Source organism: Electrophorus electricus, chromosome 18 (genome assembly GCF_041902795.1).
Source record: "Electrophorus electricus isolate QZ-2024a chromosome 18, ASM4190279v1, whole genome shotgun sequence".
NCBI classification, from domain to species: Eukaryota; Metazoa; Chordata; class Actinopteri; order Gymnotiformes; family Gymnotidae; genus Electrophorus; species Electrophorus electricus.
In genome coordinates, this window is record NC_137514.1 from 13,349,314 (window position 1) to 13,637,671 (window position 288,358).

At 37.4% G+C, this 288,358-nt stretch overlaps 10 protein-coding genes, 1 long non-coding RNA gene and 1 other non-coding gene across 42 annotated transcripts in view; 4 read left to right on the forward strand and 8 right to left on the reverse strand.

Annotated features, from left to right (window-relative positions):
* Nucleotides 1–15,406: 15,406 nt before the first annotated feature.
* On the reverse strand, nucleotides 15,407–36,895 carry kpnb3 (karyopherin (importin) beta 3). Of its 2 annotated transcripts, none has more exons than XM_027006148.3 (26): nucleotides 36,741–36,895; nucleotides 30,727–30,807; nucleotides 29,028–29,220; nucleotides 28,705–28,807; nucleotides 28,445–28,541; nucleotides 27,259–27,363; nucleotides 26,888–27,010; nucleotides 25,701–25,821; nucleotides 24,186–24,273; nucleotides 23,739–23,845; nucleotides 23,448–23,572; nucleotides 23,123–23,212; nucleotides 22,323–22,496; nucleotides 21,571–21,789; nucleotides 20,950–21,033; nucleotides 20,144–20,276; nucleotides 19,921–20,042; nucleotides 19,494–19,590; nucleotides 19,172–19,344; nucleotides 18,346–18,457; nucleotides 18,200–18,255; nucleotides 17,976–18,098; nucleotides 17,087–17,306; nucleotides 16,557–16,785; nucleotides 16,323–16,464; nucleotides 15,407–16,174 (listed from the first exon to the last, which is right to left on the reverse strand). In XM_027006148.3, exons 1-26 carry the CDS (start codon nucleotides 36,816–36,818, stop codon nucleotides 16,088–16,090), a joined length of 3,282 nt encoding a protein of 1,093 aa, XP_026861949.2. In that variant the 5' UTR covers nucleotides 36,819–36,895; the 3' UTR covers nucleotides 15,407–16,087. The 2 variants fall into 2 exon arrangements, with proteins under 2 accessions (XP_026861949.2, XP_081557612.1); XM_081701486.1 differs by having other exon boundaries at nucleotides 16,299–16,464.
* Nucleotides 26,096–26,230, reverse strand: LOC113574959 (small nucleolar RNA SNORA84). Its single transcript, XR_003410365.1, has one exon. It is a non-coding gene; the product is annotated as a small nucleolar RNA SNORA84 (small nucleolar RNA).
* Nucleotides 36,896–41,068: 4,173 nt separating the features above from the next.
* brat1 (BRCA1-associated ATM activator 1) lies at nucleotides 41,069–53,163 on the forward strand. Its single transcript, XM_035534649.2, has 14 exons — nucleotides 41,069–41,570; nucleotides 42,278–42,439; nucleotides 43,012–43,166; nucleotides 43,396–43,543; nucleotides 44,273–44,666; nucleotides 45,729–45,848; nucleotides 46,024–46,112; nucleotides 47,540–47,646; nucleotides 47,774–47,957; nucleotides 49,133–49,206; nucleotides 49,320–49,404; nucleotides 51,341–51,439; nucleotides 51,538–51,695; nucleotides 51,895–53,163. Exons 2-14 carry the CDS (start codon nucleotides 42,313–42,315, stop codon nucleotides 52,639–52,641), a joined length of 2,487 nt encoding a protein of 828 aa, XP_035390542.1. The 5' UTR covers nucleotides 41,069–41,570; nucleotides 42,278–42,312; the 3' UTR covers nucleotides 52,642–53,163.
* Nucleotides 53,164–56,176: 3,013 nt separating this feature from the next.
* dmd (dystrophin) lies at nucleotides 56,177–168,249 on the reverse strand. 18 transcript variants are annotated; one of them, XM_035534639.2, is made up of 79 exons: nucleotides 167,982–168,248; nucleotides 160,358–160,419; nucleotides 153,440–153,532; nucleotides 151,619–151,696; nucleotides 151,228–151,320; nucleotides 149,646–149,818; nucleotides 149,308–149,426; nucleotides 148,610–148,788; nucleotides 148,144–148,278; nucleotides 145,591–145,782; nucleotides 144,074–144,255; nucleotides 143,372–143,522; nucleotides 142,828–142,947; nucleotides 142,644–142,745; nucleotides 142,298–142,405; nucleotides 141,940–142,119; nucleotides 141,611–141,777; nucleotides 140,260–140,383; nucleotides 140,031–140,118; nucleotides 136,031–136,272; nucleotides 134,369–134,549; nucleotides 132,285–132,430; nucleotides 129,408–129,620; nucleotides 128,806–128,919; nucleotides 128,173–128,328; nucleotides 127,839–128,009; nucleotides 126,551–126,733; nucleotides 126,254–126,382; nucleotides 123,562–123,714; nucleotides 123,229–123,390; nucleotides 122,914–123,024; nucleotides 122,197–122,370; nucleotides 121,530–121,685; nucleotides 121,007–121,177; nucleotides 120,290–120,469; nucleotides 119,836–119,958; nucleotides 119,229–119,399; nucleotides 118,847–118,963; nucleotides 118,368–118,499; nucleotides 118,070–118,222; nucleotides 117,207–117,377; nucleotides 117,013–117,120; nucleotides 115,921–116,063; nucleotides 114,528–114,651; nucleotides 114,250–114,425; nucleotides 113,809–113,956; nucleotides 113,438–113,569; nucleotides 112,586–112,735; nucleotides 112,059–112,139; nucleotides 111,853–111,934; nucleotides 111,519–111,688; nucleotides 110,695–110,812; nucleotides 109,718–109,908; nucleotides 109,213–109,367; nucleotides 106,148–106,337; nucleotides 102,045–102,217; nucleotides 100,974–101,130; nucleotides 100,167–100,284; nucleotides 99,293–99,561; nucleotides 94,006–94,152; nucleotides 93,370–93,448; nucleotides 92,507–92,567; nucleotides 78,954–79,015; nucleotides 77,171–77,245; nucleotides 76,385–76,586; nucleotides 75,389–75,474; nucleotides 75,099–75,256; nucleotides 72,510–72,676; nucleotides 71,248–71,359; nucleotides 70,919–71,055; nucleotides 70,322–70,360; nucleotides 69,036–69,101; nucleotides 68,433–68,498; nucleotides 67,909–68,067; nucleotides 67,516–67,759; nucleotides 64,080–64,194; nucleotides 58,789–58,881; nucleotides 57,270–57,295; nucleotides 56,177–56,650 (listed from the first exon to the last, which is right to left on the reverse strand). In XM_035534639.2, exons 1-78 carry the CDS (start codon nucleotides 168,064–168,066, stop codon nucleotides 57,273–57,275), a joined length of 10,716 nt encoding a protein of 3,571 aa, XP_035390532.2. In that variant the 5' UTR covers nucleotides 168,067–168,248; the 3' UTR covers nucleotides 56,177–56,650; nucleotides 57,270–57,272. The 18 variants fall into 18 exon arrangements, 15 of the variants coding, with proteins under 15 accessions (XP_035390532.2, XP_035390531.2, XP_035390530.2 ...); XM_035534638.2 differs by having other exon boundaries at nucleotides 57,270–57,292; nucleotides 64,080–64,200; XM_035534637.2 differs by having other exon boundaries at nucleotides 64,080–64,200.
* A 903-nt stretch (nucleotides 168,250–169,152) lies between these two features.
* Nucleotides 169,153–191,283, reverse strand: knl1 (kinetochore scaffold 1). Of its 5 annotated transcripts, none has more exons than XM_027006187.3 (23): nucleotides 190,830–191,278; nucleotides 190,341–190,375; nucleotides 188,905–188,944; nucleotides 187,871–187,930; nucleotides 187,685–187,764; nucleotides 187,545–187,600; nucleotides 186,767–186,816; nucleotides 182,584–185,517; nucleotides 182,343–182,448; nucleotides 182,168–182,235; nucleotides 181,681–181,779; nucleotides 181,330–181,445; nucleotides 181,055–181,145; nucleotides 180,279–180,395; nucleotides 179,318–179,405; nucleotides 178,282–178,405; nucleotides 177,946–178,050; nucleotides 176,680–176,780; nucleotides 176,474–176,539; nucleotides 175,603–175,712; nucleotides 174,168–174,289; nucleotides 172,417–172,542; nucleotides 169,153–170,984 (listed from the first exon to the last, which is right to left on the reverse strand). In XM_027006187.3, the coding sequence occupies exons 1-23, from the start codon at nucleotides 190,860–190,862 to the stop codon at nucleotides 170,888–170,890; spliced, it is 4,824 nt and encodes a 1,607-aa protein (XP_026861988.3). In that variant the 5' UTR covers nucleotides 190,863–191,278; the 3' UTR covers nucleotides 169,153–170,887. The 5 variants fall into 5 exon arrangements, 4 of the variants coding, with proteins under 4 accessions (XP_026861988.3, XP_026861987.3, XP_026861986.3 ...); XM_027006186.3 differs by having other exon boundaries at nucleotides 182,343–182,445; nucleotides 187,685–187,767; XM_027006185.3 differs by having other exon boundaries at nucleotides 187,685–187,767.
* A 24-nt stretch (nucleotides 191,284–191,307) lies between these two features.
* On the forward strand, nucleotides 191,308–195,375 carry knstrn (kinetochore localized astrin (SPAG5) binding protein). The gene is made up of 8 exons (XM_027006139.3): nucleotides 191,308–191,463; nucleotides 191,765–191,876; nucleotides 191,958–191,984; nucleotides 192,128–192,227; nucleotides 193,325–193,439; nucleotides 193,949–194,007; nucleotides 194,984–195,058; nucleotides 195,143–195,375. The coding sequence occupies exons 2-8, from the start codon at nucleotides 191,770–191,772 to the stop codon at nucleotides 195,272–195,274; spliced, it is 615 nt and encodes a 204-aa protein (XP_026861940.3). The 5' UTR covers nucleotides 191,308–191,463; nucleotides 191,765–191,769; the 3' UTR covers nucleotides 195,275–195,375.
* A 1,194-nt stretch (nucleotides 195,376–196,569) lies between these two features.
* Nucleotides 196,570–212,040, forward strand: cfap221 (cilia and flagella associated protein 221). Of its 5 annotated transcripts, none has more exons than XM_081700927.1 (23): nucleotides 196,570–197,249; nucleotides 197,364–197,464; nucleotides 197,745–197,831; nucleotides 197,960–198,055; nucleotides 198,154–198,254; nucleotides 199,240–199,343; nucleotides 199,722–199,875; nucleotides 201,331–201,433; nucleotides 201,548–201,677; nucleotides 202,361–202,469; nucleotides 202,601–202,688; nucleotides 203,107–203,196; nucleotides 203,330–203,380; nucleotides 203,777–203,870; nucleotides 203,986–204,080; nucleotides 204,240–204,320; nucleotides 205,584–205,691; nucleotides 205,826–205,987; nucleotides 206,212–206,370; nucleotides 206,711–206,811; nucleotides 207,992–208,087; nucleotides 209,025–209,135; nucleotides 209,313–209,534. In XM_081700927.1, the coding sequence occupies exons 1-23, from the start codon at nucleotides 197,123–197,125 to the stop codon at nucleotides 209,437–209,439; spliced, it is 2,475 nt and encodes an 824-aa protein (XP_081557053.1). In that variant the 5' UTR covers nucleotides 196,570–197,122; the 3' UTR covers nucleotides 209,440–209,534. The 5 variants fall into 5 exon arrangements, with proteins under 5 accessions (XP_081557053.1, XP_081557054.1, XP_026861932.2 ...); XM_081700928.1 differs by lacking the exon at nucleotides 209,313–209,534 and adding an exon at nucleotides 211,909–212,040 and having other exon boundaries at nucleotides 196,573–197,249; nucleotides 203,330–203,425; nucleotides 203,983–204,080; XM_027006131.3 differs by having other exon boundaries at nucleotides 196,575–197,249; nucleotides 203,983–204,080.
* LOC145652003 (cyclic nucleotide-gated channel cone photoreceptor subunit alpha) lies at nucleotides 210,116–214,070 on the reverse strand. 2 transcript variants are annotated; one of them, XM_081700929.1, is made up of 3 exons: nucleotides 213,620–213,824; nucleotides 212,859–212,965; nucleotides 210,116–212,761 (listed from the first exon to the last, which is right to left on the reverse strand). In XM_081700929.1, the coding sequence occupies exons 1-3, from the start codon at nucleotides 213,754–213,756 to the stop codon at nucleotides 211,374–211,376; spliced, it is 1,632 nt and encodes a 543-aa protein (XP_081557055.1). In that variant the 5' UTR covers nucleotides 213,757–213,824; the 3' UTR covers nucleotides 210,116–211,373. The 2 variants fall into 2 exon arrangements, 1 of the variants encoding a protein (XP_081557055.1); XR_014118154.1 differs by lacking the exon at nucleotides 210,116–212,761 and having other exon boundaries at nucleotides 212,930–212,965; nucleotides 213,620–213,721; nucleotides 213,812–214,070.
* Nucleotides 214,071–215,027: 957 nt separating this feature from the next.
* LOC145652004 (uncharacterized) lies at nucleotides 215,028–216,480 on the reverse strand. The gene is made up of 3 exons (XR_014118155.1): nucleotides 216,377–216,480; nucleotides 216,179–216,208; nucleotides 215,028–215,160 (listed from the first exon to the last, which is right to left on the reverse strand). It is a non-coding gene; the product is annotated as an uncharacterized LOC145652004 (long non-coding RNA).
* A 30,280-nt stretch (nucleotides 216,481–246,760) lies between these two features.
* On the reverse strand, nucleotides 246,761–254,726 carry atp1b1b (ATPase Na+/K+ transporting subunit beta 1b). 2 transcript variants are annotated; one of them, XM_027006126.3, is made up of 6 exons: nucleotides 254,485–254,714; nucleotides 252,206–252,334; nucleotides 250,013–250,168; nucleotides 249,379–249,563; nucleotides 248,756–248,839; nucleotides 246,761–248,418 (listed from the first exon to the last, which is right to left on the reverse strand). In XM_027006126.3, exons 1-6 carry the CDS (start codon nucleotides 254,576–254,578, stop codon nucleotides 248,158–248,160), a joined length of 909 nt encoding a protein of 302 aa, XP_026861927.2. In that variant the 5' UTR covers nucleotides 254,579–254,714; the 3' UTR covers nucleotides 246,761–248,157. The 2 variants fall into 2 exon arrangements, with proteins under 2 accessions (XP_026861927.2, XP_081557649.1); XM_081701523.1 differs by lacking the exon at nucleotides 250,013–250,168 and having other exon boundaries at nucleotides 254,485–254,726.
* A 23,881-nt stretch (nucleotides 254,727–278,607) lies between these two features.
* mpc2a (mitochondrial pyruvate carrier 2a) lies at nucleotides 278,608–287,020 on the reverse strand. Of its 2 annotated transcripts, XM_081701202.1 has the most exons (6): nucleotides 286,765–287,020; nucleotides 285,507–285,786; nucleotides 282,101–282,141; nucleotides 280,884–280,968; nucleotides 279,596–279,707; nucleotides 278,608–279,189 (listed from the first exon to the last, which is right to left on the reverse strand). In XM_081701202.1, exons 2-6 carry the CDS (start codon nucleotides 285,646–285,648, stop codon nucleotides 279,141–279,143), a joined length of 429 nt encoding a protein of 142 aa, XP_081557328.1. In that variant the 5' UTR covers nucleotides 285,649–285,786; nucleotides 286,765–287,020; the 3' UTR covers nucleotides 278,608–279,140. The 2 variants fall into 2 exon arrangements, with proteins under 2 accessions (XP_081557328.1, XP_026861938.1); XM_027006137.3 differs by lacking the exon at nucleotides 286,765–287,020 and having other exon boundaries at nucleotides 285,507–285,833.
* The window catches only part of LOC113574917 (OX-2 membrane glycoprotein), a 9,815-nt gene continuing 7,563 nt past the window's right edge, over nucleotides 286,107–288,358 (forward strand). For both annotated transcript variants that reach the window (XM_027006141.3, XM_027006143.3), the window contains exon 1: nucleotides 286,107–286,475. The gene's annotated coding sequence lies outside the window, so the exon portion shown is untranslated. The remainder of the gene's footprint in view (nucleotides 286,476–288,358) is intronic.

The following is a 288,358-nucleotide window of genomic DNA, read 5'->3' on the forward strand; positions in this document are numbered from 1 at the left end:
GAGACTAATTAAAATGTCATCTAGATATTGTACTTTGTGTACTGTGTTTATACATTGACATTCTATTCTTGTTTGTGTGCAAATGTTTGTTTCACTTTATATGGAGTCATTTGAATGTTTAAGTTCTTTTCAAATTAAAGTAACACTATCACAATTTGCTATGTCGGTATAGAGAAAGGTGTGAAATTCATTGAAGATCTCACACTGGAAGACAGGAAACATACACAGAGTTATGGCCCATGACTGAAAAGGCTTGGAAGGAAGGAAAGACCTCACTTTCATGGTACCTTTGGTTACATGGATGGAAATTTATTGGACCATCTTTGAAAAGTATAAGATAAGATTAATAGGTGACTATTAATATAGAGAGAGGAAGGATATAAGGAAGTGTTTTGGAGGGAGAAAAGAATGTCAGGGAGGAAGAAAGGGAGAGAGTGGAGTTTTGGAGATCTGTTAGTCGTGTTTGTGAAATTAGCTTTGTTCTTTGATTCAGCACTTGACTGTTTTCTTCTTACTCCAAATTTCACCTTGTTTGATCCCTCTGACTCGGCCATTGTAGTCATTTTGTATATAGTATATCTATTTGTATGTACACTGTTAAGTAGGAGTGGCTACTGTTTTTGTTTGGGGCTTGGATTCCTTTGTCTGTGTCTCACCTAGGGAGCAAGTGTTGTCTTGTATGTTTTCTTGAGTCCTGGTCAGGTTTAGTCAGTGTCTTTGTTTTCTAACGTGGGTTTGTTTATTGTTTTGGCCTGGGTCACTCCTGATGGGTCATACTAGTGTTACACTTTGTATTGAATCCATGTTTGATATTTGTTTCTATATTACATTGACAGGTTTTGAACTACTGTGGTCTCCTCTGAGGTTTCTTTTCAATTTCACTTACTCTAAATAAATTGACAGGTCCCAAAGACCTAATGGCAGACTTTTATAAATATTGATATCGGTGATATCAAAAGTTATAAAGTTTTCTTATTTAGTGCTTTTTATCAAATGTATCAAGGAGAATGTTTATTATAAAGCAATATTTTTTGCCTTATTACCAAAACCAGTAAAAGATTCAAGGTGTGCTAACAACTTTCATCAAATCATTCTGCTCAACATCAATTACAAGATTTTTGCAGTTTTGCCAACAGACTTAGATATGGTTTAACACTTAAGGTTTACAATGTGGAAGAGGCATGTCCTTGAAATGGGAACTGCTGAATAAGGTGAACAAGAAACACCAGCTGTGTCCAAACCTGCTCTATTCACTAACTCCTAAATGCTGGCACTTAGATCACTACATAGAGCACATCATTGGTTTGTGTGAACCTTCAAACCAGTTAGCAATGTGCATCATGGATATTCCTCGTCCATTGGGGTACATCAATTGTTCATTATTTATTGTAGAGAATTGGGATTGTTATAGTGTACTGGATATCCTGCACAATGTTTTTGGATGTCACTACAATATGACGAAACCCAAAAGTAGTGCACTATACAGTGAATAATACACAGTTTTGGACATAGTTAATGCATAGTTAATGTAGCAATATTGTTGGCATTGGGCAAATTAGCTATTTCTACTGGCATCAGTTTTCACTAGATAATTTATTATTGCATCCAGATCATTTGTCCGACCATAAGGATTTGGGGAGAAGGAGGATCAGCATGTCACTGGAACACAGGATTTGTCTACACCTGTCAACTCTACACTAGCTGTGGGTAAACAGATAAACTGTTTGTTTGTTTGTTTTTTGTTTGTTTGTTTTTTTTACAGATTTCCAGTCCTTGAGTTTTCTTGGCAATAGTTAGGGCTGTGAATAGCAAATCAGTGGTTTCTTTCTTGGTAATGATTGCTGATGTGTCTTCTAAAAGACATATTTCTGGGTTCTGGAATCATGGAAAAAAAATCCCCCAAAATTGTATTGCTTATCACCAAAATAGCATCCCATCTCATACAGAAGCTGGGTGACATTTACGGTGCGCTGAGTGCAAGCAACCAACCAAACCACCAAGTAAGTTCCCCTGAAAAAGGTTCTGCCAAATTACTACCAGCACATTTCCACCAGAGGAGAACAAACCCTTGATCACTGCTACACTTCACTCAAGGACAGCTGTAAACCCCTCCCCCATCCTGGTTTTAGAAAATCTCATCACACCTTCATTCTTCTCTTGCATGCATACAAACAAAGTCTCAAACAGGAAAAACCAGTTCCCCAATCAGTCTGTCAAAAGAGCGAGGAGGCCACTTCAGGTCTGTTCTGAAATCGCAGACTGGCAAATATTTTGCAACATAGCTGGCACTGACATCAATAAATACATTGACTGTCACAGGCCACATCAGTAAATATACTGATGACATTGTTAGATCCCTTCCCAATCAGACACCCTAGATCAGTGCTGAGGTTTGAGCGAAACTAAGAGCCAGAGCCGCTTCCTACAACTCTGGTGAACTGACAGCCTACAGGAAGGCCGAGTATGACTGTCAAAGGACATCAGGCTAGACAAAAGGGACTACAGAGAGAGTGAAGGCTAACTACCTTGAGTCCGAACTCAGATGTACGTGGAATGGATCGCTGACTACAAAGGAAGTTGGAATTGCGATAGGGGGTTGTTCTCCTCACTTGCAGAGGAGCCAAATGCTTATTATACTTGGTTTGAGGCAAACAGCCCCCCTGCTGTAAAACTCCCAGTAGATCAGGAGAGCTGCACCCTAACCATTCATGTGTCTGAGGTCCTTGCTAACCCACGCAAGAGACCTGGTCCAGATGGCGTGCACAGTCGGCTACTTGGAGCATGTGCCAACTAGCTGGCTGAGGTTTTCGCTGACACTTTAACCACTCCCTAAGACTGCCAGTGATCTCCACATGTTGTCCCAGTTGCCAAGAAAACAACTGTCACCTGCCTGAATGACTACTGCCCTGTTGCACTGACCTCAACAGCCATGAAGTGCTTCAAAAGGCTGGTCAAAGCTCAAATATGTTCTGCACTTCCAGACAGCATGGACCCTCACCAATTTTCCTACCGCCCAAACAGATCTCTAGACGATGCCATTGCACTGACAATACATACTCCCCTCATCTACTTGTACAGGAAAAAGACATATTTGAAAATGTTGTTCACAGAATACAGCTCAGCATTCAATTGATCCCAGCTAAACTCATCTCAAAACTGACAGACTGGGGTCTGAACACCAATTTCTGAAATTGGATACTGCACTTCCTAACAAGCAACCCCGGGTGGTAAAAGTAGGAAACAGCTTCTCTTCCTCACTGATTCTGAGCACAGGGGCTCCCCAGGGTGGTGTGCTCAGCCCCATTCTGTTCTCCCTGTTAATACAGGACTGTGTAGAAAAACACACATCTAACATCATCTTCAAGTTTGCTGACAAAACGACCATCCTAGGCCTCATCACAGATCGAGACGAGTCAGCCTACAGAGACAAGGTCAGTGCTCTATCAAAGCGGTGCTATGAAATCAATCTCAGTAAAAGGAAGGAGAAGGTTTTTGACTACAGGAAGTTGCAGAAGAGTGGTCACTCTCTACATCAATGGAGCCAAAGTGGAAAGAGTCATTAGTATAAACTTCCTCGATGTACGCCTCACCAATGACCTCTCAGTGGTGAGATCAGCCCACCAGTGCCTGGTCTTCCTACAAAAGGTCAGGAAGTTTGGTCTGCCCCCTGACATCCTCACCAACTTTTATAGATGCACAATAGAGAGCATCCTCACAGGCTGCATCACTGCCTGGTACAGGAGCTGCACCGCAAGTGACTGCAAGGCCCTCCAGAGAGTAGTGAGGACTGCAGAATCCATTATAGGCAACAAACTTCCAGCCTCACAGGATATCTATCAGTCCTGCCACTTGAGGAAAATCAAAAAGATCTGGCTAGACAGTACCCATTCAGCACATGGCTTGCTCACCATGCAGCCATCTGGCAAGAGGTTCCGCAGCCTACAGGCCAGAAAAAAACAGCTGCTAAACAGTTCCTACCCTCTGGCTATCAGGCTCTTAAACATAATGTGAAGCAGTTAGTCTTTCCCAGTATCAGTTCACTGTGGCATTTTATTACAATTATTGTTAATATATTGCAGCACACCACTATTTGAACATTTACAGATAGTCACTATTAATGTACAGTATATAGTTTACTCCCCCTTAGATTATCCTTGTCTAATATATTCAATAGCAGGGCGTTCCTCATTAGGACCCTTCTGAAGTTTTTGTCTACTCTGCTGTTGTATATTCTGTATATTTTGTGTATATTTAGTATATTGTTGTTGTCATTGTTATTAGTTTTGTATATCAATGCTAATGCTATTGCAGTGGATTTACCCGTGCCTCACCACAAGCATTTAAATGAATAAATGTCCTGTATGTTTATGCATGTGTCAAATAAACTTGACTTTGAAATGGTGATTTCTACAGTTTTCATAGTGATAGACTATAGTTCTTGTATTTAGAGTAGGGGTGCCGCCAACTAAGAATTTACATTGGCAAAACTGACCAATGAGATTTGACTATCAATAACACAATGTGTCATTTTGACTTGGCATATGTATATGTTTTATAGTAGGACATGTTCCATCTTTTTCTCACTCATTAACTGAAAATTCTTAATTACAGTGACCTTGTAAGAATATTAAATATGCCCATTGAGGAAACAAATGTAACAAGTAGTGAAGTGAGGTAAGACACGTATGGAGACAAGTGACATTTACTGATGGCATATTATATAAACAGAAGCCATGGCACAGTCTGAGTTCATATTACCAGGAGCCAATGAAGTGAACCCGGAATGCATGGTATAAATAGGGACAAAACAAAATCAAGAGAATTAAGGAACTGAACAAAGACAAAAATGAGGCGAAGCACAAAGAAGAGGACCAATGATAAACTAGAGATACCGGAATCTAATAATGGGTGGAGAATAGCAAAACGCAAGATGAGGGTGGAGACAGAAACCAAAAACCACATGGCAGTCATGGGAACATAACAAACAGAAAAACAGAACAGAAAATGACAAAAATCCAAAAAATTCTATGAAAAATCAAACATTCAGCATGCCCATATAGCCAGAACAGAATAATCATTGTTTCTTAAGCACAATTTGCTATAATAATGAGAGACTGGCAGTCAAATCAAACACCTTAGTTTGGATATTTAAATAGTTGACTATTTGGGGTCACACCTAATTTATACAGAGACTAATTAAAATGTCATCTAGATATTGTACTTTGTGTACTGTGTTTATACATTGACATTCTATTCTTGTTTGTGTGCAAATGTTTGTTTCACTTTATATGGAGTCATTTGAATGTTTAAAGTTCTTTTCAAATTAAAGTAACACTATCACAATTTGCTATGTCGGTATAGAGAAAGGTGTGAAATTCATTGAAGATCTCACACTGGAAGACAGGAAACATACACAGAGTTATGGCCCATGACTGAAAAGGCTTGGAAGGAAGGAAAGACCTCACTTTCATGGTACCTTTGGTTACATGGATGGAAATTTATTGGACCATCTTTGAAAAGTATAAGATAAGATTAATAGGTGACTATTAATATAGAGAGAGGAAGGATATAAGGAAGTGTTTTGGAGGGAGAAAAGAATGTCAGGGAGGAAGAAAGGGAGAGAGTGGAGTTTTGGAGATCTGTTAGTCGTGTTTGTGAAATTAGCTTTGTTCTTTGATTCAGCACTTGACTGTTTTCTTCTTACTCCAAATTTCACCTTGTTTGATCCCTCTGACTCGGCCATTGTAGTCATTTTGTATATAGTATATCTATTTGTATGTACACTGTTAAGTAGGAGTGGCTACTGTTTTTGTTTGGGGCTTGGATTCCTTTGTCTGTGTCTCACCTAGGGAGCAAGTGTTGTCTTGTATGTTTTCTTGAGTCCTGGTCAGGTTTAGTCAGTGTCTTTGTTTTCTAACGTGGGTTTGTTTATTGTTTTGGCCTGGGTCACTCCTGATGGGTCATACTAGTGTTACACTTTGTATTGAATCCATGTTTGATATTTGTTTCTATATTACATTGACAGGTTTTGAACTACTGTGGTCTCCTCTGAGGTTTCTTTTCAATTTCACTTACTCTAAATAAATTGACAGGTCCCAAAGACCTAATGGCAGACTTTTATAAATATTGATATCGGTGATATCAAAAGTTATAAAGTTTTCTTATTTAGTGCTTTTTATCAAATGTATCAAGGAGAATGTTTATTATAAAGCAATATTTTTTGCCTTATTACCAAAACCAGTAAAAGATTCAAGGTGTGCTAACAACTTTCATCAAATCATTCTGCTCAACATCAATTACAAGATTTTTGCAGTTTTGCCAACAGACTTAGATATGGTTTAACACTTAAGGTTTACAATGTGGAAGAGGCATGTCCTTGAAATGGGAACTGCTGAATAAGGTGAACAAGAAACACCAGCTGTGTCCAAACCTGCTCTATTCACTAACTCCTAAATGCTAGCACTTAGATCACTACATAGAGCACATCATTGGTTTGTGTGAACCTTCAAACCAGTTAGCAATGTGCATCATGGATATTCCTCGTCCATTGGGGTACATCAATTGTTCATTATTTATTGTAGAGAATTGGGATTGTTATAGTGTACTGGATATCCTGCACAATGTTTTTGGATGTCACTACAATATGACGAAACCCAAAAGTAGTGCACTATACAGTGAATAATACACAGTTTTGGACATAGTTAATGCATAGTTAATGTAGCAATATTGTTGGCATTGGGCAAATTAGCTATTTCTACTGGCATCAGTTTTCACTAGATAATTTATTATTGCATCCAGATCATTTGTCCGACCATAAGGATTTGGGGAGAAGGAGGATCAGCATGTCACTGGAACACAGGATTTGTCTACACCTGTCAACTCTACACTAGCTGTGGGTAAACAGATAAACTGTTTGTTTGTTTGTTTGTTTGTTTTTTTTACAGATTTCCAGTCCTTGAGTTTTCTTGGCAATAGTTAGGGCTGTGAATAGCAAATCAGTGGTTTCTTTCTTGGTAATGATTGCTGATGTGTCTTCTAAAAGACATATTTCTGGAGATAGAGGGACTGTGATGTTTAAGCAGAATGTTAACATGGTGATAATTTCTTTCCAAAAGTGTTTTATGAATGTGCAGGGCCACATGGCATGGATTAAATTATTATAATTTATCTATTAAATTATATATATATATTCTGAGTACAATCTGAGCAGATTTCAGAGCTGGTGAATCCCATTTTAAACATTTTTTGTCCAAGTATAGTGCACTCTGTGGATAATTAGCACTTGTGATTATACAGAAATGATTTTTTGCATATTTGTGCCCAGAGATTGGCAACGGGAGTGATTGACATGTTCTTTTCCCATTGTTTGATTTGGCAAGGTTATTTTTGGATGTGGTTTAGGTAAAAGTTTGTACATTTTTAAAAACGAAGGTTTGTTTGGAGAGAATATATTTATAAAATCTGAAAATGCAGAGGGTACGACTAATATATTTTCAGTACCTTTAACTGTGGAGCGCAGTAAAAGATTTTGGTGGAATTTAGGAAATTGATTACTGCCAGTGCCATAATTCTTGGAAAGTTATGAGAGTGATATCAGGGAGAGTGATATTATGGAATACTTGTTTGAAATCCTTGCAGCAAAGTACAGTATTTTCTTATTAATGAGGGTGAGGGTGAAGGGTGGGTGAAGTTGTTTCAAAGGGTTGAAATGATGTTTCATGAAAGTGATTTTCTTAAGTTTCCACCCAGCTATCAAAATTCATGATATTGTAAAGAAGGTACATCTTTTTGAATGTTTGGCTAATAAATGCAAAATGGTCTACAATTTTGATATCTTTGCATAGTGTTTTTCTATATTGAGCCATGTGCAGTCTGTCCAGGACTGATCCATGTTTCTACTGTAATATTGTAATTAACTGGCAAGATAATTGTAAAAATGTGGTGCATCTAAGCCTCCAAGATGAACTTTACGTTTTTGGTGACGCCGGCCAACGGTGAAACAAGCATTTTAGCTTCGCTACAATGTATACAGTTACCTGAAGTTTTCACCCATAAACTACACAGTAGCGGCCTCTAGAGGTTAAAAATAATTACAACAGCCAAGCCCATAGTACCCTATAAAAGTTAATTAGTAGTCACCGTCGTAGTAACAGTAGTATGACGAGGTTTTATATGATAAATTATTCAATTCAAACAAACCCATCCTCTGTGTAATAAAGACAGAAACAAACAACAAAAATATTGCATAATATCTATTCCATATTACTTAAGTTGTCACTAGGAGCGTTAATAAATCAAACAGCATTTTGTAAATAACAGACATACAAACATCTGAAAAACATCTCACATTTTCTCACTTCGTCGAATATTTAGTCTGGAGCAAGGCTACTTGGACCACACCTGGAATAATAGAAGAACCAACTTCCCCATGTAAACGTTGACCACAGAATCTTCCTTAAAGCACAAAGTACTTTAATATAGTCGCAGTGCAATTAGTCATTAAGTGTTTTATAACAAAATTTTCCTTAATAAAACAAATGCCACTTTATTCAGCTAGACAATCTCTCCCTCAGCTTGAAACTGAAATAAAAATGTGGGTATATCACATGTGGGGACAGATCAGTCTTATGTTTTCCATTAAAACGTAGAAGTACCATAGTAGCCCCACACACGATAAACAGTAATAACATGATCACACTGTCCTAAATATCCTTTCATGTCGTCAATAACAGAATTGCATGAGATGATGAGAGAGAGAAAAATACAACAAAATAAAATAAAATATAATATCTTTAAAAATATATCAACTCCATCAAATATCATTCATATCAATTAAATGCTCTTTTTACTTCAGGCAATGTGGTGATATCCAATATCAAAACAGAGCCAAATACCTCATAAAATGTTCTCTCTCTCCTTTCTCCTCATAAAATCATTTCACGACATGACTGAAATTCAGCTTCCTGACAATATACAGTGGGCTGAGCTTTGTTTGGCACATCCTATTCCTCAGTTTTTGTTCTGGCCATATTGGGAAAATGCACATCCAGACAGCTGTAGCTTCAGTGCTAGCCTCTCACTCATTGCTAAGATTCTTGCTAATCTTTGCTGTTTCATTAGCATCATAGCTAATAGCAGCTTTCTCAAGGTTAATTTTTCATAAAAATGTCCCATCAAACACTCCTGAGCTTCTTCTTCATGTCTACAGCAAAACGTCCTATAATAGTTCTGGTTTGGTCTCCTTTGTCCTACTTTGTCAGCACACCTGGGTTGGCTCTCATCTCCCTAATTGCTACCTCTCTGATTCCTCCATCCTACCAACTACAGACCATGACCCAGAACACAGTCACACTGTGAAATCTTCAAGGGTGCAACAATTTTACAAATGTGCTCAGAAGAATCAAGAACAGAAGAGAGTGGGCTTTCAGGGTGAGGAAACAGGTGTGTCCTCTGTGGAGGAATTTATTTGAATCACAGACACACATTTGGTTCAGTTTTAAATCCATGGTGACACTGACATCTCTTTACAAAGTGCATTTGACTGCATCACATTCCATTCCATTATTTTGTTCTGCATTTCATATTGATCTAAATGATTCTATCATTCAGATTATGGTCAATACATTGTTCACATTTGGAAATACACAGATTAAGCCTGTCCTTCCGAATCACATTTCATATGCACGTTTTCAACTATCAGCTTGCTATAGCTCTGCTCCCTGAACAATATACTAGACTAAATCCAACTCAAGCACACCACCCATGAACTTAAGATTCTGCACTTTTGTTTTTACAGAAATGTGGCTCAGTAACAATTTCTGACACTACCTTCTAGCTGGACAGGCTCACCTTGTTTCATGGTTCCAGAAACAGTTATGTCTGGTAAAACTCAACAAGTGAGTCTGTGTTTAAATCAACATGGAATGGTGCAAGAACTGTACTAGTGTCTAAGCATTTTTCACCGCTTGTGATTGTTAAATGCAGACCATTTTATCTACCATGGCAATTCCTTTCTGTGCTCATAGTTGTGTACATCCACCCAACAATGTGAAAGAGGCACTCTATGAACTGTATGGGGCTATTGGCAAACTGCAGGACATATTCGGTGACAACAAACATGTCTGTCTGTGTATATTTCAATCATACAAATCTCAAGTCTGTGTTCACCAAATTCCATCAGCATGTAAACTTTGCAACAAGTACTGAAACAGGGGAAAATTCCTGCCCAACAGGGGTCATCCATGCTCCTCAGGATTGTTTTGAGCATATTGCCTAGGGCACATTTAGGGAAGCTGGAACCAAGGGTGTCTCGATCAACCTGAAGAATTATAAAGCATCAGGGACTGGCTAAATCGTTAAGTTCTTTGATGACGTTACCATCTCCAAGACCATTGCCATCTGCCCCAACCAGAAGCCATGGGAGACTGAGGTACATCCTCAGCTGAAGACTCATGATGTCACCTGCTCTGAAAGCTGCAAAGTGGCCATGAGAACAGCAAGGGCCAAATTATTCTGGGATGCAAAGCGCACACATGCTCACAGTGCATATGGCAGGGCATTCAGGCCATCACCAATTATAGAACAACATCTTTCTGTGACAGTGATGCCTCCCTTTCAGATGCACCAAATGACATCTATGCAAGGTTTGAAGCACAGAACATAGTGGCAAGAAAGACCACCCCTCCTCCCAATGATCAGGTGCTGTGCCTGACTGTGGCTGATGTAAGAAAAACTCTGCAGTCAAATGACAGAAGGCTGCCAGACCAGATACATTTTCTGATGTGTAGACCAGCTGGTGGATGTTCTCAGACATCTTCAACATATCCCTAAGCAGCACCTCTGTCCCTACAGGTTTCAAGACCACCACCATTGTGCTGAAGAACACTTCAATGCCCTGTTCAACAAATACTGTCCCATTGACCTCATGCCCATCATTGTGAAGTGCTTCGAGAGACTCGTCATGAGACGCACCAAGATGTAGCTGCCCCATCACTGGACTCCCTACAGCTCACATACAACCATCCCAAACAGATGATGCAATCTTCAAAACCCTTCAACTGTCCTGTAACTACCTGGACAATAAGGACACATATTAGAATGCTGTTCATAGGCTTAAGTTCAGCATTCACACCTCCATCTGCACCTGGATCCTCAGCTTTCTGAATGGGAGACAGTCCTAATTGGGAGCAACATCTCCAGCAGCACCACACTAAGCACTGGGGAGCACTTCAGGAAAGTACATGGTGATCACTCATCTCAATATCGATGGCACCTCTGTAGAAATCATCAAGCACAAAGTTCCTCTGTGTCCACCTAGCAAAGAACCTCACCTGGACCCTCAAAACCAGCTCTAGCAGCAACTTAGATAGCTGAAGAAAGATAATCCCCCTACCACCATCCTTACCTTATTCTACAGAGGGACAGTAGAGAGCATTTCTTAGCAGCTGCATCACTGCCTGGTTTGGGAATTGTTCTGTCTTGGATTGCAAATCCAAGAATAGTGAGGACATCCGAAAGGATCGGGGTCTCTCTCCCCTCCAACTTGGACTTTTACAACATTTACACTTATATTCTTGTGTTGCACCATTATCCTAGGGAATGTTATTTCATTTAACTGTATACCTGCATATAGCTGGAATGGCAGTAAAATGCCTCTTGACTCTCAACAAACTGCAACATGTGGTTCAAGATGCAACAGCACCAAAGGATTGGTGTGTAATTAAAAAGCACCCAAGACATGAGGAAAGGAGGCAAGGAAAAGTATGAACAATTAAAAAGTTATGAGACCTAGCCCTGCTTGCCAGAATGGAAGGGAGGGGAATCCCTGTGGAATGGGTGAAACATGTGATATTACATGTGGCATATTTTCTGGCTGATGGAAACGGTAGCGAAAGACAGCAGCAGGGCGAATGATGAAATTAAAGAGTCATGTTGGATATCCACTTTAGGGACAGACTTCCCATCATTGCAGAACAATTATGAAATGAGGATTCTCAGAATGTTTAACTTCATGACTGCAGCACAGCCTGTGCACACACCTGGTGGAAAACACCAGAGATACAAAGCACATGTGGTAAACATACAGCTGCTAACTAAAAAGAATGTGTCTGTGATGGAGATGCGTCACTCCCAGACACATTGAATTACTTCTACACATGATTTGATGTGCAGAACAAGCAGGAAAAGAAGACCACCTTGCCTCCCACATACCAAGTAGTTTGGTCAAGCAGATGTCAAGACAAACTGTTGAGTTAACCCCTGGATGGCTGCTGGCCCTAACAATACACAAAGGTAAACAGTGGGTGTGCTGATAAGTTTGCAGATGTCCTAAAGGACATCCAACATTTTGCTGAGAGGTCCAAAATAATTATCAACCCTTTGTCAAAGAAATGGTTCACAGTGTACCTGTACCCTCAACACCACTTGTCCAGTCAAGATCTTTCTGCTGCAACTTGGAAGAAAAAGATTGCCTCTGGTTACCAATATTGCAAGTGCCTACATCATACTGTGAGAACATCAGAAAAAATTTTCAGGCTCTCCCTTTTCACCATTAACACCTCCTACAAGTACTACATCTGCAAGCACACAAATATGATCCCACCCCCTCAGAGTCTATTCACCCTCCTGCCATCTGACAGAAGGTACCAGCGCATCCATGCCACCACTGCCAGACTCCAAAATAATTTCCTCTCAGAGGCAGTCATACTCACTTGGACTAATCAAGAATCTTTCCATATGCATCAGGATGAAGACTCATTAAACATCATGAGTAGGGTTGCACTGATGCTATCCTCAATGCCTGAGACATTACAATGTTGAGCTAGCATACTACAGAATCCTTACAGTCCTTAAGACAAGCTGGTTATAATAAATGATACATCCATTAACACACTGCTCTATCACAAACAACACCATCAACAATCAGCATATTTACAGCGAAATGATCTATAGATAGTATGAGGGTGGGTGGGTGTGGAAAAGGGGAGGAAAGAGAATGCGTGCGTGTACGTCTGCGTAAGAAGGAGGTAGGACTTTCTATCATGGTTCTCCTTTGGAGAACAAAGGAAACAAAATGGCGCAGAGTTTATACAGCAGAGCAACATGGCTGTATCTTAATGAGCTCAGCTGGCTTGTTCTAACATGATCACAGAACAAAATATAATGGCTCTGATTTTACTAACTAAAACATTAAGGTCTGTGAGCCTAGGGAGTGACATGATGATATGCATGTTTGTTAGTAAAAAGAGAGATCGAGCGATCACATGCAAAGAGGAACTTCCAGTGTATACAAATATTGATTAAGACCAAACAAACACATTCAATATAGTGAATTTTCACCCACAGTTTAGATTTAGCAAGAAGTGAATCTGTAGCTTAGCGGTTAAGGTACTTGACTTGTAATTGGAAGGTTGCTGGTTCAAGCCCCACCACTGCCAAGTTAGGCCCCCAAGTTGTACTCAGTCATAATTGTAAGGCTTTTTGAATAAATGTAAGTTTAGATTTCACTCTTCGAATAATTAAGAACAATTCTCAGCCATTTTCAGTTAACCATCCACATGGTGCTAAGCGGGGAAAAAAAAAAAAAAAGAACCTGAGAGAGATGACAGAGTCCCTCCTTTAAGTTTGACCTTGTTGGAGGAAAAATCAGAGTAAAATTCTGTTGATCAAGGTGTTTTAAAAACGCCTGAATTCCATGTGCTTTTAGACACACCCCCTGACGCAAGCTTGTTCTATGTGTTGCTGATGGTGCTGCCACGTGCTGGACTGGGATGCACCATTTTAAATTACTTCAGTAACACTACAACCTGTGTCTATTGCCCCCTCTTCATTTTGATCATGCCAAACAAGAGTTGTCACTGCTCTCTGTAAACCAAAGCTTTTATTTTTAAAAAGATCATGCATTATATTTTCTGATGTACACTCAGTTTGTCTCAAATATTTTGGCTGAGATCACTAAAAACATAGCTTTCTGATAGTCAACTTTATTACCACATTAGCTGGACACTTAATTATCTTGGTCATACCTAATGTTTTGCCAACATTGACCTAGCTAGTTTGTCAGATAGAAATGTTTTTCACCTTTTTGGGAACTAATATCTAAAATTGTATATCCCTTCCTGATGCATAGGTTTCACACACCTACTTGTGAAAATGGAGGGAGAGCTACAATCATTAGCCTGCTTTTAGGTTACATGCCTCAACCCCAGTTATGTTCTGGCAGTGTCAAATTTTGCTATGAAAGTCTGCGACAAGATCTAAAAGCAACAAATAGTGAGCAGTCTGGAAATCACATTCTCTGTGCAAACAAAAGGCAGCATGGTGAAAATGAAGTATTACATTAAAAACAAAAGAAAAAAAACCCTACAGATTTGCTCAAGGCCTAACTCTGCAACAATTGTAAAAATAAAAGTCTAACTTGGAACCATTATTTTCCAATTCAATCATTCTCTAGTTCACTGGTGAACAAACATGGATAGAATGACAGACATTCCCACCAAAACATTGAGCTGTCATTAGATGAATAGGATGGTTATTCATCTCATGCAACAAGAGCAAACAAATGTTCATTACATGAGGCAAATTTTTAGCATAAAGGAGAATTATTTAAAAAAAAAAAAAAAGAAAAAAAAAAAAGAAAATTGTCCATATCAATAAGCACCAACAGATCAGTCCATTTTCTAATGAAGGCTGTGTAAATGTAACACACCGGTCTGTTTCAGTGAATGACAAATTATGATCAGCTTCACTGCAGATGAGCATTAAACTGTTTACATAAATGAGTAATTTTGACTAGGCAAAGGCCAAATGGCTTAAAGTTATGAGGTATTCTACCTACCATTATTATGGGTTGGTAGCAGCTTCTTTGTTACTTTTTCCTTGCTCATCTATGTGGAAGACAGCTGCTTGTCTGTTTAGAACATTTGGCATGAAATTCCTTCCAATTTCATTCTCTTGCCCTTTTGCACTTCTAATTCCAACAGAGCAGATCTTCATGCTTGGCCTTGTGAACTTTTGCTACTGTGACCATGGGTTTCTTGAATGTTTAAAAATCACCAAAAAAAAAAAAAAAAAAAAGCAAGCATGTCTTTTTGACAGATATTTTAGGTAGATTAACTAACCTCCTTACATTTATATTGGCAGGAAGTACCATCCAAATCTCACTTATTTATACTGAAGCCTTTAGACCAGAGGTATTCAAAATCACTGACCAGATCCTACAGATTCCACCCTCCCTTTTCCTAGGAGTCAGGTGTGACAAAATGGCCAACCAGTTACATTGATCATTTAATTAACTACAAGGAATGATGAAGTCCAGGACCAGACTTGGTCTTGAAAATGAGCACTGGACAAGGTGTGTTTGGTATGGCAACACTACATCTAAATAAAATCACCAACCAGTCATACCTTACCTGTAATATTTTTATTTTCGTATCATGGAGTGAGTAAACCAATGACAGGACACTGTTAGCCATCACACAATTGCCTGATAAGGCCAACAGATTTCTTCAACCCCACTTCCCCAAAGTCACTGCTATTCACTAGAATCCACTGAAAACTGGAAAACAAACTTTAAATGCACAAAAAGGCAAAAAACAGAACAAACAAAACAAAACTAACCACACCCACCACACACAAGATAGCAATGAGTGGTATTACCTGTCGCCCGTACACTTTTGGCACAGGTTCAACAAGTTTTTGCAAGGTTTGTCACCCCAGTGACAGGGGCCTAAATGCAGGTCAGACCCAGATGATCCTCATCCTCAGTTTGTGATCTTAAAAGACATTAAGATGCAACGACAGAACTGAGGTAACCCAAAAGGGAAGAAAGTATGGTTTCTACACTGGAAATACCTCAACATCTAATGACAATGGCTGTCTTCACCTCCCCACTTTCACTCAAATGAGCAAAGAAGGTCTCTTCTACAAAGAGGGAAGTCTTTTATATGGGGGGAGTTGAATACAAGGCCCACTGAGCCCTACAATCAAGTCATGCTACAGTTTCATCACGTGTGGGTGTGGGGGAGGGTTTTTAAGAGGACTTCCAGTCGAGTTCTCTCACAAGATGGTCAGAGGAGTAGAGCATCACTCATGCTGTGTTGAGGAGATCCTGAATGGCCTTCTGGTGCGTTTCATTAAGGGCTGATACACACTGTGTCCATAGTCCTCCAGAAACCTGAAGGTTTGACGTATAAACATCATTCAGTGTCAGACACTGAGACTGAGGCATCAGTCATTGGTACTTCATCTCATTATCTAAAGATATATTGGTTAAATGAATGAATATAGTACGAACGAACAAGGGGTTGACTGAGGAGACTAACTTGTACTTGACGGATGACATTCGCCAGTCTCTTGCTGCAATCATCGTCACCTTTGATAGACTCATTAGCAAACCCTTCAGCAATGATGAGGAAAATCTTGGGAAGATTTGCATTGTCGGGCCCAAGAACAACAGGATTGTTGCTTTTGTGGAAATACAAAACATTACATGAATGATAATCAATGGTGAAGCATAAACCAAAACTCCAAATACAGGCCCACAAAACGGGACTCACCTTTCAATAAGATCACAAAGATAATTAAATGTGTGTACAGCCTCCTCTTTGTCTTCATTCAGTGGCAGCCATGAAACCCAATGAGGAAGGATCTCGTTGACAATGACACATTCTGGTCGATACCTCATAACTTTGCCAACAGCTGAGATGCAGTTCTCTGTTGCATTGACATTCTCCTTGGCTCTAGAATCTGCAGCTTGAATCACTCCAATCAAGAGAGGAATGGCTTCTGAAAATGGAAAAGTGCAGCTTCTTACCAGCCAAGGACAGGGATAGCAGTCTTAGTCCAAGCCCTCTGAAAAGGCTTTCAATCAAAATGAACTGAGCAAAATGCATGACACTAGACCTAAAAAGATATAGGCCAAATGTAGTCCAGCCATAAGGCAGGTAAATGAATAATTCATACTAAAACAAGGTATTCCTGGGATTTTAAAAGAACTCATTTCATATCATGAGCAAAAGGTAACATGCCTTTTAAAGTCCAAAACTGATTTTTTTTAAATGAACCCAACCCTATGAACGTATTTCACCTGTGCAGAAGGGCCTGTAGCTCTCGCCTCCAAATTGGGCCATGACTCCGATGCCGTAGGCAGCCGCTTGCCGAACCTCAGGGCTGGTGTCACAAAGAGACTGCATCATGGGCCGCAAGAAGTACTCTGCATACTTGAACGAAGAGGGACTGCAGTGCTCGATCACATCATCAAAAATGCACAGACCCCATTGTCTGTCTGCCCAGGGTCTATGTGGACACTGTAGGAGAAGTGGGGTGGGGTGTTTGTAAATAATTTTTTCCAGTACCAGAGTAATCAACTCTTTAAATGACCATTTCTTTGTCCAGCTGGATTAAAGATGGATGCTCAATATCTGTGAATGAACAGTCAATTTTGATTTGCCACCTTGTCCACAGATGCACAATACCAGAAAATAGCATGTGCAGTTGATATCAGATCTTTAATGTTGTGGTAGTGGGGGATACAAAGCTTTCTACCTAGTGCAAGTAGTGCCAAGCCAAAAAGAGAATGGTCCAATGCACTTATACATTTATTTTTGATATCATGAAACAGTACCAGAGTGCTATCACACAGCTTGGGCAAAGAGCAAGAATGAACAGAAACATCACTAAAGCAATCAAGGACTTGATAGACACTGGAAATTTCAAACTCAATACTATGCTAGGATTGCAAGCTTAAAGAAAAATACTTTTGTGGATAAAGAAGTGCCCCCCCCCAAGAAAATCCATTATAAATACAAAAATGTTCTACAATTATACTTCAGATTCACCATATTTGTGCAACAAGAATTTAAGCAGGCTACAAAAATAATCATGCAGGTCATTGCAAATTAACAAATACAAATGAACTAGATATCATCTGGGTGAGGTAAGATACTTAAAGAATGGTTAGTAAACATTATACTTACTATAAGATTAACTATAAGTTGAAGCAGCTGCTCGAACCAAGGAAGAACTTTCTCCTTGTGGCTGCTGAACACTGCGTGCAAAATGTCCGACACCTTGGTAAGAATGTACACATCATTCTCATCCTGCAAAAGATAGTGATATTAGTTATAGCAAAGTGCAATTTAACCAGCACCTTGGAATTGCGTTGCGTACACTATATTAAATGGTGCAATTCAGGACTTGCCTCATCTTGTAATGTTTCTTCAACTTGCTCATCATAGTCCTCATCCTGTCTTTTGGCTGCACAAGAAAAGCCAAGAGAATTGATTATTGAGAACTTAGGGAGAAATAAGAAATTGGTTTAGAGAATAATTGATTGCCTGGCTGTACCTTGCCTGAGTTCCTGGTTCTTAAAGTGCTCCTCCAATTTACCCTTCAGGATGCCACCCAGCTCCTCAAAGTGTTCATTATTCAGACAGCCATCTCCCATCAACTCGATACACTGTACATGTGTATATCAGCGGGGGAGGAAAAGAAAACACTTGCAGTAAATCCGCAAATCCCATTTCTCAAAAAGCAGGAATGGTGGCTGGAGCATGGAAGAGACAAGAACCTTATTTTTTTCTAGAATTTAATCAAACATCTGTACTTCATGGGAACTATATTAAGACAAGCATGCATCAATGAAAAACAAATGTAAAAAAAAAAAAAAAAAAAAAAAATTCAGAAAATGGGCTGTGGCACATTAAAGGCCCTGTAAGGCCTTTTTTAATTTCTGGACCATCATGATGCTATACCAACTCTGGCAATTAGGTGAGAAATGAAAAACTGGCAAATAAATTGTGTAGATTCTGTCCTTGTTGGTCTCCATTGAGTAGGAGCTGAAACATGTCAAATCAAGGACACACAAAAAAAGTGCAATGTACACAACATGCATGACGGAAGTGTGTCAAACTCCAAATTTTCAGTTATTAGCAAAATGTGTAATCTTAAGGCCGTTTCATTTGATCGCTTGTTAAAAGAACAAAAGGAAAAAAAAAAAGTTGATAACTGCAGTTATCAGTGCAGCTTGTGCTAATCAATATGCAACCTTTACAATCACGTTTAAAAAGACAACTGATGGTCTTGCCTGCATTTAAAGAACCAAATCATACTCAGTGGAGCAGGGAGTAAACAAAGGGGGGCAAAAAAAAACACTTCAAAAGAAAAAAGGTACCTTGGCAAAAGAGTGCATGATCTCTGACAGCACGTCTGAGTCAGGCTCAGTGCCAATGGCTTTGATGAGTGCGTCGCACATGAAGTGCCACATCTGTGTGAGGTACTCGGGACCCCTCACGCGTGCGCACTCCAGCAACAATGGCATAGACTCGGCGGCGGCTACTCGCACACGTGAGGGGGTGGGGTTAAGGAACAAACAAGCTTTGAAAAATAGGTTCCTATGACTAACCAATTAATTGGGGTGAAGTGTAGCAGAGAGGCAAATGCCTCTTAAATATCCACAAAAGAAAACTATAGGACCCAAGGCAAGTAAAGGATATCATCATGGAAGTAAAACTTTAGCAAAGGGACCATTAGCTTCACTACTTGCTCTGTGTACTCCACAAAACCTTCCTTCAGCTCCTTGGCATAGCAGACCTACGAGAGAAGACAGAAAATTTGTATATAGTCCAATACTTCACTGAAAAGGGTACAACTGTTGGAATTACTACAACAATTGGTGCATCTGACATGTCTTTGCCATGGAACTTTGGGACCAAATTTTACTAACTTTATTATAATTATACTTTAACTATGCAGCATTATTACCTGGAAAACAAAATTAGATTTGGACTCAACATTAAAATCACTTTGATCTGGGATAAATGCTAATCAGCACATCCACATCCACATTTCACGTAACTCAATTTAAATAAAAACGCCTCAGGTGGAAGTGGTGTCCATTAAATGTACAACTCAAGCACCCACCAGCATCTGACAAGCTGTAGCCTTCTCTTCTAATCCAGCAGTCTTGATTCCAAAGCTCTGTTGGTCTCCCAGATTCACAAACTCCCATCCATCATCTTCAGACATGTTCTCCATGTCCTGAGCTGAGAAGAAAACATTAATTGAGAGAAACTTGCATTCAGTGGTGAGATGGTCACACTGCACATGGTAAGATGCTTAACAAAGCTTGGCAACTATGACTTACTATCCAAGAGGGCTACTTCGGGCTTGATGGAGGCCGTTTTCATGAGCGGGCCCATAACCACAGGCAGGTACTGCTGGAACTCTTTCCCTAGGATTTTACACATCCGGGCCCATGCAGAAATCATGTAGGAGATCTGGAGATTTATACAATACTTATGACTGTGGGTTTAATAAAAGCATTGAAACATCCTGCTACATCCCTGTGAAAACTGATTCAAATTATTTTTGAGCGTTAGAATTTATTCTAAATTAATTATAATTTTATTCATATAGCTTGTACTATTTTTTATGGGGGGGGGGGCACAAAACAAGCAAGTACATTGTTTTTGTCTACGTTTTTCTTGTGTTAATGGTTCCTTCACATATATAATCAATCAATCAATCTCAAAATCTCAATCCAAAAATAATCTAAATCAAATTGAACCATGACAAAACCTGAGATTAGAATGCAGTGAATCCTAGACTGTAAATGAATCATTGTGAGGTCAGATATTTAAAAATCACCAATTATTTCATTGAGAATAGTCAGACCAGCAGCGTGGATCAGTGTATGCTCAGTACTGGCAACACCTGGCACTGAAACACCTAGGATATTTCCCCCCCTTCTTAACTGTGCAGGGTCCATCATGTTAAAATCATTTTAACTACTGAAGTGATGGTTACACAAGGACCACAGTGCATTGATGTCGGTGGGCTGATCACCCTTAATCAGTGTTCAAAAACTAGTCCAACTAATTGCCAACTATTGTATATGGTACAAAACAAATACAAGCTCACAGGAATTTTACTAGAGGTTAGATCACTGACCTGTGGATCATCATCCTCCAAGTCATTGAAGTCAGTCTGTGTCTTCAGGAGTAACTGCATTACAGCTGATGCATCAGGCATGAACTACAACACAAGAAAATTAGCATGGCAGACCGATGGGCTATAGACCTAAACAACAAATTATAGGATTTTTTTCCCTCAAGATAGTCCTGTGACTTTTTTCTAATCACATCTCCATCAACTGGGCTTATTAAGACCATATGCAATGATCTTGAGGATGGAGAACCAACCAGGAACACTGACCATTACAATTCCCATCATTACAAATACATACTCAAATACCTATTTATGTATCGTTATTAAATTATTGCCTTGCATGCAATAAATTATTTCCTGTTCCTCCTTGCTCAAATCAATAGCATTCTTTTCCTGCTTATTCCTGTTTGGTAAACTTGAGCAGATAAAGTTATAACCTGTGCCAACATTCCTCCACCTCTTTTGACCATACTTGGCAAATGTTCTGTTAATACTAACAATATCAAACTGTAGCAGTATTTAATTTAGAAGCAACAGGCAGGCTGCAAATTAACAGGGTCACTAATCAAATCCAGTGATGAACAAAAAAAAACCCCACAAATGTAAAAGACATGCGACCCACACCTTCTCTTTGCCCACAGCCAGTCCAATCAGACTGATGCACTCGATAGTCTTGCCCCTGAGCAGACGAAGCTCCTTCTGAACGGCATTCTCCACGATGTGTTTAAGAGAGGGCATGAAAAGGTCGTAGTACGGCACAAACTTCTCCTCAGCCGTGTCAGCCACTGAAGCAATTGAAGTCACCACCTGCTCCAGCACCAGTTTGGTGCCTTTCTGAATCAGCTAGGAAACCCAAAAATAAGTTTGTCCATAGATGCATCATATTTGAGTGAGTATCAGTCAGTTATTAGCATTAAGATTTGGAGAGGGCGAAAAAAAAAAAAAAAAAAAAAAAAAAACTACTACTATACAGTTTTAGTTTCACACACTTAAAATATGCATCAGGCATACAATTTTCAAGACCCAGGACCCAAATGATACAGTTAATAGCTGGGTAGTAGCTAAATATTAAGTTTACTGAAGAAAGAGGCAAACAGAATAAACCGCATAAAAGATGGTTTACTGCCATTAAACTGTATTGATCATCTAAACTTGAACCGAATGATCAGAAATGAGATTTGCTGGTGTGTTTTGTCTAATCCAATTTGAGGATATCCTTCAAACTAAAAATTATGAAACATAACGCACCTCAAACACCTTCACATAAACTTTGCCATATTCACCTACTTCCTAGCACATGCCTAATACCTCAGTACAGAATAAGCACATTCCTATTGCAAGCATATTACAAAGGATGCCAAGAGTTCATGACTGACCTCCTGGAGCTTGGCAACCATGATGACGTGGAGGTGTTGAACCAGACTGTCCAGGTAGGGAATGAGGAGAGCTTTGGGGCAGTCCTCCGTGAAGTTGATCAGAGCTGCAGCCGCGTGGGCTTGAACGCGGGGGTTCGACTGGTCTTCCATGGTCTGCAGCAGGGCGGAGATGACCTGCAAGGGGAGAGTGCATGACTGTACTCAGTACAGGGATGCCCTGAACGCACAGCTGACATCTGAATACTCTGGGTATTGGTTTGTGGAATATTTGTTTGGACATTAAATATCAAGTCTTAATTTTTGAAAATTTGTTTGCCCAAAGTAGTAGGATTACAATTGTGTGTCACATGAAGTACTTTTTGTTGTGACTTTTCAGCCTTAAACAGCGCATCTACAAAGCCAAATACAGACACACCCCATTTAATAGGTGCCAGTTCCGATATCAATTGATAGCAGTGCATCCTCTAGTCTCAAGATCACAGTAAGAGAATTCTCAGATGCATTTTACAATTCACAGAAATTTCTCTCAGATGGTGGTGTGTAAAACATCATTTGTAAATTGTTATTTTTCAGTCTATAGGCCAAATGCAACTGTCAGAGTGTGTACATCTGAAATAAGCTTCCCTGGCCAAACTTTTGACTCATTTACAAGGGTCACCGGTGTGTTGATGCTGGCGTAACTGCATAGCGTGTAGAGTGTAATTGTAAAGTGTCCTTGGGTACTGAGAAAGGTGCTACATAAGTGGAAGTTCACAAGAGAGTTAAAGTATTTTCTTTAAAAGTGGCAACCAAGGTGGTACCTTGTCATGGAACTTCTTCTGGAAGGTAGGGGCAAAATCTGTGGCCATCTGACCAATGGCATTGCAAGCAGCATATCGAACTCTTGGGTGCTGAAAAAGAGGAAGGGCGAGGAAGACGAGGGCCATCAGCAGTGCAGACAGTCATGGCACTGCATAGGGATATGCCCTTAAATCACATTCCCCAACAGATAATACACTGGGCCAAAGTATTTGAATAGCTTCTTCAGAGTGAAATACTACATGACCTCATGTGCCTCTAGTTTATACTGCAAGAAAACCAAAAAGTTAAAAAATCAACAGGCAACTGAAAAGTTGCAATACTCACAGGATCCTGGCAAAAGAGCAGAACAAAGCTGACAATTTCATTCAAAATTGACTCCATCTGCTGATGGCAGCCCTCACCAATGGCAGAGAGCGCCATTAACCCAGCGTGCCTGTACCTCCAGTCAGCTGGAAGTGGGAGGGATGGAAAGAAATCATCCATATAGCACAGTGCAAAGACACAGCATCAGAAAGGCAGGAGAAGGTCTTTGAAAAGTTATCAAGTGCCGTGCGTTATGGAGCATTGATAAGAGAATGATCACTTTGGAAAATGTGTCTAGTTTAAAACCCTTACGGTTTTGCAGCATCTGCATAATGTGTTGCTTAATCATGGGTAGCACCATTTTCCCTCCTAGACCACAGGCAACTCTGTCCAGGGCACTCTCACCAGCCACAGCATTACTGGGGGAAAAAAATGACATGCAGTGGTGGTCGTCACAAAACCAGCACTGGTAAGACGGAACCTTATATCTTAAATGTTATCTTTATATTGTACAACCCCCAGAGCGGCTTCTCTACTGGGTGAGGATGGCGTAGCCAAACTGCATTTTTCGCTACGTGGCTTCACTGCATTAGTAACAGCCCATTAAGCTTGCAAGATCATTTACATGCGTGCTCAGTATTCACAAATTGTGTTACTTCTAGTAACGTTTTGCAGAGCATGCACATCAAAAACGGCTTGTCCCCCCCCCCCCTTTAGGGATTGGTGGAGAAATACACACATGGCAATGAACTGTTATACCTGTCAAAGTCATCATCTTCAAGCTCATCTGCCATTGCCCACTCATCATCCTCTTCCAGGTCCACCATCATGGACAACATCTGAGGAACTAGATAAGATAAAAAAAAAAAAAAAGAAACTTACCAAAAAGCATTCATTTAAATAACTTTCTTGAAGAGAAACAGGTCCTTCTAAATGAACAAAAACAAACCTGAAAATTCATTAACTGAGGCATGCATCTGTATCCAACACTGTTCCATTAGTTGTCTATGAGTGGTGGTGTTACAGCCCTCTATCGCTAGAAGCCAAGGTTGTGGAACGGGAGGGAACCATGGCCTAAGGACTCCACCCAACTTGATTTGGAAAGCCAGAGGACAATCCACAGTACTGGATAAAAAGCAGTTTTTGTGGACCTTGCAAAAGACTCCTTTGTTTGTGCTACACTCTGGCTCTAGACCATTAACATCTTGTTTCAAGCCTGGATTGTTTTCTCTTTGTCGATGTTACATTGCTTATATTTAAAGTTCTCATTTATGGTTTTGACTTCCCTTTTCCCTTTTTTTTAGCTGGTTTAGTTAGAGAAGTTTAGTTGTTTGGTGGAAAAAATACTTTTGTGACTTTTCAGTAGAAGAGCATGTTGCCTATTGTAAGGTACATGGAGTTAGAAAAAATGAAGTCTGGTTAACAAAATGGAACAAAGTATTGGTGGAAGTGAAAACATCACAGAATTGGTCCAAGTGGTTGGGGTGGTATTATGGCCTTTGCTAAGCAGCACGGTTAGTATTCAGGGTTGGCTGAGGCTAGAGTCTCTCCGGTGGCTGTAAAAAGGCACAAATTGCCACAATTTTTTAAAGCATGTCTAACCATTTTGAAGCATTACATCATAACACTCTCAGAGATGCAACAGTCTAAGATCAACAAAATGGCCAGCAACGAACAACCGCTCCGCCGCATTATAACCAAAAGACAGCAAGGAGACAAATGCAGCAAGAGGAGGTTATAGACAAAACACCGAAGCTCTATGAATCCAGCCCACTGCACACTATTGTTCCGTCCCATGTCCTGCTTTCTGTGCGACGATCTACCATCAGGTGCCAGCTTTACCCATGAATACAAAATGTCACAACGATGGCTTTAAGCTAAATGTGGCAAACAAATAGGATGAACTGGTTCTCTATGGCCCTTAACTCTTGTGTATCCTTATTGGCATATAGAAGAGACCAGCATATGCAAACCCAGAATTCCATTCAATTCTCTGTGCACCCCTGTACCATGGCACTCACTGTTTAGAACTCAATTCAGCAAGTAACTGCTGTTGTATTAAGATAAAATGGTACACAACCAGATAACTTTTTTTCACTGAGACAAAGGCAGTTTGAGTGTAAAAATCAGGGGGGAAAAAATTGGTGCATTTGTTTTCCCTCTGCTTGGGACATACAGCTATTTGGTTTGAAAACAATGCCTCAGAGTACATTGTCCATATTGTTCAGCCCAAGATCCCATAAAATGGCGGTGACATCAGAGCCAAGCTCTTACCGCTCTGGGCCACTATGGCAGTGTGTTTCCTCAGCATGGCGGCAGCTGTTTCCGACAGAGTGACGATAACTTCCAAAGCCAACTGCCTCTGCATGTTAGTCAGGTTGGTGTCCCCACAAAGCTAAAAACACATAAGAAAACTACTAATTAGGAGTTTCACATGGTTATCATGTGCAGCAGCACATTTACGTTATGGTAGACAAGGAGAGCTTAATCAAGATTTCAGACACCCATACAGTTCCCAAACAGTGCAGCATTAGATAAAAGGGAGTGGTTTCAGATTTCACCAACGCTCTCCCTTAAATCTTTCTATGGAACATACATTGCTGCCACTTTATACCACGAGCTTGACAGACATACCAAGGCCAGAACAACACAACCAATTCACAAGTTCTCAATGTTTCTGTGACCGGGCTCTGAAAGCCATAGGAGGTAAGCAGCTCTCAAGCATTACATCACAGAAGTCAATGTCTGCCTGTAATTACAGCCTCGATGAGCAGCATGAGAGCTGCCTCAAGGAACCACCAGGCACAAAATTTATTTGCACAGCCATTTCAGCCACATGCAGTACACTGTTCTTGATGTCTCTGCTGAGTGTTCTTCCTTTCAATAGAATACTCAAGCACCCTTGGGTGAAGCAACTCTTAAAATGCAGAAGTCATAAAGAGGTACGAACAAAACCCACAAATCAGGAAACTGGAACATTGGTCACAGCTATAACAAGCATGACCTCGTATAACCTTTACTCTTTGTAAAGATTTGTGGACTTGTTTTAAAGACACTTAATAATTGAAACATAAGGCTGATACAAACCATTATTGGCACTCTATTTGTAAAAACTGACTGACCATCCTGCGTGCAAAGTAATGCAAGAGCCAGTAGATGTAGAAACTAAAGTTTCCAAAAAAAAAAAAGTTTCCTAACTCAACATTTGCAATAAATGAAGCCACACACTACAATGACAAATCTTTTAAGCACGTCATGAAAATAAAATACATTTGAACACACTTAAGAGTCTGCATGTACACAGTTGTATAACAAGACACAAAGCATGTCTATTTTAAGGGCAAAAGTTTTCAATTTGAAACTGAAATTAAATCAACGAAATGCTTGATTTTAGTATCAGTATTGATGACCAACATAGCACAGTAAAACAAAATACAAAAGACCAATGTTTATGCACATACCTTGAGACAGAGCTGTAGAGCAGCCTCCAGGTTTGGCCTCAGATATTTAGGTGCAGTGTCTGCAATTTCTACCAGAGACTTCAGCACGGAGTCATCACCTTGGTAACAGGACTCATTGACTGCCTGCATTAAGGTGAGCAGTTAGAGAAGGTAAGAGATAAATGGCATGACCATCAGCAAACAGCTTAATTAGGACTTCAACCAACTCAGACAGAGAGAGAGAGATTTGTGTGCGTGTCTTTTGTACATGCTCACCCTGCCCTTCACCTGTAGTGCAAGTGTATGACTATGTATGTGACAAACAAACCAAACTTGAAACTAGACCGAATTAAGTTTGTTTTAGGCAGGTCTGTGTTCACATTGCCCTTCACCTGTAGTATGCCAGGAAGGAGGTCTGAGAAGTGTTTCAGCAGTGCCATATTACTCTCGTTGGACAGAATGAAGGATGCTGTGGCTCGTGCAGCCAGGGTCTGAATCTGAAGATTTAAAACACAACTGCAATGTGAGACACGAGGGTTTCCCCACAAAAAAACTGAGGAATGATTTCTGCTTGCAGTTCACATTGCTGAGGTAATAAGCTCAACAGAACCACACAGAATCTGAGCACAATCATATACAAGCACATAACGGAACATACTGCAACTTAAAGGGGTCGTCAAAGCCATGTTCAGATAAAAGATTAGTACACAAATTTGGTAGTTTACTACTACATATTTCAGAAAAAAAGCAAATAGAATTAATGCATTTTAACAATCTATTTTTAAATGTGTCCAAATATCACAGAGATGTCAAATCTGTCAATTCACGGGTAACTTTGGGGGGTCTTGCAGTCAGATAACTGAAGCCAAGATAAGGGAAAAAAAATAATCACTTATATTTTGAAATTGACCCACTTGCCCCATGTACAATCAGTTAAAAACATGATTGCAATGACTTCAGTAATTCACCTTCATATTTTTTGTCATATAGCCACACTTTATGAACCAACCTACAGAGCCAAGTAGCTCACATTTAAAAGTTAGCCATGCTGTGGAAATTAACTCTGCTGCACAAAGCAGTTATTCCACAGCTGCATCAACATTTACAGCATCCAGCTGGACTGTAGGTGTTAATTTAGTACTGGGGTGTTTGCAGTGTAGGCTTCTCTGAACAAGAGTTCTCACTGACCGCACAGGTTCAAACTCAACATCCCTTCCTCTGGAAAGCATCCTTTAAGCCATTTGTAAATAAAATAACCTAGTAGGGCATGTTTGGAACATGCTGGGTGCTACGACATGCATAAAGTCACAAAGGAAGCAAGTCTCCCTCAAAGAGCCATGTCAGTCTTCATGTGAAGGGAGACCAAGACATTGGGCAGAATTGGAAATCTATGCAGTAGAGGAACGGAATCAAATGCAGCACTGAATTTGTAAAGATACATCAGGGTGCACAGTGACATCTCCAGCAGCCCCATTCACTCGTCAATCGTATATATATATAAAAAAAATCCTTTGAACAGCACACCACATTGAAAGCCTGTTCTCCAATAATATCTTCTGAAATTGTATTAAAACAGACCTGTGGGTTCTCCTGGTCTTGCATGCACTGTACCAACATGCGCTTGATGACGTCCATATAGTGTTGCTGCTGGTTACCGAAGATACCAGGGAAATTCCTGGATGCACAAAAAGAAACGGTAGGGTTAATCCAAATCAAAGAGCATCTCAAAACACCCCAGAAGCATTCAGTTAGAACACGCTTTAGAACAAAAAAGGTCCGACAACCTACACAAAAGGAGATGGAGACATAACCACATCATCAGGAAATGATCCACTCACCAGAAAATATGAAGTGCGGCTTCCCGCAGAGCCACGTTCTGCGAGTTGACCGATTCAAACAGAAATTTGAGAATTTCTGGCCACTGATTGTTTCCATTATCATCTTGATGATGCCAATGGGGGGAGGAAAAAAAAAAAAAAAAAAAATCAGTCCAATCAATTTGAAAAGTACTGTAAGCCCTAATGAACCAAAATGCATACCCAGACTTGTAGGCCAAAAAGTCTCTGACCAAGTCACCAATACCATACAGAGAAAGACATGGTAAATGGTTTGGTAAATTTGACCCATAGCACAAGAGGGGTGGTAAGTGTGTCCAACTAACCAAGAAGATTGCGGGCCAGCTCCGCAGCTACATCGCAGACCTTCTTACGGATACTGGATGAACCGTCCAATTGGATACAGGCGAGCAGCTCTGTCTTGATGGCAGTCTGAATGTCCAGTGTTAGGCCTGGATAGACTTCTTCAAAAGATGAGGACAGCAACCGTCGCAGGAGCACAGCCGCCATTTGCCTAACCTGTAGGAAGCAAGGAAATCAGGAAGCAAAATTCATTAAGTGTCCCCACATAGTGATGACAATGTGTCTGCACATAATGCTGGAGAGTTGTCTCTCTGGCTGCAAGATGTTCTGTTTCACTGCAGAGCGTGCTTGTCCATGAAATGAGTTTATAGGGCAAATCTTGTACAGTACTACACATTTTCAGCAAATGTGCTGCATATATATTCAGCATATATTGCTGTATATAAGGAATTCAACTATTCATGTGATATCTAAGGAAATGATGTATTAATGCATTTTGCAAAGGCAGGTTACATGAAAAGTTCTGCATTATGGATTCAGTAATGGGCATTGGTCTGGGATGGCCCTGGATGTAGACTTCCACACCTCTTCTCAGTCTAGAATCAATGTTTTGGCCTTTTTTATGCACTAGATAAACTCAAACACCCTATAGATTAACAATATGGAAAAGGAATTAGGTTGAGAAGTCACAGTACTCCAATATGGACGATGTAGTCAACATTTTTATATGTAGTAAAACCCATCTGGAATCAAAAAGGTTTTGGGAGAAGAACTGACTAAGCTAATGTTGCAGGCTATTATTAGGTGTAAGAGCCTAATAATTTTGTAACCATGTAACCTGCCAGTAGCTGATGTTAACTGATAGCCTGCGCATGATGGCAGAGGAATGTGAGCTGCTGAACCATTTTTTGTAATAATGGTAAAGGCAGCACTCTCTGCGACAAGTGCGACAAGCCATCACTCATCTTTCCAAAAATATACAGTGAATGCCAATCTAACCAAGTTAATCACCATTAGTTACAAAACTGGTAACAAGCTAACATTAACAAACATGTCTCAGCATCTGCTATCTAACCATCCATAGGCGCTTCCATAGTTCAACTCGTCTTTCACATTACCAAGTGACCTATCTGGGTGCTTTTGAAGTACGTGATTAAACATGGACAATCAAGCATCCTTTATTTTGATACCGTACAACTTGCATGTAGACATTCTTTTGTTTTGGCTTTATAGCCTAAAGGTTAAGAGCCAAAGCTCACAAATGACAGCAGCTGCAGATGTGCTCCCCATGATCTCATGTTACTGCAGCTGATCTAGATCTAATCTAGAGTCCAAGTCAAGTCTCAAATCACTGTGACACTGTATGGCAATGGAAGGAAAAAATTCAACGCTTTAAAACACAAACATTGTTTACAAGACTAATCTTTTTTTTTTTTATGCATATCTGCAAAAATATAACCTCTTTCACAGTGGTTTTAATGCGAAAAATATACTGGATTGGTATTGATATCAGAAGACACCAAGTACAGAAAAAAAATGGTATCATGCCATCTCTGTGTAGTCTTTTCTTTGCCCAATTTCCTGTGGCATTTAAAATGATATTGTTTGATGAGTTTTTAGCCTTTTAAAAGCCATGCTGCTATCTGTCATTTTTCATATGATTTGGGACCTGCACAAAACCATGAATCCTGAAGCTAAACCGACCAAATAGATATTACATACCTCCTCCGCAGCGGATGCATCACGGATTGCCTGCAACAAGAATGTGATCTTTGTTGCTCCAGGGATGGTGTCATATGTTTCCTACATAAAAAAGGAAGGAAAAAAAAAATTATTTTAAATAAAAATCTGATTAAGTGTAAGGGTTTTGAACAGAGAATGATACTGTAGGATAAGCATGAGTTAAGATATAGGATGAGCATCACCACGATGATGCAAAACAAAGCATAAAGTGTAAAATCCAATTCCCACCCATTCTGAATTGGTTGACCGCTTATGAGAAACTAGTTTGTTAAGCAGAACTGTTGTTCTTTTAAACAAACTGCAAGCAATATAGAGAAGATAAAATGTTTTATTTAGACAACTCCATATCTTTAAAGTAAAACTGCATTTTTCATCTGCCCACATACATGCACCAACTGCTTGTTCATAAGCAGCTGAACTTAACAGGTTTTCCATAACCAATGGAATTCACCATTATGCAGAGACAAATCCTTTCCAAGTGGCCCAAAACACCCCCAAAGGGTGTGACACAGAAAATGAACTAAATTACTTCACATCTAGAGAAGAGACTTTATTGATCCCCTCAGGGAAATGAACTCTAAAAAGTCATTAGTCAGGACAAGTTGATAGATTCATTTTTGCACTCATCAATATACCAGCATAATCTTGGAAAACAATGCATAATCCCAAAACTGTTCATTTTTCACTGTTAGGATGAGCCAAATTAGGTTCTGCAGCCTACGCAGAATATAATCGGTGTTAAACTGCCAGTCAGACTTCTTTCTTTACCTGACAAAGACCAGCAGTCATGTTAAGATGTACGATGAAACCTGTGGCCCGTTCATGTTTACACATCGTGTGTAACTGTAGCTAGAAGATACATGGCACATTTACTTCTCAGAAGAAAACAAGGAGTGGCGTGGCAGTGGTGTCCATATGCACGTCAGGCTGCGGACGCAGGCCAAATAGCAACATGAGAACTTTCACATCATATACATAATCTACCCGCTGATTTGTCTATAGATGTTGATAACCTGCTGTTAGCCCCAGACCAAGGAGTACATGCATAGACTTGGAATTAGCACATGTTTACATCTCTATCTGGACAACTATGTGCCAAAATCAAATGTTTTATACATATAGGCTTTACGTAAGCAGCTCAAGTCAATTAGTGATATGCAATGACCTGGTATACCATAGAAGATCATGGTAGTGGCTGACTGAAGAACACACCTGGTCAATACATTACACAGGAGATGCTCCAATCAGACGGTTTGGATCAATTACCTAAGCAATTAACCCTCAATTAAAGCTAACCTGCCAAAACCAACTTTGACCTTATTTCTTTCTTTTAAATAATTTCTTCAAAAATAATTTGGCGTCATTTCAACTAGTTTTTAAGATACCAAAAAAAACTAGGAAGTTTGGCTCTGCCATGTTAACGTTTGTGGTGTTAAAGGCAGCCGTTTCTTCAGCAATAAAAAAAAAAAAAGTTCCAAAGAAATACAGATTTATGTTTTGCAGGTGCTGCGCCAAAATTCTATCCACCCCCATATGGGGCCCGGGCCGTATTGTCATCCTGCATGATGATACTGCACTACTCTTTAAATATTCTGTGAATGTAAATATTTAGTTTCATTTTATAAAATAAACACCTAAACAGTGAATGCATAAACTCAATGTATGGATGACGAGAAGTATAACTTTTCATAAGTTCATATGCAATACTAAAGTGTATGCACACATCAGAACAGTATCGTTCTGTAGGGAGAGATGTCCAAAACATGGCTAAATTAATTCATAACCTAATGAAAGGCTGATGGCACCAATTCATTGATGTAACTGATTTGTACAGTACCATCACTTTTCTCTGGCCTTTTGTGTTGCATGCGACATTCTGGTATATGTAGTGAGGAGAGATGGAAGCCTCAGAGGTCGAGAATTAAGGATACTTCGCATCAGCCACAATCCAACAGTCTATAAACGTTCAAAACAGCACCAGCAAACCTGGAAGTCCAGGGAACTTTTATTCCACTTTTGTACATGTATTGTGGTCAGCAAAAAGAGACATGAATATATGCCATACAGAGGAGTATGTAAAGTTGGAGATTTTAATATTATGCATGGTCTTGAAGAAAAGTCCATTAACTGGCTTAAGTCATTTCCAACGACAGCTGTTGGATTTCAACCACAGCATGACACGAAAAAACAGATCATGATGCACAAAAAGCTTATTAAAATACACATTAGAATATTTCTATTTTCTGACATTTCCTATTAAAATTTGCTGTGGAAAAACATTGCAAAAATGAGCCACTTAGAACAGGTGGTATGGTTAAAAACAATAAATTATCTACTAGTTACTATGCAGTATTAATTTAGATAATTTTTTTAAAAGATTGTTTAAAGGCATTTTGTGCAAAAATTGAATAAATAATTTATCATATCATGACAAATTTTGTAGTGCAACAGCCACTGTGTGCTAAATTATACTTGAAATTTGACCACTCAATCTGTACTTACACTGGAATTTTACATTCGTATTTCTTTTCCTCACTCTTATACTGCTGTAACAAGTTAATCTTCCTGAGGGGGGGAATCAATAGTCTTCTTATTTAAATGGATTTCTATCAACCATCAATTTCAACTAGTGTGCCATTCCCCCCATCCCCACCCCCTTTACCATTTCAACATTCCATTATTTTTAATGTCTTTTTGAATGTTATTTTTCATAAACTTTTCAGCTTTGAGCCATTTGGCATTTGCCAATTCCTGGGCTCGCGTTCCATTCAGCCTTTTCCAATTAAAATTCCAATAAGGTAGTGTGCATCTGCACCCATTCGCTCCTGGTAGGCCAGGGAACAATCAAATTGGTGAGACACCAGATATGCTATTTAACCAAATGATTTATGAATTGACTACAGTTTGATGCATGCTTCCAAGAAGAGCAACCACAGGTACATTTTTTTTAAACAACCACTGGTACACCCTGGCACTCGCAAACACTTCAAAGCTTTAGTCTCCAAACATCTAAATAAGTAAAACTAACTAGCTATCCACTAACGTTATTATGCAGGCACAGAAAGACAAAACATTTGCTAACTTAAGCATACCATATGAGTTAGCCTGTTAATGTCCAAGTTTAACTGTTTAGCTAACAGTGGTTTCCTTTACTTGGTATAGAATTAATCAGGAGTAATGATTCACCAAATTTAGTTTACTTTGGTACCATATAGTAGAATAATTCAATAAACTCCTGAAACAATGGGATTTTGAATGGCCCAAACCTGTGAGGATTCTGTGCATCACACACACACAGACACACACACACACACGCTTGTTTATATTTTCAAACATGCCTTCTAAACACATTATTTTATTCCTATTGTTAAATTTTCTACATCATTTTTTCCACTCTGTAGAACGTCTTTTCTTGAGTGGAGCAACTGAACACGAGGGTTTTGAAGGCTGGTGTGCAAGTCTACAAAAGTACAGTTGCTGGCTTTGTAGGCCTCACAGGAATCAATGAGCTGACAACTAATGAGCAAACAAATCTCTATCCATTCCTCATTCTTTACAATACTGTATCGTTATATCTGAGTTTGGCCTGTGGAATAAATGCATCATGACCACCATCAGACTTATCTACCAAATGTTGGCTAATATTATGGCAAAAGCAAAGAAACCGTCTTTGCTGCACAATCAGTTAAAAGAACCTAATTTGTTTGAGCTGGAATTTTAAATAAGGCATGACTTCTTGAGGCCCCTGTGAAGAGCAAGTTAGTTTAAGTTACTTTGCAGTCATCAGGGGCTCTAAGGGCTAAAGACATGGATGATGTCAAAGGAACAGTGCTTAAGAAGCTTTGAGCCCCAACACACGATGGCACCTTTGACGGGGTGCTTTGCTTTAGTTTCTGTGATAATAAAGCAACACAATGTTGTATCTTGTGGAAGGACTACATTAAAAATGGCACAAACCCTTGCATTATTTGGGTGCATAAAGCAACATAAGCAATTTTCTTATTTTGCCCAAACCTTGCTAATCCTGAATGAGATTTTAAAATGTGGAACTTCAGCACTGGACTATGGACTGAGTACAGTGCACTCTTGCTGAGTAATAGGACAAGTCTCTCCACAGACTCCACCAGGGGATGGCTTGATGCATATGAGCATCTCATTACCTTTTCTTTTGTAACTCTCAACTTAAAAAGGTAGCAGGATATGGCTAAATGAAACAGAAGGGGAAAACTGCAAACATAGCAGAGCGCTCAAAAGGCATCAACAAAAATTAAATATGGTTTAAATAGAACAAAATTAAAATGGCAAACTCAACTGAACAAAAATTAAAACAGAACAGAAATTGGTCATTTGAACAATGAAACCCCCATGATGACATGAGCATGATTAGATTAGCCCCTGATTTAACTTTTTGCTAGCTAAAAATGATATAACGATAGGCCCAGTTTTGATTGTGAACTACTGTATTCTGGCTAGCTAACCACACAAGCGCTCTTAGCAAACTTTGTAGCTAGTATTGCCCAACATGTTATCAAATCATTTTGCAGATTTTAATATTTATGACAAATAATCGTTAACTCAATAGGCAGATTTGTTAAACACTGAAGCGAACTACAGCAGAATGAATCGATCAACACTCGTCAGCTTTGTGCAGCGTAAACATTCAATATTCCAAAAAAAGTTGATGCTAGTTTCTCAACATCAACAAGCAAAGAGTTTTAATCCGGGATATCCTTCGTTAGCCGAACTAGGATTTTAAATGAGTTAAAATTAGCGCGACGTCAGTCTTGCATCGTCTATAATGCACAGCGCTGAGCACTCAAAGAGAAAAGATGCACTGACCGGGCCGGACAGTTTGTCCACACGCAGCTCGGCGTTACCGGGGATACGCGATTTATCCCGTGTTGAACAAAAGAATAACCACACTGCATCGCCATGGCAAACAACCAAGTCTGGCTTGTAAGAGTGCAGGAAAGAAAGTTTACACTCATTAGTAGAGGACTATAACTATCCGGATGTAGTTATTCGGGGGAAAAAAAAAATCTATCCCTTAGCTTGCTGACCAACCAACGTATTGGTGGCGTCGTACTAAACGTAGCTGGGATTGCTAAACTTGCCAAGTAAACTGTATTTTGGACTACATCAGCTTTTAACTGTATTTCTGCGTTAGCTAACGTAGGCAGCTACTTCACAGTTAGGTGTGCAGCTTAATAAAGGCCTGTTCACAAGTTAGGTAGCCAGCCAGCTAGGTTTGCCATCAAGAAACGAGTTGGTCAGTTTTTGTGACTTCAGCGACACGTCGCGTTAAATTGTTATGCCTGACATTGTGGTCAGGTCATGCTTTATTTACACCGTTTATTTCAACAGATATTTCTCTAGCTAGAATAGTAATATCACTACTGAAATGCGAGCATGCTAGCTACATAAGCTTAGGTAGCCAGCAACTTCAAGCTCCCATTTCCCATCTTAGTTATCTTTAGCTTAGCTAGCTACCTCTGCTGACTGAATTTTTGGAAGTTAACGTTAACCTAACCAGTGCCAGTCACAACTGTAAATGTCAGTGCGATTGTGGTCAAAGACTTTACAAAATGGCACAGATGGTTCGTGGCCTAAAATAACTCGGATAAGATAGGTTAGCTGGCAAAACTCGCAATGCCCGGCTAACTTGCGTTATAATGAAATAAGCAGCTAACGTAAGTCACAGGTAGCTAGCCAAATTAAATCGATAGCTACGTTTGCCACGCAAAGCAAGGTGAGGTAATAGTTGTTATCTAACTTGGCTTGTTAGATGGTTAGAAAAGACATCTAGGAAGATAACGCTTCAGGAGCTATAGACGTAGCTAAAGCTAAGAGAGCAAGACGCCCCGAAAACTTGCGCCTTCACACGTGGGCTGGGCCACGCTGAGATCTTGTAGCATGTAGCGGTATCACGTAAATGACCAAAACACACACGTTGTTCTTAAACCACAAGTCGTTTTAGCGAGAATAACCCATACCTCTGCTTGTTTCCTGACACTGTTGTCAGGGTTCATGAGATTCCCCAATAAGAGGTAGAACTGCTGTTGCTCCGCCATTGCAGTAGAAGCCAGAAAGGGACCAGCCGAGGAGGGAGGGCCGACAGCAAAGCCGGTCAGCGTCAGGGCCTCTTACATTGATGGAAGGAGGAGTGAAGCACAAAACCCCTCCCCGGGAGAAAAGGTACCGCGCCAATACGCAGACAACACAGTACCAATTATGGTCTAGCAAAAAGTAAGGTACGCTAGCCAAGCGTCAGGAACAAGGAGGCCGGTTTTCCTGTATTTCTGTGACACTTTTGTCGCAAACTCACCGTGGATGACAGCATAAGTGGTTCTGTAGTATGCAAATGAGAGTTTTTTTAATTCTAGTATAAATTATTTTGGTAATCATCGGCGAACTGAGTAGAAATAAATGTTCAGGCTCCATTTAATATTGGACGCTTGCTGGCAATTTAGGTAGAGCTTGGTTATGCAGGTGCAAACCAGGTGGTTTGTCAAACTATTTATGTGAAGCAAAATTTTCGAATTAGAAGAGTTGTGCTATGGTTTTAAACAATGTTGTGAATTTCCCAAACTTACACAAAATGTAATAAGTCTAAACAAATGGGAGTTACTTGACTTGTAATTGGAAGGTTGCTGGTTCAAGCCCCACCACTGCCAAGCTGCTACTGTTGGGCCCCTGAGAAATGCTGTTAACCTTCAATTGCTCAAGTTGTACTCAGTCATAATTGTAAGTTGCTTTGTATAAAAGTGTCAGCTAAATGCCATAATTGTAAGCAGTGTTTCTGATGGCTATTCAAGTGCTAGGTTAAGGAGTAGAGGCTATTTCTATTGTATTAGGTTCACCAGTGAATAATATTGTATTATTTCATATACACAGTTCGAGTTCAAGTTCAAGTTCGGTTTATTTGTCACATACATAGTCATACACAGTATAACTCGCAGTGAAATGGTGGAGAGTGCTCTGTCCAAACTGAGGAAAAGAAAACAGGGGTGCATAGAGAAATATATATATATGCAAGATAAATATATATATATTCTATGTATGTACAAAATATATTAACAATGTATGTACAATATATGTATATTATGATTATATACACAATGTACAATGTATATGGTTGGGTATATATGTACACAATCTACAAAATGTACAGTGCAGGTGTAATATGGTTGGGTATATATGTACACAATCTACAGGATGTACAGATCCATTTTGTATAATAACATATCTACAGTTGTTGTGTAACAAGGTAATTGAGTATAAATCTATATATACAGATGTACAGATATACAGATATACAGTTATGTTACATGGTGGTGGTGGTCCCCACAGTTTATCAGTTTCCCTGATTCAGGGCCCGAATGGCCTGTGGGAAGAAGCTCCTCTTCAGCCTCTCTGTCTTGGTCTTCAAGAAGCGGAAGCGCCTCCCTGACCTCAACAGAGAGAAGAGTCTATTGTTGGGATGGGTGGGGTCCTTCACAATTTTCCTGGCCTTGGTCTGGCACCGCTTATAGTAGATGGTCTGCAGGTCAGGAAGTTCCGTGTGAGTGATGCGTCCTGCTTGGTGCTATTCCCAAACCAGATTGTGATGTTCCACGTGAGGATGCTCTCGATAGTGCAGGTGTAGAAGTTCCGCAGTACTTTGGAGGGCAGTCTGAAGTCTCTTAGGCGTCTGAGGTGGTAAAGACGCTGACGAGCCTTCTTTGCCAGGGAGTTGGTATGGCGGGAACAGGACAGGTCCTGCGAGATGTGAACTCCAAGGTACCTGAAACTATCTACTCTCTCTACTGTGGTTCCACTGATCCTCACAGGTTGGTAGTGCCGCTCCTGCTTCTTGCTGCAATCCACGATCAGCTCCTTTGTCTTACTGATGTTTAGGAGGAGATTATTTTCCTGGCACCAGTTTTCCAGGTGTTTAATCTCCTCCAGGTAGGCCCTCTCGTCATTGTCTGAGATCAGACCCACGACAACGGTGTCGTCAGCAAACTTGACAATGATGGTGGAGCTGGAAGTGGCTGTGCAGTCGTAGGTGTACAGTGAGTAGAGCAGGGGGCTTAGGACACAACCCTGAGGAGCTCCAGTGCTGAGGGTGAGGGTGGATGAGGCGCAGTTGCCCACCCGTACTGATTGTGGTCTGTCTGTTAGGAAGTTGGAGATCCAGTCGCACAGGGATGTATGCAGTCCTAGATCCCCCAACTTAGTAGTGAGTAGGGAGGGGATGATAGTGTTAAATGCTGAACTGTAGTCGACAAATAGCATTTTAACATAATTTCCCCTCCCTTTGTCCAGGTGAGGGATGGATTACTGACCGGACATGTGGGACCAGTTCCCAGGGGCCTATAACTGCTAGGGGACTCTGAGACACCAACAATACCTGTGTCAGCTCAAAGACTGCAAAAACATCACTGCAAGTATGAAAATGAGATTCTGTACAAATCAGTTAATGTAAAAAAATAAAATAAATCATAATTTGACCTCAGGTGTCTCAGTTCATACAGAGCTCTGGAGCCCCTGTGCCTGCCCACTCACAAGTCCAGGAAAAGGGCCACAGATTCACCTTTCGCAAATATAAACTTAATAGCAGCACATTTCCACAAATAACTACACACAAACATATATGCCCCTTGAATGGGACATATGAAAAATTAACTTTTTCTGTGCTTGTGCATTTGGGTGTCTGGAGTGCCTATGAATCCACAAACTGAAAATAGACAACCCAGTCAGTTTTTTGTGGGCTGCCTGCTCCAGAAAACAAGGGATAAAGCAAGATGTTCAGATTGAGCTCATCTACCTATATCTTTAGTAATCATTGGAATTAGAATGCTCTAAATGTATTTGAAAAAATATTGTGCTAAGGGTTTTATTGGTCTTTTAACTTCTGAAGTATATATATTAGATGTAAATTTCTAGATTGTCGCTATTTCACTGAAGCCCCCTTCAACATCCCAGAGGAGGTCTCTTATTTCAGCATATAGACTGGGTGGCACCGGCCTGTGCCTCTTTCATATAGGCGGTGTTAAACCTGTCAGAACAGTATGGGGGACTACATGCCCATTATTATCCTCATCCTGTGTGAAGACCTCTTGCTTCATTTCTAGGGGCTTTGTCACTTATCTTAATTGATTGATAGACCTTCCATCTGTTGCATCAGCTCCTGCAAATGGATTGGTAACATCCTAGTCAACCAATGCACCACCACTTCAGCTAGCCCCCCTTTGAAAGAAAAACTATCTTGCCAGTTGGACATGATCAGCTGGTAACTGCCAGGCTAAAGGCAATGCAGATGGCACCTCCATCCCATGCCACATGGGATGACATATTCAGAGAAGACCTGAACAGGATAAGACGCCCCTTATGCTGACATAAATCCTGCCAGCAGGGATGGACCACATATTTGACCAAATTCCTATGGGTAGTTGGAAAATAGCAGTCCTTGATTATCATACAACCTTGGGGAATCATGTTGCCATCAACAAAAAAGTGGTTGGGAAGTAACACAGGAGGATGGAGAGTAAAGACAAGCCTGAGAGTGGAAGGGAAGTTGGATTGATGATAGATAGTCCCAATGGAATTGTCGTATGGAAGAGGCTTGGATATCTTCTGACTGACCAAGGACTAAAACCCAATGCATAAAACATGACAACAAAGAAATTTGGCAAAAAAAAACCTGTCAACTTAAAAAAGTGTAAAAGTGTGTTCTTGCACAGGACAGAAGAATAAACTAAGGCTATTTGGCTTAACTTTATGTTTAAGACTGTTAAAAAGTATACTTGTCCATCACACTGGTGTGCATTTAGCAATTTGCCTTTTATTTATACATTATTGTTTTTGTGGGGTTTTTTCTGTTGTAGAGAAAATTGGGAGTAATAGCAGAAAAAGAAAGAGCCATATGTGCAAAAAAGTGGTCAATGTCTTTCTTACAGGAAAAAACAAAAACAAAATTAATATCTGGCAGCAGTGCAAGAGAAGCTCAATCTGCAAAAGCACAAATTGCTAAACAATCCCCTACCACATAGGGATTGACAGCACATTTTTTAGGAGATTTACTCTGAGTTCTGATGCTTATTGTTAATATGGTACATGCTCAGTAAACTTTGGTCTTTGGGTTTAACAAATGTTCCTCGATGTTTAAATATTTTTGAAAATATAGCCTATATTGTCTTTGTAACCTATACAAATTAAGATCTATGTGCAAACAATAAAATAATCATGGAAACATATCTCCTGACCTAGATTTACATTTTGATTACAGAGGTGCCAAACCTCCTCTACCCAAGAGTCATCTGTTGATTTAACTTACAGTGATTACAAAATTTAGGAAGTAAAACTGGTTTCGAGGTACAGAATTAAAGACATTGCGACATGTGCGAAGATAAAACTCGATTCATAACGTCTCGCTGTCGCTAGGTGGCAGCATATATTTTAACAACGCTCAAGAAGAACAAGAAGAAGAACGTTGTGTTGACTCGATAAAAAGACGGCTAATGTGGACAAAGTTTAAAAAAAAAAAAAAAAAAGCAAAGAAAGAAGTTAAAAAAGTGGTAACCCCGCAACAGAGATAATATCCAGAGCATGTTTATATATCAGTGTAACACATCCAGGAGAGATCATGGATTATATTACTAGTTCCTCATTTAGGCTCTCGTCAGATCTGGCGTTTTAGCTAGCTAGCTAACATTAGGTAGCTACAAGACTTCATAAGAACAAGGATTGATTATATTTTCCAGGATATTGAATTAAAAACGAGTCTTGCACTCTGAAGCCTCTTAATTCTAAAGATACAAACTTGTGTCATTTTTAAAACGGTAAGTGTTCACTAAAGTTTGACCTTCGGATTATGCCCCAGACTCGACTGAGGGTGTGAGTAAGACTGGTTATCGTATTAGGTTACATAAGGTTTAATCTACGTGAAATCATAAATATGTAGTAGCTACGTATTTAAAACTCCCAAAATGGGCATATAAAAAGCAAATGTATTTACCTTTGTTGGTAGTAAAATTTGTGTAGGTAGTATATGTGATGTCTAGTCTGCCAATATAGGCTTAATGCCGCAGCTGAGGCATTAAAAATTCTCCAGTAGCTAAATATTGACGTGCACGTTTTTGTGACATGTGTAAGACAGAAGATAGTCTTTTGTGAGTACGACGAGCACCAAGAAGGTCCAAATGTAATTTCAATAACTCGGCATGAATTTCAGTAGCTGTAGATTTGACACATCGATTTTGTATCATTACTCTTTCAGTTTTTTAAAAAAGCGAAACGGAATTAATACAAACGTTCAATAAGACGCATTCTGTGACTGCATTTATTTTTATGCGCCTGTGCATGAACGAGATAGAGAAAGCCAAAGTAGATGTAGTTCCTACAGAGCTTTCCACTTTTCAAAAGTAGATACACATTTCAACTTAATAAATAATAAACACATGGGATGGGGAATACATATATTAATATAATGATGTGTGAATAGAGTAGCATTCACTCAAATTTCTATATTTTTTATGGTTCCTTGCAGGGCTACCTTTTTTGTTGGATGTTTTTCTCAGTACCATGGACAGCGAATGCTTATCCTTGCTGCCGTCTGTCTGTGAAGTCCTTGCTGATTCCAAACTTTTGCCACCTGATGACACCTCTTTGGAGAAGCTTCTGGATTGGTTCAAAGATCTAACTAGCCAAGGTGAGTAGCCTACATTCTGCAGCAGAGGTGCTCAGCCCAACTTCAGCAATGCACCATCACAGTTTAATGATATTTAGAAAATCTGATACACCTACTGCAATCAACTGAAGAGCTTAATCAAGTGTGGTGATTGAGTTTGAAAACATCAAACAAACAAGACTTCTGCCCTCCAGGACTAGAGCTGGCCCCCCTTTTCTGATGTATTATTAGCCATTATAAAACTGGCAGTACTTCTAAGTTGTATTTGGCAAGTAATGGTTATTCATTTTTTACATTGTATAACATTTTAGAATCTTTAAGATTTCCTTTGAGTTGTCCATCGGACAAATTTAATTCAGTAAATTTGCTTTTATTTGGATAGTTTTACCACCACTTGAGTGGAACATAAGAGAATGAAAAATAAAATGTTCAGCTATATATGGTAGGTTTACAGCTAAAATATTCTACAGTGTCTTCTAAAATTAGCTCATCCTAAAATGAAGTTGTTAATTTGTTCTCTACAGTGTCCTGTGCACTTTTAGCAGTGTTTGGATTACTAAAAAGTTGGGTTTTTTTTTTTCTTTTCCTTCCAGATGACGGGCAGTCTCTTTTGCAACATCAGCCATGCCTATTGCAGTTCTTGTACAGTGTGATGGAATCAGAAGTGGTGGATCCCATCATCTTTTCCTTCTCCTTGAAACTCGCTGGGCTCCTGGCAGCTGAAGAGAGTGGCTTCTGTCTACTGCAGGTCAGACTGCCGAGCACCTCGCCCACAAAGAATGTCAGTGAATGCAAGCTTGTGTATGGTGCTTTTGCATGATCTTTATTTGCTTACAGAGTCATTAACGTGCTGTTAACTTTTTAATTATTTCCTGGTGCATATACAGTTGCCAGCATGGAGGTAATAAGTGTAATGTTTTTTGGTTACCGCAAAGCTTTTGAATGTGACTGCTCTTGGTTTCTTTGTGTGAGATCAGGAAAAAGGAGTGTTGGTGTCCATGTTTGTGCCAGATGGCTGGCATGTGCTGGGCCTTTGGAAAAATGCCTCAGTGCGTTGTGGGTGGCTCCAGGGACTGTGGAATATGTTGCAACACCCACCAGCAATGGACTTCTTCTGCAGGAATGGTAAATCTGAACTTCTCAGACATTCAGAAGCCTCTGCTCTTTATATAGAATTAATTTGTGTATTCAATGCAGAAGGACTAGCAACAATAGCTGGCATAGACGACTCCATGCCACCAAGCATGTAACTGGTTTGTGGGATTTTAAGAATGTAAAATATGATAGTGGTATCAACTGAGCAATCTTTTATTTAGTTAACAGTTTTTTGTTGTAAACCAAAAAATTACTTTGTTACAGACGACAGTTTGATGAACAAATTAAGATGTTTTGATGAGGCAATATTTGTATTCAAACATTAACAGTAAACATTTGAACATTGCATTATAATTTCATCCAAAGCTGAGGCATTGGCACCAGGATTACTGGTCAATATAATAGCATACCTTTTGAGACTCACACATTTGGGACAGGTTTCACGGTCTCTCGTCAACTAGTCAAATCTCAGGCGTCACAAAAAGTTTATTGCTTGGACTTTGATTTGAATTTGATTTGATTTGTTGCTGTTTATTTGTTTCTAACAAATCTAAATGGCTGTGCCCTCTTGTTAAGGTTAAAGTAAAACATGACATGTTTCTGGAGACAAATATTTTAAGATAGGAATTTTACTTAGAATTTCCTATATGCTAGTATTATGCTTTTTAAAATGGGGTTTGAAGTATTGTTTGGGTGTTTTATTTTGTAACAGCAACAATTTTTTAAAACTTATTTTAACCTCCTGCGCTTTTTCCGTAGGGATAATTACCTTGGTTCTCAATCTTCAAAACGATGAAAGCCTTTTCATTACCTCATTAACCAACCAGATTTTAGCACACATTTTAAACTGCAGCATGCCACGAGTGTTGGGAAACGACACTGACAGTACGGCAGAAGGTCAAGCTCTTGTCAGTTCTGACTGGGTCTCTGTTACTACAGAGATAATGTCCCATATGTCTAGGTCATTAGCTTCAGAGGATCAGGCCGTCATACTCCCAGGATTAAGGTTATTGGCCATAGTTCTCACCCAGTGTGGAGACCCTCTCAAGAGACTGTTGTGGAAACACGTCCTAGAACCTCTGGAGGTACTAGCTATTAGGAAGGGTGACTCATTAACCCCACCCATGATGGCAGTTCTTCAGGCTGCTGCAAGGTGAGGCCTTCAGTATTGCAAGACATTGTCTTCCAAATGGAGTAACTACTTAGCTTTTTAAATCCTCTTTTGAAATTTTTGAGCATTATTTGGAAGGATAGAATATTCTTGTGCTAGGAAATCATTTTAAAGGCAGTTGCATACAAAGATTCAGTTCTGAACTTACTATTATGAGTAAAACTGGTTTCAGCAAAATGGTAGTTTATTTAAATGGTTTCTTTTTATTCAAAAAGAAAATCTAGATAAAAATTTACTGGATAATATTTGTACATTTGATATGACTACTGTTTCTTTCCTTACTTTGTCCACCCATTGACTTACATTTATTTTACTGCTTATGCACTTTCAAACCTGAAGTCATTAAGTCATCTTTGACACATTCACAGGGCACCATTCATGTTCTGTAGCCTTCCTCTGACTATTCACCTTATCTTTCTTAAAACTTTCTTTGTAAGATTAAAATGTTCCATGAACAGGATTGACAAAAAAATAAATAAATAAATCAAGGACATGAATATCTAAGCATTAAAGATGGTTGTCCTTGTAAGTGACATAGTAGGTTCAGCATTTTATTTTTATTTTGTGTAAAACCACATTTTTGTGTATTTTGTGTAAAAGCCAGCAGCAGTGAAAAGGAAACACTGGATGGGTAGTACATAGCTGCTTGAAAGGCTCTTACTTCTACCCAACTAGAGTACCTATTTTTGCCCCAAATTTTACTATTCAGACCTCTGCACCACTGCAGATTCATAAAGTCCGTTGTGATCTCTTTAGCCAATAGTGACTTCACCACTATTAATTTCAGAATAGCTATGAAAGAGGCTGATTTTAAAAATCCTTAAACACCAGAGCCCTTTGCAGGTGTGTTTTAACCCATTTTGTTGATATCTGTGCCTGAACAGGGGGTTTATGGATAGCGTACTCCTTGGTAGACAGTGTTGCTTATTTTGAAACAGTAAAGGCACAGATTTTATAGCAGTATTTATATCTGTGATGATTTCTACAGAGGTTTTGATTTTTAAATATAATGTACACATAGTTCTCATATTTTCTGTGTTACAGGACTCCTCTTTATATCCAGCCAGAATGTAGAGTGGAGGCATTGATGAATGTCATGTTGTATTCAAGAAACACTAACGAGTCTGTGCTGTGTGCTGCATCAATCCTGCTACTGGAGAAGTGGTGATTAAAGAGGAGTCATTTTTAAATTATGTACTTTTAAAAACGCATCCAAAACTTTTGTCAGTGCTGATATTTCTCTTTCTTTCTTTCTTTCTTTCTTTCTTTCTTTCTTTCTTTCTTTCTTTCTTTCTTTCTTTCTTTCTTTCTTTCTTTCTTTCTTTCTTTCTTTCTTTAGTTCAGAGGTTCTGAAAAGCAGAGCAACAGATGTCATCCTCCTTCCAGTGCTGTGCATCACTGGGACTCAACAGCATTTTCATGAATCTGGTGGGGAAACACCCTTACACTCAGTTTCGATTCTTGTATGTCCCAAATGTGGGTGTGTGCAGGTGTAGAAGTGGATATGGGTCTGTGAATATGGATACATGACAATTGTTTATGTATTTAACCAGTTTGTGCTTTTAAACAGCAAATAGTTCACTGACTTCCCCTACCCAAATTATTTTATAATCACCATACATTTAATTTTAAAAAAGCCATCTTTTATTATTCAGTCATTCAGGGTCAATCAATCAAAATTTATTTATATACAGATGTTGTCACAAAGCAGCTTTACAAATGTCCAAGTCCAAGCCACCAGGGAGCAAGCCAATGGTGACAGTGGCGAGGAAAAACTCCCTAGAGCATGAGGAAGAAACCTTAAGAGGAACCAAGACTCAAGGGGGGGGGGGGGGCATCCTCCTCTGGCTGACAATGGTCACCACAATAATAACAATTTTAGCAGAAAAACAGAGAACGTCCATTAAGCGCAATGGAGAAGTAGTTGGCTAGGGTTGGGGTGTGGTGGGCTACAGGAAGGGACATCGGGGTGATGAGAGTAGCCATGGCAGCTGAGACTGGTAGAGGCTCAGTAACATCATGACATCCCGCAAGAGAACGTCCATTTAGGTCAAGTGAATAACTTCACTGTTAATTTAGTTTCCAATATTCAATCGTGAGAGGAATAAAAACTGCCGTAGAAGGCCCATGCACACTGTGCCACAGAAATACCAACTCGGATAGTTTAGCAGAGTAGACTGAGCTTGCTGAGTGTCAGCTGAGATCATGTACATCATGTAGTATAAGGAATGCCAATAGTTTAAAAAAAAAAAGGAATTGTTAATTATATTGTAGTGCACTTTAAAGGAGTGATTGAGTGAAAAGTCAAATGTGTATAATTTTCTGTTTACCCCAGATGTAATCAGTTGGACAAGACATGTTTTATGACATTTGCTTCTTTAGTTTTGCACTGGAGCTTCAAGGCTAACATAGCTTATAACATTTATTTAAAATCTCAACAGGAATTTTGTATGTAAATATATACCTAAATACCTAAATTGATGTACGCTTGCCTAAAATGAAGTAATCTATTTTTTGATTGAAGCGTTTGCAAAATAAAATTTGCAAAATTACAAATTTATGTTCAGAATGGACCTATAGAATGATAGTAGGTATACCTATTTACATGACATCATATAATCTCCTATGTAAGTATTAATGTCTTGCTCAGAAAGCACATGACCATGTTTTTCTGACATGATCTGATTTGTCATCCATGATCTGTTTTATATGTTTTGTTCTATACACCTTGTATGCTAGGTGTTGGTGATTTTGGTGAATCCTTATCAGACGGTCCACAAATGTACTCTACTTTGAAACATTCCGGCCTCTCTGTTCAGAGTTTTGTGAACAAACATTTCTTTCTCTTGTTGTAGATGTGTTAAGTGGCCATGATTTACTATTGGATCTGCTGGCCCAGAGAGCATCCTGCATCTCCCTGCTCACTCAGAGTCTGTCCAGCATAGCGGAACTTATATGCAAGGTAGGCTGGCCAAAGAATGGTGTGTCTCGGACAATCAGGCATTTGGCTTGTTGAAGCTATTGATGGGGAAATGTAAATATACACAATTGGGGAAGTCCGTCTCTTTAAAAGGTAATGCTTTTTTCAGAAGAAATCTCTGGACAGTGTTTCCATTCGTCTGATCGGTTCTGCAGTGATCTCACTTCTGAGGATATGTATTGGCCATTACCCCTCCACTATACTGCAAGTTGGAAACTTCCCTCATCTTATTGGCTGCTGCAAGATTCAGAGGTGTGGTCTGGATGTATTAGGGAGCCTCACTGTTTATGAAGGTAAAGATTCTACTTAAAAATATAGCATGGCTGCCCCCAGCTCAGTGAACTTGCCACATATAGAACTAGAGCAAAAGTATTACTCATGGGTTTTCATTGCCCTCTAAGCAAATCTTTGGTCAAGATGAGCCAAAAAAAGGCTGTGAAAAGAAAGCTGTTTAACAAGTGGAGTTTACACTGAAAAAGAGTGAAATGTAACCTTTTATTAAGATGACATTACTCCAAAAAAAAAAAAATCTTTAAAATTACTATTTTTCTCAATAACAAGTTCAAATTACTGGAAGTGTTGTAGGTGGTACTCTGTACACCCTTTTTAAAAATACCTGCACCATCTTATCATGCTTAATATGGTGGGGAAAAGACAATTAAGCCTCTGAAACCCATTCATCCTTATAGAATATCTTCAATTTATTCAGAGTCCTTAAACTCTTCTCATGAGCTCACTCCACAGGTTTTCAGCATGGTTTTGGTCAAAAACTGGAATAGCCATTTCACTGATTGTGTGGTCAGTGAACCAGTTTTGTGTGTACTGCATTGTTAATCACTTTTTTTTTTGCCAGTTTTTTTTTTATCATCTTTTGAATGTGCATAATTTGGGGAAGTGCACTGATTTAAAGGTGCAGCAAAAGTTCTGTGGCCCTTGACAATTATTCTCTATTTGCAAAGACAATGCTGCGCTGTGCATGAATGCAGAAGCTAGAAGAAAGTGACAGGATCACACTTTTAAAAAAGAACTGCTAGGCAGCTAGTTGACATCGTGCAAACCAGATTTAACTTGTTCAGAATGTGAAAGCCAACCTTTTTTAATTTTTGAACACAATCAAAAATTCTATATAATTGGTCAGAAAAGAGCTCTCCAAGATGTCAGGGACTTGCGTTTGTCCATTTCCTATCTCCATGAAAAGCACTGGAGTTCTTGCATAAGGATAAAAATAACATTATTTTTTATCAAAACCAAAACAGTACTGATGAAATCTTTTGCCAGTCGCTTTAGATTTATTTTTTTATTATATAAACGCTAAACTGTGAGATTTTCTGGCATCACAATTGCCACTGCATAGCATTATAGCTAATTACACCATTATATCTTTATATCTAGTATGATCTTAAGCAGCTAAATGGTAATGAAAAGTACAGATCTTTGGAATTGCCGTGTTGAATTTGTTATCTCCTAGAGAGCATGGACTTGATTCAAGAGGCTTTCGCCATTATCCTACAGTATATGCAGAGTCCTGATTCACATGCGACGGTACGTATGATCTCAACTACTACAGGGTGGTTGTGTTCTGTTTCTAAACCGTGTCATGTTTATTGGAGTTCAGGCTGATCTCAAAGTTTGTTTTTGTTTTTTCTGTTTCCAAGGTCTTGAAGAAAGCACATCAGGCTGCTCTTAAATGGTTTAGCATTTGTTCACCTTCAACTGACTTATGGAGGTTTGTCAGTAATGGTAGGTACAGGCATGGGAGTAGGAGCTACATTTTATTTAACCTTCTCACCACCCCATCCCCTGTTACATGAGAAATGTTTGTTGCCTCTGGGGCTTTGTTCTACAATACATGTGAGATTGCAGGTGCAAGAAGGTATTTCAATTTGAAGTAACCACTCTTGAGGAAGGTTCCTCTCAACTAGTCAAGTTTACATTGAGAAGCCAGAGACAGGCCATAAATGCACTTTTATTGGGCTAAGTAATGGTTATTATGAGCATTGAGGGTCAAAGAGATTACAAAAACAAAGCAGTAGACAGTCTCATCATTAGCAAGTCCACACCCATAAAGATGAACAGACAGATGAAACAAAGTGAAGGAAATAAACGTGGGTTAGGCAATGACACCACCCCCAGGATAAAGATAACTGACATGGGTTTAAAAGATGTGCTTTACAAAGTCCTTCAAAGTCTTCTATAAATATTAATAATGCAAATATGAATAATGAATAACAATATTTGTGTAGAAGACATGCTGATAAAAAAACTAAAGATTTGAAAATTACATCATAATTGGTCTTCACTCTCTTAAAGGGGACCAGTCACTCAAATATTCTTTTGGTTAAGTCCACTGAGCAAATGTTAACATGGAAATATTATTTCTCGACTTCCTTTGTTGGGGTGTAAATGGATCAGTTCTTTAGATATGGTCTGGCCCCCACTTTATCTGACACAGCATGGTGTACTGGATTCCAATCCTCTGTAAATCACTAGTTTAGCATTGCTACATTCTCTCCAAAATAATATCTTTACTCTGAGTCAGTATGCTGACCTGTATTGATAAACGGTGCTGGAAGCAAAGCTAGTTTTCATCACATACCACTGAAATGCTTTTTTTTTTTTTTTTTTAGTTAGCTTTTAGCACTCTACTTACTACTCCAATCCTCCAAAATGATTAAAAAAACATTTAGATACATTGAAAACCATTTCCATGTATTCAAACACGTCAATAAAGACTTTTGAACATGTGTGCCAAATCCAGATTGAAACTAGGAGAAGGGCTAGTGGAGTCGCCATGCACATCGTGCTGATTTATTAATTTTTTAGACTCGAGTCCATCTCGTGCTTCATACAAAGTGTCATCATTGGTTATTGTTTTACCCATCATTTTTTTCCAAAATGCCTTTGATGGCAAACAATTAGATTATTTCAAAGCTCTGGCATAATGCAGTACACTCAACTATTAAAACAAAAATGCAACTTCCTCTTAAGTCAAGTCTAATTTTTTGCCATATGCATTCAACAATATCCATGGGGATTGCAGTAAACAAGACAAGTGAGGGGGTGTCAAGTAGAAGGGCTGTATGGGATCCGTAGTCCATAATTGCAAATGGATATTGCCATCTGTTAATGAGAGGGGCCTTTGCAGATGTCCGCTATCTTGTGGCTATACTGTCTTTGGCAGTACATTAATATTTCAGCAATGGTCATATCTGAATTGCTTTGGCAGTGCTTCGAGATTTTGGTAATGATCATATCTGGATTTTTTGTATCACTCACTGCCTCTGAGAAAAAGGCAGATGTCCTCACTCTGAGGCTCCAGGGCCTTTTAATTGACATGACAGTACTGAAAATGACACTGTATTATCCAGACATGTTACATACATGATATGCCATCAAATAGCATTTGTGTAGATTTTTCACATTTTCTTTTCATTAGTCTCAAAGTAACACATTGCTCAATAACCACAAAACCAAAAAAAAAAAAAAAAAGCTGGTCCATGGCTTACTGTTTTCCTACTGTTTTATTAGGTTTCAACATCAGTGATTAGTAGTTTCATTTAATTTCAGCTTTTGATCCACTTTGTTTTTAGTTTTATTTCAGTTTGTGAAAATGTTCTTTCATAGTTCATTTTTGTGCGTGTGTGTGCATGTGTGCGTGCGTGTGCGTGCATGTCAGACCTCTTTTCTGTGTTGAAGAAGCACGTATGTGATGGACGATGGGAAGTGAGAGATTCAACTCTAGAGTTCATTGCTCAGCTTACTTCTGCACTGAAAGGTAACATAAAGCAGCCTTTCCCCAGATGTTATACTCTAGCACTGTAATGTTGCTACTAGAAGTGGATGATTGTCAAACTGAATAACATCTTCTCTCAGGTAACAGTGAGTACACTGAAGCTCTGCATACTAATGGCATGATCTCAGTGCTGTTTACTGCACTGTCAGATGTAGAGGCGTATGTCCAAGCAAGCGCGGTGGCTGCTCTTGGAGAGGCATTAACTACAACTAACCTGCCCCTCTGTACCAGTCTTCAGGTAAAGCAGTTGTTTTCTTCAGAAAGACATTTTGATTACCAGCCCTAAACTCATAATGTAACTAATGAAATAACAGAACCAATTTTGGCATATATGCAACCCATTTCTGAATGTATATTTCACTCATTTTCTGATTTGACCTGGTTTTCAGGATCTATAAGTTCTTATGATCTAATCTATTTTCTCTAAACATGTACAGGAGGAGATTGTTTCCCATCTGCTGACTGTCCTTGCTCAAGATGCAGAGAGCTTCCCTCGTCGTGCAGCACTGAAAGTCTTCACGTCATGGCTGAAAATCCCACAGACTTTTGCGGCCTTGGACCAGTCTCTGAGCTCAGTCTTCTCATTGGGTGGAAATGACTGTGACTGGGAGGTGAAGATTCACACACTGGAGTTAGCAGATGTGTTGATGGAGAAATCACTAAGTCACTGTCCATATGCCGTTCAAGGCTATGAACCTTCAGAAAGGTGTACAGAGCAAGCACTAAACAAGCTGATGGATTTAGGGACATTGGGCTTGCTGTTTAAATGCCTGTTTGACTGTGATAGACCTGTCTCTCAGAAAGCCTGTGCACTCCTGCTGAAGCTCAGGGCATTTATGAAACAGACGTCTCACACTGATGGCAATGACCTTGCCCTTGAAATATGCAGGTACAATTGGGGTGAGGAAATACTTCATAGATACTGCAGCAAAAGGCCTGAACAGTCTGATTGTGTAAGTAATGATGATGAAGTGTCTTATGAACAAATAGACATTGTAAAATGTGATCCTTGCTGGCCAAAAGAAATTAGCCTCTGCAAGATATTAGATGTATTGGATCTGGATGAAATGCAACACACTTTATCACTAAGTAGTGATCATGTGATAAATTCACCCAGATCTCTAATGGAAGACATTCTGTTTGTGGCTCACCAGAGTGAAGACAATGTTGTGGACTGCTATTGAGAATGTGCATTTGACTGCAGTAACCTGCCATTGACTTGGTAGGTCTTGGCAGGTCTTGTCATTGATCAGTGTGCTTCTGTCATTGGATCCATGTGCTCAGAGCTTTGTATGAAGCAGAGTGGACTATTTTTATTAATCTATACATCTATTTGTGATCTGCCCTGTTTTTCTGTAAATATTTATAATTGGGTCATCCTTATTATCAAATCTGATACCATGTCAAAAAAAAGCCATAATACTCTTAGTATGTTTGGATGTAATAATTCCTACAAGGGAAGGTTTTCACAGCATTGAAAACTATATGTTCTCTTAAAAAGTCTCACCACCAGTTAAGATTTGACAATCTAGTTTACTTTCTTGTTCCTTGATCTGAGTCTAAAGCGACTTCACCTATTTTAAGCTATTATAGCTGGGGTGAAAAAGTGAAATGAGCCCCAGAGGTGAGCTTTGAGGATCACCAATTTAAGTAGATTGATAAATGCCCTATTCACTGTGAAATCAAATAAATATGATCACATTGTAGCCTTTTTAGTATCTGTTCTGAGAAGTGGGTCTTGGTTGCCAGTGCGTTTGAAAGATGCTTGAACATAAACAAAAAAAATAAATTGGATGACAATCTTTCAATACTGGTCGTATGCCCAACATTTACTGAACTGTAAAATCTGGACATAGTTAAGGAAGCATATAAAATTAGAATGCATTAGCTTTATTTGGCTTGTGTATCCATTGCAAACACCAAGTTCCAAATGCTTCTTTTCAGTTGGCTTTATTGTCATTTACCTTAGAATTTCCGCACATTCATCTCTTTCCTCTTCCCCAGCCATACACTTCCACACATACGTACTCATTAAATATCTGACTTGTGTTTGTTAATTTAGAATTAGATCTAAACACACACCCGAAATTTGAATCTATAAAAATGGTATCCTAACCTAACAGATACGGTTCATATTTTTGGCAGAATTCCCTCTGCAGCCACTAAGGAATTGCTGCATAAAGTAAAATATGCATATTATTCACTGACAGTTCTGACAGTTCTGACAATTTGGCGTGTGACCTCGCCCATGACTTTACAGATATCAGTGATGCCGGCCCTATATTTATGCACTTGTTTGCCCTGACCTACAACAACACCTAGTGGCAGAATAAGAAAATGCGTTTGAATTCTCCAATGCAAGTGGCAAAGTAAAGATTTTTATATTCTACCATACAATATGTTTGCACTTTTAATAAAGTATGCTTGGTCAGTCCAATAGATGAAAAGTGAGCACCTTGCAGTAGAATAACCACATCTGATATATTTTACATTTTGGTGGCACATGTTGCCCTGAAGAGTTGTTAATTTCACACAACATTGAACATTACAGTTTATTAGTAATGTCCATTAATAACCTATATTTTTGTTTTTTGCATTTCACTGCCCTGTAAATGCTAAATTTACTGTGTGTACCACCTGTTTGGTTTTTATTTTCATTGGTTCAGCTACAGTCTGTTCACATTTATTCTGTTACCAAGTTATAGTAGTACATCAAAAATGTATTAATTCCCTGTGGTACATTGTGATTTGCTCTGTCACAATACATTGCAAGAGGAGTGCACTCTCTATGAAGCCTAGTCATTCCTCATCCAGTGAAGCTCCTAGCCAGCCCTATATCAGTATGTGAGGTATCGCAAGCCATTTCAAGCAATTTCATGCACAGTAGTAACAGCCCTGGTCAAAGGCTCATTTAAATGGCTTTATACCTTTGCATAACCTTGTACCCCAGCTGTCGACAATGTTTAATGTGTTGCTGATGTCTTCCTCAAACATTGATAAAAGCCAAAAGGTCAAGTACTCTAAATGTTGAGTGCTTGCTGCCCAAATTTATAGTATAATTGGGGATATAAAAAGTGCTAAAATGTATGCTGCGTATTTAGAGCGTATGTTCCCTAAAATAATTTCTCCTGACCAATCTTGATTTATTAAACAGGTTTCTTTAATTTCTGGAGACTTTATAACCAGACTGAATTTAATAAAGAGAGATTTTGTTAATTTAATTTCAGAACACATTATAAAACCCTTTATCACCCTCTCCTGTCCGCAGTGACAAAAATCCTTTGACCAGGTAGTAATAATAATGTCTTATTTGTCTTTATTTCAGTACATCCTAGTGTTCACACTTCAATACTTTATCAATAAGCTTAACATAGCATTTTAATTTACATGGAATTGTAAACCTGCTCCAATTCAGAAAGGCTTTCTCATCTGTCTCATCCATCACTGGCTTTGCTCAGCAGACTCTACCTCATGTACCTTCAACCCTGGCAGCCCTGCTTCATACACCTAGCTCATCTCCTTTCACTGATTTCAGTCATAATGGGGATGTAATCTGGACATGCTTAAGATGGCCCCATGTCTGCCACTTTCACTGTTTTACAATTTATAATTTTCTACCATTCATCATTAATAAATCCTCTGTAACATGGCACAACATGGTGTTAAGGAGTTCAGTTGCCTATACTACGATGGACTTCTCTTATCCTTTGAACAGATGTGTGAAATGTTTGCTATGCTCAGGGCCGTTTTTCATTTACGAAATTTGTGACCTGTACATGTGCAGTTGCATCTCGGTTACAAAGGGCCACTAGGCAGATGGTTGATTATGTTCTAGGTCCACTTCTAACATAATTTGTGATCTTGTATTGAAATTGTACTCTACATTAATTCCTGAGATCTGGGAAGCCATTCTGCTTAGTGTACATCTACTGCAAAGTTAAATTATACATCCTATATATTGGAGTAAACTAAAACTGTAGAACCTCTGTGCAATCAATGTAAATCTTTCATACATGAATATTTACACTGAATCTGAAAGAGTTTTGCTTCTCCACTTTAAAAATAATATCTGGTGTCTTGTATCAGCCCTTTTCCAATTTTTTACCCTTCTTGCTCGATGGTTAATGCTGCTCAAGGGCAAAGAGCCAAAACCTTCAGTCTTTATACACAGAGTCCGAGATGTTCTTTACATTTTACGATTAAAAAATGTCAAATAGTCCTATAGAATCTACACACAGGTGAACCAAAACATGGTGTCCCTTTTGGCATTATATCAATGAGCATATTTAAATGGCCCCTAATAATTCACCTCCTAGTAGCTCTTATCAAATATATTTGAACTTTTATACAGTTTCAGTAGATTACAATTTGTGTACAAATGAAATATGAATGAATTTTGACAAACATCAGTATGGAGCCATGACTCTCAAAGTACACAAATACTGCAAAGCAAAAAGAAAACACCTGTTCAGTGAGGTTATACTGGTCAAATAAAGCTTTACCTTTACCAGTATCAATTTCTTAACTTTTAACCTGTTGTAATGGCCAAGTTCTCTGAACAGGGTAGGTGACACTTCATAATAAATTTTCATTTGTCTACAAACAATAAAATACCGCCATATTACCAAATGTCAGTACTGATATCCTATTTTGATAGGAATAGTTTAAACAGACTGCTGCAGATGAAAACAGACCAGCACACATGCGCACACACAAACACACGGATGATAAACTTTTAATATGCGTTTGTTGTGTTACAAACAAAATTAGTTTATAAAGCACCCTTTATAATCCATCTGCCATTAGGATAAAACACTTTTAAAATGCGCTCAACACTGTACAAGGAAATGGCACGCAGTGTTACAAGTTATCACACTTTTTTTTTTTTTTTTTTTTTTTTTACAATTGCATAGAAGATTAAAAACAGCTTTTTCTTAAAATAACAAAACAGTTCTAGACTTGATGTACGAAACTACTTAAATCTACAATCTGGAACCACGATCCTTCAGAAAAATAGATTTTATTGATTTTGCCATTGTAAACATATCCTGTCCAGCTGTTTACACTACAAAAGCATGCACTTGAGAAGGCTTCTTTAGTCTCAACCCCACGCCTCTGTCATCATACTGACCAATGACTCCATAGCATATCCAATGTTATCAACCATATGGAAGAGACTTCCCATCTTATATCCTGTTGGGGGAAGAAAGAAAGAAGGGGGGGGGGAAACATCAGACAGGAGTCAGGAGAAAATGAAAAAAATAACCTACCATATGCATACATTCATGTATGTGTATTTTATAGCTGTACTATATATCTATATATATATATATATATATATATCTATATGTATATCTATATATCTATATCTATATATATATATATATATCTATATATCTATCTATCTATCTATCTATATATATATATATATATATATATATAGATATATAGATAGATAGATTTCCAGGTGAGTAACTGATATAGAGATTTCTCTAGAAACTGTATTTTACTATAATTTTTACTATAATTTTGAATATATAAAGATAAAAAGCAAGGAGCTAAAAAACACACGATATATATACTCGTTCAAATAGAACAAATTGTATTGTTTTTTTCCATTCTATTCATACTGACAAGGCTAAATATGTACAATTTCATTTGAAGATTACCTGCTGATAGTTATTTTTAAAATCAGGGCATCATAAGCGGAGCAACAGAGCAAGAGAATATTGGAAGAGAATATTGGAAGAAAAACCAGTGAAGAGAGCAAAGAATTAGTTTCAATGCAGAAACATTAGCAAAGCATACTAACCTCTCATGGATTTAGCTGTCCAGCTCCTTGGACAAAGAGAATGGAAAGAAAGAAAAGGAAAAAGAGAAAACTTTACTTAGGTCTTGGCCAGATTGCCAACACTGTACACTAAACATGCAATTTGTTTTAAAGCAGTAAAACTGGATACAACATTTTCTTATGATCATTATCATGTCCAGAATTATTCTGTGAAGGGTGAAAAGCAATCATTACAAATATATAGTAAACTGAAAGTAATCAAAAGAGCAATCCAAAATGTATTATTTAGTAAATAATAAATACATGAAATGTCCATCACACTTGTGGTTTTGTTCACATTTTATGTGTCATTACATCCTGGTTTAAGATGTTTGAAATGTGCCCAAATTTAGGAATTCAGACAGGGCCAAAAACTTTTTCCGTGTTACTGTGACTTGCTGCTCCATGCATAAGTTTCACAAATTCTTGAATCCTTAAAAAAAACCAAAAAAACAAAACCCTGTAGTATTACACTCACCAGCCACTTCATTAGAGACAAATATTATTAGAAACTCCTTTAGTTGTACATTTAGAGTCGGCATCCCATTTGCTGCTATGCATCCCATTTGTGCTAGTTATCACTAGACCTTGATCAAGGGTCAGTTAAGCACCACAGGGGCATGGTTGTCTGGATATTTTTGGGAGGTGGGCCCCTCTCCTCAACCCAGAAGTAAAGCTAATGTAGAAAAAAAAACCTAGCAACTCTGTGGTGCCTGGTGAACATATATTAGCTCATGTCAGTGGTAATGAAGTGCAATATAGAATCAGGATGCATTTAAGTGAGATTTCTCATCACCAAGCAGTCTCTGAAACGAAAGTAAATCCATACATTTAATTACAAATAATAAAGAGAAAACATTTGATTGCATAAGAACTCACTTGGTATACAAAGTTGGTACCACCTGCAGAAACAGTTATACCTATGAATGTTTGCCAAAAAGACCTTATAAGGTAGTGGTCAAGGCACCACTGCCAAGCTGCCACTGTTGGACCCTGAGCAAGCCCTTAACCCTCAAATGTTCAAGATGTATTCAGTGATAATTGTAAATTGCTTGGATTAAACATCAGCTAAATGCCCTAAATGTAAATGAGTGTTATACATCTCAACAACCCATTCTTCTTAGCCAAATTACTCAAACCTGATGGGGAATATTTTTTAAACAAACATTTATAAGCATGTTGACAGATGCTCAATTTTGATCACATTTTAGGTTTTAAGCCACCTATCTCACTTATGGAGGACTGTACATCATTTAAAATTGGCCATGGGGCTCCTGGTACACTCCAGTATTATGGCTCTACTTGGCCTGACCATCAGTTTGGGAGAACAGCCATATACACAATTGTTCCGTAATCACATTATAATTTATATTTGTATGTGCAGCACAACAGATTTAACAGTGATTCCAAATTATTCTAAACAGTACAGATAAAGAGAGAAAGGGTGTGTGTGATTTTATATATATAAAAATAAAAGAGAGAGATTAGCACAACGTCATACCTTGGCTATGGGGGAAAGATTTATTTAGCTGCTCAATCACTTCCTCTAGTCCAATGCTTGCATCCTGGGAGGGACTGGACAGCTCATCATCACCTAACATATAAAATATCATATTCATAATAAATGTCATATTAAAATTAACAGAAGTTCTCTTTTTTTTTTAGCCCCGGCGTGCATACAATATATACACTTTCTAATACCAAGCACACACACACACACACACACACACACACACACACACACACACACACACACACACACATATATATATGTGTGTGTGTGTGTGTATGTGTGTTTACACACACACTCCAATACCAAGCATAGCTATCACTCTAATCAAGAATGTTGTTTCATTCTTGTTCCTCTAAAATGAGTATGCATTTTAATCTTACTGTCGAGAAAAATGTATCCGCTTTACTTGTCTGCTAGCTTGCAAGCTATTCTGCCATGTGTTATGCAGTGGTAAATAGTTAGTCCACTTTACAGTCATAGCATCATGATTTACATGAAGGCCCTTGGATTACTTGTGTAAATTATGCCTTCTTTAACCATGTAAAAAGACCCATAACATGCTGTTACTAATGCTAGAATATTTTTATGGGTTTTTTGTTTTGATTTTTTGAAGAACTTAATTACAGTGTCCATTCAATAAAGCACATGTTGATAAAATGTGATAAAATCTTTCTACTGCTGGCTAAAATCTTTCTAAAAGCTGGCTACTTGTACATCGGAGTGGTATATATTTGCAAGCAATGTTCACGAGTAGTGAAAACTGATCCTTTTATTCAAGACAAAGCAGTACATGCCATTAACTAAATCAACAACAATATAATAATTATTATTCTCACATTATAAGCCAGAAAACAGTTGTCAAAATGTTTTTTCCAACAAAGCTCCTAGCCAACAAATTGTTCTTGGATGTAACTAATGTTAGCTAATATTAGAGGATGAATTTCTGGATACATTTAATCTGTTTAACTACTTACCTATAATATATACCTATATATGTGAGAACAGTCATCACACTTTATATGCAAGAAGGCATTAACTGCTAATGTCAACCTCTTTGTGTGTAATGCCAACTCATATAGCTACTGTGTGGATGTCCTGAAGCCTCCTGCACCACACATGCATGTTTTAACAAAAGCGTAGTCAGTCACTTTTTATATCATCATCAAATCAAATTTATCCAGAAAGTAGTAGTAAATGGCTAAGGAAACAAGGAAACACTAAATTTGACCTCTAATTGCAAGTGTAAAGGACTTTCCCATGTTGTTCAAGATAAATATAGCTATACATCTCAAGCAAAAAGGTCTGTTCACATATTTGAAGAGACTGCGTCTTGTGTACAGATTACAGTGCAGTTCTGTCTTTCTGTGTTAAGAAAGCACTATGCAAAGTAAAGGCCACAACAAATTTTTGGGTTGTCTTTGCTTGGATTCCCGATCATTATTTGGCCAAGTTAGCAATAGTTTTCCAGTCCTTTTGGCACCTTTTCCTTTCAGAGTGAATGGATTTCTCTCACTCCTCTGGCATAAATCCTTATTTCCTGGATTGTAGATTTTAAAAAATTGTATTTGTCTGTGACCAAATATGCAGGCGGTCTCCAAAATGACCATTTGTGACATGTCAGCAATATCAAAGAAGTCCAAAACCGAACGACAGAAATTATTAAAACAGACAATAAAGAACATGTTCTTGCATTGATTTTGTGTCATTTAAGCACCTGTTTGCTAAAGTAAACTCTCATTCACTATTAACTATCGTTACTTCTGTCATCTGATTGGTTTATGGATTCTCTTGGTGAACCCCAAAATCAGGAATTTTTCCCAAACAGAAGCAATTATCCTCTCACATTTCTCATCAAGAATGCACTATATGTTTGCAGACATTTCTTGGACAGTTTGAAGGACCAAGGAAGTCTGTGCTAGAGCTATGCTTACCATCTGCTGTAAGATCTTGTTGACTGGATGCAGAGTGCCTTACTTTTCCTGCTAGATTTAGTTGAAACATCAGATGCCCCCCATTAAAATTTTCCCCTGAGGCTGGAATTGTAATGGAAGTAATGGCAACACCCATTCATAATGCAAAAAAAAAAAAATCTATCTATTGAGTCAGAATTGTTAGCCAATTGTTAATTTAAAACCTTACCACTCTGGGGCACAGAACAGATATTGAAAGTGGGGGACCAAGCTGTGAGCAAAAGGTCTCAGCTTTAAAACTTATACAACTATGCTTTATGAGTTATTTTGTGTAATTTGGGCTAATGGTTTAACTCAAAGTTATGTTTGCATACCGACTTTTTATGAATCCATTGCTAAACCAAATCAACACTGGTCACATAGGCCTACATGATCAAAACTAGTCAGCTAGCAAACAGGATGAAGGAAATGTGTTTGTGTGGACTTCAGAAATCACTATTATATTCAGTAAAATATACAGAATGTTTACTGTGCTCTCTGTGAACTCAGTCCTGTGATGCTTTCAAATAATTCTTATTTGAGCATCAAGGATTTAAAAAGTAACAAAATTTAATTGACAGCGGCATTTCCATCTTATTGCATACATTCAAAGTTTTTTCTTCGGTTCCTCTGCTTGTTCAGCCAGTGTTACCATCCTTTGAACACGTAGTTGTAGACCCTGTAAAAAATGACTACATATGGATATATTAATATACTATATATAAAATGTTTGTTATCCAGCCATCCTGGAAGTGGTGGTGGCCATTATTTGGAGCAAATATAATTTATGAAAGACCAGACATGATTTTACTCCGATTTAAAATACATCTTTCTCAATATTAAACATTTTGAGGTTTTAAATTTAAGTTTTCATTTATTGTTTGCTGTTTTCATTTATTGGATTTTTCTCCGAAGATAAATGCATTTTATTTGTTTGCTACCTGTTCAGCAGCATACACATTGTTTTTAGAGACAGCAACACTGCCATAGATCTTGTGAACATCCCTGTACATACCACACAATGAATCTATTACATTCATGCGAGCATTTTGATAAAAGATGCTATCTGATACTAATGTTTCTTCATAAATGTGAGATTGTGCTGAATTTGTTAGATTATAAATCTTGGCTAAAAAGACAGTGGTAAGACATTAAGAATCAGAACACCTGCATGAATTTGTCCTTGTGATTTTAAGCTTAATTGTAATGAAAACTGCAGTGAAAAATGAAATCTACATGACTGAAGTATAATGGATGCTGGGTAGGACAAGCATGTGATTCATAGGAACCATTGTCAAGGAATATTTCTGAAGAAAATTCTTATTTCTTTCACCTGACTCCTTGGAAAATGGACACACTTCCTTTTCCAGCAGAAGCTTCTCTCATAGAATCCCACTATATTACCCAATTATAAATATGCTGTATAATAGAGAAGTGATGATGTTGATTTTGAATGAGTTGTCTCTCTTTTGGGTTCAAAATGTTTCACATGTTGACCTGTAAATTTTAGAACAATGCCACATTAAATAGATGCCATTTTCATTTTAATCAAATCCTGAATACTTTTAATCTATACATCCCTTTCCATAGAGAATCTTCACTATAAAATTTATGCCAACCAGAGAATGAGAACAAATTGAAGCTTAGATAAAAGCTAAGCCAATGCTCACATTCAGAACTAACCCAAGTTTCTGACAAAGTTTCATAATGCATGATGATTTGCCACTGAATTCTATGGAATTGGGATGGAGAGAAACAGTATACCAGGTATTATAATTGATCTGTAATAAACCCATGTGCCACAGAGGTCAGCGTATGGAAAAAGTGTTTCATGTATTTGACTGTCACCAGACATCAAAAGGGAGGTCTAGGGTAAAATTATGTACCAATGTTTATTAGAAACAAGTTTATTTATGTAGCATCCAACAGTATCCTGTATTATGAAGTCATATGAGGTCAATTGACTATAAGGGGTTATGTTGATTTGATGTCAAGCACACACAAAGAGGAACGGAGATAAAGCAATTAAGTAATTTAAAATTCTAATGGTATTTAATGGTGCAATTAATCAGTCTGATATCAAAATTACCAGTATCAGTGCATGTCCATATCACCCCATTGTAACAAAAGGTTACAATTATACATTTACAGTATGTCAGCTAATGGTACAATGGTTATGAAATTGCAAAAAAAATATTATAGCACCAAAAACCATAAAACAAGTGGCAAACATGTACCTGTCTGCATGCAGTTTGACATAAAACAACAAAAACACTACAATGCAGCAATTTCTGCCAAAAAGGTGATATTGTTCCCTTGGTATTTGTTACAATGTAATAGACATATCTGGTGTACAATTCTTTTAAAAAGAGGCAATCCTGAAATATTAAAGTTGGAAAACCAACAGAATTTGTACTATTGGATGCTCTGCAGTATGGGATGATAACATGATCTGAACATTTTGTTTGTCTTGCACATGATAATTTTCAGTGTTTTTTTTAAATTTATTTTTGGTTTGTTTTTTTACAGCTTTGTCCCATGATATTACATGTTCATACAAATAATAAAAAGTCCCTTTGTCATTCTCACAATCTGTACAAAGCTTTGCATGCTGCTACCAGACCATTTTTGGAAGCCCAGTGTCTTGTTTTGTAAGTAGCCAATAATTTAACCTTTAAATTATATGTGAAATCTACAGTAAAGTCAAATAAATGGAAGACCATCATAAAAAAAAATTTTCTTTGTCACCATATTCAACAAATAGCTTCCTTTTTGGCAGAAAAACGACAACAAAAAACTAAGCATTAATAATTCACAAAATTTTGCATGGAAGTTCTTTCTTGAGACCAGCCTGGGTTTATAACAATAGCCATGTTATTTTGCACAATTAATTCAAACCCATCCAAAAACAGTCATATAAAAGGGCCTGAATCATTTTGCTTTTACTTTAGACAGTATAGGTATAATAAGAAAATATATTTCTACAATATATATATAATTTTTCTTTGAAATGCAAATTTGCCTTGGAAGTATAGAAAATATTATAATTTATTTCACTATCCAAGGACATGTACTGTATAGTGAAGCATAGGTCCTCCTGATCAGGTATAACAAAGTTTGGACTGGTGCAAACCCATTCTATGTACTGCATGCATAAATTACTTATAGAATACTTAATATATTTATTTTTATGATTTAAGATTTAACATTCTTTAATGGTCTAATACTTTGTGAATCTTTTGAAATTCAACTTCAATTACTTCAGTTAAATCTTAGTGAATAATCCCAGCATTGCTACAACTTCAGAGTTAAATTGTTAGGGAGATTTACCCATAGTCTCTGTGGTTTGGCTTGCAGCCACACGCAATGAGGCCAGGCTGGTGTCAGATCTCTGGGAGGCAGTAGAAGGAGAGGACAGGGTAGTGCCATTCACCTTGGACTCAGTCTGTGGCTAGGACATAGGTAAAAAGGAACCAGAAAAATTAGGCAAGGGGCGAGGTGCAGTGTTTAGCATTTGGTACTTTCCTCTTTTTTTTGGGGGGGGGGGGGGGTTACTCTCATGTAAGCGACAGTGACAGTAAAGAAAATGAACAAAAAAAATATAGAAATTAGGAGTTAAACAATGGCCCTGATTGTTGGTTTCATTGTGCCCTCATCATTTCCCCTTGGGGAAATGAGGACAAGTTCTTGGAGATAAATATGGTCTTATTACTGTGTGTGTGTGTGTGTGTGTGTGTGTGTGTGTGTGTGTGATTTTTTATATATATATATATATATATATATATATATATATATATAATATATATATATATATATATATATTATATATATATACACTAATTATACTGTTCAGAAGTCAGCATAAGAACATAAGTCCAAAGAATCAGATCAGTCTGATTATGCCAGAGGTAGTATAATGTCTGATATTTCTCAAAACCATAAGCCCTAGTAGCTATATTCATAAGAGATCCGCATTTAAAAAACACTTTTTGAACCAACATTTACAAGTACATCCAAAATATATATATATTTATATTTTGTAGTCGTATGTTTCATAGAAAGTGCCTGTTTTTCTCCTGAAGCATATAAATAGCAGAAAAATAGGCATTCACACAATCAATCATTCTCAACCACACACCTTCATACATTTTAAGACATTTCATAAAGAACCAAAATAATTGCAAGACAAACAGCAGACAAAGATGCTCCCCACTGGGGAGAGGAAAACCTTGGAAGATTGCTACAGCAACATAAAACATGCCCGTCGTGTGACCTCACATGGCACCACAGTGCAAGCCCCTTAACCTCTGATTACATAAGTACAAACTCAAATCTACCAAACTCTTTGAAAGTAAAAAAAGACATGTTGAGCCATTATGGAATTGGAAAATTAAAGTTCATTGGCACAACAAAGAAAAATTCTGATTCAAGGTAGAGCTCGGAAATCTGTGCTCTGCAAAAATGGCCTTTAAAAGTGGCAAGAAAACAAAATATAGTTAAATGGTGTGTGTTAAAAAAAACAAAAAACCAAACAAAAAAAACCAAAACAAAACACATGAATATGAAATCTAAAGGAATGCTGAAAAAATAATCAACAATCAAAATAACAAATCAACCAAACTAAACTGTAGGGCAGCTCCGCATGTTTTTAAATTTCATTTTAACACAATTTTATGTTCAATAATTTGGTTAGCCTGTTGCTGATTTGTCTGTGCTATCTTTCTACTCTCATAAATCCTGAACCACAAAAGATCATTAAGGAAACCACTTAATTATAGTCAACAATAAGCAATGTGTTTAATTGTGTATTTAATTTGTAATTTATTTAAATATTTAGTCTATGCCTACCTCTAAAGAAACTGATTAGCCTAAATGCAAATAAACCACACAAAATTCCCCATTTGTTTAATTTTAGAGCAAGTACATAACCATCTCTTTAGCAGGCCACAGGTTTACTTGGGTGGTTGTCTGAGGTATTTCAGCTTTTCCATTGCAGTTTATTGTGATTTGGCTTCAGAATCTAGTTGCGTTTTGAAAATTTTACAGTACAAGTAAAATAAATAAATAAATAAATAAAATCATTTCAATCATCAGATAAACCATTCAGATAGTGGGCTCCATATAAACAGACTGAAATGGTTTTACAGGCTGTAAATTAATTTGCAGTATCTGTGGGTAATAGTTGTGTGCATTATTAAATATTGTGAGATCAGGCAGGTGCATGTTTCTAAAACCATCCAGGACTCAGTCAAAGTGTTGTTCAGAAAAGCTAGAGTTATATCAGGAGAGCAAAGAGGAATTAATCTGGCACTAATATCAGGAACTAGGTATCCACAAATCCACATTGATCTTATGAATGTTCAGGGAGATGACAAGGCATATCTCAGGAATAGGGATGTAAAGCAGGACAGTCCAAACTCACCAATCTATCATATATTCCATGTTTAGATTGAGGTGAATCCTGAAGCAGTAGAGATTGAGTGTCTAACGTATCACAGCTTCTGAGATACCCTTGTCCTTAGAAAGGCGACTAGCCAGTTGCCACACCATCCGCAAGTTTGATAAGTCTGATCACAAGTCTGACGTGTCAGCAATAACTTGTGTCATTGATCAATAAAAAATAACCTCAATGTTTCCTTTAGAAAGACCAGAGTGAACCACTCTTCCAGTACAAAGAGGAGTTGGATGAAAATCATGTTTCTTTATCCAGACTAAAACTCTTTCATGGGTTATTATGGATGTAGGGGAAAGGTAATGGAATATAGAAATTTCAAACATTCGAAATTGCTAAGTATAATAAAATCATACTTATTACTAAATCCATTACAAGTTAAATAACATGAAACGTATTCGGTTTGTTTATGTATTTGGTTATAAAGTTGGAATTTTTTTATTTAATACATTTTTGACTAAATGTTATGCTCAAGCAGCCAAGGGTTAAAATGCATTTATTGGTTACCTTTTTAAGGCACTCAGTAAACCAACCACAGTTATTGTTTAGAATTATTTTCCCACTGTGAAGGTTCACATCAGAATTTTCAATAATTTTATGCTTCTATTCAAACATTGAAAAGTGCATACATGCTATAGTAGCCAAGGTATAGCTATTATTTGTAAATAATTAGTTTACACCATGCATGCAAACCATATGTAGACAGATACAGAATTAAGTATGTAATTCTACAATAAAGTCCCACTTATGTCATATCAAAAATAAAACACCATCTTTCTACATTACCAAAAATGTCTAAAATGCAATTTGTTTTACTCGACTATGACCCTGACCATGATCCTAAAAATCTAAATTCACTCAACATATTGCATATTCAAACAATCTTCAAAGTAGCAAAACTGACCACCATGCTTAATTTGTTAGCCACCCTCTACTCCATTCATCTCTGCCCACTTAGTCACCACAGGACTGCTGTCTGATAGAGCCTAACAGTGACAATTACGCATGTAAAAACTGCAGGAAGTTTTTTGTTGCACTTGGTAAATTGTTACCAACTCAATCACAACTATACGACAGTGCCAGTGCTTATGCTGTCTTGAATTGGCCAACATCCTGAGATTATACCTAAGAAAGTAGCCAGCCAGTGTAGGTACAAAGTAGATGTTTCTATTGAAGAATCTGTGAGTGTATATGGCTAAGATATAATGTATTCTAGAGAATACATTTTTGGTGCCAATAAATACAAAATAATTTGAATTATCTATAGTAAATAATAAAAATAAGATAGTAATCTTAAAGAAATATCCTACCCACCTGCTCCAGTAGCTGTCTAAGACGTTTAAGCTGAGACTCCAGCTGTTTGTTATGGTCTTCCAGAATTTGCATTCTGGCCTCCAAGCGTCCTTTGTGCTGCCTCAGCAGTTTTGCCTCGGCAATGAGCTCAGCATCACGGGGGTTTTGGGGCGACACTGGCAGCATCTGTGGAGGCGAGGGGAGGGGCGAAAGGCCCTTGTGGTTGTGGGCCTTTTTAAGTCGATCATACTCAGCCTGTAGCTTCCTGAAACATTGAGAAGGACAGAATCATTTGTGGGACTGTAACCATGTCCAAGACATAATGGAAAAGGGGAATGGAAAAAAAAAAAGCTGTGAAAACATCTGAGAGCAAACAGGTCACAGAACATCTGCCTGCACCTGAAGGTACTCAACCTGTTCTCCTGCTCTAGATCGTTGAGAACTCTCTCAAGTTCTCCCTTCTCATCACTCTCCATTGATATAAGGATCTGTGCAGGACTCTGAGGCTGGCTTAGGGGCGAGCCCTGATTAAGGCTCTGGCAGTAGTGCTGGATCAGTAGATGCTCATCATCCCTGCAAAGAACAAGCCCATGACAAGAATACAACCTCTGAAAAAACCCACAATTCACATATATACGGTACAAATATTTTGTATATGAAGTTCATAAAAATTCAGCCCATTTTTTTCCTATGATGCTCTGAAATCTTCATATATAAATACATGCACAAGCCTTTTTATTAAATTAATAAAATTGAAAACAGAACATTAAAATATCTTGAGCTAAGTGACTATACTTTCAAAGCTCTAAGGCGAGGTATTCAACGCGTCTGAACTTGTGCTATTAAATAAGTTGTCAATATCCACACTTAATACTATTACACGCATTCTTTACATTTATTAGCATTAACGAAAAAGCAGTAGAAGGGCAAAATCTCACATGCTCTCATTAGGTGAAATATTCTCATTCCCATATGAGCCATTTCGATTTTCCATTTCAGCTAGCCTGTGGAATAGAGAAAAGGAATCGCAAAATAAAAATGAAATTCCATAAATAATTAAAGTACATGCATTTATAAAATGCTCACTCAAACATGCAAATAAGTACATTTAAACAGTAGAATTTAAAATGACTATACTGTGGAAAAACATTTTATATAAACCAGACCTCTGAAATACATACAAGATTTGTTTTCTCAAAAAGCTTTGAAGTCATAGTCTAGAACGTCAACAATAAATGTTATTACCATGAGGCACATGATCAAAACTCTATACTTCCATAGAGACAAACAATCCACTTCTTTGTTTTTTCCTTGCAAAGTGTTGTCATAGCCTAAGCAACATGCATCTTCATTAATTAATTTTATTTGTATCGTTATATTAAATGGATAAAAGAACTATGCAACCTACCTTCCTAGTGTTGCTTCTAAATAAGTTTGATACATTAGCTCACATCACACCAGGCAGAAAACTGCCCATATGGAAATTAAGTTTAAAAATATAAGAAAAAGGTTCCTTTCTTTTTTCAAATCTGACGTCCTACCTGTTGGCATAATGCTCAATGCGGGAGTGGGTGTCATCATGAGACAGCTGTGGCGATGATGCTGGCCTATCAATAACAGAATGGAAAATGCAAGAATAAAATGGGTCAGCAAATCAAAATGTTAACGAGCCACCATCAACCCTAAAATTAGGCATCTGGGCACATGGGGTCACAACAAACCTGTGATGTGTGTATTGCCTGTTACCTCTGTTTTGTCCTTTATTATTTAATGTAATGTACATTTCATTTCTGTTGTGCAGATGTATGCAATCGTTAAGATTGACTTTTCAAGTCAGTCTGTCAAACACTGTCAAAGTGTACTACAGCATATTGGATATACTTTTTCAGAAATCATGACTCTGAAAATGACTTCTCAATGGTAAATCGAAGGAAATACATTGTTTTCGGGACTAATTTTTACCTTTTTTAGATTCTTATATTTCATGATCATATTTTTATGATATTTTCATGATCGAGTTTTTTTTTTATTGTTTTGTAATTAAAAAAAAATTTCACTTTGTTTTTTTGTTTGTTTGTTTATTATAACCAGATTGTAAGTATTGGCACAATGATAAATTATTACTATTATTAATTGTTTTTATATTGAACAGTTTGGTTACAAATACAGCTATGAAGTTCTTCACCCATGTCTGCTTTGTTTTTATGCATTGTGTTCTAACACATGATTGTCTAATTTAATTATAGTTATCTATTTAATTATAAGAATTATGTGAACGAGCAGGTGAAAAGTAGTTCCAAATAAAGTTGTTGGTTTATGTATAATACTCCACCTGCCATCTTTAAGACTGAGATAGTCCTAAAGATAGTCCCTGTAGCTTCTCACTGGATGTAAACACAGTCCAATGAGTTTTAAGGCTAAAAAAAATCTCATTAAATCTCATATGTGGTTATGATTTAATTATACATGAACCACCTTTAAAAAGAAAAAAAAAACAATTTGAAAATTACTCTGATGTAATCTGATGTAAAACCATGTAATAACCACACCCTAAAGTTAATAATATTTGGGCAACATCTGAAGATGGGCAATGAAAATTGCAGAATCAGGTTAAGCATGTCTAACAAATTGTCCCAATGTTGTAAAAATAGAGTAATTAAACTAGAGGCTTGCACGAACAGGAAATAAACAGCAAACAAACTAGTCTTAATTATAACAGTCCTACCATTACCCTTAAGCAAATCAAACATCTTCCCTTTTAATGCAACAGAGCATTAATAAATGTACTGGTGTGAATGTAAAAGTGCTGGTGTGAAACACTACTCACGGATGGTCAACAGGCCAGAAATTGATTAGTGTAACAGGCCTTCAAGAGAAAAATCAATCAGTCAATCTGGTGGTTAACAAGGGCAGTGCTTCTCTCTCACACATACACACTCAAATTCATGATTTCATGTTATGGTTTCTTTACAATAAATGATCAGCCTCATTAAAAATATCAATATGGAAGATACTTAAGGTAATATTCAGATAGCAATCTAAACAAATAAATTCTTAGTTAGTGATATGGTTCTTTATTTGTTAGCCCATTGTGTGGATGGGATGAAATGGCAAACAAAAATTATAAATAAATAAAATCCTTGGGCACACTACTGTCCAGCTACTCTTAATTACATAAATTAAGCACAGCCAGTTCTAAGCATGAAATGGGTGAAGGTAGGATCATAAAAGTTATTATGGTTGGATATTTTACTTATTTTATTTTATTTTTTTAAAGAAAAACCATTACAACTTTAAACAGTTTGATGTTAGTTTGGTTCTATGTTCATTATATCCTTTACAAGGCTCAAATACACAAAATAAAATCATGCACAGCTGATAGCAACTGTGGACACAGAGAAATGCAATGATAAAAGCCTCTTACGTCTCCATGTTATCACCCTCCAGAATAGTCTGCACAGGAAGGTAACCCATGCGAGGGTGCTTGGCAAAATAGCGTTTCGTCCTGAATTTATTCTTCAGAACTTTGGCAAAATCTCTCACATCTTCTCCAGAGGTTGTCTAATAACGAGACACACACACACAACAACAAAATTATAGATATATTGCTCTTCACATTATACATTTCAGAATTATTGTGAACTGAACATTTAAGTTATTAAAAATATTAGAAACACAGTCAGGCCACAAAGATATGTCCAAAAAGTTCACTTATGCACAAAGTGATGAAGAGAGTAGCATGGTCAAACATACCGGAGTGCAATATTCGACCATGGGATATTGCATCTTGTGACCCTTGGCCACTCTGCCAGAGAAAAAGCAGCTCTGGCAGATGTCATAGTTAAAGTGCTTTAAGCTTCTGTACCTGCAGAAGAGCACAAGGTTAACATCCCCACTAAGAGATTTCTGAATCAGTGTTATACTGCACACCCCACTAAATGCAAGAATGAAGGGTCAGTGAAAGGGCTGCATTATATAGCCTCTGTACAGTTCACTTCAGAATGTTCAGAAGCAATTACATCTGCAAGGGGTGACCAAGAATGAGTAAAAATTCACATTTAATATGTAAATTATATTTAAAATTGGAAAGCACACAGAATTATTTCACAGATTTCCACAGGACTTTCATAACTGACAGCATAACTAATGAGCTGACCACAAGCAGAAGGTTTAGAAAATAAACTGGGCAAAACAGGTCATAGCTTTAAAAGGAAATTAACACATCACTCTTTTCCACCTAGAGCCAGTAAATATGTTAAAGCTTCACAAGTATAATCACAAGTGTCACACTTAGATGGGATACTAAAAAAAGAAAAAGAAAAAAAAAGATTTCAGGGAGAAACTGTAACTGTAAGACTCACGTAGAACTGCAGTGCTCCTGTTTCCTGGAAACCCTGTGTGCTGCAAGTTTATATTTATACATAGCTTAAAGTTGCAGCACAAAGTTTTAAATATAAAACTATGCTAAATATATGAATGCTATATATATATATATATATATATATATATATATATATATATATATATATATATATATATATATATATATAAAAATAAAAATCAAAATTTATATTTAACATACATATATTTAGCATAGTTTTATATATATGAATTAATCTATTTATTTATTTTGTGTGTGTGTGTGTGTGTGTGGTGTGTGCGCGCGTGTGTGTAAAGGGGGGAGGGGAGTAAAAACTGCAGAGCTGTACCCAATGAAGCAGAACTTTTCAGACAGAAGTCCTTCACTTTGGTTTCACAGCTAACCAACAACCTCTATCCAAAATGTCCTATTTCTCTGGAAATGTAGAGGTATGTCTGTGAAATCATGGAGACCCCTTTTTTTGTGTGTGTGAAATAATTATTGTAATTCCAATCCTATACCAAGAATCGCATTTATCCAACTCACACTTAACGTCTCAGCCTCTCAGTCAGAGTCAGAAAGAACTCGCCCCAAACCTGACATTGGTTCAGCAGCCTTAATTGCAACACGTTTTTGGCATTTGAGATGCATGTACCTGAAGCCAATGATGGGACACTCCTTGCAGATGTTGCACTTGGCCTGGTGCTTGGCTGTCTCTGCAGCAGCCACCCGGTGAAGTACAGGGAGCCAGACCATCGACTGAGGCTCCAGACGCATCCAGTCCAAGAAGACTGCGGCCTCCAGCTCCGGTTTGTTGTTTGCCTTTGGACAAACACAACCCACACAGAAAAGGAATGGCTGAAAATAAACCATTTTGTTTATTTCTAAGTTTGTTCAGGCATTTTTAGCTCAGTGGTTAAGTTATTCCACTATCAGAACGTTGCCAGTTCAAGCCCCATCACTGCCAAGTTGCCAGTGTTGGACCCCTGAGCATAGCCCTTAACCCTCAATTGTTCAAATTGTATTAGGACATAATTGTAAGTCACTTTGGACAGAAGCATCAGCTAAATGCTCTAAATGCAGCTTTAGGTTTGCCTTCCTTTACTAATGCTTTTGCACGTGAAACAGACTTCCTTGACTGAAACTAACAAGTGACATGGCTTTTTTAAATTAAAAAAAGTCTTCTCTTTTAGAGATCTAGAGATTTTCTTACTATGTAATCTGCACTGATGTAAGATACATGTGTAATACTACTGACTGGCTTTGAGTCTAATTGCTAAGTGTGCTACTGATGTATCAATGAAAAGTTGAAAATGGCTCCAAATACAATACTAGAACAGCTCTGGGGTGTCCAGAGGATACATAAAATGCTCCCACTAGAAACATTCACTTGGAGCTAACATTAAATGCAAGTCTTTTTTTTTTTTTCTTTTCTTTTTTTTCTTTTTTTTTTTGCAAGGGCGCACACAGTATTTAGAAGAGGAGACAAAACTATGCTTTTTCCCCTAACTTCTGACCATATGAGGATGGAAGCGTCATCAGTTCATCCTGTACGAGGCACTTTTGTGACCAAAGACACCCATTTTGGATTAAAGATAACAGTATGAAGCAATTTCTTGCTCATTTAGATTCAAATGCAGGCTTCCTGCTGGACCAACAAACATCTAGAAAATGCTAGATCCAAACCATATATGTAGAGTGTATGCTTAGTGTCTCATGGGATTAACGTATCAAAACGCAGAATCTTGTTGAACTCACACACATCAGGAAGTGCATGGTTAGGGTTAAAAGACCTAATCCTAACCCTTCCCTATGAGTTGTAGAAGCACTATTGGTTTGATGTGACAGAAGGCTTTCAGGTCACACATGGGGAAAAGAATTAACCAGTCTTCTGTTTAGCATTTTCAAGCATCACTGTAGCATCATGTACTGAAAATGTAATTTTCACTAAATGATTACTACGAGCAGAATTAGTGCAATAAATATTACTGCTGTGAAATTGAAAATGTGAGTTGCATAATCTCAGATCCGACCTACATTCACTGAATGTACTTCACTAGTTACAAAGGTAGCCATACTCCTCTACTTTTTAAGTACTGGTGTAGTCATGTCAAACTAAGGAAATGGACATAAAACTGCATCACTGCTAAACATTATTACACTTCCTTACTTAAATCATGGCATTATAATACATAAAACACTTTTCTCTAATATGAAACACCAAAGCAAAATTGGAGATAAAAAACCTTCTGGAACTGCTGGAAAACACTATAACATTAATATTAATGTTATTATTTATTAATATTAATATGAATAAAGAATGAGTTATTATAGATCAGTAGTGGATGGATCACTCATGATAGGGTTTTACTCCATGTAAAGTTTAATAGAACTTTGCCTGTTCATTCTGATTATTACATTCAGAGCTTTCATTACTTTTTATGAATGAATGAAGTGTCAGCAACCTAAGCCTGTATCAAGATGGGCCCTGAAGTTTCCATGCAATAAAGCATTACGTTTGGGGGAGGGCAGGGCTTAAAGTGGGAAAAACAAAACTAAGCAGACAAACTGCAACACTGTAATGCTTCAGGAGATATCAATTATTGTGATTAGCAATAATATCTGTTATCAACCTAAGGCCATGCCTCCATTACTCCTTTACTTGTGCTTTTCCGAATAGAATTTGTAACAACCTTTTCTAAAGAAATAAACAAATAGACTGAATTCCAGACAATTTCAGACATGACTTTTTGCAATCTTTCAAACAATTCCTAAACTTCCAAAAACACTGAACTGAAACACCTTACCTCACCCTAAACAATCAGTAAATAAATTAATAACTACTACATTTATAAAGAATATGCCCACACTTTAAACAAAGCTGCAGGCTTAAGGACTAGTATTTAATCAGCATGTTGGTCTTCCATTATTTAAACGTGTTTAACCTCATGTAGGTGTGAACTGTTTTTACCCATACCATCTATAGCTGCTTGAGTGCATACATATCTATTTACCAGTCCATAAATAAAAAGAATGCAGTATGGCTGTGTAAGCTTGGTTTCTGTTATTACTAGTTTCCATCCTTGCTATATATAGGAAATATAGTTTCCTAAGGGGCTCTGAGACTAATGGGCTGATCGGGCACACTTCCTTCAGAAAGGGTGCTTCTGGGACATGCGGCTCCTGTCTCCATGGCAAATAACAGAGTGAGTAGGATGTGCCGTGCAGGAACGCCACAACTTACAAACTGAAAGCAGCTGCGCACGCTGGGCTCGATGTTGCTTCCTCCGAATGACGCCACCTCGCCCAGCTGCCTGGGGATCTGGATCGAGTCGTGCAGCAGGAGGCCGAGACGGCGCTGGTCACAGAAGCCTGTGGCACTAGCCACCTGTCTAAATAAATCTAGTGGGAACACAAGAAAAAACCTGTGTGATGCACATACACCAGCTGAGGAGAAAATATGCAAAGGTCACCCTTATTTACACAGGGATGGGATTTTTTTGTATTCTGCTTGCTTTTATTGTATTTACATACATCTGTATTTATCCTCAAGGTGAGCTTTGCAGAGGGAGATTATTCCAGTTTTGAAAGATAAAATCCGGATCTTCCCAGTTCTACCTCTGTGAAAACAAAATAGAAAGTTACAAATTTATAATTGTGTAAAAGATATAAACAAAGACCCTTCAAAATGTTAATTTCGTCAATTCAGGACCTTTTCAGACCCACTAAGAGCAGGTTAATAGCTAACATAGTGACACAAAACCACTAAGAAACGGCACTGTTTTGCAATGCACTGGAAAACCCCACTGTGCAGTTGATGGCTGACTGTTCCTTGGGCCAAAACTGTCCATGTTTATTTGTGAGGAAGTGATAATTTGATTAAGTAAGTTCCAGATCATGCAGCAGAACTGAAGTGCACTTTAACTTCCCATGCGCATGTTTGAGATCAAATATCTAAAGACAAGCAAGGCCAAATCTGTGTAGCAGTAACATTTTCTAAAACTGTAGGCAGAACAAGTGATGAGACAGGGTAATGCATAACCTTTGCTAGCTTGAAAAGCACTGGGACATGGGCCAGGCTGAGGGACGAATTAGTTATATTTTGTAAGCCTTTTGTAAACTTTTGATAGTTTATCCTCAGAACCCATGGTAGCACATAATGGACTGCTGATGGCCTGCTGGTGAATTTTAATCCCAATTTTTTATTGAAGAAATCAGAGAACTTACTACCAGTAAGGTTTGGGGGCCCCATAATCCCTATGGAAAATCACTGAATCGTCTTGACTCCTAATATTTGTTTATCAAGTTTATAAAATAAGCTGCTTTGGTTGCAATGAGCCTGATGATGAGTAAACACGTCACTGGAATATGTAGACACGCAATTGTTCACTGTAACAAGGGTAAAATCTCCTAATAATCGTTATTCTCAGATGTAATTTCTGTACACTGTACAAAAAGCTTCAACATCACTATGTAAAAATTATGCTTCTAGATCTGTTTAATGGCCTGGCCAAATGATATCCTACTTACGTGTCATAAACATTCAGCAACCAGTTCAGACACATGTCCACACACAGAGGTACATTCACCAGGCCACGGTGCTGTTGCTCCAGTCGGTCATAGATGCTGGTTAGACAGTTGATTACTTGAATAATGTCTAAGAACTGCTCGTTCTGTTTCAGACTATGTTGTTCAAATGCTTCACAGGCTGCTGTCATCCCTAGTAGGTCCACTGCACAAGAAAGTGTACAGTTCAGCACAAAAATAGAACGCCTTTGTATACAACAGTTGGCAGGTACATTTCTTCCATTGCTTCCTAGCGGCTGGAACCATACATTCAGTTATTTCTACTACCATGATGTCCCCACAGGAGATTCAATGTACTGACCGTGAAATTCCCTGGATATTACTGCCCCTATTTAACACCAGTATCTGTGTCTAACCAATGAATGAAAAACATAATAAAATTTTATTTTACAATAGTAATGTTATTGTGATGTTTACCACCACAGCACTGATTTTAAACACTGATATCCAGATACACAGTAATGGGAGAATAAAAAAAGCTGTGTTTTGATGTTTTGAATAAGGAATAAATCATACAGTGGTGCCTGTTCAACACAACATTATGGGTGGGTTGAAATGGATCATAGATTGGGAATTACTAATGCCTGGAACAGCATATCTACGCTAGACTTTGGCCACTGCTGGATTTCTGTTAACAAAGAACAATAAACTAATCAGTTATGAAAAACAAACTCAGTCCCATGAGTTGACATGACATACAAATTAGCATTATATTTGAAATGAACTCACAGCACAGAGCTTTCTGCAGGCGTCGTAACTTCATTGCTGTCCTGTATGCCGAGAACCGGACATTGTTGAGATCCGCTATATACAAAGAGACAAGGCACTGTTAAATAACAATAATAATAACACCCAACAATTTTTATACATATTTTTATTACACATATTTTATATAAAGAGTAACAGGAGTGAAGTGCAACTAACACAATTCATTAATTATAGGCTATATAAAACCTAATTGGAACTGATGCATTAACTTCCTCCTCCTAAATGTACCTAATAAATTGTAATGCCACTAACCACTGGAGCGTGAACTGTGACACATAGAAGAAACAATCACCTTTAATAGTCAACAGGGACAAATTAATTGGGGCACAGGTGGGGTGAGGGGGGTGCTGGGTTATTGTGTTGTTTTGGCTCTGTACTATGATCACAGTGGAACCAAAACAAAGCAGTCACTATGAGGTCAAAGATCAGCACCACCACTGCAGCCAACTATTATACTCTGAAGTCTGACGACTGACTAGTTCTTCACCCAGTGTAAGTGAGTCAGCCTTTACTCATCTCTTTGCCAAGTGGTTTAATTTTGACCAAAGAGTAGTATACTGTGTAAACAAAGGCTTATAGATACAGCATAAACTTGTATATGCATTGTATATACTGCATAAGATGAAATATATATTTGTATATATACACACATACAAAACATATCTAGACATCAATTTTAAAAGTCAACAAAAAAAAAGCAATTTGTGAATGAGGCCAATAATTGTTTCAGGGAAAAAGACACTGGGAATATGGCACAATTGTGCAGAAAACAGGACAAATAATTATCATGTATGAAGTATGAAGAGTGAGCTGCCTTTTTATTAGATGCACTTTTTCAGTGTATAAGAATCACAACCCCTTCTGTACATATGAACCCCTCCCCATTTGTTTTCCAGGCATATAAAGGAAAGATCTGGTACATTCAGTAGCCTATGTTAGAGTGTAGAATGAACTGTTAATCTGAGCAATAACAAACAACATAATGCAGTGATTGCAAACTAAAGCTTTTGGACAGGCAAATTCAACTGCACAATGCTCTGTGCATTTAATATCTTGATGCAGGATGTGATATACTGCAAAAATTCATTGAGCGATAAAGTGCCAACTGCCACTCTCAGTGCAGGTTAGAATCCAAAACATTTGGTTGGTAAGTGAGGAACTATAAACGGTGAATCCAGTAGTATATTATCTTCGGCAACTTTTCAGCATTCAAATCCTAGTATTTAGGGTACACTTGTACACTTTAGGGTACAAGTTTATGGAGCTAAAAAGTTTAAGCAAAACAGCCTACATGTATAATAACTGGAATTGGCAGAATAGCTCACTTTCTTTTCAATAGCTGGCTTTGTTCTTGTACATGGTGTTTTCTACTTATATCATTTGGAAGACAAAGTAACATACATATTTCACAGTATATAGGTTATGCTGACTGGAAAGGCCAATTCAACATAGCTTGTCAACACATCAGCATAGCTCAGGAATGTCCTCCCTTATCCAAAACGAGATGATGTGACAGCATGTTTTCATTTTTAAAAAGTCACAGCTCGTACAAATGAATCAACTGTTGTCGGCTTAGCAGAACTTGCCCTGGGTAGAGAAGGCTATTTTAAAATTGTAACACTATTTTGGATTGTCTCCACCTTGCCCCCAGATTCTTGGCCAATTTATTTAAGAATCTGTCCATAAATTAACACCAATGCTGACTCGAACATACCAGGAAAACAATTCCATTAAAACCCCCTACCTAAAGACTGGTAGAGTTCCGCCATCTTTGGATGATCCCAACATGTTGTCTGTGTCTGGTGGCTGTAGGAAAAAAAGGGGGGAAAAGGTTACACAGTCCCTTTCACCCTACATACTGTTAGATGCTATATGTGAAAAACAAAATGTTGTAATGTCACAAGCAGAACACCTTAGCACTGAGAAATATTAGTGTTTTATGTGGCTCCTTAATGTCTCTAAATCAGCCACCCGGTGATGTACATAATTGGAGTTAAACTCATTTTAAATTTCTCCCAGCTATAGAATGTGTGGAGTTAAGCTTTTGATGGCTAGGCCATTACCAGGAAGGGTTCCCAAGCAGCCTGCTATCGTATTATTGGACTAATAATGATGCTGTGATATTTCAAACTGTAGTACAAGTCTCTTCAGGAATTAAAACTGATTAGCCAAATGGACTCATTTGGACCATTATTTCCTAATCTTATCTGTTTATAATAATGCATGCATATATCAGCAAATTGGAAGTACAAATGTTTTGTTTATAAGCACAAAGATGTACAAGATTTAATAAAAGAAATTTGAACACCACAGATTTACATTATTCATTCCAGTGTAATAAGAAAATTTACATTGTAAATTTGCATTGTAGATGCAGCAACACACTAACTCGTTTGTGATAAGACATTTAGCTGACATTTTTATCCAAAGTGATTTACAATTATGACTGAGTACAACTTAAGCAATTGAGGGTTAAGGGTCTTGCACAGGGGCCCAACAGTGGCAACTTGGCGGTGGTGGAGCTTGAAGTACCTTAACCACTGAGCTACCACTGCCCTTGCTAGGTGCCACATCATTTCAAATCTAGCAGATATACTTAGGCCATGGAAGTTAGAAAGGCAGATTCATCCCTGTCATGCAACCGTGTGCTGAAACAACTGCTTCACTTAGTTGGGCCACCCACCAGGAGGATCCAAAAAAGGCAAAGCAACACTGGTATGCCTTGACCAAGGAAAGGTAGCTTGTGCTTGCTACTGAAGTTGTGCAAATAGTAAAAGACAATCACCAGCCTCACACCCCCAACGTCCTCACCTTCTCCTCACTATCTGAGAAGCATCTTCTCACCTCCAGTTAGCCTCCTTCCCCCAACCTTGCTCCCTTTACCTCTGAAAGTCCTGCATTTCTCTATCAGTCAGCAGCATCGGTGTTATCAGGCTCTCCAGACTACATAAGGTGACACTACAGGCCTGGCCAAGTCTTACCATTCATCCTAAAACACGGCTGCGATCAACTGGCAATCAGCCTTCACAGACACCTTCGATAGATCTTTGGATCTCTACTCCCAACATGCTTCAAATCCAAAAAGAAAACAAGTACTAAACCCTAAACGCCTGCAGGTTGGTTGCAGTGAAGTCATGAAGGTCTTTGAGCATCTTATTATGGCCTACATGAAATCTATCACAGATGCCCTTAATAGAACTTGTCAAGGCACCTGTGCAAGAGTTGGACTCAATGTGGACTTCAGCTCAGCTTTTTACACCAGTCCCAGACTGTTTCCAGTTCAGACTCAGCCATCTGTTTGTGCCAGACCCCATCTGTCAATGGATCACAGATTTTGTGACAGGCAGGTTACAGCAGGTGCAGCTGGGAAAACACCAGACCCCCAAACGCTTAGCAATGGTCAATGCAAGACTGCATGCTCTCACCCCTTCTATTTTGTGTGCACCTCAAATAACTATCTGTGAAGATCCTGCAGTTTGCAGATGACACCATGCTGGTCAGGGTCTGATAATCTAGTTATACACTGCAAATCACTGAGCCCATCCTCAACCGCTCTTTATCCACCACCTCACAAGAATGAGCCATAACTCCAGCACATAAATCAAGACAACAGAGAGGATTATCAAATGTAACCTGTCAACAATTTAGGACATGCAACTACAGAGTTATGAAATGTGCTGGTAAAATCAGTTGGCAGCCCCTTACAGAAGCAACTACCTCTTCTAAAGGTCTATTCACTCACCACTCACTCATACAATTCTTTGTATGTGCAACATACCAAGCAAAAAAGAAGCCAAAAAAAAAAAATTCTGATTCTGAACCAGATGATCCTACATGCTTTAAAACATAATATCATAAATTTAAGTGCCACAGACATTACAAACAATAATATGTTAGGTAAAGTTAATAATTCCCTTCCATTCCATTCGTTGTGCTGAACGTTGTGCTGTTGAGTAATAGGCCTATCTATACTAACTCATTAAACTTAAGTAGTCATAATTAATGTCACTTAAAAAAGGTTAAAGTAAATGCAGTCTTTTCAGAAACCACTCTGTTTAACAAGCTCTGGCAGCTACCGTTGGAAACACAGAGAGACTTGGTGGTAATAGACAAAAATTATGTAAGTCGATTGAATCAGGCAACCACACCCAAATATGAAAATAACTGTGGTCAGGAGCCAATATGGCAGCTCTATGGCAACACAGAAATGGACTGGCTGTCTTTCACACAATGTTTGTCAGCTAGTAACTAGTGACTTCAGTAATGTAGCTAGCCAGCAGGGTTTTCTAAACTTGCCCCACTGCTGTAAACTTCTGCATTTTTGATTGTTTGCAAGGTAACAAGTGTCATACAAACCTATGACACTGATCCTAAGAGGGCTTATTTTTCAGTACAGATCTTAATACACAGTGTAATGCGACAACACTAAACAGATGCTTGTGGATGAGATTTAGTATAAACGTAACCACAGTACAGGCTAAGGTTGAAACCAGTAGAGAGCAAATAGTGCAATACAGGCAAATCCAAAGACAAAAGTGAGACAGGTAATGATCAAATCTAGATCACTGCCTAGGCAAAAACTAGGCAAAGGTACAGAGGTAATCTGAAAAAAAAAAAAAAGTCCAAAATACAGGCAAGATTGGGTGTACAAAGAGGGCAGTCAAGAAAAAAAAATATACTCGGTATACTGTGAACACAGATAATACCTCACAATGAGGAAGTGGTTTAAAAAATAAAAAAAACTGTCTTAAATACTCAAGCTAATTAGGAACAGGTTAATCAGTATTTGAGAAACTGATCGCCTATGTTTTCCTGGAGCATTCTGGAATGTTGAGTCCTGTGTAGTAGGGCCACGGGGCAGCATGACAGTCATTGAGGTTAGATAATATCTATCTAACTGGTGTCAACCACAAAATATTTAAAAATTATGTGCCGAAGCTGTTGCATTCCCCATCAGCCAGCACTCAGGTGCAGCATAAAATCAGCCATGCTGTTCCTTCACCATAATCTACTGCCTCATCACTACTTCCATCCCTCAGAAGAGTCAAGATCCTCCTCCACCTTTAATATCTTAAAGACAGAGACAAGCTACTCAACCACCAGAAAGGCAGCTTCACTCCCTACCCCATTGTCATCAGGAGCTCCATCCACCATGACCTTCTGTAATGGAAGAAGATAGCCCAGTTTCAACTAGTGTGCCACACTGATATTCTTTGGGTCCCCCCAAAGGGTGTCAGCACCACATTTTCAAAAGAAACTCTGACCTGGCGTATTTGTAGTCTGTTCCATTCCAGTGCTCATCAGAAAGAGAAAAAACAGGGAATACGTCAGATACTGTAAATCTATACGACCTACAATGTGTAACCTGTATGCCACAGCTTTTGGAGCAATGTACACCAATTCAGCTCTTCTCCATATCAGATAACTCACAAACAAGTCTCATTTAATTAATGATTTTATTTATAGACCATGGGTTTGACTTCTAGCTTGTAACCAAAACATGGATAAATTAATGTAGTGCCACAACCATATTAACTGAGTCAGCACCACCAAACTTCAACTCTCACATGCCAGCCTCTCCTGCCAGCCAGAAAAATGGAGGTTCAGCTGCTCTATTTAATGTTTTTTTTTTTCCAATTAAAGCAATTATCATTTGCCTACTTTACATCCTTTGAGCATCTCTGTGTAGTCCTGAAAGTGGTGTAGTTCAGATTTTTTAAAATAATTGCTGGTGATTTTAACATACATACTGGCAATCCCAAGGACAATCATGCCAAGGATCTCTGTACCGTATTGCACTCTTAAGTGTCTCTCAGCATGTGCTTTGTAGCACACACTGTTGTAGTCACACTCTGATTTGGTCTCTCAAAAGGTAATAATGGTGCCATGCACATTTTGCTCATAAAAAGTGTACCTGTGCTGTCATTTATAAACCACTTTTTATAACTGATGCGTCTGGTCTTGAGTGATAACTAGTGAGAACTCTCAATAATGATCTGACAAAAACTCTGTTAAGGTAGTAGTTATGCTGAGAGAAACCACCTGAGTCTGTTGATCTGCTGGACAGCTTCAACTCAAAAACTGTTAGTGTTATAGACAAGATTGTTCCAATTAAAGCTACAACCCTTTCATGCCAAAGAAAGCACCATACAGAAATGCTGCCGCTGTTTAAATACAAAGAGAGAGAACATTTGAAGGATGAATGCAGGTAAAACAAAACTTCCGTTTCACAAAGAAATATTCAAACATAGGCTGCATGATTACAATACAATATTATGCAAAGCTAGACAATCTTTGTTGTCCAATGTAATTAGTTCGCATTTTTTTTAGCACTAAACTTCACACTATCAGACAAGGCATTAGTATGTGTATATCCACCAAAGAGACTGTGAGCTTCCAATGAATCGCCATCACCACATAAGATATCATGGTTAAACTGTCCCAGTTTAGTGATATTAACAATGGAATTTTAATCAATACAGTGAGTTACCTCAAATCATCTACTTGCAGCCTTGATGCCTTACCGACTAGCTTCTTAAAGAATGTGTTTCACTCAATAGCAGCCGACATACTTCAGATAGTAAACACTTCACTCTTATCAAGCATTTTTCCTAACTCGGTTAGCAACTGACTACTTCCTGTTAGCAACTGTTAGCAACTCTTAAGTAATTACAAACCCATTTCAAATCTACCATTCATTGAGAAAAATCACTGAGAATCATTTCAACAGGTTTTCTATCCTTGAATAGCTGTATAGACAAATTTCAGATAGGTTTTCAGCCTATTCGTAATACCAAGACTGCTATAATTGATAATGTCATTTGTTTATAGACTCTGGGAAGGTATCAGTTTTACTACTGCTTGATCCCAGTGGAGCCTTTGATACCATAGCCCATAACATTCATATACATAGACATGAAAAGTGGGATGGACACCCTGGAACAGTCCTAAAATGGTTCAGTTCATATCTGCAAGGCAGGAATTACTTTGACAAAATAAAAAACAATGTTTCTAAAAGAGTGCCCATGAACTATGGTGTCCTCCAGGGTACGATTCTTGGGCCACTCTTATTTAACACGTTTCCTCTTGGCCAAATCTTAAAAGAGTTTTGGCTATCTTACCATAGCAATGCACATAACATTCAGATTTAACTGGCTCTCTCCTCAAACAACTATGGTCCCCTTGACTTTCCTTGTAAGCGCCTTGAGCACATTACTCACTGGATGGACCAAAACTTTCTGCAGTTCAATAAAGGTGAAATATAGATTATTATTTTTGGCAATAGCAATGAGAAGCACAGATTAGCTGCTGTTTTGGACTCAAAAGCCCTAAACTCTGTAGAGCTCTCTCATAATCTTGACATACTAGACTCTGATCGTACTTTTAGCAGTCACATCAAATATGTTAGTGATCAAAAGGTTTCCTGACAAGCCAGACTTCATCTATGCTTTTATCTCTAGCAGGGTTGACTACTGTAACGACCTCCTGATGGGATCCACCAAAAAGATAATCAAAGCTTCAGTTGATTCAAAATGCAACTGAGAGTTCTCACTAGGAGCAATACATCACTCTCATTCTTACACTGTCCTTACTCTGGCTACCAGTATATTACAGAGTTGATAAAGATATTATTTCTGGTCTATACATCGCTTAATGGTGTACGACCAGGGTATCTATCTGCTATGCTGCAGTATTATGAGCTGGGCAGAACTATATAAGATCATTAGGAACTAGACCTGCCAGTTAGTCAGTTAGTCCTGCCAAAGGCAAAGACTAAGCACTGCACTTTCAACATTTAAGCACAACAAATTTTATTTCTTTTATTTTATTGTCTTGATTTTCATGTTCTCAGTGTTTATATGTTTCATTTGATGTTATGCACTTTTAAACTTCTCCATTTAATTTTTCAAATCTTTTACATTAACTTTAAGTTTTCTATTTAAAGTATTAGTACTCCAACTTTTTGTATTAACTTATATTAGCTTATTTTTTTATTAAAGATATGCTGTTAGATTTTGCAGTGTATGAAAGTATGCCATTCTCAAGCGTACACACAAGAAAAAGCATCACTGAAGAGCATGAAAGAGGGCCCGTCTTTGGATTGACCTAATGGAGGTAGATTCAAGCACCTTTCTGTCCAGGCCAGGAGATTTATAGACCATTGACAGGCCCTAACAAGCATGTGTTTAGCATGATTTAGCATATTCTAACAGTGACAAAGAGCACTCTTACTGGAGGAAAATTCACTTTGGTCCCTAGTTAAGAATGGTCTACAACCTACCAAAATAATATCTGATAAACTGTGGTCATGTGTTTGAAAGCTGACCAGTGATAAAAATGGTAGAGGGTGGCTGACAAATTGTACATGGCTACATGGCCTTAGTAACAAACATTTCTCAAACTATTACTGGGCCAAATAAGCTGTCTTTGGTAATTTGCTAGGAATACATGTTTATGAACTGACTTCAGGTTCAGAGTGGTCCTATGAATGGTAATAATTGTCTGTCCAGTACTATATGGTCTACTATATGGTCTAACTAACAACAAGCAGGCAAACAAAGCTTCTGAATTCTAAAATGAATAACAATGCAATTAACAAATACCAGCCCTAAATAACAAATAATGTATAACTATACCCTCCTTCACCTGCGCCTTCATTTATAGACCTGACATTTTTCAGTTCTTGAATTATGCATTTTAAATCACATTCTAACATTAATAGCAGACCTAAATCCACTGTTTCCAGTCTCCTAAACCGTTCAGTTTCCCCATTGTGGATAAGCACCATATCCTTGGCACTGTACTAAGTGATGTTTCGCCATTGCTTGCTTTCCTTGGCAAGTGGCATACATTTTCTAAAAGAGACACTATCTTCAGCAGCAGTGAAGTCTGTAGGGAAGATGAATGGCTCCCTCTCTCACTTTCCTCATGCTGAGCAGGGTGGCTGACGCAAAGATGCTGAAATAAGTTTCTTGTACTAGTGCACCCATTGTGACTGGCTTTTTGCGCAATTTGCACAAACTGCTTTGCGTGCTTTACATCCAAACTACTTCCAATGGAAGTGGGACTGTTTTGCTGAGCAAGGTCTTCTAAGGACCTAGGGCCCTCATTTTAAAGACATGCAAGGCACAATCTTAAATGTAATGTAATAACACCCTCTAAGACATAAAAAAATTACCATCATATAGCGGTAGCCTATGACGTTGGCTAAATAAAAAGAGTTTGACCTTTGCCTCCTACTCTTCCATTATTTTTTATCTGGATGTTACTGTAGGTATAATCACTTACTGAACTAAATAACAATTAGTGATTAATGATATTAGACTTCTGAGGTCAATGTTACATCAATTATTTTCAAAATTGCCATTAGATTGACAATTTACATACATTTACATATAGAAGAAAACAATGTATGCATAATTAACCATAATTAAGCCAACAGTTATTCTTCATAGGCAACAAGTTGCTTATTGCTGTCTTCAGTGCTGAAATATTAACCACTTTGTACTTACTGCAGCCTTAGCAAACAAGTTCCCTTGCTCATGTTTTAAGTGTGCACTGCTACCTATTGTACAGATCTGTGAGTTAATCGGTAAACTTGGCACTTCTGGTTCATCAGTCTTACACTGTTTCTCAATTTGGTTTCTAATTTTGCTTAGAGAAATTGTTGTCTGAATGGACTGATGAAGGTTTTTAGTGGCTATGCATATTGATGCTGCTTTTGCTAGTAACAAAATTACCCCTGACAACAAGATTAAGCTGTGAAGGATCTTGATGAAATGAAATCACCTAGACACCTTCTCTGAACTTGACGAAACTTTGAGTGCGTGACAGGATTGTAACTGTAGCGTAAGCACCACAGTGTGTCCTGTTCCAACATGCACTATGGATGCTTCTAAAAGGAGCATTGCCAGCTCTGCAGCCCAGACATCAGTAAAGAACACAGGCATAGGTCTTCCAAAAGGTATTTACTCAAAAGTAAAGCATTCCGTTTCTGTAATCTGTTGTGCACCATTGCATATTCAGAGCTCATCACAATAGAGAAAAGTCAACAAAATAGCAAAGGACACATTTCATTTTAAGTTTTAACCTCCAACAAAACAAACACTTTAAACTGTATATATAAGCCTATATAGAATTTTAAGACAAAACAAAGCAGGCAATTAGGATGTCCCTTTCCATCTCCATTGTAAGATCTGGGCTGAAACTGCCTGCACCCCCTAGGCACAGGCAGTGTGTAGGACGTGGTAATAATGGCCTTATGCCAGCTCTCCCACAGAGATCCCAATACCTACACGTCTAAGACACCGCAAAGGGCGGAAGTAGTGTAAATGTTGCCTTGGACAGGAAAAAAAATAAACTTTAACTGCTCTAGTTAATAAAGGAACACATTAGCTAGCCAGCCAGCTAGCCGTGCATGGCTATATTCCCACGCATATGCATTCCTACGTCCCTCAGTGTACGGACAACACACTACTGTACAGGTTGCGTTCACAGCACACAGACGTTATTAGCTAGCTGGCTACGAGATTACGATAAACAGTGGAGCACAGCCAGTGGTAATAAATGCCACTAGTGTTCTTAGTGTGTGGTGTTCATTTAAATGTGCCACTTGATTATGGTAGCTAGCTAACGTTAACATTATAATAAGCAGCCCGGGTCCATACATGTCTAGCTACTATGGTAGAAGCTTAAAATAGATAAAACATATTTCTAGGTAGCTAAATGATTCCTATAGTTTGTCCAAATCAATCGACATATCTACTTTGGGCACAGTCGATGCGTTAAGGGATAAGCAGATGAGGGGCTTTTTTGGGATGAATAACAAAATATAACCAAAGACCGAAGCACAGGAATGTAGCGGAAGCATGAAAATATCGATCTGCATTTGCTCTAGCAGAGAGGAGAGGCACCTGCTGGCCTGTAGAAAACGAGGGGGGGTGGCATTATCTACAATAGCTCCACCAGCTAACGTAGGTTAGCCAACACAAACTCCTTCAACGTCCTCTATTTTTTTGCAGGACAAATCAATCGATATGTGACCACTGTACTACGAACGGTATCAGACTTACGTTCTTAGCTGCTCCCTCATCGTTTTCGATAATACAGTTTATCCAAATGATATCTTGGATATCCGAGGACTCGACAGTGTAGCAGGTCACTGGCTCGGTGTTCCCTCTCCGTAGGGAGAACGCATCCGATTTCCCTGCAATCTCCTCAGGAGAGCTGCTCAGACGAGGCGGAGCTATTTCGCTTACTCCCTTCCCCCAAAACTCTTCACCGAAAAGTCTAATGGTACAGCTTGTTAAAAGGAACAGTATTTTACTGCCTGATCAAGGAGCGGCGTGTTCTTAATAGTAGGTTAGAGTGTTAAGAAATGTATCGAAAGAATAGTAGCACGTAGTACAGTACGGACTTCTCTGAGCATAAATCATGTAATTCATATTTCGTGTTTTTTAAAAATATATTTTCCCAATATATGCATGTTTTAGCTAATACAATCAATGCAAAGTAATTTAAGCATAACGAAAGTCTTTATATTTAGGTTGTAAGCGTTTAAGTGTTAGAAGAGAAAATGATAACGAGAAAAGAGCTCGGGCCATGGTTAGGCGATATTGCTTGCTCCTGAAAGTTCGTACAAAGATGCTGAAACTACTAGATTCTGACACCGTCATGATGGAAAAGGGAGACAAACCTCCTATCCAAGTTTTGCCACTTCAGATTTACCTACTGTTTCGCCGGCTCCACCCTGGAACGCCACAGATCATTTCCCACACCTGCATCTCATCAACTTGTCCCATAACTCATATAACCATAACCCATACCTCATTTGCCTGCTAAGCATTGCTGATCTGTTGTTCCATCTTAGGGTTATGTTTTTGACCCTTTACCTACCTAGATGTTCTTGATTATGGAGGAAATAATTTTCCAATACTTTCCCAGGACCAACATAGACTGGCATGTAGAAGTTTTAAAGATGACATTTCTTTAATATCTTGAACATAATTTCTATCTTTTACAGTCCCCCACCCCCAAATATAAGAGCTTGTAGGCCCCTTTTTTTTTTTTTTTTATTGCAGCCAGCTAAGAGTCTCAGTTCTTCTTTGGGGGATTTTCATCTATTCTTCCTTGCAAGACAACTAGTTCTGTGAAATTCTTAGTCTGTTTTGCATGCACTGCTTTATTTAATAGGTCTAGCCACAGATTTTTGATAATGTTTAGATCAGGGACATGACAACCTTCTGGTTGCACCTCTTGAGGTAGTCCATAGTGGATTTTGAAGATGGTTTAGGATCATTATCATATTGTAGAGGCCATCCAATTTGTGCTTGTGTCATTGCACAGTTGAACAGTGTACCACCCCTCCAGAGTCTGCTAAATCTTCCTGAAGGTCTTTTTCAGTTAAATATGATTCATTGTAGCAATTCCATGAGCAGTTCTCTCAGAACATTTTCTCAGTTCTAAAAATCTCAACTTCACCTAAACTGTACCTATTATTTTCTGATAACATCATGAACTGAAGAAGCGGCTACCTGAAAATGCTTTGCGGGCATTAATTACACCTATTTTAATGTTCAGAGCAGCTACATGGGCAGTAGCCCAAGACTACTGATTAATGGGACAAGGTTTAGGGAGTCAGAACGTTTATAGAACTTTGAAATTTGCATCAGCTGGCCTTTCCTAATGATGACTGGGAACAAGTACTAATAAGCTAATTAAGGTCTGAGACCTTGGTAAAAGTTATCTGAGAACTCAAATTATAGTCTGCCTAAACCTTTGCATGCTACTCATTTTTTTCACTCTAAAAATGCACAAAACATAAATCAAACACTAATCTTAAAATGTTTAAAAGAATGTTTCAGTGAATCTTCTATTCACTTAACTATTCACAGGAATATCAATTTTGACCAGAGGTGCCCAAACGTTTGCATGCCACTGTACACAGAAGGTTATATTAGAATGACCTGCATAGCAGATAGGACAAAGAGTAGCTAGAGAATATCAAACTAAATTGCTTATTTTAAATATTACACTTTTTGGATGCCAAGTTTCTCAGTTAGCCTTAATATATGATCGTGTGCCCCCAGTTTATTCTGTAGATATCTTATACCCTGTTTACTATTATGCATCAGTATAATGTGTATTGTGCCTACCAGCTTTATATGTAGGTCAGGAAGGTGCAGGTTAATATGCTAGATCAGCAAAGAAAATGTTTTGGGGTTTTTTTCATTGTTATTTTTGATTTGGGAGATTTGAGGAGGTTGCTTCTTTGACCTTTTTTGTTTTAGAGTGTTTCTTTTAAAAAACGATTAGGGATTATTTATAACTTGCCAGTTGATTTGATAAAGATCAAGTCAATTAATGTAACAGGATACAGAACAATGCACATTTAAGTTAAGAAAAATTGCATAAGTTATAACACACTATTGCTTTTTTAAACTATCATAATGCTTTCTTTTAAAATTTTATAAAAACATATTAAGAACAGATCCTAGTATTAAAGGAGAAATAAGTAATTTTTCCCAATGATTCTTCACATTATGAAACAGCTGTCATACTGACACCTAGTTGCCTTGATGTTTCAGAAATTCTTTACTAAATTTATTTTAGAACATAGCTTCCTCAATGTAGTGGACCTGCTTTATGGATCTTAAATTGGTTCTACATGACTACATATTAACTTGATTACAAATTACAGATTTGTGGACTACAGATTAATTTGATTCTTCATCTCATGTCACATGAGCTACTTTTTATTTTGATAGTAAAAATTACTTATTGCTCCTTTAAACATTAAAAAACATCAAAGTACTATGGCAGATCAGAAACATGGAGCATTTTATAACTATTTCAGCATCATGGGTGCAGACTTTTTGAACTGACTTAAAACTCTATTTACAACTGACCTATTAAATTAAAACATCTCTAAATACATTTCCAGATCATCAAGCACTAGTTTACTAAGCATATGTTAAACATAAGCCCCATTTTTTCCATTTCATTTTTCTTTTTAAGTCCTAGGGTTTGGACCTCTTTCCAATGATATTCATCAAGCACATTATAATAACAAAAAACTATTAACAACTTACTTCAACATTAAACTATTACTTACTGTTTCTTAAGTAATGAATCCTTTTTAGTTTACCATTTTATATTTTTACTTCCTGGTAACTAAAATATTCTAAAACCTCCACAGTTGCTTATTCACATGATCTTATGATGACCGATTAAATGTATTTTATGAGTTTGCTAAATGACTGCCAAATGTTTAATGGTACTCTATATTCACAAATCTTAGTTTGTACTCTTAGGCATTTTTGCTACTATTACACGTGGTGTTATTAGTTTGTAAAGGGAACTGGATGTTGAGCTGCTCATAGGCTCAAATAACAAATGTCCTCCATAGACTGGCAGCACACTGCAAAACATCTGACTGTAACTATTATAAAATATAAATACCCACATTACTTTTACAGTAATAGAATCCAAAATGACTGTGATGCAGCTGCATACAGCTGAAGACTTACAGTAATTAATAATTGCTTAAGCAACTTCACACTACGACTACGATCACAGCCATACTGATATTCAGTATAACAGCTTGACTTCAAGTGTGATATTGCTTACTTTGTATCATGTACATATCATGTTTCCATTTATTGTGTAATCAGTGAAATAAGACTGTGCTGACAGTGGCTTTGGTGGCACATGTGATTCTGACGAGTTAACAGCAAAGTTTATTACAATCTAAGATTGTTAATGCAAATAATGGTTAATAGAGTTATACATGTATAGTTCAATGTCCGAGTGCTGTTATACTCCATCAGCATTCATGGAATGTTTCTTTACTAATCAAATTACTTGGTCAGAACTAACTGTTTCTAGTAATTTAAAAACAACTGTATCTTACCCATCATCAGTAATAATAATGCAAATAGGCTAGTCCAAATAAATTAATTTGGGGTCAGCTGGGGTTGCTTTTAACTGGAACAAGCATACCTGATGTACCTAACAATCCTAGCTGTACACAAATATGGTTAGGGGATGACAGCTTCTCTAATGAAACTTACAAAATAGTTAGCCTTGTAAAATAAAGGCATTTAACAACAGTAAAAATGACAATTTGTGTCAAATTTGCAGACACTGCATACCTTTGAGAGATGCCCCAACCACTTCATTCCAAATGTCACAGTAATTAACTGTAAATACACTCCTAAATTAAAAATCACCCACAATGCATGGTATTTAAATAATTTCGTGTAAAATGTGATTAGTGGTTTTCTTGGGAATACTCACTTTATATAGTAGGGAACATTGTTGGGAGAAACAGAGCGTTCAAAAGGACTTTGTACGGAGGCTGTTAACAGAACATAAAAAAAAAAAAAACATATTACTTCATAACACCATTACTATAACCCATTCAGAATAGCTTCATGGGGAGTGAAATATTTTAATGGAAATTCAAAATTCTCCATCTAGTTTTAGAGGACCTATAGTCACATTTTTCTTCCCAGCTCACAACACACCTCACCAAGGTAATCAAGTGCTCTGCAGGCTTTTATTTCCTTGGCATCTCATTGCCTTGTTTTTTTTTTTCCATCGCATTTCTATGAATGATATCATCTAACAAGGAAGTGGTCTAAGGTGTAGACAAATCACCTTTGTAGGTGCAGACAGTATCAAATGCTTTACTGTACACTATTATCAGATGTGATAATAGTCATATGGGTAGTCAGTGTGTAATATGTTGCTATTACAATTGCTGCCTACACAATTCAAAGTGACAGATGTTCTTTTAAGCAGGAAAGAAACATGTTCAGTATATGGAAACCGGGAAGGCTTTATGTGTAATTGTGGATGTAATGTCATATATGGATGTAAAGGCTGCAGTTCTATTCTGGCACGGGCACATTTTGTTAGCATTCTGTGTTGAATGCCTGCCGAAGGAAACCTCCAAAAGGACACTGGAGTGTCCTGCACTCATTTCCTTTGGAATCAAGACAGTGCTTGAATTGGTGAATTTGAAAATATTTACAGGTCCAGAGCCACTGGATTGAGGCACTCTGATGTAACTGACAACTTCTCATGCAGCACACTGTCTATTGTTGATGAAGACTGCATGTCATATGCTTGGTGCTTTAAAGTAGAAAGGCTTTCACCTTGTAGAAAATGCTGAGAATGCGGTCCCAAGTCTCGGTGGGCCTCTGTAAGCTGAGTCAGTTGCCCTTCAACTGAAACCTAAAAAATACAATCCAACGAGTTATAAAGTTTAAGTGTTTTTTACAAGTTCTAGAGATAAGAATGGAAGACGAGTTTTAGAGAACAGCTGACAAAGACTGTGGCAAGAAAAAACAAGTATGTGGAGTAGAAACAGAATAAGACAACAGTATAGGTTTTATAAAACCTGTTTATTCTATTATAAATATACTTACTATTCAAATATACTTAATATAAATATATTAAACTCATCTTTCCAAAATCTGTGCAATGCGTTTTATTGTAGGACCACAATTTTATTTTTATTTTTCCAGAAACTAAACTGCATCCCAGAAGGCAGTGAAGAGAGAAATGTCAGGCTATTCATATTTTTATAAAATAATTAAGGCCTTAGTGATTACAAGTCTTATCTTGCTTTCCACATTAAGACTATGTTGTGATAAACTAGTGTTATGAACCAGCACAATATGGAATGTTACATATTTTTTTCAATAACTGATTGATTATATAAAGTTAGGAATGTAGTGTTCACATAAATTATGCTCCTTATTTCTCAAAGTATTATGTGGAATTTATACCTGCAGAAGTCTCCACCGCATATTGAGGTCATCAATTCTGTTCAGGTTGTCTGGTGAGAGTTGAGTACCAGGACTTCTAAATGTAGAGGATAATCTGTTTACTTGATTTACATTATCCTGGAAGGGAGCTATTTCCTCCTGGAATGCCTGTAAGATTAGATAAAGTTTACGTAAAGTTTATTGCAGCAACAACTGATTGATCAATTGACACTTTTCCCCCTAGTTTTTACATTTTCATCTGTAAATATAGTACAACAATTGGCCCTGGTACCTTTGTTAAGTAGGTTTGTTCATATGCACAATAGCAGATTCAGCAAATTCTTATAACAGCCAAAAACTGTCAAAAATGACCTAAATAAATGTAATCAGGTTGAATGCTACCTGTTTTTAAAGATAGCTTTCATTAGCATAGTGTATTAGCATAACGATATCCCACAATATAGAAGGTCAGTTGACCTGCTCTATTTGCACAAAGGTGTCATTATTAAAAATGGCATATGGGTTTCACTCTGATGGCTCTGGTGGCTATTGTATGTCTTTTTTTTCTTCTTCAGCGAGCATCAGATACAGATTTCGTTGCCAGAGCAGCAGGCCCTGTGGAGAGAAAGTTTCCCTTTGTTTAAATACCAGCTGTCCTTTTGTTTCTTTCTCACTGATGAAGGCATGTTCTGCACCACTTACTCCCCCATGTCCCCCCAGCACAACACAACAGTACTGTCACAACAGTAAAAAGAAGAAGAAAAAAAAGAACTTCGAGCTATTAAGTGATCAGGAACGCATTATAATTAGCTGGAAATTGTGGATTTCAGAGCAATTTCAAGGATAGGTAGAAAAGAAAATAAGAAAAGTCCCATGAGGTTCATGTTTGTCACTGAAAGAAAAAAAAAGTCCCCCACACAGACACTCAACAGAATACACACCATAATCAGTGATATTACACTGTCAAGTGTTTCAGCAGAGGATGTTCCCCTGGGAAATGACTTGATTACACCCATCACGGCGTCCCCCTCCAGTACCACAGTTTGCATGGTGCCCCTGGCATGTGCCATCTGTTTTGGTTTAATTTTTGTCTCAGCCATGTCTCCTGCTCCTGATATTCTGCATTTGTGTCTTGCTAGGCCCTATTTGTTCTTGTGTATTTTTACCACTTGAATTTTTGTTCATGTTTGTGAAGTCTCTCTCATAGTTCCTAGTTGATTATAAATTTACATTAAATGTTACTGACTACTGGGTCCCTAATCTTGCGCAGTAATGTTGACTATGATTGCCTTTAATGAACACTTCTCTTCCCTGCTTGAATCCTACATCAACTCTTGTTACAGAAGACTTTGCATAAGAAGACTTCTTAGGTGAGTGTCTGATTGGCTCTTCCACTGGGGTGACATTCCAGCTGTTTCTTCACAGCAACAGGAGTTTACAGAGACAGCTTCAACGTTACTGCACCGACAGGAGCAATCCCCTTTGCACCATGAAAACAAACACCCGTCATCAGCCAGAAATTCCCCTGCTGGATTTTGTTTATGACAAAGAGCTTTTGCACTGTTGACAGTTCTACTTCAAAGCACACACCACAGAAAAGCCTGCTCATCATTGTGCTAAGGTGAGTCTGGTGGGAGAGCTGAAACTGTACAGGGGGACTAATTGGTGAAAAACCTGGGAAGGTTTTTTTTTTTTGTTAATTTGCACACATTTTAATCCTATGCCTAGGGCCAGCTCTGGTTCTGCTACCCTCATCCTTCTCTGTGGGCCCAGACCAGTCTTCATTCCCTGCTACCCCTGTTGCTATTGCAGCCTTGCTGGACACCCTCACAACACTCCCCATGGATTCTTTCATTACCCTCCCCTTCAAAGGGGAAGGCATCCAAGAGTCTGGCTCTCTTGTGGCCAGTCAGTCTTCCACTGCCTCCTGCACAGGTTGAACTGGTGGCTTCAGAGTGTGCCTTGCTCCTCTTCCTACCACATCTGCTCCCATCCCACCCTGCCTGCACTGAGGCGATGCACCCTCTGGCTGTGTAGAGGACTCTTTGGAACTATGAAACGAGTATTTAGATAATGCCTTTGGATGTTGTTGGTTGGTTGGTTGTTAATTGTTTGATGAAAATGTACCATTCTAGATAAACTTGTCAAGAACTGTGGTTTTGGCCTATAACACAAACTAGTACATGCAGAGCAGACAGCAGTAGTACCCAGTGGTGTTATAAGAAATATTGTGTCCAGAGCAAACAGATATATCATTTTAGTCCTATCGACAATATATATAAAAACTCTGTAATTTTTAGCTGCACATGTAGTTTGGATAAACAAAATAGCTGTCTTTGTACCATAAACATCATGACACATTATTTGGCACAAACACTGTATTAAAATCCTGTAAAGTCTGTAAACTTCTCTAGAATGGGCCATTTTCTTTCACAACACACTCCATGATATATTGTTTTCTTAGTAAGCAAATTATGCTGAAATTTCAGTGGAAAAATCAGTGAAATTCCCCTTAAACCATATTATTATCCATAATCATTTTCAACTGGAGTAAAACTGACAAATTGCCTAGAAAGCTCTTATCTCAAATGATCACCTGGAGCAATTTCCTTGTCAATTCACTGATCCATTTGTATCCATTTGCAATAATTAAAACTAACTAATCAGCATCCACCTCCATAAGCACCATGTGCAAGATGTCCAAGTAGTCATATCCATTATGAAGAACTCTCCTTATGTACCATTTATGAATATTCATATTTGGATATGTACACTTCTGGTGACTTTATTTCACATTATTTCACTATAAAAAAAGACTATAAAAAGAGAAAACAATAGATTCTGTTTTGATGACTTTGATGACCAAGGAGAGTGTACAATTAAGTGTGAAGACTGAGAAACACCCGATGTGTTCCCTAACTCCTTCTGAAAAATTCTTGAGGCCAGGAATTCTGTTGTAGTCAGTGCTTGGAGGTGGTGGATATGGTTTGGTTTGGCAAGGTACTGCTGAGAAGCTCTAACAAGCACCAACAAGTTTCTGATTCCCAGTAGCACACAAAGCTCATGGTAATCTAAACCTTCTACAATATCCATTCATTTGTCTCATCAAAAGTAGCACTGCACCATCTGTATTGTACCATCTTCCAAACCAGGACATGCTTGGAGGTCCAGAAAGGGGAAGGTTTTGCCATATCAGGAATGTTCACACTGCCTTTTGACCTATATTATAAATGACTGACTTATTGATTTAAAAATAAAATAAAATTCCCATTTAAAATGTTAATATGGTAGCGTTGTGTATACAAAAGCTTTAGAATAATGTTATTTTTGGAAAAGTCATATTAATTGGTTAATACTTTTCCTATTAAAAAGTGTTATCTCCAGCCAGCTCTCTCTCTCAAATGTAATATATCTCAGAGCAACAGATTGGTTAAAGAAGTAAATAAAACCTTTTTTCAATTACCAGAATATTGCATTGTGCCAAACACTAAGAGAGAAAAAGCCTACATGAATAAGAGGAGAGAAATCTAATTATACACTGATGTGAAAAAAAGCTCACAGAATTTGCTTAAAACACAAATGCTTCCTAATGGCAAGCTACTGTATACCCACTTTGCTAAAGGCACTGTGGCATAATTAATATTGTTTTGCTAGAGAATCTACAGAAAGATACTACCTCTACTATCTGACAAGCATTGTTATAGCAACAGAAATGTGTACTTACAGATACTACAGATTATACTTGTATACTAAAGTTTGGGCACCTGTGGTCAAATATCAATTTGTTGATGTTCAAAGTGAGAGGAAGTTAACCCAAGCTCTGCAGGAACAAAAAAAAATGGCAATTTCAGGCGTTATTAGACCCTTTAAACAGTAGCTAATGATTAGACAATGGTTGACTCATACAAAGCAGGGGACGGTTACAAAAGTTATATTAGCACTTCCTACTTTAGATTTCCATTCTCTAAAATTAGGAAATGGAAATTCTGGGGAACTGGTGAAGTCAAGCCGATATCTCTAAGAATTTTCAAACATATTTTTGTAGATTGGTTAGGAAAGCAATGTACTCTTCCATATCATTGAAAGCATCTGCAGACACACAATGGTGCACTGCTCTATTGTTCACCGTTGCTTGTACTAACATGTACTAACATGATTTGCTGGGGCTAATTAAATTAAAAACATACTTGCAGCATTGACAACAATTACTAAAGTTATGTTTGGAAAAATAAAGGAGAACTACTGAAGAGCAGTACATCTTTCCAGATGGGACTAATCTGGGGAGTTTGTATAATCTGGAGAGTAATCAGTGGCACAGGAAATATTGTGCAGATTGGGGCGAGAACTGATTCTTCAAAAATATCAACAAATTCTAGAAGATAATGCCTCACAGTCAATTAACAAATGGAACCTGGCTCAGACTTTTTCATACAACTGGAGTCTATGCTTTCTAATTAATTTCAAGATTACAGATTTAGGATTACAGACAAACGGAATCCTAAACGTGTTTTCCTTAACTCAAAGGAGAGATAGTATGCTAGTTTGCTACTTATCTGTTTTATTAAAATGAATGTATTCTAATTTATTTAAACTTCACACCTCTGGTGATACAAATTTGGCTTGGTTTTATGTCCAAAAGGAGAAAAATGTAATGTCTATGGATGTCTAAACACAGCTGCAGACACAGTCTGAAAAATGTCATTTTGGTCTTCTTGAGGAATCAGTGAAGTCAGTGTATTATCACTAAATAGACTGTCTGGACTACATGGATGTAACCCTATTAATCTGCCAAACTGTTAAATCTTAATTACAACATATATATCACTCAGTACTAGGGCCTCCATAGGAATATTCAATCTGCCACTAATTCATCCACAGATCAGATATGAAGTCTTCATTCTGACTTGACATTTCATATTCATATTTGTAAACAATCCATATCTGTCATCAGGGTGCAAAGCAAAACAACAAAACACCACATTTGTGAGACAGACCAGAAAGCATGTCTGCTACTGGTGAAGTGCCAGGAATAAGATCTACTGGTGCAGAAGAGATGCTCAGACAATGATCTTCACCTGTTCAGTGAAGTATGATGTTATAAAATACTTGATCTAGACATGCTATTATCACTCAGATGCTGATTAAACATGTATCTAGTCGAATTATGTCCATATGTAAAGGTGGCCCAAATTAGATTTGAAAACATTTTTGTGTTCACACTACTCAGTAAAAAAATCAGGTAAGTAAAAATAAATTAACTAAATACATTGGGTTTACCACCCTGTTGTGTGAACATGGTCAAACTAACCTTAACAATGTCTATTTGGTTGCTCAGATTGTCGACGAGCAAGTCTCCAACTGGGTCCCAGGAGTCCTTTACCATCTCAGCTTGGTGAAGCTTGTAGTCTAACTGGTCCTCTGCCTCCTGAAGTTCCATCAGTCTCTCCAAGGCCAGTTCCAGTTGCTGTTGCCAGTCGACTGCTGCTGCACCTAGTTCCTTCCACCTTGTGGTTACATCCTCTGCCTCCTTGCGTAAAATGCGCCCCACATTTTGAACCCTCTCCTCTGAGCTGACATCTGTGTCATATATAAAGTGTGTAATACACAAAATGCAGAAACAAGGCATTTTATACATATTTAGATATTTCAATGATAATACAATACTTTGCAGTTGGCAAGACATTTTTGCTGTTATTACAAATGTTGACCAGTGCTTGCAGAATATTTGGGTTGTTTGCAAATGAACAAATGCTTTATTAAGTCAACCACGAATTTTATCAGGGTTAAAGTTCCATGTTCTGGATTACTGGAGTGAGCGTCCTTAATTTTAACAATTTAATCTTACATTTCACTGAATGGACATTAGATGCAAGTCAGAAACTCATTTGCAAAACATCGTGTTTCTTTTTCCATGCTGACAACTTCTAGCAGTTCAAGTACCTTATATTTGATTATATTAACATTATTTTATTTTTTTCTCATTTACCTGTCCTTTTTGTCAGATATCTATTGTACATCTGTGATGTTTATAGTTATATGGTCTGTTGCTGTAATGCTACAGTTTCTTGCAGATCAATAAAGCTCTTTCTATCTCTGTCTGCCTGTCTTAAATGATAAAGAATGGTATCAACACCCCTCAAATTCCGTTTAGGTCCTAAAAGCAGTAATAAACACTGACATACCTCTTTGTCCAGGCCTTTGCTTTCCTTCTTCAGTGGGTATCTGAGTCAGAAAGCTCTTCACATTGTCAAGTGCTTCATTGATTGAAGGCTCTTTTGCACTCAGCTCTCTCCTGAAGACCTGTGACAAAATTGTTAAGAAGTCTCTACTAGAATATTTATAACAACAGGCCCCCAAATTCAGTGTTTCAGCATGAATGAACCTGTGACTGCACCACAGGTATATACAAATATAACACATTACATATTGAAAAAGCTTAAGCTTGATAATTCACCTGAGTTTAGTTTTTTTTTTTTTTACTTTTGTGCAATCTAATTAAGTTAAACTCAGCATCAACTTTACTGTTATTCCTTTCACAACAGATGTGTTGAGTAATGAATATAGTTTCTCCATGACACTTGCATTGGATTGTCACAAACATCTTAAAAACAATTTGAAAGAAACTGGATTTTTTTTTTTGCAGAACAAGGCTCAGATATGCTTCCTTCATCCTTTTACTACTTCAAATATGACAGTGCATTTATTATGAGCTGTTACATGGGTATGTGTGTTGACAAGCCAATTCATTAGCAAATAGCTAAACTGGGCTAGAATATCCACTGACTGGTGCTTATTTTGTTTACTATCTTTGTGGATGGTAATATTTTCAAAGCATTAAAATTAGAGGAGTGGGCCTGAAACATATCCTAGGGCAAATGATTATGGTGAATTTAAGAGACCAGAAAGGTTAGAGATGTTTTGAATTTTCAAGACAGTGCCCCCCACCCCACCCCACCCCCCGGATGGTGTGTGATTTCTGGTGCATTGACCTTATGTATGATAAGCTGCTCGTGCACAGCTGGCACATCACCCCCCACTGGCTTCTGCTGTTCAAGCTCCTCCCTCCTCAGCTGTAGCCATTGGAGCAGTTCTTGTAAGGACATGTGATAGTGCTTCCACCGCTCCATGCCAGTATCCAAGTGATGTCTGAGGAGATAAGAGGTATGGAAAAATCTTCTGTCTCCAAAACCTTCTCATAGCATGCGTGTTGTGTCTACCCATACTGGTATAGGGAGTGTTTGCACTTTCAGGTTTGAGGTTGACAGCAAAAGAGCAAACATGATAAGACTACTGCTTCCGTAGTGGTGTCTTGTGAGATTTATGCTTCTATATACAATGGCACTGCTAGTGTGTGTGTGTGTGTGTCTGCGTGTGTGCGTGTGTGTGTGTGTGTGTGTGTGTGTGTGTGTGTGTGTGTGTGTGTGTATATATATATATATATATATATATATATATATATATATATATATATATGTGTGTGTGTGTGTGTGTGTGTGTGTGTGTGCGTGTGTGTGTTGGTCGAGTGGAGGTGACAAGTCCTGCAATTGTTCACTGCATTGCTCCCAGTCTGTAAAGGTCACCTTGGTAAATGTAAACACTTTAAGATTACTGCCTTGAAAGAAAACAGTCAGTAAATGTGTCTAATAAAAAAATCTAGGTGATAAAAAAGTACTCTTAAAGGGAAATATTGTTAGAAGTTTATTTTCTGCAGAGATCACATGTAAAACATTTTCAGATATTGAAATAGGGATAAATCACTGTTGTTCCCCTTTAAGAGATCATCCTACAAAGAAACATCTTAAGATGTTTTACATAATCAGTATGATTTACCATGGTAGGGTAAATCATACAGAGTGTTGTGGTTATTAAGTGTCTCAATTTCATGTCTATGAAGCCTTTAAATAAATTATGAAATTAATTTAATTATATTTTTAATAACAGAAACTCTGTCATTAGGTTTCTAATATCAAGAACACAAACATTTGTTTGTTTTGGTGATTTTTACGATAGACACATTCTATTGACCACCTACATTCTATTGACTCTCTACTCCCTCTTACCTCACATTAATGACTTTTTTGCCCAGGTCATGCCACCGCTGTCCCATGTTATCAAGTCGTTTTTTAAGCACAACTGCATTGTCTGTTCCTTCCAAAGATGCCACTATACGTTGTCCATTTTCATCTAGTGCATGGTACATATCTGTATGGGCATCAATCTCCATCTGGAGATCCTGTAGGGAACAGAAGATTTAATCATTTCACTGTCCACTGTTACTTGTCAGCAAACACATGAAACCATAAAAATAAGTTATATTAGTTACTAGACTAATAACTTTCAAATATAGAACTGGCTCCTTTTTGTTTTTAAGCATGACTACTAATACCACTTAATGCCCAAAACACCATGAGAAATTTTAAAAATTGAACAATTTGTGCATCTAATAAGTCTTATCTCATGTTACATAAAACTCACCGTAAACTCACACAATTTTATTGTTTTGGCTTTTTTTATAGACTACTGAATAATAGTTTTAAATTTCCTTGAATTCAAAGTCTACATATCAAGCACATGCAACAATTATATCCATAATTGAAGCATTATAGAATAACTTCTATGCTATGGCAGTTATCCAACTATCTATTTAAAAAGCACATTAACAAACACTGATAACAGGAATTATGAACAGATACTTTTTTAACACTGCATGTTTTTACATGTATTTACTATATGTTACTTACAATTCAATACATATTCCCATAAACACAAATTACATAAAGAGCAGCAGCTTACAAGAAGACATACAAGAAGAGGACAGTGAACTTCAGACCTTAAGGTGATAGGTTTTCCTGTGTAACATTTCCATAGAATGAGAGGCATCAGATGAAAACAACAGATCCGAGTCTGTAAGGCCCAGACCCTGTCTTTCCTCACCATATGGATGTGTTTAAGAGAGAGTAAATGGAGAAATAATATGGAACCGAGACTGAAACAGTCAAAGATAGCAAGCAGTGAGAAAATGTATTCTACTGCCATGTGTTTGCAGGCCTAAGACTCTGCTAAGGAATGCACACTGGAGCTGTTGTTTATAGGGTGTGTGGGCACAGCTACTGAAGGAAGGGTCAGTACTGGCTTGTGAGAGAACAGAAGCTTCTCTTCATATCCCACAAGCTTGCCTGCTTCTTCATGATTAACTGCTCCAATGTTCTGTTGCCAAGTGCACATATCTGTCATTCCAGTTAGAGCATAATGACCAAGACAAGGGATTCATCACTTTTCATTGCTCACTTAACTAAACAAAAACAAATAAAACATAACAAAACAACTTTTAATCTTTTAAACAAAACTGAAAATATACTGTAAGTTAATATTAAGTCATGTAGATGGTACTATGGCTACAAAAACCATGGTCATCAAAAAACACTTTGTTGGACATAAGCAATATACATCAATGGTTGCTCTATTCCTGGGAATACACATTGTTATTAGGACAACGGAAAATGTTCAAACAATTTTAGAGCATAAATGAATGTGTGTGCATTTTGCTTAAACACACAACGAGAAGGATCAAAACATTACACCTTTTCTAGTGATCAGAACTAAAAATGGCAGATATCAGTTGTATCTTGGCATAACTATAATAAAACTTTAAAACTATAATAAGTTCAAAACCATAATAAGACACCCAGTGTCTCCAATGCTCCACTTCCCCTGACTACTAGCACGTTACTCATCTCCAAGTCATTAATCGGACATATAATTGCCACCACTCAAGCTATGTCTGTCTATGTCTTTTTCTCCTGTGCTTTCTTGCCTACTTTATATATTCGATGAAACAAGTCTAAGCCTTTTTGCTTTTGCTACGTATATCAGTTGTGTTTTGTTAATAAAGTGTGTTCTTCCATAAACACCTATTTCTGAAGCACTCCTGCCAAAGTAATATGTTTTGCACAGCAAGTGTCAGTCAACACTGTCATGAATTGACAACATTATGAACAAGCAGCAACAGCAAAAGCTACAGTGACAACAGTGAATTTCTCCACAGGTAAGTGCTCTATACAGAGTGGATCTGAGTCCATCAGAGGAAGCAAGTCTATTTTGAAGATGTCCAAGCCAGACCAGCTTGACAATGACACCTACACCTGTAGTGAATATTTGTTGCAATATTTGCTCTATCTGGCTCACAATCCCTCTAGCTTTCTAATAAATCCCCCCAAAGCATCATTTATCATGTCTCTGCCTACTGTTGGAGCCAAAGCATATGAGACTGCAATTTGAGAAAAAGCCAGGAGATAAGCCATGGGCTTAGTAAAGGTTTACAGGCTGCAAATTAAAGGCCTTTTTTGGAACATTTTGATCATCCTGAGGAATGTAGGAAGATGGGTAAACAGATTTATCATCTCTCCCAAGATGAAACATGGTGAGTTGAGTTATGCTTATACTATGATGGCTCAGGCCCTATGCTTGCAGACTGTAGTGTAAAAGATATTTTCAAAAGTTATTCTCATACAAAACATCCCAGTCACAGCTTTCAGTAGACTTTTATTACAGACCTCTCAGAATAGACAGTAACCTCAGCATTCTGCTTCCAGGTCTCCCCACTGTCTATAAGATGGAGGAAGCCTTGTTCTAACACATGTCTCACCATGTCATGTGACTAAAGGGTTTACACCCAACTGGAGAATACAAATCACCTACTGGGTTACACATATCTGAATGAGACAAATCACCTCCCAGGTTTCACATATCTGAGTAAGACAACTAACATCTCAATTTTAGAAGGTCTGTATGGAGTTTTTGGGTAAGCCTGTCATCTGGGCATTGCTCAGTCAAATGGCAGTCTGGAGAAGCTGAATCCATGAACTTATCTCAAGGGACAAACAGTGCGACTGGCGTGTCCCCTCTGGTCCGAGCATGCCCAGAATTTCTGGGATTCACTCCCAGAATTCACGCCCAGAATTTATGTGGGATATCAACCTCTGCTTGGCATCTCAGCCCTTGGTTCATCAGTCCTGACCATCTGCCACCTCAAAAAGTGTGACATCATGTCTTCAATTCCTGTCATATATCTGCTTCTCTGACCATTCATGTCTCTTTTCTGAGACCCGTAGTACCCAGTGAGTCATGACGTCTAACCTTTGCTGTGGTTGAGATCTGTCATGGGCCTATCCCCAACAACAGTGTGTGTGCCCATCTGTCTACTTTTGTCTGTTTGTAAAACCTTGCACTTCTTGTCTTTCTGTGCATTTACAACTATTCTTTCTGGAGGCTCCAAAATGCCCAGTTTTTTAGAAACCTTGTATTGTACACTGCAAATTTGGATATGTTTTCATCACAGACCTTTAAGAATGAATGAGGATGAACAAATAAAACGAGTTCATCAAATATGGACAATCATATACTACCATTCATACAATTCCATTAAGAAATAAAAAAGAAGGGCCATCAACCAATGAAGATCTCTGATGATGTTCATGTAAAGGAGTATCATTGATGCACCGACTCACCTCATTAACTCACAGTATCGCTAACTTCCTACTTTCCCACTATTAAGCCATGGCATTTTTGCAACAATTAAACCCATAAAAGCACATGCCAGTGCACACACACACACACACACACACACACACACACACACATACATATACACACATACATATACACACACACCCCTACATTACTGTGCACTATTACAGGGAATACAGTGTGCTGTCATTAGTGATTAGCACCAATGCTGTATTAGGGTAAAAAAAATCACTATGTTTATGTGTTGTATAATTTCAAACCTAAACAGCACATAGCGACAGAAAATGGCATTTAAAAAACAATTAGTTGGTCAGTTAGGGCAATTGATTTTACATCATGTGCAACTCTACATCACAGAGTAGTCATTATTTTTCCCTTTTCTTATCTAATAGTATTTTTAGGAATTCTTAGTTTTGCATAGTAAATGACTTCACTGGAACTCCAGCTTAAATAAAACTCAGCTCATTACAAAGACAGAGTTGAGCTACCCCTGGGTTTCATGGCTCTATTAACAAACCCACTGTAGGGCTTCAAAAACTGTAAGAAAATGTACATTTTTACCATGGGCAATTCACCTCATTTTTCAACTCAAATAACCAGGCTTTGCACAATGTGTGGGTGTCAACTGTATACTTACTTGCCATTGTTCCAGTAACCGCCGCACTGCTCCTGGGTCCTCCATGAGCCGTTCTTTGTAGGTGGCATCTTGCAAGACATTTGCCGTAGTTTCGGCCTCGGTTAGCCAATTAAGGAACTTTTCCAGGTCTATGTAGAAGTGCTGCATCTGTTGCAGTCCATGCTCCAGGTCTGCCTCCCTGTCCCCTGCACTAAAATCCCCAAGTGTTCACAGTTAGGGTGGAAAACATCAGATGTGTTGCAAAAAAAGGTAACTTACAAGAATACTAGTTGTTACCCACCTACATAAAATGGTTGCACAACATACAACATGAAGTTTAAAGCTACATGAATATATGTATATGTGTATGAACTGCACAAAAAAGAATGTATAAGAAATGCATAAAAGAAGAATGCATAACAAATGCATAAAAAGTGAGTAGAGCACTTTAAGCATAGTACAAGTTCCAATTCTCTAATGTGTCCCTTTGTTGAATGATGCATAACTGCTAATGTGTCACACCTGTTAGGCAGACAGCCATAAAATCACTGGCAGTTTTATATTTTCCCTACAACTTTCAATTTGTCATGGTTTATGTCTCAGGGGTTCCCATAGCTCCTGCACTGTGTACTCTTTACTTAAGTCTTACTCTTGTTTCCTGTGATTGTCTTGTTTTTCCCATTATACCCCAGTTCTCTGGTTCTTGACTCTGTATGTTGTTTTTGGTTTTGGATCATGGATTAGCTGTGTTTCTTTGTATGTTGTCTGATCCTTGCCTGCTACGATCACAATTCCTGGATTGCCCCTAATAAAAATGTTCCTTTACTTCTATGTCCTGCCATCTGTGTCCTGTGTGCTTTTTAAGGAATTTTTTTTTCATAATCTAATCCCTTTGTGTTGCATACAGACACAAAATCACTTGCAGTAAAGAAAGTGCCAGGCTTACAACCAATTCCATTGGCTGAGTTCTAATGATTATTTTGGTTGACAGCGTCTTGCTGCTAAATGGTGCTGAACAAAGATGAAAATGTGTGCCTAGCGGACTTGGTGCTTGAACAACACCTCATAAATTTGCTGTTACAAGAAGTGACATTAAAAGAGCCTGTGTTAATGTCTCATCGAGGGCCCTTCATGTAAGGAGGAGTGACTTAAAGGCATTTTCTCTGGGACGGTGTGAAAGAATAAGCCTAGACAAAGAGCTCTTGAAACCAAGAGATGGAAGGAATAGCAGCCTGGAATGTGGGCAAGGCAGAACAAGCAGACAAGGCCTGTGTCTGTCTGCTTCTCCTTGCTGGGCAGGGTGGAAGGTGGGAAGTGCACATTTGGATAACTTCACAGCTCTCTGACATCTTCTCCTAACCTACACAAATGGGTATCCGAATTTGGATTTTGCTAGATCTGCAATACATGTTTGCGGTAATGACAATCGGTCATGTTTGATATGACAGATTTTTCTTGCAATCAAAGTCTCTTTAGTATTCACCCTAGTGAATGGTTGAGGTTTGAAAAAAGCAAATAAAGGCAAATGGTCAGTTGAACAACTGAGCAGAAACGTACTATTCTATATGAACTTGTTTTCTTTCTTTAAAAGCTGAACCGTACAACTACAATGCAGTATTACTAATAACGTGCTAAAGGTCAAAGCTGGAGAGGACACTTGCATTTCATCATTCATTCATTCTTTCTTTCTTTCTTTCTGCCTCGTGTATAAATATGCAAAATTAAGAACTCTTACTGTAATTCATTCTAGAGATTTTTTTCAGAAAAAAAATCTTTGAAAGAAAAATGTATAATTCATAATATATTGTATGTATTTTTTTACCAGAATATTTGAAAAAATATCACTTAATATGACAAATGTTAAACATGGAATATAATGCTTAAATAGGTTTAGGTTAATGATGTAAAAGTTCCATGTTTCCAACCTCAATTCAGCTATCTGTAAATATTTGACTTTATGGTGTAACAAACATGACAAGAAATTGATATACCACAGGGGCACAGCAAGTTAACGTGTAAGGATATGTATATGTATATGTTCAGTGTTAAATATATGTGACAGTGGTATCCTACTAAAGCATTTCTTCCTGCAACACCTCCAACTGTACTCTCTTGACTCACATAATAATGACTTTAAACAAGGTGAAATACAATTAAATATTACATCTCTCTGCTTACAGTCTGGGCTGAACAGAATCCACTGCCAAGACACCTAAAGATATGTGAGATCACTTAGATCAGAAAGCAACCACAGTCAAAAGAAGTCATTTGGTGCCAATTTTTTAATGAAATAATTACACTCTTGTAAGGGTTGACACCAGGCCGAGGCCCCCTCCGGCCACCAGAGGGAGGCCTCAAGTCAGGCACGCTACTATTCAGGCTTGCTGCCCAACAGCTGGGATAGACCTATATAAGCCCAGTGACCCAGTCACTCAGTGCTGGGTCTTTGTTAAAGTTTTGAGCCAAACTCCTAGCCGGTAACTTTGGGTATTGAGGTCTGTGAGTTTTAGTTTAGCTTTCCCCAGTGCATCAGGGTTGCCAGTCTTCCTGTGGCATCTTTTGTTCTCCCTTTTTCCAGGTTCGGCATGGTGTTTTCAGTTTTTCCTCTCGTTTGACCTGTTCTAAGATCTAACTGTTTTGCACATGGGCTCACCATCATTAAAACGTGGTAGCTCACCCAGTAGACTGTTGGTGTCATTACTTATCGCACCTGGGTTCAAGCCACATTACAACGCTTCCCGGAAGAAATAACTACCCACAATTTTCTTGGGCAGCATAAGACTTTTGCACAGTACTGTATTATTTTGATCCAAATAAGTTCAGTAGAATACATCCCCTTCGCATTTTCACACATTTCATGGTACATTTAAGTTCAATTACACTATCACTGGTATAATTATCAGCACACCATTGCCACTTGCTGGATGTTTCCTGAACTACAATAATGAACATATTAATGGCAACATTGTGGTGTTTCTGAAAACGAGTAGATGCCTAATCAGAAGCACCAATAATCATATGAAGTGTGTAACATGGTCAGCCTTTTTCATGAAAATGATTTTCCAAATATTCAGTGACAAACTCACCGTTTCTTGATGTTGGCCCAAGCTAGATTCATGCTCTCAGTTATCTGTTTAATCTTGCTTGTGTCATCATCTGCATAAAGGCTCAGTAGTTTGTTTGCCAGTTGATTGGTCACATCCATTTGAGCTTGCCACTGCTTTATATCTTTGGAAAGTTTCTGCAGTTTTCACAAATTATAAAAACATGACATGCATTTGTAGTGCTTATAGTTATTCTGCAAGGTTACAGTATATACCGTATCTACATGATAAAAATGAATTATTTACACAATAAAAAATGTGGTTTTCCTCTTCTATTTTGTGTCATTTTAAAGCCATAAAAAAGTGGCCCTTCATTTTTCATTCTCTCTCTCACACACACACACACACACACACACACACACACACACACACACACACACACACACACACACATACATATATATATATATATATATATATATATATATATATATATATATATATTTATTTATTTATTTATTTATTTATTTATTTATTTTTATCTGACCTTCAAATCATCAACACTGGGTGAGACTCCCTTCCGGCCTTCGAGTTTTTCATTGCCTTGCTTTATGAAAGGCTCCACATTTTTCCTGGCTTCCAGCCAATGACTTGAATCTTGGTACATGTTCTGAAGTTGAAGAACCCTGTCCATCAACTTGGTGTGTGACTCTTCCCAGTGTGCCTGTAATTTGTCAACTTTACAAAAAACAAACAAACAAAAATTAGAATACTTCATTATAATTCAGGGCAGCCAGTGAACAAGCCATTGCTTATTAAATGTTTATAGGTTAATATTAACATGCCCCATCATGTTTTATGGGTTAACTTTAACATATCCTAAAAACATCATATTCCAACTTCTCTCTGTAGGCATTGCTCAAGAAATGAATTTACATGAATTTCTGGAATCTCCAGTGAGAACAGCACTCAGTGTTGCATAGCGGAAAGCTGCATAGCTGTGTAGCAAACCACCCGTAGAGCTGTTTAGCACTGATTTTACTTGTTTTTTTGTTTTTTTTAAATATAACAATTATCAATTATTTTCCAGTAATTCCTGTGTGGTTTTTCCTGGTCATATTTTCACCTTACATGTACTATCTTACTAAAGTAATTCAACGTGACTTCATTAATCAGTTTTAAAGTACAATGTAGAATATTTTCCCTCTTTTAGCGTCACTGTTTCCATGGCAATAGCTCCATGTGGTTTTGTTTTGTTTGTTTCACTCTTGTCTACACCCAGTCTTATTATCTGCCCCTTATTCTGCTCATCTGTGTCTTGTTTCCTCACTTGTTAGTCATTGTATTTAAGCCTCCTGTTTCCCAGTCTCAATTTACCTCAGGTTAAATTTTAAATTAAGACATGACTGATATAATAATAATAATAATAATAATAATAATAATAATAATAATGATAATAATAATAATAATAAGACATTAAATATATTAAAAAGGTACAAAAAATGTAAAGGTGAATAAACTTACTTTGGTCCGTAATGGTAGCACGTGTTTGAGGGTTATTGGTTTTGTTCTTGAGGTTCTGGGCTGCAGTAATCTGTTTGTTCAGTTGTGGACATCTCTGTTCCATGTCTTGCAGTGTTAACTGCAAAATATTTTTTAAAGTGACCTATATTAATTTATAGACAAATTCTAAAGGAATCTCTACAGAAAAAAAGAGCACATCATATAATTTAAAAAAAGATTCACAATAAACTATTCACAATGCTATATTAACTTCTGGTTGATCAAGCTTCCTAAGGTCTATATAATAAATGTTTGCTATATGTGTTAAACCTTTTATTATTATAAAAAAGGATTCACTCCTACCTCACTTAATTATGATTAATTAACATATTCACTTTTTTGTGCCTTTGTATAAGAGGAACCACAAAAGTTATCAGTTATAGTTATTAGACTAGGAGGCAGTTTTAAAATGAGTTGTCTCTCCACATGTATTTATTTAGTCATAATGTTCTGCTACCGCAAATAAATCAATAAATCTCATAACTCACTGCAGTTGCTTTTAGTCAACTTCTGTGCCAAATATATATGGCTTTTATTATAGGGTATCATGTTAATTTCTAGTTTACACATTTATATTTACTTCAACAACTCGTAAAAAAAGCAACTGCGTTGCAACTGTATGGCCTCATCTGCCAAAATATTGACAAGGTATAGAGATGCACAAGTCCTTATTCATTAGGAAGTGCTGACCTAATGTTTCATACTCCATAAAGATAGGATTATCATGCATAAAAAATACATTCCATTCCACAAATATTCTACAAAAAGAAATTTATTGTACTAACCTTAAGTTTCCCAGTCATGTCATTGATTTCATCTAGATCTCCAACGGTCACTCTTTGTGTCTGAACCATGTGATCGAGGAGAGAGAGCCAGTCATTCAGCTCTGCCCAGGACTTCTTGAACTTTTCCAGTGCTGTGGCATCTCCTGGGGCACTAGCTATCAGACTTTCAGCTATAGAACCCCACAGTAAAAGAAAAAAAGCAATCTTCCCATGTGAAACTCCATGAGCAACATGAGTAACTTATTTACTTAGAATTCACTCATAATTCTTAATATAACATTCATAACCTGTATATTATGAAAATGATTATTCACTGATATTTTTGAAGCCTTACTTGCAACTTGGCATTTGTCTTTCGATTCCTTAAGCAGTACTTGAATTGCTGTCCAGTCTGTAGCCAGACTATCAAACTGCCCCTGGGCGATGGATGACAAAACGTCGGCAATTTATTATTTTGTAACCTTCATATTTTACTTTAAGGAGTAATTATATACTATAAAAATATATGTTGAAAATGTAACATCACTTTTAATAACACACCTTTTCAGGCTGACATGGAGGCCTCTCTTTGGCCAAAACTGTTTCTACTTCTGGTTTCTTCATCTGGATAGCGTCATCAATCTACAGAACCAAAAATCCACACCAACGCAGGTTAATGCCTATTGTGTGCAATATAACACACTTCAAATTAATTCAAATTAATATTTGCTTTAATGTGAATGAGCATATATTGCAGAAGTGACAACTTGTTCTCTGCATTGGTTGGCCTGTTTGGTAAGGGAGTTTCTAGGGGCAAGGCTAGAGAGAAACTAAATGTAGAGAAACCAAATGGAGGCCTCTCACTTCCACCTGTCTGGTCAGTTCCTTCTCAAGTTCATGCTGCTAGACATTTTTCTACTCTTTTTGCTTAGAGTTTTAAGAAATAGTTTAAAGTCTCTGCCTACTGTCTTGGCAGCCATAGGTTGCATTATGAAAAATAAATGCATATGTAAATGTATTTGCTTTAGATTTTACGGACCTGAAATTCTAATTATATTTAAATTACTTTAGAAAACAAGAGAAAATACCTTATGGTCAATGGCCCCAGACTGCTGTTCAAGTTGACTCTTAGTTATTGAGGCCCAGCTGGAGAGTTTCAACAGTTGTTCCTGGTATAGGCTCAAGTCTCTCAGGAGATCCTTGATCTGCCGCTGTTTCTCAGGAAGATCAGAAGACACCTTCATAGTACAAAAGAGAGAAACAGAAATATAATTAGCAAATCTGTGAAAAATAATTATACTACTCATATTAATAAGAATGAGTTTAACTAATACAGCTGCTGTTAAATTTTTTAAATCATATGGAACAAATGGAAGTGTTCGTTCCAGTTTAAACACTAATATAAACAACTATACTGATTTTCTTGTTGCCAAAATAGGCTCTGCCCACGTGACCCTAAATGATTTAGAAGATGAATGAATGAATTAATGATTTACTTGTTTGTTCTATATATTATGATTACCATTTAATAAATATCATTATGTTATCAACTTTGATATATTTATTTACATGACTAGTAATATAAACAGTGCTAAATATTCTGCAGCTTTTCGGATTAGATATTTTATTTTTTCATGAGTTGGAATGATGCAAGTGTTACCTACATATGATTTGGAAAAATATGAATAATTCTAAATGCACAAACATGGTATCTTAAACCTTGCAAGTATGTTCAAATAAGAAAGAAAAACATTTTAATGCTAGATTTAGACCACAGTGTAATTATGACATGATTTTCATACCATTGCAATAATTTACTATACTTACACCAATTTTTAACAAAATAGTATAGGTAAAAATAATTTAAGGTCTCGACTGTTATCTAATTATACAGGACGGATATAGCATAGGGTAAAAATGTCTAAGCCTGTAAGAATTACCTTGGCCCATCGCAGGTTGATAACTTTCAAATTGTTTTCCACTGGTTTGAATTTATCAGCAGGGAGGGATGAACTTTTGGTGTTAAGATGGTGTAAACTTTGTTTTCTGCTTGGTAATTCTGCTACTTGAGCCTGAAGATATCACAGATACCCATACGCACAAACAGAGACATACATACACACACACACACACACACAAACACACGTACACACAAACACACGTACACACACAGCACAACATCATTTCAGCAAACGTGTAAACTTTGTGTACACAGTGTGTGTTCAGTGTGTGTGTGTGTGTGTGTGTGTGTGTGTGTAAAATCTGGGTACAAAATGTTTAATACTAACTTAAAGACAGTAATACAGCCTACCTGTACACTTTCTAATGCTGTACTGAGCTGCTTCCTATGGCCTGGTTGCAAAGACAGGGCAAACACACTTTCTGCTTTATCCAGCCAGGACTGAAAATCCCCTATATCTTCATGAAGGCCAGCAAGTGCCAGCTTTGCCCCTGCAGATCTGTGTAATTATATAGAAATCAGTGACATACTTGTACCACAAATCACAAGTTTGCATTACTCATTTACATTATATCCCAACCGTACTGTTACATGTTTATGTTAAAAAAACAAACACGTAAAAAAAACACTTTTTAAAAATTGTTTAACAAAAATAACAAACATTTTGCTCTACAGTGCACCAATTAAGAAATTTTCTAAACATTTATACTTTTGAGAAACTGGGACTTTGGGATCCTAGAATCATCTTGAACCATCGTTCCACCCTAAATTGTCTTACACACCCATGCTTACCTTCTCTTTATTTCAGTGAGCTGGTTGAGCACTTTGGCCCAGCGAGCATTGATGGAGCCAAACTGCTGTTTAATCTGATCTCCATCCTCCTTACTGCACTGTAGAGCCAGGTCTTCCCCCAAAACATTAAGCCCTTTCACTGCTAGCTCTTGCTTCTCTAAACCTTCTTGCAGATCCTGTGAGCAAGAACAAATATTTTAGTTCTTGTTTTGTTAAACAGAATAGTCATGTTGGTCTAATACATTTTACTGAGTAAATTCCAGTGGTGTCATTGGTACCTTAAGGTGGCTTCTGTTCAAGTTTGGGTCTTCCTCATACATCACTAAAGTTTTTTCTGCAGCTGTCAGCCAGTTTTGGAGAGCTTTTAACTCCTCACTGTATTTTTTGCATTTGTCAAAGTATCTGGAAAGAAGGGGAATTTAGAGGATAAAAAAGAGTACAGTTTCTCAGCATGAACATAGAGAACAAAAACAATATTGCCCATTAAAAACATTAATGTGGCCAGTGACCAGAAAATGACCAGGTAGAATACACCATACAAAAGCTGAATTAAACTGTATAAAACTGTACGGAATTGTGTAAAAAGTGGTGAGAAGGGGCGGCTGTTATAAATGGGATAGAGGGACTAAGCCCATTCTGTCTTTCAATGGCTCCCTGACTGGATCAGTTACGTTCATAGAGCTCCACTTCGACTCAGATGCCAGCAAGGTGGAGGTGGGGCTGGTATTATTAAAGAGGAGCTAGTTGGACCATTTTGGGTTGAAGATGGACTCAAGATCAACTCCTAAACCTACTGACAGTTTTTAGAAGACACTTTCTTCAAGTAGTGGTACAGGAAAAAGTCTGCATCTTTCAAGAAGATCATGCAGGACAAGGCTCCATCGCATGCATAGAACTACTCCACTGTGTGGCTAGCCAGGAAAGGCCTTAAAGATGAAAGAATAATGACATGGACCCCTTCCTCACCTGACCTAAAACCTATTTAGAACTTGTGGGCCTTTCTTAAACAGGAGATTTACGATGAAGGAAAACAGTACAGCTCTCTGAACAGTGTCTGGGATGTTGTGGTTGTTAATTTGTACATTTTGAGTTGTTTATTATTTAACAGATGAAAATAAACAAGTGAGATGGGAAAATTCTGCACACTAATAGTTGGCCGATAATTATGCAAACATGGATATTCTCCTAAGAAAGCCAAAACCTCACTTTTACTTTCTTAAATATTCAGGTTTGAGGTTTATTAACATTTTGGATTAACTGAGAGCACTGTATTTGTTCAATAATAAATATAATAAAATTAATCCTCAAAAATACAACTTGCCTAATAATTGTACACATAGTATACACACACACACACACACACACACACACACACACACACACACACACATACATAAATACATATATGTGTGTGTGTGTGTGTGTGTGTGTGTGTGTGAGAGAGAGAGAAAGTGAGCAAGCTCTAAATCTTGTCAAAGTGTAAATTCATAGCTGAAACCCAAAGAGTAATTAGCTAAATGTAGTTTTTAGCTTTTGCTGTGGACACTTTTGTGGTCTCTGGTGACATCACCTGCTAGGTTGCCTTTTCCTGGTATTACATAAGACAGCTTTTATTTAAACATTACATTAAAATAAATCTGAGCAGCTGGAAGCCCTGACACTCATACTTACACTAGCCTGTCCGGATAGAGCTTCTTCAAGTTTTCCCAGTTGGTGCTCAGGAGTTGGACGAGTAGATTCTCAGGAGGGATGACTTTATTGTCCAAAGTCTTTGCAACTGGAGTTTCAAGCTTCTCCAAATTATGCTTCACTACCTAAATAATATAAAAGTCAATTTATTTTATATTTAATCATCTGTACAGCCCTTTGGTTAAGTATATTAACCAATTATGGTTAATATACTTAATATACTCATTCAGAATAATTCAGAATCAGCTTAGTATCTCATACACTATACACTGAATGCACAAAACACTAGATAAACATTTAAATACATTGCTCTCCTTTTAATTTAATTCATTTTTTGCACCCCTACTGAAAAGCACAAATTTGTTCAATTTGAAATGTGGTGATATGGCTGGCCAGTTTATCAAGATCTATTTATTGTTTGTTCATGGAAATGCATCACTTGAAAGAGATAAAGTGATACTCAGATCTTCTGTGGTATCAAGTAATATTAATATATGGTTATGTATGTTTCACATAATCCTCATATGTCATAATGTCATAATTCTGTCCCAAGCAGGAAATATCAGGAGCCATGATTCATCAAGCCAGCTCATGATTTTCCATTCCTGTGTCCATAATTTTCATTTCATAGCCCACTACAATTTTTAATTTTTTTTATTTGTGTTGAAAAAAGTGAAGTCATCAAATAACATCTGACTGTTTTGTGTTTAGGAGTTGCTAGATGCCTACTGGATAGTGAACCAATTCAGATACACACATGACATTCTTAATCTTGGAGGGTGGGGTTGTGAGGGGGTGGGCTGGGGGGAAATAGCAGTTCTTGACAGACTCTTATCTGCCACATATTATGAAATCTTTTTTTTTTTTCTCTTTTGGCTATTTTGTCAAGCCCTGCATCTCCTCTATAATGACACACTGTTCACAGCATGAAACTGATGAAAGCCTTTATGCACGCATGCACAACTAATGTAAATATGAAATGTTGTGTGATTTATTAAATATTAAAGCAGTCCATAAAAGCTCTGGTAAAAGAAGCATCATTCATTCTATGATGCACATGCTTTAGAATCTCACCTTAAGGCACTTTTCCTGTTGCGGTATATTTTCAGTTGCAGCAGACCAGCAGGGGGAGTTCAGCAGAGCCTCGTTTTCCGCAATAGCACGCAGAAGAGCTTGCAGTTCCTTCATAGTATACAATTAAACATCACAAATGACTGTCATTTCAGGCATTACTATCATAACCTGCATCCAACAGATAAATAACTTACACTCATATGATGTACTTGAGTAAACTTAACATCCAGGTGCTCCCAGCGTTTATTAATGGGGATAAGGTGTGGTTCCACAAGCTTGGCCATCCCAGCTTCTGAGAGAACATGACCAAGTCCTCGTACCTCTCCCAGTTCTGGACGCTGCTGTTCAATCTTAGTGGCAAATTCCTAGAAGATAAAAGACCTTGCCCTGTTGAGTGCATCCAATGTGGTTTCAGTGACTTTTATTTTATTAGGCTCAGGTGACACTTTAGTAAAAATAGGTCAGATCACATTTATTAATTATCTAACAATATGATTAGTGATTTATTATTAACTTATAATACATACTCAGAAATATCTTATTTTGTTTTGTTTTCACGGTGCCAATCAACAAAACAAGTAGTTGATATTTCTTCACACTATACTCTAAACACACGCAACACTCTAAATATACTAAACATACTCTTTACACTGTAAACACTGATGTTTGGTCTATGATCCACACCTGAAATTAACATCCTGACGACATGATCAAATTCAGTTTCATATATACCCTTACAGTTTGCATAAATATCAAATGCAGACCTGAGAACCTGAGCTCAGATCTGATCTGACTGTTGTGATTTACTGAAGCTGTATTAAAACATCAAGTGTAAACCTGTAAACATCCTCAATCTCATTAAGAACTATAATGGTATCTTGGAAATTAAGAAAATGAGAAAAATGAAGTGCATCCATCAATACAGGCTAGCTGGCCTTACCTGACATAAATACATTTAAGACTTTTGTTAACAGTAGTGACAATTCCCTGTTCTGATCAAGTCTCTGATTAAGTTCATATCATGTTCGATCAAATTTTTAGAGATTAAGGTTCTTACCTTCACCCTTGGCTCTTCAGCTGTATCAGGCAGATCTGCAACCATCCTCTCAGTGTTGTCAAGCCATTGCATCATGTTGTCTGACATTTTACAGAACTGATACCACTGTGGGGCAAAAGCAAGCGCCGTCTTCCTCCTAAGGGCTCTTAGATTCTGTCAGGGCAAAGTCAGGACAAGGAAAATATCTAAAGAGTCTGGCTGGAAACATAGATAGTGGATAGTGTTTAAGAGGAAGAAAACAGACAACTTGTGAGCTTATGAGCCTCTGAAGTAACATTTCTGATGGTGAGCCCTGTACCTTCAGAATGTTGTATTTATCATGGAGCAGATTATGCTTTTCATGAACAGTCCCTCTCGATGGGTCACTGGTTCTCTTAAGCAGATTCTCTCCCTTCAGGAACAGTGCCTTCAATGTATCCTCATCAACAGCCTATAAGAGCACATGCGCAGGAAATCATTAGGCTGACATATCCACATATTAGAAGGCTCTGAGTTCCTTTTGTGACTAAACTATATTCTCTCTGATTATGAGACTGTTTTCCTAATTACCAGTTTTCTGTCGTTCCCCGAATCTAGAATATAAAGAAAATGAGGTGCACTGGATTGACCCTTCTTCTCTGCATAATAGGTGAGAGCCTTCCTAGAATGTACTGTGTACAGAATTAGCTAAGGCGCCGCATCTCTAAAAGGGGTTTCACATTGGATTTGGTTGTTCACTTCCTGACAACCTCAATTACTATACTACACTGACAAAAGATAATAAATTTTTAGTCTTACTGGTTCCTCAAGAAAATCATCTTCTTTGACATTTTCACCCAATTTTATCTCTTCATCCAGTAGACGTAGCCACATATTAGCTTGTCTGTAGTACTCCTCCAGCTCATGAGAAGAGGCCTACATGGTAAATACATAAAATAAACACACACACATATATTAAAAAAAACCACTGTAGGAGTAAGGATACACTTCTGTCCATAGAAGTTCAAGGTTGCTTTTGAAATGTACACATACTAAATATGTCTACAAACACACGTGTACAATACAGCTTGTACTGATCAGACTCACATGTACTAATCAATCTGAACAAGAACAAATAAACAATACAGATTCAGAGCTCAAAGTGATTCTCATCTCATTCACTCGACTGAAGCAGCAATACCTGTCCTTGTAAAATCCTTTTGGTGACCATCTCAAAGCGCTGAGTGAGCTGCTGCAGTTTAGGCTTCAGTTGAGCTTTACAGTGTTCTCCCCGATTTTTAGCGAGGTCTTCACCCAGACTCTGCACTTCTTCAACCTTATCCCGCATCTCTGCCAGCTCCATCTGCAGACCCTGATGGTTTTTTTTGGTTTTGGTCATTGATGGTGAGTTTATATCTTTCTATAATCAATGCAATAACTTTAGCTGGAACTTGAAAATAATTAAAACATAAAACAGTTCTACATGGACGAATACTAATTGTTCAGTATGATAAAATCAGAATTAAAATCATTCTATATTTATAAAAAAAAACAACATTAAATTTTTAAGTCCCACAAACTGGGGAAGTGTGTAAAATAATATATATGACAAATATCAAAGAACATACAGCACAAAACTCATTATCACAACTGAACCATTATTCTATCTAAACTTAACCGAAATATAATTCAACTGAAGGAACGCCATTACAGATTTGACTTGTTCTTACTACCACACAAACAGGGTCACAGGAAACAGTACGCAGTGCAGCTGGCAGACTGTGTGCATATGTAAGTGAAATGCAAACCTTCAGGACATGCTCAACGCAGCCCTGGCTCTCCATGTTGTCCATTTGAGCCTCTGCTCCATCCATCCAGGCATTTATCTCAGCCACATTCTGCTCAAGAGTATTCATCTGATTCTGGTAGTCCTGCATCGAAGAGGGGAATGACATTAAAATGAAGGTGCTTGTCTTTCTTGACAAAACAATGCAAAGCACCTATTTCAGAGCTCCTCAGCAAAATACAGAAAGTGGTGTGAGGGAGAGAATGAGAAGAAGGAGGTATTTGGAATAAAAGAGAAACATAGAGAATAAGGTATTACAGGATCCAAACTATAGAATAAATATTCTTTGAATAAAGAAACAATGGGACATAAAAGTAAAGAATTGAGTAAAAATAGTGATATTTTTTCCACGCAAGTTAATGAATTTCACCGCCGCCGAAAGGGAGGGATTCATCCGAAGGCGATCGTCTTCTCACCAGCAGCAGGTTCAGCCACTGCTCGCAGCGTGACGTCACAGCAATCCAGTTACAGCTGAGAAGGCTGACCTTGTCATCTATCAGGCTTTCCTGCCCTCTGAGCAGGACTTTCAGCGCCTCGGCCAGCTCACTCACTATATGGAGCTGTGGTGCGTGCCTCTCCGTATCTTCCTGCGTGGCCTTGAGAAGACAAGAGGCAAGTTACAACAGTTACAACAGTTACTGCAGTTACAGCGGTTAACATGGTTACAATGGTTACAGCTGCTGAACTGCAAGTAATGACAGATTTCGTAGCAAATTTACAGAGGCTAGCACAGGATGATACTTTATATATTCATCCCATTGATTAGTGTGGGTGGAATGTAGATATGCTATTTCTAAGAACAACTTGTACACTGATTAATATAACTAAGCTCAAATTATGTGATGCTTACAGTATAGTACAGTGTATATAATAAAAAAAATAATAACCTAATAAATTAACCTAATAAAATTAATCTAATAAAGGTAATTACAAAATCAACCTTTCTTCAATGTCTCCATCTCATTTTAATTTAATTCAAGGTATTTTTGTTGGGCATTCCCACATTTTGGCTCTGGACATAATTAATCTAACTAAAATAATTAAAACCCAACCTATGAATATTAAAAACTAAATGGCTGCATCTGATTTTAAGTTGAGTTCAGTGTATGTATGTCAGTTGGGCAGTACCACACCTTGGCCCAGGTCAGCTCCGCCTCTAGGTCACTGGGCATCCCTTCTACTGATGAGCGGCGGGTCAGTTCACCATCAGTGGCTGCTAGCCACTCGGTTAGATTGTTTATCTCCTTTCGAAATTTCCTCAACAACTTCAGACTCTTCTCTAGTTCTTGCTTTCCCTCGGTCACCTGGATGATTGAAAAGGAGAAAGAAAATGACAGGTGGAAAGCAAAAGAAAGGTTAGGTGACTCACTCACCAACTCCTAGTAATCCAAATTCTTCATCAGATTACCGCTTTAATATTTTCTATCTGATGTTATAATAAATCTTGCAATAATTAACACTATGACAAGATATGCGACTTAGATAGTGATAAGTACTATTGTAATAAAAAAATGTAATCAAAAGATGCTTGCTCTTAAACATGATATTTTTAACTGATCTGATGCTAAAGGTGGTCAGGCCAGTTAAAATTTATGTATGGCACCATGGTTGTTTCATAACTGTATGTAAGACTTAATCTAAAAAAAAAAATCATACCTGTGCACCCAAGTCATTGTACAGGAGTTTAAGACTTGTCAAACGGTCATCAAGCTCCTTGGGTTGCTCTGTCTGTTGCCTCTGCACAATTTGCCTTCCTGTCTTAATTACCACTTCCACCTCTGATTTCACTTCACTTAGACTTTTATACAACTTCTGCAAAAGAAAAACTAGAGATTTCTAAGAAATATGGATTCACCTGAATCAAGAGACCTCAGCACAGCTTTGAAGTTAATAATCACTTCTTATGACCACTGGGGGCCCCCACTATCCACAGACATGGCAAGAAAACATGCTGTTCATTCTCAATATTCATGTATAAGTGTCATAAGAAAAAATTGACTTGGCTTTCCAGCTAAAGATGCTCTGTAATGTTGGACCAACCCATAACCAAAGAGGGGAATCTTGAAAGAAAATCCCTAGTAAATGACAGAAAACTGTCCAGGACTGCCAAACTCCAGGAAATCCACAGTACTACACAGTTTAGTGCTCCTTAACATTAATATTTAATTCCTAAAGAACTCCATAACATGATGGGCTTAATCAGGTTTATTAAAGTAAGGAAAACATGCAGTATATTGCCCTTCAAGCACCAGACCTTTTCTGTTATCGATCTGTGTTATCTAAATTAATGTAAGTAACAAGGATGTTATCCATATATACCCACCATGCACTGCTCCAGCTGGGACTGTACCACTTCCTGCTCCATGCTGCGGGTGCTCAGCAAACCCAGTTGACCTCTGACCTCTTCCAATGCACGTTCACATTCCCTTAACCTCTGATCAAAGTTGGCCGGCTTTTGGAAAAGCCGAAACTTTGCTTTCACCTGCAACAGTTTGTCCTTAAACAAATAAAAAATATGGGAGTAATGTTACAGCTCTTAATACAGTCTTAAAGGCCCTCCCCCACCTGTTTGAAGTTGTGTTCATGTCTGACCCTGAACCAGTGTTAATAACCTATTCTGCAGATTTGAATCCAGGTAGGGGCCAATTCTTTACTGCATAATAGTTCCTCTTAAAACTATTTCACTTCTAACATTATGTATGATTTTGGCTTTAACCTCTGTGCTGTATACTACTCAGCTTTTAATAAGACTCCTAAACTACATCAACTACCTATTCTGCAGATTTGAATCCAGGTAGGGGCCAATTCTTTACTGCATAATAATTCCTCTTAAAACTATTTCACTTCTAACATTATGTATGTTTTTGGCTTTAACCTCTGTGCTGTATACTACTCAGCTTTTAATAAGACTCCTAAACTACATCAAATGCCTGAAAGGTCGAAAAGTTGATGCAGCTTCTTTGATACCTCTCTATTTTAACTTATACACAAAACTGTGTTCCTCAATAAAATCTGAGGATGAAAGTCCTGCCACACTCACATATGTATTATCGATCTCTGCAACCACTTTCTCCGATGTATCTGATTCACTGGCCTTTTTCTTCATATTTTCCAGAGTCTCCTCATGACCAATCAGCTCAGTCTGAATTTGCTATAAACACAACGCAGCAATTATAAATAAAAGATCTTTTTTCCCTGGAAGATATTAACTGACCTTTTGGGATGAGATGGTATAAGTTAGATACACTAAATATGCAATATGTAAGCGAGCATAACTGGAAGATTATATCAAGACTAAAGCACCAAATTAAACAGAACATTGTGTCAGAGACAATGCACTATTAAATATGCAAACCTGGGCTTCCTGGGGTATCTGAGCTGCATCTATACCATCTGCAAGATATGCGGTCAAATGACGATCAGTTGCATTTAGTGACTCTTGGATAAGGCTCAGAGCTTTGTCATTCTCTTGAGCCCACTGCAAGCTCTTCTCCAGCTGCTGTTGCCTTTTTAACACCTGTGATTAAGTATAAAAGAAAAGAAGTGAGAGAGAGCAAGAAGGTAGTGAAAGAGTGAGAAGGTATTGAAAGAGTGCAAGAAGGTAGTGAGTGAGAACAAGGGTTCCTGTTTAATGTTTCAGTGCGAAATAACAGTTTCATGAAGCACACATATACTGTCAAACCCTTACCCTTTGCATAAGTTCATCCCAGCGAATGTTGTAGTCATCCACCTTTTTGTGAATGAGCTCATGGAGGACTCTTCCATCCATGAGGGTCTGCGCCAGCTCTCGTATTTGGTTACGATTGTACTCAGGATGTTCCTTTATCATCATGTCTATGGACTACAAGAAACAGACATGGAATAACAGAAATAGAAAACATGGAATAATTGGAATTGCAAAGACAGTAGGAGCAGATATGAAATACTGTAGCTTTGACACTCAGATATAAAGAATCACCCTCCAAACGAATAAACAAACAAACATATGTAAATAATGTGAATATAAAGAACCTTTTAGAACTAGAGAATTTCTTGAAACTCATCCCCCAGCCTCTCCTTCTTGAATCTGCTGCCAATTCCAGCACCTTCTTCAGGCTTGACCAAATGTTCACCTAGTCTTTCACCTGATCTAATTGGCATGCAACAACAGTAAGAATGCCTATGATGCCTCACACAATCCAAGTCAAGCTGCTCCTCTGACTCTTGCGGGAAGCAGCCTTCTGTTCCCAGCATCTTTTGACCTTTCAAACTTTCTACCAAGGTGAGCAGGACTTTGAAGGGTTTTCCCCCATTTTTTCCAGGCATGTTACAGGAGCACTCATGTATATTGTAAATTAATTGGGTTGCTTCAATTGTCTTACATCTGAAAAGTCTTAACAAGCATGATCAATGATGTGATTGATTTTCCACTGGTTACACTTCTCGTTTGTCACTTCTACCTTCTCTCCTATTCCCAGGCAGGTACCTGCCAAGGTGCATTGGTGATGATGGCCTTGGTTAGGCCTCAGCTACTTCCATCACTGAGGTTTATTAGTGCCATAAGCTTGCGAGTCACTGCTGGAAGAGCTTTCTGGTGTTTCCTTCTTGAAATGGACCAGACAGTAGATATGCATATGCAGTGGGAAAGGCAGTGATGCTATGAATAGGGAACTATAGTTGATTAATCACTTGCAATTTCAGGTGGCAATATGCCAAAGTGTTCACCCAGCTTTAATTCATTTCATCCTCCCAATAAAAGAGTCGTAAAGTTGTGTATTACCTCCCTCTTCTCTTCTGTACTGCTCCTGAGTTCCAAATATCTAAATTGACAGCACCACCCTTCAGGGGGACATTTTCACTCTAGCAGAGCCCCCTAATGGCAGTATTCTGGGCAAAGCTAAATAATTAAATAGGAAGTTTCTTATGTGCAGTCCCATGCATTCTCAATCCCCATAAATTGCCTTAATAAAACTGTGCTCATGAATTACTGTGTTGAATTAATATTAATGTAATATTAATATTAATATAATATGCTGTTAACACTAAATAGCAAAAACAACAGAGTAACTACATAAGCTGAACCTAGAAAGTCATACTAGATACAGTTGCAAGAAAAATTTATGAACACTTTTGAACTACTTAAATTTCTGAATGAATCGTCCCGCAAATATCACAAAATCTAAATTTTAATAACCCCCACACATGGCATCTTGTGGCTCAAATAATCTATTTTCCTGTTGGGAAAAGTGAACCTTTAGGAAATAGACCTAGTGAGAGTAATTGGAGTTTTTTGTTCCACTATTTCAAGTGTGGGTTAATCTGTCCTGCCATGCCATACAAAAATACATATTTTTAGCAATGTGCTTTTCAAAATATTATTCTCTTACAATATGTGCAATATAGTGTAATATGACCCAGTCAAAGGAGAACCTTGGAAGAAATATTTTGTGGTCACAATGGGGTTATAAAAGACTTTCTAGAGATTTGGGCCTCCATTGGTCCATAGACAGGCAGTGCATTTGCAAATAAAAGAAAGTCAATAACACTGCCTGCATATGGACGAAAATAAAAATATCTATAATCAACTTAAGTTTAAAGACCACTTAGATGTCTGGCGCTTACATACTGGAGAAATGATGGGGACATCAAGGTTGTCCAAGCCTAACCCTAACCATAAACCTAAACCTAAGCCTGGATTTCCATCACTGAGAGGTCAGTAAATGTCATGCCGTCTGCAAATATAACACCAGAAATGTTAAAATATAAAAAGATAAAACTATAAGAGCAAAATGTATGTCTGTAGTTCCAAAGTAAAATAATGTATGGGCTGTACAGCATCACTATAATCCAAAATATAGGAGTAAAATCAACAACAGAGTGGCACAAACAAATTCCATATTTTAGACTGAAAATCCTGATCTAAGACCAATAAAATGCTGTGATGTGATCTGAAGCAGGCTGTTCAAGAAAAACATCCTCAAATTACACAATAGGGATTAAACTCTCCACCTCATTTTTCACCCAGTTGCTACTTTCAATGCCAGAAATGAGAACACCTGCTCTGATGTGGGAAGAGTGGTGGAACTGGGGGTGTGACATTTGAAATATACTGACATGATGGTATTCCTCAAAACACATTAGTCCCCAAGTGACACTGATGTTGCTGCCTACCGACAGCCACTCCAAAACCATTTAAAACAGTATAATCCAGATTAATTATTTAAATGTAGTCATTTTACTCTGTATTTTCATATTTTCACTATGACCATGGAAATTGGGTCAATATACAATATGGTAGAGGAGGGGTGCAGTCCTTACAATAGCTGTACATTTAACTTTCATGTCTTGAATAATAACTGGAAAATATTCTTTTAAATAGGTCCAAGGTTCTAAGCACTTACAGCCAAAGCTGCAGCAATCTCTTCTGCTCGCCCTTGAAAATTCTCATCAAGTTTCTTCTCTAGTATATCCATCCATGTGTTTTCCTGTTCCAAGTAGGACAGCAATTCGCACCAGCAAGCCCACACCTCCTGCAAGATGTGGAGCATTCCATTATGTTGGATACATGCATCGCAAAAGCATCTGCAGGGAGGATATTTATATTCCAATTATCATATTCTGCAGACCAACTCTCAAAACTTTCTGTGCAATTGCAAATCGGAAAGCAGGGCAGCAGAATAGCCCACAGTCTCGCTTACCTCTAATGTCTTGTACTTCCCATTGAGCCGGCTGCATAGCCGCTGGTAGTTGGAAGTTAAAACATCCAGTTCTGCCTTCAGGGCATCATGGGCTGCCGGCGGGGCCTTTGAGATGAAGCTGGTTACTTTGTCTTTCAGCAGGTTCACCTTTATTTCTTTCTGATGGACTTCTTCTTGAGCTCTCTGAGTATATGTAATATGTAAAAATGTAATCCAAAAAGTACAATGTTTCTGATATTATAGATATTACAGACTATTTCAGTATCATTCAGTTAAAGATGAAATTCCTGGTATTCACCCTGTATAGGGAGGGAGATGCAAAAGTTAACAGACAACCATAAAACATGGCAGGAGTCTGAAAAGTGCTTTCCATAAGAATGTGTAGGAAAAGGCCTGTATAATTTTTTAAAAAATATGAATGCCTGCTAAAATCCATAAAGAACACAAGGTTCATTCTGGAATAATAGTAATGAGCACCATCTGACTGAATTACCCACGTAAAGGGTAGCCAATTCAAGTTTGACAAAAATACAACTCCTATTTATACCAAACCCACATTTTCCAAATATTAGACTGAGGCTTCCAATTGTGTTCTATCAGCGATCCAGACTAGTGCATGTAAACAAATTATTCCTAATATAGTCTAATACTAGATTGATACCATTACTTCTTAGGTCAGGTAAAAAGTGATGGAATTTATCCTGGCTAAAGCTTCTGGATGTACTGACTGATAACCTGGCAATAATATCAAAGTGATATTGCAAAGATTAGCATTTGATACACAACATTCACACTTTCACCTCACCCATTTAAAGGAATTTAGTTAAAAAGTATAGTCATAATAGTTTAACCTAACTGCAATCCTTATTAAACACCAATTATCCAATCAGCATTGTTTGCCACCACATCTCTGGTATTTCTAAGAACATAAATAGCATTTTGTAATGTGTGCATATTATAAACAAAATCACACAGGATTCAGCTTAAGTGACACACGCGCACACACACACACACACACACACACATACACACACACACGCACACACACACACACACACACACACACACACACACACACACACCTCTGCAAGAATATATGTAAAATAGATTTCACATCGTAATTGGGAAGATCTTATCACTCTCCTGCACCACACAAAGTGGCTCTAATTAGATGGTTAAAAATACAATTAAAACAAAACATATGACATGCTTAAGTAAGCAAATAAATACATAAACACAAATCATAGAGAAACATCATTAATAAAAGTCTTTCCTAAAAAACACAAACCTTTAGTTCATCTAGCGCTTTATGTAGCTCCTCAGGTGTTTTATATTGGAAGTCTCTCTCCAGGTAATCTTCCTCTGCCTGTGTTATCCACTCCTGCATCTCCTGCATCTCCTTCTTCAAACTCACTGTCATATCTAGTCCACCTTTCAGGGCAGATTTTTTTGCATAGGCCTAATGGAAGTAAAGTACAGGTGCATTGTAACATCAGAATCAAACAGATATATTCTATTTTGTGATGTTTAACAGATAAAGTGTGCATTGTCTTTGTGGTGCGTTTCTGAATGTCTTGCAATGTTCTAATGGTCTTACTGCCTTCACTAACAAAGCTAATTACCTGTTTGCAAATGAGTTCCCATTGTGCATTGAGCTCATCAAGCACCCTCTGTATTTTGACAGCAAATGGTGGCTCTGCTTCCCTCTTCAAGGCCTGCCCCACCTCATTGATGCCACTGAGACTTGGTTGGACAGTGTGGATGTCATTTACCAAGGCCTAGCAAAAGAAAAAAGAACAACTGAAAAAAATATATTCACTGAAAACCAGGTCACCAGTGCACTGGCCCATTTTCATGTCCATGTTTATATCACAACTTGCCGCTGAGTCCTTCAGCATTTTTCACTGAACTAATCAAGTAATTTATTAGTGCCCTGTTGGCTTTACCATGACTTCAAACATGTTTACCTAATCCTATTGTATGAAAAAAAAAAATCTTTGCGATAAAAACATTTAAATGAGGCTAAGACTTGTCTTTGAGTGATGAAGAATTGTCTCTGAGTGAAGAACATTAATTTATGCTTTCTAATGTTTAGTATGTTCTTTAAAGTCTTGCCCCTTCATTTATCTGTACTCTGTTTTAAATATAATGTGTTTATATATGGCCAGACTAATATAGACCAGTATAATATAGACACTGATAACAATCTAAACCCAGTGCTCTCAGTTTTCTAAATATGTAAAGATGACTCTTACTGTGCACTGTTCCAGCTGCTTCTCTAGTGCCTCAGAGTCTCCTAAAGCTGGCCACTCCTCATTCAGGAAAACATCAACCTCAGCCATCCACTTCTTCAGGGTCTTTGTGTCATTCTAAAGTCAAAAATAATTTCCTTCTGTTAGACTACAGGTTTTCCAATGTTTTCTAAATATTCACATGCATACATACATAGATACATTCATGAATATATATGCTGAAATTCAATATTTCCTCAGAGAAATTTGGAAATGCGATTAACCTAGATGAATTAATAAGGTTACAATGAGCCTTCTAACAACCTGGGATACACACTCTGGCTGCATACTACAATACATCAACTCAAACACATTGATTCACATCATCATATGGGATAAATATTATGTCAATACTTCATGAAAGCAAACATCACATGTATGCTATGAAGTATTTATGTGAACAAAAAATTTCTTAATCCCTTCTTATAAAATAGTCTTTTTATTTGGTCTCAGAGTGTACACAAACTTGAACACTGTATGGGTAAATCTTGGATTATGTAGTTTGTGATCACATTGAAAAGTTTTGAGGGGAAAAAAAGAAGAAAAAATCAGCATGCTATTATTACCTCAAACTGCTGTAGCTTGGACATGCGATCTTGCAGTTTCTGTACATTTTCCTCCAGTTGTTCACGTAAACGTCTCCAGCATGTCATCATACTGTCCACCTCGATACGATACTTTTGGCAGATCTCAGGGGGCGCTGTCTTGAACACCTGTTCAGCCATCTTACTAAGATCATCCACTTCACTTTGATGCTCCTGCTGTGCTGACTGAATTTCCTGCAAAAAAAAAAATCCATTGTTAAATGAATGCACATAAGGCACTGGATGATTCACATTACTCATCACTCACTTTTAGAGAATCTAAGAGCTGAAGAACTGACATATACACTTATCAACTGCAAAGATCCCACCACTGTAACCTGATTATTTCTTGCCTAGATTGATTAAATGATTTAACATGCTAAATATGTTGATTCCATACATTTAGTCAGATGCTGAAGTAAAAAATGAGTCTAAAATAACCTGCTGTGCTGAATGGTTACATAATCTAATGGGGCCAGCAATGCAAGACTCAAAAAATAATAATTTCAAAATCAACTTTGCGAAACAGTAATTAATAACAGTGAATCTGTTTGATTAGTGTAAATCAACACTGAGACTTTGTTCAAGATTTGGTCAGATTTCTTTCTCAGATGTCCAGTCATTGTTGAATTTGCTGCAAACATTCTCTGAGGTCTGGAGGTAGGACAAATTGTTTAAACACAGCTATATCCATTGCTAATGCAGGACCATCTTTGGGTCAGTGTAGCTGCTTCAGTTTGCCTATGACTGAACTGTAGCACAAGGCAAATCCACATGCACTTTAATATGTCATTGCTGATGCTAAGAATAAGGCTTGCTAAGCACGTGTGTGTTCTTCCCATCTACCTCATGGAATTGTCATTGTACTTCTTTGTGTGTTCTGTGAAGTACTCTGTGTTCTTTTCTATGCATATTGTTCAGTTTCACCTTCTTTCAACCTTTTGGATTGTTGTGCCTTTTAATCATGGATTTGCCTACAATGACCCTGTCTGTCCTGTTGTTTTTTTTACCCTTCTACCAGTTAACGCCTTCTGGATGGACCCTATTAAAGTCACTACTCAGCACATGCATCCTGGAATCCATGCCTCCTGACTTTGCCAACTATGCATGCAATGAATATGTCTGGGGTGTAATGGAGGGAACCAGCACACAGCCTGACCTGTAAATGACTGCAATGTCAGCCTTCACAATGTAGCTCAGCTAATACCCTGTTGATTAGAAAGCTACAACAGCTCTAGGTCATGCAATTGCCCTGTCTGTCAGCATCTTCAACTCCTGCTTTTATTATCCCTTCAACCTTTACCTCACATTTCTCTCTTAGGTTAAAACTAATTCCACTCACTGAATATAAACTCTACGATAATTTATGCTGGGTTTATTTCCTTCAGCGTGACCTCTATATTAGGTATCTAGGGAGTACTCCTCCTCTTGAAAATGTGATAGTAGCTGTTATGTATTCCAGCATGACAGATATGATTTCTCTATTTCTGTCAGTCTGTGAAGACAGGAGGTAACCCAGAATGACAGGGTAGGCAAAGGGGATCCTCTCTCGCTTGACGTCTCCAGTGATGGCTTAAGGAGAAGTGTTGAAGGCCAGTGGGGAGTTTTTTTTTGGTTTTTTGTTTTGCTGAGGAACCAACTGGGAAACCATCCCTGTTGTCTAGGACATCCTGGTGCTCCCGAACCCTAATTCTAAGGCAAGTGAGCCATTTACACCTTGCACTGATGCTTCTCCACTCTCACTTTGTTTTTATCTGTTTCAGCACCATTCTACTGCCTGTTGTTCCAGTCTGCAAAGTCAGCCCAGCTCTGATGCTACAAGCTAAATTGTACTGGTTACTGTACATTGCACTTTTGCCTCTCGCGAGTCACGTGATGTGGCCCACCATGTGCAGTGGGAGGATCTTTGTTTATTTGTAACCACGCCTGCACCGGGTTAGTGTTTTGTCTTTGTGTATATAAACCCGTGTTGTGGTGTGCAGTGCTGTCGATCTTTGCCCCTGTATATGTTTGCCTTTGTGCATGCTTGTCTCTGTATATGTTTACCCTTGTTCACGCTAGTTATATGTATGTAGATGTTCACTGTTTATGTCATGTGTGAGTGCCACTGTTGTTTTTATTATATGTTAATAAATGTCTGTCCCCGTCAAAGGAGTCTGTGCGTCCTGCCCCTCGCCCTGAGGCACTCAGGCCATTACAGGAAGTAAGATGCACAAGAGTGCATACTGAGATGATGACCCCTTAGTGGTAAACGGAATAATAACCAAAAAGGCAACTAGACAACTAATTTTTACTCTCTTGGACTGATCTTGGACTCCATACATCCGGGTGATCAGGGTGGTCTGCTGGAACTCTGAGAAATACATACTGGAAGAGGTTCTAGACAAAGGTTCTAGACAAAGAAGGTTCTAGACAAAGAAATTGCAAACCACTGGTAGGTTGTCTAAAATTCACCAATCTTTTGTGCAACCAAAAGAAAATTGGTTTATCATCATTTGCCCGGAAATATGTCAAAAATGTTTCAAATCTTTTGCTTCTGTGTGAGGAGGGAAAAATAGGTAACTTTTCACATGAGAATCTCTATAAAATCTGAGATAATAAAGCATAGGTAGCATTAATTTGGGTTCTTGTAGAAATTAAATAAGCCACACATTGCTGACTAAACTATTTAATGGGATAATTAGGCTTAATGTTACAGTGCTTAAAGAGTGATAACATCTTAAGTATGAATATTATCCATGAATTTGACTTGATATGTGATGGATATGCATAACATGACATTGTGCTTCTCAGACTCCAAATAGCAAAAAAGCAAAAATAAGTCATGTCAGGAAATGGGGTGAGAACCAAAAAACATACCATGATGTCATTAAGCCTCTGCTCCATGATAGGATACTCAGTAACTGCAGTAGAGGGAATGGCTAACTTGGCCTCACACTGTTGTAGCCAGGCCATCAGGGTTGCCATGACGTTCTTGTAGTGGGCAGGTGGAAGACTTGACTGGACTAAAGAAAGAGAACAGAGCAGATTGAGATTTAACTGCTTCTACATTTTACATTTCTCCTAATAATGTCACATTTTTCAAACACGTGACTCTTAGGCAAGAAAATATTACTTCTATTATTATTATTATTATTATTATTATTATTATTATTATTAATAAAATATTATTACTACTATTACATTACTACTACTACTACTACTACTACTACTACTACTACTACTACTACTAATAATAATAATAATAATAATAATAACAACAACATCTATGTATATAGCACAGTTTATTGTAGTTTCAAAAATGATTAAAGTGCTTTCGGATGATAAAATAACGAAATAAAAATTGTGTGACGCCTTTCTAAAATATTAAAATAATCTAGAATAAAATAAGTAGATTTTAAACAAAAAACCACCAGAACACATATTTGTATAAATTGTGAAAAAAAAGTTGTATAAATTGTGTATAAAATCTACTATTTTGTTTATTTGGAACAGTAAAAAACAAACACAACGTAACTATTTCACACCTCTGAGTAAATGCACAGTTCAAAGAGTGAATTCCAAAACAGAAAAATGGTCTGGGATCCTCATGTCATTTCAGAAGATCCTTTGACTGTTTTTAAGACAAACCCTGAGTTACAGTTACTCACCAATGATTTTTCTTTTATTCAAATTATGCCATTCACTCTTACACTTATTCAACATTCTGTCCCTTAGAAATCTGTTCTATAATCCCCTCTAGAATAGATAGGCCTGCCTGTGTGGCTCTGAAGGCTGCACTTTTTGGTTATCAAATTACCAAAAAGTTATCTGGAAAAAATTAGAAACAATTAGGTTGTTGTCTTGGGTGATTTCGTGCCGACGGAAGGAATTCTATTGCTGAGTAAAGAGAATGATAACAGCAGCTGTAAGATGCGACCAAACCCAAAATGTTTAGAGCCATAACCAGATTTCTAGGCCACTTAGCCAGCATTTGCAATTTTATTATTAGTTTATTATTGCAGTTTCTTCATTGTTAATACCACTGAGGTCTCATATGTTTAAAAAAAACATTATTAAAAATTAGCAATTGCTGGGAGGACAGAGTTGCTAACTGTCACGGTACGGCCTCTCCCGCCAAATGTCTCCCTGTGTGTGTATGTTCGCCCCCCATGTGTCATGCCTGTTTGTCGTTATGTTTCTCATTTACGTGTATATAACCCCTATTGTTCTGTTGTCTGTTGTCATTATTTGATCCCATTAGCCTGCGTGCTATAAGCGCATGTTTCTGTTCAACATGACTCGTCTCCGCATCCTGCTTAGCCTCCTCGCGTTACAATAAAATGCATTTCCTGGCACATAGAAAACTCTTGGAATTGCATGGGCTGATGATCCATGCTTCTTTTCCCCTTTATTGTAGCACTGCAAAGGGGCAGAAAGCGCTCACTTCCCTAATGCCTAAGTACAAGTGCTCACTGCCTTAATGTCTAAGTACAAGTGAGTAAAGCACAAACTGTGGATACAGAAAATTAGATAAACATTTACATTTTCCAGATGCATCATCCAGAGCAACTTTGGTATTTATCAGTATAATAGTGTATGTTCTTTCTAGGAATTGAACCCATGACCTTGGGTGTTGCCAGTACCTTGTTCTATCTACATGGTGTACCAGGTGCACTACTGGACCATCAGCCTAGTTGTTCAAAAAAGCCGTTCTATATTTCTACTGCTCCTCAAATAACTAGCAAGGGAAATTGCGAGCTTTGGGTGCAAATCTAGAGTAACAACAAAGCTACTGTTGTGGTTGGCTCAAAAACCTACAGACAGTTTGCCAACAAATGTAGCGCCCCTGTCTGGAACTTCAAAAGTATCAAACATAAAATGTAATACATTTCATCTGAATTGGGTTTTATTCTCTGCAGTCCCTCCAGCACCCCTATAACAGAACATCAAACAGCCCTCACCTAGTACAAGCTGCTTCTCTCTAGCCTTTAGGTCTTCAAGGACCTTCAGGTAGTGCTCCTGGAAGGCCGATATATCAGCATCAAAGAGAAATGGTGTTTCCTCTTTCTCTCTCAAGTCCCGGAGTTGCTCATGGAGCTGCTCTACTTGGGGCTGAACTGCAGCAAGGCGAGCTATCTCATCCTAGAAACAGAGCATACATATGGATTTGTGAAGGTTTTTGTGATAAAAACACTGGTGCTACAGTTTTGGTAGCATTGCATAAATGCAACATTGCAACAATGCAAAATTCATATTTGCACAATTCCAGTCTTTTGGTGCCCACTAGTAAAATATGTATAACTTATTTCATTATAAACAGCAAATAGGAGATATGCCCAAAACTAGAGAGGGGTAAGCTTGACCTTTAGAATTAAATTAACTTATTCCAATTAACAGACTAGAAAATTCATGAATGAAAATTGATGATCATTCTTAGAGGTATCTTACAGCAATATGAAGGGTCTGTTTTCATTCTCATCTTCTGACATAAACATAATATATTACCATGGTACTGAATTAAAGGTCCTTCAGGCATTCACATTCTACATGAAATATTAAACAGCCAGTAATTAAAGAGAAATTGTACTAGATTTCAACCAAAGCCCTTTGCACCTAATATTAACAAAAATGAGAACAGATTTCTGCTCGTTTCTTTATAATGTCAGTCTGCTCACAGTTCTGGACTGACTTTCAGATACCCATACTGTGCATTCCTATTCATTTTAAGAATTGATATGTACTTCTAGTTACAAATGTAACACATCATAGTGTAGGCACACAAGGCCTTATAAAATCAAGTTAAATAATATTGTATATACTCTGGTATATCTTCTGTGTCACAAATTTGGGCATATGTTATAATGCCTTAAACCAGAAAGTTCTGTCAAGAATTCTTCTTCAATATAAAAGATTTATAACACCATTTTGACTGTCCTTTACAGGCTTTAAGTGAAGTTCATTTATGCGTGAACAGGTTATTGAACTCAGTATGCTAAGTCCATATAAGTGAGACTGTTTCATTTGAAAGTAAGAACACAGATCTGACTAGAGATTAACAACGAACAATGTATTACTTAAAATACATATATGCTTTTTTAATTGTTGAGAAACATCATTTTCATCTTATCTTACTTCACTTAAAGCATGCAAGGAGCTCTTATAGGGCTCTGTTAGATGTTTGTCACTCCTCCATTTCCATTTAGCCCTCTCTCCCTCCGGCTTCCATCACCTCCTGCTAATCACCCAAACTAACACACTGACATTGTAGAGCAGTGAAACATCAGCTGCAGGCGTCAGATAAAGCACTAATCTCAAAGAACTTTCATCTGAAACGAATTATTTTTCTATTATTTACTGTTGAAATCAGTTTTATGTAATTTAACTGATCATGTAGAAAGTCATTCTTGGATACATTTGCCCTTAAGCTTAGATCATTTGAACATAGTGTTTATTCTGGATGCAAGAGCACTTTAGCACATGCAGTGGGTAGAGGGCATTACCTGGAAAGACACAGGAATAGACAGACTTTGTCCTGCATATGGACAAAGAACAAACAAACATTGAAAGACACACATAAAAAGAGGAACAAGACCCCATGCGCACAGGCAGGCATTGGTGGTTACCCTGCAACGCTCCAGCTGGATCCTCAGTGGTTCTGCCTCGCATGCCGGGGGTTGTTGCACTTTCAACCAGTTTTCTGAATTGGCTACAACCTGTTCCAATTCCTGGAACAGATTGTAGAAAGCCAGTACTTTGGTCTGGTAGGCCAGCCATGCCAGCCTCTCGGCCAGTAGGGTGCAGAAATCCACCCACCGGGCATGTAATTGCTGGGCAGCTTGCTGAATGTCATCGGAATTCTGCCCATCTGTGAAAAAATTCCATTATTAAATTTGGTATCAATGGTAGACACAAATGCTGTCAGAACATTAATCTGGAGTTTTGCAGTAAATGTGCCAGCAATAACTGACATGGTAGTGTTAACATGAAATGTATAAAACTTCCTACAAGCCTTAAAACTGCAGGGTTCATCTTTACTTCTGACTGACGGAGTATAAAACAGAAATAACTGTCTGACTACTTCTAAAGTCCACCCTCATCAAAGTCTCATCAAATAGTATATGGTCAAAGTTATGGCTAATAGTCATTCAGAGACAAGCTTCAACTTCTCTGCAGTTAAAGGTTTCGTGAAGTTATGTGTGACGATTCAGTTATGTATTTAACGTGGTTCTGGAAACTGCAGACAATTGCAAAGGGCATATTGCAAAGGGCTTTTATTAGTGTTGTCAGCTCTATACTGGTGAATTCACTGATAGATATAAGTAAGACTGGTTCCATTGGAACATGGGTGTAATGTTGCTTTGAAAAGTGCTGGAGACAAATATACAGACCAGGTTTCAATTCAGTTGCACCTCAAACTGAAGTTTTATTCCCTTTAAGAAATGAAGTCCTTGCACATATGTGCTTACTGAAAAGAAATCAGCACTGAGACTGAAAGGAAGAAGTTCATGAAAGGTTTTGTGGCCATGTTTGCCAAGCCTGTTGGCATTGAACAATACCAGAAGTAAACTACCAGCACTATGGTTTAAAATATACTTGTAATACAATTAATTTAGATTTATTCTTACTAAAAACATATTTTTGTTTTGTTTCACAAAATGTCAGTTGTCCTGCGTTTATTATCACAGCTTTGCGTTATAGGATAAAATATAAGCAAAGATGTTTTTGATTCTGTCATAAGGAACATAATATATTTTGTTTTACTGAATAAAGCAACTATATTATTACATGAATAAATGAAATTATTAAAGTAATAATATTTATTCATTATATTTTTTTCAATAATTCAATTATTACTGAATAAAGTAAAGACAGCTTGTACAGGTCTAATACTACACTAATATTTTCAAAGTACACTTTCAAAAACTTGTGGGGACAAAATCAATCATTTCACAAAGTGTTGGGGACATGTTCCCATTTTTCCAAGTGTAATTTACACCTGTGCTTTGGAGTCTTTTTTTTGTTGTTATTGCTGTTGTTTTGTAAAGCAATCTTGAGTATGAGAAAAGCACTATAAAAATTATTATTATTATGTAAGATGGACACACAGTTTCATGCATAATCCAGAATTCACTCAGCCTGACTGTCAGCATAGCTGGTATGTACTACTGCAAAATCATTAGGATCTGGACAGTTGAGACTGAAAATTGGAGCAGACACCTGCCAAGACCTCAGAATTCAGATGCCGACCATGCTGAAGCACACAAAACTCCCACAGAATGGCCAAGCTGCCATAGCACAGAAATCAATAAAAAGAAACCCCATTAATCACTGCCAAGGAGAAATCCATGACAGACAGATGAGGCCAATAAAATCACATCAGCCACCCAACGGGCAAATTCCAGCATTGATGGTGGTTCCACCAGGACATGAACTCACAGACCAGAAGATTATCAGATATCTCAAGATTCTATCTAAATGTGCCTAGAAAACACACAGAGGCCACAAAGATGAAGAAGCAATTGTTTTGTCAATGCGCAAGGGGTGTAGATGACGTTTCACAAAAACAAGTCTTCGGGTATTGTGGGATGACCAAGAATGAAGAACCCTAAAGGATATAATACATGTAGTTTTAATTCAATTGTCAACCTTTTACAAAGGTCCTTGGATGTGAGATTTAAACATGGGACAGCACCTTAGAGTGCATAATATTAGCAAGTGTTTCTCCTAATTATGGGCAAAAACTCAAAACACGTCTAAAAATATCATATTATATCAAAAATATCAAGCTATTTCTCTGTAATATCTGCATCTCTGCAATGCTCATGTTTAGTTGCGGTTATTTGTTGTCACAGCTGTCTAATTTCCCTTTGTTGATTAAGAAAGCGCTATCCTATCCTAAAAAGGCGTTTGTCTTTATAAAAAATTTTAAAAGCTTGATTTCTTTCTACACATTTTCATCCTTGTTTTTCTGTGCTATTGACAGCACTGGTCAAAACTTTGGAGTCACCTCTTCTGATAATTACTTTATCAGAATTTGTTGTCACTGTAAATCAGCAAAATCCAGCTGCTATTGGATTCAATATCCAACATTTATTTCTTACCAAAACATGTTCATTTGAGTTTCTCAAAATTCTAATATTGACAAACTTTATCTGCTAAAGTCAAACAAAGATATCTCTAAAATGTTAGTGATAAATCCCCAAATATTTCCTAGGATAAAACTTTTTTTTTTGTTGCAAAAATACCTTAATGATGTCTTAATGAAGATACATAACTATGCCAAAGTGTTCCAAACTGTAGATTTTAGGTTTTCAAGCATCATATATTGTGGACAACTTTTGAAGATCAATTGCTATTCAACATTTAAAAAGACTCATTGTAAAATTTTGAAGCAGATAAATCTCAAATCAAGATTTCATACTCTACTTAAAATTTGCAGTTAAGTCTGGAGATTGATTTGGCATCTGGTAATAAAAAAAGCTGAATTACAAGTGAAAAACTGGCTTATCAAGGGAACGTGTCAGAGCATTACATATTTCAGTCTACATAGGGCATGTGAATGACAGGAAGTGAAATGCTAGCAGTGTAGCTTTAGACACAATTAAAAGGACTGTATAATGTAGTTTGTGAGAAAGGTTCAGTAAATTCATGACATGAACCTCCAACAGGCAAATGATAGAAATGGAAATAGAAATGACGACATGAAAGTTGGAAGGGAGCGGGAAGTGTACAGTAGAAAGTTACTAAAAATCTCCAATGAAAATACTGACAGTGAGTTAATTGGCCAGGATTTAAAATAAATAATAATAATTATTATTATTATTAGGTTTTATGCACTTCTCCATAACAATTCAGTAGCATAACAACTGAAATGTTAATGAATTCAGTAACAGAATAATGTTTAAAAATGGTTTAGGTGGATTAGATACAGTTGAATAAAACTATGCAGTATAGAGAAATTTTGTTATTGGCCTATATGAACATGCCAACAGTGGATGCATTGGCCAGAACACGGCCAGGTAAGGAAGTAGTTTGTTGTGTTGAATTAAATCTCTAATTTACATTTACATTTATGTCATTTAGCTGACGCTTTTATCCAAAGCAACTTACAATTATGACTGAGTACAATTTGAGCAACTGAGGGTTAAGGGTCTTGCTCAGGGACCCAACAGTGGCATCTTGGCATCCTATTAAGGGAAAGCTCAAGCATTATATTAACGTTATATTATGTATTCAAACAGCTCCAAAGAAAGAAGAATAAAATGAAAGCAACTGATTTGACCATTGAAACAAATATCTGATCAGTTTTCTATGCAAGTTTTGAGGAACACAAAGGAAACAAAATATGGATATGTCATTTGCAAGGTGAATTATCCAAATCGTGAATAAGAAAAAAAATCAATATCAATAAATTACCATTAATTTCCATGATCAATAAATTAACATTAATTGGTAATTTATTGATAATTTTAAAAAGCAAAATGGCAGTTTCCAGTCACTACTTATAGATTTTCCACAAAGTTGCACTGGCATAACTAAACACTTTACATGACAAGCATCAAAAATCTCTAAAGATTAAAATTCAAAATAGAAAATGAAAAGAATTAATAAAAGAACCGTTACCGCTTGTGAGCTGATCTACAAGTGCCTGTGCTGAGCGTGTTGCTTCCTGCAGCTTCCTGAGCTTGTCGGGCTTCTCTCTATCAATTGCCTACAAAATGGATGAAAGAGTGTAACATGGTTCAGTGCTATACAATTTCATGTTTTTGTTTCAGTTAAAATGAATATTACAATATTTTCATTCCCTGTCTGTAATTATTATATCTGTAACTATTATGCTCAATGGTCTTACCAGAACTTTCTCATACAGGTCTGCCACACTGCCTTCTTTGCGTGAAATGGAGAATTCAGGACTTTGCAAGATGGCCTCTGAACGTGTCATGAAACTATGAATCTCAGTGAAATCCACATCAAACCTGTTAGAAATAAATGAGGGACTGAGCAGCTGGAACCCTTTTTACTTTACATTTAACCTGTGGGTTGTTACCTCTGCTGGAGTCATTTCTCAGGTAAAAAGGTAAATATTCTTCACATGCCTCTAAACATTCTTCAAATGGCACAAATAACTATATTAATTAAAATCAGTGAAACCAGCCAGGACCTTACATGCCAAAAACATCATAATGGTCTATGCACTGTAACCACTTGCACAGTGACCACTTAAATAATTCATAAACCCTTCAAATACAGGTGCGGGAAAAAAGTTAATGAATAATTTTAAATAATCCAGATTTATGAACTTTTCCTTAAAATGTGGCCTGATCATCACAATAACCTAAATTGCCAAACACGCAAACACCTCTTCATTCAGACATTCACAGTTCAGGCTGGGAAAAATATGTGAACCTGTGTGCTTACTAACTGGTGGAACCCCCTTCAACTGTAGTAACCTCCATCAAATGTTTCCTGTGGTTTAAATGCATTGCTATTCCTGGGACTGCTTGTGTGAACAGCTCTGATTCACTAAATGTTTAAGATGCAGTAATACTATGGGACTGTGTCTTGTACATTAATTGTAAGTATAAGAAAGGGATTTTTAATCATTTTTAATCATGTTCTCAGTCTAGTGCCCAATTCAAAATGTAAATTGCTCTGAGCATAGTGTGAGAAGACTAGATAGATGACTTTATGAGTACCCTACTTCCTAAATTGAACTGAGTTTGAAAAGTGATGTCTTTGCTTAATATGTTCACGTTTAAGGCAATTCTGGCAAACATTCATTAATTCATCTTCTAAACCGCTTAATTCAAGTCATGGAGCTGGAGCCCAACCTGAAAGCACAGGGTGTGAGTCAGGAACCAGCCTTAGACAGGGAGCCAATCCATTGCAGCTGGTCAACATGATCCTTCTAAAAATATCACAGCTAAAAATAGGAATCTGTTTCTGTTTTTATTTGCTGACACAACAGGAAGGAAATATGCTGACTGGTATACCTTTAGGCATCTTAAGCAGCAGTCTGGGAATATACAAGGGGAACATTTTTATTTTTAACTTTAGTTTTAAAAATCTAATTAAGTCTGCATAAGTGTTTCAGGCCCACTTTTATAACACAAAGACAAAAAATTCTGTCCTTGATTTTGATATATACAGTAAATATATCTTCATGCAATCTTGCAGAGCAAAAAGGTGAAAGAGCAGCTAACCTTTTCCGAAGCTCAGAGTCAACAACAATCTGCCGCTTCTTCTGAGGTGGAGGAGTGGTCAGCCCTTCCTTAGTGTGCTTTACCATCTTCTTCTGATGTGTGGTGACTTTGGTTTCCACAGTCGTATGTACAACTTCTGACTGTGATGTAGTAACGGTGGAGGAAAACTAAATGGAACAAAAAGGTAAGTGTTTCTCTGTGTGTACAAATGTGGAATAACACAATGAAGCCAGACCTGAAATGAGAGTTAACCATAGGGCAGAGACAGGGAGAGAGGTTGAGAAAGTGTGTTTAGAGTTTCCATTTCAAAATATGGAACAGCACTTCACCTTGGTGTTGGTGAGCTGGAGTGACTGCATCAGTTTGTCCCACCGCTGAGCGAACTTCTCCAACCTTGCTTCCAGTCTCCCGGCTGCTTCTTTGTTCTTAACATTCGACAACAGCTCTTGAACAAGAGAGCAGAGCTTGTCCATGGTCTGCCTTTTTAACTCAAGCTCTGCTTTCAGAATCTGTAAAACACAATGAATATTTGGCACTGGAACCATTCTCACTTCTACTGTTTATTTGTACATACTAAAAATATATGGAACAATAGTCAGATCATATGTATCAGATGATCTGATCAGACATAACCAAATTATATATATGCAATAATGACATTGAGTTTTTCTGTGTATGAGCACTTACAGCAAGCTTTCTGAGGTTGGCAGCCACTTCATTCTGATCAGTGGTACCACTGCTTTGGATGGAAAGAACCAATTGCTCTTTCTGTGTTAGCCAGGAATCAAACAGGTGCTGAAAAATGACAACCAGTTATATGGGAACCTCAGTTAGAATATAAAGACTGCAATCATTTTTGAGGGTGAAGAGATTTTATATTTAGGAAAGATTACATTATTTCATACTCTGAGGGAGTTGATGACATGCTCTCTGCAACATGGGAGCTGATCTCATTTACAAAAACCACCAACAAAACAATAAAATAAATGGACTACATTACGTTACTTGTGAATGCTTCACTTCTTCTCTGTACCTGTTCCTCAATGAAATGTTGCCAAATCATTATGATTTGCTGAAGGAGGATCCAGCGCTCCTCTGTCCACTTGCAGATGGCTGCCCACCGCTCCCCAAGGTTCTATGTCATGAACACACATAAAATAAGAGGGGGTTACACACAATTTGTGAACAGCATGGAATTAAGAAATATGGATACTTGCCTGTAGTTTTTCCTCCAGTGCCGCAGTGGCACTGTCCCCACTATTCTCATCCACTACCACCACCATGTGGGTCAGGGAGTTCACGTGTACTTGTTCCATCTCAAGATCCTCTTGCAACAGCTTTAAAGGCAGCAGATGATTACGGGTTTCAAGATTTGTTAAATATTTCTATTGAAATAAGGATGCAAGCTGGTAAGTCTTTGTGACAATGTGTTGCCACAGATGATCGTGATTTAATATGTCATATTTTGTGGCCACTAATTGCTATGTTTTGGTTATAACTCCACTATACTATGCTATACTATACTTTACTATACTGCCAGAGAACACGAAACATATGTTTTTAAAAACAGTCCCTTCTAATCCAGTCATTTCAACAATTTAGCACCATTAGAACCACAGCACCAAGGTGCTATCAAGAAGTGTACATGCAAGCATGATAGTACATTGTCTAGTATAAGCCCAAGTAGTGATTCAGACCTACTACCAATATAATCTGAGTTATAGTGTTAAAATATGAACACTGCCAACAACAACAACATACTTTATGCTCTTCAATTAGATGTTTCACATCCTCGAGTTCAGGGCCTAAGGGTTGGGCACCCATCCGTTTGATTCGAGCTTCAGTAACATCCAGCCAGGTGCTGAGTTGTGTCAGCTGCTGATTCTGCAGGTCCATTAAAACTTCATGAAGCCTAAAGTAAAGTTAGCAAAGGGAAAGTTTAGTTGATGATTTCATATAGTTTCCAATCATAGAGATGATACTACTTAAAATATGAGAAATTCATTTCATTTTCTTTAGCTTGTGTGAGTTAGTGGCATAGGATGGCATTTCCGCAGTACTACATTTTTTACAAACTTGGGAAGGTCTAAGATATACTCAACAATATGGTATAGTACATTTATCAGACTTTCTTTCCACATTATTATTCATGTTTATTCTCCAAACTTTCAGAAATTGTGCTTTTATCACACATTAAGTACTTATCCCAAATTCCTTTAGTAACAGTTCGTAAGTATTTCGTACGGATACAAAATTCTAAAATTTTATATGAGGTTCATTAGCTACTGCTTAGCTTTTAGGTGGCATACCTATTTCAATGGATAGTTTGATATGAGATGTATTTCCCCTCACATCTGAGTAAACACTGCTATGCAACATTGAAAGCCAAAAGCAAACAACAAAAGAATAAATAACCAACCAACCTCAAATATAATGTTAGACTGACTTTGGAACTCCGGTTACCTGCTTTGTCGTTCCATACTGGCCACTCGTAGATGTTCCCACCGAGCATTTAGCAGATTCATCTGCTCCTGAATTTCACTCTCCTCTTCCTCAGACAGCTGGCCTTCAGACAGCAGGATACTGCCTGCCTTTAGCACTCTACCCACACTGCCCTGATGAGAGGTCAACTCAACCATGTAACCCTAGAGTTAAGGGTTGTCACATACACACAAACACACATTCAAAATACACATTACACGCATATACTGGTGAAAAGTAAGCATTAACCCAAAGGTTTATAAAAGACACTTGTATTTGTAAACATGAATATCACTTTAAGCACAGATGTTTTGTGTTTTTAATATACAAATATCTAACATTACCAGAACTGCCTTATTCACTTAAAACATGACATCATTTGTTCAAGGATAAATGTCAGCATTTGTTTAAGGATAAAGATGATATAATCATACTTGGATTCTTCTCCTAACATCACAACTTAGGACTCTGCTATCATCTCCTACAAGTTATCACCTCCTCAAGTACTTGCCGATTCACATTTTAAAATAATAAAAGAAATATAATTTCTTAGACTTTCCTTATACTTGGGTTTCTTAGACATTTTCCCTATACCTTTCGCATTTAACAGTTTTAATATTTGTACCAGATACATATTTTCGCTGTTCATTATTATATTGCTACAATTTATTTTGACCATACTTAGGTGTATTTTTGTCATGTTTACTTGCCACCTGTCGGTCAGGCGCCACCCAGAGGGTTTTGTCATATACACATGTACAATACAATTAAATTCTTCACTTCACATATCTTTGGAAGCTGGGGTCAGAGCACAGGGTCAGCCTTTGGATAGCACCCTTGGAGCCAAGAGGGTTAAGGGCTTTGCTCAAAGAGCCCAACAGTGACTGCATGGCACAACCTTCTGATTGATAGCTCAAAGTCCTACCCTCTAGGCTACCACTGCCTCAGATTTTACTTTTCCATTATGTGTCTGGACACCGACGTCTGTGAAGCTCCACTAAGCTAGTGTTCACTGTAAAATGTACTATATAAATAACTAAACTGAATTGAACCTTTGAGATATTATATACAAGGTATACAGATTGATGATTTGTGCTAAAAACAGCAGGCCAGAATCACACCAATATTCTCTCTGCACCTATTGGGCAAGATAGTACGTGAAAAATATTACATTTCACCTACATACATTGACTAGACACTTGCTGCCAAAAACATGCTGGCTTATGTTATGCACTCTGTCCAACAGAGGTCAGTAAAATGCCCACTAACAAAGTGCCTTGAAACTAACACCCGCAAGACCTTGTCACCATGACAGAATCAGAACAGACAATCTAGTTCTCTTATGTAACAAGTACATGCAATAAAACATGCATGTTAAAAAATATCTGCACATTATATTCTAAGGAATATTGGTCTGTGATGAAGGTCAAGTATTTCAACCTTAATCCTCAATATCATTATATTACACCTGGACCACGCTTATACATGTTACAAATTACCTCATGAGCGTGAAACTGCTCCTTCACTTCTTCCACAATAGAGGAGATGGGCAGCTGAGCCTGCAGGCCATCCTCAGCAGACAGAAGCCAGGTCAACACCTCTTCCAGAGCTCTTTGGTAACTCTCCAGCTGGTTGGAGCCATGGGGGAGAGGACTCAGGGAGGGCCACATATCTTCTGGCCTTTCTGGAGCCTGTAGGAAGAACAGAGAGTTGGGTTACCAATGAAGGATTATGTTAATTATCTCAGAGTTTCTTTATGGGCTACTTTAATATTCACTAATAGTCATTAACTAAGAAAATTTGATGCTTTCTATAAAGAACACTTCAGAGGTCTTTTTTGTTGCTGTTGTCTTTGCGAAATTTCTGCATGACTTTGGGTGAGCATGTAATTGAAGAGATACGATCAGGGTGGAATGAAGAGGCTGGGAAGGGTCGAGGGACTGATTTAATTGATGAAATATAAACACTTAGCTAGGCTGTTGACATAGGGTCTGGCGCAACAGATGAAAGTAATGCTCCAAGACCAACTGTAAACAGTCTTTCCAACACTAAACTGGACAGGTTCCTTAAAATTAAATGAACATTCTCAGAGAAATGAAAATATTTAAATGTAAAATTTGTGAAAGAGTTTTACATACTTACATATCCAGGGCCACTCACATTTATACATTTATCAGTGTGTGTGTGTGTGTGTGTGTGTGTGTGTGTGTGTGTGTGTGTATATATATATATATATATATATATATAATTAGTATACAAACCCAAAACCTTGGTGTTATTAGCACCATGTACTTTCATCTCTACTAGGTGAGCTACAGGACTGAAATACTTGAATAAACTTCAATAAATACTTGAAAAAATTGGAAAATGTAAATGTAAAGTTTTACATAATTGCATAATGGTGTTACTAGAACCATGCACTTTCATCTCTACTAGTTGAGCTACAGGACTGAGATACATGAGTGGTAGCACAAAATTAGTTTTATATTTTTAAGTTAAAAAAGTTTTTAAAAGTCCATTGATAAAACAAGGGAAGTAGGAAGGAAAGAGACTACAAGCAGGATGTGAAAGAGGGCTTGTTAAGCAGAGATGTTCTGTGAAGATAAGTAGCTGTGTGAAGCTCCAGTGCCCAAGCTCCTAAGAGTAAAGGGTTCACATACAGTTTGGAAGCAAAATGTTTTAGGCTGGGGAGGTTGGAACAGATAAGAAGCTCTTACATCAACCCAGAAATAATTCCTAAAGCTTACACTGATGAGAGAAATTCCAACATTTTTAGGCTGCACTATGACAAATTGCTCACCTATAATTATACACCCATAAAAAGAGTTACATAACTATAATGCATATTTTTTAGAAACATTTCTCACACAACTTACAAATAAGTAGTCTCATTATCAGGCTTTGCCAAAAAAAGTGTAGAGAATGACAGAATTCATACGAAACACTGGGCATGGCTTTGCCTTTCCTGACACTGGAAAATGGAACAGGAATTTCTGGCAAATCATAGTATGTGTCAGGCAAAAAGTTACACAAAAATGAACATAGGGATGATGCTCTAATAAAAAGTATTTAATGTAGTTAATTGCATTTAAAGCAATTCCAGGACTCATGCTCTCATGAATGATGTTACATAGGCAGAGATTTCTGAACCATAACCCTAACCCTAAAGCTAATCCTGCCCCCTAACTCTAACCCTAGATTCCAGATGTTGAGCTGCCCCCCTACACACACCCCTCCCCTCCATAAACAAACAATTTATATATTTATTAATGCTGTGTTCTGAATTCGTTATACAGAAATTCTTAAATATTTGGTTACTGACTTTTTCTGATGTTCTGATGTCTGATGTTCTGATGTCTGATGTTCTGATTTTCAGTTTATAAAGACCTTGAGTTCTAACAAGGAATGAATTCAAATAAAAAAATTAAAATACTTAACAGACCACTGATAGAAGGATTGGCCATTGAAGAGAAACAGCTGTTTGACTATGTAATGACCAGTTGGAGCATCTGATTTGTAAACTGGAGCTCATGTGAGATGGGTTGGGCCATACAGGGGAAATGTCAGTAACTCTGCAGCAGCTGCCATTACGATCTCATTCTCAGACAGCAGTGACTGGCCAAGAGTAATGCTGGCATGATGGGAGTTTGCATAGATAGAAATCCAGTCATGGTGCAGCCACTCAGCTTGACATTACACATCCTGACTGTAGCCAGGAATAAAAAACCAAGGTCAATGAGTATACTGCTACAAGCTGTGCACTGCCAGTGCTACCGTTGCCATGAACACTAGCATCACCTCGAATTCATAGGTCTGTGTGATTGGACAGCAAGTTTCCTGCCCTCTCCCTTCATTGTTTGAACCATAGCAATTCTTTTAGTCATGGGTTGTATTGAAGTGTTATGTTAAATTATTAATGCTTCTCTGATTACATTGCAATAGGGCTGTTTAGTATTCACTGTTTAGTATTTTTACCAGGTACAAAAAACAATTTGCATGCACAATAAAACTTGTGTTGAGGCAGACATGCATGGGACCTTGAAGAGACAAACCTGTGTGATAGGGAGCTTTCTTTTCTGTTCAGGAGAGCTGACATATGCAGCCTGAGTGAATGCGTAGCTTTTGTAGCGCGGCTTACTGGAGGGAGAAGGGCTGCGGACCTCAGTCTGAGACACACTGACAGTGATCTGAGAACAAGATAGAGAAAATCAAAGGGAGGTCTAAAACAAAAGCCATGTAATTGGAGAAGAGAGGAATGAGAAACCATTGAATACAGAGGCAAGAATAAGCAACACACACAGCAGTGGGGAGAAGCATTGTTTTATGGCGGGGTGAGAAAGATTAAATCAGAAAGAGAAAGTCACCAGGTTGCTTCCTTAGGTGACCGTGTCAGCTGTTAGACTGTACTCACAGACCTAAGGATGACAGCTTTTCTAATTTTATTCTTGCTGACTCAAAACCTCTGGAGAAGAAAACCCATGATCAGCATGGAAACCAACGTTAAGCAGGGAAGCAAACCTGGTGGGAGAAACGCTGCTGTGTTCGAAGGTGGACGGTTTCGTCCTTAGCAGCCAAAGCGCGAGGGAGAGTCTCAACCTCCTGGATGGCCTCCATGCTCACACCATGGGGCAGGACTTGAAACAGGGAGGTGATGTACATAATGATGGACTTCTTATCTGGATGAGCAGTCGCCACATCTGCAGAATGAGAAAAGAGCTTGACATGAAGAGCAACTGAAGGCAGCAGAAGTCGTCAAGATACACTGATCTAGCTGCATAAGCTGGTATCTAAAAGGAAGTCTTTATTGGCTGTTGCAGGAGAACAGGGCCCCAAAGCCTTCTCCAAGATTCACTCCAAAATGCCTCAGTGAGCACAGAATCTCATTATTTTGCAATAATCATCCCAGTCTCTTGACCCAAATCACAATGAACACCCGGTAGGAAACTGGAAGCAAAGACCGAGGATGCTGAGGAATGTGGAAATATTAAGTATGGTGTCAGTTTACTTCTTATGAGTATTCATTAACAAATTATAAAAATGTAATTAAATGGGGTTTTTTATGTTGGTTTGTATGTTTGCATGATAGCACAATAAAACTATTTTTTATTATATCAGTTGAGTGTTCCAAAGGTTTTAGAGGATTCTGTAGATCACCGTTAGTATAGAAAACCAACTAGAATTATATATTAGAATGTTTATTTGAGACTAGATCATACCCTCGGGGTCGAGCAGTCGTTCAATGCCCAAATGTCTTTCAGCAACAGAGAATGCATGCTCCAACCTGTCAGTAGGCTTATCCAGCTTTTCCACCACAGCCCAATCAAATAGCTCTGGCCTTAATAAATATATAGAAATACATTTAGATAATATAAAAATAATAACACTAATAAAACATATATATTTTGTTGGGTCTTTTTTATGAAACTCTAAGATGATGCATTATACAATTCATAATAATATACGTAAGTGAAAAAAGTCACTATTACAATATTTCACTAATACACAAGTCATTTCAGTGACTATATACTCCAAAATCACCAACAAAGCCACTAACCTGTGGCTATGCACAAGAGCATTGAAAGCCAGGCCATCTTCCCAGCTACTAGAGAAGTTCACAACATTGACCTGTGGGTAGTTCTTCGTGGATTGCCTAACCCAGCTCAACAGAATCTTTTCACTGTTGGTTTGCTTTAGGTCTGCCATCACATCCTTCATCACATCCTTCACCTATATGTGGAGAAAAAACATGTGAAATAATAATAATAGAAATAATAATAGAAATATGATCAATAATATTCCTGATTCCTGATTTAAGTAATCAAATAAATCATTTTCAGAATGTGCTCAAGAAAGTAAGGTGATATCACATTATACTATTAACTACAAGTTATACTTAGATAAATGCACATTTAAAAGCAGACAAAGTATTATTTTCATTTTGCAAAATGAAATGCTTTCTCATTAACATTTGTTCATCTGCACACAAACTGCAACAAAATTGCAAAATAAAATATCACTGTAGAACCTTGGACACATTCATTGTATTTGAAAGGCAGTAAATTACTGTTCACACAGTACTAATTCCTGAGAATTTGCAGTTTTATTAGATTTCTGGAATTTTTGAGATTCCAAGAGACACAGAAGAAGCCTCAGCTGTCACAGATAAAGCATATGCCTACTTTGCATATGCTTACAATTGAGAAGGCAATAATATTGTAATTTTGCTGTCAACAAGGAACATAAATAAGTGCAAAGCCATATTCAGCTCACAGTCCTCTGCTACAAGTCCAGTAAAATGAGATATGCAGATTCAAGTGTGAACTTCCACTCACTAGCAGTTTTACATGCAGTCTCAACAGGACTTGTAAAAACCTCAGCGGTGGTCTGTCTCATTCAGTGGATTAAACAGATAAAATAAAGGTTTGTAAGCATGGAAAAGGTCAACAGCCATGGAGCTAGTGGTGCCTGCAGGTAGTAAAGACTAAATAAGACTTATTATTATTATTATTATTATTATCTAAAATTATATAGCACCTTTCTCAATACCCAAGGATCCATTTGATACACTGCACATGGTGCTTTTACATCAAGTCAATACACCAGTGAGAAGTTGTTTTATTAAGGGTGGACATTCTGCATTTTGAATAATGTAATTGCAATTGCTTTAAACTCATGAAGCTTTCTCCTGAATTGTTAAAGAAGAGCAAAAATGCAAAAATGAAGTGGGGAAAAAAGGACGGATTTTTTATGTTGCTAATAAAAGGATCTTCATCATTGTTTTCTCCTCCAAAGCTTTTACCAGCACACACCTAAAAATTGCTATGATTCATAGTGAACAGAAGTACAGAAACAGATGTCCATTAAGAGTTCTGGAGCCTTAAGTGGTCATCTATTACTTGTGTTTCATGGGGTTATAAATATGTGATGATACACCAAAGTCCCTTACTCATGTTCCTATACTGTGAAGATAAAATTACAAATGGAAATGGTTTTTTTAATGCCTACACCTAATGCACATGCCAATTACTTGTGACACAATACGTATCCTATGAATAAGAGATTCATGAGAAAATATATAAGGCTGGAATTCCCCTTTGTGGTACATCAGAGATAATGGATGCAACATGCTACCTTACCTGCCAGTGGAGAATAATGCTCCAGATGAGTCCCAAAGTCAATTTATGATTCCCATCAACAATGTCAGCTCCTCCGATATTCACCAGCTCAACCTGCAAGTAGGGCAGAGAACTTTAAACAACACTTTTTCAAAGATCAAAGAGAAAGCCAAAATACCAATTCATCCTTTCTCCAATTAGGTTTACTATATAAGCAAAGTAACAATGGTAGTCTATGGGGTATTCTACAATGTTAACTGGAAAGCCAGTAGGTAGGGAAGTTTAAAGCAGTAGCATTCTTATAAATTTGTGGTCTTGCTGTTATTTGGCTAAAACATAATTTTATAGTTTCATGGAATTTCATCATGAATTTGTCTGGGAATGCCCATGAAACAACCATGTCATGACTCACATTGTTCTTCTGAAGGACATGGAGTGCTCTGTTGACATTATTGAGTGAGTGCACTCTGGTGAACCCACGCTCTTTCACCTGGAGGTACAGAGCATATATACATATATAACATACATTTCATATATGTGCTCTAAAAAGCATATAGTACCAATTCCTTTTTGCAGATTTAAGCTTGGCGCAAGAGCTAGAATTTTTATACAGCTTATACACTGTGAGATGAACAATATTTGCTACATTTATAACATGCTAAAAGACTAATTTTTAGGATTTAAACTACATAAAACCCATAATTCATAAAAAAAAAAGAATTCCGGAAAAATAAAAAATATGTAATAAAAATGTATCTTCTGAACTGGATGTGGATCTTTATTTACAGAATATAACTGAACTCAGTACACGCCTGTGCTTAAATGTCAAAAGATTAAAAAATGGCATCACCTTACAGTCATTTTATTACTTCTCTGTTGAACAGTACAGTATTTGCTCTTGTGTAATTTTTAAAGGAGTAGTTTAGATTTACTATATTAAAAATAGTATATTTTATTCTTTAGAAACGGTTGCATTATCTTGGCAGTGTGTTTTCGGTCATCATGCTGGAATATTCCTATTCTGCCAAGCTTCTGCAGACTGGTATTCATTTTGTCAGACAGTATACTGGCATATCCACGGGAATTCATGTTACCAGCTCCCTAACACCTTTTGCCTTCACGCTGCCCCTTATCATCACAGTCCCCCACCCCTCTGCTTGCTTCTCTGTCAGAACTATACATTCACTTTAGCAGTCCTGGCCAGGTTCACACCAAACATGCTGGACCGCATCTGAGCCAAACAACTTATTTTGAATAAATTTTGAACAAATTTTTATTTTCATCGGACCAAAGACTGTATTCAGCAATATTTAGCAGGCTTATTTTTATGTTATTAAGCAAAGTTTATTCTTGCAGTTTTATGCTGAAGAGTGAGCAAAGCTTTTTTTCTTGATTTTATGCCATGTCCTTCACACTGTCTGAGCTGTCACAGAAAGTCATATTTCTGTAGATGACCCCTGTGGGAAGTCTGAACCACATGCCTGTCTGTTTTTCAGAGCTAGACTGAGCAAGTAGCACACTGTCCATGGCATTATTTAGGAGGATGGCCATTATGGCTCTGGTTAGTGGTACTAAAGCTTGCTCAATTCTTCGCAATTACTGTTGTAACTGTGTTTTGACAGATTTTTAGTTCATGACTGATCTTCCTTTGTCCTTTTCCATCTTTTTGAAATTTCATAATCAGATTTTTCAATTTCTTTTCCATATGGAGCCATGACACAGACATGCAGATTAACACAGCCCATAGGACCCAAACTGAAGAAGTGCTGGTGTTCACAGGTCATTATATAACCATGTTCATGCAGTTAGGCTAATATGAAACAGATGTAGTGAATTTCTTTTCAATGATCACTAAAGTATTTGTTTTTAATTGTTCATAAGAGAGAATATTCCATTTGCCAATTTAGAAATTATTCTATTTACCAACTTACATGTGATATACAATTTTGAATATACTGACATATTGATATAGCAGAGGGATGCATTCACTTTTTCTGTATATCTTTGTTATATTCTGATGTCTTCCATTTTTTATGCTTTTTGAAAGCTTTTCACTTATTGCTTTGAAGATGATACCAGAGGCTAAAATTTCAGTCAGAATTTGACACAATTATGAATATAAACAGAATACAAACAATTGAATAAATTATTATGTTATATGGTAAACTGCAAAGCATAAAGTTTACATTCCAATGTGTATTTTATGTACATTGCATCTTTCAAAAATACTTACCAGTTCATGCCCAGCTAGGCCCTCCAAAAGCTCCAGAAGACGACGGCCATCACACAGATCTGTGAAGAGGTCATCAATAGGGACTCTCTCTGCCTGAAGAATGAAGATATAGAACATAGGGGCACTGTATTCTTGTCACATCATTTTTGTAAATACCATGTGTGAACATAACATTTTAAAGAGGTGGTTAAAAAAGAGCTAATTTAGTCCCCAACAAAATGACAGGAAAAAGATAGAAAAACAACCTTCGGTTTTGGTGTTTAGTCAACAACACATAAAAAGTATGTTTTATATGGAACAGTAAAATTCATATGGAACAAATTCTGATTTAGACTTTACTAAAGCTGTTTAATAATGACTGATACTGATACTACTTACAATACTAATATCATTTTCAGATGTGATTATTAGAAAACACACAGTAGCAAGTTTTATAGATGCTATCCTTGGGTTTTCTTTGCGAGTGTCATGCTTTGGTTTAACATCCTGCCAGATGCAAAGCTAGCTCTAGACTATAGGAGGCCCTATAATGCCAATAAATAGTGTAAGACTGATAGGCTGTTACTTGTGACGTTTGGAGGGTTTAAGCAGGATGTGGGGATGAGGCACATTGACACAGACGCTTATTAGGACACTTTGCAATAATACATAGCACGCAGGCTATTGTTTCAAACACTGACAACCTCAGTGATAAGACACGAGACTTATATACACGCATAACAGTTACACACAGCAAGGATCACCAATATGGTGCTGGTACAGCAGTGTTGCTGGGGTCACTGTTAGACAGAGTGGTCCAACACCCAGAAATATGCAGCCAAAAGCAGCTCTGTGGTCACCGATGAAGGGATACAGGAGGGCTTATGCAATATGTGCATGGAAAAAGATGAGCCATAGTCTCACCATTAAGATGTAGCAACAAGTGTGTGTAATGAAGTGACCAGTATTTGAACACTGTGTAAAAAGCAACACTGATGTGTCCAATATACTTGTCAGATACCATGCCAATACAATCAGATACCATGCCAATACAATCAGATACCATGCCAATACTACAGTGTCACTGCTGTCCTGAAAGTGGTCCACTACAAGAATTTTGTGCGGTCAGCAGTCCTATGGTCCTATGTTGATGGAGGTAGATAAATTGTGACCAACAGATATGTTATAATTGTTAGCCTACCAACTGCACCTGGTGTTTCTGATAAAATGGCCAGTGAGTGTAACTACACAGTAGGTGAACCTAATAAACAAGACACTCAATGTATGTTAAATGTTTATCTTATATGGATGGTTTTTCTGCCAAAATGGCTAATGGTTTTAAGTGTACCCCATGAAATGGGATCTTAATGTGCATTGTAGATAGGTAATTGTGACGCTGGCCCGAGTGCTGCAGAGTGTGGAACAGAACGCGCAGACTCCCTCAACGGTGACAGTGACGTTTATTGACATACAACGTAGACATTAACAGTGGCACTCACATATAACATTTACGAATAACATAACTCTACACTTAACATGGCTAACTCACACGCAACGGAAGACGATACAAACGGGTATGACAGCTACACAGACATTTCAACATGACCAACGGCGAGCATACATTGACAGGGGTTTACGTAGACAGACTAACATTTAACATTAATGACACATGCGAGTTCCCCTGCATGCGGCGGGCCGTACCATTGACTTCTGAGGGAGGAGCGTTCCGTGACAGTAATGTTGACATTTAAAGTAGAATGTAGAATAATGGGCTCCTTCAGGGCTCTAATTTAAGATACATTTTTCAGTATGTATTTAACATTTTGATTAATATAATTAATATTTTGCTCGGGGATTTTTTTTTTAAACATTTGGCACAAAATTAGGTCCTTATACTACAGTCAAAGATCATCTCTAAATCAGGGCCAGTGATAGATAAGAATGATGTGACAAAATTAAACAATGCCTACAAATTTTGATACAAGAGCAATATTTTCTACATATGGAGTAAAATAAAAACTGGCCTTTTTTGGGTTGCCAGTTGTGTGCCATAAACCAAGATGGATATGGTTTTAAAAGTCTCATAACTGTAAAATAGATACATGATAACTAAAAATGTATTATTACTCATTTGCCCACATGGTAGGACACATCACCATGTTCTTTCCATCATGTGACTGCTACGACAAATTTTTAGCTAGCTACCCTTTTAATGTTTTTCATACAGGCACTGAAAGAAAATCATGCATAAGATTATCCAGATGCAGTTTTGACATCTTAGGTTTTCATAGATTCAGATTTGTTTATTTTCTTAAGACAGCTCAACCACAGCTAGTCATTTTGTCTGCAGACAATGAAATGGAGTGCAATTCCACCCTGATTGCACTGAATGTCACAAGGTTACTAAACTTTGGCTGTTTGTATAGTATATGTATTGTTTTGTTGTAACACTGCAGGATGAGCCAGACAAATGCAGATCAGCCAATTAACCTCTTTGTTGGTGGAGAGACAATCCAAAAACGTAGTAAAAAAACAGGCCAAGATCAAAAAAGACACCATAAGATTAACCGAGGAAAGGGACATCTGAAGTGAAGCCAAAACAGCCCAAAAACAGAGCCAGAGAGTACAGTCCAGAAGGCAACCAAATACAAAAGGAAAAACCCCAAAAAACAAAGGCAGGTAATCACAAAAGGAGAGTGTAAACACAATAACAACACTCAGTATGCTAAAGGAAACAAAGACAATACTTCGCAATGTTGCAGCTAAAACACAAAGCTTAAATGAGAAATACAAAACAGGTGTTTCACATCATTATTCTGGGGATGACGAATTCCCCTCGGGATTCTGGGGAATGTAGTGAGGAACCCTAGTGTTAGCTTCACTGGCAAGGGCTTCTGGGCCAGAGGGCTGCATGACATTTGTATAACTGCTATAAATATTTTGTAATTTGCATTGCTTGTTAAAATAATGATCATAATTATTTTAATTATATACTGAATATAGATAAACAGAAAAGCTTTTAAAAATCAGTCATTTGTCAAACATTTAGAAAACAGCAGACTGACAGACAAATTTGACATCATGCACAGCGGTCTTTAACAGCATTTTCTGAATAAAGGAAACACGTTTTTGATCATGCAGTTGCATTTGTGTTTGACAGTTATGAATATATTATTCTGAATATACTAAGAATTTTGTACTGTAAAAATGATCAAAATGCGAAAAAGGACCTGAATGGGATTGCAGAGACCGAGACCTTGGCCAATTGGCTATAGATAATAGTAGCAGTACAAGTAGGATCATATGGACCTAGTGCATAAAAAACTGTATCAGTGTAAAAAATCTCTCTCTCTCTCTCTATCTATCTATCTATCTATCTATCTATCTATCTATCTATCTATCTATCTATCTATCTATCTATCTATCTATCTATCTATCTATCTGTGTGTGTGTGTGTGTGTGTGTGTGTGTGTGTGTGTTTGTGTGTGTGTGTGTGTGTGTGTGTGTGTGTGTGTGTGTGTGTGTGTATTGTTTACTTCAACCAACAGCTGGCATTTTTCTTTTCGCTTTTGAGCTTTGCCTTTCTGCTTGAATTTACTTAACATCTTCACACCTACCACCAGTACACTGCAGAAATCAGAAAAAGTCAAAGCCTCTTCTAACATTAATTTAAATGTTTACACTAAACTATCTATTTGGATCACAACACATATACATATTTAGCTGATATGCTATTAGCCAAATAAGAATTTTCCTGAGCGCCATTGCTGCATGACATGCATACTTGGATAAAATACAATTATAAATATAAAATAAAGTATTTTGATATATTGTAATTGAATAATATTTTAGGACTTTATATTTATATTTAGAGTTTATTTATTAATATTTATATATTTTGTGTTATATATAGAGTTATAAATAATGAGTACATTATGTTTGAAAGATCAGTTTAAAAACCATTTGTCTGTTTTCTACCATGGAAGAGACACGTTACGAAGAAAAGGGACATAAATAAATGTCAGTAGTTAAATTAATGTACATTTAGGCTGGCTGGTGAGAGATGCTGTTACATTAATGGACCTATTCATGAATTACAGATGAGTAGCATAAACGCTGACTAATGGAACCCGACTGGAATTGCTGGGGGCTCCCTGTGGGCTCCAGCATCACAAACCCCAATGTGATTGCCCCCCTGCCCTCCCAGGAGCAATGCCACAGGGTAACAGACAACTCAAAAGACAAAACTGTTGTTCAAATGTCACAGAACTGTGTCATCTTTGACAACAAAATGAGAACCAAATGTGACAGTGTTAAAAGGGCTATTATTAGTAAAGAGTTGAAATGTTGAAATGCACACTCTATGTTTCGCTTTCAGGTTGCAAATGCCTTCATTAAAATTTAAAATGAAAACAGCAACAGCAACTGGCACACATTCAGCTCAGCCTTACTTGCAATGGGAGCTTGGCAATGTATGTTGGTATGCAATTGCACAGAATTCTGTTACATACAATTTTCTTTTTTATATTAAGCATTATAAGGGAAAAATTATGGGGTTTTTTTCCTACTTAAATGAGGTTCATTTTTATGCTTAAAGTTCTTTGTGATGGGAGCACAAATGAGCAAGAGAAACATAACAGAGTACCAAGTTGTCTACAACACATTTGTGCTTAAATAAATGGAAGGGGCTGCACCTTGTCTTTGTCTATCCTCTTCATATATGTCTGTTTCTGTGATTAGCTTCCTCTCTGTGTTTTTCTATCCTCTCAGTCTGGTTCACCTCCTATCTGAGTAAGTGAGCTACAATAGAGTAAAAGCAAAGCACTGCTTCCTATGTTCTTGTGTGACCTCTCCCTAGGTCTTGCTAAAAAAGAAATGGTGGTAGGAGAGGTGATGGGACCCAGTGTCAGCTGGAAGGAGTGGCACATGGTGTGAGAACTTTGCCAGTCTTACCCACTCAGTGAACCAGTGAGCCACGGCCAAAGGGCGAAGCTACGGCCAGTGAGCAGCATTTGAGGGGGTCAGGAGAGAGTGATTCGATGACAGTGGGCCCACACTGCAACATGAGCTGCCAGCGGCACATATTCATCTCCCAAAATAGAACATAGAGTGCCCTTTAGAACTTTACATGGCCCAACTACAGCTAGTGGCAGACTTCCATTGGTGATCTGACCAGGCAACGGTGATGCAGCCGGGGTTATTATTAGAAGGAAACATGCTAAAGCCACGGCTTGATGTCCAACTGTTAAAGCCTAGCTGCACTGACTGACTGAGACTGAGAAACAACACGGCCTACATAGCTCAACATCACCTTCTCCTAAGCCACCGTCGAGAGAATGGTGCTGTTGACTGAGTGCCTCCCTACTGCTGGTGATGCAAGGAAAGAGGGAACAAGAGGGAAGAGGCAGCTGACAGTTAAGGAATGTGACAATTTTCCCATGCGCGAGTTCCGGCTAGGCCAAACCCAGGAACCATGCAAATCCGCACTATGTTTAAAGCAGTGCTCAATCTAGGTGAGCAAAGTTTGCTCATCCTGAGTAGAGTGAAAATACTGCTTATCAGTGAAAGACCAAAACAGCAAGCCTTGGCAGATGGCTCCAGGCAATGGAACAGGTAAACATGCTTCTAGAGAAGTGATGAGAGAACTGTGGCAGTTTATCTGTAAAGGTCTTGGGCAAAGAGAACAGAATAGGGTGTCATTTTGCTGTCATTCTGACAAAATAGGATGTTTGCACTCAGTTGACCTGATCATTACATAGAGATGTATACAGTAGCAGAAACGACACATGTCAGAGAGACTGCACAAACTTTTGAAAGAGAGGAACTGCACCATGCAAACAAAATTGACACAAAGCCAGAGAGACTGCAAGGACACTCCACTCACAATCCAGTTAGTTACTGTTAATAGCTGCAAATTTTGAGAATCCATGAGGTTCTCAACAGCAGTGCAGATATTTTTGGAAGAGGTACAGACTATGAGCTGGCCTATGGCACACCACATTTCACCAGTCCAACGGAGAATAGCACATTAGAATTTTATATTGTTTTTTGCAACATCTACAGAGCAGGATGAAAACCTCCCACTGTCTCATTAGAGACCACTACAATAAAGCTAATAGAAAACAGAAAAGAGCATATGCTTCCCACTCTTAAGGAGAACGACCTTGCCCAGAGACGAATGACTGTACAACCTGCCAAAGAAGACAATGCCCAAGCAAGGAAACAGTTGAGACTCAACCTCAGTGGCTTTGCTTTCACAGTACATGAGTACATTAAGAGCAGACTCTTACATGTTACCCAGAGTACCTTGCATGTTTTTCAGTATCAAAGCACATGTGTTCCCAGGGAATCAAACCCATGATCTTGGTGTTATCAGCACCAGGAGTGCAAGGTCTAGTATCATACTAAACTAGCCAATAGCTAACTAGCCACGAGCCAAGCTTTGCTACTGCTGCTGGATCTTTTTGTTTGTTTGTATTGTTAGTTGCTCATAGTTGAATTACTGAGTCAGCTAACCCAGCTAAAGGGAAGCTGAGTAATAACAGGAGCTTCTGTTGCTCTTGCCATCTTGACAACACTATTTGTATAAGGTTTTTCAGTTTTCTGGAACACCCTCTTTGTATCTGTCCTTGTGGTTACCTATCCCTGTATGCACAAATGAATAAATGAAAAGAAGAGAAGCCTTAAAAATACCAAAACCTTTTGTGCCCAAATATATTCTTACATTCCATAGAGTAATTCAACTCCCCATAAAACATTAGGTTGAATAGTCACATTTCATGATCAATCATGTTTAAAATATGGATCATTGGCAAATGCAGTTATTATTAATATATATATGCTTAATGGTATTTTAAAACACAGTTAGTAGCAATACATTTTCATGTCAGAATAAATAATTAATGCTTGAACATAGTTATAAAAAAAACAGTACCTTACCTTAGCAAATTGTGAATTTATCCATTTTGTGAAGGTTTTCTTTTGTATGTCCTCTCTCTCATCTGAAAATGAATAAAGATTCCATTAAATCCTGAAATCCAGATATTGGTTACACCCTGAACACACACATTTATATATATATATATATATATATATATATATATATATATATATATATATATATATATATATATATATATATATATATGTGTATATATATATAATATAAATGTGTGTTCAGGGTGTAACCGCAAGGTACTGTAAAAGATGGCGCAATTTGCTTGCACCTCTGTCGGAAACATCTTATATTTCTGGAAATGTTGTTTACTTCATTGCAATTTTGACACTCTCTCTCTCTCTCTCTCTCTCTCTCTCTCTCTCTCTCTCTCTCATTCATTTAAAGTTCAGGGAAAATCAGCCTGGGGGTTCATGAGTTATTTTGGAAAGTTACCTTTGTATTTTATTGTCCCCTATTTTGATGTTTTAACAAACTCCATTAACATTAATTTGTTTTATTAACATGCATTTGCTGACTTACAATACAATAACAACAATACACTCACAAGACCAATTTGGTATGGACTGGACAAAATATTCATTGTTTAAACAGTTATGATTCAATATGTTTTGTTTTTACACATGTTTATTTTTCATAAGCATTGGTTCAGACTATAACCAATTTTTATGAAAGTATCTAGGTTTGGTGTATGCAAATAAATTCCAAATCCAGTATGGCAAAAATACATTTTTATATATTGTGAAAGTTGGGCCATTTTTTAACAAATCTGTCAAAAAAAGAAACTGAGTGGGAGTGGATGGGATTACACTGAAATGTTTCCAAAGCTTTATGGGAGCGGTGAGGAATGGAATGAAACTCTGTGGGAGGGGTTTGAAAACCAGTCCTGCTGCGACCTTGACCTGAAGGCTCTGAAAGTCAACTTTCACATCAGCTATTCCAGTGTTCCTTGTTATGCTGAATTTATTTTTCTCTGATTTTGTTTTTTCTCTGAGCAAACAAATATTCCACATTCACCACAATTGTATGTGGCCCCAGAACAAATTTTAAAATGTTGGATAACAGCATTATTGACAGTCGGCAGTATAGCATCAAATTGATAAAGAGTCAAGCAAAACCAGTACACTCTTGGCTCATTCCTGTTTCACAGGAAGTGATGAGAAAACAATGTGAGTTTTGTTGATAACTGAAGTACTTCTAAGGGCAAGTCTGGTCTCTTTAGGTGAATCCCTCACTGGAGGAAATTCTTTTTCTGCTTTTCTTCTCATCTGGGTGGTAGTCTTTGCTAGTCATGGAGAACCCAAAGGCAATGCCAAGAATCAGTCAAAATTGGCTAATTCAACCATCTGATGACTACTTATAGACACTGGTTTCAACAAATTAAACAAAATTACAGTAAGCCTCAAAAATTGCAACCATCTAATTAGCCAAATAGACCACCCCTTCTGCATTGCCAGGCTGATCTGAAACTGGGACGATTTTATACAAGATCTCTCAGATCATAAGCAGTAATAAGTTAAATTATTACTGATCAAGATTTTAGTCTCACGGAAACTCTCAAAGGATTAAACCTCTGTGGAATTTAGCTTTAATGAGGTCACGTTTCCATGCATCTGAGCGCCATGAGGAATGCATAACCACTATTTATGATACTGCCATTATTCAAAATCTTTAGTGAAATCAACTATCAGGGACGTTTCTGCTGAAAAGGTTTTTTTTGTAAACCAATAAAAACTAACTGCTTCCATTAAGTCTGTCTCTCAAGCCTAATACATGCTTACTTTTGGACAAATGTAGCAAATCACCACATCTCTTAGGGCTGTTTTTCTTCATGATTAAAAGTATTCTTCAGTCACTCACTACAGTGCCCTGCTATTGCTAACTTCACCAATCATTTCTTGTTTGATTTTGGTGCCCTGTGCTGAGGGCAGAAACCTAAACTCTAGAAAGAAACAACAGCAACATAGACTCCATAAAACACCAAAGCTAGAATCAATTCTAGATCTATTTCCCTCTATTGTGTATGAACTAATGATGCAATGGCACACAGCTGAGCAGCCAACTGTGGCCACATAATATTGGTATGTATGAAATAGGCGGTTCCTACACTGATTAGCCAATATAAGTGCACATACCCTAATATTACTGTTGACATTATGCACTTATTTTCATAACAATAGTTTCATTTCCAATCCACTGTTTGTCTGCAGAGCCAAAACACTAAAGCACTGTCAATGCTGTGATGAAGTAATCTAACTTTATTTTTTAATGTCTTTTGCGAGATCTATTTTTTTTTCTGTCAGTTGTCTTTGTTCTGCCACCAAAGTTCATATGAATCTTGAATTAAATATACCGCAAAAGGGAAAAACACTTTGAAACCTGAACCTGTTAGATGGCAACCATGCCCTCTATCAAGCAGAACATATGTACAGCATGTGTGAGACCTCATATGATATGTAACATTAAATTACTGCAAAACAAATAATTATATTGTCTTCATATATTGAATAACATCAATGCACAAATACAATGACAGTAAACCCCTTTACCTAGCTTGTAAGTCTAACAAACTACAATATTCACTGTTAGAAGAACAAGATTGAATATATGTATGCTTTTTTCAGTTTAAAAATACTCATAATGTACATTCGTCACCCACTTTATTCAAAATATTCCTTTCTTATTTCTTAACACCTTATGTCTGTAAAGTCAGAGAAAAATGGCCACCTCTTGCCATGCAAAAACGTTGTTATCCACCTTCCAAGTGTTCAGTGGTTGTCTTATGGCCACATAGGTAAAAACCCCCAGTAGCACAACTGTTATTAATGCATACACTCCAGCAGCCTGACAAATGTGGTGGCAGTTCTACAAGTATTATGCATGGCAACAGGTGTGCTGTAGTCTGTGTACAGTCGTATTAAACGAGCCTATAAAAGAGATGCAGCCGCTGATGGGGTTTGTGTGTGTAGGTGGAAGCCGGGTGCCCATTTTCATTGTTCATAACACTCGTTTAAGTTTGATCATTTGGCACAATGGTTTGTTTTACTTCAAATGTAACTTAGATGATTTAATAATCACTTATCTCTGGTGACCAGAAATACTGTTTGAAGAACTCTACATTTCAGCAAAGGTTTAACTAAACTCACCTTTGGGGTTAGTCCATACACCAGTGCTTTGTGTCAGAAGGATAAAAAAACGGCATTAAAGCCCATCGTTTTGTGCTGGTAATATTGTGTTTCTAACTTATTGCAATAGTTGCATCATGACACTCAAAGATCCACAAAACCCTTATTTTCTAACCTGCAGAAAAGCAGAACTTAACCTTTTGAGTTTATTGGTGTCCCAGTTGCTACCAGAGACAATTTCGGGTTCCTTTTCAGTGACCACAGTTTATTATATTGAAAACGCACAGATCACGTGATCTAGGTCATGAAAAGTATTTCCCATTTTCTTTAAACTACATGTAACGATATCAGTCCGAACAGTTTTAAACCTTTAAAATCTGTCTGATTCTTCCACACAGAACGCATTGAGACAAGACAGAAGAATGAACACAGGTTTGTCATTGATAAAACGTGTGATTTCACGCAGGTGGCAGCTGGTTTGTCTACGCCACAGTCTACCGTGTAGCTCTCTGGATTATATCCGCCCTTGTGCAAATAGGATGATAAGGTAACTAGGTTGAGCCAAGATAACTGACAAAGACAGTGGTGGGATCTGAAAGTAGCGGCCTTAGCTACTTAACAGATATCTTTCGGCTCTATAGCTAGCAAACTAGCCAAAGTGGAAGGAGACGCTATTATATTAGTGAGACAGTGGTAAGAATCTGTCGTTTCCAAGAACTGCCTTAAAATATGGTAATGAGTTGTGTTGAGTGCGCGCATGGAAAAGCGCTTATGGGCTGCGTGAAAAGATGCATTCAACAAATCTGTCTCCAAACTTTGTTTACAACAAACAACCAAATCAATGAAGCAGAATACATAATAAGCATGTGTTCATTTGTGGCTTTAAAGACAGGATAAATATTTGTGTGACCAATTAAACCCTGTTTGCATCAGAAGAGTCTGTCTGCAGCTCTCGTATTTAATTCACAGACACACGCCAGGATGTATAAATGTACCGTTAAACCTTGTAAAATTCGAGAATCTCATGACAACGTGACCAAATATAGCCGTCATCTAATTTTTCCTATAAAACAGTAAAGCGTGATCACACACCGGACAGGGTACAAACAGTAGGCGATCTCAGTCTCATTTTCTGGAAAAATTACTCTTATCTTCATAGACGAGGTTCGTATACCAACAAGCGGGAATTCCCCCTACTTATCAGTAATTTATAGCTATAGTACGCTATTCTCACAACGACGTCATTTAACACACACTGTCACAGTACAGTTACCTGTATTGAAGCAGGATTGGTTACTGAATATTACTCCCGGCGAGGTTTCAGTGTTTATTCGGTCAGAATAGCAGCGTCGTACACACTCTCCATGCTTATATCCTCCCCTGACTACTCCGCGCAGCGACTGTAGGTGGACGCATTGACAGTTTATTTTCCAAGGACTCTCACTTGGGTGGCTAATGCATGTTCGCAGTTTCCACAGAATTCGCGGCGATTCTCCCCTAACAAACGTATGTTACACCGCTCACTGCTTTTGAACAGTTATATCCCTCCTCACGAGAGGACTCTATCGCAGCCTGCGAGATGACAGATGGCCTACAGGCTATAGTTAGAATCGACCAAGAGAGATGGCTAGAAATAGGAACAGAAAATCTAAAGGAATTTGGAAACAGTGTTCGTACAAATACCATAAATACGCGTGCATATCTCCGCAACACAATTATGTTTCGTGTACAATTACGATATGCATTAGCAGCCTAACCAAATCAAGACTTTTATTTATTTCTTACTATTTGTCTATAATATATGAGTTTTGCCACACAATCCACTTATTATCGTATCAATCTGAAGGCGATGGGGTTTCTAACATTCTAACATACCAAATTGCGTTTATATCAATACAACTTGGCAATTGTAATAAGCAAATATATATAAATATATATATAAGTTAATTTGTCGATTTAATATTCCAATATTATATTCAAAACAATACATTAAAGTTGTTAAAACAAACGAAAAAAATTTAAATACTTTAAACCATGTGACAATCTGTTATTTAGCCCAGTGAAAGCATCACTCAGAAAATTGTATCCACCCAACCCATAGGCTACTGGTCATGTTAGAGGTACATTTTTGTGCACAATTTCACACACCCATCTATCTCTAGAGGAACTGGTGTGATTAATACAACCTACGGAAAAGTGAAAGATTTGGACAGCTGAAATTGAGATATTATTACTGATGATCTCGCTGAGAGTTTAACACGATTATTTGAATGCGGTACAAATGATCGATAACAATTTATTACTCTCAAAGATTGTAAAACTTTGTTTTTGATACGTACGGGTATTTTTTAATTTTGAGAGGGTAACCTGATTCACCTTCATTCATATTTATGATCAGCTCATTTAGAAGATAAGAGATGACAATAATCAAAAAGGTGCTTAGTTGGCCTGTATGCTGTTGGCACTGTGATCTCGAACTTGTTTAGCAATAGATTTCATTCATAATATTGTACTACAGTGTGAAGGTAGTTTCTATCAGTTTACCTGTCATAAGGGATAATGATATAGATGACTTTAATGGAACTGTGTGCATATTATGTGAAGAACCACCACACCGTCGTACCGTATATTGAGGTTATTTATGACGCCATGAAGAACACAGAACTCTCTTATGGGAAATGGTTAATGATAGATTTAAATTTAAGTTTCTACTTCATAACAAGCGACAAACTATGTGAAGAGTCAATTACAGTGATTTGTAAGAACAACTGGTAAGGCCCAAACCCTATAAATGTCATGTTTTTAAAAAGCAGATATTTCAAAAAGAAAAAAAAGGATGAAAGCTTGAACACATATAATAGATTACTCCTTCAGTTATTGAACTTGTATGGACAGAATTGTATCAGTTTTGGCTTCGTGAGTATTTGCGCAATACTGCCCTACAGTGGATGTCCAATTTACTTGCATTTGAAACAATTAAAATAGGGCTATATTAAAAAACATAAAAATAGCAACGAACATGGATATAATCTGATATAATGAATGCAAGCTTTAATATTTATATACTGCTATGATTAAAGCAACCATGAACAAATCAATAGTTTGCACTACTAATTACAGTAGTATTATTACATTTGTTTATAATACTGTACATTTATAACACCAGCTGCCTATGGACATCTTCTTTGTAGATCATAGTGCTCTTGATTATAAGTCATAGTGTTCTATGTAAATAAACAAAGTAATTAATTAAATACTCAGAATGTAAGACCACAAAATAGGAACTAATAGCAACTGAAGTTGAGTACTTTTTCAGAATGTGTTGCAAAAACATGTATAAGCTCATTTGCTTTGCAATGAATGTATGTGATAACACTTTCAGGTACATTAATTCTCTAATAAATTTTTTATGCTATCAAATACAAACCTTATTACAGGTTATAAAAAGTAGCTTATGTTGTCTTAATTTGTCTTCTTAAAATGCTTAAATCTACTAGGTATTGTTTAAAACTGCATAATTTCTAGCTGTAGTCACAATCACAGTAGTAGTATTCTGGTTCTGCAGTGTGTGTCTGTGTGTGTGTGTGTGTATATATATATATATATATATATATATATATATATATATATATATAGAATTGGCCTTAAGAGGGAAAGGTATACACTCCTGGCATGAGCAATAAAAACCGCACTTATACGGAATATGAAATGAAAGAGAGTAGAGTTCTCCAGAGTTAAAATGTCAAAACCAACTTGAGAAATGCTCTAGAGTACCAGGATATTCAATGGGACACACCAAAGAGAGAGATCAACAAGAACTCTCCTTATTCCAAGAACTGAAATTACACAGGATTAAAATGTCAAATCCTTTAACTTTACAGTAAATACAACTACCATCTTACTGAATTTGAATGACTCTATAATGCTAAGCAACAATAATAATATAACTCATTTAAACAAGGGCTCCTGACATCTTACACCGGGCAGCTGCAGCTATTTTGAGTTCTTTAAGACCATATTTCATCTGAAGCAAAAATATAACCATCTCACTCTTCATTCTAGATTTAGAATGGGTGTTTTGGTTACAGGCTGAATTATTATTTCAGAAATGTACACATATACAAAATCCTTCAAAACATAGTTCCTTAATAACTATATATAAATAACTATATATATTAAAAAAACTCAAGATAACCAGTGGACTAAAGACAAAAGAAAAACCTATCAAGCACCTATGTTAAGAGGCATATTATATGTAAATCTTTTAATTTTCACTTAAAAATTATTTCATCTAACCAGCTAGTATTTGATAATACCCATCACCCAATACCCTGTTTGGATCATCATGCTGAAAATAATCTTAATACAGAAGAATCAAATTTAATCTGATTAAGAATTTTAAATAAAACATGCAGAGACCTGCTACTTTTGCAAGCATTTCCTTGGTTATGGCACTGTGGAGATATATTAGTGTTTTTCTTACCTGATCTGCTTTTAATGATTTCTCCAAAGTCATCCTCAAAGGTTTCTACTTCCCACTGGTCGTCAGTGCACCCAGATTCAGCCATGTTAGAAAACACCAGAACGTGTTTTACTCCTATAAATTTTATCCAAAAACTCCCCCACAAAAAATGGCAGTGAGATATATAATTATAAATCTCTAGGAGAACTCGCCCTTAGTTGGAGAACTTATGGATGAGAATGGTATTTGCTCCAGGAAAGTCTGTGTACTGTTATGATACACGGGAAACAACCTGTCAAGGGGCCCAGAAGAGGAGAAACAGGTGGCAGATTCTACTCATCTTAAAATAGAGCTTATAGAGTAGACAGACTGTGTGACCAGATAGTGTCCAGAAGGATTGGTCAGAAAACGATATATCTGCATTTCTCCATATACAGTAAGTTTCAAAGATATTAGGTTAATAGAATTTATTCTATTGTTCCCTTGCACCCAAATAATATTGAAGTCCAATGATGTTGAAGAAAACTTTCATCTTTAAAAACTTCTTCAGTTTTCTATTTTAACAATCATCATCAATTATCTAGCTGCTGCATAATTTGTATCTAGTCACCCCATGGTAGGTAATCTATTGAATTTGGGAAGCTCCATGCTATACTTCAACAGTCTCTTAAAGATGGAGTTGCACTCCAACAGGCCTTGAGAAGAATATAGCTACTGCAGGATTTTCTACTCACATTGCTATACCAGTAATGTAATGTTAAGAATAAAACAAGTTTCTATTTATTAAAGACAGAATGTGATATGTCAGAAATATGGGCCTCATCATCATAGGCTGATCAGTCTCAATCAGGGATCATAACTTTAAAATGATTTTTTTCTAGTTCACCAAATTTTCAAGAATCGATCATCTTATGAACACTTCAGTTAATTATATTTTTATGAGAACTGACATCCTTACATCCTTCTGTTTATTAATATTTTTTTTTTCTTCTTTTTTTCTCATAGCCTAGCATGGAGCATTTTTTCCCAACTGCTCCTATTCTGTAAACCACCAAACTTGCTGCAAAGGATCTGAGTACTGATACAATCTTCCCTCCTCCTATAGCATCCATAAAACTTGGTATAAAGATCAATGGTTCAACCAAAACACAGACCTGCATATCCTAAGGAGAGAACTTATCTATCTCACATATTATCAGAATCACTTTATTTGCCAAATGTATTCAGTACACAGGAACTTGGCAGAACTGTGCAGGAACATATAATGTACAATGCGCAAATCCACAGAAGTGCAGACAATGCACTAACAAAGGTACAGAAACAGTTCTCTTTATTTGTTATGGATAGGTTGTTGAGAATGGTGACTGTTAATGGGATGAGGCTTTGAGGCTTTCATTTATGGTATTTATCTGACACGTTTATCCAAAGCAACTTACAATTATGACTAAATACAACTTGAGCAAATGAGGGTTAAGGGCCTGACAACCTTAATATTTAAAATTATTGACTTACTACTCAAAGTACTGGAAACAAGATAAAAAGAACATTCAATCAGCTTTTTTGAAGATGGTTGTGTTCATCTTACATTTCAAATCAGTGGAAATGGTGGTACCTTGGAATTTTAACACCACTGCCTTAGTCCCTGCACTGTTGATTTCAGCGAGATGAAAGGATGGATTGTTGCAGTAATCAAATCAACATGTCTACTGTTTTAAAGAATTGAGTTCCAAGTTATTTTCAGCAAACCATGCAGTTAGATGGGACAATTCACTCCCGTAGACACTCATCATTGTTGCTAATGAGGGCTACTAGGGTTCTGATTTTATGGCATGGCTGATAGATGTAACCACTGGTATGTATGGAGTATAGGGGTAGAAGTGCGAATATACAGCCATGAAGAGCGCAGGACTGATGCATAGGGTCACTGATAGATAAGGTCCCAGACACACAAGTTTTTCAAGATAGAAACACGTTTACAATTCATACTGCACAGTGAAAGCACTGTAGGAGACCCAGTCTTTTTTCCCCCTTTCATAATGTGAGAAAATCTATGGATTTTAAAATTGTAAGGTTAAAATATTATTAGTTTCAAAACCTTTGTAATGAGCTTTGGCAAAGCAACCATATCAAAATGATTAATCTAACAATAATGACTACACTGTTGACGTATATTCTAGATGATTCAAATACATTTTATTTGACACCAAGAGTAATGCCTAGACAAAGAAAGTAAAACAAACGAGACAATTTATTGCCAAGACACACCTACAATCTTATCTACTAGGGTGTACACACACACACATTGTATATATATACACACACACACACACACACTCACACACAGTTGAATTATACTGATGAAAGGGTACAAACGTTTGAGAGGTATAAGCATGGATATTTAGCTGAGGATCTGTGCTTGGGGTGGGGGAGGATGTGTACATATAGAATTTGAACTGATCGCTGAACCAATTGCTCTATATATAGATTAGCATGTTCTTTCATCTAAGGCATTGGCTTTTGTTAACAATGGGCACATGGAAAAACTAAAAATATAAATTAAAATGTGTGACTTCTACACTACTGTAAGATACCGCAATACTTGAAATATTACTTATAGGAGATGCATTGAGCATTCCTAATGATGTTGCCACTTATTATAATCAAATTACATAATACACATACAAGGCACTAAATGTGACTCCACAGATGCAAACCAGAATTGTATTATAAAGAATAACCCAATTGCAGTTTTATGACAATGTCTAATCTAAAAAAAAAAAGGAAGCTCCATACAAATAGTATAATTGAAAGTTAATTCTTATTGGACCTTTAATTAGAACTGTACTAATTTTTAATATACAAGATGGAAACCGAATGCTAAACACGTGGGTATTTCACCCACGAGAGCCAGTTGTTTTGCAAGCAGCTTATCCCAGAAGTTCAGCATGAATCCTCTTGATGACTTTTGTCAGATAGTTTTTGGCTGGCACAACAGAGTGTACAATGCCTTCAATCTGGTCTACCCTGTGGAAAAAAGAGCAATAAAACAGGGCAAAACAAAATGTAAGCAAGGAAGACAATGCCAATGTGGACTGAATTTAAACAGAGTATACTACCACTAACAGATGTAATAGACGTTTCTGGACATGACTCAGTAAGAGGTGGAATGTATAAAGATAATTCATGCCTGGATATCAGGTAATGTGCTATGTAATTCAGACAAAGAGAAATATTATTTGGAAACAGAGTGTCTAGATATAAGCAGCATAAGAGCACAGAATCTTGATGGCTTTTCAGATGGTGTGTGGGGGGGGGGATTTATCTAGCCAAGAAAAATGTTACAGGTCAGCCTGACTGAGTGCTTGCAACATTTTAGAACATATAAACAGTGTTATGTTTTCTTTAACCACACTGGATAACAGCTCCAAAAAATCACCCCAAATATGAATGTACATGGAGCAACAATAATAAACTTGAAGCAGACTGCTGAACTGAAGAATGGATTCAAAGTCAAAACTCCATCTAACCACGGTGCAGGACTGATTAGAAGCTACATGACGTGTTTTCTTCCACCAATTATATACAAGGGTTAACAACACTGTTTATTCAATAAAGATGTACATATCTGTAAATATAAATATCTTTTAAAGAGTAGTTTTTAATATCATGAACACATCTGAGACCATGATTGTGGCCAACTTCTGTAGCAAGCTTTGCTACTGCAGACTGTTGGTTTTCCTGTTTTAAACCCAGAAAGGTCTTCTAAAGTACACCACTTTCAGGATTTGATGCATTGTGTTTTCAGACATCTACAATACAGCACTCTTGTACTGAGCTATAATTTATGTCTTTGAGTTCTCTCTTTTAGCCTGTCTCCTTTAAAGTGTCTTATATACAAATAACTGATTCATGCCAAATGTTTTTAGTTCTATTGCACCAATCTCTGTAAATTCTAGAACTGGCACAAACTGCAAGGCCTTTAAATATTTCCATTTTCAGAATGGATCTTCCTTTCAAATTGTACAAACCAGTATCCATGTTAGTAGATACATTTTAAAGACTGTATAAAAGGTAAGATGTAATAACTTAAGTCAAACAGAAAGCATTCAACAGAATTTCACATCCCCCCACCCACCCTTTCGGTTTTCAGGCTGCAGTTCTTTTCAGTATAATAAAGGTGCGTGACCAACACATTATAACACATTAACCTTTAGTTATTTTATCTGTATTTTTTTAAAACCAAATTTAACCTGTAATACAGTTCTCAAGCTTAGTCATTTGGTATGCTTAAAGTTGAAAATATGACATCTATGACATATTGCTTTCTAGTACTTGTGTGAAATTCAGATATATTCATCCTCCACTTTTTCAAAATATCAAATTTAGTTTAATTCTAAGGAATATCCTCAATATTGTGTAATTAATTAATAAGTATTAATTACAAATTGTCTCAAACCTTGTGTTGCCAGTATGATTTTGGAATTTTCCCACTTGAATAGATCCGAATGGGTAGTCTGAAGACATGGCCAGGCTTAGCTCAAACTTGACAAAAGCCTTCACACTGGAAAACGTGATTTCAACTCTGCAGGGAGAAAAATGATTCAGGTTTGTATTCCTCATATAATCTCAGACACTGCAGTGCAAAGCTTCAGATGTTCTTTACCATGTTGCATCAAAAAATAGACGAAAGACTTTTGAGATCAGTAAAATCTCATGTAACTTGCCATTTTTGTTGTATTATTCTCATATTTCGGCACCCTGGACTTGACACAGATCAATGGCTAGGAAGATAAAGTTGAAGAGTATGCACTGCATTTATTTCAAGAGCATGCTCATAAGTCCATATTAGGTGAATGGTGCAGGACTATGTTTGTATGCAGTCCTCGAAATTTAGAGGATCAAAAGTTACTGGCTGCTCAGGTGTTGGCCAGCTATGTTGCTGTGTCACTGGTTCTTACAAGAGTTAAAAAGAAATGGGTCTAGAGTTTATTGTAAACATGGCTTTTGCAGTCTGCTCTTGCCTCTATACAAAAACCAATGAAATGACAATGCTGTTATGAGGCTAAAAATTCAAAATAAATCAGCATTAGATAAATTAGATTTTCTTTTTTGACTGCAAAAGCAATATGAATTTGTAGGCCAAGTGTAGAAATGCACCTTACTGCTCAGACCCAAATAGATCTTATAAATTTAATCACATGACTCAATAACTCAAAACTTGGTAATGTGAAACTACAGGAGTGGTTTTACTGTTTTTTTTTTATTTTTATTTTTTAAGAAGCTAAATAGTAATGTTCTTGAGTGGTCAAACCTATTATTCAAACTGAACCTAACTGATGACACATTCAACTGATGACAAATCAGGAAACACAAGAAAACAAACCTCAATGCTGATCACAAGAAAAAATGTCCAGTGTCTGGTGATCTCCATGGGTTACAAACTTTGGTAGTGATTGAATGCAAAGGATTCCCAATCAAGTACTTTATTTAAGGATGTTATATTTCAATTATAGTTCCCTGAAACAGACTAAGACTATTCCTGCAAGTAATAGTCCAATTAATAGTCCAATACAATCCAATCTTTAAAATCTCTAGACACAAATCTCAGGTAAAGAACTACAAAATATTTTTGTAATCAATGTGAATGTTTCTCCTCAGCAGATCATCTTTTTCTAACTGATGTCAAGAAGCAAATAGGAGACTAAAGGCAGAAAATGTAGGAAATCAAAGACTAACCAACATTTCTAAATAATACCAACATTAGCCCTGAATGAAAATTTAATTTCAAATGGTAATGTAATACAAAACCAAAACAAACCAAATGTTTTCTGTGCAAGGGCACTATTGCATTAATTTCTAGTCCTACATTTCTAATCTCTGAATTGTCTCTGGTATCATTTCATCTTTTCCACTTGTTTATCTTACCTATTTTCTTTGGAGTGCTGGTAAATTTAGTTTAAGAGATAACTGATGCCTTGTCAGTGACTAATCAAATTCTAGTAGTTTGCAATATGCCCCTCTTTTCTGTGTCCTTCTTTAAGTCAAATGTCATAAATTGTGCTTGTAAGGCAATCATCCGAAAACCTGAAGTTTTCAGTTTTGCTGCATTACTAGGTTAGCCAACAAAGCACATCAAGCACAGATTTCTAAAGTACTCTTTGACAATGGATCACTCCTACTCAGTCAGTATTCAAGGACTGGACTTACAGTGTATTTACACAGTTAATATGGAGGATTCCCAGCCTCAGGCCTCCCCACTTCTTCAACTGATGGATTTCCTCACCCAGAAGTCGAAGTCGGCTAACCACCAAGCCGACATCATGGAGCAACTATCGTGAAAAGACCACAAACCCAGACCAAGGGATTAACGAACATTGCCTTTGTCTGATGCCCTTAGAATTGTACAAAAAAACTGGTCACTATTAAAAGCATGATAGGACTGGGATTATTTACAAGATACTCAACAGATCACATTAATGCATCTACCTTTATGCATTAACAAGAGATGTTTTAATATATCAAACATCAATCTGTTCAGCAACACACTTTCTACAAATAAAGCGTCTGTTAGCATTATAGAGCTTTGGCCACAGTCAGTAGTACATCAGAATGCACCAAAATGTTTTACACAAAGGTGACTAAGGGGGGCGGGATTAAAAAAAATTCAGTGCTTTTACATATTGTAACACTGTGGAGGTTGAGGGTGAACACACATGCAAAGTAACGATGCCTCGGACACGAGAATGAACTGAATCAACGACGATGGAAGCCATACTAAGAACGAGTAAATGAACAGACAGGATCATGTGTGTGTGTGTGTGAGAATGATTGTAAAAGCTAATGTATATACATGTATATACAATACACACACACACACACACACACGTATATACATACTGTAAAAGCGTCCTTGAGTATGAGAAAGGCCCTATATACATGTAAATAATATTATATAAATGAATAGCATGTTTAATATAAGAACAAACTAACCATAGAAACAAATAATGCAGAACAGAATGAAGAAAACAAATAGGTGATTAACAAGCTAACCAGGTGAGGATGAGGAGCTCTCTACTGGAGTAAAACAGAAACTAAGGAAACCAAACACAAAAGCATAACTTAACAGAAGAGTATCAGCAAAACATAAAAACTATAAACCTGATTAAGGAGCATAACAGAATACAAGGACAGGGAAAGGCACTGAACAGGGATACTTATCTAGACAAGCAATTAACTAGGCAAAAACAGTACTAAGGGAAAGACCAGAGTTCAGAAAAGACATGAGAAATGGAAATACAAAAGACAATACAAACAGAGAGCATAATCTTAACAGAAGTGAAGAGAGGAAGCACAACATATGAATCAAGAGGGAGCGCAACAGACTAAGCAGGAGAGAATGACTAGCAAACACGAGACAAGAAAGCAAGGCTTAAATAGTAACAATAAAGAAGGACAAACAAGGAACAGCTGGAGTTAAAGGGGAGGAGACAGGGAACCATAGACACAAATGATAGTAGGAAAACACAGTGCTTCAGGTAGCCAGGCAAACGAGGGACGCTCTGGTATGCGAGCATGAAACATAGTTAAAATATACTTTGGTGTGCATTTCCTCTATTCATCTGCATTAAATATTAGAAATTACCATTGGTATGTGTCGAGTTGTTGGGTACTTCTGCATCCATTTACTTTGGGCTTGAATGTATGATGCGAGTAATTTATGAATCATGCTTGCATGGGACTGTGACCTTTCACCTATAGGAGGGAAAGAGTTCAAAGTGTACAAATAATTAATTACAATATACGCAAGCTTAAACAGAGAGATGCTGGAAAAGAAATGAAGAAAAACACCAGAACATAGTTTTTTTTTTACTATAGATGGAAAGATGGCAAAACATTACAATATAGTATATATATATATATATATATATATATATATATATATATATATATATATATATATATATATATATATATATATATATATATATATATATACATACACACACATATATATTATATACACACACACACACACATATATATAGATATATACACATATACATACATATACACACACACACACACACACACACACACACAATGTATGTACAATATATGTATACACAATGTACAATGTATATATGGATATGGATATGTATATATGGATGTGTTGTCTCAGATTCCCATTTTAGATGAGCCACAAAGGATTGGTCAACTCACCTTGGTCAAAGGATTGGTTTATTGTTAGTCATTGAGCAGGTGGGTTAGGGTTAGAATAGGGATAGGGTTACCCACATTTTCTGAAATATATCCACCACCTCTGTTTCTCTCTTGTTCACATAGAATATGAAAATACTCTATAGCAGTAGCCATGTTTATATAAGCATTCTTGAGTATTGTAGTGTAAGCAGATTCTTGTTTTTAAGGTAGAAGAAAAAGAAATGCACTTTTACTTGGAACAAATAATAAAATTGTTCTTATGCTTTTTTAAACACCACTTCAAATTATCTCACCATTCAGTAGGAATGTGAACGATATATCCATGTCTTTTTCATTATCTTCACGCACCCATTCTTTTTCTGAAAAAAAAAAAAAATAATAAATTCACAAATATTATTAGTGCGATATTGAATTCCGAATAGTAAAGTACAGAAATTAGCAAAAAGCAAAGGGTGTTCCTCAGTGAAGCACTAATGGATGGTTGCATTTAAGGACTTACCACTGGCCTTTTTCAATTTCACCTCCAGCTGCACAGTGTCATGAAGAAAGGTAAAAATGGCCCCATTTTCATCGCTCCCACTGAACCTCCATTCATTCAGACTGGAAGAATGCATCATAAAGCTCTTACATAATACAGTGACATTCACTTACAATCTTGGTAGGCGTGGTAGAAAATCTAAAGCTCTGATTTTTAGAGCTACCTTAGAACAGCTTCTATGGGTAATCAGAATGCAAGAACAACTGACAGTCTGCACAAATGAGATTTTTTTGTGTGTGTTTGCTCGTTCACAATATCTTTTTAAATGTGGTCCTTCAGACATGGTTTGAGATATGCTGGAGAGGCATCTTTTCTCTTCAAACTGAATGCTCCACTGAAATAGAGCTGTGTCAGAACTGTATATAGTACTGTATACAGTTACCACCATGATGTGTGCTATCTCCATTCATAGAAGAATTTTTCCTTACTCCCTTGCTTAAAGTGTTTAATTCTTACAAAAAACAAAATTCCTGGATTTGCAGGTAAAGCAGGAAAAAACTAAGTGACCCATGTTACTCTGGAAACATGTAAAAGGAACAAAGATAAATCTTTCTGGACATCCAAATATTAGACAAATGAAAAGGCAAATGCAAAAAACTTCAAACACACTTTCATACAGAGACCAGTGTTCTAACACTGTTTATGCATTTTTGATCCACTTTAGCTCCAGAGTAATACTCCCTTAAGTTTTCCCTGAAATTTAAAAGATTCTTATTTTCGTAAAAAAGGTAAACTCCCAGATAAAACTAATCTACTTTCTTCAAGCACATCTATAAAGAAATAATAAGTAAATAACTGACTTTACATTTTAAATCCAATTTAGTATACATGTTTACAGTTTTAAGTATACAAAGTCATTAACTGGATGCTTAGGGCAAAGATTTACAAAACCACTTAATTCATAGCAAAGAAATGTGGTAAAAACAACACTTGACACTACAACACAATACTGTGATGTAGTACTGATTAGAAATCCCACCTCAGAAGTAAGGATAAGGTCACAGCTTTAAACTTGACTCTTGGACAGCTAGGAATTTATCTACTGAGATGACAATGCCACCGCCCTATTAGCTATTATCTTGACTTCACCAGTCATCTCTACCACTGGGATGACTTTATGACAATTATCCTTTAACACATAACAGCAGTCTTTAGACGACTTACATCATAGCATTGTTATATTAGCATGGTGGCAGAGTTCAAGTGTTACAGGAAAAGGCAATATACCTATTCAGATTTGTGATATGACTTTTAAGGCCCCTAGTTTCATATTGCAGTTTCTTCTGTGTGTTCTCCAAAGACACTTTCTGGCATTCTAGGTCATCAATTTGTCTGGTATAAAAAACATACAAAAAAATTTAAAAAATAAAAATAAAAACAACAATCAAACAAACAAACCAAAAACAACACACCCACACAAGTTTTAGTTAAACTAGGCTTTTTATGCTTGTGGTATGCCAAATCTGGGTTCTTTCATTACTTGTACAGCATATATGCATTAAAAGGTAGATATATGATAACCTAATGTGTTAAATGATGATTCTTAAACCAAGAAAAGCATACTTCTCTGTTTCAGCAACTACTGAGTTAAGAGCGTCAAGGTCTTCTTGTTTTTCTTTCAAAGAAGGCTCAGTTCCAATAACGGATTGTTGGTCTCTCATGATGATGCCATTCATTGCTGCCAATTCTAGTTTCAAATTAATATTTGTAATATAGTTGGCATTAGAAAATAAGCTGTCAAGTAATAAGCTTGTCTGTATTATTATATGAACAAGAAAATATGAGTACATTTTAAAAATGGCAAAATAAAATGGCAAATAAAATTAAACTTAACCAATCACTAAACAGACAGGGATTTTAATACAAAGTCTGCATATATACAAAATTAAACATAATTATAGTTATAGAGCTTGCAAGTCACATTATTATTATGGCAATATTGGTTCTGGAAGCAAATCTGGTTATGAACATTGTATAGATATTCTAGATGTGTTGCATAGGTAAAGGACTCTAAATTGTATAGTGCACAATATTCACCTCAGGCAAGCAACTGGACATACACTGAAAGATGTGAGCAATTTTCACTTAGTGGCCAAAAGGAATACAGTGTATTTTGATTGTAACTACTGATTTTAAGGACTGGCTAACCAACTCTTGCTTACTTAACAACTTTTACCACATGTCCTTTCAACTGGCCCGACACCTGAAAACAAACTGTATTAGTCTATTCCTCCTGATTTGTAATGATTTGATGCAGTTTTTCACACAAACTCTTTGATCACAACATCTGGTTCTTAATGCATGCCCTGACCAATCTCAGACATTGCAGATGAGCATTTTCTGGGTGTTTTGGTAAAAATAACATTGGTCAGTCCTTAACATTATCACATCAAGGGGTCACCACTGTGCTTTTTACTTATCACATTGTAGGCTACATCACAATCACAATATATAATCACAGTATAGTATATTCCTACATATTTTGCAGCCCGAGCTGTAAGATTAGGTTTATGGCTGTTGTAGTTCCTAAATCCAAGTTACCTTTGCAAGCTTTAGGACAACATTGCAAAATAACCTGAAATGAATAAGTTTTCCATACCAGATTCCAAGTCACTGGCACACCCATCTAGGTCTTTGAACATCTCATTTACCTCATTGATTTTGGCCATCAGCTTTAGTTTTGCCTCCTGAAACATTCATATTCAGGAAGTTACATTTTTTAGCACACTTTCTCCCACTTTTATTTATTAAGCCAACTCCCACCCACCAACTAGCTAGTTCACCCCACTCATATGACAACTACCAAGGTGTAGCAATCATGTGCTTCCTTCCACGTAAAAATATAAATAGATTGTATTCTTTGAAAGTCTATCAGCCACTTTGGTTGGTACTCAAAATATGAACTGGCTAATCTAACCATGCACTTTATTTAAAACTAATAAAACTATATTAGCAGCTTTCACTTCTGTTAATGTACAAAATGCTCCTTCAGGTATTATAAACTATCTACTAGTCCACTTTATTCTAGATATTATTAGGTCTTAAATAAGAGGCTGCTTAACAGGCCGGCACCCGAGCTTTTTACGGGCTAAAACTAAATTTGGCACCCAAGAGAAAGAAAAGGAAGAGAAAGAGAACCGTGAGAGCCACAGCACCACCAAACCTTTGACTGTGCTCATAATTACAGCACAGTGTGTGAACTTCATAACACCCAAAATCATTTGGCTGATATTTATGGAATGGTAAAATCAACCAAAGTGCTGCAAAACCTGATTATTACAGGCTTAGGTATCCAGGTGAGCTGGAAGAGGAAATGTGGTTTATCTGGTGCAGCGACCACAAAAACTAAAACATGAAGGCCCATGAAATATATCATCAAAAGACCCACTACAAGGTATTGTTTGCATCACTACACAGTCATTGCTCCAAATGTCTAGAATGTGAACATTTTGTCAAGACATTTGTGCACTTTGGTTGTTCATGTATCTTTGAGAATTAGAAAATGGCTATGACAGAAGCCGACAAGGTGTTTGATCTGTATTAAACATTATTGATCTTACCTGTGTTGTTTTCAAAAGCTCAGAGTACAATTCTCTCTTCATGCCATGGGAAAGTACCTTACTTTTCTTTCGGAAGTAGACCCTTTGTTCCTTCAATCTTGCACCAAATTTTTGCAGCTTTGGGATAAACAATAGTAAAAACTTAAAACCTTCATCCCTTGAAAAAGAATTTAGTACATTCTATGCCTTCCCAAACATTCCCAAGATGTTTTCTTCAATGCATAATATCCTTCACTACGGTCCCTCCTTTTCATCTTACCAATTTTAATAAACAGTTTTAAGACAGGGGTTGGATGCTACAAAGTTTGATTTTGTCATCAGAGAACATTTCCTCATCATGATGATCCATTGGTACAACTGGTAGAAGACTGCTCTAAGATGTTCTGAACCAACACAGTCCACAGTGGTGGGTATTTCAACATGATTCCCAGGCCTTTGGCAGCAAACCAACCCACACTATCCGGTAGGGATTATGGGATTTCCCTGCATAAATCATTTCAATATTTATACCAAACCCAACCATGATTATTATGGCAAAAATAAAACAAAATAAACTAATATATGTAGATATCAACTGACCATAAGATAATAGAATTGAGCAAACCACATGCTTACATTGGAATTTTGAGGACATTAGAACCTCAATCAAAGTAATTGAAAACAATCAAAATGATCCAGAGGGCACTGAATAACTACAGCCAAAATAATACTCAAGAAAATTCTAGTGTAACTAGAATTTCTAGTGAAACTAGTGTAAATATAAAACAAAAGATCACCTCAAATTTTGAGAAGCCACAGACATCTTGCAGAAGTGATCCATTGATATTTCTTAGTGGTTTATCCTGCTCTGCCATTCGTGATTTCAGTCTAAATCCACAAAGTTTAAGACATACATTTTTATTTATTTCAAACTCTGTTTAACTTTCAGTCCAAAGCCTCAAAATTTACAGGAACAAAATGACTGTTGAATAGAAAATATTAGCTCACCAGCACTAATATGTGACACAGTGACAAATATTACTTAATTGCTTTTACCAGCATATGTACATACCCCTCAGCCATCTCAGTGAGTTTTTGGCAATCTGTCTCATAGACTCTCTGCTTAGGACGGTGAATGTATTTTTCCCTGAGAAAGTCCAACATTGTGTGGGTTTCGGCAGCTCTAAACTGAAGCAGAATAGAGAGGGAATGATTAAACAAAAGGAAAAAGTAAAAGTTATACACACACACATACATACACACACACATACATACATACACACAAATAAAATATACATGCATACACATACACGTGTGTGTGTGTGTGTATGTATATTTTATTTACACACACACACACACACACACACACACACACACTTTATAAAATATACACATACAAGTACAGGAAATATGAACAACTTACGCCATCAGGTAGAGCGCTGGGTCTTGATTTGTGAATTACAAAGTTGGCACCAAAGTGGCTTAAAAACTCATTAACCGTGATGCTGCCATCTTCAAGTTTCTTCCATAAAACAAACCAACCAACCAAAAAATGTGTCACTGGCCCCTTTTCAGTAAATAATAATTATATATACACTATACACTCTGTCTAGAAGGAAAATGCATGAAATGTAACAGAATCCATCACTATTTTTTTTTTACTATTTCTTTACTTTACTTTCAAGTGACTATATGAGCTAGAAATTGTGAGAATAGAAAAGAGTTGCCTGAAACGAGTTGCCAAATCAAAAGAGTTGCCTGAAATGTTTCACAGGTTTTAGAAGTTTTGGTTTAGATTGTCTAATCACAAAAACACAAAGTAAGGCTATAAAATCCAGCACAAAAATGAGAGACCACCCGTAAGCGTCATGTAAATGCATCAACACCTTGGTAAATTTATATTCAGATACCTTGTTGAAATCAAATTCATGATCCACTGACCCATCAATCTGGGAATCAAGCTGTGAGTTCCTCAGAGCTTCCAAACAAAGACATAATATTGAACTTTTAGACGTATGCATCAGTTTAGCATAAAATACTAGTTTGCAATCAGAAAAACTAGTGAAAACTATATTTTAAACTTACTTGATTCAGAGATTCCTTCACATTTGACATTGGTGGAGCTGCTGCTAGAGCAGGTGTCATCAATCATTTTTGCTATAAGGCTTGGAGCTGTAGAATCACTGTGCTGCTGAACATAGCCAACAATACTCTTATTCAAAAACAAGCAAATGTGCATGCAAAAAACAGAGTCCTGGACTAAAAAACTTGGGATGAAAAAATAAAATAAAATAAAGACAAAGTCCAACAAAGTATGTGATCTTACCAATTTTTCACTGGCTTCTTTTCTGACATCCATATCTCCTACTTCACATGGCGTTTTCTCACACTGATTTATAGTTACATCTGACTCAAAGCCTTGAACACAACTGTCATCCAAAAGTACCACTGCAGAGGCATCTTGCTCATCTTTCCTATTGCTCAGACAGCTGACAAGAGTGTCTGAAAAACCATCTTCAGGTAACACCGTATTATCAATGAAGTCAGTTATATGGCTATTACTTTGCATACCGACATCCAAATGCGTCTCTAGGTGAAGGTTTTGAACATTCTTAGTGTGTTTGGGTTCTAAGTGATGTGGGCTTGCTGACTTTGCCCTCAGAGGAAGTTTTGGCATGATACCACCAATGGACAGTCTAGCTGCAAGAGCGTTCTTGAGGTTGAAAGGAGTGAGGCACTCATTATGAGAAGAGTTGACTTTATTTTTTACATTAGGTGTTTCCTTTGGAGGCTCTGTGCAACTGTCTCTCTCAGAATGTCCATCAGCTATACACCTCTCAGAACCAATGAAGGTGGCTATAGGAGCTGTAGCACTTCCTTTCACCAATCCATTTGGCTCATTTACACATTGTGCAATCTTCTTAAGTTCCACTTGTAGGTCGGCTAGGCTCCTGCGTCTTAACTGGACAGAACTATCACACTCTTTTTTGACAGCATCCACTTCAGACTCAACTTCAAAATTAGTTTTGATAGCTGTCACAGTTCTTGTGTCTTTAAATGCACAGTCCCAGTCTTTAAATGCCTTGTGGTCAGTGACACCAGACAAATTCCCTGCACTTTCTTTTGTAATTTCTCGCTGATTAAAGGCAACACTGCACTGATCTTCAAAGGGCATTGTAAAGGCCTTGGTAAGCTCCATATCACAGTGTTCCTCAGAGTTCTCTAAATTTTTTGCTGTCAAATTAAGTGACTGGCTTCCCAATACATTGCTAAGATGTGAGGCATCACAGTTTTTGTAGTCCGTGTCAACTAAACAAGACATCTCCTCTTTCCGATTGCCTACAGGATTTCCAGCATCCACAACCACTGCTGCAACTGGAGACCTGCAATCTATGCTTGGCGTGGGAAGTACTTTTCCTGGCTCGTCACTAACTACTTTAGACTTTTCCATTTGGCATGTGTTCAACACAGTAGACCTGGAAGTTAACAAATAGGGTGGATTTTGTGCTGCGTTTGAGGCACTTGATTGCCATGCACTTTTTGTGTCAATTGGAACAGACTGGCATCCTGTCAGTTCCATGTCTGTAATAAGCATAAAAGAAGCCCTTCCCTGATGCATTTCTATGCAATCAGGCAGGTCCTGGTCAAGACTTTTCTGTGCTGTAGGTTCCACAGAGCTTTCAGACTTTCTTCTCTCAGATGATGAAAATCTATTCAGTGACTTATTCCCACCGAGTTCATGGGTGATGTCCATAGTTTTATTGTCAATTGCATCAGTTTTGTAAGACATTGATGCAAGTGATACACTTTTCCTTGTTTTGCTGAAAGGCTGGTACTCCGCACAGCATTTGGTCTCTAAAACAGCAGTCTGACATTGTGTCATTTCCATATCATCAAGCATGTGAGCAACTGAAAGATCACTCTGAAAATGACCAACCTGTCTGACTTCCGAAGAGACTGAAGGTGGTAGCATGAAGGATGCACGTTTTCTTGACTTTTTTTCACTTGTTGCCAAAATACTTTGTGAGTTTATGGCAATATTATTACATGTGGTCAATTCCATGTCATCAGGACTAGGAGACATAAGCACAGTTGCAGTATTGGCTTGACATGTTAGCTCCATAAAGTCACTCTGATCATTGTGTAATACAGTGTCTATTGCAGCTCTCTTGCTCATCCCAGGTTCAGTGTCTACAAGGCCACCTATTCTGTCACCATCACTACTGGAAAATGTTGGCACAACCGAGGAAACATTCCCTGTCTTGCAAAAAGAATCTTTGCCACATTTGATCTCAAGCACAGCAGTCTGAGGTGGTGTTATTTCTATATCATCAAATGTATTTTTTGGGGCAAATGAAAGGTTACTCTGAAGGCAGTCAACTGTGTTTTGGTCAGACACATGTCCGTTTTTAGACTGATTAATCGAAGAAATTCTATTGACGTGGGGGAAAAGGAACACTACTTTTTCTCTGGTTGCTTGATTCTCATGTTCTTGAACATATTCATCAAAAACCTCAGTCATTACCATTCCACTTGTGTCATCGGAGACAAAATTGGCTTCATTTTGATCCACAGACGTGGATATGTTCAGACTCACATTTTCCATGGGTTTGGTGTTGAGATTAGTAGTTTGAGACTGAGTAAGCTCCATGTTATCTGAATCATTTGAAAACAACTGCGTCACTGATCCCATGCATTTACCATGATTTTCATGTACCAAATATGGAGCATACTGAGCAGTATCTTGCCTGTCAATTACAACAGTGTGACTCCTGGTCATATCCATGTGGTCTTCCTCAAGAAACGTGAAAGTTGAATGTTTAGACTTAAGTCCTTTGGGTTGTGAATTAACTGGACAACATACTTGCTTGTTAAAAACAGATGGTAAGACATTCTCCTTATCCGTTTCTAGTTCACTTGTATCTTTCAATCCAAACAAATCCAGACTTTTTTTCTTAAATGACTCTGTAACACTTTTTTTTGATATACTAGCAAGAAAATCATTGAAATCACAATCTACTGCATCTTTTCTCATAGCAGCAGTTGTCTTAGAAGGTATATCAGTTTGACCCTTAAGGTTGTGATGCTCTGTGTCATTTCTACCAATACTGGAGCAGAACTGTGGGTTAATTTCAACTTCCTTGTTGTTAATTGTAATTGTATGACTATGAGTCATATCCATGCATCCAGTATCATCTCCAAGTAACACAGTTTTGTCCACACAGTCATCTAGCAAAACAGGATCTGGGAAGAAATTTCCCTGTTTGACACACAGAGAGAGAGAGAGAGAGAGAGAGAGAGAGAGAGAGAGAGAGAGAGAGAGAGTATCAGATTATTTTACATGCTATACCAAGCTTAGGTGAACAAAAGTGCCATATAATTCTAGAATGTTCAGCATCCAGATACTGAGGCAATGTGTCCAACTTTCAATACCAACAAACTGGCTCATTAGCCATTATATACCCAGTCCTTCAGTTCACATGCAATTTGTTACATTTTAACAGTAACATGCAAATAACATAATGGGGAAGTTTTCACATTTTAAATATATCTAGGCACCTCAGATAGTTTTATCAATTGCTTGAACAATTAGTTATTAAAATAACACCCTCCTGGTTACTGCAGACCCTCAGTGATATTTTTTGTTATTACCTTTATATTTGTATCACTACCATATTCGAGGTGCTGTATCACTTATAGCCATAAATTGCATAAGACTCCGTTTCTTACCAAGTGAGACTAAATCAATCTGATCCAGTGTGTTCTGTTGATGCAATTATTATTTATTTTTAATTAAACAAAAACTGGACCGTTTTTCCCGCTCTCCAGCACCCCAAAACTACAAAATCAAATCAAAAAGTAAAATAACTGAATACACAAAAGGGGAAATGGCTCATATATGTTTTGTCTTTACAAGGGTTCAATGTAAAACATCATCCAATCTTGGATTTAATCCAATTTTTGATAATTATGCCAGATGAAATCCAGTTTAGAATTTAACAATTACTTCTATTTTCAACAATATTAGAAAATTATATAACTTTACTGAGATAACACTTCTCAGAAAAATACAAAATACTTAAAAACAAATTATTTTTATATTAAGATAAGATGACTCTTTCACCCTGAAATGTTTGATAAGGTGAAGACATCCTGATTGGAAATTTTTCATGAGTTACATTTTGTAAAAATAACTATAATAATGCCAAACTTTCTGAAACAACTGAAAAGTCAAGGAGAGCTGAAATCTGAAAACTGTCATGGAAACAAGAGAATATTAATGCAACCAAACTTCAGTCTCTGTAGTAAATCCCTCACCGATTTCCGTTAATTAAGCATAACATTTCAGGGCTTTTATGCTGCATCCCTAAGTAATTTCCTTGGTTAGGAAAAAATCCTCACAGATTTTACTTAATGAAACTTAAAATGTTTAATGCAACTGGGCACTTGCCCTTAATATCTCAGAGCAGGTGAAATTAGGTCAAATAAGTTAAGTAGTTGTTACTTACCTTTTTAATCAGAGACACATGTAATGGTGTGTCTAGGGCAGCATCTAAGCCTGAAATTACAGAGTGGGATTTTAATTCAAACAGGAGCCAAAACACTCCATGAATATGGATGAAACTTCTCTCTCAAATGCTCTCACAAATACAAAACAGTGAATTTACCATACGACCAATCAAATCGTATGCATAAAATAAATCTCATCTTGAAGAAAATCTCTTCTTAAAGCTAGGTTTCGACTGCATCTAACAGCCTTTATGAACTATGTAACTTAAGACAGCTTTACACTGTTCCATTATCATGACAATTATGCTGTTGCAGAAAACAATAATAAATCATCAAATAATTATCTGGTTGTGAATTAAAATCTGTACTCTTTGAACATGTAATGTGTAATGCTCCACAGGAAACAATTTAGTGTCTTTGTGATCAAAGACTATGAATATCGTCTGGTACTCAGAAACTTTGCTTCAAAATCTCAGTGTGCCTACTGCTATGATGCACATCTATAAACAACCAGAAGGGAACAGCCTAAAATTACAAATCAACTACAAATAAAAAGCAGCATGGCAAATTTAGACACACACACCCACACAGTTCCCCTGAAAGGGTTTTATCTTCTATTAAGCAGCATGGCGAATTTAGACACACACACCCACACACAAATCCCTTTCAGGGGTACCATCTTCTATTAACCATTTCAGGGGATCTGTTTCCTAATGACTAATCAATTTAAAGGAATTTTCTTTTATTATTAAAATATAAATGTGCATATGAACTAACCAGCAACAGTTGAGTTGTGGATGGGAGACAATACAGGAGGTTCAGTCTTGGTATCTCTACATTTTAAAGAAGTAAACAGTCACACATTAATATTATGCTTATATCAAAGATTTAGTGAATTGGTATGCAAGTCAACTTACTTTGAGAAAACGTGAACATTATTTGTGGTGGCAAAACTGACTCTTCGTGAGTTCCGCCGTTTTTCAGTTGGTCTACTTTCCTGCTGTGAGGAGAGGGTGAACAGTCAACAAAACAAAATATATACATACATAAACAAAAAGATGATAGGTAAAGCACCATTGCTCTAGCAAAGTCACACTATTCACCTGATTGTCATCCTGATCCACTCCACAAGCTTTCATAGATGTCCGTGGAGCTTTTAGAATCTGCATCAGGCAAAATTAAAATCAGTAATCAGAACATTTTTAAAAAGCATTTTTGGAAGATGAAATAATCTGTACATTCTCTGTTCATGAACAGCTGGGTTTATAGAAGTTTATACAAGTTAGCCAAAGACCTCAGTTTGTGAAATATAGCATCTTTGACAACTCACTCCTGTGGCTTCAAGCCCTGAGCTACCTCTATGTTTTATGTTTGTTGTGGCAAGGGGTGGCAGTAACCCTCCCAATGAGTTTAATGCCACATGCCTGGCTCTAAAATCCAGACTACGGAAAGCCATCATTAATCTAAAACATTTAATTCAGTTAATGTCAGAACTAAACTTTGCAGCCTGATAAATTTCCAGAACTGAAACTGTCATTATATTGACTTATGCTAACATGCTTAGCTGTATGTGCTTCCTTTCCAATAATACCTAGACAGGCAGAAAACATAATTTAACAATACAAGTCTTATAAAAGCTCTTTATTCTAAGTTGTTTTTCAGAAAATGTTCATATCTCTGATGCCGTTTCAGTATCTAAAGTAGCAAGCAACAGAATATTTTAATTAATTGATTTAGTATGAATAAATATGTATTTTACATTTTGCTTAAACAGACTAGTGTAGTTCAAGTTTAGTCTTTATTAAGCTTTCTGAGAAACCTGCAGTAAAACGATCTGATTGCCATACAGTTTCACTTTTTTATGACTGGCAGAATAAAGCTGTTATACTATATTGCTGTTATACTATATTCCTTTACCTTTTCTTAGAATTATTCTATGAGTAAATGACAAAGCACTTTTGTAAGTCACTCTGGATAAGAGCGTCTGCTAAATGCTGTAAATGTAAATGTAAAAATTATGATAATCTTAAATGACAGAAATAATGCTGATACTGCTGAAATAATGCTGATACTGCTACTAGCAGTCTTTACCTTGAATCAGCAAGCAACACCATTATAGTACTGGTTAAATACATACCGATGAAATTCTCCTTTTAGACAATCCGTCTGGGTCAAGCCTACAGGCAGAAATAAGATCCAAGTGTTTGTTACAAAAAGGAGGCCATTGTGCACAAAATGGCATTTTTTTGACAAATGGCAGCAATTGAATCAGAGTAAGAAATAACACCATGATCCCCAACCTTGAAATTAATATCTTAATATAATGAATGCTGCCTAGCAGCTCATTCAGGCATTTCAGACTTTGACAAGGTTTTTTTGTTTTTGTTTTAATAAAAAAACCAACAAAAACCAACAAAAAAACAACAACAACAAAAAAAAACCACTCCTCACTTCACTAGAGTAAAACATAGTAGTGCATATTAATTCCTGAACAGTATTGTATTGTAAATTTTATTTTCTTGTCCAAACATTTTCCTGTACTATCTTGGGAAAAATCTCTTTTCATATTTTCAATATATTATTATTATTATATTATTTTTACAATCCTATCCTGTGAATTTTTTTCCCTGCCTTTCCCTTGCTTTGATGTTCATCTGCACCCATTAGGTTCCTTAACTGATACCTTCTGAGGTGGAATGCCCTTCAGGAGATTTGCCAACAGCATAATCTGAATGTTGCAAGTCTAATACTGCTTCCAGGTTTGTATAATAAATTGTTTTTGCCCTTTAGTTGTCTGAACAAAATTTGTGGATTTGAGAACCTATTAAATATTCTGGATATCTTTTAGGACAGTCATGTTTTCTGTTCAGCAATGCGACACATTTGTTAGCTATAAACTTGTAAGACTCAGGTGAGATGTTATTTGTGGCACTTGTATGTTTTTCTGCTATTTAAATAATCACTTCCCTTTTTATTTAAGAATCTTTATTGTCATTATACATGAGAATAACATTTTGTTGACAGCCTTCCCAAAGCAGCAAAATATATAATTTACAAATTTACATAATTTGTATTAGTATTAAAATCTTGTCTTTGTCTAAAAAAATGCTATTCTTGAGAAGTCCCATAAGATTCTTGTGCAGGTGCCATACTACTGGAATTGTATAACAGTAAAAACTGCTTTTTCAAAGTACATAAAAGAAGCCCCTATGCTCAAAGTAGCTCTATTTAGAAAATATCATCTTTGGAGCATCACTGACTAATTACTTATCCAATAAAAGGTGAGGGATACCTTAAAGTAAATATAAAAGTTAATGTTTTGTTTTTTTTCCCCATCAAGTGTTTACAAATGCACATTAAAAACATCTAGCCAACATATGGCTTTTGCCCAAAACGAAGTCATTCATGACACACAAGGCAGAACACGTCAGATTAACGTAGTAGCTAGCTAGTAAAATGACACAAGAACCAAACTCTAAACAAAAGAATCATTTAACGTTTGTCTCAAAATAAAAATATCGAAATGCTTCTCGGCTGGTACGTAAGTTTAACTGAGTAGCAGACTTTACTTACCCAAGTTTCAGTGTGTCGTTTTGCTCCATCCAAGACTGCAGAATAATGCAAAACAAACAAACAAGAAAACTAAAACACAATCATCTTGCATAAGAAAAACAAACGGAATGATAGTAGCCAGCTAAAGTTATAATATAAGTATTCAGTTATTCTCTACTGCAGCTGGGTTCGGTTATCATGCTTCCATTTAGCTAGCTAACTAAAATAGCTACTTTAACTAAGCTGGCTCTACACTAAATCGATTGGCTATTTACTAGCTACCTAGTACCTTAGCTAACTTAAATTTTATTAACCTAAACCAACTGGCAAAGCTAACGTTAATCTCCCTTCATTAAGTGGACTTGGTATGATACAAAGATTTTAACATTACCTAGACAAACAGAATATTGTCTTAAGAATCACTCGCGAGTCCAAAATAATTCCCTCCCGCCGCCGGTTAATATTTGAACATTTCTTTTTCTTGTTTAAATTGAACCGCCTTCCGCTTACCTTCAGCGCACGCGTAGTAGTAGTTAGGCGCATTTTTTCTCGCCCTCTGTCGTGACAATTTTTGCGTTCGCCAAAAGTTCCACCACGAGTGTGTCTACGTCATCAACAAGGCCACTAAAGCAGATCTAAATTGCACATGTAAACATTTTTGAATTTTTTAGCACAAAATTACAGCTCAATACATTTACAATAGTAATAGTCCTATAGTCGTTCCTTAGACTGTGCTGAAATAAACACAAGTGATTTAATTTTAAAAATAAACATACTAAGTAGGGTATATGAATAATATACTTTTAGCAGTCTACTCAATACAAACAGTAAGCTACATAATGTTGTTTAGAACTATTAATTTATTTGTTTGTTTATTTTCCAAAAAGACTTTTCAGTCCCATTATAACTTGGCTGGATTGCTATAGATTGTGCGTCACAACGTCTTTAACCCTATGCGAACGCTCATAGAACAGTTTTTTGGATGGTGCAATTATTGTCACTACACCGAGCGATTCCCGTCAACAAATCAGCGAATAAGAAAATGTTAACGGAAATGACGCGAGAAATTTGAACGCTCACAACGCTAACATTCTAGTCCGCTAGCTAAATCTATCCAGTTTAATACCGTAACCGATTTTGTTTGGTAAGATTCTTACATTATCTTAATATAATTCATAGACAACTTAGCTAATAGTTTCACGAGTGCTTGCTAGATTTTTTTTGACTAAACAGAAATGTAAGCGCAAAGATAGCTGCCTAAGATGCCGTTTTTGCACTCGCTAGTTGCGAAGTACTAAGTTGCTAGCTAGTTAACTAGCTAACGTTAGGATCCGATAGGATCTCGGCGAAATTAGGTAGCTAGCTAGCTGTTTACTTTCCGTTGAATACTGACATGCTGCAGTGCACAGTTTCAGTATTTGTACTCTTCCCTTAACCTTTTGCAGCGAATATGAAGAGACTGGATAGAGCTCAAATAAAAGATACAGCGATTCCCACACAACTGAATTATGTATCGAGAAGAGCAAACGTTAAGATCGACACCGAAAATATGTCAAGGTGGGACAGTTCTGTGTTCGTAAGTTGTTTTTCAACGATGGCTGAGTCGTTTAGAAATAACACGGTGTTATTTATTTTCAGGAAGAACTTCACAAAAGGTCTTAAAGGGTAAGAACACTATATGGGCAGTCTGTAATAGATTATAAAGTAAAACTATTTTGGGGATACCCTGCAGCGTTTCGTAATTATTGCTTTCTTTAAAAAAAGAGTTAACTTTACAATTTGTTTTTTTGTTTGTTTGTTTGTTTCAGAGCCACGACAAAATATGGACAACAAAATGATCTAAGAGAACAGAATCACCTTTTAATGACTGCAAATGAAGATTTGCAGAAACAAATTTCGGAAATGAAGGTTTGAGTGTTGATCTTTGTGTGATCTGCCCTATTGTATTTTCTTAATTGTCTTATAAAACCATGTTTTAAGTTTCTACATATCAGTATATTGAATGGAATGAGAGTGCCTCCATTATCAACGAAAGCATTTGTGAGGAAAATGTCAGTGGTACCCAAATGGTTCCAGTCAGGTCACTGGATAATCATGGTTAAACACAACAGGTTTATTAAAAGAAACAAAATGGACTGTCGAATTAATTGATATTAATTTTTGGTTTCATGTTTTTCAAGCGTTTGTTTTATATATATATATATATATATATATATATATATATATATATATATATATATATATATATATATATATATATAAAGTTCCTCAAACTTATGACCTTTACCTTACGTTCTCTGCGCTGGGTATCTTTTAAACAGAACCACGGAGAAAGGGGGTTGACTTTGCATTAGTAAACTCGACATCCATTGCTCTCTTGCACTTACAGTCCGAATATCTTTGACAGCTCTAGGAGCAAAAGGTCATTTTATCACAATTTTTAATTAATTTTTTTATCTTATAAAGAGCAGCTCATGTGAGATAAAGAATCAAATTGATTTGCAGTCTTCAATTGAACCAGTTTATTCTCTAGAAAGCTGGTCCAACTCACATGCAGGCCACTGAAATATCCAGGACACTAGGTGTCAGCATAATGAGATGAAGAGATGCTGGAAAAATGACTTATTGCTCCCTTAATTGGAGCAAGTTTGCACCCCGAAAAGCTGCAAATTCATTCAGGAATGCAAATGTACTATAGCCGTTGAGATTGAAATATGGTGTGGAAGAATTCTGCTTTCATGTTCATATCAGGCTAGTTATTTTTTGCTTGTGTTATATTCTATGAAATATAAATGATTTATAATAAATATATTTAAGGTCATCTAGCGTAATTTCTAGTGTGAACACAAGAAGAAAAAGATATTTCAAAAACTCACATTAACGTTTTTGTGCTTAGTTTCGTCAAAATTGCATGGAAATGAATGAGCTATATTCTTAACAATTGTATTTTTATTTTCAGACAAAAAAAAAAACATGGTTTGTAATAGACTCTTCTGTCTTTGTAGGAATGTGTGGCTGATTTAGAACAACGGTGCCGTGATCTCCAAGATGAAAACAGTGAAATTAAGAAACAGCTCCGGGACTGTCATGCCCTTCTTATTTTGGAAAAGCTTGACCCAGGTGATTTTTTTTCAATTTATATATATAAAATTTATATATATTGTTAATTAATATATCATGACAAATATTAATTACAAACTATAATTGAACATCATGGGAACGAAACAAAAAAAATTAATTGTAGTATTGTCATTACAAACTTTGCACATTGCCACTGCTGTAGTTTTGTAGTTTGCCAGCCCTCAGGGGACGACCCCCCCCTCCCCCCCCCCCCGACCCCAACCCCGAACAAGCAGTTGCCTGCCTTGCCTGATGGCAAATGGAACAAAAGGTGGTTCTAAGTATGTGTAATCGCAACAAAATGCTGGCTATTTGTCCAATTCATTGCTTTCTCACAATATGGAACAAACAAGACGGTATATAGAAAGCTTCTTACATTGGAGCAATTATGTATCTTTCCAAGAAGAGAAATATGAAGCAAGCGATATTCAGTGTAGTCTTTTGAAAATAATGCTTTATTTAATTAAACTAACTTTTTAATGCAAACAAACTTTATTTTTTGTCTATAGTTTCAGGTGAAAAAATTGGGGAAACAGAACAAAAGGAAGCACAAAGAAAAGAAATCATGGTAACATTTTCTGTTCATTTGTTCATTACTCTAAATGTCATTTATAAAATGGGTGCAGTACATCTTTCTTCATTTTTAAGGGAGATTCATTTGCTAAAGCTTTTTCAGTGTTTTTGTTCCATGTGCCTGTTCAAATATAAAAAAATGTATACTTGAGTGTCTAAAGATTTCACTGGAGCAAACCAGTCGTTGAGCTACTATATACTTTCCCCACTGAATTTAATTCTGTGCATTCTGTACCAAGCTATTCTCTTTTAATGTAGTGGCTTAGGGCACATATTTTTTAATTAGCCTTGAAAAACAAAAAAATGCACATATTGTTTATCCACAGGGTAAATAATTGCACTGGAATTCGAATTGGTGCCTGTTGACAGTAGTCAGTTTTGCTGCACTGCTAGCCATCATGGAGGCCTTCCTCTCAACAGGAGAAATCTCACTGCTTTTATTCCTCATCCTGCTTTACTTGTTTGCAATACTCTCATCCTACCAGTTTGCCTACAGTCACAATTTTCAACATTTTCACTTTTGGTGTCCCACACCAGTAGACCACACACAGCTGTACTTCTCTTTGCCTTCTTACACCTCTAAATGTATAACAAAAGGAGTGTGCTAAATATTCTGCATGCCCTCACCCCCCTTTATTTTTGTACAACTTTGTAACAAGGACTACTTTCAGTTGGTCCAAGTAAGCACCTTCATACTTTTAACGTAGAATTGCATAGAAATTTTAACGTAGAACTGCATAGACAGGCACCTTCTGATTGAGGTAGGTGCTTTTAATTGAGTGGCCTGACCAAGTGTTTTAAAATGTGCCCCAACAATTTGAACGCATTTCTTTTTTAATGCTCCAAGAGTTGTTCCCCACAAACCATTGACTACAATTTGACAGGATAAGACCTTAAACTGTCATGAGTCTTTGAAAAAAGTTGTGAAATGAGAAGTGTTTTGCAAATATTGATTGTCTATGTATTAACAGACTGTTTCACAAAATTTGATGACCGAGCTGAAGCACTTTGATGAAGTTGCAAGACAGCATGGAACACATTTAACAGTAAGTTTCAGTAACATCTAATTTGTAATACCATTTGTTTAAATTAACTTTACTGTTATTATTTTTATCCGTCTCTCGATTTAGGAGCTGCAGAACACTATGAGAACCCTTAAAGAGGCGAGAGAAAAGTTTCATCTTGATGGTGAATCATTTTGCTTGGATGTGGAGGAGATGGAGAAAGCACTAGAAGAAGCAGAGAAATTGCTGATTGAATAACAGAAAAATTACTATTGTAGTTTACAGCAATTTTAAATAATTAATTTGTTACTATAATGAGTGGACTTTTGTTATATATTCAATAAAGAATTTAAGTTGTTTTTGGGTGTATATAGACAAAATTCTGGAAGTTGAGCAAGCATCAGATGATTTAGTTAGCGTCAGATGATTTATCTAGTGACATCAGATGGTATTCTGTAAGTAGGTTAAAGTAGGTTAAACTCGCATAGCGCAGCTTCTCATGAAACACCTCACACCTGCGAGAGTACAGCTTTTTTTGTTGTTTGTTTTTGTGCCTTCAGATGGACCCTTCCACTAGGCCAAGGCTGGAATTTGATTTTTTATTTGACTTTATTTTAAATATGCAGAAGGTGCAAAGTAGAAAAGATTAGATATACCAGAACATTCGTGTACTTGTACCATGTGCTTGTGAGCTATGCTGATTTATCTGTACTTTCTAGGAAATTATAATCTGGTGTTATTGGCCTTGGTTTCCTTCATCAGAAACCAAGGCACCCAAGCAGTATCAACACAGTGAAAAGCAACAATGCTGAGTTTTCAGCATTCTGTTATTCACATTAATACATCTTCTCAAAGCCAACTTAGTATTATGTTGATTTCTAATTAATATTATGTATGAATATTCTATTTTTTAAGCATGTGAAAAGATCTGAAAACATTTTCATAGCCACAGCTTTTGATGTAGAACCACCAGGAACATGACAGGTGTATACATATTACATTCAGAACACCTTACATAAATACTTCATAATGCATTTATCCATGTTTACGTCAGCATGTGTTCATAAGTTACATTGAGACATTTTCCCCCACAACAAAGTCTGCACATGCATATAGTTTGTGAAATGAAATGTCTGTTCACATTCAAGTGTGGCGATAGTGAAATGACATGTACGGCACTTGATTTTCAGATTTCTCAAACTAACAAATGAGCTTATTGCAATACAATTTCTAGTATCATGTGGAGACTCACTTTTAATTATTGTTTTGCTTAATTGCTGGTTTTATTTTTAATCGTATTGTTTTATTCAAAAATTACTTGGACCTGAGGATTATTTTCAAGGAAAAGCCAATATTTTTGTGAGAAAACAGTTTGTGTGAGAATGCAAAAATAGCTAATTTGTGAGAACATAAAGGCTTATATTGGTTTGCTTGCGCGCTTGTTTACTTATTCAGTTTCAACACGTTTCACGGGTTTTCGGCCTTTTATTCTGAAAATTTACAAATCCCGATGCCGAAATGGTCGCTTTTTTCACATTGCTGTGGTCGCTATGGTGATGGGAATGTTGACTCGGTTCATACGGTTAAGAACCATCAAGCCGCCAGCTATGTAACCTATCCTAGCTAGGTTAGTTATCTACAACATGTAGGATATGCTGTGTTGGTAAATATGTTTTGGTAATATCGAAAAAAGTTTGATTATCTTATACTCCGGTTGTTTTAGTAACATGAACAGTTTATGAATTGAAACTTTTTTGCAGTTTACCTAGCTAAAGTTGCGCAACAACGTTAGCTATTATCTTACTTAACGCTAGCTAGCAACACTTCTGAAGCATGCGACCAGCTGATGATACTGTGGAAAAAGTTATTTTATCCTTTAGCTAAACTTTGTATACCTTTATACCGTTTGACTATAAATTTGAACGGTAACGGTAAACAAACCTTTTAATATCAGTTATCGAAATTGCATGGTAAAAGAGTGTATCAGCAAAATATCAAGAAGATTTTCATATATTCTGCAGCCTGTTTTTGCGGTTTAGGAACGTTAACCTAGGTAGCTTGCCAGCTAGTTAAATTTAACCTAGCTAGCTACAAAAGACATCAAGAATGGACGTCGTGCTCCAAGCACCCAAGATTTTCTCTCACAATGTGAAGAAAAAGAACATTCTTCCGCTTAGTGAGCTGGTGGAGGAGACAAGAACTGGCAATGTCTCCCATCATCTTCTTGAAACTAGTATGACAAGTATTAACTGATGATGCTTGCCATAGTCCAAAAATTCATAGACAGAGGACATTAGACTGTTATTTATGTTTAGTTTGAATTTATTTGTCAATATATTTCCTCCAGGCGTTTACAACAAGGTGAAGGGCAATAATGTTGTTGCAGTGGAGCCTTCAGAGCTGCACTTTAGTGGATTTGAAGTGGGAAAGGTTTACAAAAGGGTTGTGGTATGTGAAATGCTTCTGGAGACATTTCATATTATTAAATGCAAATATACTGTTCATCAAACTTGTACATCAACATTGTATAAACCTTTCCATTCATGAGAATAGCATAGAATAGAGTATATTAGGTACATTAAAAGTACCTTGCACCTGTACCTAAAATTAACTGTAATTTTCAATTAATAGAATTAATTAAGCTGTGTTTAAAAACCAACCATCCATGATTTAAAAAATGTTAAAGGAAGTATTAATTGGTGAAATTACTTTTTTGTGACCTTAATAGAAACTCATAAATATTTCGTCTGAGGTGCTCAATGTCCACATTCTTCCCACTCAAACAAAGTACTTTTCAACTGAGTACACAAAAAAGGTAATTTTGCAAATGTGGATAAATACTATTGACAGATAAATACTGTTTAGTGACATAAATTTACTTGATGATGAAGTGTATATTGCTGATGAAAATTAATGTGAATGTGGTGATGTGTTTAAATGCAGAGTCGACTAGTTCCAGGTCTCTCCTACTCTATTATTGTACACTTCAGTCCCGACAAGTGGCGATACTTTTTTGACAGCATCCATGTTCATTGCAAGGTCAGGGCATATTGTGTTCTGCTGCTGTTCTCAGGTATGCAATACATATCATAAGGTATATGATTAAGACTGACTTTTGCTCTGTTGTGTCTATTCAGGGAGAGGAAAACCTGCTGGTCCCTGTGCATGCTTATCCTGTCATTGATGATGTTCGTATCCCATCTCACATCAGACTTCCTGTTGTGCCACTGGGACAAAGGTACCTGTGTTTTTTTAAATTGCTGTTATTTTTCTGCATTGACATTTCTACTCAGACAAATCTGGTGTTTTGAGGATTTATATTTAAATTAAACGTCTGTGTTGGACAGATTTAATTCAGCACGTTGCAGGTACTTGATGAATTCACTGTAGGTTGACTGTCGGTATTAATTATATTGTTGGTGTCTCAAATACTTTATATTTAGTTTAAATTCCTAGCCTGTGTTGAACACGGAAGTCATATAATGAATGACATTCTGTCATTACAAGCCCACAAAATACAATTTCTTTCAGTAAAATAAATGAAATAGTCATGCAATTAAATCTCTCCACCTGCACACGTGACACTTGTAAGTTATGAGCAGTTCAGGACACTAAACCATTTATTAGATGCATTTTCTAAGAAGCACACATTCAATTGTTGTGGTCAACATACCCCCCCCCCCCCCCCCCCCCAAAAAAAAAAAAAAAACCCACAACAACAAAAAACCTTTGACTATAATGAATACTACATAACACAAAGTAAACATTTGTGAACAAATTTAGTCACGTTTTAAAATAGGTCATTTTATGGAAACTACTGAAAGTAGTTTGTAAATCTTAAGACCTGAGATTTAATGCTGATAAAAAAGTGTATCAGTACTACTTAACCATGCTAAATGCAACTTTTGAAACTATTGATAACAGTATGCTCCTACTGTAATGGGGCACCAACCCTAGGAGAATAGAGTGAGCATTCACAGCGGGATTATTTGCCGCATTTATTAGGTCTATGGGGAACACCACCAACACATTATAAATACTTATATATTCTTGAAAAAAGTGAATGAACCTTTCTTATGCAGAAGGAAGTTTAGTGTTCATTTTGATGAGTTTGCCTATAAAATCTTGTATATAAAACCTATGTGAACCTATGTGCATAAATTATTACTATTATGTCTGTGCTATTATATCACGTGTAATGTTTGTCTTCTTCTGTTTTAAAGCTCAAGTCATGTGATTCCTTTGAGCTGCAAGTGTCCAATAGAGTTTGAGTTCCAGGTGCACTGCTTGAAACATCATGAGGCTTTCACTGTCCAGCCTTTATCAGGTGATGACTTTTGAACTTTTGAACTTTAGAGGTCAGGAAAAAATGCAGTATGCACTTAGACTCAATGAAGCTTTGCAGCCATCCAAGTATTTTATCAAACTGTTAAATAATTGTTTAAAGCCTAAAAAAATACTTATTACTATTATAATTATATTTGCATTAATATGTAAATTATTTACAAGTTCATATTATAACGTCATTACCCTGGACTCAGCCACTGTGTAATAAGAGCAGTTTTTGATTCATTAACATAATAAAATAAATATTAGTGAGTATTATGACTGCAGGGGCTCATTGAAAAACTAGGATAATGACACGAAATCTGTGGGCACAATATGGGCTGTAGATATCTTCATTTTGTTGTAATTGTCTTATTAGGAATCATCCCAGCCAATGGGAAGACACAATTTACAGTGACATTCACACCACACCAGTATGGGACTGCTGAAATCACTCTGAAGCTGGTCATCTCTCAGTTCAACTCCAAACCTGTCATCTGCACTCTGAGTGCATGCTGCTCTCCTTATCTGAGGTACTGGGCATTGTCGTTCATAGTAATAGTCTCGCTGGAACATTAGGCCTTGTGCAAAGTGCATGAAGTTCTTGTAGGAATATACACTCAGTGGCCACTTACCTTATTAGGAACACCAACCTTGCACTTAGTCACTATCTCTTATCTTATAGGCGTATTATATAGAGAGCTGTACTAAATTCACAGGAAAATTGGCTTAATTTCATGGATCATATTTCTCAAACAACACAAATTTCATAGACTTTACCCAGAAAAACACTATATTTAATTGGCAGTTATTAGTGCTTAATTATCACATGTGATAGTAGCCTGCATACGATTAGCAAATAGCCTGCCTATCTAGCAAGTTAGCTAGCTAGCTATGCTAGGTAATTTCACTCGCTAAGAGTCACTGAATTGCTGCTTATCAAGTGTGAACTAAAGAGACATTATAACTTGTACAAAATCATTTTCCACAGTCAGCATGTAGAATATTTTGTCTAAACTCAATTACTTAGTCCTCTGAAGCAGTGGGGATTTTTATTTGTTTGTTTGGTAACTCACATGCAGCCTAGCAATTCAAGCATTTAGGGGCTGCCTCCTGGTATACATTAACCATTGAATGTTGGGTGTTTGACTCTGTGTGAATCCAAAATGTCAAATCACATCTGGGCACAATTTCCACCAGCTAAGGGTGCAGAATTTCGTATCACATTTTATTTCAGGGCAAATTGTCTATTACAGGGGAAAAGGCTAATCTCAAGGCTCATGACATGATTTCCCCGGCTATGAATTTGGTAGGACTCTAATTATATACCTTACTATCAATTACCCATAGTCCAGTTCACCACTCATCAGGACCACCACTAAATCTAAAATTAGCTGGGTCTTTACATGTGTCTGGTGTCAACGATGAGCAGAGATTGTCACCCAAAAGCATCTAGCCAACACTGGTCTAACAGTGAAAAACTGACTATCTATGAAGAGGCACATTTTTATTTACAGAATTTGGCAAACAATCTTATCTAGAGTGACTAGAACAATATCACAAAAACAGTATGATAAAAACATCACTGTTCTTATCTAGAACAGTATGACAGTGTGTGTACTTCCTGCAGGATGGTTAGCATAAACCATGCTTGGCTAACACAAACCATGCTTGGCTAAAACAAATTGCACTTGGCTATCATATACCGTGCCAGTGGTAAAAGGGGTAGAGGGTGGATAACAAATTGTGCATGGCAGCATGCACAATGAGTTACGGTCTGTGATTATATTAATATAATGCACCTGTAAGATAATGGTTATCTGAGATTTACATGATTTACCTGATAGACAGTGACTGTACTTATTCTTCATAAAGTGGCTGGTGAGTGTAAGTACAGTTGTATGTTGAATGTTACAATTTAAATACTTTAATTAACTCTAAAATTGCAATAGCATGTAATTACACAGTTAGTATTCCCTTTGCATTAGCCAACAGGACAAAAATAATGAGAGTGACCAAATGTTTGCTGACGGCAGAAAAACTGAAGTGCCCCCGACTCCCAAATATAAAGCAGCCCCGACCATAATAAAGGTATCCAAGGGCACATGCAACACCACCATTACTAGAGTAGGGTATTAGTTCAGTTCATTTCTATCTACAACATGAAAAAGGCATGTTCATATTCTTCTTTAAAATTTTTAACAGTATAGGAAGAAGAAGGTTAAATCTGAATCACACTCTCAGAACTCAGCTGTGGATGTGTCCACCCCTGCCGGAGTTGTAAAGATGCTTATCCAGCACCAAGACAAAATGAACTACAAGGACCTCAGTGAGAGTGAGTTTGAAACAACTGTTTCAGGCTCGAGCCAGTACCATAACATGTTTGGCAGAAGTATTGTATTTGTGAAGACATTACATTTGGCATATATAATATGTATTCACCTTATTAATTTCAGTGAATGTAAAGCATTTAAAAGACATCATGAAGAGAAAAAAGGCAGTCCTGCTCACTTTGTTCTACTCAGTATACCTTTTTATTGTAGACTTTTTTGACAGTCATGCCAAATCTTCATCAGGTCCACTATATAGCCAGGTAGATAAGCAATTAGAACATTGAAAACATTAGAACATAGACCATGGAACATTAGAAAAGCAATTAGAACACTGACTAGCAATAACAGCAAACAATAAGTCTTCACATTTAAATAGTGTACATTTTGTAAATATTTCAGTGAGTAAATACTTACACTAAATGCACTTCACATTTAAGGAAAAACACTCAGAATGCTTTGGATGTGCTGGTGTAATATACCAATGTTTCATATACTTCAGAATAAGTGCTTCATCTACATCCAGCTTCAGCTAGTTGCGAATCTAACACTGCATTTATTTTATAATTTTGAGATGCTTGATAAATAAGGGCCTGCTGATGAAACCATCAACACAAACATTAAAAATAACATTTACCTAACTTTAACATAAACATTTAATTTTTTTCTTGCATTTAACTGGTAAAAGCCATGTCCCTCAACAAGACGGCACACCAGACAAGACAGATGAAAGAAGCTGCATTTGAAAATCAAGTTCAAGCAAACATCCAAAAGGAGAGAGCCAATCATCTTCAATGGTATTGCCTGTTAAATGTCCACATGCATGAAAGGCACTAACAGGGCAATGCTGACTGTACAGGCATTTTTGCTCAGTCTAATGTGGCCAGCAGAGCTTTACTTCACCTTGTTGCTCTTTCTCTTTCTTTAGCCAGGTGCATCTAGGTGAAAGCTTGTGGTCAACAGAGCAGAAAATGAACGTCTTGAGGGAGCAGGAATTTGTTGCTGCCGAGTACATGGTAAGACCGTTCAAAATGTCCCCATCTACAGATGTTCTTAACGTAGCACTAACTCCCCCTATTGGTCATGCCTGTACAGTAGCCCTGCTACTAGGTGTGGCATATGCCTGTCTTATGCTCTACATATGTGTCAGAGTCTATAACACTGAGATTCCCTTGCAGATCCCTTTGCAAATATTTAAGCATTATAGGCTGTTAAAATTAACTATGGGTTAAATTTGACATGACAGTAAATCAGTTTGCATCTATAATGGACACTTCAAAAGACTTTCAAAGTAATGTTTTTTGACAGCATATAGGTGGTCTGCTTCACAAACAGCCCTCAGCTCTACTTCTTTTTTGTCTTGATGAAGCATTTCATTGTGTGCTGAGACATTAGCAGAGCGTACTGTTTTAAATGCTCATGCATATGTTCCAGATGAAAAATGACCCGGGTGTCAGAGAGGTTGATTTGACCAGAGACATCTCAGAACTCTCATCGCAACGAGTACAGCGGAATGCGGGACAGGTAGCAGCAGACTGATTAAGAAAGAAAAAACATTACTTAAACTTGAGCCATGTCCTCTTAAACCTAATACTATACTGAGGTCCTTAAATGCATCGCTTCTTTTAAAGACTCTAAGCGTAATGATGTGTTGCAGCTTCCTGACAATGCTCCCGTATTCTGCGTCTATGACAGCAGCAACCTGGAGGTGAGACATAGAGTGCTTAGACTCTTCCAGCAAGCTGTTCGTAAGGTAACGCAACTTATGATTGTTAAGATTAGCAGTTACATGTATGTACTTATAGCACTTCTACTTAGCCATGGCTGGTAACATGACATTTGTACTGGCTATAGCAGCACCCTATTAAGATTGATATTGATGATATTCAGCACCCTATTAAGACTGATATTCATAAAAATACATGGGAAATGAGTGTAAATATTGTGCTTCACTTCTGTTGCTTTAGTCCTTTTATTTATATTTTTTATAACCTAGAATTGTTCTAAATGGTTTTGAAATAGTAGGCAAAAGCTGAGAGAAAGAGGAACGAACCAAATGCAGTATTGATGATCGTGTTATCTTGGCATGTTTTGTATTCTTCAGGTCGTTCTGCGATGCCGTATGAATAACAGGCTGCTGTTGTTACGGGATATAGCTGCCAAGATGGAAAGGCACAAAAGAGGGGACAAAAACACAAGTAGGGCACAAGCTTTACTCCCCTCACTTCATTCAGTTATTCATATACATCCAAACATAGAAACAAGATGAGTTGAAGTATTTGGAGGTTTGTTTTGAACCTATTGCTTTAGAAGCAGATGAGACGCCACCACTTTTGAAGGTGTCATCAGAAAAGCTGCTGCCCTTTGAGATGCCCATCTTCACTCCTGTGAACCATCTAGATGAATTTGTGAGAATCTCTACTGCAAAAACAGCCAAATGCAAGAATAAGTGACTGACACATACTCTATACTTAGTTAAATTAGTATAATTAGTTAAATGAACATTTTATACTTATATATTTATTATTGCTTGATAATGACGACTGATTTATTTCTTTGTTTTTCAGGCTGTGAATGCACTTGGACATGTTCCTGTTAGGCAGATTCAAATGGATTTGACTCTCAACATTCCTTTCTTTAATCTAAAGGTACGGTAAGAACTCTAATCTCTTCTATTATTCTATATTTTTAACGTACCTTTTATGTATGCCTTCAGAATATTCATGCCATAAACTTTACTTCCATCAATATTCATTTTACTCATATTTTGGAAAAAGAGGAATTAGCCTATACATCTGATATATTGATTGGTTATATCTGATTAAAGGCATATCCCCTCACTACTCAATCCAAATCCATTTCAAATGAAATACAATTAAACCAGTAATGGTCTGCACTCTAAAACATGTGAACATGTGAAGCATGTGAATATGTGAACATTGTGCACTGATATACACTGAATCAAACTGTGATTTAATCTGTGATTAAATCAAATACAATTCCATCAGGTATAAAAATGTATTGCCAAAGCAGTAACAAAAGTTATTGCTTGTACAGTCATGGTTCAGTCTTGTTGATTCATACATGATTGTCCTTGTATGGGAAAGCTGAATCAGTCAAAGTTTCAGAGAAATCCAGCTGAGAAGCAAGGTTTGTTGAGGAGTTGTGAGCACAGAAACAGCCTCAAAACATTCCAAACCAGTTTGTTGTGGTACAAGCAATTCCTTGTGCACTTCCTCAGGCTTTAACATGGCTCACTGCCACAGAGATCATCTAAAGGATGTCTGTTAAGAGATAAAGATATGATGGCAAATAGCGAACAACCATAGGCAAACAGGATGTGGGGAAGAGGCATGATAAAACATATTTATTCCACACACAAGCGATACATATAACACAGCACACACGCTATGTACACCTTAAACACCAACAAACTTACTATGACACAGGAGACATATATACAATCAAGACGATTACACATAATACAAAACAGGTGGACGACACGAGAGGGTGTGGCAACACGGACAAACACACACACACCAAGACGTTTGAGGAGGGGGCGGGCCATAACGTGACAAAGGGTACTTGCTCTTGCCAGTAGGGTCTTAGAAAGAGATACTATTAGATACTATATCAGATAATATATAGATACTATATCACACTAGGCAGCAGAACAGCTGAGTGACAGTCCTAAATGTTTTTTAAGAGGTTTCATATCAAAGACATAGATCTCCTAATAACTAATTACCAGTAATGGTATTTCCTATTCAGTGTGTGATTTAAGTTATAATTAAGCAATTGTATAGATTTAGTGAATAAAATAATCATAATCTCAAATCAAAATAATGGGCTATGATAATATTTCAGTAGACAAAGCTATCCTGTTGAGTTTTGAGTGGCCGTCCCTGTAGGTTCCCCAGCAGTACAGGCTAATGGGCTATCAGGAAGTGTCTGCATACGAGGCCGGAACATCTTTTGTCCGTACTGATTTGGCCAGGCCATTACGCACTGGAGCACAGGTGACACAGCAACTTTCAGTAATATTCCTAGTTATACCTATTACACACAGTATAAGAAAGGTTAAAATGTTTTTTTCCCCTGATGTTTCTTTGCATCATCCATGTGCGAGATTGTCCTGTGTGGGTCTTTACAGGACGAGTTGGTGCCCATGGCAATGCATCCTGCTGTGGAGTCGCAAGAGGACAAGGAATTGAGGGAGGAGCAGGGAATCGAGCAGGACCTTGACTCCACCCTACACTTCAGTGCTCCTAGAAACATGCTCAATCCTCCGAATGCCCACCCTCTCCGGATTTTTGTAAAGCCCCAATTTTACACTTTTACAACATTTATTTAACCTGTGCCCAATCATGTACATTTATCCCCACAAGTAAAGCCAATAATAATCAAATAATCTTCATTTTAGTTTCATCATTAGTAGGAAACTGTTTCATCCTTATATTGTGCTTTAAATTCAGCCCTTGCAATGTTTACAAAAGGTTTTCTGAGCTTTTTATGCTTTTTCTCTCATATTTATTTCAGAATCCTGCTCCAGGTGTACATGCCTTCAAACCAACCCCATTTTACCTAGAGAGTGACCTAGAGTTCCACCTTTGTCCATTGCCAAGACACACTGTCTCCAAGAGCAACGTCATGGGAATTTATATTCCAAGTACTCAAAAGATGTTTCTAGACAGAAAGGTATGTGCCTGTGAAACATGGCAAATCAACATGGAAAAAAGTTGTATCTGAGGAATAAGCAATGTTGAATCTGTAAAGATGACATTTTGGGTTAGGCTATGCAAATGCAAAAATAAATCTGAGAATTTGAAAAATCAGTATGGTCGGTGGTCTCACCACTCCTCCATAGGAATACCTTATAATGTCCTTCAGACTAAAAGGAGATAATCAGTTTGAAAAAAAAATCTGTGAACACTGCTGTAAATAATGTGCATTGTTTAATTAACCCTGGTTTTCTGATAAAATTGTAATTTTTTTTTTGTTTTTACATTTATTAAACAATTTGCAACATTTTCTGCAGGACATTATAAAAGGGATCATGATATGGAAAAAGTTTCCCTCCATGGCATTGACTTCTTTTCCCTCTACTTCGACAAGAACCAACAGCTGGGCCCCACGCTTGTAAAAACACAAATGCACGCACACACATACACACGCACACACACTTAGGAGAAGTATTGTAATGTTACATTTCAATTAGGTAAGTAAAAAACACATTTTGCACATATACTGCACTGACTGTCCTGTTTATTGGGAGCACCATAGTAATACTGGGTAGGAACCCGATTTGCACTCAGAACAGTTTCTGTCCTTCATGGCATTGATTCCATTGGGCTTTGGAAACTTTCCTTTAGATGTTGGTCCAGGTTGACATAACTGAATTGGGTATTGTTTTCAAATTTGTTAGCTGCATTTTTATACTGTCAGTCTCCCATTCTGCCACATCACAAAAGTGCTCCTTTAGATTTAGGTCTGGTGACTAAGGAGACCACTGAAGTCCACTGATCTCATAGCCATTGTAATTAAAACATGAGATAACCTGTGCTTTGTGACATGCATTGTATTATTTAACCATCATATGGTAAATTGTGGCTATAAAGGGATACACATGGTCATCAGCAATGCTCAGAGTGTGGCATTCAAATGATTGGCATTTTGTAGCCCAGTGTGTACCAAGAAAATATGCCCCACACCATTACACAACCACCAGTCATAACTAACTATTGACAAAGCAAGTTGAGTCCATGGATTCATATTGTTTATGCTAAATTCTGACCCTACCATCTTCAAGCTGCACCAGAAATCAAGTATCATCAGACTAGGTATTTTTCTGGTCTTCAGCTGACTTATTTCAGTGAGCTTGTGCCCACTGTATCCTCAGATTCCTGTTCTAGGCTAACAGGAGTGGAACCTGATGTAGTCTTCTGTTGTAGCCTATCCGTCTCAAGATTCATTGTACTCTATGCTTTGAGTTGCTTTTGTGTTCTTTTTGTCTGCTTGAGCCAGACTGAGGTCTTCAGCAAGGCATTTTTGCCTACAGAACTACTGTTACCAGGATATTTTTTTGTTTTTTGCATAATTCTATGTGAACTCTAGACATTGTGCATGAAAATCCCAGATCAGCACTTTATGAAATACAGTCTGTCTGGCAACAATTATATCACGGTCAAATGCACTCAGATCACATTTTATATGATGTTTCATGTAAACACAAATGAGAGAGAGTACTAGTGAGAGTACTAGTGTTCCTAATAAAGTGGCCATTGAGTGTTTATCTGGTTGTTATTTTTATTTCATGCAGGTCTGACCCCTTCAATAGTTCTCTGCTGCCTCTAGAAGCCCTGCCCGCCTTGCAAGACCTTCCCGACAGCATGAGAGAGGGCATTACATCTGACATGTAAGTCATAGTAATCAGACCTAATTACTGCATAGGGTTACTACCATAGCGCCTTAGAATCACAGCAAATCATTTTAGGCATTACATAAAGGACATTCTTTTTTGTTAACATTGCTGTACACAAATCACATAGTAATACTAATACAATGTATTGTAATACTAACATATTGATGGTCAGGTCAGATCATTCCTCATCTGAGACACAGGTTTGTTCTAGAGGATTATACATCCCAAAGTAATACATATGTTTAGTGTTGAAATCTAGAATTTATTCCTCCAGCCTGAATATTTTCTATAGTTTAATCTTTCCATTAATTACATTGGAGGTGTAACTGAATTTCTTTTGTATCTATAACTGATTTTGTTTGGGCATTGTTTTGAGTTTTGAATCTTTCCTTCACTGTGTGTATTATACTACGGGGTCTTATAAAGATGTGTGTTTATGTATATTTATCCTTGCAGATGTAGTAATATCTCAACATTTTAAAATCTGAATACCTTTTTGGGTCATTTAACATTACAAAGTCTTTTGCTGTACTTGTAAATTTCTTGTAATAACACTGAAATAAATACAAAAAATGAAGAGACTAATGGGGGGATGTTTATAAGAAAAGGCATTTTTGCTCACTGACAGACTGACCAAGTTCTATTGTAGAAACATGCACGCTCGATGGGTCTCGGCATATCTGTGCAGTAGCTAGTTAGTGAAGACAGCCTCTTGGAACTGAGGAATTTTTCTCAACCATAAAACACAGAAGACCACGCAGATTATATGCATCCATTAGAGATTTCGAAGGATTTTAGATGTTGTTTTCTTGACAATTGAGTTAAAAATGATGTGTACACTATATTGTGTGTGGTTGTTACTCACCAGCGAATTTCCCATATGCAGTTTTTTTTTTTTAAACAAAAGCATAAAAAAATGTTTTCTTAACAGGGCTGAATGTACAGAGGCTAGTCTTACTCCTGAGATGGTTCAAGCAGAGTTTCCACCTGCTGAAAATGTTTCTTCCAAACCATTAAAGGAAGACAGCACTAAAGATGACAGGTAATGAACCAAAGAATTTCAAAAATGCCCACTTTTTTGCAACTGTGTCCTTATAATTATTTATAGTACTGAACTTTGTAATTTACAGTATGTATTGTACAAAATAGAAAGCTCTTTTTCCATTGCTTGAAGTGTATAGTTTTTGTTTGAAATAAACCTTGTATTTATGCTTCTTAGAGAAAAATGTGAACAGCTACTACAGTCAACTTTAAAATCACAAACCAACAAACTTGGACCCAAAGTGTTGGCCAGGATTAAATATCTCAAATCTTTGGATCAGAACAGTCAGACTCATGATGCATGACTGCAAATAGCAATTTTATCTCAGGAAGAACATTTTATGTTTGAGGAAATGAAAGTTAGCCTTTTTATAAGCTGAAATAAAGATGTCCTCTTGAAGCCTCTTGTGTTTACCTCTTTCAAGTGGGAAAATACAAACTGCAGCACAGGCCAAAAATAGGAAATCTGTAGTTGCAAGAACCAGACACGTAGTAAGTGAAGGTTAAGCAGATAACTTGGTGGCTAATTAGAATAGTGGCATAAAACCATGGCATTAATAGAGAATGTAAGAAGAAATAAATTTTACATGTCTTAAACCAATTAGCATGGTATTGTACAGTCATTTGTAATTTATTTGGTACAATAAATTGCCATTTGCCAATTTATTTCTATTCACTGCCAGACAATTTTTTTGTTTGCAGTGGTAGTGCTGAATAATTGTGTTCAGGCCAAAGAATCACATATTAAATTCTGAATGTTGTTCCAATAACATGTTAATGTTTGGGGGAAACAATGCCAAGTTTGGCAATTTCTTTGGCATTCCTTCTTCTGGACAACAAAGAGACAGAAAGTCATGCAACTGCCATTCCATACCACTCCACAGTTAAACTGTATTAGACTTGAATGGAATATATTTTGCTCCACACATAGGTGGAAAATTCTTGATTGGAGGTTGTGTCCTCCAATTTTCAGATGTGGCATTATCAGTCATATTTGGATGGTTTGAGCACAAAAGAAAGACATTTTTACTGGAAAAACCTGTCACTTCCCAACAACCACATCTGGGCATCATGGTTATGAACCTAAATTTCATTAAATGTATGACTGGGTATAGGCTGCTTCTCCATACATAGACCTCTCTGTCAGAAGTGTTTCAATATGTTTACACTGTGTGTTAGTGCTTTTTTAATTAGGTGAGGTTTTATTCTTAAACTCATGTTTTATTCTGTAGAAATTTCCAGTGGTGAGACTACTAAGCCAAGTAATTTACTTCATGATTTCTTTCAGTTTACAAGAAAGGCAGTCTGTAAGTACTTGTTTAAAGACAGTCAGATACTGTAAGCCCATGAAATGACTCATCATTTAGCAATAGCTTCAGTTACACTAGGTGTATTTTTTAAGTCTGCTCTTCTAATCTGTGGTGTACCAGTTCAAAAAGAACAATTCATGGAGAAACAAACAGGGTTTTACAGAGACATTCATGAGACGTACACACTATGGTACCTAAGAAACATCTCTGAAACCCTAAAGGTAATTGTTCCTTAGAGACCAACTCAAAGAATGTCTAATTAAGAGCAAGTTTAAGCAGGTCCTGTAGGCGATTCAGCAGATTGTTGATTGTGCATAAGAAGAAGACTCATGATGACTCATGTCTTTAAATGAGTGCTATTGTTTACTAACTTCCTTTTGTGCCAGTTTATGTTCTATAACCACTCATTAAGGGGTATTAAAATGCATTATGTAAATTATTTATTTTGACTATTTATAAAAAAATAACTTTTAAGCCAAAAATAAAACCTTTTCTTCAAAATGTCTGTTTCATTTTTGGTTTGAAATTAATTTTCAATAATTCTAAGGGGTTTTAATATATGAGGGGATCTACCAAAGATATCAAAGTTGAATTAATTGCACATTTGGGAGCATGAAAAGCTGACTTGCCATCAACAAAAATGCTTATCCCTGCCTATGTTTATATTAAGGGTCATGAAATCCTTATAAATCTGTTATATATGAACAACTTCCAAATCCCCTTTTTCGTTGCCTTCACCAAGCTGTGCAGTATTGTCAACTGTAAACTGAGTAACATACTACTCTTCCTAAAACATGGTTAGGCAACTGAAATAAGAGAAGACCATGCCTGGAACTGTGGCTAATGTCTAGCTGACTGAGATTTTGATTACATTTATTCACAGGTTTACATGCCAATGTTGTGATCTAACATAGTAATACTTAAAGGAACTATTTGTCCTTCTTTTCCACCATCATCTCAGAGAAATCCTCCACTGTGAGGGGTTGTACTCTGGCTTCCATGTTCCTGATCCTCTGCTTTATGTGGCCCTTTCTGGCTGCCCAGTCTGCTGTCAAGCGGGTAAATTTGGCCTGTATGACCTCTAGATTTGTCTCTAGTATGGCTAGCTTGTTCTCCAGATCTTTGGAATCTGCCTCATTGGCTGCTGCCTCATCTATCAAGCCATCCTTTATCAGAATGGCTTTTCCTTTTTCCTCCAGAACATTCTTAGCCTCGGGATACTCAGTCAAGGCTTCCATGAGATCATCTTTTGACAGCGCGAAGAGGTCTGAGTAGCCCAAGCTACGGATGTTGGCAGTTCGGCGGTTTCCAGCTTTACTACCTTTGATGCCCAAGATGCTGATCTCACCAAAATAGGCCCCATCACTTAGTACCACAAACTGGGTGATGCCATCATCTGCTACCACAGCCAATTTGCCTTCTTTGATGATATACATTTCGCGACCAATGTCCCCTTTCTTACAGATATAGTCTCCGGGGCTGAAGACCTGTGGTTGGAGCTTAAGCACAAGTTCGATGAGCAATCCAGCCTCGCAATCCTGAAAGATGCGCACCTTCTTCAGAGTTTCCAAATGCACGTTGATGGCAATCTCAGCCTTTAGCTTATCAGGAAGATACCTAAGCACTTCTTTTTCATCACCGATCTTCTGCTCCCTCCAAAGATAGTCAAACCACTTGACTACACGTGCCTCTAGGTCTTTGGTAACGTTACGGAACTGCATGTACTGCTTAATGGAATCAATCTTGGCTTGGAAATCGGCACGTGAAGCATTCATGTTAGAGATCATGGCACCAACATTACCAACAATAGTGGCAAATATAAGCACACCAATAAGGAAGTCAGTGACAACAAAGAAGTACTCAATGTCTCTAACAGGAGGTGGAGTCTCTCCGATGGTAGTTAGAGTGAGTGTGGACCAGTATAAACAGTAGATATACTTCCTTGTTAGACGACCATATTCAGGATCACTGATGTTAGGGTAGACCCAGGTGTCTGACCCAAAGCCAAGTGTTTTTGAGACAGCAAAAAAGATACAGGCATTCCAGTGTATGATAACTAAGATATAGAGTACAAGGTTGCAGATTCGAAATATGTTGGGAAAGTTGGTCCTTGTTTCAGTCCGGTCAAAGAATTCAAAGAGACGAGACATTTTGAAAAGGCGATTGAATCTCAGTTCAGGGTTGTTGAAGCCCACTTTAAGCATTACTAAATCTGTTGGAATCATGGATATCAGGTCAAGTTTGAACTGTGGTGTTTTTTTGTAGCATTCCCATAGCTTTTTAGGGTCTTTGACAAGCAGGCCTTGCTCCAGAAAACCTAGTAAAATATTTAGCATGAATATTTGTATTAAAATAACTATCTACTTATATTGAAAGGTAAATGATTGCATATACAAATCTGTCTTGGGTTTTACCTGTTCTGGATCTCACAAATGTGTCAATGCAGTAGATGATATCTGATGAATAATCCAGTACTACCCACAATGTTGTGTAAATGTGCTGTAGTTCATTGAAACAGGATCTAAAACAAAAACTATTTCAAATTACTCATCGCATTTAAAAAATACAAACTGTTTTAAATTTCAAATTTAAAAATTATCAGGGTATATGGATCTTTGAATAAACTGAAGTGGTGCAGAAATCTCTTATACAATGGGTGATTTCCAAAAAAAACATTCTAAATAACATTCCAATGTTATTGGAACAAGGTTATTGGAACATTCCCCATAATCCTCCTGTGTTTTCATTTATCCAATGATTATTGGTTGCACTTGTGTCTCTCTTTTGTCTCTCTTATGTTTCCTTATATAAGTTGTTATCTCCATGTTTGTTGTTACAAAGTCATGTTTGCTTTGTTAGCATTATTGAGCTGTTCCTTTATGGTTCCTTACCATTTGTATTCCCATTTTTGACATTTTCCTGTTTTCCTGATTTATGCCTTTTTGCCTCCTCTGTTTCTGGTTAGACTGCCTGGTGCTTTTTTTTTTGCACTGTGTTACCGACCATTGCCTGACTTTTGACCCTGTGTTTGTACTTTGTACATTAAATTGAATTTTACCTGTAAGCGACACCATCTCTGTCTCCCTACCCTGACAAGATGAATAGTTGCTAGTTTTAATTGTATTTTGTGCATTTCATTAAAGATGGTGCTTGATTCATGAGACTCTTACATTACCTTGTCACAAGCATCATCAAATTGTAGAAGGCAGGCATTGCTACAATGCATAGCCAGTAGAAGTACAAGTCTGTAGCAGGATCCACAATCCAAGATGCTTTACTGAAAGAACAAATTAACATATTGTAGTGATTCATGGTTGGCAGGAATTCATTGGTCAGCAGGCTACACTCAATCAGCTCAAATACTCACAATGGCTTCTCCTTCTTCTCTTCCTTTTTATTATCTTTCTTCTCACCTTCCTGTCCATCTTCATCTTTTTTCCCTTCCTCCTCCTTGTCACCTTTCTTTGTTTTTGTGTTGTCCTTTTTACTTTATCAAGTTGGGCAAAATGATTACATTAAGGCCATAAAAACTGTTCAATAAACAATCAAACACATAACATTTCAATTCCCCAAAACTTTAATTTACTTACTTGTTGGCATTGTTGCAGTTGTTTAGATTTAGTGTAGCAAGAGGCCAGTAGCTGGTATTCCTATGATAATTGCAAAGCAAAAGTGACAAGAAACAGTATCTCTGCATTAAACAGCACAATGTTGTGAAAATATTGTATATAAGCATGTGTTAGGGGACTCACAAAGGCTGACTCAGTTGATATATAAATGGTTGATTCTACCCGCAACAGACTTTTTAATGTTTACAAAGTTTTTTGGAACACTTTTCAATGAGAGCATCAGCATTTCTAGCTGTGATTTGTGTTTGGCACAACTCATACTCAGGCCTCAGTACCACAGCACTGAGAAGCCACTGGTTTTGGACAACATAGAACTGCACTGGGGAAACAGTGGGTTTGGAGAATGAATATCTGGCCAAAGCCTATAGACTATATGTACTACCAATAGCCAGAGTAAGAATGGGGCCTATGTGTCAATGAGATGAATTTTTACAAAGTCTACAATGGAATGCTGTAGCTTTCTGATTGGATATGCATTTGAATCTACTTAAACAATAGCTTTCTGGAAATGTGCAGTTTCTTGTAATTATATTTTCTTTTTGTGTAGATATATGTCAAATTACAGTGAAAGTTACAGAATTATAGTGAAAAAATCCTTCCTAAAAATGTTTTGTTTATAAACACTACTTTAGTTGTCCACTTTGTTTTTTAATAGCAAAGTTATGAACTAGCTCATTGCTTGCTCCAGTACATTGTGTCCTTTGGGATTATCTCTAAGTTTAATTATCTTTGCATATATAACTGTTAATAACATATCAGTCTTTTAATTTTAGACTTCTGTCCATTATTAGTATTAATGTTATCTCAGGAGGATCCTGACAGCTGGGTTAAAACTGAGCTTTTTTAGTCAGTATCCAAAATCTGAAAAATATGACTGTAAACAGTAAATGTAAATCACATTTCCTGTAAGCCACCCAGGCCTACTGACTCATTCACTCACTTCCTCTTGCAGAACCCATCTTGCGCATCCCTCATGTCCCAGCTTCCCCCAGCCAATAACCGCATATCTTCGGCACATCCCACGGCCAATCCACTGCCATTTCTTTCAGATGCCCAGCCTCCGAGTGTCAGTAAAAACCGGGATATCCTGAGATACAAGGAAACATTACTTGAAAGACAGAGTTGTCTTTGGTACACCTTTATTTAAAGGGCAGGTCATGTATGGATATTTTGGCATATATAAATACATATTTACTCATTTATGCTATAGCTATAGATGTTTGTATAAACATAATTTGCAAGTGTATTTGGACAATAAATATATATTAAAAACATCTAGCCAGCAATTTTGTCAAAACCAGGTCACCCATGAAAGGTGCCAATGTAAGTTACAATATACACACAATATAGGACAAAGATACAGCATGCAAAGATACAACAGAGGTACATCACACATAGAATACAGGACTCTAGTACAGTCAGTCACCTGACTTCAGAATACAATAATGGATTACAATGTATAATTAATGGCTCAAATGTAGGTATGTCAAATGTATAGCAGCAGTACAGTCAGTCACCTGACTTCAGAATACAATAATGGATTACAATGTATAATTAATGGCTCAAATATAGGTATGTCAAATATATAGCAGCCTGTTAGAGTAGTACTAAAACAACATTTTTCATCTTTTTATTTTATTTTAAAACACCTTATTATAGCATCTTCAATTAATTACTGATTACAAAGTGTGTAAATTATGTTTATTCAAGACCAAACGTATACATGTTTAAATCATTGTGAATCATCACTGAATCATTAAATCATTACGATTTACTCTTAATACTGATAATACATTATAATGTTAATCTATAATCTTTCTTTATAACACACATACGCACTCCTTGCATTTCTATGAATTTAAAGAGTTGGTAAACAGGGAAAATCTGTCATAGAACTCAAACCTGGAACTACAGAGGAATCACTTACTGATTTAATATTTGCATAATGAAACATGACAAAATCTTGATAAAATTTAGACATAAAGAAATTTTACACCTTGTTCCTTTAATAGTGCTATGCATTATTTCACATTAAAAGCACATACAGAAATTATTTATTTTCAGTGTATTCACAATTTTATTTCCCCAGCCCAGAAAAAAATTACCTGGCAACAGCTCCATAGAAAAGATGATTCCTGCAGAACAACACAGGGAGTGACACGCAGTTAAATAGTTCAGTTCAGAGTGAGAATGTGCTGATGAATCTTAATGTACTCAATAAAATATGAAGATAAATCTATTGATTCTGACATGCAAAAAATAAAAAAAATTAATGTTATGTGTGTGTGTGCATGTGATCTGACCTGCCTTCCTGCTCAATCCACTCAGTGTCTGACTCTGGTGTGAAGGAAGACCTGCTGCTGATGTATACCTGTTCTTCGAATATTTTGGCCATCCTCTGTTCTACCTTGCCACCAACTACACAGGAAGTTTTAAGATGGCTGTGGATGAGACAGTAAGTAATTAAGTAAATTTCATTTATAAGGCACATTTAAAAATGCCTTGTATGCAAAATGGGCTGTGCATACAAAAAGACATGCAACACACAGGGCAGGTTCTATTCACCCATATATGTTCATTACAAGTCTTCGATTAAAAACCTGAATGATATGTGAATACTTGATGTCATAAAGCAGCCAGGAGGAGCTGACTGACAGAACTCTGAAACATAGGGGTAGAGTCAGGGCAAAGTATGTACAAATCAGTCGATTAACTTTCAAAATAACAGGTTAATTGTGGCTTTTCTTACAAAACGTTTTTAGATACTACAGACACTAGATGGCTCCCTTGCTGATGTTAGTTAAAGGTATAACAAAGAAGAAAACTTTCTGAAGACATTTTTCCCCACATCTCAAATATTTAGAAGTCAGCATGTAAACCAACCAAACCAGCACAGCACGCTTCTGTAGAGAAGCTCCTTTGCTTTGCCTCTTTGCTAATCACTTGCAGCATATGTTTGATAACTGCATAGCAGATCATGCTTAGGCTGCTACATTAGTGTGTGCTTCTGGTTCATGTTTAATATTTTACCAAAACTTAAAACTAACCCTACTTAACTCCATAGAATATATCTTAATAAATGAGTTCAGTGCATTTTCATAAGCTAATGGATACATTTTCTCAATGGATAAGTTTTTAAAACCTTTTTTTCTGGGAGCCACTGTTATATTACAGAAAAAATAAAACCGATGTTGACAAGTGCTTACACAGCCAAAACTAGAAAGCATTACACCAAGAGGAATACTGACAGTTTTGCTATTCATGCCTGTATTGGAACCTTAAAGCTCACAGTTTTGAGTTTTCAGTGGAATAAACACTATGAGTAGAAAAAAAACAAAAAAACAAGACAATATCAGTTTTGCTAACATTTCTTTTGCTAATGTATTTAACAGTATAATAGGATATACAGCATGTTAAGTCTGTCAGCCCTTTTTACATGAATCAGTGTGCAATGACGTATTTAAATTGATATAAATTTCCCAAAGGTATTAGACGTTATTGTGCAGGCTCATCCATCCGCTATGCAAAAAGAAGTTAGTAGATGTGTAATATAAGGATAAACTAATATCATATTGGCCAATCAGATTTCTCTGCCAGGAGGCTTCACAACAGAGCAGATACAAGTGAGGAAACACTCAGGACCAGGATAGAGCACTCAGGACCAGGTAGGAACAAGTCCCCACTGTAATACCAGAGCTGATGCAGACAGAAGTTCTGTGATGTCAGGTTGGAGGGAGAAAAAGCAACACAAAGGTGAGTCCTCCTAGGAACTGATCTCACCCTCCCACCTGTCCATCACATCCGATGCTCAGTCCTGTTGGCTGCAGGCTGGGTGAGATTGGTGGGCCCAGCTGAGTTTCTTCTCTTCTCTTCCACCCACAAAGGGGTTCTCTGGCTCCCACCGTATTGCTGCCACCACCAATCAAACCTCTAATCTACAAACAAGAGGAAGGAGGAGGAGGTTGCAGCCATTTCCCCATGATCATGGTACTTTTTTATGTGGAATTATGATATACTAATAAAACAATATAAACTATAATGTGCATCAGGCATATCTTTGGTTCTTTTTCATTAACCAAAGAAATAAACTGAACTGCCACATTTTTGTTGTTGTTCTTGTTTTTTTTTCTTTGTAATGTATTGTCGGAAACGTCACGTTACATTCGTGACCCTTGTCTTATACGTCACATTAGCGCACTTTTCGAAGACTGTATTGTGGCGCGATGTTGGAGTATGTGAATGTATTTGAACATTTGTTCAACTCCAGATCCAGCGGTCGCCATCCCTTTGTCTAATCTATGTTGCAGATGGGTTGTTGGAATAATATATGATGAGACAAGTAAAGCAGGAGATCACTGCAGCTCACTGGTGCTAAACTAAAGGGCAGCTGTAAAGGAACAGTACGAAAACTAGCCAGAAGAGCTGTAACGTTCAGAGCTAGCTGCAGGGAACACGAATCTCGAGCACCCATTTCAAGATTTGAGGTCCTAAAATGATGCACACTTATGCAACAATGTGCATCGTAAGGTGTAAACTGTGCTAGATCTCTATCTCTGTCGCTGACAGAATCCCACTATCCCACTGTGACTAATCCCAGTATTCGACTGATCTGTTAAATCACAAGATTGGTTTAACGTTAGTGCAAGCATGCTAACATTAGCTAGCTATCTAGCAAGCAGACTAAGTGCTTGTGTTACTCTTAAGAGTACTTTCTATTTTCCAAAGTCTGAAAATATTCGTTTGTTTTCTTTTGCACATTTCCTGGCTACATATTTGCTTTCAAAACACACAAGGTAATATAAATCTGGCTAAATCCAACATTGCCAACAATCACGATTAAGCGCCAGAAATGCTGATCATGCAATGACCTATATATAGTCAGTGACGTTAAAACCCATCACTTGCCTTCAAATGTATTTGCATAATAACGTTGTGCGTGGACACTGGACATTTTTTTTAAGTCTCATTCGCTATCACGTTAATCAATGCAAAAATCATCCAAAGACGTGACTGCTGTTGACACAATTTTATTTTAAGATAGAATGTTAAAAATACATCCCTATATCTCCATTTAACGCTAAAAATTTCCATTGAAGGAGCATTAGCGGCCATTTATTTATGCAAAGTCAGCGGAAATAGACGGCGCCAAGTTTCCCAAAGCATCAAAAGATAATCTTAAATGGGAGATTGGTGTAATACTTGCTCTACCATTTAAAAATATTTTAGATACATTCCCTGGATCAGGGGTTTTCTGTTCCCAGGCACTATATGGGTCTCTGTATAATAACCAAGGGTTAGTGTTAGCGTTTGGAGGGTTAATGCTTGTTAACAGAATATTGAAAAGAGAGCAACATGGGAGCCTATGAATTCAGGGCGCTGAGAACACGCTCCCCGTTGCTTTTACTTTTCTCTGTTTTTTTTTTTTTTTTGTTTGTTTGTTTTTTTGCATATTTCCTTAAATTCACTATAATACGGACCCTACTAACTGAAAGCAATAAGCGGAAAGTAAATTGCATTCGCGCAAGTTTTATTTAGAATTGGCCTTTTATATTTGTTCAAGACAAATGTGTAGATGTAGATGATAAAACCGTTTGTGAGTTGTGTTAGGATTAGTTTAGTAAACCTTTGATTGACAACTAGGGCCACGACTAGTTCGCTAAATACAAAGGCCAGTGATAGTAATTACGATCGATAAATGCCACGTAAAACTTACCAGATTAAACAGAACACACTAGTCCAGTCCTCTTAACAGTCCTTAGCAGCTAACGTACGTGTCCAGCTCGAAGTTCCATAGTAATTCCATTTTGTCAGTATAGACAATTACAGCAAGTCGAACGCCTTAAATCACAGATTTTTGCATTTTTAACGAACTTTCATTTTCATGTGAAATCCGTTTTCAGAAAAGCCTGTAACCATTAACCGCAGACAGTTGTAAGGTGAGTGTGTTCTCTCTTTGCCACCAGAGATTTAAATTGCCCAGGTACGGATACAGTCCCTCGTGCACCATCCTCGATGGAGTAAAAAGCATCAGATTCAATGTCCAGTCAGCCATCTTATCAGCAGCAGCAGTAGTAGTCCTTGTTAAAGGCCATGTATCAGTTAAATGTAGCCTATCATACATACCTGTTCAGGCCAAATAGGGAATTACATAAAATGACACTTTAAATAGGTTGACGAATACTTGAATGCCATACATGCACAGTTACCTCTTTTGCAACCTAAGACTCCACTTGGCATCTGAGGATTATCAGATTTGCTATAGATTACTGTAAACTGCTGTAGATCATAGATCAGGCTGCATTTTATGTGTGTGTTTCTTATTTGTGAGTGTGGCTGTAATTCACACATGGTAAACTATAAGAGCAGAGATTATGATACAACTCCAGCTTCAGTTAATAGACCTAGTGTACATCAGGGCATGGGGTGATGTAACCTCAAAAAAACTTTCTTTCTTTCCCCCTCATACTCTTCTTAGCTGCTCAAATAATAGACTAAATGTAGGTTAGCCTAACAATGCGTCACAGTATGGAAACTGTCATCTAAAGTTTTTGGTTTTCTTAAAGGGATTTGTCTCTCTCTATTTTTTTTGTTCACAATTATGCAGGTTCCTCATATTATTCACTGTTCTGGTCAGTGATTCCTGAAATCTGTTTTAGCCTCTAACAACTCCTAGGAATCCAAAGCCTGCAAAATTCGGGACACAGTGACTCTAAGTCCCATAATCCCTTATGTTTGGGCAGGTTGTTGAACAGAACTCAGATCTTGGTTTAATCCCTCTTAAGATCTTTCCTGCACAGGTGCCAGAAGCAGCCACGCAAATCTCAGATGCTTTGCGATTTTAGTCTTAATTAAATCAACTAATAGCCTCATCCAAAATGTGTATGACCATTGTTAAAAGCGTGCAAAAATCAGCTTGATCATCAGACAAGGGGAGAAATATTAGGCTAATCTTCAATTTGGGTACATGCAAATACAAAACAAAAAGCAGATGCAATTTCCAGGGAAATGATCCATCTGTATTTTGCCCTTACTTTCTCTACAGTGAGGAACAAGTTTCAAGGGGCTGCATTTTTTATTTGATTTTTGATTTGCATATTTGTTGAAGCATCCTTGCTCACAAAAACTATGATTTCACGTTCATGGCAACAAGATATTTGTGAAGGCTGGTTATATGTCTCTGCTAATGAAAATTCAGATATAAGTAAATGCTAACCCTTACACTTGCTAAACTTTCCCCATATTTATCAAAAATGCCCCTTTTAATATTTATTATTTGATTTTAGGCCATTACAAATTAAAAACATGACAAATCACATGCTTACACCATGCAAACACTCACAAAGCATTTATTGACTATTTGTAGCCAATTAAATCTATTAATAATATATAAGATATGCAGCAAGTAAATTAGAGCTTCAAACTACTGTTCAGTTTAGTTACCTGAATTTTAATCAGATTTTAGGGCAGATCATCATAGGTTCTTCCGTAGGGTTAAAAGAGAGAGCACTTGCAATCTTATAAATTAATTGTGTTATTTTAAATGATTACAGTAATATACTTTATATGTATTAACATAAGCCTAGTCTTACAACATATACCTATTTTTTATTAAATTACATTACAATTAGTATACATTTTAAAGTATATGTCTCCAAGTTAGATTTATGCCAGACATGTCATGGGAAAGCCCTTAAAGATAGTAATAAACAATGAGGTTTCTAAATGGAATGGAACAGTGAGTGAAAGGTACACCAGTGATGTCATGTTTTTTGGCTGTGGTACCAGGACATTTTTGTAATTATTTTCACAGCTTCTGGCAAGGATAAGTGCCACAAGACAGGATTGTTAATAAGTGAGCAGTACTGTTTACACTAGTGGGTGTTTATAATTGCTTATGTCCCTTGACTCTTTAAATTGACCCAGTCCGTTGGTCCCTCTGAGATTACTGCCTGGCACCTTGTTTCCTAGTAATGATAACCTCATAGCATATATATTGCTCAGAACTTTATCTAAAAATTGAAATGATTTACACTATGATATTGATAGGACTTTATTTGGATAAGCAATATAATGCAGCAGTTGTCTTTACTCTTTGGATTATGAAATATTACTAAATCTGGAAAGTTCCTTAGGCAAAGAGCTGCAATGATATAGTCACGTGAAGTACGTACGTGAAGCGTACGTGAATTTACATTCTTTTTGTATGCAGTTAAATCTCCCCAGTCCAACCTGCTGATAAAATAGACAACAATTGGATAAAAATGCATTCATGTGGTATATATCTTTATTAAGCAACGACAATTAAGGTTCTTCATCGCAGCAATTGATCTAAGTTCTCTGTTACTTCCCGCATCGGTGAGAAACAAGCTGTTGCTAATGCTACTTGTAGATTTGTAGAAGTGCTAACTGTGTGACATGGGTTTTCCATTCTTTTATATTGACTAGCATACATTTTCTAGTCATATAAAATGCTTGTAACTCGGACGACAACCAAGTAATTTTCTGTTTACTGAGTGCTTAAACATGTTAAAGATAAGCATGTTTAATGTTGAAATTTCAGAGTGGTTTGGGTGCAAAAAATGTGAAATAGCCCAGGCACAGCGTAGCTAGTATAGTCACTAGCTATGGCTTGTAAGGTTAGCCTTCATTGTGCCGGAGAGTACTTTCATTTCATACTCTCAAATACGAGTTGTAAGCTGTAAAAAGTACCATTATTTGCAAGTACTGGTACGTAATGCTTGTGTTTAAAATAATGTTTTTCTCTGTTTTGTTATTGGTATGCATTTATTTCAGTAGTACAGAGTTTAATAACTGTTCACTGAATACAATGTTAAACTAGTATAAGAGTTTAAAGGCTAAGCACCACCTAATGGATCTACCTGAATATTTTACATTAGCTACTGAAAAAATGTAAATGTGAATTATGATGTAAAATGTAACATGTGACTTTTAAAACTTAAAAAATTAGGAATTCAAGTAAATTGACGGAAAATCCGACATTGCTCCCGAAATTCCAGAAAGTTACCAAATGACATCACTAGCGGACAACGGTGAACAGTGAACAAAGCCGCAATCAAACACCATTGTGACTGACGTGGACTGCGAATTTTCAAGTGACATTTCAAGACTATTCAAGTGCACATTAAGCAACCAGTTTACAGTTTGCTGGTTTATCTCTTTCCAGCTTTATTCTGCCAACATCACTGAACCCCACTGAATAAAGTGACCTTAACACAATTGAATATAAGGCTACAAAGTATTATTTGACAAAATTATGTGAATGTAAAGTTTGTAGGATCCTACAACAGTAACAAAAGGGAATAGTGTCTAATGAGAATCTTACACCTTCAAAACCCACATTAAGGAATAATCTTTAATAACATGCCCTGAAAGTTTATCAGGCTGTGAAATACTAAAACAGGACAAACATCCCTTACCTGTCTGATGAAAAATTTCACAGCAGGATGCTTACCCAGCATAGGACTTTCCATCTAGTCTCAGTCAACCTTTTAATAGTGCTGCCATAAAAAAAACATTACACTTAATAAGTCCCTGTCTTAATGACTTGGACATTAGAAGAACTTGGGCTGGTCTTAGACTGAAAAAGCTTACCTAACATTTCACATTAACCTCCTAGGCCTAATACTGCCATAAATTACTTTTGTAGAAGTGGTCAAGATGAAAAGCTTTAAGGAACCATATGGTAATGTTGGCTAAAGCAGATTAAAGACAAACATGGGAAATGCAGCTACTTTGACACTTTAATTGATTTTAAAGTTCTTGCTAACTTCCTCCAAACTGAAAAGCAACTATGTTTTCTTAAAATAAATCACTTGCATCACCTTTAAGCAGTGCTTCCACTTTGTGGAGCCCGCTGTGGCTTTCCATATCCATTACTACTCAGCCAAACTTCATGGGTATGACATAATGGGCAATGGAACCATTCCCAATGTGTTTGTGCTGGCCCAAGCCATTATGGGTAATGGGGTTAAATGAGGCATTAATATTCCAGTGAGCACTAGTGGTACACTATTCCATACGCTCATTTTTGCTGAGCCTCATCAGTGTGTATGCTTGCTTCATATCTACATGTGCCCTGTGTACGTAAGATCTGCTCATAGTCTAAAAACAGTATTCAGAAAGGGAAATCATTTAAGAACTTGGCAACAAAACACAGGATGAAATGTTAAATTTAGAAAGTTATTCTTTTTTTTCTTTCACAAGATTGAGCATGTCAGTCAAATCTATGTATTAATAACTGTCTTGCATAGTTGTTTATCTTGCTTGGGTCTTTATGCTTTATTTCTTTATTTAGTCTTTAGTTTCCAATAATGTTCAAAGATCATATTATAACATTTTTCATATATCATTATACAAACTTGAAAATGTCCTTACATGTTTTTTTCTCCATGAAGGCTTTTCTATTTAGCAAAGGCTGACAGTGCCCTCTTCTGAACAGAGGTGGATTCACAACATGTTGATGTTACTAGCAGTTCAAATATACATTTGAACACAAATGGATAACCATGGTCATTACAAATATAGTTTTTAACAGAATAGTCTCCAAAGATACCACTGCACACACATAGGAGAGAATTTCTATCACTACTTGGAATGTAGAAAGAGTTTTCATTGACAGACTCATATCCTATGACACAAGCACATTCACACAGGAGAGAAGCCATATTACTGCTCAGAGTGTGGGGGGAGTTTTACTGCACAGAGTAATCTCCAAAGACACCAGCTCTCTCACACAGGAGAGAAGTCATATTACTGCTCAAGAGTGTGGGACATGTTTTACTTAGTACAGTCATCAGTCTAATTTTTTTTGCACCTTTTTAAAATGGACAAAAATTTGGTGGATGGAAAACCGGCTAGTGACATTTCTAGCACTTGAATTGAATGGAAGTGAGGGAATTGTAAATTCATAGCAAAACCATTTGGAATCAATTAAATTCTAACTGTTCTGACAGTTTTACCTACTTCCACTACCTGAACATTGTTTTTAATAAAATTCAATGATACAAGTTCTTTACGTTTTAAATATTTCTGCAACAATTCCACTCAGGTGGTACAGCATAACATTGTTTTCCTTATTCAGTACAAATGTTGAGTAAGAACTCCTGGTTTCTTTTGGATATATACATTAACATATATAAGAAGGTAATAATCCAAGTATAGATTCATAACAAAAGTATGCATGTGCCTATGCATAGTCAATGAGGACAAAGATACTCTTTCTTAAAGAACAAACATAAATTGCTGGGTAAAAAAAGCAGAAATAAATTTCATTTTAGCTTCAAGAGATTAACAAAATTTACTGCTAAAATAAAATCCCAAATTCATCCTCAGCTGCTTTACCACTTGCAAAATATGAGACTAAAATGTCAGAGAAATAATCTCTAATATTAAACCAAGATATTTGTATGTTGACACATACTGTATGTCTGTACTCTTATAAATGTGTGTTCTCTTCTGAGCCCAAATAATGCCTATAACTACACTCCTCCCTGGCAGGCTGTATTTGCAGTGATATAATTGATTGAAAGCGAATTAATGAGGCTTGGAAGGATTTGCAGCGGCGAGGCTCGAAAACATTACTTTTGTTCATATTTGTTTGTTATATAAAGAGTTCATAATCAAATATTTTTTGCGATATTTGGATGTTTTTTTTCTCTCTCAAATTTTGGCTTTCTCCATTTACAGGAGTTTGTTTTTTGTGCCTTTTCAAAACTGGCTACTGATATCTACTGATATCTCTAGCCCATGAAATAGATGGAAGTGAGGGAATTGTAAATTCACATCAAAAGCATTTAAAATCAATTATATTCTAACTGTTCTAACTTTTGGATGCTATCCAATTCAGTAAGCTAGGCCTAGTGAATAAGATTTTATTTGGTGAATTGCGAATACTACCTCTGAATTATAGGCCTAACCAAAGAATTACTGTGAACATCATCAATATGCAATATAAAAATTGGTCATTGGTAATGTGTGATTTAATTAGGTCTCAATACATTTGAAACAACAACTGTTTCAACATATCCCAATTGATTTTTTTCAAAAAAATTTAAATAGGCTACTTTCCCCAATATACAGATTTTAACATTGCCTACAAGTTTTGACGGAGTGTATCTTAATGATGTCTAAAACAGAATGTAATTATGAATTTGTGTCATAGATGAATGGAACGCACACCATGAAACGTAATCTGGTTGCACCAGCCACTGGGGGAGCAACTGCCCAGGAGATCCTGCAGGACTCCCAGCAGTCTGCACCCAGTCAGAAGCTCAGGAGCTTCAGTAACATCCGGGATATTGACATCAATATGAGTGATGAGTATGTTTAATATCTGACATTCATTTCTATGTTATGTTGTAGCAAATTGGAATGTGATTTAACATGCTAAGCATGGGTAACACGTTTTCCAGGGATCTGAGATCTTTGAGAGAAGATGCATCAAATATGATGAGCAAAATGGAATTTGCTGCTTTGTTCAACACAGCTGTGATCTTTATCTCAAAATCTGCATTGAAGCAGAACTCTAACTGATGTACTTGGGATCAACTCTAACTGATGTACTTGGGATAGAAGCAGTTCATAATGCAGAAGAAAAGCTGAAGATGAAAACTGCTTCATCTACCATGTGTATAGCCACCAGCAGCAGTAACATCCCTGAACAAAGCTATAAGCAAAAATCACTTCTTGCAGAAGAGCCTATCGTACATGTTAAACCAGAAGAAAAATTCAAGTTTAAAACTGACGAGCAGTTGTTGGCATATCCACTAGCCTCCTGTAGCTTGTTTAAAAGAGTACATAAGGCTACATTGAAAAAACTCACAAGTTGCAGATCATCATCTAAGTGCAGTGTGACTAGCAGTGATCTAGAAATAGAAAATATGTCATTCTTTAAGCTACACGCAATGTATAAGGAAGGCATTATATGTTGCTGCTCTTCAGATCAAGCTGGGAAAAATTTCAGCAGTGAGTTCCAGAGTTAAGCAGCACAGGTTGTCAGTGACCTTTTCCTGTCAACAGGAGAAAAACTTGCTGTCTCAGTTTCTACAGACATCTCTGGCTTGAGTACCAATCATTCTAACATAGCTATAAATACAGTTACAAGTGCTCTAGTGAGTGGATCGCGGGACACTCTTGGTATTAAGAACAAGAAAGGTCTGTCTCACTGTTGTAGCACCAATCCATTAAATGACTGCTGTTCCATGGACCCAGTTCCCATGGAAGTGAAAGAATTATGGGTTCTCTTTTATTCTAAGCAAAGCTCCTATAATCAACATTTGCTGGAAGGTAACTTTATATATAGCTTTTATGTCATATTATGTTAATGTAAGGGTTGTTGCCAGGCAGAGGCCCCCTCTGGCCACCAGAGGGAGGCCTTGAGTCAGGCACACCACTAATCAGGCTTAACACCCAACAGCTGGACTAGACCTTATATAAGCCCAGTGACCCAGTCATTCAGTGCTGGGTCTTTGCCAAAGTTATGAGCAAAGCTCCTAGCCAGTAACTTCAGGTATTGAGGTCTGTAAGCCCTCATGCTACACCTCACTTCTTGTCTGCAAGGGTGTTTGTGTTTTTACACATCCCCTCCTCTCTCCAGTTTTCCCCGTTGTGCTACAACTTACTTCTGTGCTGTGAGGGTGTCTGTGTTTTTACACGTCCCCTCCTCTCTCCAGTTTTTCAACTCGAGTCTGTCTCTCTCCCGAGGCTTCCCTTAGCCATTCAGGTTCCTCCCCGTTTTCTGGTTTTGTTTGGGAAGTTTGTTTGGTTTTCCTCAGTGCACTGGGGTTGCCATTTCTTCCCGTGGTGTTCTTTGTTCTTCCCTTTTCTATGCTCGGTGTGGTGTTTAGTTTTTTCCTTTTGTTTTACCTGGTCCAAGCTCTAACTGTTCTACACACAGCCCACCATTGTTAGATTGTGGTTGCTCACCCAGTAGGCTGATGGTGTCATCACCTAGCTGACTTGGGTTTGAGCCCACCTTACAGTTAACATGCAGTGTGATGTCATGTTTTTTGTTTTTTTTTTATCCTGTTTTTTTGTTTTTTGTTTTTTTTTTCCCTCCCTTCCAAGAAATCAAATGGAGAGAGCCTAGCTGGCCTGGTACCTGACAACCACAAGCTCCACTCCTCCTATAGACATCCTAAGGAGTGTAAGTCCATGAGTCAAAATTCTGAGTGCAGGTCAGAGTTATGCCAGTATTCCATATACATTTCATTATCATGACCGATGCTGTAGTTCTGATTAATCTTCTCTTTAGCAACTTTCATTCTCGAACCAAAGGTTTCTGTGGTTTCTCTAGAGAAAAATGTCGCAAACCTCTGCCCTGGTTGTGCTCAGCAATCTCTGAAGCTATGCCAAATCCATTCAAACACATGGCTAAATCATCATCATAATTGCCTTATCAACATTTATCAATAAAGGCTTTCTGCAGCCCAATCCTGAATGTGTTTATGGATTACCTGGAATCTCATTAGGTAGTGTGACAAGTGGAAGAGAAATCTATCATATCTCTGCAGCCCATTTTTGTTAATCAAAAGTCATTGAATTATATATGGAATGTTAGAGTTATTGTTGAAGGAGCTAAACACTTTGAAATTTAGCAAGAATGTCCTTCAGCCAATAGGATTTTTTTAAAATTTGCTTTTTGTTGGTGTTTTAAAAATTATATTCACATCTAGATTATACTATGATTTGTACGAGGCCTACTGATGTGAATTGTTTAGGTGCTGCTTTCTAGCATGGTTCTATTTGTACAATGTGAATGTCAACATACACAAAAATTGAGGCAATGATAATGTGTTTCAAACCAGGGAGCATAAACAGCGTAGAAGAACAATCCAGATGAAAAGCCAGGAAAGTCTAATCAGAAGGGGGTCGGCATTAAACATAGGCAGTCAGAAAGTATGCCACATGCTACGCCACCAGTACAACACTTAAGCTCTACAACGAGTCTCCTTACTGCAGACAGTACTGATCTCTTGCTTTCTGAACTGTGTTGAATCACATCACACTACAATGAACTGATTATTATATACTATACACACTGCAATATTTCATAATCTGTTACGAAACTTTCAATGCACACAAGACTGTGAATATTGAGCCACAACTATCTGCCAGGAGTCTACAATTAAATAAAACAACATAAAGATGGAAAGATAAAAAAAGAGTGTTGTATCAATGTGTTGTGTACACAAATTATTCTTTACAAAGTAGTATTTAAAACAAATAAAATAGATCAAGGCTCCTGATCTTTTAATATAAAGAAATGTTACAGTGCACATTTACATGTTTGGTTGCCTGTTGGATTTGAGTAGCAAAAGACACCTCCTCACATCTGGCCAGGAATATGCCATCAGAAATGACAGGTTTTTGCAATACTACAAACAAGAAAATGTTTTTTTGTGTGTGTGTGTGTTTTTCATAAAATGCTGAGCATATATGGTTTAATGCTCTGACATATTCTTGAATTCTTGAACCTACACAAATCTGAGGCAGAGCCAAACTGTTGCCAAGTATACTGCTATGCATTCCTTTGGACTATATCTGCGAGGCTGAGAGGGGGATCATGAAATCTGGGCCATCCAGGATTTCCATACTGATTGCCCAAGTCTGTGTCATGGAGAGGTCACTCCAGTGCTACTGTATAGCAGCAAAATTAATGGCAGCAGTTAAACGTTATAGGTCTAACCAAACTGGTGTAAGGTATGGGTGTTATTGGTTGCCTCTGGCAGTGGGAGAGGTCAAGGAGCCTCACTGATCAGCTACTGCCCACGTCAATCCGCCTCAATAAGGTAATAATCTGCCCCTATCTTCTTGCTTCAATGGGTGCTTGGACCTTAGAAATTATTCAAAAAGCAGATAGCCAACCACTCCATGCAAATCACAGAGAAAGAATAAACAACCAGACATGTGTAGACCTTCCATGGCTGTTAGGCACAATCTTCTTCCCATAGTGGTATCTCCTACTGATGGTGTAGTTGGTGGGAAGATGGATTGAGCCTGAATACAGGGCAATCCTGGAGGAAAACCTCTTGGAGGCTGCAAAAGACTTGAGACTGGGGCGGAGGTTCATCTACAAGCAGGACAACAACCCTAAACATACAGCCAGAGCTACAATGGAATGGTTTAGATCAAAGCATCATGTGTTAGAATGGCCTAGTCAAAGACCAGACCTAAATCACGTTGAGAATCTGTGGCAAGACTTGAAAATTGCTGTTCACAGACACTCTCCATCCAATCTGACTGATCTTGAGCCATTTTGCAAAGAAGAATTGGCAAAGATTTCAGCCTGTAGATGTGCAAAGCTGGTGGAGACATACCCCAAAAGACTTGCAGCTGTAATTGCAGCAAAAGGTGGTCCCACAAAGTGTTGAGTCAGGGGGGCTAAATAAAATTCACGCTACACTTCCCAGATTTATATTTATTAAAAAAAAATTGAAAACCATGTATCATTTTCTTTTCACTTCACAATTACTTGCTACTCTGTGTTCATTTATCACATAAAATCCCAATAAAATAAATTTGTTTGTAGGTGTAACATGAAAAATATGAATACATGAGTTAGTGCGTGTGTGCATGGCCCAAAAGTGTGTCAAGAAAATGTTCCCTATACCATTACACCACAGCATGTACTGGTGATACAAAGCAGGATGAAGCTAGGTTGTCATGTTGTTGTATAAACAGAAATGTGTGTACTGCTCCTCTATTATTGCTTTTATTTGTAAATCCTCTAGATTATTTTTGAGGAAGTTGGTGGATGTGAGAATTGTGGATATTGCTATTACCAAAAATGTTAAATATAGTATTTTGAAGTTTTTTTCCCCCAGTCATTCTCGAAATCCCCTAATATGTAATGTATTTTACATTTGATAAAATTCTTAAAGGTATGTTTGTGTGCTATAATTCTAATGTTCTGAATTTCTTGTAATGTACTCATCACTGCTGAATAACCGAATATGTGCTGATTACCTTTTTCCATCTGCCGTACACATTTTATAACTTGTTGATTTGTCAGGTTGGTTGGTTTGTAGGCTTGGTTCTTCCTCTGTTACTCTCCACACTCCTCTTCTTCTCTTCTCTTCCTTGGTATTCACTGGTATTTGGTGGATACTGTGTATCACTATGTATGTGACAAATAAACTTTGAACTATTTCCATGCGGTGGCGCTTTAAGTCTTTGTTAAATGCTTTCATCTTTTCTTTTAAAAGCACTTGTCTGAGGTTTCTCTTGCCTATCTCTTTGTGAGGGAGGGGGATGCCTCTATATCTCTATCACTTGAGAGGGAGTGCTTCCTACTCGTCGTTCCTATCACATTGAACCCCACAACCTAATATTTTTTAGGGCTCCTGTTAATCCCAGCCCCTTAGAATCTTCACCTCAGGAGAAGAATAGGGATTTTCTCCTCCACTGTGTCACCCTCACTTTGGCTGGACTTCTCAGAGTGGACAGAAGCTTTACTCATAGTTCTCTTGCTGAAGGGTTTGCTTGGTAGAATTAATGGAGGCTGCAAACACTATGGTTCAGCCCCTCTCCTAGACCTTAGACTGGACTGTAGAATGTGTGACTTCCATTCAGCTTCAGGCTTAAGCTGCTATGCAGAAAAACAATGTTAAGATGGTGTTGAAGGCTAAGCAACAACTTTCAATAAAGCTAACATGAAACAGAATAATGGACATTGCGATTTATTCAGTTGGTGACATAGGCATCAAAAGCTAACTGGTTAGAGGGCTATGATTTAGCTAATTACATGTCAACATGTGTTAATGGTATGTAGCTAGATTGATTAATGAATATATGGCAGTGTCTGAAATGACTAAGGGGAAAGGGAACCTGCCCTTCCACAATTCTCAATCTATTTGCCCCCATAAAAATGAGGATTGCATTATTTGAGATCAGAAAAACAAAAAAGATGCCTAGAGCACTTTTTATATTGATGTGAAAAGAGGTCATGTGACATACATATTGTAAACATGATAGCAGTCCAGTGAGTTAAAATCTGATTACTGGCCAGTATCATCTATAAATCAGATCTGAGATGTTTTGCTCTATGCCATGACAGGAGAGCTGTTAGTTTTAGTTAAAAATGCATTTCTTTGAATAACAATTAACAAAATTACATGCACAAGTCCAGCACACTCAGTTCTGACTAATCAGAATGCACATTGAAAATAATCCAAATTACCAATAATTGAAGGAATAACATTCCATGACATTCTTCATACTGATAAGACATCTGTACACTGCTATAATTGTGGTGATTATGCTGTCATAAATGACAACTGCAAACTTTGAAAGAATTCTTGGTCTTGTTAGTCTTTGGTCTTTTTAATAGTGGTGTATTTTACTACCTCTGCAACCAAAGTCAGAAATGTCATTTGTAGCTAAATACAAATTAATAAAAAATCAGTGATTGACAGCTTCTGAGATGAGTGCATACTTAATTCAGTTTAGAATTATTTAGTGTCCACTGGGTGTGAGACACCATATCATTAGATAAGACAATGCAATGATTGTTATGCCATTATCTGTAAAATACAATTTTTCAAAAGTCAACAGCCACGGACATTTCATAGCATGAATGACCATTGACAAATGAGGACATTATTCTCATATATTAAATTCTTTTTAAGTGACTGTTTTTCCCCCCTCACTACCTGTTTGCCTCAGTCAGTTACAAGAGGATGGAAACAAAACAGGACAAATGCCAATGCAGCACAAATTTAAGGTGGTTTGGGACTGACCAGAGCCCCTTCATGGTATCGTAAAGGTGTAAATAAAATTAAAATCTCATTACTTTTTATTGTTACTTGGTGTTTTACATACAAAATAAAAAATATACTTCCCAGATAACTAACTTTTAATTTATTAGTTTCCCAAGTTTTTGCACAGTAATATATTTCTATAAGTCCACAATTTAGATTTAAATGCAATATAGGTTGGTATCTTGGGCCCTCTGTTCCAGCCTGTGAATTTAAAAGTACGTTTTGCTAAAATAGTGGATACATCAGCCAAATGGGAAAAAAAATGTGTACAGCCCACAGACACAATAGTACATACATGTTGGGACCCACAAACATAACGTTACACACATCCTGGGACCCACAGACACAATGTTACAATGTTACATACACCCTGGAACTCAGCGACATAATATGGTTGAGGAAATTCCTCTCCATAGCTAGCTAACTAGAATGCTGCATGTTGCTAGCTAGCCAGATAATTCAATACCTAATATGAACTAATGATAAAACCATCATAGCTAGCTAACGTTAGCCAAAACTACCAACTTGTACTCGTTCATGTACTTTACGTCGAACAGTTGTCTTTTTGCAGATAGCAAGCGATCATTTCTGTTATTTCCTAACAATTCCTGTTGTACATGGATTACAACATTAAAAACTCTATTAAAAACGCTTGACTGAGGTTCAGACTGGTGTGACATCGCAGAGTTGTTTTTACATTTAGCTAGCAAAGTCAGCTTTGAAAAAAAGGCACGAAAATACAAAAATCTGTTACGCAAGTCTGACTAATCGTTCAGGATATCCACGAACACATTCTAACTAGTCATAATGATTATTCAGGATATCTGAAAGAGTTGAGTCATTGCAGACATGGAGGACAATTTAAGCATCAACACTTTTGAAAAATTGACACTTTCATTTTTCCCTTTTTTTGTTTTTGTTTTTTTGTTAAGCATTTAAATGAACCACCAAATAATTTGATCCAGCTCAAGGATCCAAGTATTAGATGTACTATTTGTTGTGTGTTATGCATTGTGCAACAGTGTTATACTAGGGAACCTAAAAAAAAAATTTTAATATTATTTTTAATAAATCCTTTTTCATTAAGTAAAGAAAGTCACATTAACATTGAAGACTCATTTAATTTCAGATGAGACTTGACTTATAATTTAAGCAACTTGTGAAATCTATCTTGCCCAACTTTTCAATTGTCACACCTCCCTTTTTAGTAATTTAAGTGTTTATTTTGAAATATTTGCTCAAATACATTATGCATATAGTCATTCAAACTAATACAAAGACACTAGTGTAAACCCTTGTGAGGAAATAATTAAATTTTAATATAAATGATGTCAAATAAATACTCATGGCCACAGAAATATTGTTTAATAATGTTTTATATAGCTGGACAAGTAGGAATGATAAATGTCAGCAAGACCACAAACTGGATCTGATGAATTATTCAAATGGACAAATTTAAAAAAATAGTCATATTAGGCCAACAACCTGGCATTACAATGAATGAACATACTAAAATAGTCATGAACTTATTAATATTTTAGAAAGTTGTAATGTGCATATTTAATTTTTATGCCTGACCATACCTTCCTTGAAATGGTCATGTGGGGTGAGGAAACATTTTCTGGGGGAGGAATGCACATACTCAAAAGGATATCAAAAGAGATTTTCCCTCAATGGTCAGGAAAATGTTTTACCCCTTCACTGTGTACATGTTGCACCTGACAGTGGGTTCCCTTCAACTTGGATGATTCCTGTGTAGATGGGGTAGTTATACACCAGGGTACATAATTTCCTCACAGCCTCTGAACTATGCCATTGCATTTCTTCTGATGTGCTGTGTATGGGCTGTGTATGAATTGTTAATTACAGTTGATCACTTTAATTGGGGCACCATCCTGATTAATAGGGCTTTTTTTTTCATTTGAATTAATTTATTAATGATTAATAAATTCAGTCTCAACCTATAAAAGTCATCAGTTTGATACATGATTATTTCTCATGTACCAAACATATTGCTCTTGACTCACAGACATAATAACCAAATATGACGGCCCGAGTGCTGCAGGGTAAGGAGCAGGATGCACAGACGTCTCTCCGTGCAGACAGATTTTAACAGAAAATCCAAATGATAAACAATAACGGCACTCACAGATGACAAACTTGTGCAACATGAAATAAGCATGGAACAACAGCAAGGACATAAAACATGAGCATGTAACGTTGTACGACTTACACAGAAAGCATGAACATAAATGCACTAAGACCAACAATGACTGACAACCTGAAGTGTGGGATAAGGGAGCATACCATTACACCAAGGTATGTTTATTCAATAAGCAAACTCAGAAAAAAAAACATGCAAACAATCCTTGATCAAGATTCTACTAATGACCAAGTGTATAGAGTTCACTAGATTCACTAGAATAGCAATCCTATCAATGCAAACAATCAAAATTTAACAAACAATTCCTGGTGGATAAAGGTAGTTAACTAAGCTAATAAAAGAATGAAGAAACAAAAAGTAAAGAAATTATTTTAAGCAGCCTACCAGGATAATCAACTGGGTGATCTACTTATCAACCAACAAGACCAAAAAAAGAAACTTAATCAGACAAAATGCATAATGAAAGAAGTATAATAAGAGGAACAAGAGTGAAAGGGAACCATCATTATGAACAGTTAAAGGGGGGAACTAAATATAGGGCTGCATTACAGATGAGAGGAATGAGAGAACTGATCTAATTTGATTTACATTTACAGCATTTAGCAGACACTTTTATCCAGTGCGACTTACAAAAGTGCTTTGTCATTTACTCATAGAATACATCCTAGCCAGTGAAATGGGTTAGACTCCAATATACCAATAATCTAGAATACTGTCAAAATACAGGGATTACTGCTGATGCCTAGAAGTACAAAATACATAAGGTCTCTTAAACAATGATAAGTGCTATAAACAATAAGTGCTAGAGTGCAAGACATGCATTTATCCATGCAGAACAAATTTGCATAGGTTTCTAGAAGGTGGCTTGTAGGTAGGCCTCCAAGAATGCAAAAGGCAGGACCATGCCCTAGTACAGAAAACCTATAAGAGCAGAGGTTGTATTCTCCTTGTCCAGTGGGGCAGGCATTTTGTTGAGGTCTGAGGTAATTTTGTTGGCTGATTGCCCCTCACTGAGCAGTATGACTTCCATTTTACATTTGCACCATTTAGCAGACGCTCTTATCCAGAGTGACTTACAAAACTGCTTTGTCATTTACTCATAGAATATATCCTAGTACAGTAGAGTAGGTTTGAATCAAACATACCACTGAATTAGAATACTGTAGAATACAGGCATTAATGCTGATACCTAGAAGTACAAAATACATAAGGTCTCTCTTAAAAAATGATAAGTGCAATAAACAATGTGTTAGAGTTTATTAGACAACATCAGTGTAATAAACAATACCCTACAATAAGTACTAATTTGGTTAGTCAATATAGGAAAAGGGTCAATTGTCATTTAAATATTCTACAAATAGATGGGTCTTCAGTCTGCGTTTAAAGACTGCAAGGTACTCTGCTGTCCGGACAGCAAGTGGAAGTTCAGTCCACCATCTTGGAGCCAGGACAGAAAATAGTCTCAATGCTTGTCTTCCATGAGACTTGAAGCGTGGCATTTCAAGCTGAGCCATACTTGAGGTTCGAAGTACTCAAGATACGGATCGGGCTTTGACCATTGCCATCATGTATAGAGGGGCTGGTCTATTTTTGGCTTTGTAGGCAAGCATCAAGGTTTTAAATCTGATGCATGCAGCTACTGGAAACCAATGAAGGGATCGCAGCAGCGGAGTAATGTGTGAACTTCAGAAGATTGAAGACCAGTTGTACTGCTGTATTCTGGACAAGTTGTGGAGGTTTGATGGCTCTTAGAGGAAGACCAGCAAGTAGTCAGTTGCAGTAGTATAGCTTTGAGATCGTAAGACTGCAAAAGTGCCTGGGTAGCTTCCTGTGAGAGAAAGGGACAAGAGTGGCTTTGGATGGTAATACCAAGGAGTTCTCAAAGGAAACTGTGAGGTCATGGTAAGGGTTTGGAGTGCCTGGAATGTACAGAAGCTTGGTTTTACTGGGGTTGAGCTTCAAGTGGTGGGCAGTCATCCATTATGCAATGTCAGCAAAGCATGCTGAGATACATCTGGAGACCAGAGGGTGGAAAAGAAAGAAAGAGTGTCATCTGCATAGCAGTGGTAGGAGAAACCATGAGAAGATATTACATCACCAAGAGAACGTGTATACAAAGAGAAGAGATGGGGGCCTAATACTGAGCCCTGTGGAACACCAGTGGAGAATCTACATGGTTTGGATGTGAATCCCCTCCATTTTACCTAATGGGACCGTCCCTCCAGTTAGGACTGAAACCATTTCCATGCAGAGCCAGTCACAAGCCTGGAGATAACAGAGAGAAGAATGTTGTAGTTCACGGTGTCAAAAGCTGCCAAAAGATCTAGAAAATTTAAACAGATGACAGTTTCGCAGCTTTAGCATAACAGAGATGAAAGGAAGCAGATCTATTGGAATTGGATCCAGCGGACATGTAGTCAGATTGCTGGAAGTCAGGAGTTGAATTTCATCTGAGGAGAGAGGAGAAAAAAGCCAAAGAGTTGGATGTTGGGGAATGCACACTGGTTGGAAGAGTGAGAACAGAGGAAAAGGACTGGTAGATTGTTGCAACCTTTTCCTCAAAGAATGTGATGAAATCCTCAGGAGTAAGAGATGAGGAAGGAGGGGGAGGCTTGAGGAGAGAAGAAAAAATAGTGGCGTTTGCATGGATCAGATGCTGATGATTCAAATTTTTCCCTGTAGTAGGATGACTTTGCAGCTGTTACTTTCAGTGAGAACTTGGAAAGGAGAGAGTGGTATGAGCTGAGGTCTGAATCTAGGTGAGATTTCCTCCACCACCTCTCTGCAGTCCTTAGCTCTCTAACTGTGGCAACAGAGTGTTTGTTAGCCAGGGGGCAGGAGGGGAGGACTTTGCAGGTCTAAAGGAGAGAGGGCACAGAAGATTCATTGATGAGGAGAGTGTAGAAATGAAAGTATTTGTAACTGTATCCAAAGAAAGAGAAGACAGTCAGGATGAGGATGGATGGATAAAATAGTAGAAGTAAGGGAAGAGGGCGTGCAGATTGTGAGAGAAGGAGAAGGAACACATTGGGGAGGACTGGATGAAAAGAAAAGGAAAGGAAAGGGAGAAGAATAGAAAGTGAAGGTTCGAGAGTTGGAGGGGGTGACTGCGATGTCCGATGATGTGGTGATCCGGGTGAAGATCAGGTCCAGAACATTGCCTGCGTTGAGTCGGAGGAAAGTGGTTGAAGGTGAGGTCAAATGCTGTCAATAGTGGAAGAGAGCAGGAGGAATGTAGCTTGTCTAATGGAAGGTTGAAGTCTCCAAGGAGAGTGAGTAGATTTCCTTCAATGGGGAATTGACTCAGGAGGATATCTAGCTCATCAATGAATTTATCCAGGGAACCTGGAGTGTGGTAGATGACAATGAGATGAAGTTTGGTGGGGAAAGACACTGTAATGGAATGAACTGTCACCTGCTGCTATGCTTTGCCTTCCCCTGTACCTGGTTTTGATTTTGCCCCTGTTGTGGTATCTGACCCTGTGCCTGTTCTTGTGTCTCCCTTGAGCCTCCACATGTCAGACTTCAGTTTCTACTACATAACATGTTTAAATCTTAAATGTATGCATTTGAAGATATATGCACATTTTTTATTTCTTTACCTTATATTATGATTTATACCAGTATCATTAGTTCTGCTGTCATCATTTACCATCAGGGTCAGCTGCAAAACCTTTCTTTGAGCCTATATATGGTTTAAATGTACAAATGTAATATAGCATTAGCCAGACTGCTAACAGTAATGTGTCACTAATTTAGCTTAGCAGTTCTCATCACTGTAACAATTTATATGAACCTTTTTAAAAGCATTTTATTTAATTAAAAATCAAGACAATTCCCCCAATCATCTTTTCTTTGGTTAATGCTGGTTACTGTTTTTCTTTTTGAAAAAAAGTTCACAAGTCTTGCTGTATTTCTAGTGTCACCCAAGACAGATGCATGATGCACCAAACCCTCTGCTGAGTTACATAAAGCCCCTCTTATACAGAAAAAGAACTGTGACTGTACTGCTCCTATAGTTGTTTGCCTTCAAGACTTCCTGATAAGATCAAGACAAATTGGAGTCACTGGCAGAGGGGAGAGACACACAGCACACACCGGGTGGGGGTGGGGGGGGGGGTGAAGAGATGCAGGACAGGATAGTAAAAAAGAATTAATAATAAGCGTTTTAAAAGGTTCTCCACCCTACCTCTTGCAGTGTAGCCCCAGGATTTTGTGCTATGCCACTGCTTGGTGTGTAAATTGCACATTTAATTAGAGTAAACATATTGAGAAAAGACTTCATTTTGACTTTCATGTTGAGATGAATTCGACTGACATTAGCTGAGACAGCCAAGCTAGAGAAAGGGAAGGCAATAAATTAGTACTCATTCAACATAACTGAAAAGTTTGTTTCTTATGGTAAACTCCTGGACAGATCTTAACAGGGTCATCATAAAACATGTAGCTTTCACAGATGAAACATGTTTAGCATATACAGATGAAATTGCATGTATAGACAATACTGTACAGACAAACCTACATGTACAGTCGTGGCCAAAAGTTGAGTGACATTTGTTTTTGTTTTGTTTTTTCCCCCCAGATGTTTATATGGTATAGTGAAATACAATTATAAGCATTTCAAAAGTTTTACTTTTTACATCACTTTTGCATTGTGACATGGTGCTCCATCACACTAGAAAAAGCAAATGTTAAATCACCAAATCGCTCCTGGATCATTGAGAGAAATTGCTCTTGGATGTTTTGATACCATTCCTTATTCATGGCAGTGTTCTTAGGCAAAATCTTTGAGCAAACCAACACATGTGAATGGTCTCAGGATGCCTCACTGTTGGCATGGCTGAGGACAATCATTTGCCCAAATGTCCCAAACAGTCTGAAGGGGGCTTCATCTGACAAAATAACTTTACCGCAGTCCTCTGCAGTCCAGTCCATATACTTCCTGGAGAATGACAGCATGTCCTTGATGTTTTTCTTGGAGAGAAGTGGCTTCATTGCTGCCCTTCTTGACACCAAGCCATCCTCTAAAAGCCTTCATCTCACTGTGCATGCAGATGTACTCACACCTGCCTTCTGCCATTCCTAAGCAAGCTCTACACTGGTGGTGACCTGATCCCATAACTGCAGTCTCTTTAGGAGACATGGTCATGGTGCTTGCTTGACTTTCTTGGGTGTCCTGAAGCCTTCTTCACTGCAATTGAACCCCTCCTCAAAGTTCTTTATGAGTTGATAAATTGTTGATTTACATGCTGTCTTACAAGCAGCAATGCCCCTGACTGTGAAACCCTTTTGAGGCACTGCAATGATAACATGTTCCCTTGGATGTAACCATAGTTAACAGAAGAAAATGAACCACCACCCTTTTAAAGCAACTGCTCTTCTAATCACCATGACAGAGTGATTCCAGCTGCCTTGTCCTCGTTAACACTTTCTATTGAGCTAATGAGAAGATCACCGAAATGATGCTAACAGGCCATTTTGTGGTAGGGCTGAAATGCACTGGCCGGAATGCAGTAATTTTCATGGCAAGGAATGACTTTTCAATTAATTGTAATTCATCTGATCACTCTTCACAATCTATAGTTAATGAAAATTGCCTCCATAACAACTGAAGCAACAAACTGTGAAAACCAACATTTGTGCTAGTCTCAAAACCTTTGGCTATGACTGTAAACATGATAATGCATATAGAAACAAAATTGCATGTAAATGATAACAGAACTAATGATACTGGAAAAGGATGACAGCAGAACTAATGATACTGGCCATATAGGACTTAAACATGCCGTGTGGAAATTTGGTGTACAGGCGATATTGTGTTTACAGACAAAGTTACTGCAGCCATGTACATTTTCATAATAAAAAGCATGAAAACTGCTGCATCCAAGTAGACATCTTATAACACACCAATTCAAATATTAGTCACTTTAAACCTCCCATTGGTTAATCTTTTATGATTAAGAGTTAGAGAAAATTATAGATGAGCACACAAAGATATAAACAGCAGGATTTAATAATAAAATAATCGATGAAATAATTTTGTTTGTAACTGTACGCTCCCTTTCCCACTTATCATGTGGTACGTGTATTTGTTTGCTGGCATGCCCCATTATTAGCGCACACCTGCACCTTGTTATTTGTTCCATCTATGTGTGTATATAAACACCTGTGTTTTGTAACTCGTTGTCATCTTGTCTTTTTCGATGGCCGTGGTGCTAGTGTTTAAGTTCACTGTTGAGTTGATAAGGTCTCTCACTGAATGCACGTGTTTATGTATCCTTTATACCACGCTGCACTGTTTGTTTTATGTTAGTGCCATAAAGTCGTTGTGTTGAATAAATGTCTGTCCTCGTCGAGATATATATATATATATATATATATATGAGGCCGATGTGGTCAACCTTATGATTTCTTTTCATGTATATAAAATCTCCTACATATAAGAATTCGCATAAAAGCAAAATTTAAACGCTGATTGCTACTAGCATTAGCATATGTGTTGATGTTATCATTAGTAACATATCAACTTGGAAAATAAGCAAACAACAAATGGTGTTGGATAGATGTAGTTACAGTGCAAAAGGGTAAATTGCCAAAATCTTATGAGTAGTAAAGCCCTGTTTCTTTTTCCAACAACGTGATGCAAACAGAGTTAAGTATCTTATTCAAACAACTTTTGTCATTTCTGCATTTCTACAACTACACATACAAATGCGTCAGGAGGGAGAGTAGTCCCCAACATCTCGCTAGTACAATATAGAGTTAAAAGATGCTAAAATGTAGTGATAAGATTTTACTATTAAAATCGCATAAACTGTTTGTGTTTGTTTGTTTTTCTTCAAATTGTTTAACAATTTTCACTAGAATAGACAACACTTTCAGTATATCAAACAACCCATAGATGAGAGCAAACAATAAGGCTCTTGCACACATGCTTGTGGAATCACATTGCCATCAGTAAAAAAGTGGTACGGGGAGATGGAGAGTAAAGACAAGCCTAAGCGTGGAAGGGAAGTTAGGTGGATGATAGATTAATTTCAGGGATGATCCCCTATATAAGCTTGATGTTAAGTAACTTGTTGAAGTACACAATGCCTGCAGCCTTCTCCCAGAATCAAATCCCTTGAAGATTTGCTGCCATTGTGGTGAACATTAAGATTCTGTAAAGACAAAAAAATTAGCCTGTACCATAATTCAGTCTATGTTTTGTACTGCAAAAACTACTGAAATGAATGAGGTGATAGATGTAGTAAGACACATCTTAGAAATACTGATATATAGCCCTTTTCATCCAGCCTTATTTACATATATAGCAATTTAGGGGATGCTTTTATGTAAAGAGATTTGCAATTATGACTGGATACAGTTGGAGAAATTGAGGGTTAAGGGTCTTGCTCAGGGGCCCTGAGATTATTCAATACATAAATTTGTATATCTCTTTTAAAATAATTTTAAAAATCATGTTTCACATCAACATCATTATTGTGAAGGTTTGTATTTTGAGTTACACCATTCCCATTCTAAAATGAATAAACCAGTATTTTTAAACTTTCAGGAAAGATCTGCCACTACTGGTCACATACACTCAGAGAAGGTGACATTTTAGTACTTATTGAAACAGTGAAGTTCTTCAAGAGACTTCTTTCACCTTGTTTCAGTAACAGACTAATGAATCACAATGAAGCGACATGTCTGCTGGTTTCCAAGTTGTTTAGTGGGGAAATCTACTTTTGTGAAAATAAACATGTTACTCGATGTGCATAATTTCTTACAGCAACTGTGCTTCAATGCAGAATTTAAAGATAAAATATTTAGTGTCCAAAAGATCTCTGGAGAAAATGGTAAAGTGTATACCTACAGGATATTAAGCAGTTTTGTATTCAAATTTCAAGATATTTAAAGCATAACTCAATAGTGATGTTACATATGCCCTGGGCTATTAAGGTGGAATTTTGATATGTTTAAATATAGTTATAAGCTCTTTTTTGTGGGATGATGTGTAAGACCCATAAGTATTCTCTTATTATTAGAGGACAAATACAAGTAGAGAATATGGTAGTTTGCATCCCATATTTATGAATACATTGCCAATTTATTCTATTTTCAATGGATACAGTATTATGCTATTGGCTAAAAGTCAGATTACTTATAGTATAGATTTATGTTAAGAATTCAGTACTAAACTATGTACATCAAAGAGTGTTAATGCCCTGTACCATGTATGTGTATTATTGCAATTATTGCCATCTCTTTGAAAGCTGTGTGTGTGTGTGTGTGTGTGTGTGTGTGTGTGTGTGTGTGTGTGAGCAAGAGAGAGAGAGAGAGAGAGAGCAAGAAGGAAACAAGTGGAAGAGGATGAAGAGAAAGGCAAGGGGAGGAACAGAGGCACTTTCATGTCCTAATAAGGTCCAAGGCCTTTGGGAGGGAAGTGTGTTTGCATTCTGAGTGTGTGAACTCGGCCGGCATGCTTGCGTGTTTGAGTGTGTGCAGTCAGTGAGGGACATAATGGAGTCAGATCCATTTAACAACATTAAGCATATAAACAGACTTTTAATACCTCCCAGACTCTCCATAGTGAACATCACTTACTGACTCACTGTGTGTGTGTGTGTGTTTGTGTGTGTGTGCGCGCATGCGTGTGTATATATATATATATATATATATATATATATATATATATATATATATATATATATATATATATCTCTTTATGAAAAATCCAAAGAAGATACTACTACTATAGCAGTAAGACATGTAGAGATATTCAAAACTGAGAGAGGGGGCCTAGTGAAGGGCTCGGATCTTTTTGGGTCATAAAAAGCATTTGCCCTGTCACTGAGTAGTACTGAGATGGTTCTCTGATGCTCAGAGTACGTTTAGGTTTACAACAAATATCATCAAAACCCAGAATGAGTCAGATTGCTGCAGAGGAGAGGGTTTGGTGTGCATGTGGATATTATATTATTCTGCATTTGTGGACAGTGTATGGATGCAACTTTAAAGTATTAAAAATGTCTAATATTTGTAAATGACAGTTGACATCGGTTGTTGTATTATGGTGATGACATAGCTTTGACCTTTACAATGAAATTAGCCTGTTCTTATTGTTTAAATAATATGATGGAGGATGAAGACAAATAAAAAGATAGACATAAGAAAGACAGAGGGGCAGGGGCAGAGGTCTGAGGGAAGAGGGCTTGGGTTTAGAGGTCATTGGGGTAGAGATGGCATTTAAGGGTAACATTAAGAGTGGTAACCTAATCATTGTTATATATATATATATATATATATATATATATATATATATATATATATATATATATAGGACTACAGAAGACATAAAAATAGCATTCTCAGCAATGACTGCATACTCAGCATGGCCGCATACACAGAAAGATTTATTGATGCACTTTTTTTGCACTATTTATAGCCTGTTCCACATTTGTTGTTTCATAGTTTTATGCATCTACAAGAGCTTTATACTTACCTAGATCCAGCTTCATTCTTTGCCCCCTGCAAAACCTAGGGCTGATACTCAGATCTGAGGCTCACGGTGATCATTCCAGAAAAGCTTCCCAAAACTAGGATGTGAACTTGGATCCTTGGTCTTTTAGCAGTTCATAATAATGCAAATAATGCCATGTGGAATGCAGTTGGAATACATGTAAGTAGGATGAGTGAGAAGTTGGAAGGTCTGTAACAATGTTCACTGACAGACGAGACTATGGGTATTGCTTTGGCACCTTCAGTTAAGCTGGGGTACACACAGTGCACAACAGAGAGGAATGCACACGGATGGAGTCTTTACATGAGTGAAGCCCAGCCTACCTGCAGCTGGGAGAGCACATTTTGGACTTGGATCTACATACACAACAAACTGTAAATATAGACCTGTAAAATTGGGGCTGTAATAAAACATTATTTGAGATTAGTAAAGTCGTTCCTAGCAACATCTGGCCAGAACACAGTGCATTTGGACCATGCTAAAGGGTGCACTGACAGTGCTAAAGTGTTTGATAAAACTAGAAGTTGGTGAAGCCCAGTAAGCATTGCAGCTCCTTGATGGTCATGAGGTTTTATCTGATCTAGCACTTCAGTGCCTCAGTGACACTGTGGTCCTCCATGCGTAACTTTTCAAGTTTGAAACCCTGGGAAAGCTTGTCACTACTTCCACCACATGACCCTTGTGCTCCCCCAGGTCTGAGAGGGTCATTCATATTACTAAGATGAACCCTCTGTGCATGTCCCAATGGAACCTCACTGACGAAGATCTGGAAAACATGTAATTTAGTGTCCAAATGTTCTCAGAAATGACATTCCAGTTGGTTACTCTGTTAAAAGTGGCTGAGTGAACCCTGTGGAAATTTTGTGTAGTACTGATATCATGTATAATTATTATTGCCTAATCTAAAACCAAAGTTAATTTCATTCCAACATTGTTAAACCAAGTAGCTGTTTATAGAACTGCATTTGGGAAAAGGCACCCTGAGTCTATACACATAAACTAACTAATTTATCATTAGCTAATATTACTTAAATTTTGGGCTCAGCAATAGAATATTAGGTAATGATACACTTAGTAAATGGTATAGCCTGTTGTTTTAGTGTTTAAACATTAAACAGAGTATAAATTGTACAGAAATGTAATGTGAAATTGAATGTAAAGCTGTGCTAATATTCTTGCAGCCATAAAGTGACCGAGAACAGGAGAAAACTACATGAATGCTGTGCAAGTCTTTTACCTTAGGTCACATGTAGAATTTGTAGTTTGCCGATTCAGACAGCTCTCAACGTTAATTTTTTTGGAGGTGTGTAGGATGGCTTCAAACCTCTCTTAGTTATGAACCCTTAACATATATTTACACTTAAAAGCAACATGTTTCAATGTTATGTATAATTCTGATTGCATTCATATATTCACTTATCTTCCAATCGTAGTAAAATGAGTCTAAGGCTTTATTCTGTTTTTAAGAGACGATGAGCTTGAATCCCAGTGCAGCCAGGAGAGCACAATTGCTCCACTTTAGATAGCCTAGTTTCTGTTTCCCTGTTTATCTAAGTAATACTGCAGAATTGGGCAGTTAGCACTCTCCTCTAAGTGCCCTCAGCTGTTGTGTGAACAAATTTGCATTCATCATAGGGTCCTAATCACTGTACTGGATCTTACCATGTGTATTTGCTGCACATTATTATTATTTACACATATATAGCACCTTTTTCATACCCAAGGAAGCTTTACATTCAATGCTCTGCTTTTACATCCAATCCACACACTGGTTAGAAGTCAATCACTATCAGCAATACTCTCAACCAGAAACACAGGTACAAGGAGCACAGGGAACAGGAGGGAGAATAACACCCAGGAGAAAGTACCACTGGTGTGGAGGCATACAATCATTCACACCAGGAAAATTTAGAGAAAAAAAATCTGACTAAACTGCCATGTCTTTGAATTACTGTAGGAAACCCTAGCAGACATGAGGAGAACATGGAACCTCCACCCAGCAGGACTCAAACCCAAGAACCAAGTCCTGAGATGCAAATATGCTAAGCACCAAGCCACCATGCTGCCTGTGGTTTTTGTTAAAGGAAAAGTGTTCCAGTGTGGAAGTTCACAACCACTATGTCTGTATGTGTGTAAGTAAATTTGGTAGTTCACGCACCACTATGTCTGTGGAATCTAAGACTACTAAAAAGAATAGTAATCTGACTGTTCTCAGATGTGAACATAAACACCCAATGTCTTTATGTAATTTATTTAAATTTTTTTATTTTATTTTTATTTTAGGTAATTGTCCCAGGACCTGTTTCCCAAAAGCAGTTTGCAGATCTTCTTAAACTCTAGAGAGTATACAGTGATAGCTGTTCTATCATCTAAGAATGATCTTTATGCTGTGTTTTTGGGAAACCAAGCTAAGACTAGTTTCAGCATGGGAGTTAAAGGGACTTTGTGTAACTTGCCAGATGTCTGATGGTAGACATTGACTGCACAGAACTACAAAACATTCTATAGAATGGAGCACTGGAATGCTTCTGATAATTCTAATATCTTCATATTCAATGTTTTTTTCATTATTGCACAAAAAACCCTAACAAAAATAATAATATAAAATATAATATAATAACATAATAATATAATATACCTATATAATATAATACTAATAATAATACTACTAATAATATAAAAATAATAATGTGCAGTTGTAGAGATGTTATCTCCTCATGTAAATAGTTAAACATTCTTTTGATTGACACCACACCATGTTATGTCTTCAGTAAGAGCAAAGGCAAAAAACCCAAACAAACAAACAAACAAACAAACAAAAAACAACATTAAAATAAATGTAAGACATTTAGTACCAGTAATTCTAACTCAGGGAAGACAGTATTAAGATTAAAGGCAATATCTACATACATTCAAAGGCAATATCTACATCAAATCAAAAACAAGCATTATTCCTTTTGACATAATTCAAAAAAGAAAAGAAATATACATGTAAAATGTATACCTGTTACTATTCCTTCAAAAGGAATGCTAACATCCCAATATCCCCCCAAAACAAATAATACACTTCTTTATTAACAGTGAATAGGAATACATACATAAATGCACTGTTGACAACTAAAGCTGGATTGCATCTGCTTTGGTTTGGAACAATATACATATACCACTACCATGCAGTGTTAAAATGGAAGAAGACAACAAGGTGGTGATACAGTAATAGACAGACAAAACAGAGCTCACTACGTTTGTAGTGGAATTGTTAATTTGCAGTAAAAGAATATGTCCCTTAATAATGGACTATTTTCTTTCATTATTAGCATAGTCTATGCTATGGCTAGTCCTCCAGGCATGTACATTATAAGTGTATACAGAAGCAGAAAAGCTTGCATTAGAGCACACAGATAACATTAGGCACAGATAACCCTAGTTTTTGAAACCATTTGAACCTCTGCCCAAGGCCACTTTCTGACGTGAGACACTTGTATACTGACAAAGGCTTGTGTATTGCCTTGGTGAGAGACTGTGGAAGACCAATAGCAACACTGTGTCTGGTGCCTGCGTATCTCAGGTCAGAAAATGGTCCTTAGTTTGTCTTATAACTGGGAGCAAGGAAAGATGCTGTGCTTGTGACGGAGGTCAAAAGTTATTTACCTTGATTTTAACCTCGAAACGTCCCTGGAAGCGGTCCTTTTCACTGTATGCAATGTTCTCGCCAAACACTTTGCATTCGACACGAATCTCATAGTTTATAGTTAAGTTAACAAACTGAACTGCGACCAGAGGTTGTAGGTAGTGCGGGTGCAGGAGTTTACCATAGTATGGGTAATACTGCAGGGGGAAGCCGCCTCCAAACCCATAGTATTTCACCTCTCCAAGTTTACCTGCATCTTCCTCTTTCTACAGACATTTGCGAAACAAGAACACTTGGTGAGACCCTTAAGCATATTATAATATATTTTTACTAGGTGAATTAACTAGGATTAAATGCCAACCGTATATACAGGAATATATGTATGTGCAATTTAACAATGCTTAGTTGTATGGCACATATTAAGCATTCCTTTTATCAGGGGTACTGAAGAACACTGGCATAAGCACTACAGAATTATGGATATTCATACGTCCTTATCCAGAATAAAACATGCTTTTATTTTATAATTGGTATGAAAACGTTGTTTGTGGGTTGAGTGTTTGTGATTAGCCAGTGTATCAGATTAAAAGTCATAATATTTACCTTATTAGTACAGTATATGGGAATCACATTGGGCTGGATTTTATTCTGGGCTTCATCTGGGACACTGTCATTAGATTGCAGGGGCTGGAAATCACATATAAATGCAGGCATTAAAAAACAAAATCAGCGATAGATCCAGTGGTTGCAATCAATCTATGGGCCATAGTTTACTGAAAAGTTATCTGTATTTTAATAGTTGTAAAACACCTGAGATTCCTGGCCTGTAAGTCACTCACATATAGCAAGATGAGATTCTTCACAAGTGAGAGCTATTAGCTCCAAGAAAAGAGTGGGGATTTGCATAAATGACACTGTGTGTCCTTACTGTAAAGTATAATCAAGTCAGCTAGTACATCTAATTGACTGATTTAACATTTGCCATATTCATAAGATTCAGAATCTAAATTCAATGTACATGACATGGTACACTACTTCTTTATAGACATGTTTCAGTGTGTAGTATGCATTAGCCAACACTCACAGCTACATTATATTTTTTATCCTGTATATGATGAAATATATTAGGAATCCTATGAAATGCAAATGTTTTCAAAAGAATTCCAAAAGGTCTCATAAAATTGCAAGAGAATTTGTGCAACATTCTATAAATCTAGCAAACCTACCTTTGGTATGAAATTCACAATCCTATTGAGCTTGACAATCAGGCAGGGTTTCCCCTCACTGAAACCAAAATGCTTGTCGTCAATGCCTGAGCAGGAGCCAAGCCAAGACCTTGAGAATCGACAGGCCTTTCTAATACCTATTTCCATTTCCAGATCGCCCCTGTTCTTATAGACATCGGCTTGCTCTGAGAAGATACAGATGCAAAGACACAAGTCAACAACATAACAAACAAGCCAGGAGAAAAAATAAACTAGTTAGTCACTGAATCTGTGATGTCTTATTCTGAAAAAAACATTGAGACTTCTGACAAGGACTACCATCTTAAATCACATTTAATTTTGCTTTGGTTGGCTTATTTGGATCTATATCCATTCCAGTATATGTTCTATCTGTTAAGTACAAATTAAGTACAAAAATGCATAAAACTTTATCTAATCACAACTCAATTCCTTAATGAACCAAGTGGTTGCTTTATGTGCTTGTGAATCTGGTTTTAATGTTAAAAAATCTTTTGCTCTAAATCATTTCAATACAGAAACTTCAGGTCTTCCATACATGGTCTACAGCATGCAAATATCTAGGTTATAAATAGTGCAAAAAGTTACACTGTTACAACTATGGCAAATTACACACCTCCACAATCTTCAAATTTAAAAGGGTCCCGCTGGATCTCCTCACTGTATGATCCCAGAAAGTCTTTCATACTCTTTGTGTAGCTGATGTATGTGTCCACATCATTCATGCTGAACATTAACTCTGCTTTATCTAAATGAGGGTGATGGGTGAGTCCTGCACACCAATAAAATACCACAGTGATACATCTCCATATCTTTTAAAATATCCTTATAGACAGGCAGACACAGATATGAACACATAGATAAATAATTTTGGTATAAATTCAGATTTAAGAAAAATTAAGCAAAATAGTAGAGAAACACAAGACAAGAATGATACTTTAAAATTATCTACTACATGCAGTATTTCATGTAGATGGATTTTTTGCTATGGGTTAAAAAGTGCTAGCAGTATTTGCACAATTTTTACAGCAGACCACATCCTTGAATTGGACTTGTTAAAGCGGAGTGCTTTGTGCAGCTGTACAGAGGCTGGATTAATTAAATATAGGCAAGCTTGTGAGTGATCAATTAGGCACACCCTTCTTTACAGAAGTACATCATATCTCTGGGGTCACCAAAACATGAGCCATTGCAGCAACACCCTGTACATCAACATCTGGAATAAATGTAAGTTATCTGTTCTGTTGCAAGTTCAGTGACATTTTGATCACATATTTGACCCGGTCACGTTTTTCCCTTGTAAAACAATACTTTCTGTATTAGTATGTTTATTGTCATTGTTTAGTGGCAAAGTGAAACATCACTCATTGCAAGAAACAATGCAGAAGCTAACTGTCCAATTACTTACAGTCATTTGAAATGGGGTACTCTGTATGAAAAGAACTGCGATTCCTATATGGTTCACTCAATATAGCTGTATGCTGGAGTAGGTATTCGGGTGTAAACAGTCAGAACAGCAAAAACTCTGTTCCTGACCAGTTACTGATGAGCTGAACGTTGACTGAACTTGAAGTTTTCACTGCAGAGGTAAATGATGAAATGATGATGATGATGTGATTGGTAGTTACTAATGCAAAGCAAGTACTAACTTTTGTTCTGCTATAAATCAGATTAATCATTTTTCCTATATTTATGACCAGTACCCTACCCAACCTACAGTCACATAGTCATAATACAGCAGCAAATATGAAGCAAATAAAAGATGGCAACAAAATAAATTACAACACAAATATAATATGCAAATATGCAAAAAAATAAGTAATAAAACAAAAATATTACTCAAAATAAAAAGCTTGGTTTTTCTTAAGTGTTAACAACACATTAGTCACCATAGGTGTAAATTATGCTGGGGACATGACACACCACTTTCTAAAATGGCTAATTTTGTCCCCATAAATTTTTGAAAATGTTTGTGTTTATATTTTGTCACCCTATGCTGAGATAATAAATGTGGCAAAACTGACATTTTATGAAGCAAAACAATAGATTTTTTAATAAAAAATGTTAAAAAAACAATTGTGCTACAAATATATTTTATACCACAGTGCTGATACTTGTATTTTTCAGTGGTGATAGGCCTGACAAACGAGGCCATAAAACCTTTTGTAAACCTCTTCATTTCAGTCCTATTACTCATTTCTTTTCAGTGAATGCACATGCCCGGAAGCTTGGTTTCCTCAAGGGAACATGAAGTTGAGGGGAAGCTGAATTGAATGCAACACCTCCTTTTTCTGTCCTTGGCACATTTCAGAGCACAATGTACACCCATGGTGACAATACATTAACATTAAGCCACAAGAAGTTAACTAAGAAGTTAACTTTAATTAAGCTACAACAGCATTAACCAAAATAAACACATTCTAAAACAAACAAACAAAAAAAACGCTGAACATGAGGTGTCTCACAGCAGAGCTGCCTGAGGCTAATGTGACTAACGGTATGATGTCATGCCTTTCATCAGTGCCTTTCATCATAAATGAAATAATGTAACCTCTGTCCTGGAACTAACCATATCCCCCTTCTCCACTGCAGCTTTCAGTCTCATCACGTGAAATCCTTCCTTTACCACTGCATGCATTACAGCCTTGAACTTTTACACATAAACATTTCTTTCTTAAAGTCTCACTGTAATCTGTGAACTATGTGTTTTTAACAACAGTGTGTTGAGTGTACAACCACTTTCCTGTGTGGTAAAATGAAGGGACTGTTAGGTACTGCATCTCAGGAGCAGGAACCGCAGAGCATATACCTGGAGGACTGATCCTGTCTTGCCAGGTGGGTTTGTACCGACTCAAGGTGAGAAGAAGAGCTTGGATGGTGCCGATGAAGATCCCAGCCAAGAAACCATAGAAGGCGATGAAGAACAAAATGATCTTTGCTGCAAGAATACACAGGGAGAGCCTGTTAGGAAGCCTGACATTTAACTCAAGCCTTGGATACCATTATCACTGAACATCCTATGGTAATTGCTGGCATACGTTTTCGCTTCAGTCTGCCTGATCAACAATGTAGGGGCTTATATGGGATGGCAAAAAGAAACTGTGGAAAACAATTTTGAACTACCATTTATAACCACCATAACAAGACAGCTCCTGGAAGAGAGGACTGACTCTAAAATATCTTATGGATGTAATGCATAACTGTCTAGCATGACTCTGTAATTTGAATATTACAACTTTAGCATAAAATAAATAGTATCTAATCAAATTGTTTTTTTTTATTTGCTTCAGACTGGGATGCATTTGATTTTAGAAAACATATTTTTGCTAATAGTGTAAGGCTGATGTTTTTTTTTTTTTAACAATGCAGCATCAACCAGGGCATTCTGCTGTCCTCAGAATGTCCTCCACAGGGGTCATAACTATAAGTAGCAACCTTTATTACAAAAAGGTCTGTGTCCTGAATGAAACTACAAGGTGCATGGGCAGTACAGAAGTTTCCAAGTGATAAATGTAAACATTGGTCTTTGTGGATCACTGGAATTACAATCTTTCTGTCATTCAGTGAACCCCTTAAATTCATATTGTCATATTAGAACCATGCATCTTCATCAAAGGCAAACAATGGCAAATTCCACATCCAAACATTTACATACACCATGTCATTAACTGGAATATAGTGCTGTACACATATGATTAACTGGAATATAATTAAGCATAGTGTAAAGTATTACTGTAGTCATAAGAAACAATATTACAAGCTTAGTGTGACCTGATATTGTGATTCCTAAGCATGATTTGCATGACCTGACAGAATTCTTTATATTATAAACGCATTTATTTGAAAGGTATACACAATATATTCACATGCTGCTTTAGTTACTTTCAAGATTTTTTCTAAATACACTATATGTAATGGCTTGTATTGTATGTATATATATACTCGATATGCATACTAATTAATAATTCATATTTATTGTAATATATATATATATATATATATATATATATATATATATATATATATATATATATATATGTGTATTTATTTATTTATTTATTTATTTATTTATTTATTTACTGCAAAAAAAACAACCAAACAAAAAAAACAACTAATTATCAGCAAAGTAACAAGAAATGGATTGCCATGAGAGCGACAGGATCCGATGTTTTTGATGGTAGCCTACCGGTGGTAAACACAACATAATCAATGAGCTGCTATTGTTGGCTCAGTCGGTTCCGGATCAACGTTCTGTGAAATGTTAGACGAGCAATGTCATTTCGAAGACCCCAAAGACTAGGCCTGTGACCTTGAGCTACCTTGGACAATGATGCATTTTTAACCCTTTGACTATGGAGCATCGTATTAATAAATAATCTTCAAATTTACTGATATAAAGTCTACTTGAAATTGTTTCCTTGAAGACATGGAGCTACATGTCTGTTTCCAGGATATTTACTTCAACCGACAACGGTAACATTCAGTGAGCTCATGTTTTTATATCCTTATGTAATAATTAAAGAAACCTGTTTCTCGTGAATAATTTGAGCATCTAGACCACTTTTTAAAAATAACAGCTAACTATTCTCCATCAGTGATCAGTAACCTCGACTATCCTATTCCTGCCCCTTTGATGACCTTTTCGCCTTATTTGTTTAACAAACACACCGCAAATACAGCAAAACATAGTTCTATTAATTATTATTATGTGTAGATCTCGAAAACCCAATCGTAGACGGAATAATCTGTAGCGGCAGGCAGACCGGTAGAGTTACACAGCGCATAGTATAACTGGTAATGTAGTCTATAAAGTGATGCTGCTTGTCATTCACTATTCAGTTAAATCTTGTTTTCTTAACAACGCACTAGCATTAGTCCGTTCATAACTGATCGTGCAGGTCCGTGAAACGTTTGCTGCAAAGTCAAATCTAACAGGTAGAATCGTGACTAGTCGCGAGACAGACTGTACCCTCTGGAATGACGGTGATCGGTAAACTCGTATAGATTATGATAGCTAAGCAACATCGATTAGCAATACATTAGGAAAGTGAATTAAAAATCTCTGCTGCCTAGTAAATGTATACATACCCCAACTACTGCCAGTGCGCCCAAGACACTCCCCCGTTTCTGAATTCCATAAAAACTTCTTCCACCCTCCCTGGTCTTTATTCTGAGCTGGCATTTTAGTCGAGTTTTTTATTTATCTTCGTACAGTGTGAATTGCCTTCGGTACACGTCCTTCAGCGGAACACTGTACACCCCAAGGCATGGAGCAGCACCCGGTTTCTTGCAAGGTGCCCCGTGCAATATATCCCTCGCATCACGCAGACACGCCCACAGATCCCCCGACACCTCCCAGGAATGCTCCAGCAAATCACAAACAAATGTTCCACCCACGTAACGCATTCGTGTAAGAGTCTGGCGAGCGGAGCATTTTACTATAGTGCGGCGTCGATGAGATGCAAATCTGTCTCTGCGCGGGTTAAGGGGCGGTATTTCATACCTTATGACGTAATGCAAAAATAAAAAAGAGAAGAACCGTGACATGGTCTGATGATGTTGCGTTGAGAGAATGTTTACTATAGGAAATAACGGACAATTTTAATGATATGTCAATTGAGTCTGCACTTATATTATCTGCCTGGACAACTATTAGGAATAATCAGGAGTTACTTTGCTCTGGCTTGAACAGAATTATTTCTGTGGTTCTAACGACTGTAGATTTCTTACTAATGATAAAACAAAATTTTTATGACACCATGGTGGACCTCACAATGAAAGTATTTGGTTTAACTTTGTATTAGTGTTATTTCATGGGGTTAATATAACTATTCAACTATTATTTTGTGATGTCTAGTGACATTATTAGTGAAGAAAAAAATCAGAATTCTCCTCAGCAGCCTGGCTTTGGTATAATATGAATACTGTTGGTCAGGAAACATAAAAAGTTTGTATTGATTGTGGAAATTGGAGTTCTGTTTTGTCAATGTAATTCCAAATATATTATTACTCAATAACATATCTTATTAACAATTGTCAAATATGTTTGTTAGTAAACAGCACAGTGCAATTTCAATCTGTTGTTCACAGAATACTATTAAATTTGAATTACCAAGACTGCATTCCAAGATGCAAAACTCATCAACAAAATACAACAGCTTTGATCTGTCAGATGTGGCAAGATAGATGCTATGGTATCAAGACAGAAAAGTACAAGACAGAAAACTGTAAGTTGCTCAACAGAATAACAGAGTGGTTTTCCAACACTCTTGTACAGAACATGCTAAGAGTAGATAAAAATATTTTCTACTACAACATAAATACCTAAAATGTACCATTAGGCAAAACATTATTCTGCTGATTTCAAAAAAGGTAGATGCAGACAAAGGTGAAAACAAACCAACCAACCAACCAACCAACCAACCAACCAACCAACCAACAAACAAAAACTAAATTGCCTGTGTTCGTTTGGAAGTAGCTACAATTTTACCAGAGGTATTGGCAATATAGAAAGCAGAGAAAAGTCAACAAAACTTTGGTTTACTAATGTAAAACAAACCCTGGGTTATTTTAGCACCCAAATGAGCAGTTGAGGCTGTTTTTCATGTTGTTGGCTTATTTCCATGATGTGGCTGTCAGTCTCAGTGACAGTTGAAACCACTACTACCACAGGGACTTATATTTGATACAAATATAAGAGGCTGCATAAACAATCTGTAAGGTAGTTACATGAAGCAGTGTTAAGTTAAATCCAAACTACAAGAGTGTGGCTGGGTTTGAGCCACACTTTAGGGCCAGTGGACACTTGCTTCACCATGGTAGTTCTGCCACTGAACTAAAGCACCGAGCCATGATTTGATACTACAGCTAAAGAACATACTAGAGATCAGCTCTTTTGGGGCATAAGTTAGGAGACGGACTGCCTCCTGGCAATCTCTGATTTGATGTAGAAGTTCACACTTAACAAAGCCTTAGCACTGGAAGTAGATGATGGAGAGGTCCAAGCTCTGTAATCTACACCTCAGATTCATCAGATAACAAGCTCAAGGACAAATGTATTTAAGTGGTGAAAGTGTTTAGCCAAAGGCACTGCCAGCAACAAGCAAAATCTCAGGGGACCTGTATGCAGCTGCAAAGTTAAAGGTACAAACTGCCACTCCATCTGTAACCATAGTGAAGCTAAACAATTGGGTAGTGCATTTCAAGTGCACGCACAAACATCCCATACTGCATAAGCAAACCCTAAAAGCTGCAGCCTCGGCCCTGACATTATGGGCCTGTGTAGCTGTTTGTAGATCATTCACATAAAGTGGGATGCCAGCTCTCATGTTTTTTGGCATTAAACTCACAATTTGGGATAATTTCTCAAGATCTCATGCTGTGCAAAGACACATCAGCCAATCAAAGTATACACTCACAAAAAAACTTTAATTATTTTTGTACAATCTGCATAATACCATACAACTGGGTCATATTGTAGCCTATTTGAGAAGATATTGGTTATTTTTTAACCTGATGGAGGCATCACCTTTACTGTTTGAAAAGTTCCAGTACATTGAATGGAAATTTCAGAAGTATTTGGGATGGTATAGACAGTTACTCGTGACAGAAGCTTATGGGCAGCCCTATATTGCAATCATCTTTACAAATCAGAATACAAATAAAATCCTCCATCCATATTTCTTTGCTAATCTCTTTTTGCAGCATAGACTGTATACTAATAACTATGAGCTGTGTTTCAAATGAGGAGTGAAGCAGTGTTAAATTGAAAATTCCCACTCCAGAACCATAGAAATATAATTGCAGTCACTAAACAAAAGTTGGCAACCCTGATGATAGAAGCAATATGTTTGGGACACAGATGAGATGAGCATTCATTTAACAATCAGTAAGCTAGAAACATAAAGCAATTACTTGTTTCAATGCTGCTGCTATAAACACTATCGTGGATCAAAGAGCTTTTTTTTCTGGTGGAAAGCAGCAAATTCTCTAAACCATACATGTCTCATGGCTATCAGCAGCTTGTGTTAAGTAATAACCCACTCACAAAGGCAACAATTAATCCTGATAATGGGCTGTCCCAGTACTTATGCCTATTTCATCTTAACCCTGCTAAGAGCTCAGATGGCTTCTGCTTTGTGCTAGAAGGCTGGGCTTTCTGAAGTCTACAATTACACTGCATGTTACTGCAGGCCCAAATAAGATCTATTTTGTGCAGACATTATTAGCAAACTTTCTACCTGTCACCTTCTGGACCTGATGTAGCTAGCTAAGCTAATGTTAATGAAGCAAACAAGAAATTTGCCCCTTTGACAACAGAGACAAAGAAGGACTATTTTCTCATTGGAGAGGACCCAACATAAGAAAACTCAGTGACAGCTTTTTGTTTTTATATGTGTCAGATAGGTCTGCTGCTGCATTATCTCTCTGAATAGGTCCATGTGGAATGTAATAGAAGAGAGGGGGTGGGCTTGTCTTATCTCCATCAGTTCACCTGTTACTGACACTGACCTTGCCACTAACCCAGTGGTTTGGGTAGATAAAACCTACCCAGCACCAGAAATAATCCAACACCATGACCCATCAGGTTCAATTTGGTTGTATTCTATTTCAAACTGTAGAAGTAGTAAAGCCAATGGTTCTCCTTATTGAATAAGAAAAATATAGAAATAAATGTTGCAATGGCCTATAATAGCTGATAAAACAGATCAAAGAATAATTACATAAAGTTAATATTTGAATCTGAAGAAAGACTTGTCCCTACAACAACTAGCATCAAAGTTAACAGAATGATATGAGACAGTTAAGCATGATCTTCACTTAGCTAGCTGACATTGACCAAAAAAGAAAAAAAAAAAAATTTATTAAAGCAAACATCTCAATATTAGAGATTCCAGAACCAATGTCTAATGTAAAATCAGCCAGTTATTGAAAAACACTTTCAAAAAAAATATTTGCTCTTCTCTGCCTCGTTTGTTACTTTCTCTGCATTTCCTGCAGGTAGGTTTAGTATATTAATGTGGGAGATAAAGTCTTTGCATCAAATACTGGCACTGGACTGGAGAATTTTACTGGATCTGTAAAAAACAAACAAACAAAAAATAATAATTCTAGTGTATCAAGGTATATGCATAATTTGAAGTAGGAACAAAATACAAAATATGCAAAAATATGCCTTCACACAATAAGGCCAGAAATGTAAAAACTCAGAAGTGTGTAGGTTGCAGATAATAAAGACATTGATAATAAAGACATTATACAGCACAATAGGTCACAGTCATGGAGACACCATGCTCTGAACATTTTCATGTTTTCTCAAATTTATTAGAACTAAATCAACTCATCAACAACTATCCAGCCCTTCATGAGCAATGTTATTTTATTTTGAAAATCTAATTTCTTGGTTGCTATGCAAATTGCTGCGATAGGAAAGATGAATAGCAGGGATCAACAGAATGACTTAATTGAAAATAAACTGAAAAAGAAACTTCTGATTTAATTCTTTGACTAGTCTAAGATTGTACAAAACAGCTTTGCAAATGTCAAAATTGAAAAGTTAGTAAGAAAAATATTTTTGTCAAAAAAAAAAAACATTATTTCCCAGATCTGATCTCACGGTGTGCTCTCTTTCCCCATAAGCACTTAATAATTTTTTATGTATGTAATTTGCACCAGAAGTATGTAAGCAATTTGCACCTGAAAACTCACTTTCCACTCTGAAAAGGGAAACCACCGCTATGTGGCACACTGTTCCCATTTTGCATGTAGGGGCTCTGTTTAAATGTACATTGAATATTGATTGTAAATACAAATGCCAGTGCTAAAAATGTCAACATCAAATGCATATAGTATATAATAGGATGCATATTGTTTTCCAGGTGAAATAAATTGAGGACACTGAGGAGTAAATAATTTTAAAGACTTTATTTTCATGTGAGTTGTCTCAAGGAAACTGAAACATATTCCTTTTGTTTTTCCAATAATTTATTTTCCACTTTAGGCCTATGAGGAGTTGAGGTTTCCTTAAATTTCAGGGGTTTTGGGTGCTTATGGGCCATGTGGTTCAAAACTGTAACGGATCCTGTGGATATATGGATTGCTTGATGGTACACTGCACTTGACAGAGGTCTTGAACATTTATTTCTGTTCTGAATTAATTGACAGGAAGTGTGCCATCTGGCAGTTCAGAATGGGTAAAAAGGTGAATAATGATGGGCTTTTCAGATTTTAAGTTCTAAACTTGTATGGCTCCCTGAGATGAATAGTAAACATTGAGAAATCGATTATCCTCTAAATCAATGTGTGTCCATTAAAAATTTGCTTTTTACCAATTCCAAACAAATCTCTTTTGGATGGCTTCCTAATGAACATTCCATTTTTATAATTATTATTATTTTTTTTTCCAGTATAAGCAAATCAGTAGAAAATAGCACTTTCACTATGTATTATAAAAATATAGGTTGCAGGAGGAGGCAAAATGGTGCACACAGTTTTGAATACAATAACATTGTTACAATTGTCTGTTGAGTTGTTGAACAGACATCATGTACCTGACATACTCTTTGACACAAAGAACAAACAAACATAAATGGCATCAAGCACCATACTCCCTATTACACCATGTAGCCTATTTATAAGACATAAATGTACATATAAAATGTACATAAAATTTAAAATCATGTGACAAAGCCTAAAATAGGTCAAATTATGACTTCAGAAACAAGCAAAGGGGCCAGACACACTTACAGAAATATTACAAATTACAAGTAAATTACAAGTAAAACCACAGGCAAACAAGAAGGAAGAAAACAGTCTGTACGCAGGAGGAATTGGAAAATCTTTTAAAAGAAACAGGGTGTGGAAAACCCTGTCAATCACAATTAGGTGGTGGGACCAAGCAGTTGGAAATCGCAGATGTTATTATTAAGTACACCTGGAACATAGGTGCACTGACACACACAAAACACAGACACAGTAATAACCTCTATTTATGTGCCACTTCTTAAAACAAGGTTTACAAATCTCTTCACAGAAGCATACGGTAGTAATAAAATCAAATCAAATAAGATAAGAAAATAAAATATAAAGCAAAGAACAACAGATACTGGGAGTTCCAGTGAGAGTTCCCACAGTGATAACCTGAGACTTACACTTGACTCACCATCCTTAAAGATTAATTGAAGACAAACATCAAGACTCTTCTCACACAGTTGGTGGAAAGACCTCCCATGGGCTGTCTGAATAGTAGAGTCCATTGTAGTCTTCAAATGCTGACTGAAGATTCATCTCATTGAACAGCATTTGTGGGAAGTTTTTAGATTAACACTTGAACTATCTATGCCACACCCCCTGACCCAGACTACGCCTCCAAGACTGTCACTCCTCCTAGTCCCACTAATCTAATTCAATCTGCCTCCCCTGATATTTAACCTTTTCACCTGTTTCTTATTTGCTCCTCCTATTTATACCTGTGTGTTTGTGTCCATGTTATTCCCATGCGCACTGAGCATTTTTTCTTTCCTGTTACAGTCTCTCCTGTTTCCTGGTTATCGCTTTGTGCCCACCCAGGCAGTTTTTCCTTGTCACTGTCCCTTTCAGCTTGCTCAGCAGGGATCTGGCCCTAAACATTTGTAAAGCTGTAATAAGTGTTATATAAATAAACTTTACTTGATTAGTAATACCAATTGAATTGCCTTGTCTTTTATTACATTTTATTGTACCTCTCAACAGTCTAGATTTAAGCACTGACTTTGTTTTAGGCAATAAGGTATTTTGGACTCTAACCTATTTGTTCTAGTTAAACATACTTCTATAAACTCTTTTTAAGTTACTCTGGATAAGAGCATTTGTAAGCACTTCTGTAAGTTGCTCTGTATCAGACCATTTATTACATGCTATGAATGTTGATGTATTTTTCAGTGTTGTTAGGTATACCGATGCATTAGTGCAAGTGCTTAAACTGCTTTGTAGGTATTCCCAGTGTACCTGTGTGTTGAGAATCAAGCTCCTGTAACTCTTGTTCAATTTCTATCCATGCCAGAGATGTCTTCAGCAGGCAATGCTTTGTGCACTGACAAAACTAATTTGCATAGGAGTCTACGGTGACCTAAGAGAGGTGAAAACTACCACAGCGAATATGCAAATGTTTTTACTGTGAAAAAGAGAAAATTGAGTACAAAATTATCAGAAATTTGACCTGCAGTTGGTATATCTCTATGCAGTGAAGATAAAAATAAAATATGGTAATGAAGAACATCAATTTTAAAAAATTGAGAAGAATTTTCCTTTACAAAGTGACCATAGACTGATTTAATCAATCTTCTTTGTGATAGTACAGTTGCTCAGGTCAAGCCTACAGAGGCCTCACACAACTCACCATGCTAGTTTAGTTTTGCTAATGTGTTTCTCCTGGAGTGTCAGCTGAGGACAGAGAAATTTTGAAAGCTAAAACAGCAAAATAAAACACATCAAAATTTTCCATACTAAAAAAACAGGAGAAAAGATTGCAACATCATAGTTACAAATTAAATTTGAAATGATGCAATGGATGAAACCATATTCAGATGGAAAAATTATTAAGGACCATCTGAATTTAGTGTCCCCCATGCTTATCCTCGACTACACTATTTCATAGTGACTAGAAGGGCATTTGATATATCTTGAAATGTAGAAATAACATTGCAGGAGAAATAGTCTTCAGCTGAATTTGTCAGACTTGCTACTGATGAAAGTTTGAACATTAGTGACACTCTTCAGTGACCAATATATACAAAAGCCACCGACAAACACCTTGAAATCACAGAGGAATTACTTGATCAGGTCCAGCTTGAAAATGGGACTACAGGCCTGGACATTAAAGAGCACTGCTGGACACATTGATGCATTCCAGTGAAGACCAATGTAACAGTTATGCTGGGTTAGAGAAATGAAGCTGAGTCACTGATTAAAGAAGCAAATAAAGCAGATGGGGCTTCTATTATTTTAGCATACCATTGTTATTTTTCTTAGTACACCAACACTGCAAATTTCACATGCTGAATGATGCAAATGCGACTGACCTTGTGAAGTACATTAGGGCACTAGGAATCCACTAAGGAATCCACAACATTTTAACCACTGTGTGATGAGTTCAGATTTCTTTATGATGACCTGGTTCTTCATAATCAAATAAAATGGCTTTCAAGAGAATGTCTGTTCACATATTTTCTGGTTGTGCTGGAACCACTTGAAATGTTTGTTGTGGGACAAGGACAAACAGATTGTTACTCCTTTTTGGATGACAAAAATTGCATGCATAGCAAAGCGTTTCTGTGTGAGATCCTTTAAATGTGCTTAAACATGCAAGGGAACAATAAGAATGTTTATGATCTGTCTACAGCCATTAAAGCATTTTCAGCGAAACTAGAATTGCTTCACAGATGTATTGGTAAATGTATTTTCCAGAACGGCAAATTCAAGCTTCGCTGCCATTGCCCTGTGTCAACTTTTTATGTATGTGTTTACCAAACAGATATAAAGCTACAGCTCGAAACTTTAAAGATTAAAAGATACATGATAAGATTTTTCAGCTACTAAATAACACATTCCTTGTTAAGAATGATGGAAGTGGAGATGATTGTTGCTCAACTTGAAAACATGGATCTGTAAACTAGATTTTAATAGTCAGAGATTGGTACTTATGAATGTTGGTATAACACCTTCCACATCTCAAGACTTGCCAGAAGGATGATCTCAAATGCTCCCATCAACATACAGGTGTGAGGCATGCTTATCAGCTCTGTCAATTATCAACTGCAAGAAAAGGAATCACCTTTGTATTCAGCACACCAAGGAGGTCCTTACAATTGCAATTTGAAGCATGGAACCTAATTTCACTGTACTCGTTTTCCTGAAAGAGCACCAGAAATCCAAATTAATGCACAAACTAATATTAAGCATTATCTCAAATGTAATATTACTAATTTAATATTAGTTTTTGCATTCTTATCAGGGAAACAATCAACAATTGCATCCAATTTGAAATGGTTCAAACCTGGACCACATGTGGCCTTTACCTGAGGCTCACTTACCATTACCACATGCAGTGATGGCACTGAAAAGACCCAGATGCTTGTACCAGAAGGGATCAACAGAATGACAGAATGTGCCAGAAGAGCTGAGGAAGCATGTACAACTCAGTGTGCTGGTCAACCTGAAATCATCCATTGCCAAGGCAGAGGATGTGGAACTCAGGGCTAGGATGCTGCAGTGAATAACAATGCTATGCAGTGGAAAAGCGCAATGATGATAGGATGTGCCAATTAGGTCTTGGACAAGTGACTACAGAATGACTGGTGTACTGATGGTGTAGGAAGAGAGGACACCACATCAGTTAATAGTTAGTGGGAAAATGTGTGCTTTGGTTTGTCTCGTTATCATCTGGTTGGTTAAGGTAGGCTCTGAGTTCACTTACTTTTGCGTTAGATTCTGTGAAATTCAAGGCTTGTTGTCTAAACCTAGTTGTTAGCTGCTTGTTAGCTGTAATTATCCACTACCAGTGGAGTTTTGCCCTGGCCTTAGGTGTGAATTGAGGGGTGGGCTCAGCACTTATTGAACTGAATTAAATTAGGATGACTCTGTAATCAACATCTGGAGAAGGTTTGGTGGTGCTCTCAATCAGTTCATCTACATCTCACCTACAGGACTTCACAAACTCAGCTAAGTATATTCTCATATTATCTCTTTTCATATGAATCTTTTCTCATACATCCACAAATCAAGCATCTGAAATGTGTTTCACAATTCCTGTCCACATATCCCACAGATATCCTTGAGACAATCATAGACGTCGCAATCTCAGCAACCTCACTTACTCACAATGCTCAGCACCATCACATTTCATGGTGGCAGGAGGGCTCTGAAGGTGCCAGTCTGCTGTCCAGAAGGCTGACTTCATCTGAGCATTAGCATCCCTCCGCTTCCTACACTTCCTGGCTCTAACAGAAACATGGATCACCCCTGAGAACTCGGTGACTCTGGCTGCCCTGTCCTCTACCTTTTCATTTACCCATTCTCTGAGGCGTCTTGGCAGGGGTGGTGGCACAGGTTTACTGATGTCTCGAGACTGGTGTTTCACTCCACTTTCCTTCTCTACTCTTTCCATCTCCTCTTTTGAATTTCATGCCATTACAGTGTCTTTCCCCATCAAACGTCTTATCATTGTCATCTACCGCTCTCCAGGTTCCCAAGATCACTTCATTGATGAGCTTGACATCCTCCTGAGTCAATTCCCCATTGAAGGAAATCCACTAATTTTCCTTGGTGACTTCAACCTTCCATCAGACAAGCTGCATTTCTCCTGCATCCTTCCGCTGTTGACATCATTCAACCTCACCCTCAACCACTCTCCTACAACTCACAAAGCAGGCACATCAGACATCACAGTCACCCCCCTCCACCTCTTGGGCTTTCTATCCTTCTGCCTCTCCCTTCCTTCTCTTTCCAGCCAGTCCTCTCCAACATGTTCCTCCTCCTTCCATCTGCAGTCCATAACTCCCTCTTCCCTTACTTCTACTATTTTGTCCACTCTTCCTCACCCTGACTCTCTATCTTCTCTCTCTTTGTATACAGTTACAAATTCTTTCATTTCTACACTATCCTCATCAATGAATCTTATGTGCCCTCTCTCCTCTTGACTTGCTAAGTCCTCCCCACCTGCCAACTGGCTAACAGAAACATTTCACTGCCACAGGAGAGACTGCAGAGAGGCAGTGGAGGAAATCTCATGTAGATTCAGACTTCAGCTCGTACAAGTCTCTCTTTTCCAAGTTCTCACTGAAAGTAACATCTGCAAAGTCATCCTACTACAGAGAGAAATTCAAATCATCAGCATCTGATCCACGTAAGCTCTTCACTATATTTTCTTCTCTGCTTAATCCTCTCCCTCCCCCTCCTTCCTCATCTCTTACTCCGGAGGATTTCATCACCTTCTTTGAGGAGAAGGTTGCAGCATGTGATGCAACCTGTATGCAGCATGTATCACTTCTCTCTTTCCTCTCAAAATCCCTTGAATGAGCAGTTTATAATCAGTTGTCTTGTTTCTCACCCAGAACCAGCTGTATGATTCCAATCAGTGTGGTTACAAACTGGCATATTCTACAGAAATGGCCCACATAGCAGTGACTGAGAAACTTCATGGTTTCTCCAACCACTGCTATGCTGATGACACTCAATTATTTCTTTCTTTTCCAACCTCTGACACGCAGGTCTCCAGACATATCTCAGCATGCTTGACTGACATCTTATCATGGATGACAGCCCACCACTTGAAGCTCAACCCCAGTAAAACTGATGCTTCTGTTCATCCCAGGTACTCCCAACCCTTACCATGACCTCACTGTTTCCTTTGAGAACTCCCTGGTATCACCATCCGAAGCTGCCTGTAGGCATAACTTTGTCATTCTAAACTCACGTTTCTAATCTAACCCGGTCTTGCAGATTCCTCCTTTGTAACATACGAAGGATTTGACCCATTCTCTCGCAGGAAGCTACCCAGGTGCTTGTACAGTCACTTGTGATCTCAAAGCAAGACTACTGCAACTCGCTACTTGCTGGTCTTCCTCTGAGAGCCATCAAACCTCTACAACTTGTCCAGAATGCAGCAGCATGACTGGCCTTCAGTCTTCCAAAGTTCACACATTACTCCACTGCTGGGCTCCCTTCATTGGCTCCCTGTAGCTGCACGCATCAGATTTAAAACCTTGATGCTTGCCTATAAAGCCAAAAATGGACCAGCCCCTTCATCCATGAGGTCAATGGTCAAAGCCCGATCCATACCTCGAGTACTTTGAACCTCAAATACGGCTCGGATTGAAATACCTTGCTTCAGGTCTCATGGACGACAAGCATCGAGACTATTTTCTGTCCTGGCTTCAAGATGGTGGAATGAACTCCCACGTGCTGTCCGGACAGCAGAGTCCCTTGCAGTCTTCAAATGCAGACTGAAGACCAATCTATTTGCATAATATTTAAAGGACAACTGACATGGCATTCACCACTGGACTGTAGGTGGGTGGCCAATGACAGAGTGGAGAGAAGCATGGTGAGGACTCCCTGGATGCTGAGCTTCTCTCCATGGTCTTTATTTAGTTACAATTTTTCATGTTGTTGGTATGAGGTTGAATTGCACATATGTCTTGGTTTAGTTTAATTGTTCTTTTCAGTTTAACTACTGTGTTAGAAATTTGTTGCTATGTTTGTGTTTGCACTTCAAACCATATCCTTCCACCATTTTACTTATTAGTTCAGTTGTATTATGCTTGTTTTTGCTGTGTGAGCCTTGTTAAAGGCTTCATCATTATAATAAGCAGAAATGTCTTTTGACTCTTCTTCCATGATGAAGCAACAATATTTTCTAAGATCAAATAAGTTAGAAATGAGGAAAAAGGGAACCTAGATAAGAATGGAAGTTTTATTAAACTATTCTGGCAAAATCTGTGCTGTTACTATTTCTACTGGTTGCTATCAAACATGATAAGAAATCCTGCGGCAAAATGTCTGCAGCATAATGGAGCTGTGGTTAGAAATATGTTATTGTTAAATGTTAGGGACTGGTTAAAAATATTCAGAGCTATATTCCTGGAAGCCCAGGGTAGTTGATGCTGCTGCTTCAACATGATCTCATTACAACTTAGTATCACTCACCTCCTTATCCAACACAAGAACCTAAATTAAACCCACCATAATTACAAATGTTCCTGGTTTAATTAAAGTTAGTAAAAATGTATCCAAAAGCTAACACTAACCTACCATCACTACCTACTCAGCTAGCCATTTCACTTTACCTGCATGCATGAGTCAACATTAACTGATAGCCAGTTACCTAGCTAGCATAATTACCCGTGGAAAATGTCATGACAACTTTACATTAAAAGGAAAATAAGGACAAATGAAATGTATGAATTGCTCAAATTTGTATATTAAATAGGTATACTCTAAGTTAACTACTTATTCTACTTACAATTGATATCAGAACTGTCGTTGATACATTGCAGTTCCACATCTGAAATGCGAAACATTAGACATGTTTCTGACTTCATAATTTGCTCATGATTTGTCTTATAGCATATAAAAACACCACATGGACATATTAATAAGATTAAAAACTTGATTGGCATTGGAAGGGTCTTTAAATATTTTTTAGGTAACGTTAAATAGATTTGCTAGTTCTACTGCACAGTTAACTACTCACAATAGTAAGCTAGTCACGTCTAGCATTAATGGTCATGTTCCTTGATAATGTTTAACAATCCCCATTATTCACTTACCTTGTGTGTCTTTCCCACACTGGTCACAAGTTCTATATAATCTATGTGGGCAGAGCTGATGGTAAGTGAAAGTCATCTTATCTATTCAGGAATTTCAGTCAATCTGTGCAAGTGTTTGATGTACTTCAAATCAATGTTTATTTTTAATTTTATACCATTGCAAGACAGTAGACAAAAATGACAGGACACAACTGGATGGTTGTTGATTATTGGTCATGTTCATGTTGCCTTTGTTTGTGGTCACATCGTCAATGTTACACGTATTCAAGTTCAAGTTCAAGTTTATTCGTCACATACATAGTCATACACAGTATAGCTCGCAGTGAAATGGTGAAATGGTATTCGCCTCCATGTTCACCTTTTATGTACTATGTGAGTGCCCTTGTCTTTTTCGTTTGTTAATAAATGTTTGTCTATGTCAATGTGGTCTGTGTGTGCTGCTCCTTGTCCTGCAGCACTCGCGCTGGTACAATTGCAGTTTGAGTACTACTGCTCCAGGCAGTATTGTTTTTTTAAATCAAATTTGGATGTTAATTTAAGTCAAAATTCATTATTGGTTAGCAGATATTTTTAAAAAATGCAAAAACACACAATGCAACTTGCAATAAGTATTCAGTTTATTCAGATTACTTGGCAGAAGTACATATATACCCAACCATATACATTGTACATTGTGTATATAATCATAATATACATATATTGTACATACATTGTTAATATATTTTTGTACATACATAGAATATATATATTTATTTGTATATATATCTTTTTCTCTATGCACCCCTGGTTCTCTTCCTCAGTTTGGACAGAGCACTCTCCACCATTTCACTGCGTGTTATACTGTGTATGACTATGTATGTGACGAATAAACCGAACTTGAACTTGAACTTGAACAGAAGTAATAATATTTTTGCTGTTGGGGTAAGTGTCTGCCAGGTTTGCACACTATTTGAGAGTGACTTTCACCCATTTTCTTGGCAGATTTGCATCGGGTTGATCAGATTTTATCATTGGACTGAGATTTCACCTTTGGCCAGGTCATTGAAGAACATTAATGTTTTTGTTGTTCAACTGCTTCTGTGTTGCCTTGGACTTGAGCTCATTGTTGTCTGCTGCAAAGAGAATTTTCTCCAAATCTTAAGATTTCTTTGGCCGGCAACTCTGAAGTATCTTCCTTCTGCACCATCAATCCACTCTTAAATTTTAAGAAGATACACAGACCCCACTGAGGAAATCATCCCTACATGCTGCCTTTCCCATTTTGTACTCTTGGGATGATGTTTGCTCAAGAGTGGATAGTTTTAACACAGAGTCTTACATTTGAACCAAAAGTACTTTATTTAAAAAAAATCCAAAATAGGTGAACATTATTAATAATTAACTGGTAAAGGAGAATTGTAAGCCAACTGTGTCCTCATTTATAATCATAGACAAATGGGATGGCTTTTTAGGGGGTTAAAACTTTTGCAAGGCACTGTAATTTTGTAGGTCTTCAAAAAACAAAGGCCATTTACAAAGGCCTCTTAATTTCTAGTAGTAAGAGTCTGTCATGAAACGCATCTTCTTATTTACTACGTCCCCGTCCCGAAGAAACCTCGACCCTCCGACCTCAATGACTACCGCCCTGTCACCCTCACATCAGTCGTGATGAAGTGCTTTGAAAAGCTAGTCAGAGACTTCATCACATCTTCACTGCCAGCCTCCATGGACCCACTGCAATTTGCATACCACCACAACCACTCCACTGACGATGCAATTGCACATCTGCTCCACACTACATTGACTCACCTGGACGAAGGGAGGGGAAATTATGATAAAATGCTATTTGTCGACTACAGTTCAGCATTTAACACTATCATCCCCTCCCTACCCACTACTCACTACTAAGTTGGGAGATCTAGGACTGCATACATCCCTGTGCGACTGGATCTCCAACTTCCTAACAGACAGACCACAATCAGTACGGGTGGGCAACTGCACCTCATCCACCCTCACCCTCAGCACTGGAGCTCCTCAGGGTTGTGTCCTAAGCCCCCTGCTCTACTCACTGTACACCTACGACTGCACAGCCACTTCCAGCTCTAACATCATTGTCAAGTTTGCTGACGACACCGTTGTCGTGGGTCTGATCTCGGACAACGACGAGAGGACCTACCTGGAGGAGATTAAACACCTGGAAAACTGGTGCCAGGAAAATAATCTCCTCCTAAACGTCAGTAAGACAAAGGAGCTGATCGTGGATTGCAGCAAGAAGCAGGTGCGGCACTACCAACCTGTGAGGATCAGTGGAACCACAGTGGAGAGAGTAGATAGTTTCAGGTACCTTGGAGTTCACATCTCGCAGGACCTGTCCTGGTCCCGCCATACCAACTCCCTGGCAAAGAAGGCTCGTCAGCGTCTTTACCACCTCAGACGCCTAAGGGACTTCAGACTGCCCTCCAAAATACTGCGGAACTTCTACACCTGCACTATCGAGAGCATCCTCACGGGGAACATCACAGTCTGGTTTGGGAATAGCACCAAGCAGGACAGACAAGCACTCCAGAGGGTAGTGCGTTCAGCAGAGCGCATCACTCACACAGAACTTCCTGACCTGCAGACCATCTACTACAAGCGGTGCCAGACCAAGGCCAGGAAAATTGTGAAGGACCCCACCCATCCCAACAATAGACTCTTCACTCTGTTGAGGTCAGGGAGGCGCTTCCGCTCCCTGAAGACCAAGACAGAGAGGCTGAAGAGGAGCTTCTTCCCACAGGCCATTCGGGCCCTGAATCAGGGAAACTGATAAACTGTGGGGACCACCACCACAATGTAACATGACTGTATATCTGTACATCTGTATATATAGATTTATACTCAATTACCCTGTTACACAACAACAACTGTAGGTATGTTATTATATAAAATGGATCTGTACATTCTGTAGATTGTGTACATATATACCCAACCATATACATTGTACATTGTGTATATAATCATAATATACATATATTGTACATACATTGTTAATATATTTTTGTACATACATAGAATATATATATATTTATCTGCATATATATATTTTTTTCTCTATGCACCCCTGTTTCTCTTCCTCAGTTTGGACAGAGCACTCTCCACCATTTCACTGCACGTTATACTGTGTATGACTATGTATGTGACGAATAAACCGAACTTGAACTTGAACTTGAACTATTTACAATTCACATTCCATTATTGGGGCATACACACACACACACACACACACACACACACACACACATACATATATATAGAGGAACATTATATTCACACAACATATACACACAGTTTGAAGGGTGACAGAAATAATATACATATATGTGTAGGTATGTGTGAGAGAGAGCGAGAGAGAGATAGAAAGAGAGAGAGAGAGAGAGAGAGAGAGAGAGAGAGAGAGAGAGAGAGAGAGAGAGAGAAAGAGAGGAAGTCAAAGTCAAAATTGTAATGAAGTTCACCCGGTTTCCAGAGAAACAGGATGTTCCGGACAGAGGTCCTTTGTCACCTGCATAAGCAAGGTGTTTCATCCTTCCAGTGCACTGAGACTGATGTTATCTTTCACACACACACACACACACACACACACACACACACACACACACACACACACACACACATACATACATACATACATATTATGTATATATATATTTAAACTTTATATATAATATACAGATGTAATGGCACGAGTGCCACAGGGCAAGGGGCAGGATGTACAGACTCGCATTGACGCACATTCACGACACCAGCACTCACATATAAAACAAGTAGTGAACACAAACACGGGCATTGAAAAGGTAAACAGAGACACAAACATGAACAGGATCAATGACTGACAATAATGCACACACTAACAAGGATTTAAATACATACAAACATGACAAGACTAAACTGATGCAGGTGTGTGCTTTGTTGTCAGAGAGCAATATATCTATCTATCTATCTATCTATCTATATATATATATATATATATATATATATATATATATATATATATATATATATATATATATATATAGTTATGAGCATATATAATGTTATGAGCTGTTATTTTCTCTGTTAGATGATATTATATTTCACCCAACACGCTCAATGATGAGTCATTACCTTCTTTGTCACAGAAACCAGTGTGTGACTAACATGGAATTCTCAAGAGCTGATGCAAGATGCAGGCGTGATATTTCTGGTAGAAGCTTTACATCATTCTCTGTGTTAGGTCCTGTTTAGCAGCATCCGCATCATGACCTCATTGCTTTTTTTTAGCTTTTAGAATACAGTAAAAAAAAAAAAAAAAGATAAAGTCAGCTTTGTTTTGCACCTGAGTTTGGGCCTGGCTGTATTTGTGAGCATGCACATCCAAAATGAGCAACTACGTTATAAAGGTTTATGTTTAAAAGGGGTTTGTCTCTGTTCTAATTCTGCCATTTGCCATTCTAATTTCCATGTATCCTTATTACCGAGTTTGTAAGTACTTCCTTAGTACACCTAGCACTTCCTAATTCCAAGTCTTCTATATAAAGGAGTACTTATTAAGAAGTAATCCATTGTTCATCTCTGTTCAGCCACTTATATATTCTTCAGGACAACTGTGAACTTATGTTAAGAGTCCTTGTGACCACCTTTGCTAGCTGGTCAGCACAAGCCTGGTGTACACGCCCTGTACACCATCAAATCCAGCAAAGCCCTGAAGTACACACTTTGTAAACCATCAAATCCACCACAGCCCTGGAGTACACACTTTGCAAACCATCAGATCCAGCACAGTTCTGGAATACACACCCAGTATCATGTTAGGCCCAGTTGCTTTCTGTGTATTCACTGCACTTCATGAGTGTCTTCAGAGTCTGGGTCTCCCAACAGCTTGAATCTGACTGGAGGTTGGTTATTGTATTTGTCAATCAGTTGTTAAATTCCTGTTAGGGAGAGAGAAATCCATCAACTAGGCATTTTCTTCTCCAAGGGCTGTCCTTTATTCTATCTTCCTGCACAGCCTATGCTGCTTACAGGACTCAAACTCAAGAAGATCAAGGACCGATATACACACAGTTGTCAGGCCTTAACTATCAAAATTTAATGTGTCAAAGAAATTGGTTTATTTAGGCTCCTTGGAACACAGGAAAGTGAACAGAATGTCCATCAAGGTAAAAATAATTAGACAAAATAATAAAGCAAGCAAAGTTTCATATGTGTACATGACAGGCATAGTCTTTAACGTTACAATTGACCATTTTATTCTCAAAATAATAATTATGACAACCCTGTCAGTATAGATTAATCAATTCCATCATTAATTTCATTACTAACATTCATCAACCCCAAGTGAGATAGCATGGTATGAGTTACAGAGCATTCAATGGTGCATATAAAAATGGATTGTACACATATACATCTAAAAAACACCGACTACAAAACAGAAACAAAAGAGAGCTCATATGTATCAACTGTAACAGGTGCCCTCTTTAGCTGGCTAGAGTGGATCCACTGTGGCTGGGAGATGTTGAGGACTGTGGATCGTGTAACGCCAAACGCAGTGGTTGGTTGACCATAGGGGGCCTCCGCAGGTATCCTGGGGTTTAGCGACCATCAGAACCACTTCTCCTGGAACACATCTTGTTTGCCTGTTCCTCTTTGCATGTTTGTGTCTCTTTCCCTGAGCAGCTATTTGATTTTGCAGTTCAACATTTTCATTTTGGTACACCTTGGTCACCTAACAGTGACATAGTCCACTCATTAATTCATAACAGTACAGATGAAGTGTACTCATCCAGGTCTCTCTGATGGGCAAATGTATTTCAGTGTTTGTGTTTAAAACAGTAATGTAGTTGAGTGATTGTTTCCTGGACATTTTAAACACCTCTTATTGGTCTAATGTTAGGTGCAGTTATGGACTGTTGTCAGCATTTTGGAAATACAGGAATTATATCTAAAAGCAGTGTGAAAATATCCAAATATATAATATCATTACATTATCATTTATAGTATTATATCTTAATAATTTAAGAAACTCCCTGTGAGGTGGGGTCATCTGCTGTTGTTACAGCCACTGTAAGGAACAAATACAGCTAAAGTATAATAATTGTATTATTATTGTTGTTGTTGTTACAACTTAGGCAGCATATGCCTAAATTCAGTTTCACAATACAATGAACAGTGAAAACCCAAACACACTTTTGATACTACAGAGGATGCAGATATATGATGGAAGCTGTTAAAGTTTGATAAATATTTTCCCGTGCAAAAGTCTACACATGGTCAAGACCAACTAACCCTTTCATACATAGCTCACATAAAGGTTTTAAAGCCTGTAATAAATCTTAGTGCTACATGTATTATCTTGCAAAGGAATAGACACACAGTATCTGCTCATGCATTTCTGTTCTTTCATATGGGTCATTCATTGTACTGTCCTAATTTTTACCAGGGAATAGCCAAAACCTGAGTCCTTTAGTGTCCTCAGTTACATCAAGCTGGCCTCGGTGTAAAGCACACTCTACTGAGGTGACTTTAGTCAGAACACATTAGAGATCCTGTACACTGCCAAACACAGACATCACTATAGCCATCTGCTGGCTGGTTATTTCCACTAATACCGAGTAGCTGGACGTTTTTTCCTACTGTTTTCATTCTGCTAAAACAAGGCAAGGCAAGTTTATTTGTGTAGCACATTTTATACACAGTGGCAATTCAAAGTGCCTCACATAGATTTAAAAGAAGAATAACGATTATTGCATTCCAGGATCCATCACCTCAGAAAGGGGAGGTGTTCACTGACTTAAGTATATTAGCTGCTATTGAGTGAAACACACTCTTTAAGAAGCTAGTCAGTAGCGCCTTGAGGCTGCAAGCCGATGTCATTTCTTTGCTCACTGAGATGTAAATGGCCAAAGCAGACTTCAAAAGGATATTGTTACAGTCTGAGAAATCAGTTTGCCACCAGTAATACAGGTTAAACAGATTCAAGGCTTGGCTGGTTGAATATTTCAGTACAACCTTGAAGAAAACAGTCAATCATGAAGTAAAGACTAGAAATTACCTTTTAACAGAAAGGCAAATGCAGGGCACTATACAATCTATGTCCACTTTTATAAGCTATAAATTTCTCTAAATTTCCATTCAAGACCTCAACAAAATGCCTGCCCCACTGGACAAGGAGAATACAATCTTTGCTCTTATAGGTTTTCTGTACTAGGGCATGGTCCTGCCTTTTGCATTCTTGGAACCCTACCTACAAGCCACCTTCTAGAAACCTATGCAAATTTGCTCTGCATGGCTAAATGAGTCTTGCTCTGCATGGTCTTGCTCTGCATGGCTAAAAGAGTCTTGCACTCTAGCACTTATTGTTTATAGCACTTATCATTGTTTAAGATAGACCTTATGTATTTTGCACGTCTAGGTATCAGCATTCATCCCTGTATTCTACAGTATTCTAGTTCATCGATATGTTTGATTCTAACCTACTGTACTGTACTAGGATATATTCTATGAGTAAATGACGAAGCATTTTTGTAAGTCGCTCTGGATAAGAGCGTCTGCTAAATGTCGTAAATGTAAATGTAAATGTAAATGTCTTTGTGGCAGCCTATGTTGTAGTAAATCATAGTAAATACTAGCATCCTTGTCCCTAAAATGTTTTTGGAGATGCAATCTGCAGGGATGTCTGCGAGTTAGAGAAATCTAGTTTGGCAGTACTAGAATACAAGTAGCTTGCGACCAAAATAATAAATGATCAAACATACAGCAATGCAGATCCCTAGGCACCACCAACCTCCTGCTACCTCCCGTTTCAGTTTCTTTGTCGTCAATGGTGTCACCTCTACACTGCACTTGCATACCTGAAACCAGTTTAATCTCAATAAGCAGATGTTTGCTTTCTTTTGATGACAGATTTGTTTTTCCACCCTTATTTTCACTTAAAGACACTGAAGCTCCAAGCTTTTGAAGGCTCCATACACCAAATGGGGGTTATTTCACTGTTTGTGTGTCACAGTGCTCTTTTCTGTCTCCTGGCTTTTTCAGAAAGTGAGGCAGGCTCTCCGACAGGTTTGCAGCCAACCACTGTGCAAAAGCAATCCTGTAACCACTGTCCTTACTTTGTCATCAATTTGTCATTAACAAGGCTGCATGCTTTAACACCATAAAAACCCCTAAATGCTGACAGTAGTGTCTCCTGTTCTTTACAATATGTGGAACTCTCTTAGTCAGGATGGCCAAGAGCTGACTGTGTGTCACACAATCATGTCCTTCATGCTGCAGGAACCGCTGCGTCTGCATTATGCCTCTCTGGCTCTTCCTGTACCTCTCTCTCATTTGTTCTTTTTATCACACACTCACTCACACACACACACACACACACACACACACACACACACACACACACACACACACACACACACACACACACACACACACACACACACACACACACAGAGAGCTATAATAGAGGTAATATTGTACCTTGGTGTGATTTACATTATGTGAATAAAATCTCATCTGCCCTAAAGCCTGTCTCAAAAAAAAAACAATTTATATAAATACTAAATGTCCAAAATTAAAACTCAGATGTCACAAAATCCTGTCAGAGTGACAGGTTAAATGACACATTAGTTAAATTATACATTAGTTATATTAATAGGTAACATGCGGTTGTTTATGAAACTGTATAACTGATAGATAGGAAACGATTACACCATATATATCAAATACTCGACATATATACCTATTACTTCTCAATTTTTAAAAACAATTTAGAAAACAAATTCCGCTTTACTGTTCCAAATGCTGATGTACAACTGTCTGTAGCTTGGGGTTTTTAGCAATCGCAAAGTGCTGTTTGCAGTTACTGACCTCTAGTGTAAGTAAACAACTAAACAATGCAGCCTTGATGAAATTGAGTAAATGCCACCTCACAGTGGCATTGCCTGCAAATTAAATCCCAATGCCACAATACCATATATTTATATCATATATCCAGAGCTGTGAGGAAACAGAGATTGCTGATGTTGCTGAAGTTTTGTTTATCTGTTATATTATTTTTATATTTTTATGTATTTATTATGTGTACCAATATTACACATATTACTGATCAGGCATAATATTATTTGCTGAGGGTTGCAGATGGAAACCTTTTTGGGCATAGGAATGTGAAATGAGTCTTATCAGGCTTAAACTACTACTTTGTTGTACATTTTAAGATTATTATTAGAAACTTTGTGTTCTGTTTTTAAGAACAAATTGATGTGCATGGCTTCACAAATACATAACCAGGGTCATTATGACATCACAATATTGTTATTTGTGGAACCGTCTACATTATTACTCAAAAGCTTTCAGACACAAATGCAAATGCTCAACTACTTTAACATTACAACCATACCCTTCACACATTTGATGGGATTATTAACTTTTCACCTTGGAATGTGACATGATTGGTCACAGATCATGTAAGTTACTAGGATATGGTATCTCGGTTGCTCAGGGATTGATTTCTGCCTGGATGAGCTCCGATACGGAAAACAAAGCATTCTGTCCTGGAAATCCAGTCACAAACATTTTCCTTTCCTTTTTCAACACACTGGTTATTAATGTTTGCAAAGGTTTGTGATGATAGACCAGTGACTTCTCTACACATATCAGAAAATTATATAGATATAGATACTACTATAGAACCTCCAGAAATATGGGTAAAACCAGGCAAGGATAATGACTCCTCACACAAACAGGCATCAACATTGCTGGTAAAATTCAGCTTGGGCTCAAAGAGTGACATAAAATTACCAATACATTTTTATCATTTTAAATAACCATGCCTGTGAACAAATAAGCAGAGTGCTGAGTATGTTTGAATATTTAAAATATTTGCTTTCCTGCTGAACTCAGGAATCAGGAATCACTACTAAATTAACCATGTATTTCAGAAGTGGTCAAACAAATGACATTGTCATTTGCTAGGTTTTAGTCGTTTTCAGACTGCAGGCCTGTTCTATTTGTTTGTTTTCCTGCTGTAACACAGTTATTGTTAGTGTATGCATACACTGTCAATGGTTTTACATTGCGCATGTAAAATCTTTATTTTAATGATAATTTATTTTTCATAGTGTTGGGCCATAAATGGGCTTAATCTGGCACTTGCATGATGTTTATAAAAATCATGCTTGTGTTGTCAGTTATTTAGAGACTGCTCTGCAGCCTCCAGTGTCCTGGATTGGCTCAGCAGCTACCTGTGCATAGTTTTGTGTTCTCTTTATGCCTGTGTCTTTCCTCCCACACTCCAAAATGTGTGTGTTAGGTTGACTGGCATCTCTGAATTGGCCTGGTGGGTGGGAGTATGTGTGCATGCGCATGTGCCCTGTGATGGATTGTTGCCCTGTACGAGGTTGGTTCCTGCCTTGTGCCCTGTGCTGTCATGACAGGCTCTAGCCCTCTGTGATCCTAAACTGGAATAAGCAGATTTAGAAGATGAACGAATGCTTTAGTTGGAGAGAATAAATGGTTTGCTATTAACTATGGTCACCCCTCCAGCCCCTAGAACAAAATGGTCAGGTATCCCATCACCATGTAATTTCTCATATTATAAAGTAAATTCTACTGCAAAATGGCAGCATGTCTGTGTGATTTATGTTAAATGTGAGGCCCCTATGGGAACGAACTGCGTGCTACATGAAAGTGCTCCAAATATTGCACATGGTGCCAAACAGCAACTTGCAGCAGGTAGTTGGCTGAAGCTGTGTAGTGTAGAAGCATGAACCACCTAGTAAACAGATGACTTTCCCCTTTGTATTCATGGGCATATTACGGACATGACAGTGAAGTTGACATTTGGTTCATTTTATGGGTTTTCAAATTATTTAAAAAAAAAAACCTCACCGCTAGTAAAATCGAAAAGACAACACAGTCTAGTTTTTCAAATTAATTTAAAATGAGTTTCAATTGAATTTCACTTTACATTATTACATTATTATTACATTATTAGCACTTCAAAGTGGCATTCAGAATATTAGTTATGTCAGCTGTTACAAAGCAATAAAATTAATTAAAAAATACAAACATTTTAATTACATTTAATCTTTAGTCATCTTTTTTTTTTTTTTAAATCAGTAAATTAATATTGCATAGTGCAACATCTCCTTCATACTCATGACTCCAGGGTTACAACAAACAATGAAATAAGTGCACAAACGCTTAGAATTTACAGTAACAAAGAAAGAAAACAATTCATCAATTTACCATACATTATATATCCTAACTCTAGTTTACCTCATATAATTTACCCGAACTCTGTAATCCCTCTCCCATTTATCTCTCCCGTTTCTCTAATTTATCTTCTGTTTATTTATCTTCTATTTATCCCATTACCTTCTTTGTCTCTAATATTTTTAATTAATAATATTTTTAAAAATAATTTTGTTATTTCTGCTTCTTGTACCTTTATGACTGCTGCAGCTTGGATTCTTTCTGCTTCAGCATCTGGTTATACCTACAACACACAGATAGAACTGATTGTTACATTTATAATTATTTATAATGTACAGCAGCACATCTTATAGAGATTTAATATAATTTTATAAGGACTTACTGAATCTTTGTCATTGTATTTCAGAATCTCTGGCTCTGTATCTGGTATGTGGATGGTATAATGTACTGGCTAATTCTTTATCTTTCAAATCAGCCCAGCTACAGATTTCTAAGGTCTCTTAAAAAAAGCTTTTGCGCTTGCAATACTTGATACCACACCATGACTATTAATTATTTTTCTCTGTTTAAACTGTTATATAGACTGACATAAAAATATTATGTGGTTTTTGGTCATATCATATAACATTTCATTGGAGGAAGATGTTACTAGATCTGAGTATTGGAAAAGCCATACCCAACACACTCACCTCCAGATTCTGATCAGCTGGATGGTACCACATAGGCCCAAAAAAAAGTTGACAGCAAAGAGTGCCCAGTTCTTGGGGATAATCACCAAGCAGTATCTTGACCAAATTAAGCCTGGAACAGAATGTGTACAGCAGAGACATGACGACATGGAGACAGCAGAGACATGTTCGGTACTGGGCACGACACTTCTCAACAGGTTCTGATGGCTACTGAAGTCCAGGGCCCTTTTTCTCTCTTTTCCAGGACCGTCATGCCATGCCTTTTTCTGGAAATAACAAGCCAAAGTGCATGAAAAATTGCTCACAATCTTCTTGGACCATTTAACTTGGTCTATTTGCCTCCATGCACTTACATCGTGAAATGAAGAAAATAAGTAAAAATTAGGCTCTTTTAAAAATGATCACTGCCATGAATGATAAAAAACAAGGAAGTAAAATCCGAGTTCAGACTAGAATCACAATACATCTCAGATATTGGCACTTGTGCTTCTGAAATGTACTAATGTAGCCAATGTCTAAAAAAAAAAAAAGTACTTTTGTTACAATAACTTCCCAGGAATTTTATGACAAGCTTATTCCTCTGGACAACTGACAAAACTTTCTGTATCATTACTGTATCATTTTGTTCTCTCAAACTTCCCTCAGTTTTTGGACACAAATGGCAGTGAAAAGTCTGTATCCGTATCTGATAGGCTGCTCAGGAACATCTGTTGTCAAGCACTTGCAGCAAAGCTATCCAAGTGATATATAAAACACATCTGTCATCCTATGAAGATAGATGCCAGAATTGAACAGCACTCTGATTAACTCCCACTACACCAATATACAGAAAATCTCTGAATTTCTAGAATTAAAAAATGGATGGAAGATGGAATTTTCCTCTTAATTAAGCATTTCTCACACATGCTTCATATGACAGTGAGGAGTGAGGGTCTGCTAATAGCTCAACTACCCAGAACATCTTTAGTTTCTTGGATGCAATTCAAGTTCTTTTTTTGGCAACATGAATCTCATGTATACTCTATGACCCTAACTAAACACCAACAGGCTTTATATAAGTATAGGCATTTAGAGTGAATTACCAGTGAATCAACTATAAGAATAATGCCCCTATTTTATCTGTAAATGTGTATGTTTCAATTTGTGGCCATGGAGGTGTAAACATGTACAGTACAGGGCAATATCAAAAGTTTGCCCATATAGATAGACAAACAGACATAGAACCCCTGCCTACACACACACACACACACACACACACACACACACACACACACTCTCAATTCAGTACCCGTGGCAGTGATGACACATGACTGGGAGACGCTCAGCTTTTCTGGAGGGCGTGTCATATCAGAAAAACCAGCCACAACCAAACCCTGTACAGACAAAAGGGAGGGGCATCAGAGAGAAGGAGATGGAAAGAGAGTCTCCACTGAGGCCTTAACAAAAATAAAAACACAGGGCCAAATCATGGCAGAGTCTGCTAAATCTTTTGACCTTGGTTGACCATTTTTAGACTGGTTAATCTTGGTTAAACACAGGAGCGATACTGGTCTCAAGGGTCAACAAGTTTAAAGCAATGCTTGGCCAAAGTTGACGGTTTGGTATAAATGGGACATTAGTAAAAATACCTGTTGTATTGTATTGTTCTATAATACTGTTGTATTATGAAATTGCTTTGGGCAAAACATCCACTAAAATAATATTAGAAAACATATTATAGCTATATTTTCTGTGGGTGCCATATACCATAACTGCTCAAATAAATACTCTATAAAATACTACATAGTGAATTATCATTTATATTTAAAATATTACTCAGATACTATGCTTTAAAAATCACACAAATCAGTTTCAACTTAAAGAGTAACTGCACCCAGCAAAACAAATCAGTTCTTCATCAACATTGATAGTTACAGTATGTAACAGATGCTCTTTATTAGTATGACAGCATGTGTGGCCCCTGGAAACCGAACCCATGAACTCATCACCTTGTTGTGGTCAGTACCAGGTGCTACAGTAATCATATGATCATAGGAGCCACATCTGCCTTTGGAGGTGGGGGATTTTGACAGGCACTTATTAAAGAAATGAAAAACTAATTGTATGATTTCACTATTAATGTTAATCAATGGCGACATTACTCATCTGCTAAGATTCGACCATTAACAACTGTGAAGAACTATAATAAAGGTCTTTGCTCGTTAATGATTAGCCAACAGACAGAATCTATTAGTAACTAAAAATATTTATATTTATATAAGATTGTTTCTCAAAGCAAAAGGTGCAAAGGTTGCCTAAAACTGAGTGGTGCAGTTAAACTTTAATATTGCCATTTAGAATTTAAACAAAGCACAAAACAATTGTGTGAGAATGTTTTGTAATTGTATGTATTTGTGTGGTTTATGTGTGAGGAGAGGGGGAGAGAGAGAGAGAGAGAGAGAGAGAGACAATTAAACATTCCTTTGCTTCAAGGAATGGATAAGTTTAAATAACATAAAATCTTACCCATTTAAAAACAGGTGCCCAGAAGAAAACCGTTTTTGGTCCTAAAGAAACAGAGCAGAAATTTTATTACAGATCTATAGATAGCAAACAAAGTACTTGGTTAGATGCACATTTTCTGTTGTTTTAACTCTGTACACCAATAGCATGGATGAAGAATGGCAGTTATATCATTTGGCCATACTGAAAGATTCTTCACTAATTGGCTAATAAAATTGGTAATAATAAAACATAAATTAGCTCATGCTAGCTATAAAGCAACTCTCCAGTAGAGCCTCTTCATGGTGCAATTATGTCATATTTCAGTCACGCATAAACTTGAGTAAATGATCTGATGAGGAAGGCTCAAACACACATTGGATTTGAAATGAAACAATTGGCATCTCTTAAATTAATCCATTCTGCAGTATGTTCAGTAAACATGATCAGGATTCAGCTCAATGACTTGAGCCTGGGGTTGCTGGAAAATGCCCTAGAGTGGGCCTTCTTTTCCTCCTGGTGCAGGACAATGCTGAGCGTTATGTGGCCGGAATGTGTAGGCAGTTCCTGGATGATGATGGCATTGTTGCCATTGTCTGGCCCTCCCATTACCCAAATCTGAGTCCAACTGAGAACCTCTTGTAGGTTATGTATCAGTGCATCCAACACCGCCCAGCAGCTCCAAAGACTCACTGATGCCGTGATCCTGGTCTGGGAGGAGATCCCCCAGGACACCTTTCACTGTCTCATCACTAGCATGTCCAGATGTTGTCAGGAGTGCATGTGGGGGCCATATAAACTACTGAGTCAAATGATAAGTTGCTGTGATGAAATTCATGCAAATCAGGTCAGCCTGAGAATTTTTTACTTTGATTTTGGTGTTATGTTTATTCCAGCCCTCAGTGGGGTGACAGATTTGGTTTCCATTGACTGTTGTTACATCACTTTGTTCTCAATGAAGTCCACAATTTATATATATAAAGATTTTCAACTTGAATATTTCATTAATTGATGTCCGATATGTGATTTATGTGTTCTCTTAATTTTTTGAACAGTGTATAGACACACTCACTCACTGACTGGACACTTAGAGACACCTGCCCTTTCAAGATTGGAGCTTCCCTGTAGGGAAATTAGACACGCGAGCCAGGAGTGCAGCATAAAAACAGATGTGCAAGTTTTATGTGGGTCAGTTTCAGTGTGAATCCACATTATGTGAATCCAATGGGGAAATTGAGCAATACAGCACCTTTAAATGAAGCATGCTCATCGCTGACAGACAAGCCGGAACCAGCATTTCAAAAACTGCCAATCTTGTGGAGTTCTCACATGCAACGGTGTCACAAATATTTAGGGGAAAAGGATCCTGTGGATGTAAACAACTCATAGATGAAAGAGTTCAGGGGAGGATGTCAAGAATTGTCCTGACAACCAGGCAGCGCACAGATAAGCAAAGGCTCGTATAGTCATGTATTATTTCCAGGCACATGACAGCAAGTTTTCACAGTCCCCACATCCTAATCCTATGGAGCATCCATGTGATGAAGTAGAACAGGCAGTTCAGAGTATGTCAGTACCTCTAATGTGTGGCAACTATGAGAAGCTATCCTGTCCGCATGGGTTCCTGCAAAACAATTTCAACACCTAATGGAATCTATGACACCTAATGGAATCTATGAGACTGTTCCAAAGGCCAAAGAAGGACCAATGGTAGAGGCAGTGGTAGCTCAGTGGTTAAGGTACTTGACTTGTAATTGGAAGGTTGCTGTTACAAGCCCCACCACTGCCAAGCTGACACTGTTGGGCCCCTAAGCAAGGCCCTTAACCCTCATTTGCTCAAGTTGCACTCAGTCATAAGTGTAAGTTGTTTGGATAAAAACGGCAGCTAAATGTAATGTAGATGGGTGTCTCTAATAAAAAGTGTCCATTCAGTGTATAATAAGGACAAAATTAGATATTTTAGGAACAACTAAGAGAACACTCACTGTGTTATTAAAAAATCAAAGTGCTGGGGTACAGGGCCATCTCTCTTTCTCTTCCTTACTGTTCAATCAAACCACTTACACCATCATAAATGTAAGTTCCCTCACATTTCTTATCTAAGTAATTATGTAAAATTCTTTACTGATGTAGTGCAGAGTAGGCCAGCAGTATTCACTGTTTTGATGTTTTAAAAAAATGTTTATATCAGCACACCATGTTACTGTTGCCCTGTAGCATTCCAGGATCACTGCAGATCACCTAAACTCTACCACTGGCTGTAAATGGCAAGAGAGAATTTGAATTTGCAATTATTTAAGGGTGTGGTCATGGGTGTAATTACTGTAGGGTTTTTTCATGCCCTTGCCACAGCATGTCCTTGCAGTGATCTTGGTGGGAAGCGCTCCCTTATCTACAGAGCAGAGTTGGTTTCTGGCTTTTACTATTTTTCCCCCATTTACATATATTGCCTGACTGGACTAACATATTCATTGATCTTTATCATTTAAACCATTTGTCTACTAAAAGTGTTGCTACATCTACCTGTGTCCTGTGTTGTCTCTTTTCACACTTTCACAGTGATACTGGAGGTGCAAGTTAAGGTGCTTTTGGCAGTATAGATAGCCTATTTAGTGGATCCTGTTCACTCATTCACTCTCACACTCTCTGCATGTGCAAACAGAATGGGGGGAGGGTACACTTTAAGTTGGGACACTGTTAAGCCTTTTGCTGTTGCAGTCCAACCAGCTAGCAAAAGCATTATTTTAGGTGTTCTTTGCTATTATTAGAACACGGAGTAGAACTGGCATTAGAATTATATTTTATCTTATGTCTGATCTGTTTTCAAGTGCACAAGGGTAGTTAATTTGTTGTCATTTTGGTAAATGCTTTGCTATTAGATTTCCAAGGTTTCTGATATGCTACATGGTTACTTGCTCCTTTTTGTCTTTCAGCAGACTTGGGCTGAAAACCATGGAAGCCAACTTGGCAACTTTGCACACTGTGAATTATGTCCTTTTGACACTGGAAACAGCATAGCAGTCTAACACCTAAACGTCTGAAATATTGTTAAATATTTCTGGTTTTGAAGACATCCTGTATTTCATACGAAGAGTGCGTCAAGCATCGTACACAAATGTTCCTTGACGGATCGCTTATGACCTTGCTCACTGGTCACTATTATGAAGAGGGGGCAGCTAACTGCTTTTGACCCATTTACACTTGTCCGAACATAAATCTCAAAAAATTAACTGATTTTGCTGTTTTTCTGTGGACAAAGCAGAACACACAGCACGCCAAGCCACACGCTTCATGATGCATAAAAGCAGATTGGGAAGCTTTGCGTTAAGACCTCATGCACAGGATATATGCGGCAGTTCTACGTCTTCATATAGAACATTGATGCAGGCGTGCAGGTCTACAAAACTGTGGGCAGAGAATATCGGATTACCTGCGGGATGATTGTACAGAGGTCTCAGTCTGGGTGGAAGCGCAAGTTCGATTCTGTCCAGCGTTCTGTGATACGTAGCCCTCAAACCAGTCGAATAATAACGAAAATGTGGCGCTCGTAGCCAAAGTTTAACGCAATTCATGGTAGCTCCAATGATTCGTGGACTGATTATTTTCAAAGGAGACGCGTGTCACCAGTTATGCCTTGTCATATCCACGCACCGTTTCTCCACCCTCCGACACGAACCATGTCATTTGCAGAGGCTATATACGCCCATAAACTGCAAAAGATTTTAAGATAATCTAAGTGAAGGCCACGTAGGATGTTGCATAAACACCTTAGCAAGGACAAAAAGACAAGCATTTCAGGCAGTTGTAAATAGCAAAACACTACAGTAACTATTACATAACACATCGTGGTTAATTACTGAATTGTATAGCAACGTGACACTTTCAACAGTTTCCGGTTTAATATTAGGTACGTTTAACCACATGATTTGACATAAGCAAAAATTCTGTGCTGTCCTTCCCCAAGACGTGAAGCCTGCGTAACATACACCATGCTTACTGCGCACGCTTTCGTTTTCTTTTAACGCTCATCGTTTCCTATTTATTTGCCTGTCGGAATTAAACGTATTTCGACTCGTCACAGAGGGAATTGATTTGCTGGAGAAAACGCGCATCATAAAACTATCGTAGGCCATATAATTTCAAATAAGTTCACAAAAAGCAGCACATTTCGGAGGTCGAGATACGAATTGTAGTGAAGTAAATTCATCTGGAGGTGGCGCTCTTACTCCTGAAATAATGCTGTCGCTTTGGTTCTTCCGGCTTTTACAAGTAGCACACGACACAAGGAAACAAACCCATGAAAACAGAACGTTAGGGAAATGTTTAAACGAGAGAAATATTATAAAGCTAATCAAATAGGCTAAATTTACAGCCGAAAACCAGTTATTTCCAACTCAGAGTAAGTGCATTTTTATTTCGATTACATACGCTCTGTTAAGATGAAGTGTTAAGTGTTCGATTAGATGTTTTCCCGTCTCGTGTCTAAACAAGCTAGTATAGACAGTGGCTGTGGACGAAACCCGTTTTTATCCAGATAACACAAAGCAGAACGCCAGTCTTCAACAGATTTACCAAAAGGAGTTCATATGGATTATATACAGCACGATTATATGACTGTTTTTATGCTGTGATCTAAAGCAGACACTGCGTTCATTCCAATTCGATGTGAATTGTGAACACTCGCATACCTTTCGCTATATTACTTCTCTTCACTGGAACTCCTCTGATACAGTCTCGTGTTCAGTTCTGGTGGTTTCCTGGCACTTTGTTGTCGACATTTATGGTCAGACGACGAAGTCACAAGCCTTGCAGGCAATGTGGTAAGGGTAATTTAAGGGTAACACCAGTGACAGTCCAAGCCTCGCCACGGAAAGAAGCAAACTTTGGCGCGCACATCTTCATTCTTCGTACAATTATCTGCCATTAATAAATGTGTTAAACCAGTATTTACGTTGCATGTACTTGTTTGAATTTTACCTTTGTAATTAAGCTATAATACACTTTTTTTTGCGTCTAATACGTTAATATGTTTCATCATATGAAATATCACGAATGACCTCACGATTAATGCTCCATTAACACAGGAATATTAACGTCTGTTCGAATTCACCTGAATTTCGTTTGAAGTTGGGTTAGTTTTCCAATAAGAAAGCTGTTTATTTTATGACAAACACAAAAGGCTATCATTTATCTGTAGTGCACTATGTGGACCTACGTAACAGTTTGTACACTACACAGCAAGTACAGAGCTATTTCAGCTTCTGCTGATGTTAGCAGGCAGCTAGCATGATCCTGCTGTCAGCCGTAAACTGAAACACTTTCACAATCTAAAGAAGCGAGAGACTATATTGATGACTTATAAGAGTCGTTCAACATGTAGCTACTAGCATTTTATTGTCATCTCAACCTCAGCATAATTCTTTTTCAGCCCCCAAAGGCTTTCTGCACTTTGAATACATCCTATTTGCTGGTATTACACTTGACCAGCCACAGTATTACGTGAACATCACAACATCACAAATTGTTTAGGCCTATTGGGGTAGCCTGTGCTCTATAGAGATTTTAAAAAATTATCAGTATGGCTATGTATGGCCCCCTTATCAGATGAGGAGCGCCCCTTAGTTATGCATCAGGTCATCAGTGCCAAATAAATTTTTATGCAACTTCTCTCTCTCTCTCTCTCTCTCTCTCTCTCTCTCTCTCTCTCTCTCTCTCTCTCTCTCTCTCTCTCTCTCTCTCTCTCTCTCTCTCTCACACACACACACACACACACACAAAATCACATTAAGTTCATTAGGTTTGATTTGCTTTAGAACACTTAGAATTAACCTAATCATGAACTTGTAAGAAGATTTTATATTTGCACTTGAATTGTCTGACAGTCAGGTTGGTTTATTTTATGGCATTGTATTGCGTTGTATCTTTCCATCTAGGTTTTTGCACTGATACTTCTTCATGGCAGTGTCTCAATTTAAGGGTATTTTTGGATTCTAACCTTGTTGTGCTAATTAGGGATACATTTCTGTGTAGACAACTAAAGCATTTCTGTAAAGTGCTCTGAATAAGAGCTAATGTCTGAAAATATGCAAAATAGTAATAGCAGTCATGACTGTATTGACCTTTAACAGTACCAATACTATTATGTCACAATATGAAGAAGTGAAATAATATTTTTAACTTTCCCAGCACCGCACAGAGTTCACATAGCATAACACAGCCTTAGATCTCTGTATAATGTCCCCTCTCTACCCAAAGGGATTTAACAGTAACACTAATCACATG

Bases quoted from the DNA above. Each gene is read 5' to 3' on its own strand.
- knl1 (XM_027006185.3), bottom strand. From the start codon at position 190,862: ATGCGCCTAACTACTACTACGCGTGCGCTGAAG. The intron at 188,945-190,340 runs GTAAGTAAAGTC...TTCTGCCTGTAG, and splicing joins AACGACACACTGAAACTTGG to GCTTGACCCAGACGGATTGT. The intron at 180,396-181,054 runs GTGATCTTTTGT...TTTATCCCAAAG, and splicing joins GTGGCTTCTCAAAATTTGAG to CTGCAAAAATTTGGTGCAAG.
- cfap221 (XM_027006127.3), top strand. From the start codon at position 197,123: ATGGACGTCGTGCTCCAAGCACCCAAGATTTTCTCTCACAATGTGAAG. The intron at 198,255-199,239 runs GTACCTGTGTTT...TCTGTTTTAAAG, and splicing joins GTTGTGCCACTGGGACAAAG to CTCAAGTCATGTGATTCCTT. The intron at 206,371-206,710 runs GTATGTGCCTGT...CATTTTCTGCAG, and splicing joins AGATGTTTCTAGACAGAAAG to GACATTATAAAAGGGATCAT.
- mpc2a (XM_081701202.1), bottom strand. From the start codon at position 285,648: ATGAATTGCGTTAAACTTTGGCTACGAGCGCCACATTTTCGTTATTAT. The intron at 282,142-285,506 runs GTAATCCGATAT...CTGTTTCTTTAG, and splicing joins TCTGTACAATCATCCCGCAG to GACCAAAAACGGTTTTCTTC. The intron at 280,969-282,100 runs GTAAGATTTTAT...TTGTCTGTACAG, and splicing joins GGGCACCTGTTTTTAAATGG to GGTTTGGTTGTGGCTGGTTT.
- atp1b1b (XM_027006126.3), bottom strand. From the start codon at position 254,578: ATGCCAGCTCAGAATAAAGACCAGGGAGGGTGGAAGAAGTTTTTATGG. The intron at 252,335-254,484 runs GTATGTATACAT...GTATTCTTGCAG, and splicing joins GCGCACTGGCAGTAGTTGGG to CAAAGATCATTTTGTTCTTC. The intron at 249,564-250,012 runs GTGTGTAATTTG...GTATCTTCTCAG, and splicing joins TAAATTTGAAGATTGTGGAG to AGCAAGCCGATGTCTATAAG.
- kpnb3 (XM_081701486.1), bottom strand. From the start codon at position 36,818: ATGGCGGAGCAACAGCAGTTCTACCTCTTATTGGGGAATCTCATGAAC. The intron at 27,011-27,258 runs GTGAAGGGCAAT...ACCTTAATGCAG, and splicing joins TCCTTCCTGGCATACTACAG to GCAGTCAATGAGTCCTGTTA. The intron at 25,822-26,887 runs GTATGTGCATAA...ATGTGTTTTTAG, and splicing joins CTCTACAGCTCTGTCTCAAG to CTTTGTGGGGACACCAACCT.
- LOC145652003 (XM_081700929.1), bottom strand. From the start codon at position 213,756: ATGAATCACTACAATATGTTAATTTGTTCTTTCAGTAAAGCATCTTGG. The intron at 212,966-213,619 runs GTAATGTAAGAG...TTTTTGTTTTAG, and splicing joins TTGATGATGCTTGTGACAAG to ATCCTGTTTCAATGAACTAC. The intron at 212,762-212,858 runs GTAAAACCCAAG...ATATTTTACTAG, and splicing joins ATTTGTGAGATCCAGAACAG to GTTTTCTGGAGCAAGGCCTG.
- knstrn (XM_027006139.3), top strand. From the start codon at position 191,770: ATGAAGAGACTGGATAGAGCTCAAATAAAAGATACAGCGATTCCCACA. The intron at 191,877-191,957 runs GTGGGACAGTTC...ATTTATTTTCAG, and splicing joins GACACCGAAAATATGTCAAG to GAAGAACTTCACAAAAGGTC. The intron at 193,440-193,948 runs GTGATTTTTTTT...TTTTGTCTATAG, and splicing joins TTTGGAAAAGCTTGACCCAG to TTTCAGGTGAAAAAATTGGG.
- brat1 (XM_035534649.2), top strand. From the start codon at position 42,313: ATGGACAGCGAATGCTTATCCTTGCTGCCGTCTGTCTGTGAAGTCCTT. The intron at 45,849-46,023 runs GTGATTAAAGAG...TTCTTTCTTTAG, and splicing joins ATCCTGCTACTGGAGAAGTG to TTCAGAGGTTCTGAAAAGCA. The intron at 49,207-49,319 runs GTACGTATGATC...TCTGTTTCCAAG, and splicing joins GTCCTGATTCACATGCGACG to GTCTTGAAGAAAGCACATCA.
- dmd (XM_035534646.2), bottom strand. From the start codon at position 168,066: ATGGCTGAATCTGGGTGCACTGACGACCAGTGGGAAGTAGAAACCTTT. The intron at 140,384-141,610 runs GTTAGCTGCTCT...TATTTCTAACAG, and splicing joins GACTCTGAGCTTCGGAAAAG to GTTTGATGTGGATTTCACTG. The intron at 70,361-70,918 runs GTAAGAGGCTTT...TTTCTCTTGAAG, and splicing joins GAGGGTGATAACATGGAGAC to GCCTGTTACACTAATCAATT.